Here is a 288358-nt window from a genome sequence, read left to right on the forward strand (position 1 = left end):
TTTCCAAAGGCAAATGATTTAAATCTGGAAACACAGTTTTGACAGCTGAAGAAGGGAAGTACTGCTCCTGAGGCTCTTCCTCATCCACAACTGTACGTGCCCACATGGATGTTGAGTCCTGTGGCTGGTCAGTCCACTCTTTCAAAAGATTGACGTGGAACACTTGATGATTCTTTCGACGGTTTGGTAAATGAAGCTCATATGTGACTGGGCCTGTCTTCTTTGTGATTTCATATGGCCCCTGCCACTTTGCAAGAAGACTGCTCTCAGAAGTTGGCAAAAGTAGAAGAACTTTCTGTCCCTCACGGAAGACTCTTCTTCTTGACACTTTATCATATCTTTGTTTTTGCCGCTGTTGCGCATGGGCCAGATTGTTATTAGCAAGTTCTTGGAAATGTTCTAGCTTGTCTCTCATTTTGAGGACATGTGAGAGTTCACTAAACCTCCGCTCTGACATCGAACCCTCCCAAGCTTCTTTCAGAACATCCATTGGACCTCTGACAGGATGCCCATAAAGTAGCTGGAATGGTGAAAACCCAGTAGAACTTTGTGGAACCTCTCGGTAGGCAAATAACAAAAATGGGAGCCATTGGTCCCAATCTGACCCTGTTTCATTCACAAATTTCCTGAGCATTGATTTTAAGGTCTTGTTAAATCGCTCCACAAGGCCATCAGTCTGTGGGTGATAGGGACTGGTCTTGACACCCTGGATCCCTAACAAACTATATACTTCTTTAAGCATCTTAGAAGTGAAATTGGTCCCCTGATCTGTGATGATTTCTTTTGGGATACCTACTCTGGAAAACAACTGAATCAGGCAGTTAACAATCTGACGAGCCTTTATTTTCTTCAGGGGGAAGGCTTCAGGATATTTTGTGGCATAGTCACAAACTACAAGTATGTACTTATGACCTGCTTTACTCTGTTCTAGTGGGCCAACAATGTCCATGGCAATGCGTGAAAAGGGTGTATCAATGATGGGCATACTGATAAGCGGAGCTCTATCTGCTTTCCTGCCTGGAGCTGTTAACTGGCACTGTGGGCAAGCTTTACAGTATTGTACCGTATCACTGAACTGTTGGGGCCAGTAAAATCTGGGAATCATTCTAGAAAATGTTTTAGATTGTCCCAAATGTCCTGCCCAGGGAATGGAATGACTCATTTTCAAAATGGTAGATCTCAAACTCTGGGGGATCACCAACTGGTCACCAATCTTGCTACGGCGATGCAACAAATCTCCCTTAACCACAAACACTTCCTGCCTTCCCTCAACTGTAGTTGACTCTGGAACACATTTAGAGAACAATGGTTTAAGTGTTAGATCCTCTTTCTGAAGCCTAGCAACCTGACTAGCACTGGGGAGAGACTCAGTCTTTAAAGGATCTAAAATGTGTTCAGCTACTCTTGTTCCCTTCACCTTTTCATGTCTTCTCTGTCTCTTGCTCTTTTTTGGTTTAGAACGAGTGCTAGACTCGTCCAATGGGGCATCCTCATTTGCAAAAGGTAATTCATCCCAACCCAAAGCATTAACCTGTAGCTCCTTAGCTTTTGACCTTGTGACCGCTAACAAACTTTCAACGGTTTCAGTCTGACAGGGATGCTTGGCTATTAGCTCTGTGAGTATTGGGAGATCACGGCCCAACACCACTTGATAAGGCAGCGTTTGCAGCACTCCCACTGAAAGAGTGTAACACTGGCCTTCTACTTCAATTGCAACTTCAGCAACTGGGTATGATACCTTATCACCATGAATACAGCACACATCCACTGTTGCTCCTGAAAAGATCACATCCCTGGGAAGACTGTCTTGTCTAACCAGAGAGCGATTACTTCCTGAATCTAACAGAGCTACACAGGGTTTGTCTTCAACAAATACCCCAATTGATGGCTCACGTTGCTGACATTCAATTTCATTTTTGTGATTCTCACTGACTTCAGTTTGTCTAGCAGAACACATGTAATTTTTACTAACAGACATCTTTGTACACTGAGCTTTAAGATGACCTATCTGACCACACAAATGACATGCTTTATTGGTTTTATTTTTTGTCTCAGATCTGGCAGGATCTGAGTTATACCAGTTCTGTCTTGTGTGCTTAACTTTCAAGTCAGGGCCACCACCTAACTTGTTGAATGGCACGTTGGAATTTGACTTAACTGGTGTGAAGTCTTTTGATGGTCGACGAGCTGCTAAGAAAGCTTCAGCTAGTTCTGCTGCTTCCTTGGAAGTCTTTGGGTTACGTTCCTTAACCCACCTCCGAAGATCAGGATTCAAAACCTTGAGAAACTGTTCCATGATGATGGCGTCTCCGATTTGATCCCTTGTCTTTGTTTCAGGATTCATCCACTTGATGTACAACTCCTTTAGGCGGACCTGCAGCTCCCTTGGTGTTTCCTCTGCTCCAAAGGTACTAGAACGAAACCTCATTCGATAGGTGTCAACACTTATTTCATATTTCTGCAAGACAGCACACTTTACTTTTGCATAGTCCATAGTGTCATCAATATCCATGGCTACATAAGCGGAACGTGCTTTACCAGCTAGCAGTGGTGCTAGGTGAAGAGCCCACTCATCTCGCGGCCACTGGCAAGCATGAGCAATTCTTTCAAAGGTGATTAAATAATGTTCAATGTCCTCACCTTCATTGTAAGGTTGCATTTTTGGCCCCTTCCAGCCTGAATGTCTCACCAGTGTTGAAAGCTGTGCCTCACTGCGTTGATGTGCCGGCTCCAAGTCAAGCCTATTTGATTCTTGTGTGCTGGCAGATGGTTCTGGAGTAGGTGCTCTCGAAGAAGCCGATGTAGATGCTTGTACTTCAAGTAACTGATGCTCTAGATTGCCATGCTGCATCTGCTGTTGAAGCTGGGCAAACTGATGCCGGATTTGCCTCCATCTATCATCCTGGCGCTTGTGCTCTTGCTCCAGTTTAGCATCGCGTTCAGCCTGCTGTTGCATCAGAGTTTGCAAAAGTTTGGACAATTCAGCCACATTCTCTTGTCCAGAAATATGGCCACTTATTGCCCCTTGTTGGTCGCTGCCATCTTGTAAATCATCTGCTTCACATTCTGGAACATGCCCTCTCTTTGCTCGGGTAGACATCTTCTCCACTCCTTAATTGGCCTGGAATCCCACTGCTGCTGCCACCAAATGTGGTAGGACTCGACTTAAGCGGTCAAAGAAGTGCAGGAGACTGATGCTGTCCAGTGTAGCAAGTGATTTATTCACCATTCTGTGGCCCAAGAATATTTACAAAGAAACAAATAAGAAACTCAACTCTATAATACACTCAATTCAAATAAACATAACTGAACTTAAATCAACGGAAATTAAGGTCAAACTGCACACAGCTACACTGACCTGAACCCTTCTTCTGAAACACCTGAGTTCGTCTGCTTAAATAGTCCCCTTAATCAAACACTTTCTCCTCTGGACTATTCCATTCAGTAGGTAGGTGAGATGAACATGATTATATTCATCCTCTACTACTCCTCTTGACTGGCAACATAAACTCTGGTGTAATCAATACATATCACAACATTAAATCTATTTCTTTATAAACCCTTTAAAATCAACTTTATTAAATTATAAGAATTCTTCCCCTCCTGCCCTTGGTCTCTGTGACCTCAGATGAACCCAGAAGGTATAAAGCAGGAAGTAGAACTACATTTCCTCCTTTTGCTTCTGGAAGACAGGTAGGTAAAGGTAAGTTCAAACAATACAAATTAACAGTTGAAATAAATAACATGTTAACTTAACAAACTTGCATGAATTGATTTAAACCAAGATGTTATATTATATAATCTGTAAAAGTGCAGAACATAAACAAACCCGGGATAGTAGATGTTTGCCTATTGCAGATTACATGTGAAATATGGTTAAATCAAAACAAGAATGTTAACTAAGAATGTAGACAAATGGTCTTCTCACCCACTTTGTCACAGCAGGATTCTCATCCACAAAGAAGATAATTACAAAGCACTAGTTCAGGCCTGACATTTGAAATCATTCTTGATTGGATGTTTTCTTTGTATCGTTAACCTTGAACTTACCACTGCAGGATTAAATAAAGCTCGACCCACAACTGTGGAAGCTTGGAAAACCTTGTCATCCAAAATTATCAGCTGGAAGAGGCAATAACTGGTTGTAATTTGTGTGCGTTCTAATATTTGTATTTCCACCGTATTTTTTTCTTTCCTCTCTCCATGCATTGTGACCAGTGTTGTTTTAGGGAACCAACCCTGCTGTAAATCAATAAAACATTGATCACAAAAGAAGGTGTGAATTTATTGATTTAGTGATGAGTCGTGTTTGCTGTGGTGATAAGTTACTGAATTAAAACTGATTTAAAAATGTCCAAACACTACAACATGTATTAACTGTAGTTCTGATGTGAAGAGACGCCACATCATGTAAATCTAAAGAGCTTCTTTTTCTCTGGATAAATAAACCTGACATTAAAATAAGTTTGTGGTTGATAAGCACTGTAAAGCACAGACTGCATCAAAGCGCCCTTTATTCCATCCATGCATCACATCGTTGATCACACAAATGAAACATCACATTATTTTGGGGCATCTCGCTCAAGGACGCTTTGCTAACCTGGCATCAACCTGACCTAAGTAGTGGAGACTCTCCTACTCCTCCTCTCTTCCTCCTCCTCCTCTTCCTCTACAAAAACCTTCACAGACCTGTTTCCAGTCTGTCTCCATGTGCCTGCAGTTTTTCCAAGAAGGTTTAATAAAACTGTGCAGAGTTATATCTGAGTTAAAGCTGCTTTAACTTGTCTTATTAGCTGACTTTTTAAAGACTTTATCAAAGAAAGTATGTGTGCTTCTCCTGCTCTGAGATTGAGCCTGGTGCCACGTAAAGCTTCTATATGCTGCACTTTGTTGTGGTTAAAGTACTCGACCATTTTAAATTCATCACTGTGGATCAACCCACAATAAACAAGAAGGAAGAGAGCCGACTCTGTGTACCTCTGTTTAGGTTTGATTTTCACTCCCATGCTGGCCTGTAGTGGAGCTGAAATGATCTTCAGAACTACAAACCACAAAGCCTCGTGGCTGCTGCATCGGCCCAAACCTCTGCTCTCAGAGTCACAGACACAGTTTCTTCACCTGTAAAAGGGCCGTGATGGAGAGGACGAGGTCTAAAGAGGTCACAGCTCCAGTAACGCTCTCCTATTTAAAATACCTGAAATGCATCAGCTGTCAGTTTTCACTTTCACATGAACACGTGTGACAAATAATTAGTGGTGCAAAACGAAAAAACTGGTAAAGCTGCATTCTTCACTCACTTTCATAGAAGTCTACGAAAGAAGGCTGCATCGTGAATGTCTGTGGTTCCTGAACAACCACAGACGTGTGAGGCCGTTAATCCTGTCAGTGCTGGAAAGTCTGGTTTTCTGGATGACGGCCAGTTTGTTGTGAAATCTGATTTCCTGACAGGAAGTCTGTTGTTCAACTGGAGTTAAAAATCTTTGTTCTGTTTAATAACTTTATGCTCTGGGTTGTAACATCGTTCCTCTATTTGACTTTTAGATGAAACTGAATCAAATATTTAAAGGCCTGCAGTTCATTCAGTTTCCAGTAAAAAGGTGAAGTTTGAGGACTTTGTGGTGAAATCACAACTTCTGTGAGACACAAACAGATACTGAGAACAAATAAATAATAAATCTGTTTTAAATGGGTGTGTGGGATTCTTCTGCTGATCTGTTGGATGTTCTCTGAGGGGGGGGTCTCATCCTCTGGCTCACTTTCAGGATGCACCAATGGTGACTTTATTTCATGTAGTTTCATTCAGACTCATTCACGAGCAGTGGCAGGAAATTCCATCCATCTTCTTCTGCTTATCCACAGCCAGGTTGTGGGCACAACAGCCTAAGCAGAGGAGCCCTCGGCCACCTCCTCCTCCAGCTTTGTTCTTTATCTTTTGTATTTTTCGCCTCTACTTCTCAGCTGTTGCTGTTTACATGAGAGTGTTTCCTGAGCTTTTCCCCTGTATTGAATTGTTTTTAGTTAGTTAGTCGTTCCTGTGTCTGGTTTCTACCTTTATTTCCTCACCTGTGGGTTGGCCTATGTTCACCTACACCTTGTTTCCCCTGAGCTGTGTTCATGTCCACTGATGGTCCTGTGTTTCCTTTGTCTTTGCTTCTGTCTGCGTTCAGCCTCAATAAACGTTTGTGTTTTGTTCCCTACCCTGTGCTCATTTAGCTCCAACCCGCCCACTCATGACAGTCTTTGTGTTGTCAGCGGATCATTTTGAGCTCCCGATGATTTGATAATTGAAGGCGGATTCTTCCATCGTAGATCTGATAATTGATTCTGTTTTATGGTCCCAAACACTATTCAAGCTTATTTTTTTTAACTGTAAATGATGTCATGATGTCCACAGACTGAACCTTAAGGGTCCACACTCTGAGAATAATCAACATAAAGGATTTATCCTCTGCTGACTAACAGCACTCACTATAAGCACACCCTGCTCTCTGCAGTCATTATCAAAGCACAAATCAAAGCAGTTCCTCCCACATGAATGCTGCTCCAGTGTTTGATGGACAGCAGATAATTTTATCGCTTAATCTTGTTTACACTCAGTACACTTTCTCTGGAATACGTTTGACTTACAGCTTTGTGATAACCAACCAATCCAAACACAGATTTGAAGCTTAGAGAACCGGTTCCTCCACGCTCCCCTCACTAGCTTTGATTGGCTGTAGAGATGAACTTCAACACACTGAAAGCCAGATGTTATTCTTCAATCACTGGTCTTAGTTTCAAGTTTTATTTGACACACCATGTTTATTTTGTAAATGATGGTCCTGTTAAAACCAGGGCAGGGTTCATGTGTGACTGACAGGTTGCTACATGTTAGCGTCTCTCACTGCTCATAACTACAGTAAACAGCTCTTCAGTTCACTTATTCTATCATGTCATATTTATTCAAATATGTTTAAAAGAGCAAATACAGATCCACACTGTCAGAGGTTTACTTGCAACAAATAGAAATATATACGTCCAAATTTCAGTGCACTGAGATGTGGTGACTGTGGAGGCCTTTGGGGTGTTTTTCAGTCTTCGTTGTCTAATTTTGGTGAGCAGATGTAAATGTGGCCTCTGTTGTTAGCAGACAGCTGTTGCCCTCAGTGTGGTCTTCTGTTGCTGTGGCCCATCTGCTTCAACGTCAGATGTGTTGTGCCTTCAGAGATGCTCTTCTGCGTGGTTTATTAAGAAGTGTGGTCGACTGAGTTGCTGTTGTCTTTCTATCAGCTCAAAGTAATCTGGTTATTCTCCTCTGACATCAACAAAGTATTTCCACCCTGCTGCTCACTGGATAGCTTCTCATTTCAGATCATTCCTTGTAAATCCTGAAGATCTCAGCACATCAACAGTGTCTGAAATACTCACACCAGCCCGTCTGACATCAACAACCACACCACATCTTTCTTCCTTATTCTGATGCTCGTTTGGACTCCAGCAGGCTGTGGTGATCATGTCTACATGTCTGAATGTTTTGAGTTGCTGCTGAGGTGAAAGGTCACTTGATGACCAGTGGAACAGTTGATTGCTGAATGCATGTAAGTGTGACTTTACTGGACTGTACAGTTGTTGCTGATGTTCTCAGATCATTTTCTTTGTCTGTTTTCTGATGCATATGGTTTCATGAGCATCATTCTGCTTTCCTCCATGTTATAAAAAATCCTTCACATCTCATTTTTGTGTGTGAAAGGTTTTTCCTCTACATGAGGCCGACATGTGTGCAGAACTCTTTCCAGAGGCAGTGAGGTTTCATGAAACAAAAACTAAACACATTGGTGACTCAGTCTTTAAAGTCTGATGAAAGGTTTTTATTCATTCATCACACAGTTGGAGTGACTGGTTTTGATTGGTGGAGAGTCTTTTGCGCAGGTGAGACTGTGTTATGAAAAATGCCCTGATGTTTGTGAGAACTGCATGAAGAGTGGAGAATTTCCTGCTGTGAGAATTGAGCCAAAGTGACTGAGAAAAATTTTAAAATATTGATTAGGTGTAGTGCTGCCTGTTTGGCTCTTGTTATTGATGACTCGTGGTGTGACGTTATGTGTGGCTGGCAGCCTGACAGCGTGGGAAAGTGGAGTGGTGTGAAGCTTAGATTTAGCCAGCAGCTGGGAGCAGACAGATGTGAGACCATAGATCTTCCTTATTGAACTTACTCATAAGCTTCATAATTATTTTTTTTCTTACAAAAACTTGAATTAAGACCTGATTAATCAAGTGTATCACTAAGTATTTGTAGGTAATCACATTGTGGTGGACCACCAGGTGGCTCCACTCACACACAGTGTTAGGGGAAGTGAGAGGGTTAGGTTTTGGTCCTTTGAATGTTTACTGTGATGACAATAAACATCACATGATCTGTTCTAGGTGTACCTAATGAAATAGTTGCTGATTGTGCTGAATGCGCCTTGAATGTGTGAAGCTGAATTAAAAGTTGGAGTAGAATATTGGGATCTCTCTTACATACCTCCACAACATCATACTTTCAAAATCCTTGGAAATTATATAAAATTATCTTAAATGATTTACATTTTTATTTTGAAGTAGTCAGAGGTAAGTCCTACTAATTGCTAACCTTGCCATCGTTTTTTCTTTGTTTTATGCAGATTTCATACAGATGTAGGGGGGGGGAAACAACCAACAAAGGTAATATAGTAACGCTTAACTATTTATTTTATTTTATTTTATTTTAGTAATCTTCAAGAGTCAAAAGCTGCAGCTGGCTTTGACCATAAAGGCTGGAGATGGTCCTCTCCTCTCTTACATCAGCCTGTATCTGTTTCTATAAACAGACTCTGCTCATTAATCTTCCTCCTGTCACTGTTTCTGTATAACTGTCACTGATATTATAAAGGTGAAATCTAAAAGTCCATGACGTTGTGACGTAATACACCGGAAACTATGGCAGATATGGCGGACTGCTTTAAGACACTAGAAACTGAAACTGTTTTTTTACTGCGTCAGTGCTGAGAGGAGAGGGGTGGCTCGGATCTTGGTTACACTGAATAATTGCCGTATTTGATCCTCAGAGGGTTTCTGCAGACATGGAGCTTCCACCACTTCTGTTTCTGAGCTTCTGTTTCCTGACTTTGTCCGGACGGACGTTTGCTGCTGAATCCGGTAAGAAGCTCATTGATTTAGACTGATAATCAGTGCAGGCGCTGTCACGTTTCACAGCAGCGGATGGAGCTTTAACGCTGCTGCTGTAGCGGGTGGATGACTGCGGCATCTACACCTGTGACATCAGCGTTTAACGCAGCCGCATTTTGATGTTGAAATAATGAGCAGATAAATGTGAAAATGTTCTTTTTATTTTTTACGATCAGATTATCTCATTATTTCACCCTGACTTTTTTTCAGGTGTGGCGTATTTGTTAGCAGTTTGTGTTTCCTGCAAACACACGTGTGTTTTATTTTTTCTTTACAAACGGAAACAATTGAGATTCAAATACATCAACAATGATATAAAATTATTATTATTATCCTTAATTAGTAAAATGAGGACAGAAGTCATCCATAAACACATAAGTAGGCAAGTATATAAAGTTCATTTTTCCTTGTATGTGTTACTACAGCTCCACCTGCTGCCAGTTTTAAAGGGAGTGGCACAGCCAGGCCCCAAAAGGATGGAGAGTGGCTCTACCCTGTTTCCATTTCCTGAGGTTTTAAAGTTAAAACACTGTGTGGCCCATTAACATGAGGCTGTTACTGACTCTGATGTGCAGCTTCAAACTGGCAGATTTTTGAGAGCTCAGCTGGTGAAAAGGACGCAGACTGGATGTGTTTCAAATCTTTATCAGTGAAAAATGTTTGGCCTCACAGTGTTGACACTGTTGCTGCCTGAATTTGTGATAACCTCTGATGAGCCACCTGGTCCTGGTGAGCTGGTCGGGGGCAGGATTATGTTCACTTCTACCTCTTTATATGAATTTTTTTATGTACTTGCCACACTTAAATAGAAATATCATACGAGAAGAACTGCAAGACCAAAATGCTCATGAGACACTTGAACTGAGAGGCAACATTTTCTACTTTGCACAATCTTTCCACACAGCTTTGTAGTGACTTGCAGTATTTGATGGGGCCTTAAACTTTAAACTGAAATCCTTCCGAGGAGGCTAAAAACCAAGCAGCAGCTCACAGATATGTCAGGGCTGCTGTCAGCTGTAATACTGTTATAGAAAACTGTTACAGTTATAAAGCTGAGGATTCAGAATATTTCTAAGATTAGAAAATTAATCATGAATAAGCTGATATTTCTATTTACAGAAAAAAAATAAATACAGTGTCATCACATATATGTTACTCAGGTGGAGCTGTGTGTTGGATGGAGGCGCATTTCATGTGGATGGAGTCATATTAGCAGAAATAAATATTCAGAGAGAGTCCTCTTTAATGGACCTCACCCTCTGACTTCTGTAAACAGAAATGTAATACATGCAGTAAAGAGGAGCTATTATACTCATTTCCAGCTCCATGTTTTATTCTTGGACACTACTGGAACAGTTTATCCCAGTCTGGGCCTTGGTGCAGCCTCTGAGTTAGTCCTCTCTGTAACAAGCTCTTCAGCTCCTTCAGCTTCTATTTAAATCAGTCATACAAACTGTGGCGCTACAGGTGGGACTGTGATGACAACAGGAAAATATGAAGGGTAACTAAACTAAATAAATATGAATTCTTGTTGTAGGAAAAAATAAAGAAGTGTTTTAATTGTGAATGCATTGTGATGTTTATATGTTTTTAATCTTCGTGAAAGCTACAAATCGAGTCTGAACTGTTTTTTAGTTTCTGAAATAAAAACGTTGAGCTTTAAGCCAATTTTCTTCTGATTTGCTGCCCCTGCCTCATACCTGACTTTTCTTCTATCCTTATCCCTGTTTAAAACATGCTTTGTCTTTCAGAGGCACCAGTGGCCAGAGTGACTGTGCGAGAAGATGATGATGTTATTTTACCCTGTTCCCTCGACACCAATGAGAACATTGAGTCAATGCTGTTTGACTGGGTTAAGGAAGTCCCTCGAAAGGAGGTGTTCATGTATCGTAATCGCAATCATTACAATAATGGTCTGCCAGGTCAAGATGTGGAGTTCAAAGGTCGAGTCTGGCATTATCCAGAAGAGCTGAAGTATGGAAACGCCTCCATAAGACTAAAACAAACTAGGCTGGAGGACAAAGGCACCTATACCTGTATATTCCCAGACATAAAGCCCAGAGAAAAAATCTTCCGCATTGAGCTTGTTGTTGGTGAGTGCTGTTATAAACCAGCTGATTATTTACAGATGAAACAGTCAGCATGCACATCTGGCAGGGCCTCACTCCTACAGCACATCTGCAGTGATATTTGCAATATTTAGTGAAAACAAACTGAGACCTTCCCATAATCATGCTGGTCCTGTGCCTGCACCATATCAAAAATCTGAGGTGCCCTAAAAAAAATAAAATCTCTGTGAATGCAGCTATAAACACTGCATTTATTTGACTGCCAACTTAATGAGAACCTACCACTACTAACCTGTTTCTTTTTCCTTTCAGAGCCCGTATTAAAGAGCCGAAACTTTCCAGGTGAGTCCTGTTTGTGCCGATACTGATGATAACATGCTCGTTTGTGTTTATGTGAACGTGTAAGTAGTAGGAAAAGACAAACAGGCACTTGTTTTGGTGAGAACTATAACAGGTCTAAAGCTTATCTTTATTAACAGTCCACGGTTAAAGCAAAATGTTTATGATATTGTTTTTATCCGCACATAAAAAAATTTATGCTACAATGTTGGTGTGCTAGACATATGGGGATTATAATTTTTTTATTGTCTCTAATTGTCTTTTAAGACACTTGTTCTAGTTTTATTTTGCTGTTGTTGCTGTTGTCGTTTTTCATTTGTCTTTAGAAGCCAAATGAAAGGTTTAAAAGCAAATATCCTTCTGTCCTTAGCAGGTTTTAAAATTAGATAAATACAACCTGAGATGAATAACAATCTAAGCAACATATTCAACTGTCCATTTTTTTTTATTTTTTTTTTACCTGAGCCAAAATGCAGCAGCAGCATGTGAAAAACTAAGCATACAGCATGATTCAGCAGCTTGTAGAACCACCTTCAGCAGAAATAACTTGAAGTAATCTTTTTTTTTTTTGTCTGACTTTATCAGGCTGTCACATCATTGGATGAATTTTAGTCCACTTTTCTTTACAGAATTGCTTCATTTCATTGAGGTTTGTGGGCATTTATTTATGCACAGCACTCTTAAGGTCCCACATTAACCAGCACTTAGATTCTTTTGTTTTCCAGCCATTATGTTATAAATTTGCTGCTTTGTTTGGGATGCTTGCATTATAATTACAGCTTTTTTTGTATGATTGTCCCAGTTAAGTATTTTAGATCAAACAAATGAAGATATTAGACAAAGATAACATAAGTAAACACAAAGTCCAGTTTCTAAATCAAGGTGCTCATTATTAAGGGAAATCTTTTCCTCCTTGGCATTGTGTTGTTAACACACATCTGAGTGCTCCAGACCAGAAGACTCAACAAAATCTGTGCTTTAATTGAGGTGTGCAGACTCAGTCACGGGGTGAGCTTGGTTCTGCTAGAGGTTTCTCTCTGTTAAATGGGAGTTTTTCTTTCCCACTGTGATCAAGTACTTGCTCATAGAGGGTTGTCTAATTATTAGGGGTTTCTCTGCATTATTGTAGCATCTCTAGCTTAGCGCCTTAGGTGACTGTTTGTGTAATTTTGTGCTATGTAAATAAAATGTAACTGAAATGAATTCCTCTGGAAACAGTAAGGGTATACTTAATATTTTTACATACTGTTTTCTGCATTTTGGTTTAGTTTTTGTTAAATAAATAATAACATGCCGTAACATGTCATGTCATATTGTTACTATGAGGATTTATTTAAATAATTGATTGTGGCTATGTAAACTAGTTGTTTGTTGTCTATGATGTGTTCACAGGTGCAGCTCCAGAGCCTTATGTCACAATACTTAAAGAAAAGGGGCTGCTGCAGTGTAAGGTTCCAGGTGCTTCTCCTAAACCCACAGTTGAGTGGAGGGACAGTGATAACAAAACACTTCCTTCTAAGACAGTGCAGGATGAAGAACAACAAGGTCGCTTTCATGTCACCATCCAGACTACTGTGACTGAGCCTGGCTGCTATCAGTGTGCAGCCACACAGATGGAAAAGTGGCATCGGATTTCTTCAGAGATCTGTGTGCATGATGGTGAGTGGGATATAATTCTTCAAAGAAGTTTGAAAACTAAAGTATGAATATGTGCTTAGATTAAAAACAAAAAATGTGGTCTGGGAGGAAAATTATGAATTATGAAAACATGAACATAAAAAAGATTTGGCTTTAGTAGAGAGGACGTGCGTGCTAAAAGAAAAAGCTGTCATCTTTTAACCGAATGTTAAAAAACTAAATTCACAAACATATACTGTATATTATAAAAGATGAACATTGCTGTTGTGACTGATTTGTTTATGAACTCTCACATGATGCCTGAAGCTCAGTAATTTCAGCATCAATATCTTCATGTTTTTCTAAAAAACCAGAGCATGCTCACAGGCCCGTGAAATAACCCTCACATTGTAAATCTTACTGTTCTTTATTTTTAATTTTTAAACATTAATGGCATCATATTCACATTTTAGTCTCCAAAAAAAAGTTGATCAATTTCTAAACTTTGTTTCTCCACCCCTGGGTGGTGCTGTCACATGGTGTTCTGTTGCTGTTACAACACATGGTGGTGTTTTTGTGTAGCTTATCTGTGTAACCAATTTAATAAAAGACTTATATATAACATCTTATTCAGTGGCGTGTCCAGCGGGGTGGCACAGGCCACCCCCCCAACCAGACTGGCCACCCCAGGTGCCACCCCAAAGGCAAAACAATAAAATTCAATCAAATATCAAATGTACGATTATGTTTTCACGGTGACGCTCAGATATCCGAGTGTAAGTGAATGCAGCATCGGCTTCTGCGCTATGTGCATCAGGTTAGCAAAGGTAGGAGAGCCAAGCACGAAAGACGGCACTACAGGAAACAATTTTTCGGTGAAAGAAAATGAGGACAGAATAAATGTCCCGGTAAGTAATATTAAGTTTGTTGAGTTTAGTAAACTTCGGTGAAATTAGAATACCAAGGAAAAAATAACATTTAAAGAATTATTGCAGCCGTCGAATATTTCAGACAGTTTGCTACTGAGGGGAGCTAACATAAGAGTTATGAGTTATAAGATATAATCTAAGTCGTAACATTGCTGTATGGAGCTGCAGATTTGGTTGCAGGTTAACATAGCTGGACTGGCCATCGGGCATACCGGGCATATTCCCGGTGACTTAATTTTTTATTTTTTTTTGTAATGGCATGAACAATGAGAGGTGGTGGATTGGCCAGATGCAGGTCGATGTGTAAAAATAACTCAGTAGTTTGGTGGTGGCTATGGCGGGGCTTCCACAGAGGCCAGCAGGTGGATGAGGGAAGGGGAGGCAGGAGGAGAGACCCGAGGCAGCCGCCAGTCCGAGTGTCAGGTGAACTGAACTTCAGGTAAGAAGTTATGACCTGCAGTCTATCTGGGTCAGATATAAACCAAGTTTAGGTGGAGTTTATTTTCGTTATGCTGACTTTTTACCGTCAGTTGCAATAACTCGTACTGCGTACTAGCTAGCATGACAGAGTTTTTATACAGCTGGGTGGGTGCTATGAAGTTACTGATAGTGAACTTTATTTTATTCATAAGGTTAGTTAGTAGAGTTGCCAACGGCTCCTTAAAAAAATGGAATGGTCCCTCAATCAGAGAAAATATTACACGTTTCATATTGAGCTGAGAAGAGACGCAGTTTGTCCTGGTCTTTCGCTATAATGAAAAAAAGACACAAAGCTGGATTTATTCTGTCGTTACGCTGCACAGCTGCCTCTTCTTCTCTCATTCTCTCCCCTGCCTCTCCTGTTTCTACTTCTATCATGAAACTGATCAATGATCAGCTGATCGGCTTTTCTCTCGTGTTTATTTATCGCCCACTTTGCGCCAGAAAGAGGAAACCAGCAGATGTCGCGTTAAACAACAGCAGCACGTTTAAGCTTGATCAGCTGTTGTTAGAATTTATTTAATATTAATTTCTAGTATCAGCTGATGTTTGCTGGAGCCACAGCTGTAAAGCTGCTGGTCATGATGTCGGTTTGTATATGTGGTGAGAGGGAAACATGAAGATGAAACCAGGAGATGTCCTTACTGAATCATCAGAGCTGAACAGTGATGGAGAAACAGGTTTACCTTTTAGGTGACATGAATGAGTTGAAGGGAAGTTATGAACTGTTTCTGAGAGACAAATAACACCAGGATCCTTTTTTAGGTAGCTGACAGCTGGTAACTGTGCAGGGGCGGGTCTAGCAAAGTTTTGCCAGGGGGCCAGGTAGGGCATTAACAGGGAAAGGGGGGCACAAAGAAATACTTTTCTTTCTTATTCTCATTTAAAATACCTAGCTTTTATTAAATAATTATCTGAATCTTACAACCAAAGTTTTTATCTGACGTAAAATGTATAGAAATCATACATATGCCAACAAGACAGTGTACATCACTGTCACAACAGCATTTGTTTTCATTCAAAGTCTTTATGGTTTTAATACCTGGTGGGCCGGTCTCTAGTCAAAATGCCCGATTTTCTGTCCCAGTCCAGCCCTGCAGGTTAATACTGGCAGTGTCACCATGCCAGCTGACTGTATTTCATCATCAGCCAGTGCTGTTCTTTATCAATATTACCAAAGTTTACCATAAGGCAGCATAGAAAGTATTTACTTGCTTTCAGGTTTTATTCAAATGTTAGTCTTTTCAGTTGTTTCCCCACTTTTTTCCTGTTTCAAAATCAAACACCAGTTTGTGAGAAGATTATCTTCTTTTTTTAACAGGCAGATAAAGTTTTACATTGGATCTGGCTAATTTGTCAATTGTTTGTTACAAATGTTCGTATTTTAATATTAAAAAATGTTTTTGCCCAAAACATATGTGCACTATATGTCAGTAAAAATACTATGCAAATATTGCTGTCCTTGAATGCTGAGTAAACACTGACAAAGCACTGATTGTATCTCTTGTACTTTATCAACGCAGTATCTAAAAACTTTCCACCGTAGTAGTTAAAATCTCATTCTAATAAGAGTTAAAAGCACATTCGGTTATTAGGTATATAGGGTTATTGAATTATGGTTAACGGTTGGTAGAATTCTTTTTAAACATTATCTGCCAATTGCATCTGCCACCCTTCTCCAAGTTTGTGCCCCTACCTGGCCCCCCCAACAAAAATTTTCTAGACACGCCACTGATCTTATTTCATAGTATATTCTTCACATACCTAACTGAAGAACTCCGTTGATTCACTCGCTAATTATAGTCAAAGTATTCACTCACTATGTCTTTAGGGATTTGCTAGCTTGATTCATAGCTGGCTCACTAGTTGCATGGGCTCTTCACCTGCACTTTACTGTTCAGTGTGTGAGCCTTTCAGTTCAATTTTGTTTATATAGCGCCAAATCACAGCACCGGTCATCTCAAGGCGCTTTATATTGTAAGGTAGACCCTACAAAAATACATTCAAAGAAAAAAAAAAAAAAACCCAACAATCATATGACCCCCTATGAGCAAGCACTTTGGTGACAGTGGGAAGGAAAAACTCCCTTTTAACAGGAAGAAACCTCCAGCAGAACCAGGCTCAGGGAGGGGCGGGGCCATGTGCTGCGACCGGTTGGGGTGAGAGAAGGAAGACAGGATAAAGACATGCTGTGGAAGAGAGACGGAGGTTAATAACAGGTATGATTCAATGCAGAGAGGTCTGTTAACACATAGTGAGTGAGAAAGGTGACTGGAAAGGAAAAACTCAATGCATCATGGGAATCCCCCGGCAGCCTACATCTATTGCAGCATAACTAAGGGAGGATTCAGGGTCACCTGGTCCAGCCCTAACTATATGCTTTAGCAAAAAGGAAAGTTTAAAGCCTAATCTTAAAAGTAGAGATAGTGTCTGTCTCCCGAATCCAAACTGGAAGCTGGTTCCTCAAAAGTGCTTCGACGTTTTCGGAGACGTCTGTTATCCACCAGCTCGATAGCTAGCCGGGAGCTCGAGGGTCACTGAAGCCGCCGAGAACGGCACAACTCCCGGCACCTCATTTTCAGATCACCGCGGTCTTTCGCTACTCGGGTTAAATGTAATTTATAAGCCACTTAGACAACCTAAAAATGTTATTGTTTGGCTTTTTTCAGTGTTTTATTTGTTCATGAGTAAATCGGTTTGGCTGAGATTAAAGTTAGCCCCCCCCCCTAGCCCCGCTGCACGCGGGGCTAGGGGAGGGTCTGTGCTGACGGACGTGGGTTACTGACCTGGTAGCCTGGCTGCCCCTGGGTGGGTCCGGGATGGGCGTGAGGTTCTGGGGGCGCTCCGTCTCTGGGCTGGGACCCGGACCGGGCCTCGGGGGCTTGGGTCCTGGTTGGTGTGTTGCCGGGGTTGTGGGCGCCCAGCCCTGGAGCAGGGTGCCGCCGGTGCGTCGAGCCACCTGGGGGGCTCTTCAACTGGTGGGGGAGATTGTCACATCTTGCAGGAGCTTTCCTCTCCTCAGGAGCTCCCTCTGCAGGAGGGGGAGATACAGGAGAGGTGGAGGAAGATCTCAGCCTGGGTGTTTATTGTCTTATGTAGTCTGGAAGATGAGTGGATGGTGGGGTGGGTGCAGTTTTCTCTGTGGTGGGGTTGGGTGGACTGTCCCGGGCTCTGTGGGGCCGGGCGGCGCTGCTGCACTGGGCCCGGTCTGGATGGGCCTGGGCCCCCTTTCCCTGGCGGGTCGCGGAGTATGGGGGTGCCTACTGGGGTCAGCGGGGGAGCTGGCCCCAGGGAGGGGTCACTTGCCCCTCCCTTCCTTCCCTCCCCATCTCCAGCTGCCTCCCTCTTCCCGCTCCACCACAACCACCCACACATGCAGGGCCTTGGAGTAGGGGTATGTCACCAGGGTGCAGAGGAGGCTACCCCCCCCCCCCCCCCCTCTGTCCCCTTCTGGCTGCCTCTGCCTCAATTTTATCCCACAACTTAGACATTCACATTATTCACACTCTCATTACACATACATATAGGATCTTGGGGGTGGGCACGATACACGGAGTCCAAAGTACCATCAGGGTGTACACCCCACCCCTGGCGTCGTTGCCCACCTCTCAATTTTAAATACACGTAGACATTGAGGGCTAGCAGGAGGGACCATGCGCTTACCTGCTGCTCTCTGGCAGGTAGCTCCAAGCCCTCCTGGGTTTTAAATGCACCTTAGAACACACATGCATCAACATTACAATGAGCGGGTGGAGGGAGGTTTGGAGTCTTCTCTCACCCCCACTCTCTGCGACCTGCTGGAGCAGGGGGGCTAGGACTAGGAGGAGGAGTTGGCCGTCCGACTGCGGTCTGGAGTGTGGAGCCTTCCTGCTGCTGCGGAGTCGGGGCGGTCTGCCTCTCCCCACCACAGGGAAAAGGGAAACACCACCTGGGTCTGGGTGCAGTTCCCCCCTCCAGGGGCGGGGGCACCTAGACCCGGTTTGTAGAGTACGCTTGGGGAGTGTGATCGTGTGTACAGCGTCTCTTTATGTCTGTCTCCACGTTGGTTGAGTGTGGAGTGAGTGCATATGAGAGCATGAGGGTGGGAATGGATGTTTGTGTCTGTGTGTGCCTGTATGTCTGTGTCTATATGTCAGGTTGGGTATCAGACGCCACCTCTCTGGGGACATCTCAGGCCCTCCAAGGTTTGGAGGCCTATCTCCCCCTACCACCACTTCCCCTGCCAGTGGCGGACCCCCTCAGACATCGGTGCGTTGGTGGTTCTTTGTGTCCGGGGATGGGCGTCCAGGTACACACCGGCTCACTCCTTGGTGGCCACTTATCGGGGCCTGGAGCCTGGGGCTCGCTCGGGCCACTTCGGAGGTGGGGTGCCCCGGTCCTCTCGGCCTGGGGCTCGGTCACTCAGGCGCAGCTGGCTGCCGGCGGAGCTCACGGGCGCGTCACTGCAACTCCCCCTGGCTTCTGCTCCGCGGCTGCTGAGTGAGCCCTCATCTGGGACTCTCCTCAGCTCTTTCTGGGACAGTGGCGCGGCTGCCCCTCTGTTGGTCTTCCTTGGTCTCTTGTGTTCTGGGGGCCTCTGGATGTCTGGAGTTTTGATCTCCTCCACACCTGCTTCACACTCTGGAGGACGGGGCTGTGGCCCCCCCACACCCTCTAGCAGATTATTACATGAAGGAACCTTTTAAAAAACAAAAAACAAGCGCGTCCATGCTCACAGGTGTACACACGGGTGATCACACCCACAAACTACACCCTTTTTGGCTCCTACCTCAAAGCACACTGTGTTCTGTTGATCTTATGTGCTGCACAATAATGTTTAACATTTAGTATTTACTGTCATATTCCCATATATCATTGTGATGTTGTTTATTCTATTACTCTTGTTCTCTTCTGCTTGCTTTCTTTTTTCTTTCTCAGCAGGTGATCCAGGTGATTGATATATGCATTTTTTTTCTCTGCCCGTTCTGTTGGTTTTTGTCTTTTGCCCTTCTCCCCCGTCCCTCTTCTCAGCTGTTTCTCTTTCCCTCTTTCTTTCTCCCCTTCTTTCCCCCAGTCAAGTCTGTCCCGTATTCAGTAAGTGAAAATAAAATAAACAATAAAAGGTGAATCAAATGGACCATTACGGCAAGGCTGGGATGGTCAGTTTGGTAAAGTAAATCCGTTGGGCATCTTTCTTTGCCTTTAGACAACAATTCTGATGCAAAAGAGCCAAACGGGACAGGCAAAAAAAAAAAAGATTAGATAAAATAAAACTTTATTAATCCCCCGGGTGGTTTTCACACAGCTGACTAAACGTCAAATAGAAAACTGATTAAACAGAAGTGTGAGATGGTCGAGAATTTACGCCAGTGTCCTGTTATATTTTAGATAGCAAGGAGCAGACGGCCAAGTTTATTAAACTCCACCGAGACGGCAATGACGCAAATCTGAAGGCTAGACCGTCCAATTTCACAGCCGTTTACTTCCGGCCTACCCGACCTTCTGAGGACCCGGCCCACGTAGACCGCAAAGGCCGGGTCCTCAGGAGGATGCAGTCCATGAATTTGGACACGACATAAATAAACTGATCCACGAGGCCAGTAATGTTGTGGTGATGAAGCTGGACTCCGTTAGGGTGGTGTCTGAGAGGCAGATGTTGTCCAAGATAAGGACATACTGGCTAGTCACAGGAGCACGTTCACTGAGAGACTGAGATTACCAAAAACCACCACTGACTGACACAGGAAATCATTCCTGCATGTGGTCCTCTCCCTGTACAACTCCTCCATCTAACACACTGTGAACCCTGCAATAGTTACACCCTTTTTACACACGCTCTTTTCTACTCTGGAATATTCTCGTCAATTTTCTTGATATTTATGTATAATCACCTCTGTTAATCCTTGATATTTATAACTGAGTGATCTGTATATATTAGTGGTATTTCTTAAATGTGTTAAATCTGTAACATAATGTATTGTTTGGAGTTTAGTCTTTTACTGTTACTATTTTTACCATTTCTTCTTAGAGCAACTGTAACGCACATAATTTCCTTAGGGATTAATAAAGCATTCTGATTCTGACTCTGATTGTTTCAGGATGAGCTGCCATTATCCAACGACACATCTGCTTACCTGCATCTTTTGCTCGTTTCTCCTCCTCTTCTTTTCTCTTTTTTTCTAAACTGAGCACCTGATGGCTTTGAGCTTTTCTTATCTTAACATTATGAATGAAACGTGCCAGCCCCCCTCCCCTGTCGACAGGTTGTGTGTGAGACTTTAAAACATCAAACTGTAAATTATAAATTGTTATTGATCCCTTTTTCTCCTAATCCTAAAGTGTATATTTATTTTTTTGCTCTTCTTATATTTATTGTTTGTTTACTTGCACTGCTGTAACTGGAGCCTTGTCATCTTGTCTCTCTATATACTGGACTGTATGTAGCGGAGATGACAAAAAAGTTTACTTTGACTTCAGCAGCAAGCAGGCGCACCGAGGGCTCTCGCGCTCACGTTTTGGAGCCTCTGCCTTACCACAACATATTTTAAATACAACAAGGTTTCCACAGACAAAAAGATGTGTGCCATGGGCTCCCATTGTAGCCAAATTTTACACATAGCTTGTTAGGCTAAAGTGAAATAATTGCTACTAGCTGAAGTAAGTGAAAAGTGTTTTTATGGTAAATGGTCTGTATTTATATAGCACTTTACTAGTCCCTAAGGACCCCAAAGCGCTTTACACATCCAGTCATCCACCCATTCACACACCCATTCACACACTGATGATGGCAGCTACATTGTAGCCACAGCCACCCTGGGGCGCACTGACAGAGGCGAGGCTGCCGGACACTGGCGCCACCGGGCCCTCTGACCACCACCAGTAGGCAACGGGTGAAGTGTCTTGCCCAAGGACACAACGACCGAGACTGTCCAAGCCGGGGCTCAAACCGGCAAACTTCCGATTCCAAGGCGAACTCCCAACTCTTGAGCCACGATCGCCCCACAGCCTCCTTATTCATTTAATTATGAACATTTATTAAACCCCCCAAAATATGACTATCCAGATTTGGGACCAGGAAGCAGAGTTGCAGTCTTACATGCCTCTCTGCAGCTTCTCTCCTCCTGCTACCCCCCCAAAAACCCATCTCCATAGAGACTGTGTCAGCTCCCAAAAAGACAAAAAACAAACTAAAAACCAGCAACAAACAACTTAAACATAAACAATCACAAAGAAAGAACAATACAGTATCCACATCTGAACCAAAGAGTAAAACAGTGAAATGTGGATTATTAAATATTAGGTCTCTCTCCTCCAAGTCTCTGTTAGTACATGACTTAATAATTGATCAACAAATCGATTATATTATATTATTATATTATACATTTGAAAGCCTGATGCTTAGCCTCGTCCACCCCAGCTGTGAAACTCAGAAACCAGTCTTACTTGTTATCATCTATCGTTCACCTGGGCCTTACACAGAGTTTGTCTGATTTCTCAGACTTTATATCTAATTTAGTTCTGAGCTCAGATAAAATAATTATTGTGGGTGATTTTAACATCCATGTAGATGCTAAAAATGACAGCCTCAACATGGCATTTAATCTGTTATTAGACTCAATTGGTTTCTCTCAAAATGTAAAAGAACCCACCCACCACTTTAATCACACTCTAGATCTTGTTTTAACATATGGCATAGAACCTGAACATTTAACAGTGTTTCCTGAAAACCCTCTCCTGTCTGATCATTTCCTGATAACATTTACATTTACAATAATTGATTACACAGCGGTGGAGAGTAGACTTTATCAAAGTAGATGTCTTTCTGAAAGTGCTGTAACTAAGTTTAAGAATATAATCCACCCACTGTTATCATCTCCAATGCCCTGTACCAACACAGAGCAGAGCAGCTATCTGAACGCTACTCCAACAGAGGTCGATTATCTTGTTAATAATTTCACCTCCTCTCTACGTACGACTCTGGATACTGTAGCTCCTGTGAAAACTAAGGTCTCTAATCAGAAGTACCTGACTCCGTGGTATAATTCTCAAACACGTAGCCTAAAGCAAATGACTCGTAATCTGGAGAGGAAATGGCGTGTCACAAATCTAGAGGATCATCATTTAGCCTGGAGAAATAGTTTGCTGCTTTATAAGAAAGCCCTCCGCAAAGCCAGAACATCTTACTATTCATCACTGATTGAAGAAAATAAGAACAACCCCAGGTTTCTCTTCAGCACTGTAGCCAGGCTGACAAACAGTCAGAGGTCTTTTGAGCCAACCATCCCTTTAACGTTAACTAGTAATGACTTCATGAACTTCTTCACAAATAAAATTTTTATCATTAGAGAAAAAAATACCAATAATCATCCCACAGATGTAATATTATCTACAGCTACTCTTAGTACCATTGATGTTAAGTTAGACTCTTTTTCTCCAATTGATCTTTCGGAGTTAACTTCAATAATTACTTCCTCCAAACCATCAACGTGTCTTTTAGACCCCATTCCTACAAAACTGCTCAAAGAAGTCCTGCCATTAATTAATTCTTCGATCTTAAATATGATCAACCTATCTCTAATAATCGGCTATGTACCACAGGCCTTCAAGCTGGCTGTAGTTAAACCTTTACTCAAAAAGCATCTCCAGACCCAGCAGTCTTAGCTAATTATAGGCCAATCTCCAACCTTCCTTTCATATCAAAAATCCTTGAAAGAGTAGTTGTCAAACAGCTAACAGATCATCTGCAGAGGAATGGTTTATTTGAAGAGTTTCAGTCAGGTTTCAGAGCTCATCACAGCACAGAAACAGCTTTAGTGAAGGTTACAACTGATCTTCTTATGGCCTCTGACAGTGGACTCATCTCTGTGCTTGTCCTGCTAGACCTTAGCGCAGCGTTCGATACTGTTGACCATAATATCCTATTAGAGCGATTAGAACATGCTGTAGGTATTACAGGTACTGCGCTGCAGTGGTTTGTATCATATCTATCTAATAGACTCCAATTTGTGCGTGTAAATGGAGAGTCCTCTTCACACACTGAGGTTAATTATGGAGTTCCACAGGGTTCAGTGCTAGGACCAATTCTGTTTACATTATACATGCTTCCCTTAGGCAGTATCATTAGAAGACATAGCATACATTTTCACTGCTATGCAGATGACACCCAGCTCTATCTGTCCATGAAGCCAGATAACACACACCAATTAATTAAACTGCAGGAATGTCTTAAAGACATAAAGACCTGGATGGCCGCTAACTTTCTGCTTCTTAATTCAGATAAAACTGAGGTTATTGTACTCGGCCCTGAAAATCTTAGAAATATGGTATCTAACCAGATTCTTACCCTGGATGGCATTACCTTGGCCTCCAGTAACGCTGTGAGGAACCTTGGAGTCATTTTTGACCAGGACATGTCCTTCAACGCACATATTAAACAAATATGTAAGACTGCTTTCTTCCATTTGCGCAACATCTCTAAAATTAGAAATATCCTGTCTCAGAGTGACGCTGAAAAACTAGTTCATGCATTTATTACTTCCAGGCTGGACTACTGTAATTCATTATTATCAGGATGTCCTAAAAACTCCCTGAAAAGCCTTCAGCTGATCCAAAATGCTGCAGCAAGAGTACTGACAGGGACTAGAAAGAGAGAGCAGATTTCTCCTGTTTTGGCTTCCTGTTAAATCCAGAATTGAATTCAAAATCCTGCTCCTCACATACAAGGTCTTAAATAATCAGGCCCCATCTTATCTTAATGACCTTGTAGTACCATATCACCCTATTAGAGCACTTCGCTCTCGCTCTGCAGGCCTACTTGTTGTTCCTAGAGTATTTAAAAGTAGAATGGGAGGCAGAGCCTTCAGTTTTCAGGCCCCTCTTCTGTGGAACCAGCTTCCAGTTTGGATTCGGGAGACAGACACTATCTCTACTTTTAAGATTAGGCTTTAAACTTTCCTTTTTGCTAAAGCATATAGTTAGGGCTGGACCAGGTGACCCTGAATCCTCCCTTAGTTATGCTGCAATAGATGTAGGCTGCCGGGGGATTCCCATGATGCATTGAGTTTTTCCTTTCCAGTCACCTTTCTCACTCACTATGTATTAACAGACCTCTCTGCATTGAATCATATCTGTTATTAACCTCTGTCTCTCTTCCACAGCATGTCTTTTATCCTGTCTTCCTTCTTTCACCCCAACCGGTCGCAGCAGATGGCCCCGCCCCTCCCTGAGCCTGGTTCTGCCGGAGGTTTCTTCCTGTTAAAAGGGAGTTTTTCCTTCCCACTGTCGCCAAAGTGCTTGCTCATAGGGGGTCATATGATTGTTGGGTTTTTCTCTGTATCTATGAAGCGCCTTGAGGCGACTTTTGTTGTGATTTGGCGCTATATAAATAAAATTGAATTGAATTGAATTATGTTGGAAAAGTTTGGTCACCATTTTACACAATTTGTTTTATCCTCAGTTTTCTCAAATTCATGTTGTTTTCTGATGTGTATGCATCTTTGTCTGTTACACTTGTCTAATGAGAAACTTTTTGTACTGTTTCCACAGAAAAGACGGATCAACCACCCTCAGGTAAAGTCCAAAATACCAGCCAGTCAGCAAGGTAAACAACAAAAAAATATCCCCCCCCGACTCCAGGAACCAGCACAATAAGTCACATGAAGAGATCTGTTAGGAACATGAAAAAGTCATTGTAAAGTGAAAAAAAAATTAATAATCTCGTGTTTAATCTTTTAGAAGGAATTACAGGAGAAATATTTGTTGTTTAAAAATATTTAATTTGCTTCAGCAGTTGAAATTACAAGTTATGCAGGCACAGGCTTTTAGATTAATGAAGGCTAGAAATGTAAAAGTATAATTAGGAAGTGATACTGACAGGAGTGCAAAGTGACCAGAAATTATAAAGTCAAAGAAGAATGACTTTAAAAAATGAAATTTGCAACTGTCAGTTTTATATTTGGTTTGCTTCATTGACTTCTTTAGAAACACTGATGTTTATTTAAAGATTATACATAGCTTCTCCTGAGCAACAGAATACGTTCTACAGCAGTTTTAACAGGCAGAGTGACACTGCTCAGGACCTGCATATTTTTGCATAATTGTGCAAAGGACTTAATAGATTTCAAAAACTAATTTTTGTATTGTGTGGATCAAAACATTAGGAGCACCAATTTAATGCTGTATGATATATCAACATTTACTCAAACACCTTCATAACAATGTCAGAAAAACCTTACAATTTAATTAAAATTTAATTTAAACTTTATGGTAAATGAAAATGGTAAATGGCCTGCATTTGTATAGCGCTTTTCTAGTCCATAGGACCCCAAAGCGCTTTACACTACATTCAGTCATTCACCCATTCACACACACATTCACACACTGGTGATGGCAAGCTACATTGTAGCCACAGCTGCCCATAACAGATGAAACTTTATGGTGTTGCGGTACAAATTAAGTGAATCTAAAAACTTTGTCTCAGTGCTTTACTTTTTCCTAATTTTGTCCTATCACAGCTTTATTCCAAGAGGGATTAAATAAATTTTTCATTTCAATAAGAAAAAAGGAGAATTTGGTAGTAAGGTAGAAAAAAAATGTCTGCAGCACTGAAGTTCCCAGTCAGCAGAGAGGCATCAGGCATCTGTCAGTGGCAGAGCTCCAGCATTGCTCTGTGGAGAGGAAAATCTTCAAGAAGAACCATTTCTGCAGCGCTCCACCAATCAGACCTGTACGGTAGAGTCGCCAGACAGAAGCCATTCCCCAGTAAAAGTCACACAACAGCCTGCCTGGAGTTTGACAAAAGGTTTCTGAAGAACTCTCAGACCATGAGAAACAAAATTCTCTGGTCTGATGAAACAAGATTAAACCCTTTGGCCTGAATGCCAAAAATGTCTTGAGGAAACCAGGCATCACTCATCACCTGGCCAACACCATCTCTACAGTGAAGCACAGTGATGGCAGCATCATGGGGCGAGAGGGAGGGGGCTTAAGTATTAAGCAAGGAAGAAAGAAAGTATTAGCAAACTGAAATGTCATATAAGCCAGCTGGTAAAGCGTGAGACATCAGTCAACCCGTCTGTCCCCTGTGAATATGTGCGCAGGTCCTCACAAACATCTGACCCCCAATATCCTCAAAAACCATCTACCGTCAAAGAGGGCAAAATACACCACCATGAAATCCAGAAACCAAACACCGTAGCAAGGACAGGAAAAAAAGCAGAAAAAACAGCAGGCAGTGTGGTGGTTCATGTTGGTTGCCATCCAAATTATCAGAGCCTGAACACAAACACACAGAGTGGTGACAGAAACTCACACAAGTAGAAACTCCAAGTGGTCGCAACCTACAGCAAAGACCAAGTTGCAGTGGACACCAGCATGCCAAGCTAGAAACATGCAAGAAGGCCTCCAGTGTTAAAGGCACCTGCCAAGACCCAACAGGCACAAGCGGCACAGGCTGCCCCCACCCGGCTCGCCACCTCCTGAGAGAGTGGAAGGTTTCCACCCAACTCTAGAGGACTGGACACAGCACAGAGGGTCAGATCTAGGGGAAGGGAAAAGAAAGAAGAGGAAGTTCCCAAAGCCATCAGACCTTGGCATACCATTTCCCATGGAGCCACCAGGAGAGGCACACTGGGCGAGCCCCCACCACCGAGAACCACAGACAACCAGATCCAGTGAGCACAGAAGAAGGAGAGAGGAGCAGGAGAGAAATGGGGAGAGACTCAAGGGGGCAACAGAACAGCCTCTGGTTAGAGGGAGGGGATGACATTATTGCCAGGCAGCCTGATCTGTGATTATTTTGGTGGTATTTATTTAGTTTTGTTTTTTTTAAATTCCCCATTCCATTAGTCTGGGGGTTAAGGTCACTGATGATGACTGAAACTTTTTAGGGTTAAAGTTCAAAGAAATTTGCTTAATTTAAAAACAAAAGTTTTTCCTTTTTGTCTTTTTAAACTTGGCTAAACCCACAGTTTTGACTGAGTCTTTATATAATTGTGTCAAACAATCATGAGCTCAGTATTGACTAAAACTGCCATTATCAAGCAGCCCTGTTATACAAAATATCACTGAAAGTTATGGCGTTATTTTTGTGCCACTATTCTGAGCGCACGTAAAAAAGGTTTGCAGGTGCAAGTGTTGCATTTTGAGGAGAAAATTATTTTTGAGCGAAGAAAAGCTAAATTTGAGTAAACAAAATTCATTCCTGTGTGCAAAAAATGTATTTCAGTGTTTGCTATTATCCACACACACACACACAACAGCAGCCCCTCTCGCTCAGTTTTTGCATTTGCTCTCGCTCGCAATGTGTTGCTCGCGCTCTCAACATTTCTGCCCGTGTGCGCTCAACTCTTTCTCTACACCGTTATTTTTGTGCCACAAAACCAGCCAATCGCAGACTTGGATGCAAAAAAATCTGATTGGCTGTTTTGGTCTCCAATCAGCTCGAAATGACGAAATGCAATATCCCAGAATCCATTTCGTCCAAAATTCAAACGAGGTAGTGGCAGAGGAACACAGAGTGGTGGAGTTTGAAATATTACTCTTTCTGGGTCACAAAATAAACTTTTAAGATATTTTCATGCGAGAATGGTGCTGTGTAAACTTCAAATACCTGCTCGATTAATCAAGACATCACATATTTGCATAAGTGCTCTAACATTTTCGGAGATTCCTGTTACCCACCAGCTGACTGGGTGGTCACTCGGGTTAAATATAATATAAAAGGCTGAACTGACAAAAAATCGGCCGACTACAACACCAGTGACGTACACTGTCTTGTTGGTGTATATGTATGATTTGTATCACCTTCATGTTTTCCTCTCACCACATATCCAAACCAATATCATGAGCAACAGCTTTTACAGCTGTGGCTCCAGCAAACAGTCCTTTATTTATCCAGGTAAAAAATCTCATGGAGTTTAAAAATCTCATTTTCAAGAGAGACCTGGCAAGACTCTCTTGCTAGAAAGTAATATTAAATAAATTCTAACAACAGCTTATCAAGCTGCTGTTGTTTAGCGCATCCGCTGGTTTCCTGTTTCTGGCACAAAGTGGGCGATAAACAAACAAGAGAGACGATCAGCTGATCATTGATCAGTTTCATGATTGAAGTAGCAACAGGAGAGGGAGGGGAGAGAGAATGAGAGAAGAAGAGGCAGCTGTACAACATAAAGACAGAATAACTCCAGCTGTGTCTTTTTTTTTTTTTTTTTTCATTGTAGCTGAAGTACAGGACGAATCGCGCTCCTTTTCCCCTCAATACAGATGTATTGTAATTGGTCCAGCCCAGAGTTGATCATGACCAATTGGCTAATCCACCACCTTTCATTGTTTATACCGTTACAAAGACAAACAAACATAAAAATGAAAAATCACCATCGGCCCACCTCAATTTTACTGGTATTATAAAAATGATTCCTATTCAGATGCAGGCTTAAAAATCAATTCCAGTTTCTATCACTTCCTATTTCACATATTTCTAATCTCTATTTTAGGATTTAGTTTGACACACCCACACTGTAGGAGGTGCTAAGATTGAAGCTTAACTATGGTCATCTTTGCTGGTCCATTATCAGCTTCACAGAAGAATCTAGTAAGCCCATCACAAGCTCACTCAGATTACAACCTTGATTACAGACTCGCACATGTTTTTAGATGTGAGGCTTAGCAGGAGGAAAGCTCGAGTCCCTGAGCAGCAGCCCAGAGACTCAAACATCCTTAAAGTTTAAATAAGGCAGGGAGCTCCAGCATCATCATCGTCACTGCTTTGAGCAAAACCAGAACCAGCCTGTTAGCTGTGAAGACGAGCAGGAGGAAACAGGAAGTTAAAGCCATGCTGACATCACTGAGCTCACTGTTTAAACTTGCTGTTTGTTCCTGACATGCAGTCACAGTCTGAGTTACACCAATGTTTTCTCTTCTGTTTCAGTGCTCCCTGTATGGGCTGGCATACTCATCGGTGCTATTCTTGGTGCTCTTTCTGTTGTGGCTGTGCTTGTAGTTAGAAGATACTGTGAGTTTTACTAATGTACTATATCAGCATTCATCATTTGTTGGCAGGAACATCAAACATTTTTATACCTCCCTCATGTTAGGTGCATACGAACAAAGTGTTTATCGTCTTTGACATAAATTAAAGGATTTATGTCAAACACGATAAACACTTTGTTCGTATTCACTCAGTAAGTGACCAGTGTAGTTGTGTTTCTTGAATATTTTGATTTCCTTTCTGCAGGTTCACAAAGAAGACTTGGTGTGGTGTAAAGTGCTCTTGATTATAAACAACCTTCAAAAGTGTGAAGTCATATTTTATTTTTAAACTAAATCTAAATCTGTCCTCCAGATAAATTTAATCAGTAAATCAGTACAATATTTATCTCACAATGCTCAATACTTGGTTATAATATGGACATTGTACGTGTGGGGTTTGTATTTTCTCCTTGTCCTCTGGTTTCTAATGAAAAACAAATTGGGGGGTTAACTCTGTTCATCTTGGCTCAGGACACTCCCTCAGAGAGAGGATGTGTTAAGAGTTTTGAATAAAAGGTTAAAAAAAAAAATTTTTCTCCCCAACATCACAGAGTACTTCAGAGTCAGAGGCTGGGTTCTTAAAAACCTGAAGATCACACAAATACATGGCTCCACCTATTGACTCCTTTCCCATGCTTCCATCCAACCTGCTCATATCAGGTTTTTCTATTTTCACTTTTAAAGTTTTTTCCTGCGTGGTGTTGTAATTTTTCAAATTTTATTTTCAATCTTAAAATCACTGTGTAGTGATGAGGACACTGTAACCATCCTCATGTTAATATATGCAGTACATAGTCACGTTTCCATCATTTAAACACAGTGGTGGGAATAAAGGTGTTAAAAGTAACGCCGTTACTTTTTTCAGTAATTAGTAATTTAGGGAATTACTATTTCTATTGCTATAATGCCGTTTCCATTACAAACAAGAAATGCGGTGTGGACACGTTACTACTTTTGAACACACAGACGGTTGAAGCTGTCTTCAGCTTGCCGGGTTAAGGGGGGGCAATCGCAAAGTGTTGCTGATTGGCTGAGGAAGAATAGCTTTGGTAAATCAACCACATGACCAATTTAAGATGACATAACAACAACCTAAGATAACCCTGAGTCTCTATTTTTGTGTTAAAAGTGTTGACTTCAAACTATATACCAGTTTTTAAATCGTGTTTATAGGCAACGTAAAACCAGAGTCATGATTAAAAAAAATCTGCGATGTTTTTTTCCTGAATACTATTGTTGTTTATGTTTATTGTGGGAAGGAACAGTAAAAGTTGCGTTTTCTAAGGGAAGCGTTCACTTCTTTTTGGGTCTTACTCAAAAATCCATTCAAAAGCTCCAATGCGTCCAGAACTCTGCTGCCCGTATCATCACCAGGACCTCTTGTATCCACTACATCACTTCTGTCCTGCAGCAGCTTCATTGGCTCCCGGTCAAATATCGTATCAATTTAAAAATACTATTGTACACATTTAAGACTATTCATCATCTCTCCTCTCCATATCTCTCTGATCTGGTTCAGTTAACGGCCCATCTCGGTGTCTTAGATCTTCTTCTTCTCTTTCTCTCTCTGTCCCCTCCCCCCGTCTTGCCACCATGGGGAGCAGGGCTTTCAGCTTCTCTTCCTTCTCTCTCTTTAACTCCCAACTCAAAACTCACTTGTTCAAAATAGCTTATCCTACATAACCTATCCACATACACTATTTTAAAAGTGTTTTATGTCTTATGCTTTTATAATTGTGTAAACTGCTTGCTTTTATGTTGCTTTTATTATTCTACTGTGTACAGTATCCTTGAGTGTCCTGAAAGGCACTTACAAATAAAATGTATTATTATTATGATTATTATTATTATTATTATTATTATTATTAAAAGCACTTTTCGCTTGTGAGCAAAAATAAAAAAAGACCTACTCTTTCCTATTGGTTGAAAAATTTACCACGTCAACCAATCAAAAAAATGATATAGCAACATGTGGCATTTGGTTGTTTAGGAAGAGGAGGATGTTTTAGGAGTGATGGCGGCAAGAGAGCGAAAGAGACAGAGACAGTTTTGCGATGTGAGAACAATGAGGCGACTGCTGAATGTCACAGTTGCTGCTTAAAAGCCACAAAAAGAAGCCAGATTGCAATGTAAACGCTGTCTCCAGGCGGAAAAACAGGAAGAGTGATACACCTTTCAGGCCTGCAGGCTTGTGATGTTCTCCTTTGTCTTACAGTGGACAGAAATTATTTTTTGGAGTGGCACAAATAATTGAGTGCCTCTCGTGCATCGGCCTAACTGGGGGGCTCTTCAACTGGCAGGGAGGTTGTTCCATCCTTGCAGGAGTCCACTCTGCAGGTGGGGGAGAGTCATAGGAGAGGTGGAGAATAAACTTAACCTGGGTGTCTACTGTCTTGTGCAGTCTAAGGCTACGTTCACACTGCAGGTCTTAATGCTCAATTCCGATTTTTTGATCAAATCCAATTTTTTTTGTCTGCTTGTTCACACTACAAATAAAATGCGACAGCAAACGCGCTGTAGTGTGAACGCTCAAAGCAGCCCGCATGCGCAAAAGAAGACGTCACACACAACGCACTCTGCACACCCAGAGCAAACAATATTGTTTGACTGATGGCCCTTAATATAAAGACTTCGGACTTTACGTTTCCCAATTTTTGCTTTAAGTTATTTTGTTATTTACATAATAATGTAAATAACCTAATAATGATCCTTATTGCTGTTTTAGAGGAGCGGTGCTTCAAAGGATAGCTGCAGAGTTCTGTCAGAATCTGCAGATTATACAGTACAAATAAAATGTTCACGTTTCTCCAACGTTGTCTTCCCAACAGTTTCACTGACATCTACACTGAATGTCCAGGAAGCATTCGCGATGTCTTCTCCGGCGCTGATAATTGGCGTCTGTCTTGTGTCAGTGACGTAAAAGACGGATTTAATGCGATATGACCATCAAACAGCAGTCGCTTTCTAAAACATCGGATATGTATCGGATTCAGGACCACATACGAAAGTGACCCAGATCGGATTTGAAAATATCGGATTTGTGCCGTTCACACTGTCACACTGGCTCTCTGGCAGCAGCACCATGCTCTCCCGTGTTTTAAATGCACCTTAGAACAACACGCAGCAACACTACACATGAGCGAGAGGAGGGAGGTTTGGGGTCTTCACACACCCCTGTTCTCTGCTGACCATCGGGGCGGGGGTGCTGGGAGGAGGTGTTGGCCATCCGATTGGGATCTGGGATGCGGGGCCTCCCTGCTGCTGCGGAGCCTGGGGCGTTCTGCTAGCTTCCACCCCGGGGAAAAGGGTAACATCTCCTGGGTGTAGGTGCCATTTCCACCTCTAGGGGCGAGGGTACCTGGACCCGGGGTATAGAGTATGTTTGGGGAGTGTGATTGTGTGTACATGTCTATGTATGTCTATCCCTATGTTGGGTGAGTGCTAAGTATTTGTATATGTGTGCATGACGGTGGGAATGCATGTTTGTGTCTGTGTGTGCCTGTTTTTCTGTGTCTATATGTCAGGTCGGGTCTTACACTCCACCTCTCTGGGAACTCCCAGGTAGTGATGTGTCCTGTGTGTGGAAGCTTCGAAGCGTGTGTCGGGTAATCTCAGGGGAGTTTTTGTGAAGCTCGTATTGAGGCTTGCTTTGATTACGTATACAGTGACGTTCGACGCCTTGCGGGCGGTCCGTACCATGTGACTGATTCAGGAACTGGCTCGCCGGTTCGCTCCAGATTCGAAATAAAATGGGCAGCAAAACACAGCTGATTTCCCCCATCACACTGTGTTGTGGAACTGGATTGCGTACGTGCTACATAGTTACTTGAGCATTTCTTCTTCGATGGAACCAGCAAGGAAGAGATTTTTTTTATTTCATCTCTCCAAATAAAGTATGCACACAGTAATAAATGTCACAAATGATAAGCACCATAATATAAATAAACAACACTACAGATCCTATAATCTGATTTTTAGTTTATTAAAAAGTGAAGCGTCACACACTAGTTTGTCATTATCCAGATGTACATAAGCATGATTACACAGTTGATAGGGGTTGGTTTTGATTATCGATTAAAATCGATTCTAGCTTGGATAACGTGATATCGATTAATTAAAATCCTGAATCGATTATTTAATATAAATTTCACTACATTTCAACAACCACTAAACAGCTAAAACAGTAAATGAGAGCAGGTACACCGATTCTGCACAAAGACGTAAACACAAAGCCCAGACCCGCTGACGCATCAGAATCAGTACTGGTGTCAAGCCAGCCTCCAATTCCAGCATTGCAGTCAAGCCAGCCTCCACTTTGTTTTACGTTCCCTGTACATTCAAAGTATTATGGCAAAAGATGTTGAAACTTGATTTCAAAATAAAAGCCAACTTCCAGTAAATTAAGAGCACATTCACAAATATCAATTAGTCTTGTTTGCAAACTCTAATGTTGGATACAAATGACATACCCTAGTATTCTAGTAGCAGCATGTCAATATTAAAGCCATCTCCTTTTGGATTTCAAAGTAAAAGCCCTGTGAATTTTCATTTTTGAACTTCTCTTTCAATGACTTCAGAATGCTCTTAAAAGCAAAAGTCATATTTACAAAGACTAGTTGCATTTTATATCGATCATGGCGATCATGGCTCAAGAGTTGGGAGTTCGGCAATCGGAAGGTTGCCGGTTCGAGCCCCGGCTTGGATAGTCTCGGTCGTTGTGTCCTTGGGCAAGACACTTCACCCGTTGCCTACTGGTGGTGGTCAGAGGGCCCGGTGGCGCCAGTGTCCGGCAGCCTCGCCTCTGTCAGTGCGCCCCAGGGTGGCTGTGGCTACAATGTAGCTTGCCATCACCAGTATGTGAATGGGTGGATGACTGGTTGTGTAAAGCGCTTTGGGGTCCTTAGGGACTAGAAAAGCACTATACAAATACAGGCCATTTACCATTTTACCATTTATATCAACACTATCCAACCACAGAAATTTGAAATTGCCCATATTTGACTTACTCTTCTAACGATTTCAAAATGCTCTAAAAAGAAAAATTCTTGTTTCCACAGGATAATTTCACTCTGTATTTACAGTATAAAGCCCCACAGTGATACTACACTCAACAAAAATATAAACGCAACACCTTTGTTACTGCTCCCATTCCCCATGGGATGGACGTAGAGACCTAAAATTCATTCCAGATACACAATATAACCATCCCTCCCAAACAGTGGTCACAAATCAGTCCAAATGTGTGGTAGTGGGCACATCTGCCATATTGAGATAATCCATCCCACCTCACAGGTGTGCCACATCAGGATGCTGATCTGACATCATGAGTAGTGCACAGGTGTACCTCAGACTGCCCACAACAAAAGGCCACCCTGGAATGTGCAGTTTTTTGCGCTATTGGGGGTCTGGGGACCCAGAACCGGTCAGTATCTGGTGTGACCACCATTTGCCTCATGCAGTGCAACACATCGTCGCATGGAGTCTATCAGATTGTCAATTGTGGCCTGTGGAATGTTGGTCCACTCCACTTCAATGGCTGTGCGAGGTTGTTGGATATTCGTGGGAACTGGTACACGCTGTCGTATACGCCGGTCAAGCACATCCCGAACATGCTCAATGGGTGACATGTCCGGTGAGTATGCTGGCCATGCAAGAACTGGGACATTCTCAGCTGCCATCTGCCCTGAACAATGTGAACCATGATTCATCCGTGAAGCGCACACCTCTCCAACGTGCCAGACGCCATCGAATGTGAGCATTTGCCCACACAAGTCTGTTACGGCGACGAGCTGGAGTCAGGTCAAGACCCCGATGAGGACGACGGGCATGCAGTTGAGCGTCCCTGAGACGGTTTCTGACAGTTTGTGCAGAAATTGTTTGGTTGTGCAAACCAATTGTTCCAGCAGCTGTCTGGGTGGCTGGTCTCAGACGATCTTGGAGGTGAACCTGCTGGATGTGGAGGTCCTGGGCTGGTGTGGTTACACGAGGTCTGCGGTTGTGAGGCCGGTTGGATGTGCTGCCATATTCTCTGAAACGCCTGTGGAGACGGCTTATGGTTGAGAAATGAACATTCAATGCACGGGCGACAGATCTGGTTGACATTCCTGCTGTCAGCATGCCAATTGCACGCTCCCTCATTGCTTGTGGCATCTGTGGCATTTTGCTGTGAGACAAAACTGCACATTCCAGGGTGGCCTTTTGTTGTGGGCAGTCTGAGGTACACCTGTGCACTACTCATGATGTCAGATCAGCATCCTGATGTGGCACACCTGTGAGGTGGGATGGATTATCTCAATATGGCAGATGTGCCCACTACCACACATTTGGACTGATTTGTGACCACTGTTTGGGAGGGATGGTTATATTGTGTATCTGGAATGAATTTTAGGTCTCTACGTCCATCCCATGGGGAATGGGAGCAGTAACAAAGGTGTTGCGTTTATATTTTTGTTGAGTGTATGTCAATATCAAGTCAGTCTGATTTTACTTTCCAAAGTAATGGCCCATTGAAATTGTCCATATATGACTTACTTTTGTAACGATTTTGAAATACTCTAAATAGAAAAAAACCTGTTTCCACAGGATAATTTCACCTTAGATCAACAGTATGCAACCTAACGATGTTACCATATCAATTTCAAGTCATTTTGATTTTACCTTCCAAACTAATGGCCTGTTGAAATTGCCCATTTAAGACCAAACTTTCAGTGGTTTCAGAATGCTCTAAAAATGAAAAATGTTGTTTCCACAGGGTAATTTCACTTTAGATCTACAGTATACAACCCCACAGTAAAACCCTGTAAATTTCAAGTTTGTCTGATTTTGCCTCTCAAATTAATGGCCCGTCGAATTTGCCCATATGTGATATACTCTTTCAATTATTTCCGAATGTTTTAAAAATGAAAATTGCTGTTTCCACTGGATAATTTCACTCAAGATCGACAGTGCACACTATCACGGTGATATCAAGTCAATTTGCCTTTCAAAGTAATGGTCCGTTGAAATTGTCCATGTATGACCCACTCTTTCACTGACTTCAGAATCCCATTAAAAGCAAAGTTGCTGTTTCCACAAGATCATTTCACTCTACATTGACAGTATACAACCCCACAGTTTTATCACGTCAGCATCGGAATTATAATTGTTCATTTGGTACTCTTAATAATTATGAATAATTATAAAAATGCAAAACGAGATTGATTTGAGATTGAGATGTTACCACTGTAGAGGTTGTGTATGGTTTGCATGAACTCCAATTACAATTGTCCTGTTAACAGCATCCGCGTTTAATTATTAAAAAGGGCTTTTACTTTGAAATCCAAAATAAGATGGCCTTGATATTGACAGTGCGCTATTAGGGTACAATGTTGTGTCATGTAGATCTAACATTAGAGTTTTTAAACAAGCCTAAATTATATGTTATGATGTTCTTAACATATCTGTTAATTCACTCGAAGTTGGCTTTTATTTTGAAATCCGGTTTCCACATCCATTCCCGTAATACTTTGAATACACAGGGAACGTGAAACAAACTGGAGGCTGGCTTGACTGCAAGTCTCGAATTGGAGGCTGGCTTGACACAAGTGAATCAGTGAGATGTCGGCTTTCTCACCAGACGGCACGGACACGGTCGCCGACAGCTCGCTTATTCTGATCCGTCGGCGGGTCCACACTTCGTGTTTACGCCTTTTTGCACTACATTCTAAAGCTGCAGGTTTTTTCTCCAAACAATATTGACCAAACCAGCAGCAAAAGAAGATCCAAACTACGCTTCACATAACCATCGTCATGAATTCCCTCTGACTTTTGCTGTTTTGCTTACACCACACTTCATGCTAAGCTCTCTCTCTCTCTCTCTCTCTCTCTCTCTCTCTCTCTCTCTGTACTTCAAGAACAGTTTCCCGTCTAAAAATCAGTTTTCTGTAATATTTGCTTGCTTGTTACGCATAAGGCCACCGTTGTTTACAGCGCTGTCAGTCGCTGTTTTTTCCCCTTTACTTACTTCCGAAAAGAAAACCTAATTTCTGCCGTTCAATAGGCTACTAAACAAATTTAAACTTTTTAACATTATGCAAAATTGCAAAACGCTAAGGTGTTTTGCAACCGCTGTAACTTTGCTCTGCTTCAATTCAGCTTAATGGTTTTCTTTCCTTTTTGATGTACTGCAGAATATTTTTATAAAATCGTTTTTCTGTTTTAGCCTCAGCTACTTTTACACAAAGGCATCTGCTGTGATGCTTACACCTTAGATAAAGTCTCAAAAGTGTCAGCTTTCTTTTTATAGTTATAAAAATATGCAAATGTACTGATCTATGACCTGAATTATACTATTGACTGACTGTCTGAGGCAAACAGTTACACAATCATACCAAAACTCTGTCCTGATAGTTTCCACTTTCTCTTTTATATCAGACATACTGAGACAATATTTGTGATAAATAACCATGAAAACAATTTATTTATTCAGTTGAGGGGTTTACACATCACATCATTATAATCAAAGGGCCTGTTTCACTTGAATCGTCCACTTGATGGCGCAGTAGAGCAAATTAATCATCACAATGCTTTGAACCATGAGTCGACCAGTTGAATGGAAAGAATGGAAAGAGGCTTCATCTCACCATCACTACTCCCAGGTCCTCCAAAGTATGGAGGCCTATCTCCCCTCACCACACTCCCTGCCGGTAACTGATGCCCTCAGGGGTCGATGTGTTGGTGGTTCTTGGTGTCCGGGGCTGGGAGCTCAGGTATGTATGTACCAGCTCACTCCCGGTGGCTACTTGGCAGGGCCTGGCGCCTGTTGCTCGATCAGGCCTCTTCCGAGGCAAAGGGGGCCCTCGGGCCTGCGGCCTCTGGGCCTGCGGCTTGGTTCACTCTGGCACAGCTGGCTGCCGGCAGAGCCGGCGGGCACGCCAGTGCAGCCCCTCTGGCTTCTGCTCCGTGGCTACTGGGTGACCCCTCATCTGGGGCTCTCCTCAGCTCTTCCCAGGAGGGTGGCACGGATGCCTCTCCGGTGGTCCTCCTTGGGCTCTCTGGGGCCTCTGGATGTCTGAAACCTGGATCTCCTCCATGCCTGCTTCATGCCCTGGGGGATGGGGCTATGGCTCCCTACACCCTCTAGCAAACCGTTACATGGAGAAACTTTTTTAATACAAGCGCGCTGATCCACACAGGTGTGCACACGGGTGTTCACTGCTCATAGACATAAATTACACCTTTCTTGGCTGCTATTTCCAAGCACATTGTGCGCTGTCTGTCCTTCGTGCTGCACAACAACATTCAAGTTTACTGCTGTTTACACTTAGCTAGATTAACGTGATGGTGTTGTGTTTAGTATGTTGCTCTGTTTTTTTTTTTTTTTGCTTGTTTTCTTTTCTTTTTCTCTCAACAGGTGATCCAGGAGATTTGTTTTTCTCTTCTTTCTCTTTTTAAGTGCCCTTTCTCACTATCCCTCTTCCCTTCTGTTTTTCTTTTCCTTCATCTTTCTTTCTCCCTTTCCTATCCCTCAGTCATGTGTGTCCCGTCTGTAACAACTGAAAATAAAATAAAATAAATAATAACAATAAAGGTCGATCAAATGGACCAATACGGCAATGCCACGATGATCCATTTGGTAAAGTAAATCCATTGGGTATCCTTGTTGGTCTTCAGACAACAATTCTGATGGCTAAAGAACCAAATGGGACAGGCAAAAAATAATAATAATAATAATAATTTGAGTGGCATCGTATTTGATGCAGAAGACCTGGTTGTTCTGTAAATAGTTTGAAGTGGTTATTAAACAAAATGCCTTGGCTGCATTTTTAGGTAAATAGCTGCATATAACTTTGTTGTTAGCAAAACTTGTGCATATGTTTTAAAACTTTACAATTCATATTCGTATTTCAAGTTATGAAAATGATTTGTTAATGTTTGTGTTTGCTAAAGTAAAAAATATAACGTTTTTCTACTCTGTATGTTTTTTTTCTGATTTTTGATTGTTTGTTAATTGTGTTAATAAAGTATGTCAAAATGAAAAAAATAACAGTAAATGTAGACATGAGAGGTTGTACTGAAAAGCAAACAAGACAAGATAAAAGTTGTTAAAGGTGAAATCTAGAGGTAAAATCAAAAGGAGTCAAAAACAGCTAATTATACCCTGGACCTGTTTAACCCCAGAGGGTTAAACAGCTGACTGTGCTAGGGCACAAAGTAACACAATAGTTACTTTTCCTAGTAATTAATTACTTTTATAATATTGTAACTCAGTTGCTAACTCAATTACTGTTTTAAAGAAGTAACTATAACTAATTACTTTTTCAACGTAACTTGCCAACACTGCTTAAACCTTAATTTGATCATTTACTGATTATCTCACTGTTTCCTCTCCCTACTGCAGTTTATGGATCCTCCTCCTGACTTCTTTCCCATTTTGAGTACAAATCTGAGCTGCATTTGAAAACAAAACTACTAATTACATGAAGATATTTCAAGCAGCTGTTTCAAGAAATCCTCTTTTAAATTAAACAAACACAGTATAATAATAATAATAATAATAATAATAATAATAATGTATACTTTATTGATCCCCATGGGGAAATGACTTGTTTTTCTCTGCATTTGACCCATTCACTCAGTGAAGCAGTGGGCAAGTTACAAGTAACGCGTTACTGCCCATCTCTGCTCATGATAGAATACTTGATTAAACTGAACCCTCAGCGCTTCTGTTGTAAATCAATGTGAATATTTTGTAGATATAAAAATATTTTTGCTTGTTTGCCAAACAGACCTGTGAGGTACACTTGTGCCGTAGTATGTTGTTGTTGGCTCAGTTTGTAATAGGGCAACCTTTTGCAGCTGGATTTGCAGTGAGGCAGGCCAAGACAAGTATAGTAGAACAAGAGTCATATAGCTCTCAGGACATGACAATCACTTATATGCAGTGTTGGGGAGTAACGGAATACATGTACCGCCGTTACGTATTTAAAATACAAAATATGAGTAACTGTATTCCGTTACAGTTACCGTTTAAAAAGGTGGTATTCAGAATACAGTTACTTTGTTGAAATAAATGGATTACACTGCGGTACTTCCCTGTTTCATGTTGTGGCGGGTCAGGACTGTTTGGGTGTTGTTTGACAGCTGTGATGTTCTGCTGTTCCAGGCGGCAGCGTTACGGTTGCCATGGTTTCAGGGTGACGCTCTCTCTGTGTGTTTCCTGGGTGAGAGAGTGCCTGTTGTTGTTGTTGTGCTAAGCTAATAGGCAGAATGCTACAAGCATAGCTCTAAAGAATGCATCATCATTGGCAGTGTAGTCTGTGCTGCAGGGAGAATGGACTGCTATACCCGTTATGTGTCTGTGAGCGAAGAGGGAGAAAAAGGAAAAGTACAAGCTGTCACCGAGCAGAAACGGGAGCTGGAAGCATGTAAATATAATAATAACCACTTCAGCCAAGAAGAGAGCCTGACGAGCCCAGCTGTAAGTAAGCTGTTAAGACTCGACTGTACACCGTGTTCGTGTTTTCCTCCGAAACAATAAGCTCTGTTGGAGCAGCCTTTCAACGCCTCTCTCTGTCTCTCGCAAGCAAAGTTGACCCAGACAACAAAGTAAAGCTATTTTTCAGCTACGAGCCGACAGGGACCCCGCCGTATTAGTCAGAGGTCCCTTTACTATGGTTTGGAGCCGCGAACCTTCAGTAACAGTAATAAATCACAGCAATAGTACATTCATGTAGTTGTAAAAAGCATGATAATATATTAAGTAATCCAAAGTATTCAGAATACGTTACTCTCATTGAGTAACGTAACGGAATACGTTACAGAATACATTTTGGGGCATGTATTCTGTAATCTGTAATGGAATACATTTTAAAAGTAACCTTCCCAACACTGCTTATATGTCACGCCTTCTCTCCTCACAAACTATGGCTGTGTCCGAATTCAGGGGAAGGATGCTTAAAATGCCATATGTGGATGCAATGACGTCACAGCGACGCGACGAAGGCTGTCCGAATTCAAAGAGCACTCAGAATGTGGCGACAAATGCGTCCTACTTTGCCCTGAATTCTAAGGATGGGTCCGATGTACCCTTCGTGTCCTACTATATCCCAGGATCCATTGCAGGTCATAGAAGAGATTTGTTTCTGATAACGATGGTGGTCGAAACAGGAGAGGAAAACACTTTCAAATGTAAGTATATGAAAATCTGGTTGTACAAAAGTTAAATTGTTATAGCGGTCGTGTTGTTGAGCTTTGGGCATCTGCATAGACATGTTTATTTTATTTAAATAACCGTAAACCAGCTTGTATCGCAGGTCCCGCGGTTTTTCATGTATTGCCGCTTACATACAGCTAATTTTGATTTTTTCGAATTGGTGATATGTTGTGGGGAACAAAGACCAAACGGCTTAATTTATTAAAACGAGGAGAAAAGGATCACCTCTTCACTGGGATGAAGAATTGGGCCGCTACAGCGTGGTTGTACAAGAATAACTCAGTTTACACATCATATTCATATGAGTGCAGTCCTATTAACCCTCATGCTGCACAGCAGAGGTCCTCAGCCTTTTTTGCACCACAGACCGGTTTATGTCAGACACGGTGCCTTGAAGGTATCGCCGATAAATACAACCACATAAAATGATCCGACCAAGACAAAAACTGTGGTATTTTGTAAATATAATAATAAATGTGAATGTACTGTGTAATTGTGTAACTTTATTAGCAGCGTCCTCCTGAAAATGCGCCAACATTGAGAGTAACATCCTCCTCTCTGGCTTAATGCTCTCTGGTCGCTATGGTAACGTGTAAATATTTCCTTCAAAATAAGACATGACTACAACAAGGGAAAGACCCTGGGAAACCGAGTTAACGATAAAACCCCTGAAAACCATAAATTTCAACTCGCATGGCCCGGTACCAAACGACTCACGGACCGCTGCTGTACAGAACCTCTGATGTCCAGACGGTGTTCCTCTGGTGTTCTGCTGTGAAAACTCTTGGGTTTAGAGATTAACATAGTTGCCATGGTTTCCTTTCTTCTCTTATTTGTTGTGTGTGATCAGGACAATTCTGGAGAAGATGGGCCTGGAGGGGAAAGTCACCCTCTTGCAGGCCAGAAGACATGGGATAACTTTAAAGAATACAAAGTACGTATGTGTGTTATCAAGAAGATAATTCTTAAGAACACAAGTTAATAAATGTGCAATTACTAAGAGGTGTTGTGGTGTTTTTATTTGCCTGCTGTCATTTTTGATTTCCTCTGCCTTTAGGATTGCAAGTATCCAGGCTCAGGAGAGGGGGTCAGTGAGAAGCCCACTGCTGCTACTTGGCCCTGGTTTGCCCCCATGGATGAGGTGATAGGACAGATGCCTTCCATTAAGCCTCCTGTCCTAATGTTCTCTCTCCCGGAGGACACTCCAGGGCCAAGCACAGCAGTGGGTGACCAAAACGACAGCAATGACGAAGCGGCTCAGCCACCTACCACAGGGAGAAAGAGGAAAAGAGATGATGAGCTGCTAGACCTCATCAGAGAGGACATGAGGCAGCAAAGAGAGGCTGAGGAGAGGAGAGCGGGGAGAGGATGGACAGACTGTTTTCACTTCTAGAAAGATTAGTTCCAAAATGAATTATGTATTGAGAAATTTATTTATTTGAATATATTTGTTACATTGTCATATGTGTTGCATTAGTTTAAAGGTTTTATGTTATCAATAAATTGATTCAAACAAACAGTAATTGTCACTGAACTCAATTTGATTTACAGGCATTTTTAACATGTATGAACATAACGCTAACTTTGAACAATATTACTTGGATATTTATTTGATAGCAATAAAGTAAATAACAATAACTGTAGGAGCCATTCTTGGGTTAATACCTTATGTGGTCACTAGAGGTCACATTTTTCTGTTTTGATTATGTAATGTAAAGGTATTTAAGGTAGACGCACGTAATCGGTGTCAGGTGTGTCATTGAGAAGGCAAACAGTTTGTGACCGTTGTGCTGTTATGCTATGTCGATACGGAATAAAGACCAAAAAGGACAAGATACATACGGCTGGATTTATTGGACTGTGAACTTAATTCATGCATACCAGTGACATCGCGTCATCCCCGTTAACGACCACCTCAGTGGCTTCAAGCGTAGGCTTAGCCTCTACAATAGAGTCACAAACTGCTTTTTCTTTGGGGAAAAGTTTGTGCCAACTTCGCCGCGGTGTTTTGGAGACTCGGCGCAAACAGGAAAATTAAAGTCTGAGTGATCGATCGCCGCGGAGAGCTGAATGCCGTTTGGAAAGGTTACCGTGGAGGTTTCACGAGGAGCGGACAGCTGGACTAGCGGTCTGTCAGCTGACGACGTGGAATGCTTGGCGATTGTTCCGTGGATGTTGGAGAGGACTCAGAATTCTTCATCGGAATCAGTACGGCGCCCAACGCAAGGTATGAGTAGCGCTACTAATAAATGGCCATTGATAAAAGTGTGCACACTTATTTAAGAAGACGTAATTCCAATGCATTGGTGGTCAACCCAAATAAAACTGATTTATAAACAAACTTTCGCATGTGCGCATAAACCCTCAATACTTGATAAATATTTGAGTTTTGGAACATTTGAACTATGGACACAAATAAAGCTGCTGACAGGCCCCCGGAGCCTGCTGCAGAATCAGCTGTGCAAAGTAGCAACGCCAGCAAGGCTGGGACACATCCAGAAAAGGAAAAACGAGTGGTGAAATTGACTGCTAAGGCACTTGCAGAGAGACTAGACAGACTGCAACGTGATAGAAAAGCTAAATTAAATAAAGCTAATAATTTAAAAGAGAGTATAAGGGTCTCAATGGAAAAAAATGAAACTTCTATGGTTCAAGCATCATTCAATGATTTTGTTGGTTTGTGTAATGAAGCAAAAACAATTCATGGTTCATTGATGTGTTTGTTACCAGATGATGAAAAAGAAAAGCATGAAACATGGTTTAAAGCAAAAACAATGCATTATGATGAGTTCACTTATGAAGTGAAAGAATGGTTGTCAGGTTGCGAACATTTACATTTAAAGGGTGATCATGGTGTAGATGATGGTGTTAAGCCAGAGGACAGTGTTTCAAATGTTGCTGGTAAATCTTCAGTCACTAAAAGCTCATCTAGTGGTAAAGTGAGCACAACTTCTTCTGCCAAAATCAAAGCAAAAGCAGAAAAGGCAGCATTACTCGCTCGTATGGCAGTCCTAAAAGAGAAGCATGCTTTGGAGGAGCAAGAGCTAAAGCTAAGGAGGAAACGTGAACAGCTTGAGCTTGAAGCGTTGCTTTCTGCCTCTTCTGCAAAGTTAGCTGTTCTCCAAGCTGCTGAAGTTCAAAGTATATCTAACATATCGTCCAATGCTATGAATTCATATTATGAAAGGGAAACCAAGAAAACAGCTGTTTCAGCCACAGTCAAGCCTAGTACACCAGTCAATGAAGATAAACCTGCAGTGCAAATAGTACAGACTGAAAGCAACACATCTGCAATGATCCTGCCAGGAACGGAAATTGAAAGTGAGCCACAAGCTCAAACGGTCATCACAACGCAATTTCACAATGTGGATCCTCCATCGCCCAGGTCAATTCCTACAGCGGCAGAAGGACGGTCGGAGGACATTTGTACCATTTTACAAAGACAAAACGAAATAACTGCAACCCTTGTTCAGCATCAGCGTGCATCGTCATTACCATCCAGGAAAATACCTGTATTCGATGGTGATCCTCTTCAGTACATCTCTTTCATTAATGCGTTTGAACAAGGAGTGGAAGAAAAGGCCAATAAGAGGGACAGCTTGTATTATTTGGAGCAGTTTACAACAGGACAGCCGAGAGAGCTGGTACGCAGTTGTCAACATATGGCTGCAGGACAAGGCTATATACAAGCAAAGCAACTGCTCAAAGAACACTTCGGAAATGAATATAAGATTGCAACTGCTTACATTGACAAGGCGTTATCTTGGCCTGCAATTAAAAATGAAGATGTGAAATCATTGCAAGCATATTCCCTTTTCTTATGTGGGAGTTGTAATGTCATGGAAACATTGCAACATATGCAGGAACTGGACATGCCAGTGAACATGAAAATCATTTTGTGCAAGTTGCCATATAAAATGAGAGAGAAATGGCGAGCGTTTGCATATGATATATTGGAAACCTCTAAACACAGAGCTCGGTTTCAAGATTTGGTTGCATTTATTGAAAGGCAGGTGAAAATTCTTTCGGATCCTTTGTTTGGGGACATTCAGAATGTAACGTCAACAATCCCTGTCTCAAAGGCTGACAACAGACTGAAGTCACAACCAATCAAACAAATTAAAGGGAACAGCTTTGCTGCTACAGCCACACCCATGAACATGAATAAAACCTACAGCACGGAAAGGCTGATTACTACAACAAGCCATGACTTTACAGTAAAGCCATCTTGTGTCTGCTGTACTCAACGACACACACTGGAGGAGTGTCAACAGTTTCAGCGGAAGAAGCACAGAGACAAAATGCTTTTTCTAAAGGAGAAAGGGCTGTGTTTTGGTTGCTTAGGTGCTGGGCACATAAGCAAGGACTGTGCTAAGCGTTTGATATGTAGAACGTGTGGTAAAGGTCATCCCACTGTCCTCCATATTGATAACAATGGTGTAATCCCTGAATGCTATGGAGAGCCCTCCTCTTCAAAGAATGTAAAAACTTGTGGTCATACAGGGGCCGGAAGAGAAAGCGGTTTGCTTTCCATTCTGCCAGTTCAAATAAAGTCTGTTAAAGGTACTAATGTCATACAGACATATGCTTTTTTAGATCCTGGCAGTTCAGCTAGCTTCTGTTCAGAGCACCTCATGCAAAAGCTAAATCTTGTGGGCAAAAGAACTCAATTCCTGTTACAAACGATGGGTCAAGAAAAGGTCGTCTCTGCCCACTCACTTACTGGTCTTGAAGTTTCTGGTTTAGGCAGCAATGCCTTCTATGAACTTCCAGAAATTCTAACACAGGAAAGGATGCCTGTCACCATGGATAACTTCGTAAAGGAAGAAGATCTGATCAGGTGGCCATATCTGTCAAAGGTTCAAATTCCCCACATAATGGCTAATGTGGACCTGTTGATTGGATGCAACGCTCCCAAGTTATTGGAACCATGGGAGGTCATTCATAGCCAGGGGAATGGCCCATATGCTATAAGAACAGCATTGGGTTGGGTCATAAATGGGCCCATGGAAGATGGTAAAAGCAACTTGGACAGCGAGCACCCACCAACAGTTGTAAATAGGATATCTGTTTGTAAGCTGGAGGAGATGTTGAAAAGTCAATATAACTATGACTTTAATGAAAGGGTTACAGAGGAAAAGGGTTTGTCAAGGGAGGACCTTAAGTTCATGAAGATCATGGAAGAATCTGCAACAATGGAAGATGGACACTACTGTTTGAAGTTACCTTTTAAAAAGGATAACATAAAGATGCCAAACAATTTTTCCATAGTTAAACAAAGATTGCAAAGTCTACAACGAAAACTTCTCAACAATGAACAGTTGCATAAAGAATATAAAACCTTTATGGACGAGATGATAAGTAATGGATATGCAGAGCAAATACCTTCACAGCAGCTGTCTTGCGAAAATGGAAAGAAGTGGTACATTCCTCATCACGCAGTTTACCATCCCAGAAAACGATCTATAAGAATTGTATTTGACTGTGGGGCATCATTCCAGGGGACATCATTAAACAAGCAGCTCTTACAAGGTCCTAATCTCACAAGCACATTGCTTGGGGTTTTGCTTAGATTTCGACAGGATCCAGTCGCATTTATGGGTGACATAAAGGCAATGTTTTATCAAGTTAAAGTTGCCAAAGAGGACAGAGACTTTCTGCGTTTTTTATGGTGGCCAGATGGAGATCTGAGCAAGGACATAATTGAGTTTCGCATGACTGTTCATCTGTTCGGTGCAGTATCTTCCCCAAGCTGCGCCAGTTTCGCTTTGAGAAAAACAGCTGAGGACAATCAAACTGAATTCCTAGACAAGGTATGTGAAACGCTGAAAGAGAACTTCTATGTGGACGACTGTTTAAAGAGTGTGGCCTCCACCTCAGATGCTGTTGATTTGGTCAAAGATCTTTCAGCACTCTGTCAAAGGGGAGGATTCACACTGACCAAGTGGGTCAGTAACAATCGCACCCTGTTGCAAAGTATCTCTGAGGAGCAAAGGGCTAAAGACTTGAAAGAATTAAATCTTGACAGAGACAAACTTCCGGTAGAAAGAGCTCTGGGCTTGCAGTGGTGTGTGGAAACTGATACATTCAACTTCAAAATGGATATCCCTCAAAAATCCTGTACTAGGCGTGGAATGTTATCAATATCAAGTTCCATTTACGATCCATTGGGATTTCTTGCACCAGTCCTGCTGCCTGCCAAAGGAATGCAGCAGGAGCTTTGCAAAAGGAAACTGGGATGGGATGAACCAATACCCCAAACCATGTTGCAAAGGTGGAAAGGTTGGCTCAGTGATTTGCAAAGGCTTTCCCATTTCAAGGTTAAAAGGTGTATACAACCAAGAGGGTTTGGACCTCTCTCACATGCACAGCTACACCATTTTTCAGATGCTGGTGAATCTGGATATGGAACCGTGTCATATCTGCGCATGCAAGATAATAGGAAATCCATCCACGTCGCATTCTTGATGGGCAAGGCAAGAGTAACACCTCTAAAACCTGTCACTATTCCACGTCTGGAACTAACAGCTGCTGTAGTTGCCGTCCGAGTGGATCTCATGTTAAGGGCTCAGTTGAGAATGAAACTCGAGCAATCTATATTTTGGACAGATAGTACATCCGTACTCAAATATATAATGAATGAGGATAAACGATTCCTTACCTTTGTGGCAAACAGAGTCTCATTCATTACAACTGCAACTAAACAATCACAATGGAGATATGTAAGCTCAAAGGAAAATCCAGCAGATGATGCTACAAGAGGGCTCAAGGCTGGGAACGTTGTTCATAGCAGCCGCTGGATCGAAGGACCAAGCTTTCTGCAGAAGCCAGAAAGTGATTGGCCAGCCAATTTAATGGAATGCTCCTTAGAACCAGAGGACCCTGAAGTCAAAGGTGAGGCCACAGTAAATGTTACTCAGGTAAAAGACTTGCTTGATGCTACATGTCAATTGATGGTGTACTTCTCAGACTGGAGAAGGCTCAAGGTTGCTGTTGCTTGGTTCCTTAGACTGAAGGCAATCCTTCGTTCAATGAGAGATAAGAAAAAAAAGACCGCAACCTTACTCAGATAACCCAATTTGTAAAAGTACTACAAAGGAGAAAGTAAAGAAACCGCAGCTGTACAGACTATCTTCAAAGGATCTTCTGGAAGCTGAGCTTGCCATTATTAGATTTTGCCAGCAACAACGATTTGGAGAGGAGATTGCTACGTTGTCAAGTGGGAAAAGTTCTGTGAGCAGGCACAGCTCAATTTATAGATTAGATCCTTATCTTGACGATGAAGGCCTCTTAAGAGTTGGGGGACGACTGACAAAGGGCTCCTTACCAGAAGAAACGAAGCATCCCCTTGTTCTTGCAAAAGATCAACATGTAGCAAATCTCATCCTAAAGCACATTCATCAACAGCTTGGTCATAGCGGTCGTAACCACACCTTATCCACACTAAGGAGAAGATACTGGATCACAAAGGCCAACTCAGCTGTAAGGAAGGTTATCGCAGAATGTAATTTTTGCAGGAAATATCATGGAAAAGCCTTGGAGCAAAAGATGGCAGATTTACCCAAGGAAAGAATTTTGCCAGATAACCCACCATTCACCAATGTCGGAGTTGATTACTTCGGACCTATTGAAGTAAAAAGAGGACGAGGTACAGCTAAACGCTATGGAGTCATTTTCACCTGTTTAGCCAGCCGAGCAGTGCACTTGGAAGTGGCTAGCTCTCTAAACAAAGATGCCTGCATTAATGCTTTGCACCGTTTTGTGAGTCGAAGAGGTCAAGTCGCTCACATCCAATCGGACAATGGAACCAACTTTGTCGGAGCAGACAGAGAGTTAAGGGAGGCTCTTGAATCGCTGAAACATACCCAAATAGCGGATGCTTTGCGACACATTGGAATAAGATGGAGTTTTAATCCGCCTGGAGCATCACATCATGGTGGAATTTGGGAACGGATAATTCGTATGATCAGAAAGATTCTGAGATCCGTTCTTCAGCAACAACAGTTGGACGACGATGGATTAAATACGGTTCTATGTGAAATTGAAGCAATTTTAAATGACAGACCCATCACAAAGCTTTCTGATGATCCAAAAGACCTAGAGCCACTTACACCAAATCACATCCTCCTGATGAAAGGAAAATCATCTTTACCACCCGGACTATTTGACCCTCAGGATATGTATCTGAAGAGAAGATGGAAACAGGCTCAGTACATCTCGGATCTTTTTTGGAAACGATGGATACGTGAATACCTGCCTTTGTTACAGGAGAGACAAAAATGGAACCAAAAGAAGAAGAATCTAAAACCTGGAGATATAGTCATTATAATGGATTCTTCTGCACCACGTGGTTCCTGGCCACTTGGAAGAGTTCTGGAAGCCATTCGTGACAAAAAAGGACTTGTGCGATCTGCACGTTTAAAAACAAAGACTAATATTCTGGAAAGACCTGTAACTAAACTTTGCTTGTTACATGAGACTGTAATCTAAAAGTGTGTTATTTATGTTTATTTATGTGAATGTATAGGTCTAAAGTAGACTGTATTAGTGGCTCCTTATTTTCTTTGTGATTAGAATTGCCATGTCTGATAGCCATTTCAATTAGGGGCCGGGGTGTAGGAGCCATTCTTGGGTTAATACCTTATGTGGTCACTAGAGGTCACATTTTTCTGTTTTGATTATGTAATGTAAAGGTATTTAAGGTAGACGCACGTAATCGGTGTCAGGTGTGTCATTGAGAAGGCAAACAGTTTGTGACCGTTGTGCTGTTATGCTATGTCGATACGGAATAAAGACCAAAAAGGACAAGATACATACGGCTGGATTTATTGGACTGTGAACTTAATTCATGCATACCAGTGACATCGCGTCATCCCCGTTAACGACCACCTCAGTGGCTTCAAGCGTAGGCTTAGCCTCTACAATAACAATTAAACAAGAATATTTCAAATACACAGTATGTTTCATCTTCATGTTTCCCTCTCACCACATATACAAACCGACATCATGACCAGCAGCTTTACAGCTGTGGCTCCAGCAAACATCAGCTGATACTAGAAATTAATATTAAATAAATTCTAACAACAGCTGATCAAGCTTAAACTTGCAGCTGTTGTTTAGCGCGACATCCACCGGTTTCTGGCAAAGTGGCGATAAATAAACACGAGAGAAAAGCTGATCAGCTCATCATTGATCAGTTTCATGATCATGTTCATTGAAGTAGAAACAGGAGCGGGAGGGGAAAGAATGAGCGAAGAAGAGGCAGCTGACAGCGTAAAGACAGAATAACTCCAGCTTTGTGTCTTTTTCCATTGTAGCTGAAGTACGGGACAAACTGTGTTCCTTTTCAGCTCAATACGAAACGCATAATATTTTTTCTGAATGCGGTACGATTCCGTCTTTTTACGGGGTGGTTGGCAACTCCACTAACTAACCTTATGAATAAAATAAAGTTCACTATCAGTAACATCATAGCACCCACCCAGCTGTATAGAAACTCCATCCTGCTAGCTAGTACGCAGTACGAGTTATTGTAACTGACTGTAAAAAGTCACCACAACGAAAATAAACTCCACCTAAACTTAGTTTATATCTGACCCAGATAGACTGCAGGTCATAACTTCTTACCTGAAGTTCAGTTCACCTGACACTCGGACCGGGGGCTGCCTCGGGTCTCTCCTTCTCCTGCCTCCCCTTTCTCTCATCCACCTGCTGTCCTCCACCACTTGCTAATGTTACTGAATCTGTGGAAGCTCCGCGATGCCACCACCAAACAACTGAGTTATTTTTACACACCGGCCAGCATCTGACCAATCCACCACTTTTCATTGTTTATACCTGTCAATGGAAAATTGTATTTAGTAGTCAGTATAATCTTTTAGTGATATAAGTTTGCATATGGTAGAATGCTGCATGTAATCATTTGTGTATAGAAGTATATAGTTGGTGGCATATTGAAAGAATGTCTCATCCTAGGAGGTCTGTAACACTCTAGGGTGTTCACCCCCACATCCTAGGAGCATGAGAGAGGTCGTACCTTGTCTTATTGTTTTACGGTAGGATTAACGTAGCTATGTCTGTTTTAGTTTAAGTGCTTCTTTACATATAGATGAACTGTTGGATTTTCCAGACCAGCAGGTTAAGGGAAGTTGTTTATGGGGCCACACTCTGACCACACACACACACACACACCACACACACCACACACACACACACACACACGTACAACTCCACATTTCCAATGTGAAGAACAAACGTTCACTGAAGTATAAATAAAGACCGGGGCAGTTTCTCAGCGCGAGTCCCTCAGTCTGGAGGCTGCCCTTGCTAGCAAGAAGTTCTGTGTGTTTCTCTTCTCTGAGTCTTTACTGAAGAAGTGTTTTAGAACATTTTCCTTAACATTTACTTGGTCCTCCGAGCCGGAGCAGAAAATATCAGAACTGTTATCTGTGACTCTGTTCCAGGATCCAGCACTGATTCCTGACGCCGTGGGGAGCCGGCACCGAAGTCTGTGCACAGCCCTCTTAGACGAGGAGAGAGTCCCAGGGCGTGAATTCGAGTCTGGGCCGGTGACCAGGTCCACGGCGCTGGGATTCAGTCTGGTGATCCGAACCGTCAGTGGGACATCGGGGGTGAGAAACACTATTTGGTATATAAAGACGGCCGCAAAGATTTAAAGTAACGTGACAAATTAGGTTTAAGTTCGCCAAAAAGAACTGTGTTTCGACCAGTTTTAGAGGTAGCTGAAATTATCTCGTGACAAATTAGGTTTAAGTTCGCTAAAAGGAACTGTGTTTTGACTAGTTTTAGAAGTAGCTGAAATTACTTCGTGACAAATTGTAAAAGCGCGCAAATGTCCATATGTGTGTCTGGAAGTAAGTTGATTTTACAGCACAATAAATTGCTGAACTACTTCCATTTTTGTGTATCCCGCAAGAGCCCATGTACTGGTGACAAAGGAAAAAGGTTGAGTTTCAGCTCATAAAACTGATACCGCTTCACCGTTAGGGTGAAGTCGAAGGCCATATCAGTAAACCATTCCTGAGTCGAGCGTGCCAGAGAAAGCTTTGCAGTTCTGTGAAAATGGGGAATCAGCCCATTAAACTCACTGCTGACGAGCAGTGGCTAGAAAAAACATGTCCAGGCGCCGGACAAATAAGTGCAAATAGGTGGAGAAATCCACGAAAAACAAAAAGCTGTAACTGGAAAGGGAAATGCAGCCCCTCAGCTGTTACCCAGCTGGGAGCTGCCCTAAAACAAGAGATTATATTAACGAAAGACCCAAAAAAGAAATTAAAACGTAAGGAAGAGTATAGGTTTTTCCAAGCATGGGAAAGTGAAACTGAAAGGAGAACTGAAAATCAAATAAAAAAAGAGGAAAAGAAAAAACAATTAGCAGCAGCTTTAATAACCCCTGATGATGAAACTACAAAACAAGCATGTACCGAACAAAGACCTCCATTAATAGACCCACATAACTCTCTTTTAGACCCCTCCGTTAAACTTTCCGCACCAACTGTAGGAGAAACAACCAGCATTACATCAAAACCTCATTTTAAACGATCTCCCATGTGGCTAAGACATAGGAAAATCAAATTTGACAATGCATACGGGGATGCACAAACGCTGTTAGCTGAGCATGAAATAGATTTTCATCCAGGAAGATCTGATCATGGCTCTGAAGAAGGGTGCAACAGTCGTGGTTCACACCCAGACCCACCACCACCATCATCTACATTAGCGTGTCCATTAGTTGAAGTGGCAAACCCCAGATATGGCACGCTCCTAGGTGATAGTCATGGAGGAGGCAGGGATGACAGACCCACGATCCTTGTTTACCGCCCGTGGACACATAAAGATAGGCAGAATGTAATAAAAGGCATTCCACTAATACAGGAAGGATACGAACCATGGCAAGTTGCCGTGCGTGAAGTAATTACCCAGTGGCATTTAAACGGTCACGAGGTAATACAATTATTTCAAGACTACCTAGGGCTCTCCTGGGGAAGAATTAGGGGAGACTTTACTGGCTCCCTACCAGATGGTAGAGCGTTTCCCCCAGGTCATGCTGATCTCCAAGCAGCATTAATACCTGTGTTTGATAGGGCCCGTCAACAATTAGCGCCAAAGGCCAACTATGGTAAAATAGACCAAGTTAAACAAAGTAACACGGAAAACCCACATGAATACATGGACAGGCTGAGACCAGTTTTCAGACAGAACTCAGGTCTAAATTATGCTGATGACCCGCAATCACCATACCAGCAACAATTTAAACGTGCTTTTATTAAAGGATTACTGCCAAGCATTAGGTCTCACGTAGAAAAATACTGGGTAACACAAGATACAGGCACAGTAGATGAGGCGCTTCAATATGCTAATCATGCACAAACAGTAGTGAAAAACAAAGAGAAGGCCTCAGTCTTTGCCCTAGACACTGACACCGTCTTTACGGCTTTTAGTGGGAGTGGGGGCTACAGGGGAGTTTTCAGAGGTCAAAGGAGAGGGAGAGGAATGCATAGAGGAGAAGCAAGAGGTAGAGGCAGGTTTAGACAAACACCAAACAGTGATTTTAACATTACATGCTGGGAGTGTGGGAAAAGGGGACACTTTGCACGTGACTGTAAGACACAAAGAACACTTGACACAGAATGACTAGCTGCAACCACTGTGGCTGTAAACACCCAGATGGCTGAAAAAGAGAGCCACATAGATGAAAAAGAAGTAAAAGTTTTAACAAATGCAGAAAATAATTTAGAGCAGGATGAAACTGAAGTATATAATGTTCATCAGCTAGTAAGTTTACTGGACGGGAAGCCAACGCTTACGATCTATGTAAATGGCAAAAAGTTGCAAGTGTTGTGTGACACAGGAGCTTGTAAAACAGTGCTTAAAGCAGAGCCCCCACGCACAACTTTTTCTAGAGAAGTAGTAATGGTGAAAACAGCGTCAGGGCATGTAAAAACCCAGCCACTAACAATGCCACTGACATTTTTGCATAAACCCAGTCAACGCTCCTGTAACATGCCATGTATAATAGACCCAACCTGCCCAGTGAACTTACTAGGAAGAGACGCGATGACAAAATTAGGGATAGGAGTCATCCCCACAGAAACAGGTATGACGGCAGAAATAATGTTAGTAGAGGGAGACCCCTATCAGAGGGAAGGAAAGGGAGAGCCAAACTACTATTGGTCATTAGATTTGCCACCGCTTATGCAGCTCAAAGAAGCAGCTGAAAAACATCTCCCCGCAAGTGCCGAAAAAATGAAGCCAACTGAGTATCACAACACCCTGCGCTATAAACAAACCCCAGGCCCAGACCCTCTGTATGATAAACAGGTGCACAGCCTAAAAAGCCCATATTTGACTTTGCAACACTTATACACTCAACAAAAATATAAACGCAACACCTTTGTTACTGCTCCCATTCCCCATGGGATGGACGTAGAGACCTAAAATTCATTCCAGATACACAATATAACCATCCCTCCCAAACAGTGGTCACAAATCAGTCCAAATGTGTGGTAGTGGGCACATCTGCCATATTGAGATAATCCATCCCACCTCACAGGTGTGCCACATCAGGATGCTGATCTGACATCATGAGTAGTGCACAGGTGTACCTCAGACTGCCCACAACAAAAGGCCACCCTGGAATGTGCAGTTTTTTGTGCTATTGGGGGTCTGGGGACCCAGAACCGGTCCATCTCTACGTCCATCCCATGGGGAATGGGAGCAGTAACAAAGGTGTTGCGTTTATATTTTTGTTGAGTGTATGTTACAAAAAGCGGAAATGCAGTATGTTCCGTGATCCAACGAGATCAAATAAAAAACCTGAATAGGATCACAAAACCCCATGTGTCAGTTGCAAAAACGACAAGTACACAATGGAACCAATTAGGTGACATCCTGCAAAAAGTAGAAAATGATAAATATACGCCTACGGAAGAAGAGGGTTGGGCACAGGGTAAGAGAACAGGGTGCATGAGATACACACTAGGCTGGGTGATAAAAACTACACCCAACACTCATTTGTACGACAGTACGCAAAAATGAGAAATTCTCTCATTAGAAGAAGAGCCAGCACTTAAAAGTTTACCTTCTACACTGTGGTCGGATGGTCCAACTGATGTGGGATTAATAAAAAACGCGGATTCGGTAAAAGTACAGACTATTTCATCCCACAGGCCCATTAAATCACAGTATCCCTTATCTAAGGAAGCAATAGAAGGGATCAAGCCAGTGATAAAAGACATGGAAAAAGCAGGAATTCTTTTTTTTTTTTTTCCTAAATGACATCAGAAACAGCAGTATGCGACATTACGTGATGGCAGAGCTTCAGTTCATCCTTTGTCATTTTTTTTTTTTTTTTTTTTTTTTTTTTTAATAAATAGGACAGGGGGAATGAATGAGAGAGAGAGGGGGAGAGAAAGAAAGAAAACCAAAGGGGAGAAGAGACGGTGAGAAGGGGGGGGAAGAGAGAGAAAAAAAAAAAAAAACTCCTGGGTCACCTGTATGGAGAAAAAAAAACAAACAAACAAACAAACAAAAACAAACAGAGGAGACAGCAAACAACAAAGAGCAACATAATAATAGAGAAAACAAAGCACCATCACAATAAACTAGCTAGTCATAGATATCAGTATTTACTAAGTAATAAACGATATTGTGCAGCACGCAAGATAGACAGCGCACAGTGTGCTTTGAGGCAGCAGCCAAGAAAGCTTTAGTCCGCGTCTGTGAATACCCATGTGTGCATACCTGTGTGGATCAGCATGCTTGCATTCCAAAGGTTTCTCCATGTAATGATCTGCTAGGGAGTGTGGGGGGGCCACAGCCCCGTCCTCCAGGGTGTGAAGCAGGTATGGAGGAGATCAAAACTCCAGACATCCAGAGGCCCCCAGAACACAAGAGACCATGGAAGACCAACAGAGGGGCAGCCGCGCCACTGTCCCAGTAAGAGCTGAGGAGAGTCCCAGATGAGGGCTCGCCCAGCAGCCGCGGAGCAGAAGTCAGGGGGAGTTGCAGTGACGCGCCCGTGAGCTCCGCCGGCCCCCAGCTGTGCCTGAGTGACCGAGCCCTAGGCCGAGAGGCCGGGGGCACCCCACCTCCAAAGGGGCCCGAGCGAGCCCCAGGCCCCAGGCCCCGACAAGCGGCCGCCAAGGAGTGAGCCGGTGTGTACCCGGACGCCCACCCCCAGACACAAAGAACCACCAACACACCGACACCTGAGGGAGTCCGCCACCGGCAGGGGAAGTGGTGGTGGGTGGAGATAGGCCTCCAAACCTTGGAGGGCCTGAGGTGTCCCCAGAGAGGTGGCGTCTGATACCCAACCTGACATATAGACACAGACATACAGGCACACACAGATACAAACATCCATTCCCACCCTCATGCTCTCATATGCACTTACTCCACACTCAACCAACGTGGAGACAGACATAAAGAGACGCTGTACACACAATCACACTCCCCAAGCGTACTCTACAAACCGGGTCTAGGTACCCTTGCCCCTGGAGGGGGGAATTGCACCCAGACCCAGGTGGTGTTACCCAACATTCCACAGGCCACAATTGACAATCTGATAGACTCCATGCGACGATGTGTTGCACTGCATGAGGCAAATGGTGGTCACACCAGATACTGACCGGTTCTGGGTCCCCAGACCCCCAATAGCACAAAAAACTGCACATTCCAGGGTGGCCTTTTGTTGTGGGCAGTCTGAGGTACACCTGTGCACTACTCATGATGTCAGATCAGCATCCTGATGTGGCACACCTGTGAGGTGGGATGGATTATCTCAATATGGCAGATGTGCCCACTACCACACATTTGGACTGATTTGTGACCACTGTTTGGGAGGGATGGTTATATTGTGTATCTGGAATGAATTTTAGGTCTCTACGTCCATCCCATGGGGAATGGGAGCAGTAACAAAGGTGTTGCGTTTATATTTTTGTTGAGTGTATGTTACAAAAAGCGGAAATGCAGTATGTTCCGTGATCCAACGAGATCAAATAAAAAACCTGAATAGGATCACAAAACCCCATGTGTCAGTTGCAAAAACGACAAGTACACAATGGAACCAATTAGGTGACATCCTGCAAAAAGTAGAAAATGATAAATATACGCCTACGGAAGAAGAGGGTTGGGCACAGGGTAAGAGAACAGGGTGCATGAGATACACACTAGGCTGGGTGATAAAAACTACACCCAACACTCATTTGTACGACAGTACGCAAAAATGAGAAATTCTCTCATTAGAAGAAGAGCCAGCACTTAAAAGTTTACCTTCTACACTGTGGTCGGATGGTCCAACTGATGTGGGATTAATAAAAAACGCGGATTCGGTAAAAGTACAGACTATTTCATCCCACAGGCCCATTAAATCACAGTATCCCTTATCTAAGGAAGCAATAGAAGGGATCAAGCCAGTGATAAAAGATATGGAAAAAGCAGGAATTCTAATAAAAACTAATTCTGCTACCTGCAATACTCCAATCTTCCCAGTTAAGAAAGCTAACACTGGAAAGTATCGTTTGGTACATGATCTGCGAGCAATAAATGAAATTACTGAAATGATACCACCGGTAGTCGCAAATCCTCACACTATACTAAATCAAGTCACTCCAAGAACAATGGTTCTCAGTGATAGACTTATCAAACGCCTTTTTCTCAGTGCCTTTACATCCAGATGCGCGACATCTGTTTGGCTTCACATTTGAGGGACAGAGGTACACCTATACTAGGTTACCTCAGGGGTTTCAAAACAGCCCTACTCTCTACACTGCAAAAAACGATTTTCAAGAAAGTAAAAAAAACCTTGTTTATGGACATTTTTTCTTATTTTTTGCCTAAAAAGAAAATATATTCTTAACAAGCAAGTTTTGGACAAGAAAATAAAGCTTATTCTAGGAAAATATGTCTAACTTTTCCTTAAAAGGATATTTCAGCTCATCTTGAGCTTTATTTACCAGTTACAAGGCATGACAATGGTTTGGTTGAATTTCCAGAATAAAAATAAGATTATTTTTCTCATTTCAAGAGTAAGGGCAGTTAAACAGCTGCTCAGTTTAAGAAATGTATTTATTGACACTAAAGTTTAATATAATTGCTGTCAAGTTTGACACAATATGCAGTATATGAACAAAGGCAGGAACTAAAAGCACATGGTAAACATGAAATACAGGCCCATTTGAAAAACAGAAACAGCACAACTCATTCACTTTAGGCCATGTCAAACAGAATAATAGATCAGCATCAGTATATCTATACTATGGCAATGCTAAAATCGCATTCAACTGTCAGAATTTATAGGAAAACAACAACTTCATTTTAAAAATTGTCACAAAACTGTCCAAAACAATAACCTGAAAATACAGTTCATGCATGTAAAGCAGTGTACCTTTTATAAAACATATGTTGAGCTCACGTGTAGTCCAATTACATCACCCAGGTAATATTTCATGACCGCACATGTCATATCTTTGTGTGTGAAACTGTAATATGGAATGGAATCTCATATCATATCATTGCTGGCTGGCTTTCCACCACTGAATCAGTCCTGTATGCCCACATGTTACTCAGATTTCTGTTCACTGCTGATGAGGGTTCCCTCCTAGAACTGCAATTGATATATATGCTGAAGCTTTAAAGAAATCAATGATGTCCTGCCCTCTGCCAGAAGAAGGACAGTTTCTACTTTATGTAGATGATATTTTAGTGACTGGCCACACAGAGGAAGGGTGTAAACAGAATACTATGGCTGTGCTGCGTCACCTGGCAGAGCAAGGCCACAAAGTGTCTCTGAATAAACTCCAATTATGGAGACCTGAAGTAACATATTTAGGTCATACCCTCTCAGGTGAAGGAAGGAAACTCCTAAACAAAAGAAAAGAAGCTATACAAAATGCACCACAGCCACAAACTAAGCAACAGATGATGAGTTTTCTCGGGTTATGTAATTACTGCAGGGCGTGGATTCCAGAATATGCGGCACAGGTGCAACCACTGCAAAACCTAATTTATGGAAAAAATCTCGTTTTAAAAGATAAAATACAGTGGACACCAGAGGCAGAAGGAGCATTTAATAAATTAAAAGTCATGCTCCAAACAAACGTTGTGCTTGCATTACCAGATTATGACAAAACATTCTACTTAAACGTAGACGGAACACAGGGATACATGAAAGCAGTATTGACACAATCATTTGGAGAAAAACAAAGGCCACTAGCTTTTTATTCAAGCAAACTCGATTCAGTGGCCTCGGGAATGCCAACCTGTGTACAAGCGTGTGCAGCAGCTGCAGAGGCAGTGCAAAAATCTGCCGACATAGTTTTGGGACACACTCTGACTGTTAGAGTACCGCATGCAGTAACTTCTATACTGCTACAAGCACATTTGCCTTTCTTAACACACGCGAGACAACTCTCTTATGTTGGCATATTGCTTTCACAATCCCATATCAACATAGTGAGATGTGGACCTTTAAATCCTAGCACATTGTTGCCAGCACCCACAGAGGGAAAAACACATCGCTGCGTGGAAAAATTAGAAGAAGAAACTAAACCACGTGCTGACATTTACAGTACACCACAAGAAAGTTTCATTGACATTTTTGTTGATAGTTCAGCATCAAAAAATGCACTAGGGCGTAACTGTGTAGGATATGCAGTAACTACATCAGACACTATAGTGGAAGCAAGAGCTTTGCCACACACGCATTCAGCTCAGAGTGCAGAACTAATTGCAGTAATCAGAGCATGTGAGATACATGAAGGTAAGGATATTAATATCCACACAGACAGCCAGTATGTATTTGCAGCAGTTCACCACTTTGCAAAAATATGGGATAACAGAGGAATGGTTACCTCCTCTGGAAACCCAGTTCAGCACGCCGATTTGCTAAAGCGACTGTTACAGACAGTCCAACTACCGCGACATTTAGCAATTTGTAAATGTGCAGCACATCAGAAAGATGAATCTGACATTACGAAGGGAAACAATTTCGCCGATAAAGCTGCAAAAGCAGCAGCCCTGACAACTACAATTTTATTAGCCACTCATGAAAATCATACCATTCCGATATCTGTACTGCAGGACGAACAAAAAGCAGCACCATCAAAGGAACAAAAGCAATGGCTAAAGTATGGCGCAGTACTAGATATTGATGGTATAATGAAAATTGCAGGAAAACCCATTCTTCCTAAATCGTTACACAAGACAGCCGCTCTAGTGAGCCATGGTTTAAGTCATGTCTCAACAGGAGGAATGACCTTTATAATAACCCAACAATTTCATGCTATAAATTTTGAAACTTCAGCAAAAGAATATGTGAGAACATGTATGACCTGCCAAAAACATAATACCCAAGGTAATTTAAGACCAAAAAGAGGACATTTTCCTACACCACCTCATCCATTTCATACAATTCACATGGATTTTATTGAATTGAATGAGTGTCAGGGCTCAAAATATGCTCTAGTAGTTATAGATGTATTCTCAAAATGGCCGGAAATATACCCAGTGAAAAAAGCAGACGCAGTCTCAGTTGCAAAGTGTCTATGCAATCATTTCATTCCAACATATGGAATTCCTACTCTGATAAGATCAGATAATGGAACCCATTTTGTAAATGATGTGATCAGCAAAGTATCTGAAGCATTAGGTTTCAGTTTGAAACATCATTGTGCCTACCATCCACAGAGTGCAGGATTAGTGGAGAGAACAAATGGCACAATAAAACAAAGGCTCAGGAAAATAATGGAAGAAACTGGCAGACCATGGCCAGAATGTTTGGGCCTGGTCAAGATGTGGATGAGAATAACACAAGGAAGCAACAAGCTGTCCCCATTTGAGATTATACATGGGAGACCTTTTCCGCTACCAGTTACTAGCGAGCCACTAGATAAATCGATTCGTGAAACCACTCTGGCAGAATGGATGACTCAATTGTTGACAAACAGAGAAGTTGTGTTGAATAATAAACTGCCACCAGACTCTCTTTCACCTATTTCTTGCAGGTTGAAGCCAGGTGATTGGATCCTTGTTCGAGTACTCCAAAGGAAAAATTGGAGCTCGCCACGGTGGGAGGGGCCATTTCAAGTGCTTCTGACCACTCCAACTGCCTGCAAAATAGCGGAGAGACCCTCCTGGATACATCAGAGCCACTGCAAAAAGGTTGAGGTCCCAGGAAACCCCGACACCCCCAAGACAGCACAGTAGAGAAATCTCACACGTGGTTGTTCCAGTGGTGAGGGGGGAGTGCTGATTGAGCCCCCGTAGGGTAAGCTCGCACTTCAACCTCCAGCCTCTGATCAACTCTAGGGCAACCAAGTGTGAGGTGTGACGGATCTGTGTGCAACCATGGGGAGGTGGACCCTCCTGGTTACCTTGACTACGATGCTCACCCTTACAGGACTTCAGCTGACCTCAACAGCAGCTGAACCAGGAGGCAGGCAGAAGAGATGGACACACGACAACTCTCACCTAAGGGACATGACGCAAGATCACATTCATCCGTGGATGAACAATGCCTGGTACCGTTATATCCACGACAGAACAAAGGCAGAATCGGCAAATACAGACTGTTATGTCTATTCTCATATGCCCAGCACGTCGACACACCCCACATTATATGGCGAATATATGAACAACACTCAAGCAAAGTGTGCAGCCAGCTTTGCTGGCATTGGATTCCAACACAGCCAAATCACCATCGACAATAAAATCTCACACGCTGTTGGACTTAGTAATGGAACATGTGATCAACTCTTTTGGATCGACTTCAATGTGACAAATCGGAATATCTCTATCCATTTCCCAGTGTTCCTGGACCAAGTGCCAGGAAAGAACCACTCCATGTGTTACCAGCAAGAGAAAGGTAACAGACCCCTTGGAGACACCACAAACTGTGTCCAAACTGCAGGCCATGGAGCACCTGTGAATATGAGTGGACCCTCTAACGGCACATACTGGGTGCAAGGAATGGCCTGGTTATGTGGACAACGGGCATATTTCATACTGCCCCCAGACTGGACAGGAACATGTGCTCCTATATTCCTGTCAGACCACACCTTCAGGATGACTGCAGTGAACACCACTTCTACAGTACGCCGGAAAAGAAGATTAGTGATTCCTAAACTTCAAGCACATGACCCGATATGGGGAGGCGACGTGCCCAAGGAATTCAAGTTATGGACTACTGGACAGAAAGTACTCCATTCATTGTTCCCCTGGGTGGGAGCTGGAAAAAACATGCTGAGAATTGAAACTCTGGATTACCGGTTTGGACTTTTCCTGAACGCTTCATGTAAGATCAACGAACAGCAGAACCAGGAAATTGATGCATTACGGATTACAGCGATGCAACATCAAGTAGCTCTGGACATGATATTAGCAGAGAAAGGGGGACTTTGCGTCCTTTTTAATAAAACATGCTGCACTTACATACCAGACGACGTACATTCATCAAACATGACTGACGCCCTGAATGTTTTGAGACAGATCCAGCAGGCTCAAAATCAGGACTATGTAAGTGATACAAGTGACTGGTTCTCTTGGCTATACACTGGCTCCTGGTTACAGGTGCTAAAAAGACTACTCATCGGAGTTGGGATATTTTTATTTTTATTTTGTGTCTTTGTAACGTGTATATTGCCATGTCTAAAAATCATGATTAACCGCATAATATTTTCTACTGTTGCTGCATATACAGCCGTGACAAATGATGATGATGACTTTGGCCTGTTGGAACATGAAGACTTTGTGTGACTAATGACGATGTGACAGAAAATGTACAACAAGATGTTACAAACTGATATCTCACTTTAAAAGTCTTTTCTGACAACAGGAGGGAATGTCAATGGAAAATTGTATTTAGTAGACAGTATAATCTTTTAGTGATATAAGTTTGCATATGGTAGAATGCTGCATGTAATCATTTGTGTGTAGAAGTATATAGTTGGTGGCATATTGAAAGAATGTCTCATCCTAGGAGGTCTGTAACACTCTAGGGTGTTCACCCCCACATCCTAGGAGCATGAGAGAGGTCGTACCTTGTCTTATTGTTTTACGGTAGGATTAACGTAGCTATGTCTGTTTTAGTTTAAGTGCTTCTTTACATATAGATGAACTGTTGGATTTTCTAGACCAGCAGGTTAAGGGAAGTTGTTTATGGGGCCACACTCTGACCACACACACACACACACACACACACACACACGTACAACTCCACATTTCCAATGTGAAGAACAAACATTCACTGAAGTATAAATAAAGACCGGGGCAGTTTCTCAGCGCGAGTCCCTCAGTCTGGAGGCTGCCCTTGCTAGCAAGAAGTTCTGTGTGTTTCTCTTCTCTGAGTCTTTACTGAAGAAGTGTTTTAGAACATTTTCCTTAACAATACCGTTACCAGAAGAAAAAAAATCATCGGCCCATAAAAACGAAAAATCACCATTGGCCCACCGGGCAAATGCCCGGTATGCCTGATAGCCAGTCCAGCTATGGATATAGAGTATTGTAAGGCAAGAAATGAAGAAAAGATGGCAAAAAAAGTGGAAGGGGGACAGGAGGGGACGGTTGTATAAAATTCAAAGAAGGGTAGGAGAAATGAGAACCATAGGAAGGAACAGGAGAGAGGAAGTGGTCATATTGAGAATAAGATTTGGACATACTGGTTTGAACACTACACTATTCATGATAGGGAAACATAATACTGGAAAATGTGACTACTGTGGAGAAGAAGAAACGACAGAACATGCTATAATACACTGTCAGAAGTATCAGGTGGAGAAAAGACAACTGATCAAAAACCTCAGTAATATAAAAGTGAAACTAGATCTTATTGATTTACTACAAAAGGACTCTAGAAGTAAAAGTTATCAGCCCTTATTCCAGTTTTTAAAAGGGCTGAATTGCTTGGGAGGATTTGAGGGTTTTTTTAATTTTATTTTGTTTTGTTTGTTTTGAGTGACGTTCCGTCACAACAAGGAGACCGATGGTAGATATAGTTATTATCAGTGTTGGTCAAGTTACTTGAAAAAAGTAATCAGTAACTAATTACTGATTACTTCCCCAAAAAAGTAATCCTGTTACTTTACTGATTACTTATTTTCAAAAGTAATTAATTACTTAGTTACTTTTTAAAAACACGATTTACAACCTGAAGAGGTGATAAAGTGACAGATCTTTCAGCCCAATTCTACTTTTTCTACATAATCCATCATACAAAATGTAATCAAATGGAAAAGTCTCTTTTTAAAACTTGTTTTATTAGTTTTAATCTTTTAGCTTTATGCATCAAGCAAAAATTTAACTATATGCAACATTCTCTGACTGGAAGAAATTTATTTAACATTTAAACCTATTTTCTGCACATTCCAGCACATAAAATAATTTTTTTTGTGTTTACACTCAGTCTTTCAAATAGATGCAAGTAAAACACAGCAGAAAATAAATAAAATCAAAGACTCAGCGGTCCTGTTGCTCTATTTTCACCTGTAAAGCAGGAGTGGGGCAGGTGGACGGTGCAGGTGAGCCGCAGCGGTCAGTGGAAGAACCCCGTGAGTTTCTCTGTGAGTTTCCCATTACGTCGTAGCTACTCGGTGCTTGCTCAGAGGTTTAGGGGGTTTTTTGCTGTAAAAAGAGGTTTTCTTCCCACGCACAACGGACACTAATGTTTTTGTCAGTTTTTATGGAATCAAACTCAAAGTAAGGTCAGTACTTCCACGCTTTAAACGCTGCACCTCATACTCTCTCTGCACTCGATATATTATCCATTGTTGATCTGCACACAGCTGTTGTCAGGAGACATTCTCGCAAAAAAATCATGGTCTTAGTAACGCAGTAACACAGCGTTCCTACGGGAAAGTAACGGTAATCTAATTACCGTTTTGCAATAGTAATCCCTTACTTTATTCATTACTTGAAAAAAGTAATCGGATTACAGTAATGCGTAACACGTTACTGCCCATCTCTGGTTATTAGTGTGAGTAGGACGAAACTCGAGTAGACTACGATACTGTAACGATGGTTAAGTGTTATTGTACATGTTGGTTATCTTTGCCACTGTTGTTGTTCCTTTAAGATTCATGTTTGGTTGTGCTGCAGGAAGTAGGGAGGGTGGTGTGGAGGAAGGGGAGGGGGGACCTGGGTTCTGTGTTGTGTGGGTGCCAGGCTGAAGAGAGGTGTAGCACGAGGGCGCTCTCCCCTGAGTTAGCAACCCGCTTGCTTATGTGGCGAATAAACGGACAAACTGAGACCCAACCGTCTGGTTCTTGTGAACGTTACATTGGTGTCAGAAGTGAAGAAAGAAAAAAGAACCCCAGAACGCCCGACACCCTGTTGCTGGCGACGCTTGCCGTTACGAGACGAGGATGTTGCCGGGCAGGATTAAGAAGGAGACGGAGGAGAGGGAGGTTCGTCCGCGCTCGCCCGCCCATGGAGTGAGGGAAACGGCGCTGCGGCTGTCTGCCGAGGCTGGATTTTCTCCAGGTTTGACTAGGCTCGGGAACTGTTCGCACAGCGGCCGCGATTCCGGCGGGAAGGAGTCGACCTCGCTTGGCGCGCCGTCACGTGATGTAAACAAACATGGCGGCGCCCAGCAAGCTGCAGCGCATATAAAAACGCCTAAGTTCAGCGGCAAGACGCCATGGGAAGTGTTTATCGCACAGTTCGAGCTGTTAGCTGTTGCAGCTGGCTGGTCTGAGGAACATAAAGCTCTCCAGTTGGCTTTGTGCCTGTGTGAGGATGCAGCTGCATGCCTGCTGCTGCTAACCGAGGAGCAGAGGGGAGATTATAATGCTCTGGTCGGAGCACTTCAGAGGCGCTTCGGGCAGTATAACCAACCAGTGCTGCTGAGGTCGGAGTTCCACAACAGACGCAGATTGCCAGGTGAGCCCCTCCGCATTTTGGCCCATGAAGTCGAGTGCCTTTGCCGGAGGGCGTATGACAGCATGCCACCATCAGTGCAGGCGGAGTTAGCTCGGGACCAGTTCCTGCAGGCCCTGAGCCCTAAAGAGCTCCGTATGCAAACTCAGCTTGCTCGGCCGGCCACACTCAGTGCAGCCCTGGAGCTAGCGTTGGAGAGGGAGATGCTTGCGGGATCCTCTGGGGGCGCTGATGACGCACACGTGGTGAGGGCTGTGTCAGCACCTGTGGAACAGACGGAGACGCCAGCGGGCCTGTGCAGTTTGGTGCAGGTGGCTTCGCTGCAGTCGCCTTCCCCTCGGGCTGGCCCACACCGCCGACCGCAGAGCTGCTGGGGATGTGGACAAGTCGGACACCTCATCAGGCAGTGCCCCAAGCTTGCAGCGGTTCAGGGAAACGCCCATGGGCCCGTGTAGGCGGGAGTACATGGGCCTGGGAGAACGACATCCCCACTCCACCGCCACCCCCACCTGGTGCGGCCATCGCTGTGGGCTGGACCCAGGTTGGCGGCTTTTGCCATGCTCCAGTGACGATTGCGGGGGTGTCCTGTACGGCCCTGCTGGACACGGGGTCCAATGCAACGCTGGTCCGACCCGATGTTGTCCCACCCGGAGCTGCTGTGCAACCGACTAATGTGCAACTTAAGACTGTGACCGGTGATCTGGCCCCAATGAGAGGGAGGGGAGTGTTCCAGTTCAAGGTGGGGGACCTCGGTGTGTCTTATGCTGCCTGGGTGGCTGACGTGCAGGACGCCTGCATCCTTGGGCTGGATTTTTTACGAGCCATTGGTGGTGTACTGGACTTAGGCAAAGGCTTCCTCGCACTCCCTGATGGGAAGAAGGTGCCGCTTATTCCCCCCCCGGTCTGCACAGCATCTGCCGCGGCGTCCACCTCCACCGCAGAGACCCCTGCAGACCCGCCAGCAGAACAGCGAGCGGAGGAGGAGGAGAGGCTCTCAGCAGTGAGGAGTATCTGGTCAAAGAACTGTGAGGGGCTGACTCCACAGCAGCAAGAGAGTCTATGGCAGGTACTAAAAGAGTTTAGTGACATTTTTGCCCTGAAAGAAAGTGATGTTGGCTTGACACACTTGGTAGAGCACGTCATTGAGACCGGGGATGCCCAGCCTATTAAAGTGCGCCCCCGCCGCCTGCCCCTGGCTCATCAGGAGGCTGCAGACAGAGAGTTGTGTGAAATGATGAAGGCGGGCATCATAGAGCCATCTGATAGCCCGTGGGCCTCCGCGGTGGTGATGGTGCCTAAGAAAAAAAGTCCTAGGATGCGTTTCTGTGTGGACTACAGACCACTCAACAAAGTGACGAAGAAGGACTCTTACCCCCTTCCCAGGATTGATGAGTCTCTCGACTTAGTAGCCGGGTCCTCCTGGTTCTCCACCCTGGACCTGCGGAGTGGCTACTGGCAGGTGCCACTGTCCCCGGAATCCAGACCGAAGACAGCCTTCTGCACTAACAGGGGACTATGGCAGTTCAAAGTCCTGAGCTTTGGTCTTTGCAACGCTCCTGCGACCTTCGAGAGGCTTATGGACAGTGTGCTGGCTGGCGTCCCACGGCAACGGTGTCTGGTTTACCTGGATGATCTTCTAGTGCACGGGAGCTCCTTTGATGCTGCCCTGGATGCCCTGAGACAAGTGTTGGAGAGGGTGGCGGCTGCAGGCCTGAAGCTGCATCCCGACAAGTGCCACTTCATGAGGAGGGAGGTGGAGTTTCTGGGCCACAAGCTGGGTCGTGAGGGCATCAGCACTTTGGAGGAAAAAATTCACACCATTACCGAGTGGCCCACACCAGCAGACCAGAAACAGCTCAAAAGCTTCCTAGGACTGGCGTCTTATTACAGGAGGTTTGTGAAGGGCTTTTCCTCCATAGCCGCACCACTCTTCCACCTGCTGCAGAAGGACCGTGACTTCATCTGGACCCAGGACTGTCAGCAGGCGTTCAACACCCTCCGCAAATCGCTGACAGAGTCCCCAGTCCTCGCCCCCCCTGACCCCACCCTGCCTTTTGTCCTGGACACTGACGCAAGTAATGTGGGGCTGGGAGCTGTGTTGTCGCAGGTTGGGCCGGAAGGTGAGAAGGTGGTGGCGTACTTCAGTCGGGTCCTGAACAGGAGTGAGCGGCGCTACTGTGTCACACGACGAGAGCTGCTGGCTGTGGTGGCAGGGGTGAGACACTTTAAGTACTACCTGTGCGGCACAGCATTTGTTATCAGAACTGATCATGCTGCCCTTCAGTGGCTGATGTCTTTCAGGGAGCCAGAGGGACAGGTGGCTCGCTGGCTGGAGGAGCTCCAAGCCTTCAATTTCACTGTGGAGCACAGAGCAGGGACGCACCATTCTAACGCAGACGCCCTCTCTCGCCGCCCATGTGCTGCAGCTGGCTGCCGTTACTGTGAGAAGCGAGAGGAAATAGAGCGGGAACTCACGACAATAGACGGAGCAGCACAGCTCGCCTGCAGGGTTCTTCTGGTGGTGGATGCAGCGGAGTGGAGGGCACGGCAGGAACAAGACACAGACCTGCTGCCGGTCCTGCAGTGGCTGGAGAAGGGGGAGCAACCCCTTTGGGATGAGGTCACTGGGTTTTCCATCTGTACCAGGGGGCTATGGGCCAAGTTTGCAGCTCTCAGGCTGAAGGAGGGGGTGTTGGAGCGTGCCTGGAAGGATCCTGCCACGGGGGAGGAGAGGTGGCAGGTTGTGGTGCCAAGGTCGCTGAGGTCAGCGGTGCTGGAAGCCTGCCATGGGAGCACTGGCTCCGGCCATTTTGGGGTCTCTAAGACTCTCCGCCGCCTCCGCCAGGGCTATTACTGGGGTCAACAGCGGAGGGATGTGGAGGACTTTTGCCGCAGCTGTGATGCATGTTCCTCACACAAAGGGCCACAGGACCAGTCCCGGGCTCAGCTTCAGCAGCAACCAGCAGGGGCTCCAATGGAGCGAGTAGCTGTGGACGTCATGGGCCCATTTCCTCGCACAGACAGAGGAAACCGCTATGTTCTTGTGGCCATGGACTATTTTACCAAGTGGCCGGAAGCATACGCCATCCCAGATCAGGAGGCTGAGACTGTCGCTGATGTATTAGTGGAGGGGATGTTCAGCCGCTTTGGAACAGCAGAGACCCTCCACAGTGACCAGGGGCGTAACTTTGAGTCCAAGGTATTTGCTGCCATGTGTGAACGCCTTGGGATTAAGAAGACCCGCACCACCCCACTTCACCCCCAAAGCGATGGACTGGTGGAAAGGTTTAACAGGACGCTGGCCCAGCAGCTAGCCATCCTTACCTCAGAACACCAACGGGACTGGGACTACCATCTTCCCCTTATCCTCATGGCCTACAGGTCGGCAGTGCAAGACTCCACCCAATGTACGCCTGCCCTGCTCATGTTAGGGAGAGAGCTGAGAACTCCTGCAGAGTTGGCTTTTGGGAAGCCCCCGGACGCGCCAGAAGCACCACCAGGCCGGGACTACGCAAGGAAGCTGCAGGACCGGCTGGATTCTGCACATTCCTACGCCCGGGAGCAGCTGGCGAAGGCAGGCCTGCGCCAAAAGAGGAATTATGACATCACCACTAAGGGGAGGCACTTCCGTGCTGGGGAGCTGGTGTGGGTCTACAGCCCAAAGAGAAAGAAGGGACGGTGTCCTAAACTGGATAGCAGCTGGGTGGGGCCTTGCAGCGTCCTAGAGCGAGTGGGGGAGGTTGTTTACAGGGTGCAGTTGCCTCCTAGGGGGAGGATAGTAGCGCTGCACAGAGACCGGATGGCCCCCTACAGAGGGCAGTCCCTCCCCTCCTTTCCAGAGGGACGTGTACAGAGCGTCCATGACCCTGCTCAGAGGGGCCCCCGACCGGGGCTGCGTTCCCCTCCCTCGGACTCTTCACCCCAAAGCCCCGACGCTCCGCGCCCACCTCAGGGGCTCAGGAGGTCAAGGAGGGAACGTAGGCTACCACCCCGCCTCAGAGACTGTGTCGTTCCCTCGGGGACGAGGAAATTATTGCTGGGGGGGCAGTGTAACGATGGTTAAGTGTTATTGTACATGTTGGTTATCTTTGCCACTGTTGTTGTTCCTTTAAGATTCATGTTTGGTTGTGCTGCAGGAAGTAGGGAGGGTGGTGTGGAGGAAGGTTCTTGTGAACGTTACAATACAAAATGAAGGAAAGGTGGCAGAAGCAATGGGAGGAAGAGAAAGGGCGATGGTTTTATAAAATCCAAAGGAAAGTGGGGGAAATGAGAAGTACATGCCGAAACAGGAGAGAGGAGACGATTATATCTCGACTGAAATTCGGACACACTGGTTTAAATAGCACATTGTTTTTAATAGGTAAACATTGTACAGGGGAGTGTGACTGCAGTAGGGAACAGGAAACAATAGAACCAATGACTGTATAAAACATGGACTACACGGCAGCTCCCCAAAAGTGAAGCCAAAACGTCTCTATCGCCCCCTGGTGTCTGGCTGCAGTATAGGAGTATAGGTCGCCTCCTCCATGTTAGCGGATGGGACTGGGGTCAGACTAAGATAAATTTATTCTCCTCAGATAATTTTTTTCCAAAGATTCTTTCTTTTGTTTTCAATAGTTCTCATCACGCTGATTGATGTTCAAGGGGTCTCCTCTTCCATAAGTTTGATTCTAATTCCTACCGCGGTGATGTTAAATTGGGGTGAAACGTCATCATAACAGCTTTGACTGGCAGCTGCAGTCACGGAGAAACTTGCGTATCTCTGTTCGGGAATAGCAGAGCGTAGCATAGCGTAGGCTCTGAGAGGAGGGCCAGCGTTTACGCTACGAAAACACGACCGAGTGTTTTAACCTGACAGCCTGAGGTGTTCTTCAGTAAACTGGACTACCCGACAGAAGGACCCGAGGCCCCGCTGCACTTTTTCGGTAAGTTAAACGTGTTTGTAAGCTAATCCGTAACTACCGTCCTTAGCTCGGTCCTGAGACCTAGCTAGCTAAGATGAGCACTCGGCTGTCAGGGTTTGTTTAGCTAACCCGTGCAGGTGAATGAATTTACTAAAGAAATCAAGAGAAACGCTCCGGGCTACTCACTAATTACTGTTACTGTACTTTTATTACAAGTATTATACTGTAAAAGCAACAGGCTGCACCCTGCATCAGCTCCTGTGCAGAGCTGATTATTAAATATGTGCAAACAACAGCATGTTTTCAGTCTCTTGCCACATCTATAAAGACAGTAACTTTTTTTTTTTTTAAAAAAGCTTGTACCTTGTAGCTCCTCATTAATCAGGAACTATGGATTAACGTACTGTAGTGTACTGTAATACTGAAAAAAAATGTAAGAGAACAACTTCAGATCCTGAGTGTGTGAGGACAGAAGAATCGGCTTTATTTCAATTTTGAGGGATAAAATTTATATTTGAGTTTGATGGTTCTGTTCTCTTTGTGATTACAGGAGCTGCCCTCAGATTCAGACCTCAGTACCACCCAGTGACAGAAGACAGATCATCCAACATGTTCACATGTTAACTGCAAAATGAACTGATGAAAACAGTACAAAGGTTAAAGTACCACATGTGCTGCAGTGAAAGCTGCAGCTTTATTGATAAAGTTAAACACAAAAAAAAAAACAAAAGGATTAATCACCCCTGTAACTGTGTCACTGTATATCAGCATTAACAGGACCTCAGTTTGGTGTTTCACAAAGCTGCTGATCTCAGACCTGCACAGCTTCCGTTTTAAACACTTGATGTACTCAGCTGCATGAAGAGCACGTTTGAGTTTCTCTAACACAATTAAATAAAACCTGATGAAGGTCAAAGGTCGTTACTTGTATGTTGAACTACAAACTTGTCATCTGGAATTCTTTCACAGTTTTTTGCACATAGTGTGTTATTTACCATAAAGTGATGCAGAGTTATTCATACCAGAGTAACCAAAGAGGATCATATATTTTTAAATATATAACTTTCTACAGGACTGAATATAATATCTTTATGTAAAAGTCTGGAGCCTCTGGGGAGTATCCAAGTATTTATAACATTACACAAATCAAAGGTCTCCATCACAGTATTCATGAAATGCTGGGTTTATCCATCTTCTGGGGCGGGCCTACGGAGGAGTGCTGAAGATTTCCCTGTGAGGGAGCTGCTGGTGAAGATCATGAGTCCTGCTTGATCAATGCGATGAGCTTCAGTGTTCCTGGTGTTTCTTAAATGAAGCCTCTTTCAGTGGGTCAACAGAACTTCTGGCACAGGACAGCTGTGATGCTAATTGTCAGAGGTATGATATTGAAAGGAGACAACTGATCAAAAAGCTGGACGATATGGAAGTGAAGTTGGACTTGATTGATTTGTTTTGCACGACCTCTCTAAGTGAAAGTTATCGGGCTGTATTTTGGTTTTTAAGGCAGACCCATTTGTTCGGGAGAATTTGAATTTTTTTTTTTTTGTCATTTCGGTTCACACTCCACACCAGTTGGTGGCGGTAATGTACCATTTTGCTGTTTGCCAACCGCCAGTAAACCCTATACAGAAGAAGGAGTGAGGTTCCTGTCCACACTCCACACCAGTTGATGGCGGTAACGCACCATTCAGTTGCCAACTTCCAATAACATTTAGAAGAAGAAGAATGAAATTCAAATTCAAACTACAGGCAGCGGTCTGCAGGAAAAACGCAGTTCGAAGTTTGTAATGTGACAGGTGAGAGTGAAAGAAATTTATTTAAAGGTTTGGACATAAAATGGATTAAAGATCGAAGCTGTGATTGGAGATTATCGACTATAATGTGGACAACATACCGGTAAGGAGGTTTATTAGGGTTAGGGTGATAGCTGCTAGTGAAAGAAACCAAGTCTTATTAAGGTCATGTAGATAACATGTTGCGTGATTATTTAAGACCTTGTATGTGAGGAGCAGGATTTTGAATTCGATTCTGGATTTAAAAGGAAGCCCAAACAGGAGAAATCTGCTCTCTCTTTCTAGTCCCTGTCAGGACTCTTGCTGCAGCATTTTGGATTAGCTGAAGGCTTTCAGGGAGTTTTTAGGACATGCTTTTTTTACTCTTGACATCTGGTAAGAGATTCAGATCCATAAAAAAACACCAAATGATTCCTAAACAACTTTTACCCACCAGCTATGACCACACTGGACTCAAATACAAGGATGTGTTTTTAATGTGAATATTTATTACTTTTTACTTATTACTTTTAATAATTTATTTTAGATTTTCTATTATGTACAATATTTATCAATTCCACTTTCTTATTATTAACCTTGTGTGTATTTGTATTCGTTTGTTGTATTATATTATTAGGCATGGGGCCGTATCCGGACAGTGCACCATTATTTTGTTGTACAATCTTGTATAATGACAAAAAGCTATCTTGTCTTATTTTATCACATCTTATACTGAGTTGTGAGGAAGAAAATGCATTTTAATATGTGTTTTAATTACACGGTTTATATAATGTTTCAGAAAGCTATTTGACGTTTGCAGTTTACTGTTAGCTTGTCGCTTCTGCCCCTACGCCCCCTTCCGCTTCCGAAAAAATCGACGGCTTGTATTTAGCCTGAAAACTAAGACAGAGGTTACCTTCTGTAGCATTGGTGTTTACCCTTTTTCTATAGATACAGAAAATGCTAAACATGTTTTCTTCAACAGAGGTTCTTTGGTTGTATCTCAGCCTTCTGATTGCCTATGCATCAGCTGGAAGTGAACCCGGTAAGAATGCTAATGCTTATTTTTAGAGTACAGGTAGACGTTAGTAGTTAGCCTGTAATGCTACTTAGCTTGTAGCATGCAATCAGTTTTTGTGTTTTACTGAACCAAAAATCTTCATCTCATTCACGTACATACTGTGTGTGTAGCTTCTAAACTGGCTACGAAATATTTTAAAGAGGGGAGTCCTTACTAATCCTTCTTACTTAGGTTACAACATAACTAAGGTTTAAAATGGTGGCGCACACTGTTGCAGCGGCCCACTGCTCTCCATCTCAGTGCTTTATATATTTATTTGGCTCGTACATCTTGCATCTTTCTTATTTGTTTGTGCACTGTCAGTACTGCAAACATTCGCTACACCCACCAGGACCTTATAGACAGCACCAACCATCTGTTTCGAGTGTCTTCCATCGCACGCATAACATCGCAGATTACATAGCGCCACAACCGGGCTCTCCGTGGATTGTTGTCGGGTCTAGGAGGCGACGCAGACGGGGGAAGGAGAGGAAGCAAAGGCGGGGCCGCAGGTCCGCCGTTATGCTAAGGCTAAGAAGACGACCACACAAGGAACCTCTACCGAGCCCTATACGAATGTCTTGGAAACACAACTCGCGGGAAATCGCTATGTTCGTGACTGCTGTACCTTGATTATCACCGGGAATACCCTAAAAGACTGGCACCTGTAATTGCAGCAAAAGGTGGTTCTACAAAGTATTGACTCAGGGGGCTGAATAATGACGCACACCCCACGTTTCAGTTATTTATTTGTAAAAAAAAAAAAAAAAATGTTTGGGATCATGTATGATTTTCGTTCCACTTCTCATGTGTACACCACTTTGTGTTGGTCTTTCACGTGGAATTCCAATAAAGTTGATTCATGTTTGTGGCTGTAATGTGACAAAATGTGGAAAAGTTCAAGGGGGCGGAATACTTTTGCAAGCCACTGTACATGTAATCTGGTGTTTCAGAGCAATGGAAAAGCATTAAGATAAGATAAACCTTTGTTAGGCCTACATATGGGAAATGTTTTGGTCACGGCAGAAAGTACAAGTTAAGAGTAGTGAAAAGGAAAAACAAAAAAAAGAAGAAGAAAAGAATGGAATAACATACTATAGAATACAATATTTGGGATATTGGGAAGAGTACACTTGTTACTATTTCACACCAGGGAGAAAAGTTACCATTGTGTATTGGGTGTGTCTGTGTGTGTGTCTGCATGTGTGCGGTCATCTGCAGCAACCATTGCTCACTATTCACCTCTGTTTCCCATCATGATTAAAGTATGTTTTGTCCTTCAGGTTCAGGAGCCAAAGTGGTTGTATCAGAAGGAAGTGACGCCATCCTTCTCTGCTCACTCAGCTCCAAGGAGAGTATTGCAAAGGAGCTGTTTGACTGGAGGAAAGCAAGTCCACAAAAGCAAGAGGTGTTCATGTACGATGCTGGCACTCATTACAATAACGGCTATCCAGGTCAAGACGAACACTTCAGAGGACGGGTCTCACATTTTCCACTAGAGCTGGAGTTTGGTAACGCCTCCATCATCATCAGAAACACTAAGCCGTCTGACAGTGGAGTCTACACCTGTGATTTTCCACGTCTGCAGCCAGAACAACCATTCAGCATTAAACTTGTTGTTGGTGAGTATTTTAGTTTTGAAGCATCCTGAAAAACCCTTCTCTGAGAACTCATATTTTTAAATTATTCTTTAAATGTTGATGTTGTTTTCTTCACTCAGTTGTACAGTCATGTGGCAAAAGAAAATACAAATTCACTCCTTAAACACTATTCTGCGTTTTACATATCAGGACATAAAAAATTTTCAGCTTCATAGCGGGTATATTCAACCTGAACAAAAACACAGGGCATATTATGCGGTTCATTATAAATTTATCCAATGTTCATCAGCAAGTGTGAACACCTCTGTAAAAGTAGAAGTTTTGGGCAGTGTGTTGGAGGTTCAGCAAACAGATTTCTCCTGATGTGTTGTTAAGGACACATTTTGGAAATCAAAGATAAATGTGTATTTTTTCACAGTGGATCAAATGTATTGAAAAGAAAGTGCATCCTCTTTCAGTTATAAGGTTTTTAGGACTTGACAAAATTGCCAGATCCTTAGGAGGTATATACAACCCCAGATGAACATAAAACACAGGACATATTACACCATCTCAGTATTTGTTTCTTAAAAATTAAGCCAAAATGCAGAAACTGTATGTAGAAAACTAACTACACCCTAGGGCTGCACTGCTTGATGAATTGTCAGAGCATTACGGCTGCCGTAGTGAGGAGCTTCGCGGAGTAATGTGGGTCCAAAACTCCGTCCGCTTCAGGTCCCAAAGTCAAACGAACACTGAGAGTTGAAAAACTGTCTAAATTCTTTCATCTTTAATAAAATGATCAGCGTTGCTGCTTTACCAGGTGTAACAATTAAGTTTAACATCCAGGCATCCATGAAAACAGATTTATTAAATTCAACGAAGTTACAAGTTAACAGGAAGTTAGCTCGCTAGTTTCCACCTAAACATGACATACCATGTTCTGACTGAGAGATTTTTGAAACTAATTCAAACGTACAGCTCTGCTATCACTTCCAACATAAATGAAGACAGGAAACTAAACAGCAGTGGCGTTTGTAGGGTTACTGAAGTTGGACTACCTGGTATATAATATTGTGCTACGTCATTGCTAGCGACACAGCTATGTTAGCATAACATTAGCACAGTGAAGCTGGAGGATGAACGCCAACTTTTTTCCACTCGATGAAAGTTAACGTGACGGATTCTGGTGGTTAGGGACAAATGCAATCGCATAGCAGGATGCTATACACGGGCCAAACTTCAGTCAGGAGAACAACTGAGATAATTCATCCACAATACGAGGTTAGTCATTGATATACTGCAACAACATGAGAACAGAGCAGCTGCGAGAGAATTCAACATTAATGAATCAATGTTACGGAAGTGGAGGAAGCGCAGTTTTTGGCTTTCCCCATATTTCAAAAGTGCTTCATCTCTTTGCTGTGACTGTCGCCCAGCATAATTTGCAGATGATAATGGTTTTAGCCGCTGCGATGCTTTCGACCAAAACAGGCGCAGCTTGATGACATCATCAACATGTGCTATCACGATAGAGCAATATAGTCAAAATCTCTGTCGTTGGCCAAATTTATATCGTTTCTATCGTATATCGTTTATATCGCCCACCCCTACATGAGATCAGCTGACTTTGCACGTGCGCTGTGCACAGCGGTGGTTACGGTGTGTGTTCACAAGAAAAACACATATAAGAAAGTGGTGCACAAAAGCAGGGTAGTGACAGAACTCATGCGCATTATTGATATTTGAAGCATGTGCACATGCATGCTTATTAGCACACGGGTACTGTGGAATATATTTTTATAGCGCTCTTGCTCTCGTCCACTCCCCGCAAAAAAATTAGCAGCTGTGCGGTGTCTGTGGCATCGGTGCTCTCATCGCATGCGATGGAGTAAAAATCAAAAGCACAGCTTTATCAGACAGTTGCAGTTTAATGTTGGCTGACGAGTCTTCTGGACATGCTGACGTTGTTGAAGTCCTGCACTTTTTCCAGGCACATTATTTCTGTGACTTAACGAGGCGTGTTTTATGAGGTCTCCATCTGAAAAAGGCTTGCCATGTCTCGCGATGAGTTGGGCGACCTCACAGCTGGCTATCGGAGCCTTTTCCTTGACCTTTTGAGCACGAAAAAAAAATACTGTTTCTGACCCTGTAGGAGAGCTACCATTTGCTTTAATTTCTGCTCTTGCTCAGCACCAGTGTAGGATGCACAGGCCTGATGTTTGGTTTCATAATGACGTCGTACATTATCCTCTTTCATAACTGCCACAGTTTCAGTGCAGATCAAACAGACACGCTTCCCCTTGAGTTCTTTGAAGAAATATTCACTCTCCCATCGTGTCTGAAATTTTCTGCACTCACTTTCTACTTTTCGCTTCTTTGGTTCTGCCATGTTTAGTAACTTGGGGGTAAATTTCTTCTGTGATGTCCTTTTTGGTGGAGCAACTGCCTTGATCAACAGCAGCTCCCCCTGGCGTTAAAATTAAGAAGTGCAATATACTCAAGCAAAAGTTGAAGGGGCGGCCATATTCGATTCTATTTATAAAATTTCTTGCAGGCCAATTAAAAATTGACCACGGGCCAACTGCCGTAGTTTGGACACCCCTGCTTTAGTACATTTAAGTTTGCAGGTGTTTGCATACACACATCTTCCTGGTCTGGACTTTGATTGGGCCATTGCATCTTGATTCTTTTCTTTGTCAGTCATTCTGTTGTAGATTTGCTGCTGTGCTTGGGATCATTGTCCTGTTGATGACTCAGTTTGGTCCAAGCCAGACACATGGCTTCACATTTGGCTTTATAACACTTGTATCAGAAGTGTTCATGGTCGACTCATTGACTGCAAGGTTCTGTACTACGTAGCATGATATTGATAAGTCTGTTATTAAGACACATTAGAAACTGATAAATAAGTATTTCATTGGCTTAATATTTAAATAAAAATATTTTTACGAATTAAAATTTGCATATAGGTTTAGATTACATGTGAATTTCATATAAAGTCCACTAGGGCTGCCACGATTAGTCGACTAGTCAAGATTACGTCGACGACTAATTTAATAGTCGACGCGTCGTTTGAAGCTTTGTAAGATCACAAAAGACGCAGGAATAAGTAGAATTTAAGAGTGTAATAACGGACTGAAACAGAAGATGGCAGCACTGCATGTACAAGGATGCCAGCTGCCGTTAAACCCCGAAGAAGAAGAAGCTGTGTCTGGTATCGTACCTATGTCCAAATTCAGGAACCGCATCCTCCTGAGCCCACATTTGTAGGCCGATTACGTTACAGCGACACGACGAAGACTGTCCAAATTCAAAGACTCCGACAAATGCGTCCTTCATTTCCCAAGATTTGAAGGATGGGTCCTGCTCAGTTTCCAACAATGGCGGCAGCTAGTTAGTTTTAATATTACTCTTTAATAATTTAATATTATTCTTTCTGGGTCACAAAATAAATGTTTAACATATTTCCAGGCGAGAATGTCGCTGTGTAAACCTCAAATATCTGCTCAGTTTATCAAGACACCACATATTTTCAAAAGCGCTCCGACGTTTTCGGAGACGTCTGTTACCCACTAGCTCGAGAGCTAGCCGGGGGCAAGGTCACTAGAGCCGTGAGAACACCGGACTCCCGGCAAATCGTTTTCAAACCCACCGCCGTCTTTTGCTACTCAGGTTAAACATGATATATGAGTCACTTAGATAACTTAAAAATGTTATTGTTTGGCTTTTTTTTTTAGTATTTTAGTTTTTCCTGAGTAAATCGGTTTGGCTGAGATTAAAGTTAGTTTTTACACAGCTGAATAAACATCAACTATCATCTTGTCTTTATTTTTAGTTAGCACAGACCTTAAACACTTAAAGCTGTAAGCTAACGATAGTTATATAAGAGCAGATGCTGCTGGTGCAATAAGCTGTAGTTTTACATCCAATGGATGATGATCTGATTAGTCGACTAATCGCAAAAATAATCGCTGACTAGTCGACTATCAAAATAATCGTTTACTACCAAGTTTAGTTTTTGCCAAATGTGGTGCTGTGTGTTATGGACAAACATCACCACTTTGGTCTTGTCTGTTCAATAGACATCGTTCCACAAGTCTTGTGGTTTGTCCTAAGCTCTGCGGGCATTTTCTTTTAAGGGCATTTTTATGCCCGTGCTTTTTAGTTCATTTAAATTGCACACTTAAGGTTGTTTCTGATGTCTTTCCTCTTTAGCATTGTGTTAGCACACCTGAATGCTTCAGACCAGCAAACTGCCAAAATGTCTGCTTTTAGAATATGCTGACCATCGCTTATTAAGTGCACTTCATTAGCAACACCTGGCTGTGACTTACCCACTAAATTCCTGCTACACTTTTGTTTAGCTTGTACTGAATAAATATTGTGGTGTAATATGTTGTGGTGGTTTGTTATCTGAACTTCTGGTTATGTACACAGACCAGATGATTTTTATAATTTTTGTTATTAATTTTTGCTTATTATTTGTTATATAAGACCTTGTGATTGAAAGTGACTACATTAACTTTAACTTAATGATCCACTGTGGGGAAAAAATGTTTATTATTTGCCTTTCAGAGCGTGTTATCAGAGACCGATTTGGAGATATTCCAGGTGAGTAATAATGCTGCTGTCTATATCTTTAATTTGTGTAGATGCACATCTGTTAGCCTTAGTTTGTATAAAATATGTTTAAACTTGCAGTAAATAATTTATGTAGATATCAATGAGATCTGGCGCTCTGTCAGTAATGACAGATACGGAGAAATCTGTGCTGAACCTGACTTCAGTGTCACTGTCCATTGTTTGTGACTTTAAGTCTGACACAGCATCAGACCTTTATTTCACCTAATATGTGAATATATACAGGTTGTTGCTGAAAGGGATGTAGCGTACATAAGTTTTAGCAAATATATTGTAAACCTGAGAATTAGTATAACTGTGATGTGGATTTGAACATAGCAGTGCAGGTACTGGTGTCAGGTACATGCTGTATAGCTAAGTTATGCTGTTTATGCTCGACGTGTTGCACGCTAATTTTGACCTCGCATCATGTGTCTCACAACACAATCTTTGTGTCGTGTCAGCTGGTCATGCACTTCACGATTTTGTAACTTGGTGAGCTGTGCCATGGCCGCTGCATCTAGGTTGGGGACACAACTCAAATCAAATCACTTTTATTGTCACATCACATTACTGATACAGCAAATGTGAGTGAGATTCTTGTGTGCAAGCTTCACAAGCAACAGTGGTGTGCAAAATACAAGAAAAATAATAAACAAGCCAAATATAAAAACAGGAGTATGAGAATTATAATAAGAAATATATGCACAAATTAGGGGTGCAACAATACTCGTATCGATATTGAACCGTTCGATACAGTGCTTTCGGTTCGGTAGGCATATGTATCGAACAATACAAAATTTTAAATTTATTTTATCAATTTTTCTTCTGACGATGCTGTCTGTGTTGAGAGCTCAGTGGATCTGCGTTCGACTACTCCGCCTAGGCTGCACTGTCGAGCGCAGATCCACCGAGCGCAGCGCAAGCTAGCAAGACAGAAGCTAAGCTCGTGGCAACATGGCAAATTGAACCTCCCCCACCCTCATTCAGATCTGGCCTTTGGAACTATTTTGGTCTTCATGTGACGTATGACCCTGATGGTAAGCGCGTCATGGACAAAAGTAAAACAGTATGTCGGATGTGCCACGCAATGCTCAATTACATGGGTGGGAACTACAGCATTAGCGCAGTTAGCTCGTTAACATGTTGGCCGTCCAGCCCCACGCACGGGGCGATCCGCGGTAGCTCGTTAACGGAGATTTGTCGTGTTGTGGCGTTAACGTCATTTCAGATTAACGCTGACAGCACTAGTGGGAACACAACGAATATGACTGCACATTTACTCCGACATCATCCTCGTGCAAAGACAAGTGGAAGCAGACAAAAACAACAAGCACGCATGCTACAAACTTTACCCGAGTCATTTAGACAGCCGTTAGCACAGGATTCTCCTTATGGGGACCTGATATGTTTAATATGCTGCTGAGAATATAGCCCAGAAGAAGCGTATAGTATAGCTTTTATTTTGGAAAGAGCCATTTCTCTGTAATAAACTCTCTTTTCCAAAGATGAGTGATTCCTCAATCAGATAGATTTATTATTTTATCACTTTGTTGTTTCAGCAACATTAAATTTAAAAACTGTACTTTTGAGTTAAAATATATATAATTTTAATAAATGACAAATTAAAAAGGCATGAACATTTTTTTTGTATCGAAAAAATATCGAACCGTGAATTTTGTGTATTGTTGCACCCCAATACAAATATAATAATGTATGCACATATGTGAATTGCATATATGTACAATATGGAGTGCATAAGTGTCCAAGTTCTATGAAGTGTTCAGCAGTCTGATGGCCTGATGGAAGAAGCTGTCTCTCAGTCTGCTGTTTCGGGACCGGATGCTGCAGAACCTACTGCCTGATGGAAGTAGTCTGAACAGTTTATGGCTGGGGTGACTGGAGTCCTTGATGATCCTCCCCCCTTTCCTCAGGCACCACTTCTTGTAGATGTCCTGGAGGGAGGGAAGCTCACCTCCAATTATCCGTTCAGAACACCTCACCACTCTCTGAAGAGCTTTGCGGTTGTAAGTGGTGCTGTTGCCATACCAGGTGGTGATGCATCCAGCGAGGATGCTCTCAATGGCACAGCGGTAGAAGGTCCTGCGGGGACTCACGCCAGATCTCTTCAGTCTGATGAGAAAGAAGAGGCGCTGCTGCACATATGAACTCACATATGAACTGACCATGTGAGATCCTCAGCCTGATGTACACCTAGGAAACGGAAGCTGCTCACTCTCTGCACAGCAGCACCGTTGATGGTGATGGGGGTGTGTACTTCTCTGCACCTCCGGAAGTCCACTATCAACTCCTTTGTCTTTGCGACGTTGAGTGTGAGATGGTTGTCTTGACACCAGTGGGTCAGGGCGCTGACCTCCTCCCTGTAAGCCGTCTCATCACCTTTCGTGACAAGACCCACCACTGTTGTGTCGTCCGCAAACTTCACAATGATGTCGGAGTTGTTAGTGGCTGTGCAGTCGTAGGTGTAGAGTGAGTACAGGAGAGGGCTCAGTACACACCCCTGTGGAGCACCAGTGTTCAGTGTGATGGGGGATGAGGTGATGCTGCCCAGTCTGACCACCTGGCGTCTGTCAGACAGGAAGCTAAGGATCCAGCTGCAGAGGGAGCTGCTCAGTCCTAGATCCTGCAGTTTCCTGTCCAATTTCAAGGGAACGATGGTATTGAATGCTAAGCTGTAATCTACAAACAGCATCCTCACATACGTGTCTCTCTTCCCCATGTGTGAGAGGGCAGTATGTAGTGTCAGGGCTATGGCATCATCAGTGGACCTGTTGTGGCGGTATGCAAATTGTAGAGGGTCCAGTGAGTCGGGTAGTGCAGAGCAGATGAAGTCCCTGACCAGCCTCTCAAAGCATTTGCTCATGATGGGGGTCAGGGCTACAGGTCGCCAGTTGTTCAGTGATGAGATGGTGGAGGATTTGGGTACAGGGACGATGGTGGCCGTTTTAAAACAGGCTGGGACTACAGACAGAGAGAGGGAAAGGTTGAAGATGTGTGTAAACACTCCAGCCAGCTGAGCCGCGCATGACTTGAGGACACGGCCGGGAATCACGTCAGGATCAGTAGCTTTGCATGCGTTCACCTTTCTGAAGCACTGACGTCATCCACGGTGCGCACACTGTCCAGTCTTGTGGTGTTCGCGGTGTCGAATGTAGCCTAGAATACGTTTAGATCCTCACACAGAGAGGCCGTGGTCTGCCACATACTCCGAGGGTTGTCAAATTGTCGTTCCACCCTGTCCCTATACTCACATTTGGCAGATTTAATTGTCTTCCGGAGTTGGTAATTTAGGTGTTTGTAGTCTGATGTGTTCATGGAGGCAAAAGCAGTTTTCCTTGCCACCAGTGTTGTGTGAACATCACTGTTAATCCTATGTGGGAGGAAGTCAGAGTTTAAAAGTGAGAAGTGTTCATCTTTCTTGATAGCAACTTTAGTGTTAAGCTAACCATACCTTGTGTCCTAATGTTGTCTCTGACAGAACCTTCCGTAAAACCATGTTGCTGTTAGTTTTACTTTTTATGAGGAATTTGTGAGGTTCTGGGATTGAATCGTTTTCTAACATACATTTAATAAATCAGTCAGTCTAAAGACCAATTACGATAATTTTAGGTTATCATCAGAAAAGAGCACACAAATTGTTTTTAATTGAAAGTAATTGAGAGCAGTGACACATCAAACTGTTATTTACATTTTATTTAGCTTAACAAATACAAACATTTCTTTGTAGAGTTGCTGAAGCAAGCCTTCAGATTCAGGATACTTTATATTCTTTCTGAGCCAATAAAGGTGGTGTTATATGGAGCGCCAGGACTGCCATAATGAATTAATTAAATACACCATTAAATAATTAATGAAATGTGGCAATAATTAATTAAAATCGGAATTAATTAATTAAATAAATAGTTATGACACATGTAATTAATTAATTATTGACACATTTAATTAATTATTTATGTATTTCACATTTTAATTAATTATTGACACATTTAATTAATTATTTATGTATTTCACATTTAATTAATTATTGACACATTTAATTAATTATTGACACATTTAATTAATTATTTATGTATTTCACATTTTAATTAATTATTGACACATTTAATTAATTATTGACACATTTAATTAATTATTTAATGATATATTTATTTATTTCATTTTGGCAGTCCTGGCGCCTGGCTCTCATCTTGAAATAATTTTATCTGTCAGCCTCACCCATCAAACGCAGGGGGCGGGGTTAACGCTGCCCATGCAGCTTCTCTAACATTTGATTGGTTGCCGTGCAAAGTAAGTCAAAACAGGTCGATCCTAGATAATCGATTGCTTGTGTAGACTTGGGGCAGCCAGTTATCCCAGAATGCAGATCAAATCACAGGCAGCAACGGTGGTGGTGTAGTTTTAAAATACCCCGTTTTTCTGTCACCAGCTACACTTTTAACAGTGTTTTAGCCGCGAATGTCGCGCCGTAATCTTCACGTCTGGTCAGGTTGTCAACATAGAACATGTTTGCAAAAGTGCTCAGATGTTTTCAGAGATTTCACTAGCTCTGCTAACAGTTAGCATGCAGAGTGCACCCAGGGGGTTACGTTAACCGGTTTGTTTACATATTCCACTCTCCGTGTTCCACATGTTGCATTCGCAGATTCTCATTTTCACCGAACGATCGTCTCTTTCCGCCTGGTCTTGTGTCTCTGTGCTTCTGTAACATAAAGAACGAGCTGACATTTTTCTCACGAAACCAGCGATCAGCTCAGCAGACCCTCAGTTTACCTGCATGCATCCTCCTCCTCATCTGTCAGCTGTTTAACACCTGCTGCTAATTCAAGAAACACGCCTACGTTACCTGGTGATAGTCACAGTTTGACTGGGCAGCCGGTACTCGATATAACGCAATGTCAGCGCATTTTTCTGCACAAGATAAGTAAATATAGTGTTTTCCCCGAGCGCAGAGCTGCTGGAGCTTGTTTCCTTACAGAGCACTTTATAGGCGAACAGCTTCATCAGCGGCTGATGTCCAATCACCGGCACACAGCTTTGAAACCTCAGCTGAGTTTTAGCTCTCAGTGGTTAAACGCTGGACTTCATTCACTCAGGTTCTGTCTGTCGGGTCACGTTTACTTCGCTGTTTTATTTACAACTGAGCAAATCGGTTTGGCTGAGGTTAAAGTTACGTTTCATAACTGCATAGTTTCACAGACGTTTAATGGTTCACTGGCACATGTGTTAGACTGAACTATCATCTAAATATCATCTGTTTTTTAATAGTTATTCAACTGTATTCTAAGCACCAGCTGTCTGTTAGAATGTGATTTTTTTTTTTTCTCTCTCTGTTGGCAGAGGTATAAAAATGCGCAGGAAAATCTGACATGCATGGCGAACTTCACCGACGATATTTAGGGAGGAATAAACACACATCAAACATAAATGAACCATTTGCCTGTCTCCATAATTGAGAGCATTTTCTCTTCTTATGTCAACACTCTCTCTCTCTTTGTTTTTGTTTTTTTTGCTTTTTCGGTCATGTTATGTTTACCTGTCAAAGGCTTGTTACAAACTATGAAACACATCGTGCAGACTTCTGGATGTTAGAAGAAAACTAATACTGCTCATGAATGAGACTAAAGGCAGGAAGGTGTCCTTTAAAACTAAACATGTTAATAGGACCTCCCTATTTATATCATAGTTTATGATATAGCACGTGTATTTCAGTAATAGCCTGCTGATTTCAGTGTAGTGAACAGTCGCACAGCTCACGTGGGCGTTATCTGTGATACTCCTTAACTATAATTTATCCAAGTTAACTTCAGTTAACCATTCAGACAGTGCTTTTGCAATGAAAAACATAAACACCCATGCTGCCGGGAGGTTTCCTCAGTGCCAGCTGTTAACATTATAGCTGCTTATGCAGTAACCATGGTAACCACGGACTCTGAGCGGCTGGATCGACGGAGGTCAGACAACAATTTTACATGTATGATCTTAAAACAGGACACAGCCACTATACGTGCTGGCCTCATATCAAATGTGAAGGCAGACTGAGTCTATGTTTGACGTTTTTTATATCTAATCTTCCTTTTCAAACATTTAAACAGCAGCGAGTCTGCAGCTGAGGGAATACAAATTCAAATTGTCGGAACAGGTTTGCTCATTTCTTGGATTCATTTGGTGATTTATTAAATGTATAACTGTTATTCTAATCTGCTGCTGAGTCTCTTACACTTTTCTTTATGCTGTATATTTTCACGTCTCTGGAATAGTTGGAAGTTAAATAGTCAGCTGAGAAACTTTGTGTTAACTCATGGAGCTGAGGATATCGTGGATGTGCTGACCTCGCTGCGTGGTGTACAGAGCGAGGTCAGCATGATTAATATTCACAATAAAAATATTAGCCGAACATCATGAAGTCTGTATGTGTTTCATAGTGTCGAACAACCTTTGTACAGTTAAAGCCAGCAGTTACTACATGACGGAAACACCAACGTTATCTTTTTTATGCGTTGATACACAGGTCACGCTGATTACTGAACAAAAACCCAAAGATCAGATGTTAAACAGATTTATTTGCTCTCTCTCCTCCTTAAACATGTTTTTAATGTTAGTTATAATTCAGAATTGGCGACTGAAACACGTAGGACACATAAGAACATCAGGAAATAAAACACCGATAAATATAACCTCAGTAAAAGAAGTCAGCGGGGGTTACTACAGCTGTGTACCGGGGCCTGCGCTTTGTCGGTGGGATTGCTTGCGAGGCGAGCGGGTCTATCCCACGCTTTGCCGTGAGACTGGGCAGACATCTCCGAAATCATCGAAACACTTTTGCAAAGAGGCTGTATCTTGACAAACCGACCAGACACATGAAGATTAAACCACTACATTCTCGGCTAAAAAAATATTAAAACGGTATTTGGTAACACACAAACAGGGTTTTTCAAAGTTCAGTTCTGTTAGCTTCCACATGCCGGTTGTTGTGTGCTAGAAACAATGGCCACCAGGCCAAAGCAATGGTTTTGACTCGATCAGCGTTAACCCCGCCCCCTGAGTTTGATGGGTGAGGCTGACAGATAAAATTATTTCAAGATGAGAGCCAGGCGCCAGGACTGCCAAAATGAAATAAATAAATATATCATTAAATAATTAATTAAATGTGTCAATAAATAATTAATTAAATGTGTCAATAATTAATTAATTAAATGTGTCAATAATTAATTAATTAAATGTGTCAATAATTAATTAAAATGTCAAATACATAAATAATTAATTAAATGTGTCAATAATTAATTAATTACATGTGTCAATAATTAATTAATTACATGTGTCAATAATTAATTAATTACATGTGTCATAACTATTTATTTAATTAAATTCCAATTTTAATTAATTATTGCCACATTTAATTAATTATTTAATGGTGTATTTAATTAATTCATTATGGCAGTCCTGGCGCTCCATAGTGTTAAAGAATGACAGAGGGATTGACACAGCCTTATTGTGTTCACAGGTGCAGCTCCGAAGCCGTTTGTTGGGATCCTGAACATCACCAAGGATGGGGTGCAGCTGAAGTGTGAGGTCAGAGGAGCTTCTCCAAAGCCTAAAGTAGAGTGGAGGGACAGCGATGGAAACATCCTTCCTGCTGAGGAGCCACAGGTGTCACACACAGGAGAGCGCTATGACATCACCCTCCTCACCACGGTGACCAGGACAAACACAAACGTCTTCCACTGTGTAGCCACGCAGGAGGAGATCAGCCATGTGACTGAGGATAAGCTCTACGTCCCTTACTGTGGTAAGATTTGGGTTTTTTGGCATTTTACTGAACAAATAATTGTAATTGTTGTATCTGACAAAATGATTAGAAGAACCTACTTTCTAAGTAACTTATAGGTTTACCCACTTGGGAGAAATTATACACTTTTACTGGACCACAGCAAATATTGATTTGATGTTCCCTTTTTAACATTAGAGCTGATAAGGGGGTTATTTTGACCCTTTTGGGATTTAAACATTGTGTAACTCTGTTATATTAAAACCTCCTCATCTTCTATTTTGTTTCCTAAAGCAGGCTTATTCATTATATATTGAATTTTGCTGTGTGTAGGATTAAAAGGAAAAACACATGACTGTGTTCACCTGGAACTGCCAAGGACAACATTTTTACCCCATAGAAATTAATGTAAAACTACTACTGTGGCATGCTGGGTTGCCTAACACAATTGTTTATGCACATTTTGACATGAAGGCTGCTATAACGTGAGCCAACGCTGTCTATATGAAATTGATAACTAAAAAAAAGATAGAGGACTGTAGTTAGGTAAAAGATGAATACTGACTGTTGGGCTAAGGATGGGACTTTGAGCAGAGCCAGAGCAGGAAGGGTCTGACTGAATGTGTGAAGAAGGCTTGGTTCCTTTGCAGAGCTTATGGGAAACCATACCCAAACTGAATAGAGTCCAGAGTGCAGAGAAGTAGTCTGAGCAATAAAAAGCACCAAGTTTTTTTAAATGGACTAATGATGAGGTGGAGTTGTTGCTGCGAATAACACAAAAGTACAAAGTTGCAAAAGCGATTGAGAATTAAAGAATTTGAAGAAAAGCCATCTGGAGCATGTACAGACTGATATTAATAATTAATAGGGCTGTCAAAACTGAGAGCAAACAAAACTGCTGTATAACGCCCTCCGCTATCTTTGTTTAATTGATCACATGACTAAAATGTGTCATCGTTTTCGAAAAAGCTCTGGGTTCGCTGTCCACACTGCGACGCTAAAACGGCGTTTTCAAATGTATCCGCTTTGGAGAGCATTTTCAAAACTCTTTTCCTTTCTTTGACCAAAAACACTGTGTCAGTGTGGACGGAAGGCCAAAATGGAGAGGAAGAAGAGTTTTAAAAAAATCTCAGTTTTCGGTAATTCTAAACGCAGTTTTCTTGTAAAACAAAGGGGGGCCTAGCAAAAAAAGTTTGGGAACCACTGTGCTAAGTCATGTGTTGTAGTGGATCAAATCTTATTTCACTCAGTGGCATGCAAATCTGTCCGTAATGGGGTTTTTTTTTTTCTAGATTTTTATTAAAATTATCAGAAGATTGTGTTGTAAGGTGAGAATCCCCTAGTTTTTGTTTTTTTTCAGAGGATTTCAAGTTTCAAAGATTTTGGGAGCATTGAGCTTTTATTTATATATATTACAAATACAAATTTAAGTTTATTTATGCTTTGTTGTTTCTGTTGAGCTTCATTCACCCTCAGTTTCATCTTTTTTCTTAGCATGACACAAGGTTTTTGTAATGTCTTTCAGAAAAACTGTTCCAAGACACATCTGGACAAGTTATCACTGGATGGTTGGCTGGATGGTTTATTGGATTGCTAACTTTTTCTTTAGTTCTGACTGTGCTTGTGGCTACAAGGACTATCTCAGTACGCTCTAACAAAGGTAAGTTAAATTAATTGGGTAATAATTAGGGGTGGGTTTATAAAAATCGATTTCCTGATTCAAATTAATTTTAATTTGAATAAATGGCCTGTATTTGTATAGCGCTTTACTAGTCCCTAAGGACCCTTGTTGTGGAAGTTTTCCATTAAATAAAGCCTGCAGACAAGCGGTGAGCGGTAGCTAACATTCTTTAATCAAAACACAAAGAACAGACAACCAAGCTTGGTGGAGAGCCTGCATGACCGCGGGACAGACGGTCAGCAGAGTCTCACTGAGCCCAGCATGGCTCTCAGTTAAATACCTTCTTCAGGAACAAAAAGCAGTACACAGCTGTTTCACACCTTAAGGTTCACACTCCCTTGCTGCCTCCCAGAGTCCTCAAAGAGACAAAAGATTCTTCCTGTGGAGTTTTCTGCTTCCCCCCAACTTCCTTACTAGACCCCCACCATCTGTCTTACTGTATGAGTGTGAGACATGTTAAAATCCAGTGGCATAGGTTTAGCCCCAGGTTTTCTTCAACTCCTGACAAAGAAATCACTGAGCCACTTAAACCCAGAGACAGACTTGCTTTCAGTCATTTTCTATCTTTAAATGTGAATGAGATTAAAATGATTTTGGAATTGCAAATAATTTCTGTAAAAGATCTAAAAGTTAAATTTATGTCTTTCAGGTTTTCTTGGGAACAGGAAAAGTCCCTCAGAGGAGCAATCAACACCATATTCTGGGCACCAGGGTCTACATAATGGTTCGGTGGTTTGATTCCCAGGTGCTTTACACTGTTCATAGGCAAACTACTGAAGCCCAGAGAGAGAGAGAGTGTGTGTGTGTGTGTGTGTGTGTGTGTGTGTGTGTGTGTGTGTGTGTGTGTGTGTTAGAAAGCACTGTGTACATAGATGAAGGCACACACAAATTGTCGTGTGTGCAAGTAAATGGTCTTCACCAGTAACACCAGAAATTAAAAAAGGATGGGTGGATTAGCTTGGTTAGGCTGATTAAAGTAAAACCCCTAAAAACAATCAAGGATCAAATGAATGATAAAATAAAGCAGGTGTGCAGCACAGTTAACCCTCTAAAGTTTAACCTCTTCCAACATCTGCAGTTCTCTAACTCCTGAACCAATTGTTCAATTGAAAGAATTCCAGTGTTTCCCAAGTTATCCTTTTTTACCCCTAGGAAATAAAAAGCTTGCTGATGAGAAATATGATGAAAATGATTGATCAATGAAGTAAACACTAGGGGTGCAACGATACACAAAATTCACGGTTCGGTTCGATACTTTGGTGTCACTGTTCGATATTTTTTCGATACAAAAAAATTTTCATGCCTTTTTAATTTGTCATTTATTAAAATTATAAATATATATTTTAACTCAAAAGTACAGTTTTTAAATTTAATGTTGCTGAAACAACAAAGCGATAAAATAATAAATCTATCTGATTGAGGAATCACTCATCTTTGGAAAAGAGTTTATTACAGAGAAATGGCTCTTTCCAAAATAAAAGCTATACTATACGCTTCTTCTGGGCTATATTCTCAGCAGCATATTAAACATATCAGGTCCCCATAAGGAGAATCCTGTGCTAACGGCTGTCTAAATGACTCGGGTAAAGTTTGTAGCATGCGTGCTTGTTGTTTTTGTCTGCTTCCACTTGTCTTTGCACTAGGATGCTGTCGGCGTAAATGTGCAGTCATATTCGTTGTGTTCCCACTAGTGCTGTCAGCGTTAATCTGAAATGACGTTAACGCCACAACACGACAAATCTCCGTTAACGAGCTACCGCGGATCGCCCCGTGCGTGGGGCTGGACGGCCAACATGTTAACGAGCTAACTGCGCTAACGCACTAGTTCCCACCCATGTGGGTGTTTAAAAAAGGAAGAAAAAAAATAAAGAATAGCAAAGTAAGGATTTAGTTACAAATCATGAATTGTCACCGTTTTTTATGCACTGCCTGAAGCAGGGTCTTGTGTTATGCTATGCTTTGGAGAACTGTAAAGGGAACACTGATAATGTTGATACCTTTAAGACAAATTCAAATTCAAATTCAAATTTTTATTTGTCACGTACACAGTCATACACAGTACGATATGTAGTGAAATGCTTGGACAACTGCTCGTGACCTAAAGAAAACAAAAAAGGAAAAGGCTATGAATAAGATAGGAAATAAATATGAAAAATTAAAAAGTGTAAATTTAACTAGGAAGGAATAGAATATAAATTAAGGTTAAAAATGAAATAACTGTACAACACAAATTAGAATGAAGGGTAAATTTAACTGGGAAGAATAAGATAAAATATATAAATTAAAGTTGAAAATAAAATAACTGTACAACAAAATACACAATATAGAACTATATAAGAATGTATAAAGAAATCTAAATATAAATAAATATATACACAATAACAGCAACTGTACAAGTATTAACCGGAAATGAAGAATATAGTGACCAGTGTTGTGCAAAACCAAAGTCCAGAAAGTCCAGTGTGTGTGTAAGAACTGTATGTGTGGGTCAGTACTGTGTGGTGGTGTGATTGAGAGACCGTATCGCCTGCGGGAAGAAGCTCCTCCTCAGTCTCTCTGTGTTGGTCTTCAGGGAGCGGAATCGCTTTCCTGACCTCAGCAGAGAGAACAGTCTGTTGTTGGGATGGCTGAGGTCCTTCACCATCTTCCTGGCCTTGGTCCAGCACCGCCTGCTGTAGATTGAGTGCAGGTCAGGGAGCTCGGAGCGGATGGTGCGCTCAGCTGACCGCACAACCCTCTGTAGAGCTCGTCTGTCCTGCATGGTGCTGTTCCCGAACCAGGTTAAGATGTTTCCCGCCAGGATGCTCTCTATGGTGCACGAGTAAAAGTTCCTGAGCACCTTGGAGGGCAGTTGGAAGTCTCTCAAGCGTCTGAGGTGGTAGAGACGCTGTCGGGCCTTTTTCACCACGGTGTTGATGTGACAGGACCATGACAGGTGAACTCCGAGGTATTTGAAGCTGTCCACTCTCTCCACTGGGCACTCGTTGATGACGGGGGTCTGGTAGTTCCTCTCCTGCTTAGTGCTGAAGTCCACTATCAGCTCCTTTGTCTTACTGACGTTTAGAAGGAGGTTGTTCCTCTGGCACCAGTTCTCCAGATTCCTAATCTCCTTCAGGTAGGCCGTCTCGTTGTTATCAGAGATCAGGCCCACTAAGATCAAACCCAGACTAAGGTTTGATTAAGCGTTCTGCAAGAAATCTTTGTCTTTGTCGGCATTTGTTTCAACAATCAGCTTCCAAGAGTTTGCTGACATTTGTGAAGCCTTATATTAAGGCTAAGTTTAGAAATGTTTTTTACATTTCACTTGTATTGGCCTTTTTTCTTGTGCTTCTTTGTATATATTATGCAAACTATGTCATTTTGTATTATATTAAAATGTTTTAATTTTTGTACAGTTAATAATTTTAAATGTGCTGTCCAGCCACTCTTCTTCGATTACTTTTTCAGAATGAAAGTCTTATCACCCCAGAAATATTAGTTTGTTTTTCTTAACTGTATAAGCTTTGATTTCATTGTCATATTTTAGTCAATTTTTAATCTTATTGATAAAAAAAATGTTTGCAAAGTATCAGAAAAGAATTTGAATACCTGTCCTAGATAAAGGAAATAGTACAGCTATGAGAAACAAAAATATTTAAAAGAGTTCATATATGAGGAAAAATAAGAGACCCCACTTTATTTTGGTGGTTTCAGTGGTTGCTCACATATTATTGACATGCAGCCAATAAGCTTATTTTTCAAAATGTTTTTTACTAAACCACATTTCTTGTATATTTTTGAAAATAAAATATGGATCTTTTGCACCTTTTCAATAAAAATATTTTTGTAAATAATTGCTTGGTTTTGTACAGAAGTAATGCTTATTATGAAACCATATTACCTTCAAATTGGACTGTCCATCATTGCATCTCTTCACTCTCCAACATCTTCAATTTCAGCTTCTTGTGGATGCACCTGTAGATGGAGCACTGAGCCCTGATGGAGAGTTTTGCAGTGTGAAACAGCAAAAGTCAAGATAAAAGGAAGAGGGTTGTACAGCAAAGTGAGAAAATCCTTACAGAAGTAACTGTTGTTAATCTGCCATTATCACAGAAGAAACAGAAAAAGTAGTGGGTTTTGAATTTAATCTTCATTCTCCCTCCACACTGAATGACCTTTATTACAGCCGCTGGGTAACAACAAAGATGACGTTAACATCAACTGTGGAACACCGCAGAAACAAAAGGACAGACAGGAAAAAGATAAGATAAGATGACCTTTATTAGTACCACAGGTGGGAAATTTGTTTCGTTACAGCAAAAGTTATGTAGCAGAAATTAGACGAAACTGGAATAGAATAAAATACTATATACAATAGAATAAAATAGAATACAACTTTGTCAGAAAAAAAAAAAAAGAATTGCGCTTGTAGCAGTCTTATTGCACATGTGTGGGTTTGTGTGTGTTTGATCAGTTGGAGTCTTTGTTGTAGAGTCTGACAGCAGTGGAAAGGACAGACCTGCGAAATCTCTCCGTGGGTGCCGCAGCCACTGAAGGAGCTGCTCAGTGCTGTCACAGTCTGCTGCATGGGGTGGGAGATGTTGTCCAACAGGGATGACAGCTTAGCCACCATCCTCCTGTCACTCACCACCTCCACTGGGTCCAGAGGGCATCCTAGAACAGAGCTGGCCCTTCCGATCAGCCTGTTCAGTCTCTTCCTGTCCCCAGCAGACCACACCGTAAAAGATGGCTGAGGCCACAACAGAGTCATTGAAGGAGTGGATGTAGAGGATGACACTAACAGAAAGACAAAATAAATAAAATGAAAATAAATATTTTTTTCTCAAACAGTAATGTACCTTTAAGGTGATTTTAGTTTAGAGGCGCTGCCCATCTTTAATAATTGCAGTTTACTTAGTAGTTTTTTTTTACCACAGGATGGGAGTCTGTGTGGAGGCTGACAGGTGAGATTACAGTAAACACTGGAGGAACTTTCACTGCTGGAGACTAAAAATCATTTTGGACTGTAAAGATGATTAAGGCTGTTTTCCAGGTGCTTCAGGCCTTTGTTCTCTGAATGCTACATGAGCATGCATGACCTTTTTCATAGACAGTAAAGGTGCGCCATCCTGTGGTACAAATTGGTATTGCCCAAACTCTGGCTATAGATAAATAATTCACTTTCAACTCACTGCACACACAGTTATTTATTTTTTAAATAACATGATTGCGTCAAACCTGGAGACAGAAGAACAACCTAATGAAAAATTAAATGTTTTCGTTTTTATTGAACAGTTTTGAATTTTAAGAAGTCTTGTTGTTGAACCTCATACAAAGTGTACACTTGCTGGCCACATTATTAGGGCTACCTGCTGAACTAGGGTTAGTTCATGCAAATATCTAATCAGCCAGTCACATGGCATGCAACTCAATGCAGCTAGGCATGTCCATGGTCAAGATGACCTGCTGAATTTCACACCAACCAGAATGAGGAAGAAAAATGATTTAAGCACCTTTGAATGTTACACGGTCTTTGATGTCAGAAGAGAATTGCTTCAAGCTGATAGGAAGGCAACAAAAAGTCAAATAACCTATTGCTACAACCAAAGTATGCAGAAGAGCATCTCTGAACATCAGAACTTGAAGAAGACGCACTACAGCAGCAGAAGACCACTCAGAGTGTCACTCCTGTCAGCTAAGAACAGAAAACTGAGACTGCAATTCACACACACTTACCAAAACTGGACAATAGAAAGTTGCCAATACACTGCCTTGACTGATGAGGCTCAGTTTCTGCTGTCATATTTGAATACTCAGGTGAAAATCTGGTGGAAACAACATGAAAGCATGGATACAGGCTGCAATGTATCACCAGTTCAGTATTTGAGTTCAGTACTATTTATAGTAAATAGTCAATAGTAAATATTGACTATGTCCTTCCCTTTATGACCACAGTTTACCAAATGTGTAAATAACTGGAAGAAGTCATTAAAAGAGAAGTGCACACTGAATAACACACTATATTACGCAGACAAGATAACGACCACATCACAAAGCTCAAATATTCTCAGACTGATTTGTTGAACATCACAATATTAACTGAGCTCAAGTGGCTTTCACAGTCACCTGATCTCAGTCCAACAGTGCACCTTTATGATAAGTTGGAACAAGAGATTCTCATAATAAATGTTTAGATGAAAAATCTGCAGCAGCTGTGTGATGCTTTCATATCAATATGGACTAAAATCTCTGAGGAACCTTTCCAGCAGCTCTTTGAATCTGTGCCATGAAGAATTTAAACAGCAGTGAAGGTAAAGGGGGGTCCAACCTGGTAATAGCAAGGCGTACCTAATGAATTCTATGTTGCCATGGTGATGTGCACCAGTGAAAAGGGAACCTCCTTCATAACACTGAAAGCCACAGATCGTTCCTCCTAATACAGGTTCATGGTGTCGCTCACGCTGTAGCTTCCAGGTCAGGAAGACTGAAACAGCTCAGAGTCAACAGGAGAGAAACGAGTTCAGACCTCGAAGGCTTTAATCTGTAATCTGTGGTTCTTACAGCGAGAGCTGGAGCCAGGACGTGTGTTCACATGTTTCATGGAACTCTGAGGAAGGACCGGCGCTGAAACATGTCTGTTTTCTTCTTACTGACCTTTTATATTAAACACTTTATGCCTGTAAGTGTGAGTGCTGAAGTTCTCACTTATGAGTTTGCATTTATGTCGTTATGCACTCATTAATTTATTTACCTGGATTGTTGAACATGTTGATGTTTTTTATGCAAAGCTTAACAGAACTAACACACACACACACACACACACACACACACACACACACACACACACACACACACACACACACGCTCCTCCCACTCATGACTGAGGCTTGTTTCCTAAACTTACTCGACCAGAGTATCCGCTGCTGAGCGTCAGTAGCGTGATCGACGCAGCACAGAGGAACGTTTTTACTCCGCGTCATGTTTTCTTCTGTTTTTAAGGCAAAAACTCTGCAGCTTTTATTTTTGTGTCTCTTTCTTCTGACTGTGACTGCAGTAACAACAGGACATGAAAACGGTAAGAACACTAATGCTGAGACAGTAAAGCTCTTCTACTGATTCATTACAGCATCTTCCTCATAGTCAATATCATCATTTTTACAGGCCTTACAGTTTTCAAAGTTTCTTTAAAGAAGCAAAAACATATTTACCGTAAATGTAGATGTATCCAAAAATGGTGAATTATCCCTTTAATATTGGTGTTCCTTTATTTTCCCCACTAATTTTTAGATGGTTCAGAACTGTCAGTGATGAGGCAAACAACAACTAGACAAAAGATATAAGTGTTGAGTGTTTCCTCACTGCAGTCATCACTTTACCCAGCTGTCCTGTCACAGGGATGGAGCGGAGACAAACACTGGAATATGTGCTAAACAACAATGAAGGAGATATAATTACTGCTTCAACCAAATTCAATTATTAAATCACCACGATGTTGGTGTGAAAACTTAATAAAGATAATAAAGACTTTTCTTTCTACCAGATATCACTAAGAATTGGTCTTCTGGTATTAAAGACAGAAGAAATCATTGGACAAATCGCAGGTTAATGATGATGTCACAGGTTCTGCTCAGCGCACTTCAGTTTAACAGCCTTCTACTCTGCAGAGGAAGGAGAGTGACAGATTATCTTCCAGTGCTGCTCTTTGTTATCGTGATAAGAGAAGAAGGAGTTCAGGCACGTTGGCTCATCAGAGGAAGCTCAAACACAGCAGCTGGTCTCTGAGTGGACTCTTCATCCTTTTCTGGGAACCATGATCTCAGACTCAGATATGCTCATTTTTATTACCATCACTCAACGTGGCTCCAAACCACCTCAGGGTGAGTTAATGCCTGATGATGTAATAAAGAACCACAGAGAGGTCACTAAACCAGAAACGACCCTAAAATTCTGTCCATAGAACTTATGTTTAATATGGTAAATGGCCTGCATTTGTATAGCGCTTTACTCAGTCCCTAAGGACCCCAAAGCGCTTCACACTACATTCAGTCATTCACCCATTCACACACACATTCACACACTGGCAATAGCAAGCTACATTGTAGCCACAGCTGCCCTGGGGCACACTGACAGAGGCGAGGCTGCCGGACACAGGCGCCACCGGGCCCTCTGACCACCACCAGTAGGCAAACATGGCGTTAGTATCTTGCCCAAGGATATTTGGCATGCAGCCGGGAGGCAGCCTGGGATCAAACCACCAACCTTCTGATTAGTGGCTGACCTGCTCTGCCACCTGAGCTACAGCCACCCCGTAACGGGGTGAGAAACAAAGGGCAATACTGGTGGAGTCTACCTCTCACTGGGAACAAGTCTGACTTACTGATGATACTGACCTGGCTCTCAGTGTGACTGTACAGGGATGGAATAGGCTTGAATAACAGGAAGATATCCTGTAACCCAAATAGCTCCTTTTAAATGGAACCACCTTCCTCCAGTCTGCCGGTCCGGCACCCTCCCCGGTTTCCATGCACTGTTGCGGAGGCGTGTCAACCAAGACACCCCCACAGCATGCAGAGCCTGCATCTGAGGATGAAGCTCATCCACCCCCAGAGTCCTGCAACCTGACTGACCTCACCCCTGATTGATGGATGAGTGTGAATGCTTAAACATCACCCTCCTTGTGCTGTAGCTTCATGCTGTGTTCACAGGTGCAGCTCCGAAGCCGTTTGTTGGGATCCTGAACATCACGGAGTACAGGGTGCAGCTGAGGTGTGAGGTCAGAGGTGCGTCTCCGAAGCCTAGAGTGGAGTGGAGGGACAGCCATGGAAACATCCTTCCTGCTGAGCAGCCACAGGTGTCACACAGAGACGGCCGCTATGACATCACCCTCCTCACCACGGTGACCAGGACAAACACCAACATCTTCCACTGTGTAGCCACACAGGAGGAGATCGGCCATGTGACTGAAGAAGAGATCCACGTTCCAGGTGAGGCCACAGACTCTGATTTGATTGCTAAAGGTTGTAATTAGTGTGTTTACAAACATATATCTTTGTAACAGCAGGCTTCTGTAATGTGTTTCAGATCAGCTGTTCGAGTCCTGCGATGGAGTCGGTGTGATCGTTTCTGTATTTGCTTCTGGATTCTCTGTCGCTGTGTTTGCGTCTCTGTTGCTGTTCTCAGCTTGTATTAAATGTTGTTGATAACAGACAGCAGATACTTTCATCTGCCTTTTTTATTCTCTGCTCTTCTGTTTCCTCTGGTTTTAAGGCTGATATGTTATTTATTCCAACATTGTATTTATGAAAAATAAAGTTGGGTAAGTGAAGACTGAGTGGATAATGTGGATATGGATGTGGATAAGGTTTTAAAACATGCTAAACTGCTTTAAAAGTGTTTAAACATCATGGTTCACATTGAAACACATTCATGTTTTTATACCGACTGCATTAAAAATTAGTCTCTGCTCATTGTTGTGTTGAATCCTGATATCAGAGCTGTATTTATAATGGCCAGATGCAGAGTGGTGGACTGATCCCCAGTGGCTAAAACTGGTTTTTGGTATATGAATATCACCTCTCTGATTGGGAGGGAGCCTAACAGATACCAAACGACTCACGGACCGGTACCGGTCCGAGGCCCGGGGGTTGGGGACCGCTGATTAAGAGGACCCGAGGGAAGCTCGGAAAGCTAAGCAGAAGTTATTTGGAGAGGAGAGTGACTGCCGTTGGTTGAAAAGAGAGGTAAAAAAACTTCAGTGCTGTGGAAAATTTATGGGTTCGCGGAGTCAGACGTGGATCAAGTAGACACAGTGTGTAAACTTTGCTACAGTGTCGTAGCTGCACCACAGAGCAACACTGCAAAGTTCACTAAACATAGATGTTTACATTTTAGGTTAGATAGGTTAATCGGATAATCCAAATTGCCACTAGGTGTGAATGTGAGTGCGAATGGTTGTCTGTCTCTGTGTGTTAGCCCTGCGACAGATTGGCGACCTGTCCAGGGTGTACCCCGCCTCTCGCCCTATAACAGCTGGGATAGACTCCAGCGTCCCCCGCGACCCTGAAAAGGATAAGCGGAAGCGAATGGATGGATGGATGCCATCTCTGCTCATTAATCTTTCTCCTGTCAGCGTTTTTGTGTAACTGTCGCTGTTAAACAAGTTCAATCTAAAAGGTGCTGATGTTGCGACATATCACACCGGAAGTGCAGTAATGGTTTACTGCTTTAAGAGAATAGAAACTCAAAGTGTTTTGGAGTGCGTCAGTGCGGGAGGAGGAGTGGCTCCGAGCTCCTGTAACCTTTGATCCTCAGAGGGTTTCTGCAGACATGGAGCTTCTAGCACTTCTGTTTCCGAGCTTCTGTTTACTGACTTTGTCCGGACTGATGTTTGCTGCTGAATCCGGTAAGAAACTCATTGATTTAGAGCATAGTTGGACTGGCCATCGGGCATATGCCCGGTGGGCCGATGGTAATTTTTCGTTTTAAATGGGCCGATGTTTTGTTGTTTGTAACCGAGGACAAGGGATGAGTAAACGGGGCAAAGAAATAATTGATCATTTATTTATTACATGAGTTAAACATACAAATTCCCAGTCGTTTCCAGACAGGACTTACAACACATCCTGCTGATATCCCAGCTGCACATGAGACTTACCACACAAACTGCGAAATAACACTGCAACCCGTCACACCCCGCTTAGCGACACTGCAATCGTGGCACACACTGCAAACAATTCGGGTCTCAGCGCAGCTGGGAATCAGTGCTATGTATGGCCTGTGATCTGAGAGATAAAGGGAAGTGGCACAAACAATTAAAAAACAAAAAACAAAAGAGAGGTTAGTCCGCCCTTACAAAACTTACTCTCAATCAATAACCGCCTCTATGGCTGGACGGACTAACCAAAACAAAATTACAAATCAATCAAAAGAACAAAAAAAAAAAAAAAAGGACAGCAGAGACAGCACAGCTGAAAAACAAACAACATTATCAATTAAAATATTACCCAATAAAATAGCAATTTTATAAAACCATTCAAAATCATGAAGCTAAAACAAACACTCAATATACCTACAATATTGATCAGTTTCCCTGCGAGCAGTCGATCTAGGGCTTGATCAATTCTTCTATTAAAATTCGTGGTCACACTAAAAAAGTCCAATGACACATTAAAAATAGGCACATGCAATAGCAAAAGATCCAAACAAAAATGGCAAAAATCTCTTACCGACAGTATACCCACTCGCACCTGAGTGAATTAATTGCCTCTGGTTTTTTCCACAGAAGAGCGCTGACTTCACCCCACACACCCACTACCTTTTCACAGCTCTTCAGCCAATCACCTGGCAGAGAGCAACAAACTGCCAGGTGACACTTGTTACAACCCTCCCCTTCAAAGGGCATCGGCGACCCGACGATGAGCTGAAAAGAGAGCACACTTAAAATTTTGCTCATTTTATAATGGATTGTGGCAATTTAAATGGGTTTGAGTGCTGTCCAGCAGTCTTCCTCATTGACCTACGAGACCCTTGCGTCAAGCTGGCAACATCTTCCTCCCCAGATTCTAGGTCCCCAGAACAATCCAAATGGGGCACCCCCACATGTGTGGGACTCAACGTCCCTTCCTCCAACACTGCAGAATCGCCTCTATCTCCCTGTTCTGTAAACATCTGTTCCACTTCATCAACCATACTGTTATTTGTGGCCAACATTCCGGTTAGATCATCCTGTTTTGACATTTGTAGGCCACTATCTTGGTCTCCATCCAATTCCCTGATTGGAATGTTTCTCAACTCAGTTCGATGTACTTGTCGAAGTGGACCAGTGTGCCCAGCAGGAGCGACTGAATATACTACGCCATGACCAGGAGGAGGTCGCACTACTTGAAAGGGCGTGGGATCCCAAAAATCTTGAATCTTATTGCGACCTCTTACAGAGTGGTTTCTCATATACACCAAATCGCCCTGCTCCAAATCAGGACTAGCACATTTAGAGGAATTCAAATCTCTCTGAACCCTTCTCCTTTCTAACCGTTGCTGCACAACATCATATGCAGCAGCCAAGGACTTTTGGTGTTCCTGTACCCACTCTTCAAGAGTGACGTCCTCATCAACTTCACTGCCAGCACCCAACCAAAAATCCACTGGCAACCGTGGCTCTCGCCCGAACATCAAATAATATGGAGTCATACCAGTTGACTGATGTACTGTGGTGTTATACGCATATGTGACTTGGGAGAGATGCCGCGGCCACCGGCGCTTTTGTTCAGGAGGCAGGGCACGCAGCAAGTCATGAAGTGTACGATTAAATCGTTCACATTGACCATTACCTTGTGGATGATAGAGAAGAGTCGGACGACACCCTATCTTATAAATTTTACACAGCTGTTGCACCAAAGCGCTTTCAAAATTTCGCCCCTGATCAGAATGTATACGGCTTGGAGGCCCAAATAAATGAAACCAATGCTTCACTAAAGCCTCTGCCACTGTACTGGCTCGCTGATCTTTTGTAGGGACAGTCTGAGTATATTTAGAAAAGATGTCAGTCATTACCAAAATATTCTCTTTACCATCAGTTGAGGGTTCAAGTACTGTAAAATCAATTGCCAAAATTTCATGAGGCCGAGATGCAGAAATACTACCCATAAAGGTTTTAATCTTTGGCACAACGGCCTTAGAAAGAACACACCTTTCACAATCTCTGCACCATCTCTCAATATCTGCATACATGTGCGGCCAATAATATCGCGAGCGCACCAACTGCAGTGTACGCTCAACCCCTTGATGGCCATGCTCATCGTGGAGTAAACGAAGGACGCGGCTCTGTAAACACTGTGGCAGCACCAGCTGGTCAACCTCCCTCACTCCATCAGGAGTATGAGTGCAGCGATACAACACAGACTCCCTTTGTTTCATCCGCCCCCATTGACGGACCAATTCCCTCGAACCCTTACCAAGACCATCTCTTTCCTTTGAATCTGGCAACCTGGCCACCTCCCAATACTTTAAGAAGGGACCAATCACAGGGTCTTGTTTCTGTAACGTACAGAGATCAGAGAAAGAACAACCAGGTAAAACACTTATCTCTGCCTGAACACTGGGAATCATCTCACACTGCACTCCAATATCATTAGATAATGGACCATCCAATTCCATTACAGTTCCATGTAGGCGGGACAATGCGTCTGCATTAGCATTCTGAGCCCCAGGCCGGTATTTTATGGTCAAATCAAAAGCGGCCAGCTCTGATGCCCACCTCTGTTCTGTGGCACCTAGCTTTGCCGTGGACAGATGGCTTAGTGGGTTATTATCTGTAAATACAGTGCAACGATGACCCAAAAGATACTCCCTAAACTTTTCCGTGACGGCCCACTTGAGAGCTACAAGCTCAAGCTTCATGGAACTATAATTTCTCATATTCCTCTCTGTAGGCTTTAAGCTCCGACTGGCAAAAGCTATTGGCCGCAATTTACCCTCATACTCCTGGGAAAGCACTGCCCCTAGACCCCCATAGCTTGCATCTACTTCCAATGTAAATGGCTTCTGAAAATCAGCAAAAGCAAGTACTGGTGCAGAAACCAGAGCAGCCTTGAGCTGATGAAAACTTTGTTCACACTCCAAATCCCAAGAATCCAATAACGGTTTTGGGGGGGTCCTACCTTTTCTACCTGGAGGGAGGAGTGCAGAGACCAATCTACAACACTGAATTTACAGAGACCTGTATTTCGGAGTTACCCTCTGCTAGCACACTGGCCAGTTGAACTGTAGCAATCACCCGACGAGGTGTCAACCAGACATCAGTTTTACCCACATTAGTAACTGGAACAAAAGCCTCCCCTCCTTCTCCCTTTACCAATGAAGGAGACACCAATAGGCCTTCCGGGAGAAAACCATCATCAGGCCCTTGGGTTCAATCAAGAGGTCAATAGGTGTATTCACAGGCATCTTTGGACAGGTAACAGGAACATAACTTTGCGTTCCAGCTGGAACACAGAAAGACTTCTTACCCTGTACTCTAACACGATGGGGTTCAGGAGAATTTGCCATGGCCTCCATCATTTGGCAGTATCTCAACGCTCTTCTCAGTATCTCAACGCCACGTGCGCAGTCTTCAAAACTGGAGCTTCCCAGAGGTCAGAACCATATTGTTTACACAATTCAGAGTAAAGGGGGTTCAATACATTCATTCCTAACACACCAGGTACAGATGTCTTTTTCTGTGCCATGTGGCTATCTGTTGGATCTCCCACAATCAACACCCCTTGACGAGGTAGGTGAAATCCCAGGATTGTAACATCCAACTCAATATACCCAGAATAAGGAATTTGTAGGCCATTAGCTGCTTTAAGTCCCAACCAACCACAGTCTTTAAGCTTTTTATCACTGAGATGAGAAAAGTTATTTTTAAAAGAGCTTTCTGTGATTGTTGTGACCATGGACCCTGTGTCCAGCAAACATGAAATAATAACCCCACCCAAATCAACCTCCCCTTCCAAGCATTCACCAACTAGATGACCGAGCTCTACATTACTGGAGCCTTGCAACCCTCCCACCAGTGTGTGGCTCTGTGCACTGGTGGGTACTAGTTTTCCGCCACCCCAGTAGTTTGGCCATCAGCCCTAGCTGCTCTTTCATGCTGATTTCCATCAGAATTGGGTAATGTCGGGCAAAATCGGGCAATATGTCCAATTTGCTCACACCTAAAACAAATGGGTTTACCATTCACCGTCCTTCTACGTCGAGAAGTGTGATTGCTAGAAGCAGCCACCTCCTGTGGGTTTAATGCCTTAATGACCAACTCTAATTGTGTCTGTTGGGCTTTAAAAAGGGACACCAACTCAGCATATTCTGATGTTCTAGAATCTACACTTTCACAAGAAGCTTGCATATCTGCAGAGACTGAAACAGACTGATTATATCTAGACCTAAAAGGCTGATTCTCATACTGTGCCATCCACCTGGTCGCTTCGGCTCTCGCCTCACGAATCGTCCACTGTGGGTTGGCATTAATCAAATCTCTCAGCCTGATCCTCAATGTCAGATCTCTAACACCATCACAAAATTGATCACGCAGATCTTTTGAAGCTTTTCTTGCGGCTTCCTCATCCGTTTTAATAATCTGGTCCATTAAGGCCATCAAGGAATGAGAAAAGTCAATTAAGGACTCTCCTTCTAATTGTTTACGATTGAAAAATCTGCGTTGCAAAGAAATGTGGGAATCTAAGCAACTGTACATTTCTTTCAGTGTATCAAAAATTTTCTCAACATTTTCTTTCTGTTCCTTTGGCAAAAACTTTATCTCAGTGCGTGCAGTACCCTCTAAATGGTTAAAAATGATTTGAGCTTGCTCTTTTTCTGTTCTGCCTCTCGTGCGCACAAAGTCTCTCATTTGCTCAATCCACTCATCTAGAGTCAGTGAGCCCATATTGTCCAACTTCCCTGAAAATGTTGGCAACTTTCTATCCTGTTGTACGTATACCACAGGATTGGGTCTCACAGTCTCTGATTCACTTCCTGTAGCTCCTGTTGATGTAGAGGGCCTCTCTGTACCCACAGATGCTGTTTTCAAGTCTCTAAGTTCATTCTCCAACTCCTGTATACGTTGGGCCATTGTTTGTTGCTCGTTTCCCTCCATGATGGCGATCGAGACCTGGCTGCTCCTTCTCTCCAATCTTACAAACCTGTCCCTGCTGTCCTTACAAAATAACAAAACAAAATGGCCACTCCCTTGAAACCTGTTCGTAACAACGCCAAAATGTAACCGAGGACAAGGGATGAGTAAACGGGGCAAAGAAATAATTGATCATTTATTTATTACATGAGTTAAACATACAAATTCCCAGTCGTTTCCAGACAGGACTTACAACACATCCTGCTGATATCCCAGCTGCACATGAGACTTACCACACAAACTGTGCGAAATAACACTGCAACCCGTCACACCCCGCTTAGCGACACTGCAATCGTGGCACACACTGCAAACAATTCGGGTCTCAGCGCAGCTGGGAATCAGTGCTATGTATGGCCTGTGATCTGAGAGATAAAGGGAAGTGGCACAAACAATTAAAAAACAAAAAACAAAAGAGAGGTTAGTCCGCCCTTACAAAACTTACTCTCAATCAATAACCGCCTCTATGGCTGGACGGACTAACCAAAGCAAAATTACAAATCAATCAAAAGAACAAAAAAAAAAAAAAAGGACAGCAGAGACAGCACAGCTGAAAAACAAACAACATTATCAATTAAAATATTACCCAATAAAATAGCAATTTTATAAAACCATTCAAAATCATGAAGCTAAAACAAACACTCAATATACCTACAATATTGATCAGTTTCCCTGCGAGCAGTCGATCTAGGGCTTGATCAATTCTTCTATTAAAATTCGTGGTCACACTAAAAAAGTCCAATGACACATTAAAAATAGGCACATGCAAAAGCAAACGATCCAAACAAAAATGGCAAAAATCTCTTACCGACAGTATACCCACTCGCACCTGAGTGAATTAATTGCCTCTGGTTTTTTCCACAGAAGAGCGCTGACTTCACCCCACACACCCACTACCTTTTCACAGCTCTTCAGCCAATCACCTGGCAGAGAGCAACAAACTGCCAGGTGACACTTGTTACATGTTGTTATCTTTTTTTCCTAACCGTGTAAACAGTGAAAGGTGGCGGATTGGACAGATGCTGGCAGACGTGTAAAAATAACTCAATTGTTTGGTAGTGGCTATGGTGGAGCTTTCACAGATTCAGTAACATTAGCAAGTGGTGGAGGCCAGCAGGTGGATGAGGGAAAGGGGAGGGGGAGGAGGAGAGTCCCAAAGCGGCCACCGGTCCAACTGTCAGGTGAAATGAGCTTCAGGTAAGAAGTTATGACCGGTGTTCCAGATCTACTGGCGTTTAGATCAACTGGCGTTGGTCGAACAGATGTGTGGCAGTCTTGCGTTTCAGGAGCTACTACCGACAAACCAGCAAAAAAATCGCCAAATGTGTCACCTGTGACACTTGTGAGGTTATCTCAAACACACTCCGTCAGTCTTGATGCTGTTGAACAACAAAATGTATAAAAATGTGGCGAGTTTACCTGGTGATATCCTCATGCGCGACGCGATCGCAAAAACAGCAAACAAGTAACACCACGCCGATGTTGTTCACAGGACAGCAAGAGTAAACGATCGGGAGAACCTTGTAGTCGTTATCGTTCCCCTCGCACGGTTTATTTCTCCGAATTCAGCGTTTTTGCTTCACAACTAAAGCGAGCAGTTTACTTTGTGCACTAACATGGAGTCGAGTCAACCAGCGCCACCTCTGGCCAAGTGCCACAGCCTACAGCCAGATCAACTGGTGACACACATCTGCACCACGTTTGAATAAGTGTCATGCACATTTGTACCTTTCAATTGTGTCTGTTTGTGCGTCATGCAAATAAACCTTTGAAAAGAATGAAATGATATCATGTATTTATTATCAGCCTACATTTGTACAAAATTCCAAATTATATACACAAAGTCATAGAAATCACCACTCCAATTGGTCATCATGATTTTGATATTCTCTTTTTCCATAACAATGAAATACACCTTGGACAAATATGACACATCAATATTTCATTAGTGTTGTAACATCACATCCTGTAAGCATCGTCTGTCTGTGTCTTCCCTCTGCAAACGAACATTTCAGAGTTGGTTGTTATATACAGTCTGTATAAGTGTGGTTAATCTAATGAACATTTGTAAGGAGACGGCAGTTACTGTGAATGTACTGCAGGTGATTAGTAATAAACAGTCAGACAATGACCCTGACAATCTCATTCAATCTTGCAGATTGAATGCACCTTCTGTGGAAAGTGGTACCACACAGTGTTGTGGACAAATGTTGTGGGTGCTAAATAAACAGAAAACATTGATCCCTGTTGTCTTTGCTTACTGATTGTTTTTAGTGTTGACAATCCACATTGCTGGCATTGCATCTGTCAACATGTTTGTGGGCAGATTTGGATGTACCAGGGGTAAGTGCAGCCACCCAGCCTCTACTCAATGTGATCATAGCAGCAGGTGCAGATGTGTCACAAGTTAATCTAGTAGTAGGCTATGGTAGTAGTGGACTGACCTCCATTGGAGACTGCTCCAGCTGCTGTGTGATAGTGGATCTGCTACAAATTGAAGATCATAAGCAAGTTTTGGAAATTAACCCTTGTATTATGTTGAAGAACAAACAATTGACATTGATTTTGTTGCGGGTCATTTTGACCCGTACTGTGTAAATCCACTCAGAATTATCCAAAAACTGCAATAAAACAATAGCAACTTTATTTTCCATTAGATAAACATGTAGAACACAGACATACAACAGTTAGACTTTCCATAACTATTTTAGGAACAATTTGGTTTTTCATTCTTACAAACACATTTCTTTTGAACTTGCCCAATGTTCTCAGTTTTTCAATGCTCAACATTTTCAATTTTGTCCACATGTTGGACAAAATGTGCTTTCTGCAGATGTACTTCTTGCATTCCTCACAGAAAGTGCTTGTTTTCAAACAGGAATCTTCCTAACTAAGATTTAAAACAAAAGATTTCTACGTCTCCTCCAGTCTCACAAACAGATGACAAACCAAGCGACACACCTGAGTCACTGACTTTCTTAAATCCACTCACTCTCACTGGCTGTTTATTACTAATCACTGTGTAACTGCTGTGAATTCAAAGTTACTGCCGTCTCCTTACAAATGTTCATTAGATTAACCACACTTATACAGACTGTATATAACAACCAACTCTGAAATGTTCGTTTGCAGAGGGAAGACACAGACAGACGATGCTTACAGGATGTGATGTTACAACACTAATGAAATATTGATGTGTCATATTTGTCCAAGGTGTATTTCATTGTTATGGAAAAAGAGAATATCAAAATCATGATGACCAATTGGAGTGGTGATTTCTATGACTTTGTGTATATAATTTGGAATTTTGTACAAATGTAGGCTGATAATAAATACATGATATCATTTCATTCTTTTCAAAGGTTTATTTGCATGACGCACAAACAGACACAATTGAAAGGTACAAATGTGCATGACACTTATTCAAACGTGGTGCAGATGTGTGTCACCAGTTGATCTGGCTGTAGGCTGTGGCACTTGGCCAGAGGTGGCGCTGGTTGACTCGACTCCATGTTAGTGCACAAAGTAAACTGCTCGCTTTAGTTGTGAAGCAAAAACGCTGAATTCGGAGAAATAAACCGTGCGAGGGGAACGATAACGACGACAAGGTTCTCCCGATCGTTTACTCTTGCTGTCCTGTGAACAACATCGGCGTGGTGTTACTTGTTTGCTGTTTTTGCGATCGCGTCGCGCATGAGGATATCACCAGGTAAACTCGCCACATTTTTATACATTTTGTAGTTCAACAGCATCAAGACTGACGGAGTGTGTTTGAGATAACCTCACAAGTGTCACAGGTGACACATTTGGCGATTTTTTGCTGGTTTGTCGGTAGTAGCTCCTGAAACGCAAGACTGCCACACATCTGTTCGACCAACGCCAGTTGATCTAAACGCCAGTAGATCTAGAACACCGGTGTTCTAGATCTACTGGCGTTTAGATCCTGGAGGTTGACAGACACAATTGAAAGGTACAAATGTGCATGACACGAAATCAAACGTGCTGCAGATGTGTGTCACAAGTTGATCTGGCTGTAGGCTGTGGCACTTGGCCAGGGGTGGCGCTGGTTGACTCGAGTCCATGTTAGTGCACAAAGTAAACTGCTCGCTTTAGTTGTGAAGCAAAAACGCTGAAACCGGAGAAATAAACTGTGCTCTCTCTCTCTCTCTCGCTCTCTCTCTTTCTCTCTCTCTCAGTGCTCACATCTCTGAGCATCTCCTCTGACACTGTAAGCTTGGTTACCTTGAATTTGGGCACAATCTCCATCTTCAGCTCAGTAGATGCATCTGTGATTGGTGCTGGCCGGGCATCATCTAGTTCAGATCCACTCTTCTTCCAGGGTCGGCTCATTATCTCCATGCTGCTCACTTTTGAGCCCACTGTGTCCTGGACTGGGACAAAAAAATTGGCCCTGGCAAGTTTGGCCCAGGTGACCCACCATGATCGGTCACCCAGGTTAAATATGTGCACATGAAGCAATGATAACACTGAGTAGTGCATGCAAAAAAACAGGGAAATCGAACAATTAGTCATATAATTACATTATTTTCTGTTTAAAAGATGCATTACTTAGCAGGACTTGGGTAAGTAAAATAGGTCTTTGTGTCTCTCTCCTTCACTTCTACCCCAACAATCTGGCCCAACTACAGACAGGGGTGATGGCAGTTAATTTTGTTAGCTAGTGCTAACCTACGTGGAACCTCCAGGGTTTGTTAGAGTTGTTGGTGGTGAAGAGAAAATCTCCGTCCCGGTTTCCCTCCAAGGCACGAGCACTGATAAGCAGAGTTCTGTCCTTTCTTTATTAGATTCCTAATTATTCAAAGTAACACTCAAGTATGCCGTTCAGCTGGGTTAGTTACAGCGCCGGGAGTAGCTTGGGAGAACAAGGAAACACAGACTGCTTCAGGTTGCCTTCCCAAATCAACTCAAAGGTTTATTCAGTACAAAACAGCTTATATAGAGGAAAAAAAGGTTCGTGTGTCAGCAGGTTCTCAGTTCAAACCGGTACAGACCAAATAAGGAAACGTCTTCCTGCCTTGTGAGCAAAGAAGTATCCTTTGTGTAGTTTATCAGTTCAGCTACAATTTATGATCATCCCAGCAAAATACACTCCTAGACATAGAATACAGAGTTCTTTCATTAGTGAATTCTGAAACAAACCACCTGGCCTTTAACGAGCCTTTTTCTAAGAGATAAAGAAGGGAGGATGGGAGTAAGGAAGTGGTCTCGTCTCTGTGGTATTTTCGACCTTGGGGTACCAGCCTGTGATTCTTACACATCAATTCTTGGGTCAGAGAGAAAGAGAAAAACAACTAGTAAATGGGCCTTATTGAGTAACTCTTTTCTGTATAAAGCAATATCCTGTAAATGCTACCGTGGTATCAAAATATCACAACAGTTCCCTCCTTTTATCATGAAATGATAACATAGTATAAAGACAGAATGTAATAACATAATATAAAGACAAATCATAAATGTAAGACAAATCATAACTGTAACTGGTCCTTTGAGCAAGCTTAATATCAAAAATTCCGAGAGCGTATACATGGTATCACACAACAGACAATAATCATCAAAAACAAATAATACATGCTGCAACGGTTACAAAGGCTACAATTAGTTTCTTCCATTTTCCAAACGTGTCCTGTAGCCACTTATCTAGCCACTGACCGTGGCCTGTATTGGCAATTAGTTCTATCTTCAATGCTTCAAGTCTATTCATAGCTTGTGTGAATGAACCGTTAGGGGCGGTGTTATTGGGAATGAAAGTACAGCATACATCAACGGTTACTAGACCACAGGTACCGGTCCAATTAACAGGTAAAGCTAATCTAAGGGTATTATTGCACAACCAATAAGCGTTAGGGATTGCTCTAGTTAGGCGCGTGACCATGTGTGATTTAACTAACTCCCCCCAGTCAGTGTCATTTAATACACCGTCTGGGGGAACAATGATCGATTCTCAGCTCAAACTTGAACTGTGTGTGTGTTCCTCCAGATATGATAAAACTTCAGCCACAGAGACAGCTAGCCATGTCTCATTACAGCGTGCACCTGGGGAGTCAGAGAAAAATGTATAGTTATCCTTTGTATAATCTATGTGTGTGTCTGGGCCAGTTAACTTTAGTCTGCGCAGACATATCATACTAGTATTAAAATGGAGAGGGATCTGTCCTAAGGGCAGTGAGGGCTTTAACCTATTCTTGGGGCGTTTCATTGGGGCGCAGGTCCCTGCGGTGTCATTAGATAACTTCAATAATTCGCCTAATGGAGTCTCAGGGTTAGTTGGTGTGTGTGTGTGTCTAAGTAGGCAGTCGAGAGGGCTCAGAGTCAACTGTAAAGTGTCTTTAAGGAGAGCATTATCTCCGCCGATTTTCTCTAGTCCCTCAGTGAGGGGGAAACCGGATATGGGGTATCCTACTATTACCTGTTCTGGATTAGCCTTTGAACAGACATAACAGTTACTGTTTCCTAAATCACGAGCGGCTGTTCTGGCATTTTCGTACCAGGAGTTGACTCCTGCTCTAGAAGGCGCATAAAATGGTTTATTAGTGGCGTCTATGTTGTCATTTACTGATTTTAGGGAGCGTGAGGAGTGCATTAAGTAGGTGTCTTGCAAAATAGAGCATGAGGTATCGTCAGCAAAATATGACCTGCAGAAATATGAACATGGTTGCAGTTTTCAATACAAAATAGCAAAGAAAAATCCTAAGGTTAATGCGATAGATATGATAGATAACCTAAATATATAAGAAAAACAGTTCTTCAGTCGTCTTCTGGCCTGGTCCCAGGTTCGAGAGACACAGAATAAGCGTCGTATGATGACAATGGGCATTTCATTTTCTCCATTATCAGGATGGAATGAGTCTGGCTTTATCAGGTTAGACATCATGTGGTACTTCCGGCTTTCTGTTCCTGCTGGATGTTTGAGTACCTTGTTGTTGTTCTTTCAGGCGTTGTGTGTTAATCAGTGATTGTGTGTGTGTATGTACATTGGATCCTGGCGCTGGCTCGCCGGAGATGTCGTCTACCCGTGTGTTTATTTGCTCTGGTTCCGGGCGTTGGCCCGCCGGAGATGTCATCTGCTTGATCCGACGCCTGAGATGGTCCGATTGGGCTGGTCTTAACCCTGCTGGCATGAATCCACTGAGGTTGTCCGTCTGTGAGGATGCTGGTTCTTCGTCACTGCCAGTACAGTCTGGGGCTGGAACACGCGCGGCCTCCCAGAGTGTCCTTGGTTTTAGCGGCTTCACCAACACGCATCTCCTTGTCTCCACTGGTGGAACTGTGGAGGGGAAAGGCTGAGAGAGACAAACTTTCTGATAGTTATTATTCAGTGTTTCTACCAGATTGTAGACATAGTCGGACAATGCAGTGTCTACATCACCTTCCAATAGCGGTGCCCCTCTGGAAGCTGACTATGGTGTTGGAAATGGTCTTCCCATGATTATTTCAAATGGAGATAATTTGGTTGCTGCGGATGGAGTCATTCTAATCTCGCAGAGGATTTGAGGAAGTAATTTGACCCAGGTCATTCCTGTTTCTATCATTGCTTTAGTCAGGCGATTTTTTATGGTCCTATTCATTCTTTCTACAACTCCTGAACTCTGAGGGTGGTATGGCACATGATATTTCCAGTCTATTCCTAGGGTTTTGGCACACTTTTGAATTACTTCTGATGTAAATGAAGGTCCTCTATCACTGTTAATTTGGTGAGGTATTCCGAATCTGGGTATTATTTCATTGCACAACTTTTGACAGACTACTTCTGCAGTTTCTTTTGAGGTTGGATAAGCTTCTACCCATTTACTAAATTGATCCACTATTACCAGTAAGTACTTGATGCTTCCTTGTGCTGGCATATGTGTAAAATCAATTTGTAATGTATGAAATGGAAAATCTGGTTGTGGTAAATGCTGATGTTTTGCTTTTGATTTTCCTACATTAGTTCGCGCACATGTTAGACAGGTTGCTAATATGCTTTTTACTGCATGCAATGTTTTTTCAATTACAAATCTTGATTTTATTGCCCCTATTACCCCTCTTTGTCCGACATGAAAATGTCGGACAAGGACTGGCAGTAGGGAAGATGGGAGGGCAATGAAACCCTCAAGATTTTGTATAGGCCATCCTTGTCATCTAAGGTACAGTCATTATTCTCCCAATAGGTGTAATCAGATGCAGAGGCTTGCTCTTGTATGAATTTTAAATCAACATTTGTGTCTAAATAGTCTGGGAGTGTAACAAGTGGCAGCTGTAGGGGCACAGATAATACGTCCTGCGGAGGTGGGAGCTGCGATGCAGCTGCAGCCTTGGCCGTCACGTCTGCTAAAGCATTACCTGTTGCTTCGTCTGTGTCAGCTGTACTGTGTCCTTTCGTTTTTACAACTGCAACGGCCGATGGTAACTGTATAGCCTGCAAAAATCTTTGCACAAGATCAGAATTAGCAATCGGTTTTCCATCAGCAGATCTAAATCCTCTTTGTCTCCACAATGTGCCAAAGTCATGTACAACGCCAAATGCATAACGGCTGTCTGTGTAAATTGTCACACGCCTATCCACATGGAGCTCACAGGCGCGTATTAAAGCCATGAGCTCTGCTTTTTGTGCTGAGTGCCAATATAAGGTATAAGGTAGATCTATGTGTCGACATGGTTTAGTTATCGTAACCTATGTCTGAGCTATGTGCATGTTGTTGAAAAGTGTGAGAGAAACAAAAGTGTGGCTTGTTGTATTTGTACACGTTTTTTTTGTTTGTTTTTTTTGGCACAGTGTGTGACGTGGAATACCAGAAAAAACGATGTTGAGTTCATTCTCTGCTGAGGCGTCCAGCTGACACAGAGTCTGTTCCTTCTCCATCATGTCGATGCAAAGGGCAGAGAAAACATAAGCTGTTATCAGTGTCAGCAAACATTTCACACTTTGTGTTAAATTAAATACACAAATTCATTTTTGCTCTGGGTGTCTGCGGCTGCTGGAAAACTGAGCTAAATTTGCACCTCTAGCTTGTCCAACAGTGCATAAAGCGTTTTATGAATACTAGGATAGATTCATCAGGCTTCTGTTTACACATAGTTACTGCATTTAAGTCAATTTTGTCTCTGGACATTGTTAGCAGGAATTTCTTTAGATTCTTAAAGAAATCGGTGATTTTGTCATTATTTACCCACAAAAACTCTGCAGTTGTGGATGCTTTATCATGCTTTGGGTCTAATTCACCTATCTCTCTTATGAGTTGTGACTCGGTTACTCCAGGAATGCATTGACACAATATGTACCTGTAATCCGGACCACCCAAATGGTGATATCTGGTACTTCTCTGTAGTGCAGAGACAAAGGCTGTAGGATTTTTAAGAGGATCGGGAAGCTCTTTAATAGTTGTCACTAATTCTGAGATTTTAGGGGGCTGAATACAACACTGATCTCCTATTATCATAAAGGGGTAAGTGTCATTGACGTCACTAGATTTTGGTTCTGTTTGTTTACTACCGCGAGTGTTGGCGTAAGGACCTTTGTCATCCTGGCTTTGTTTTTCCTTTTTTTCTTTTAGATAAGTCTTTATTAAAGTTCGGGTAACAGGTATTTCTTTAGCTACCTCTAAACCTCTAGCTACGATATCGTGGCGTTTCATGTGGGTGTCTATCGTGGACACTGCCTGATGCAAAAGTTTTTCTTCATAGTCGTCTGAATTTTTTCTCATAAGTTCCTCACATTCTTCTTTCAAAAGTTTTTTCTCTTTTTCTATGTTCTGCTAATTCTTCCTTGCGGCGTATATATTGTTTTTCCTGATCTTGTTCAATTAGGTGTCTAAGATCCGTTGCATATGATTCAGGTTTTTCGTCGCTTTCTTTTGAGCTGGTTGGATCAGAATGCTGACATTGTTTACGTGCAGCTGCTACAGCGACTATTAATTCGGTCTCATCGTAATGAGGTGGGGCTGTGGGCTGAACGGCTGAACGGCTGAACATGCAAGACTAGCTTTTCCTGCGGTAGATTTATTTTCTATGCCAGAGCCTGCACTAGTTTTATTTGATGTTAAAGCATCTACACCTGGTTCCGGTCCCTTTTTCCATAGTGGTAACATTTGATGTATCACGTCGCGGCATTCTATCATATATTTTCTACAGGACTTTTTAAGCAGACTACTTTTCTTATCACAAATGATATTCAACATTTCTACTGACCTGTTTTCTGGCGATAATCGTTCGGGATAGGGCTCCGAAAAGAAATTAGAATGCATTGTACTTACAGTCCGTAAGTTGTAAACAAAGTCAGTCACGTAAGTACTTCCGCATGTTCTGGTTACGTAATCATGGAAGTCTTCACCGATTCGCGGACGTGAGTTGCACGTGACCGGAAGTGGGAGGCGTCCTGAGCCGTTATTTGAAACTTTATTTTTTTTTGTTTTACAGTTAATTTCGATTTTTTTATCGGACCTGTCTGTGGTCTTTGAATTATTCTGACCCATGTTCAGTGATTTCCAGAGGGGTTTACACGCTTGAAGGATTTATGTTAGTATTTCGCTGCGGCACAGCTGAGGTTACTTTAAATTTATTGCTAGCAATTTTTGTTTGGGTGAGCAACTCTCACTTAACGAGCAACTTCTCGCAAAACAACAGGCAACTTCCTGTGTCTTTCTGCTTTTAATTTACTGCTTTTAACCCTTGTATGGTAATCGGGTCTGTGAGACCCGTGTTCAGTTTTCTTTTCTTTCGGTTTTTTTTTTTTTTTTAAAGAAAAATTAAACAATTAATTATTCTTTCACGTGTAAATGTGTTGTGTCTTTCCACTTGATTATAACTGATTTATTCATAACATTTTATATAAAAGAAAAACGAGAAGCACATTAATTCATAGTAATTTAACATAAAATTGTTTGATAGTGTTAATTTGGAAAGCCACAACTCTAGCGGGTCCACCAACACCACACAAGGGTTAATTTACTTTATTCGGGGACTGAGGAAGTCGTCAGTGTATCTCTCTGGATCACTAAGTGAAACTTCGTCAGCATATCCCGTTTTTTTTTATGGATCGATCACTGAGAGAGGTATAATACGGTCTTTATATAAATATGAAAGACGCATATTTACCTTCTGTCAGCCAATCCCACTTCTTGACACCAAATTGAAGAGAAAATCTCCGTCCCGGTTTCCCTCCAAGGCACGAGCACCGATAAGCAGAGTTCTGTCCTTTCTTTATTAGATTCCTAATTATTCAAAGTAACACTCAAGTATGCCGTTCAGCTGGGTTAGTTACAGCGCCGGGAGTAGCTTGGGAGAACAAGGAAACACAGACTGCTTCAGGTTGCCTTCCCAAATCAACTCAAAGGTTTATTCAGTACAAAACAGCTTATATAGAGGAAAAAAAGGTTCGTGTGTCAGCAGGTTCTCAGTTCAAACCGGTACAGACCAAATAAGGAAACGTCTTCCTGCCTTGTGAGCAAAGAAGTATCCTTTGTGTAGTTTATCAGTTCAGCTACAATTTATGATCATTCCAGCAAAATACACTCCTAGACATAGAATACAGAGTTCTTTCATTAGTGAATTCTGAAACAAACCACCTGGCCTTTAACGAGCCTTTTTCTAAGAGATAAAGAAAAAGGGAGGATGGGAGTAAGGAAGTGGTCTCGTCTCTGTGGTATTTTCGACCTTGGGGTACCAGCCTGTGATTCTTACACATCAATTCTTGGGTCACAGAGAAAGAGAAAAACAACTAGTAAATGGGCCTTATTGAGTAACTCTTTTCTGTATAAAGCAATATCCTGTAAATGCTACCGTGGTATCAAAATATCACAACAGGTGGTACTGCTGGTGACGGTGCAGCAGCCCTGACTATTAACGTGACACATCTGAATAATTATATTATATTTATTCAGACTATAAGGAAAAGAAAATTGACCCATCGGGCCAGATTACCAGTCCAGCCCTGATCCCACTGAGCTGTGGGCTCTGGATCTCCAGTCTCAATAGCAGCTGTGTTCTGCTGATGTTGCGCTGAGTTGCTGGATGCTGTCAGAGTGGATTTTACTCATCCATAGGTCTCTCATGCATAACATATAATTTTATTTCGTTTTTTAACTCTTTCAGGGTCTGTTTGTGTTTTAGTCCCAGTTCTCAGAGCGAGTGATTCAATGAGTGAAGAGACCTGGTAGGATTAATATGACTACAAAGACGAACACTAGGCTCCATTTCCATTTCCTGAGGTTTTCTACAGACAGAGTTAAAACACTGTGTGGCCCATTAACATGAGGCTGTTACTGATTGCGGTGTGCAGGTTCAAACTGGCAGGAAATTTTTGAGAGCTCAGCTGGTGAAAAGGACACAGCTTGGATGTGTTTCAAAGGGACAGAGTTATATTCACTTTTATCTCTTTATATGAATTTTTTATGCACTTGCCACACTTTAATAGAAATATCATCCCTGAAGAACTGCAAGACCAAAATGCTCATGAGACACTTGAACCGAGAGGCAACATCTTCTACTCTCTGAAACTCTGCTTGTTTAGCGTGTAGTCAAAAGTCAGTCTAGGAATGTGCCTCTACTTCACGTGCAGTCGTTTGTGTAAAGATACCGCATCAAGCGGATGCAGTCATATTAGCAGAAGTCCATTTCCTGAGAGAGAGAGAGAGTTCACTTTAATGGACCTCGCCCTCTGTGTTCTGTCAGTGATGCAGCACTTTGTTCAGTGAGCGTCTTACTGAGCAGTTAGCAGCATTTGAAATTATGTTTAACAAGCAAAGTAAAAACCTGCTGCTGAAAAGAGGAAGCAGAGCAGAGAGCAGGTGGACGACTTTGGATTTGAGCCGTGCTGTCAGAGACTCTGCTGAGTGCCCAAAAGATGAAAATTAGATATTTGAGCAGTTTGTGTTTTTGAAGCTGTTGATGTTATTGATTATTGCTGTATGATTAGAGCGTGTCTGTGTGCTAACAAAAATAGCTGCCCTGAACGCCTGGCATAAACTCTCATAGAAAACTGTTACAGCTGAGATACTGGGACTCAGTATTTGTGAGACTGAAGAGGATGAATAATACAGGAAACACAAAAAGAATCATTTTTCAGTGTCATCAAATACACAAATGTGGACCCTTCAATTAAAAAGAAAGAAAGAAACTTTAAACTGACAATAAACATTTACTGAAAATTGACTCATGAAAACCAGACACTGCTTTTGAATTGTGGTTCAGCAGAATGATTAAAAAAATGAAATTGTTCTGGACAAAAATGGTCCTCTTAATTACTTTACTACACAACCTTCGGAGGCGATCATTGTAATGAAGCGAGTTTTGTAACTGTTAGTGAGACGTCTGCACTCGTCGACGCTTCTCAGGAGAAAACTGCTTCAACTGTCTGTGGTTTGAAGGGTGCCTTTTGGAGACAACATTTCACTCCAGGATGCCTTGATACTCTTGAGATTTCAAGACCCACTGTGCCAGATGCACCAAAGCAAGCCCAAGAACATAACCGAGCCTCCTCCATGTTTCAGAGCAGGTGCTGTGTTATTTTCTTTATAAGCTTCATTTTTGCATCTGAGCTGATGTGACATTGTAGAAAATGACTAAATGGCAAATTCCATTCATGCTTTTTCTGATTTGATTTTAACACTGGTGTCCTCCTCGGTCGTCTTCCATTAAGTCCACTTTAGCTCAAACAGTAACAGCTGGTGTGATTTGACACTTTAGTGCACCTCTAATCTCTTATGTCTTGAAACTTAGTGATGAACTTTGTCATCAGATTTCCTCTTACGTTCAGGGTGGCTACAGTCTTGTGGGCATAACAACTTAATACAGTACATTGTACTGTAGTCACAGGAATTGTTTGGAGACAGTCTTATAGCTTTTACCTTTAACATGCTTGTCTTTAATTGTCTGTCTCATCACCTGAGACAGCTTTGTCCTTATCTCACTTTTACCTTTTAAATAGGCAGACTGATTACAAGTTAGTAATATATCTGTGACAATAATTACAGGACACACCTCGGTTTAAGGTCCCTATAGTCATCTTATTTTTACTCTTTTCTAGAGGTACCATCATTTTTGTCCAGACCAGTTTAATCAGTTTGTTTTTATGAAGGGAAACTGAGCTAAAATATGTGATTTTTATAGGGAAAAGGTTTGCTGATTATATTTTTTATTTTTCTTTCATGATTAGTAAAAATCAAGCGTGAACTTTCTTCTGATTGGCTGTCTCTGACTCATAAATGACTCTCATTATATCCTCATCACTTTGTATCTGAACACATTGTTTAATTCATGTTTTGTCTTTCAGGACCACCTGACAGCAGAGTGATTGTGATGGAAGATGATGATGTCATTTTACCCTACTCCCTCAGCACCAATCAGAACATTGAGAAAGAATTGTTTGTCTGGATGAAGGAAGGAACAGTTCCTCTAAAGGTGGTGTTCATGTTTGATGACGGCACATATAGTAGAGGTCAAGATGAAGAGTTCAGAGGTCGAGTCTCACATTTTCCAGAACAGCTGAAGCATGGCAACGCCTCCATAACAATGAAAAAAACTCAGCTGGAGGACCAAGGAAACTATACCTGCAGTTTTCCAAAAATGAAGCCAACCAAAATCTTCCGCATTGAGCTTGTTGTTGGTGAGTGCTGCTATAAATCAGCTGATTATTTACAGGTGAAACAGTCAGCATGCACATCTGGCAGGGCCTCACCCCTGCAGCACATCTGTAGTGATATTTGCAATATTTGGTGAATAAAACCCATACCTTCCCATGTGCATGCTGGTCCTGCACCAGTCTATTTATCTAGACATAAAATAGGATAAATAAAATAAACTATAAACACTGACTAAATAAATGTTTATTTTTCCTTATATTTCAGACATACAGCTGTTTAAAGTGTTTTCTCTTTTTTTTTAAGCTTGAGCAGCAGCTATATAACGTGCAACCCAGGAGATGTCTGTGTATGGTGGCCTTTAAGGTCTGTTACCTGCAAAAGTGGAAGAGTACAATACCAAACTTTTGCATTATAAAAAGATAAGATGCAGTTGCTCCTGGTTTCATCATACATCATGTTGAACTCTGCAGTTTCTACCCTTTTCGTCTGGGTACCTCTGGCAGCTCAGAAAAGCTTCTGCATTGTTTATTTCATGAAACGTGACTCAAATCCCCCTTATACTCATTACGTTGGTGAAACATTTCCTCGTCCTATTGCATCAATAACAATTGAGAGCAGACAAATGAACCTGCTAAGATTCAAGGATCCTGACCAGAAAGGGGTCAATCAACTGTGTGCTAATTGGCTCTATTTTCACCCTGAGTAATTCTTTTTTTTTTTGTTTAAAGTGTTTTCTGACTGTGACTATATTACATTCACGACCATAAACCAGACTCATGTGTTAACAAATGCAACAGGTTGCATTTACATCTGAAAGCGACTTTGGCTGTAGTGAGATCAGAAAAGAGAGTGTGTTCCAAAATCATCTTCACTGTAAACTTCTTGCGAAACACTTTTCAGACCACTATTCAGGAGTGCAACTGCAACTCAGTAATTGTCACAACGGGACTGCACGGACTCACGCGCAGGCTCTAAGTTTTGAAAACACTAGAGTCTTTATTACAGCAACACCAGGTGATCTATTTACAAAGGTGAGGGGAAAGCCAGGCTCCGGGGGTCCACACACAAATGGGGAAAGACGCTGAAAGTCCTCACACACTCTGTCCACGCCTCACGCTCTTCTTCACACTCCACACACACTCGATCGCTCGGGAAACACAGGGGTTGGTCCAGGGAATCTGTACACAGAGACACGAAGGGATTACAAAGGAAGATCGCTGAGAAAGACTCTAGAGTGAACTTAGCTGGGGTTACACTGACGAGGGTCGGCAACGGTCCAGTGACGAGAAAAACAGAGCTGCCATCTTAAAAAGGAGCTGGAACACTCTCAGGTGATGAGCCACAGGTGCGTGATTGCGATCAGGTGCGTGGGCCAAGGGCAGGAGCCCACAGGTGAGCTCCGCCCAGGCAGAGGGAGGAGGGGGAGAAATGAAAATAAAAACATATGTAGCCATACTGAGCCGACTGGGTAGGCACAGGGACCCTGACAGTAATTCGTGGCTCAAGAGTTGGGAGTTCGCCTTGTAATCGGAAGGTTGCCGGTTCGAGCCCCGGCTTGGACAGTCTCGGTCGTTGTGTCCTTGGGCAAGACACTTCACCCGTTGCCTACTGGTGGTGGTCAGAGGGCCCGGTGGCGCCAGTGTCCGGCAGCCTCGCCTCTGTCAGTGCGCCCCAGGGTGGCTGTGGCTACATTGTAGCTGCCATCACCAGTGTGTGAATGTGTGTGTGAATGGGTGGATGACTGGATATGTAAAGCGCTTTGGGGTCCTTAGGGACTAGAAAAGCGCTATATAAATACAGGCCATTTACCATTTACCATATTCATCTAAACCTGTAGAAAAGGACGGTGAAATGTTTCTGTAAATGGAATAAAAATTGAACAAATGTTAAACTACTCTGAAAGTAAGCTTTAAATAGATCTGGTCTCATTGTTGTCTTGTGGAGAACTTTCTTGGCTAACATTTGCTTAAATGTACTTTATTATAATTATTTTAAAAAATAATAGCCAGCAGCCAGGCTATTGTTTAACCTACATGTAACCTGTTTTTACAGAGCAATGGAACCCCATTGCTCACTATTCCCATTTGGTCCCCATTGTGATTAAAAAATGTTTTGTCCTTCAGGTTCCGAAATCAAAGTGGTTGTACTAGAAGGAAGTGACGCCATTCTACCCTGCTCACTCAACACCAAAGAGAGTGTTGAACAAGAACTGTTTGACTGGATGAAAAAAGCACCAAATAGACAGGAGGTGTTCATGTACAACGGTGGCATTCATTACAATAATGGCCTTCCAGGTCAAGACGAGCACTTCAGAGGACGGGTCTCACATTTTCCACTAGAGCTGCAGTTTGGTAACGCATCTATAATCATCAGAAACACCATGGTGGCTGACAGTGGAAACTACACCTGTGATTTTCCACGTCTGCGAACACAAGCATTTAACATCAGGCTTGTTGTGGGTGAGTATTTTAGTTTTGAAGCATCTGAAAAAAACCTTTCTCTAAACACTCTTTTTTTTTTTTGATGTGTTTTTTTCCCACACTCAGTTGTACAGTCATGTGGAAAAACAAAATACAAATTCACTCACTTTTTTGTTGAGGTATGCTTGCAGATACAAAGCAAAAAAAACAAACTATGTGTGACCCGGCTCTAGAGTGCGACCAAATTTATCAATGGTGTGACTAAAAAAAATCACTGGTGTCAAGCCAGCCTCCAATTCCAGCATTGCAGTCAAGCCAGCCTCCACTTTGTTTTACCTTCCCTGTGTATTCAAAGTATTATGGCAAAAGACGTGGAAACCTGATTTCAAAATAAAAGCTCCTGAAGCATGACTTCTAAATAAAAGCCAACTTCCAGTAGATTAAGAGCACATTCACAAATATCAGTTAGTCTTGTTTGCACACTCCAATGTTGGATACAAATGACATACCCTAGTATTCTAGTAGCAACATGTCAATCCGGTTGTTCAGTGATGACGCGACGAATCCTACTTCCGGGTCTAAAGTAGTCTGCGTTTAATATGGCTTTTGTGTTGTTAACATGTTTAATGTTATGTATTTTCTTCTATTTGATCTCAAAAAGCTCCTAAAACAGTCAGTAATCACTGTTGACCTCCCTCGGCTTTTATTACCGCTAATCATTTATTTAAGCTCAGTTTTTAAAACCCTAGGATGTAACTACAGCCCAGCCCATGCAGCAGTATATGAATGACTAACCTTGTATTGTGGATGGATTATCTCAGTTGTTCTCCTGGCAGAAGTTTGGTCCTTTTACAGCATCCTGCCATGCGATTACATTTGTTCCTGACCACCGAGAACACTCACGTTAACTTTTATCGAGTGGAAAAAAAGTTAGCTTGTTTATATTATGCTAACATAGCTGTGTCGCTAGCTGTCACGTAGCACATCATTATATACCAGCTAGCCCAACTTCAGTAACCCTACAAACGTCACTGCTGTTTAGTTTTCTGTCTTCATTTATGTTGGAAGTGATAACAGAGCTGTACGTTTAAATTTGTTTCCAAAACCCCGCAGTCAGGACATGCTATATTATATTTAGATAGAAGCTAGCGAGCTAACTCCCTGCTAACTTCTAACTCCGTTAAATGCAAGAGCACCTGGCTGCAGCCACTGTGGAGCTCCACAGTAACCGGAAACACGTGACCTCCACACTAACCGGAAACACGTGACCTCCACATTAACCGGAAACACGTGACCTCCACATTAACCGGAAACACGTGACCTCCACACTAGCCGTAAACACGTAACTTCGGTTAAATCTACTTTGACAGCGAAAACTAAATTGCGTTTTTGTCACTATTGATGCTGCTGAGAAATAAAAATGGTTTTAAGTGGGGGGTTTTAACACTCTGGGTTTGTTCAAAAAAATTCACCATCCCCTAAATTGTTCGTGGCCAAAAGTGACACTTGCTGTTTCGCTGATTTATTTATTTGTTTTACAGTACATCGTGTTGTGCGTTCTGATTGCTGTAGACCATTGTCAATCAATCTAGTCCAGTGTCTCCTGTACAGGAGCGGTCCCTAATAGGCCCACGGACCGGTCCAGGTCCGTGAGTCTTTTGGTACCGTTCCGCGAGAGTTGATCCTCCGGTGTGAAATGTATGGTTGTAGTTGTGTGTCTTATTTTGAAAGAACTATTTACGCGTTACCATAGCGACCAGAGAGCGCTAAGAAGCAGAGAGGAGGATGTCTCTGTCATTGTTGTTGGCGCACAGCTCAAGTCACGTTTATCATTATATTTACAAAATACCACAGTTTCTTTTTTTAATTCTTTTGTTGTATTTCTCCGCGACACCTTAAAGGTCGTTCCCTGAAAATATTGTCTGACATTAAAGTGGTCTGTGGTGCAAAAAGGTTGGGGACTCCTGCTGTACAGTACAGAATGCGTTTAGCTTGTCGAATTTACATAAATCTTCGATCGCTAGCAGTGTAACTCTGAAGTGCTGTACTGTATGTTTGGAAGTTTTCTCCCAAACAAACACAACAATGCCGACGAAACGTTTTGCACCCTCAAATGCACCTTTTGTTTTCATTCCATAATACTGGACTTGTGTTTCTACGAAGGTTTGAACTCTAACAGTGTTTAAACAAAAGAGAAAAGTGTGAAAATGTTCATGCCTGTCTGAGAAAAGTGTATAAAGCATGTAGTGAGTGGTTTTACAGTCTTAACATCTGTAATAATTGTAAAAAATAAATTTGGCTATGGATTTCACCTACCGCGGGTTATTTTTAGAACGTAACACCAGCGATAAACGAGGGGCTGCTGTATTATTAATAGTAGAGTCTGGGACATCTAATTGATTAATATCAACATTGATTATTATTCACTATTATTTTTGTTCAAGGAGAACCAAAAATATAAAACTCTTTCAGCTTGTTTGTTGCCAAAAATGGCCACTTTTTGTGTATGTTCACAAAATGCTATAAAATGTAGATTTCTTAAAACATTTATCTACTTTTACCGACGTGACTCTTTAAAATAGCACCAGTCCTTTTCATCAAAATCAAAATTGTATCTAAATTTTTTACTCTTTATAGCCAGTTAGGTTATATATTACCATTAACTTTTCAGATAAAACGGTGATAAAGTCCTAATGTTTTCATGAAACTTCCTTTTTTTCCCCATCTGAGCATCGGGGAAAAGGCTGTCTTGCAATTGTTGAGGTCACTAGTGTGTGCCCCATTTCTTCCAGGATCACTCTCGTTATAGGTTTTAGTGGACTCCTAGTACTGCGAAGTGGTTTCATGGTACAAAGGGATTGCATTCCAAGATCTGTGATTCTGTAGAAATGAGCAGTGATGCCCTTCCTACCATCTTTCCAGAAAAATAAGTGATCTGGAAGCTGTTAGGCTGACTTACAGCAGCAGCACTTTCTGCACCTGCATAAACTCCAGGACACATTTACTAACGATGTTTGTTGCTGTATGTGCTGCAGCTTTGAATTTTTTAATAATATATATTTTGTTAATATTTTGGCTATGGTGTCTTGTTATGAAATGTACAAGAGTAAAAGTGTTGTTAGCAGGTGCTTCAAAGCTAAGTTTGACTGGGAAACTCAAAGCTCAATAGTCTGTATCAACAGAAATTCACTGCAGCCTATGTAATATTTCATGCGTCATAATTTATTCTACTCTATCTTGCAAATAGATATTTGTGTGGCAATGTCATGCACAACACACACAACTATTAGATCCTTAAGATCAAACCCGTGTCATTCCACTGCAGTGCAGTAGTCAAAAAAAAGAATAAGTGAAGTGTCCACAAATGGCCAGGATAGAGCCCAGAGTGTTAATTTTTAAAATGTATGAAAATATTATTGTTTACAATTATTTACTGTTAATATCAACAATAAGCTTTTTATTTTGAAATTACAAGTTTAAAAAAAATGCTTTTACATTTAATGCTGTTACACTGTAATCCTTTATTATAAGTATGGACACAGAATCAAGTGAACAACATTTTGAAATAAGTTTAATAGGAATTTTGTACTACGCAAAAACAACAACAACAACAACATATTAAACAAACAAACAAACAAACAAACACAGCCAGTGCCTTCATTTGTCCATCACATGTCAAACATAGCACTGACCCTTAGCCCCTGCTCATCAGCACATGCATTCAAAAAGAGCTCCATGTCCTCTGCAAACTGAAAAACAAAGAGGAACAAGTCCCTTGCTCCAGTGTCTTCTTCCTCTGACATGTCTCTTAAGACCCTCTGCTGGTCTCCTTGATTTAAGGACACATATTTGGGCATTGTTACGTGTCCACGGAAAAGTGCCTTATTTTGGACAACCCACTGCACAGCAGGACGCAGATCTGCAACAACTGCTGGCTCCTGTGTCAGGCAAATGGGGATAAAAACATAGTTATTTCTCTGCTGCAGAACAGTTTTTTAACAGTTATTCAAATGTCACTAAACATGTAATTACACTACTGTTTAAAGTGATTACTGACCTGACTGACTTCCTGTAACTTGCGCTTTTTCACTCTGAAAATGGGCACGTGTTGTCCTTCAAGCACAGCTTTGGCTTCCTCTCTCCAGTGTGCAAATAGCTTGCCAGAGCTTAACAGAAAATGTTGATATTGTTAAGGTGTGTAAACTTTGACACAACATAGAACAGAAGTCAAAGTATAAATACCTCCTGAGATCAAAGTTCTCCATCAACAGCAAGCACCACCATTTACGCAAGTAGGGCATGTCTGACTGTAAAATATTAATATGAAACATATTTAACAACTTTCAAAAGATTCAAGACTCCATTGCTGTGAAAGTAAATAGAATACTTACTATAGTATAGTCAAATGAAGCATCCAGTGCCACGTACAGAGCAGACTATTTGTAAGAAAAAATAAAAATGTCATTTTTCTTTAGAAGCTTAAATTAGCTTCTGTATGAATCTCAAGAAGAGAAGAGACAAATTACCATCAGCATGAAGATCCCACAGTCAACTCCATAGTCTTGGCTTGGAAAACCCTGTATTACATTGAAAATAAAGGCTCTTTAATAAAATCCCTTAAAAGAAGACTAGTGTAATTCATATTATTCACCATACACTTAAACTAGCACATACCTTCAAGTCACAGCTCTTTTTTTCTGACCACTGCCCGGGAATGATCTTCACTGCAAGATTCCTTTTTTTTTTAAAAAAAACAGTTACATTCACAAGTTAACAGATGATGATCATGATGGGTGTGAAATGTTTATTGCTAATAGCACCAACTGTAACTACAGGCCTTAGGAACACGACCTCAAAAAAACAGCATAACAAAATGAAAAAGTACAGTCACATGCTCACAGTTGGTCAAAATAAAGCATTTACAGCTTTAAGTTAATGTTGGCATATTTTATAAAATAATTTTTAATGGTGTTTTATGTTAAAATAGAACACTGGAAGACCCAATTTATGTCTGAAACTCATCTACAGACAGTATCACTGACTTGATCATAATTTGAAGATGAGAATAAAATGTTGAAGCATCATGCTGATATATCCATCCATCCATTCGCTTCCGCTTATCCTTTTCAGGGTCACGGGGGGCGCTGGAGCCTATCCCAGCTGTCATAGGGCGACAGACTGGACAGGTCGCCAGTCTGTCGCAGGGCTAACACACAGGGACAGACAACCATTCACACTCACATTCACTCCCACATTCACACCTAGTGGCAATTTGGATTATCCAATTAACCTATCCCCACAAGCTGCATGTCTTTAGACGGTGGGAGGAAGCCGGAGTACCCGGAGGGAACTCACGCAAACATGGGGAGAACATGCAAACTCCACACAGAAACTTGCTGATATAGTTTATAGAAAAAGCATGTGAGTGTACTGTATGTGTGAACACTCAAGATCAGCAGAACATGATCTGGGATGCACTTAACCTGGAACACTGAACAGGTTCCTGAAAACTCCGGAACAAACCAAAAATGCTTATAAAAATGTGACCTCAAAAGTGAAACATATTGTTGGCCACCAAATCCTGCCTTGGTGTATAATGGGTCAAGAAAGAGGATTTCTCTTTTAGGTGGCTTCAGTACCTAAAAGACAGTTAGCCATGACTTCAAACCTGAAAACAATGTCATTGCAAGCGATCACAGTCAAAGACTTTTGAAACTGCGTCATAAAAGCTTGAATACATCTCAGACACATAGCAAAATTCTAACAGTTTGTACGTGTCAAAAAACAAGACTTACACACAACTGGAAATGACCAGGTGTCCAGAGAGGGAGAACTATGATGTCCATCCTCTGAGCATCAGTCTGAAACAGAATTGTATTTTTAAGTATCCTGTATATGAACTCGCACCAAAGTTATAAAAAAAATCATTTGGATTACTTGCTTGTTTCTTTAAAGGACGGTACACTTACAGGAAAGGACCGCAATGGATCACAGCCATAGGGTGCAAGCCAAGTCCGGGTGACATACAGATTTTCGATGTAAATGCTTATCCCCTAGAATGTAAAAAAAAAAACAAAAAAACATTTAAAACAACAGCTCTTTAAATTAAAGCTTGACAATCATCATATACAACATACAGTACCTTTGACTGAACAATTTTAGTGATAAGCTCAAAACAGCCATTTCCAATCTGAAACAGAAAAAAATCATGATAACAATGAATGTACACTTTATTTTTTCATATTCGTAGAAAAAAAATACTTACAGTCGATTCCATTTCTTTGTTTAAACCCAGTGTCCAAAAATCTGACCGCGTGAGGCATCCAGAAGACGTTTCAACAATCAGCTCATCTTTGGGTCTGCTGATGTCCAGAACATAGTTGAGCTAAAAAAAAAAAAACAGATAGGTGTCATAGACTGTGGATGACAAAATCAGATAAGCACTAAAAGTTGCACTTTGCGACATCTGAAAACTTTAACATACAAGCTGTTGTTGGCCAGGGTGCGGTACAAAACACCATGATGAACGGCTGGCCAAAATGTTCTCAGGCTTTGTCAGAGCTTCGCACGGTGGTCCACACGGGTCAGGAAAAGTTGCATCTGTTGACCTTCGATTGGCTTTCTTGTTGTCAACTCTTTTCTGAGGTTCTATAGGGATTTTAACAGGTTTCAGACAAAACACTACATAGAATGCATATTAAATGCAAGAAAAATAAGCACTATCTATAGAAGGAAATTCATTTTAAACAGCATGTAACAAATTCTTTTATGAGCCATCAACTACAACAAGATAATGAATGCAAGATTATTATTTCACGTACATATGTCAATCACTATTCAAAATAAGAAATTTTACCAGTGTCACCAGACGTTGAAGGTGCTGGGTTCAACACCGTTTCTGTGATTTCTCTGGGTTTATTGCACACCTGTGGGGCTAGGTACACAAAGAAAAGAATATACACACACAGATAGGAACAAATATAACATGTAAACAATGGTAGCGTTCTGGTCATGACACAATGCATGTACTTACCTACGACAGCTTGACCCAGTGCCGACAATGAGATATTGATCTTTCCAAGTCGACCATGTCTTAGCTGCCTCTCCAGAAGTTTCTTGTTGGTGACAGTGTTATAATGATGATTTATATTTCTCATCAGAAACACATGTGTGGATGGACTCATATTACTTAAAAAGTAATTGCTTTTCCTCATGTTTGCAAAGAACTGTTCAACAACTTGACTGTTCAGCCAGCCTTTCAGCTCCGGGACAAGTTGAATTCTGCGTAATATGTCCTTGGGATCTTTTGTATTTCCCTCATGAAATCTGTCATACAGGACATAATGGTCAGATGATCCAGTGACAGGATGAGGATTTTCATTTACACTATCCATCCTTTCATGTAGCCATGGAAGATTCACTTTCAGGCTTCCATCCTGTGCAGCCTTGACATTTTCCTCAGTGGGCTCAGCAAGTCGACCTTCATGTGGATGAAATGGCAGTTTATCAGGAACCCGCAAATTGGTGTGTGCTGCCAAACCCCTCGCAAAATCGTAAACACAGACGTTTGGCATGTGCTTCCAGGACAGGAGAAGGTCAGCAAAATCCCGGGGACTTTCAGCACGAAGATTAAATTTAACACTGTATACAATGCCATGTGGACATAGTATTACAGACCATCCTCCTGCAAGCAAAGATTTAAAAAGTTGTTTGTAATTGTAATTACATTTTTTAATGCTACTTCTAATAATCGCTAAGTGATGCTTACCAGAGGCACCCCATATGCTTTGAAAGACCTTATCATATGTCTGCCTGCTCTTCATCTTCTCCCTCAGTCTGGTGATGAGATCAAAGCGGGAGCCTTTGGAGTCGATGTTGCATGCTTTACACAATTTTCTTACCACTCCAACCTGACAGCAATTAGGGAAAACTGTAAATGGAACAACCCCAGAACTTTATGTCATATTCTGAAAACTTCAAAGCAATGTTACCTTTTGTTTGGCAAGTTCATCCAACAGACGGTCTTCTGTGACACTGCTAAGCTTTGCTTCATGTGAAGAGCTTGTTCCTACTTTTTTAAACTCTGTGTTAAGCACAATGTCACTTGTTCGAGTTTCACTCCCGATCCATGGTGCCCAGTGCGTGTAACTTGGTGGAACGGAAAATGGATTCTTCACACCGCCTACAGAAAATGGCATGTTTTTAATTACAATCTAAATTACTTTAAAACACTGAATGACTTTCAAAAAGTTTTTGCCATCACTCACTTGGAAAAAAACCACGGCTTATCATTTCCAGGTGAATAGAGTTCCAAAAACCTTCAATGTCATGTTCACCATTGAAGTCTTCCGGGGCTTTGAGGTCACTCACTATAATAAATTGACTCATGAAAACATGCACATAATGTACACAATGAAATATATACACAAATGTACATTAAACTTACCTGCTAACTTGAACACCCCTTTTCTGTGTAAGTCCATAACTACCACAGGGGGGTGAAACCCACAGTTTATGCAGGAGTACATGTATTCTGCGTCAGTCAAAGCCTCAAAATGGCAATAAGCATGAAAAATGGTATCCCGAGAAGGAAACTTCACTCTTCTTAAGCCCTCCAATGAGTCAATGACCCTTGAAGCAGATACATGGTTCTGTAATATGACAAAAGGGTGAAGAAGACTATGATTACACAGATATTTAAATTTGGTCACCAAAATATCATAATGACACAAACACATTTTTAAAGCAATCTTCAGATGAGTATATTTTATTTTTGTGATCCTCACCTGCAGATTTTCTCTCAAAAAAAGGCAAAGTTCAAGAGACAAAACAACATGGTTGTCAAAGTTGTGAAGCCCATCTGTCCACTCCTGGTACCTGTAGACCATGTGGCACCGAGGACACGATCTATGGTGTGTTGAAACATCTGTTAAAGACAAATCACATTAATGTCAAAACATTAGTATAGGAACAATTATAACTAATTATTTCACACTGATGTTTAATCTTATTCATTAAAACTTACTCTCAATCACTCCCATCATGCTGACAATCCTCGCTTTATTGGTAACTAGAACAGCCTCATCAAGTTTTGGGTGCTCTGGGCACACCTGGCACAACGTTTCACATGGAAAGAGCTGTTTCTGATGATCCATTTTCTGTGAGATGACATTTTCTGGAAGAGATCCAGGTATTTTTTTCTCTTTAAAAATATAGCGTATACTCCTTTCGACGGCAGCATTGTCCTCAAAGGAAGAACTCTCCTGAGTCATCTGTGATGGGGTGCCTGATGATAGTGGTACAGTTGATTTGAAGATGTCTCTCTGTGTCTGGAAGAGATGCCATTTAGCTATGTTTTTATGAGGACATGATATTCGAGGCTTTGCACAAGCACAATGCCAGGTGTTCCTCAGAGCATTGTAAGTCACAAATATTCTGCCAAGACGGCAGAAACTGTGTATTTCCGGCTCAAATACAGACAAACAGATCTGTGTTGAGGATCCACCAAAATCCACCCTCACACAAAGTGGAGCATGTGCCATCTGGGCAGCTTTCTGTCTCTTTATGCATGTAGCAGCTTTGGCCTCTCCAAAAAATTTAAGGTCCACCATTTCCATCACGATGTGCTCTTGAAGAAAAACCTCCTTTACAGTTTCTCGGCAGTAATCTAGTGAGCGAAGGTGCTCACATAAACTGAAGCCTAGTCCGCTCCGCTGGGCCAGCAACTGGTATTGCTGACATTCCTCCAGCTCACATCTGATATTGTGAGACACCCCCCATGTTTTCCTCTGAACGTGAACTGGCACAGAAAACCCATGGCCAGTTCTCTGCACAGCAAATAACCCTGTAGTTTCATCTACACAAACACACTGCAGATGACTGGCCAGGCAAACATCTATTGATTGGTTGGAGTGCTTCCTCATCATGTGAGCCTTGTAGTTTTTGGTACGAAGAGTAAGGCCACAGTGAGGGCATGTCAAATTCATGGACTTTCCATCAGCTGCAGTTTTATTGAACGCAGAGGGTAGAGCATATGAATGTTCTAACAAAGAGTCAGAAAATGGTTCCGATCCCAAAGACAAAACCTTGGGGGGGAGACGGGGCTCCTCGAAGAGTACTGCCGGAGGAATACGGGGCTCCTCGGAGAGTTCAGCGGGGAGCAGTCCTGATAGTGGTGGCTGACTTGGTATTGAAGAATGCTGACAAGACAATAAATGCCTTGCCATATCCCCACGCCGTATGATTGTAAGATTACAGACAGGGCAGTGAAAGTGTCCTGTTGTCCTACAAGGCAGCCTGCACCGGCATATCATTTTATCTGTAAGAGAAAAAAACAAACAAACAAACAGATGTAATTTAAATGTAGTTGTATAGAATGCAATCAATTTGTCTAACAATCAGATTGTACATGTTAACAAAAACATCCAAGCCAACCTCAATAATGAAAGTTAAATGGTATGGATCACAAATGTTATGTCAAGAAAAGTGGTGAAAAGTAAATAAAAATATATTTTATAAAAACACTATTTTTGTTGCAGATGAATGCACTGAACTGTACAATATCAACAGCAACTTTTAAGTCAACAAAGATACTGCAGAAGTGCTTAAAAAAGTGCATATTTATAACTATAAAGTATATTTAATACAAACATACCTTTGAAAGGCAAAGCATTTTTTATATGCACACTGAGATGCTCCTCAATCTTTGCCCTGACAGCAGGGCTGAAAGTGGGGCACAGAGGGCAGTGAAAAAGTCCTCTGCAACACGTGTTGCATTCCTGCAATTCCGGCTTCAAGCCCGAATTCCAGATTGATAAGTGCATCTAAAACAGAGAGAGAAACAGATAAACACCATATACACATTTAAGTTAAGGTTTTAGCAGAAATAACAATTTACAGTTGGCATGTAATAGATTTGGGAAGAAAATCCTTGAAAAAAACCCCACAAATATATTACAAGACACTTTAACTTGTGAGACATGTTTCTATTGACATGTAACAGTCAATTGAACAGGGGCTAACTAAAATCTGGCCAATAAAAAAGCTGTACAGAAAAGAATGACAAATAGAAGTATTGATAAATATATAAATCTGTTTGTAACGAAATTTACAGTGTTGACGCTAACCAAAGGTGTCACAAGTACACACGTTCCTTACTACAGTTTAGATACCTCTGTTTAAAAAGCACTGACTCAACTTTTTAGTTAAGTCGAAGTAAGAAGTACAGGGTCTAAAATATAATTTATGTACAAAATTTTGAAGTAATCTTGCGTCCAAAGCACGCGTGCAGGGGGCTGATTTACAAATGTACGCATTACAAAGTACAGATACGCGTGCTAAAATGTGAGAAGTAGAAGTATAAAGAAGTATACAGTAGGCACAAAAAAGTACAGCAGTAAAGTAAAGATACCAGAAAATTCTACTTAAGTACAGTATTGAAGTATTCATTATTTCGCATCTCTGACGCCAACAATAAATCATACTCTAATGCAAAATGTGGTTTTTGCTTCTTCTCGCCCACAGAAGAAGTTAATCCAGCTCTCTTACTGAAACCAGGCCCAGGAAAAAGCATATCTGTGCGTTTCTCTGCCATGGAGCACGATGAAAAAACATTAAAATAAGGAGGAATGTTGTTGTAACGCAAAAAAAGTGGCAACATGATCATTGTAAGAAAACTAGACGATTCCTAGAATTATGAAATCACTAACGGCAAACTTATTTAAGAAAGACTTAACCAACCTTTGCGATCAACTTGCAAAACTTCCACGGTTTCCATGCGTGTTTACGGCTACTGTGGAGGTCACGTGTTTCCGGCTACTGTGTAGGTCACGTGTTTCCGGTTAGTGTGGAGGTCACGTGTATCCGGTTACTGTGGAGCTCCACAGTGGCTGCAGCCAGACCCTTCTCGTTAAATGTCATAAATTCCGTTTTCATGGATGCCTGGATGTTAAACTCAATTGTTACACCTGGTAGAGCAGAACGCTGATCATTTTATTAAAGATGAAAGACTTTAGACAGTTTTTCAACTCTCAGTAATGCCATAGTGATCGTTTGATATATGGACCTGCAGCGGAGTTTAGACCCAGACACGGCTAGTGACGTCAGACTGAACAACCGGATATTAAAGCCATCTCCTTTTGGATTTCAAAGTAAAAGCCCTCAATGTTTATTTTTGAACTACTTTTTCCAATTAATTCAGAATGGAAAATTCACATTTCCACAGACTAGTTGCAGTCTATATTGACAGTATGCAACCCCATAGTGATACCATGTCAATATCAATCATTCTTATTTTCCCTTTCAAAATAATGGCCCTTTCAAATTGACCATATATCTGTGTGTGTTTTCAATGATTTCAGAAAGCTATAAAATGGAAAATTGCTGTTTCTACAGAATAATTACTATCTATATTGACAGTATTCGATCCCACAGTGATACTAGGTTAATCTTAAGTCATTATGATTTTGCCTTTCAAAATAAGAGCCCTTTCAAATTGCACATATGGGAAATAATCTTTCAATGAATTCTGATTTCTCTAAAAAGACAAATTCTTGTTTCCACAGGATAATTTCAATCTGGGTCAAGAGTATGCAAACCCACAATGATACCATATCAATATCAAGTCAGTCTGATTTTGCCTTGCAAATTAATGGCCTGTTGAAATTGCCCATTTAAGACGTAACTTTCAGTGATTTCAGAATGCTTTAAAAAGGAAAATTGCTGTTTCCACAGGGTAATTCCACTTTAGATCAACAGTATACAACCCCACAGTGACACCATATCAATATCAAGTCAGTCTGATTTTGCCTTCCAAAATAAAAGCTTTTTCAAATTGCCCATGGACAACCTACTCTTTTAACGATTTCAAAATGCTCTAAAAATGAAAATTGCTGTTTCCACAGGATAATTTTACTCTAGATCAACAGTATACAACCCCACAGTGATACCATATCAATATCAAGTCATTCTGATTTTGCCTTTCAAATTAATGGCCTGTTGAAATTGCCCATTTAAGACCTAACTTTCAGTGGTTTCAGAATGCTCTAAAAACTGAAAATTGCTGTTTCCACAGGGTAATTCCACTTTAGATCAACAATATCCAACCCCACAGTGACACCATATCAATATCAAGTCAGTCTGATTTTGCCTTCCAAAATAAAAGACTTTTCAAATTGCCCATATATGATTTACTCTTGGAACAAATTCAGAATGCTCTAAAATGGAAAATTTCTGTTTCCACAGGGTAATTCCACTTTAGATCAATAGTATCCAGCCTTGCAATGTTACCATATCAATTTCAAGTCATTCTGGTTTTGCCTTTCAAAGTAATGGCCCATTGAAACTGCCCATATATGACTTACTCATTTAACAGATTCAAAATGCTCTTAAATGAAAAATTCATGTTTCCACAGGATAATTCCACTTTAGATCAACAGTATCCAACCCCACAGTGATACCATGTCAAGATCAAGTCACTCTGAGTTTGCCTTCCCAAAAAAAAAGCCTTTTCAAATTGCCCGTAGACGACCTACTCTTTTAATGATTTCGAAATGCTCTTAAATTGAAATTTGCTGTTTCCACAGGATGAATCCATGTTAGATCAAAAGTATCCAACCCCACTATGATACTATGTCAATTTTGAGTCAGGCTGATTTTGCTTTCCAGTATAAAAGACTTTTCAAATTAACCATAAAAGATATACTCTTTTTAACGATTTCAAAATGCTCTTAAATTGAAATATGCTGTTTCCACAGGATAATTCCACTTTAGATCAACAGTATCCAACCCGACAGTAAAACCATGTCAATTTCAAATTGGTCTGATTTTGCCTTTCAAATTAATGGCCTGTCGAATTTGCCCATATGTGATATACTCTTTCAATTATTTCAGAATTTTATAAAAATGAAAATTGCTGTTTCCACGGGATAATTTCACTCAAGATCGACAGTGTACACTATCACGGGGATATCAAGTCAATTTCAAGTCTCCTTGATTTTGCCTTTGAAAGTAATGGCCCGTTGAAATTGCCCATGTATGTCCCACTCTTTCACTGACTTCAGAATCCCATTAAAAGCAAAGTTGCTGTTTCCACAAGATCATTTCACTCTACATTGACAGTATACAACCCCACAGTTTTATCACGTCAATATCGTAGTTATAATTGTTTATTTGGTACTTTTAATAATTAAAAACGGATGCTGTTAACAGGACAATTACTGTTTTGTAATTGAGTTCATGCAAACCATACACAACCTCTACAGTGGTAACATCTCAATCTCAAATCAATCTCGTTTTGCATTTCAGAGTAAAAGCCTTTTGACTTTGTTTATAGGAGCTTGTCTTTCCATAACTTCAGAATGGCATTAAATGGAAAGTTCCAGCGAACTCTCTCCAGAGAGAGAGAGAGAGAGCTGTGCATGAAGTGTGATTTTATTGTGGTGGAAGCAAAACGGCAAAAGTCAGAGGGAATTAATGACGACATTTATCAAATGTGAATCATAGTTTGCTGCTTCTTTTGCTGCTGGTTCAGTGAATTTTGGATGGAGAAAGACAAAACCTGCAGCTCAGAATCAGCACAAAAAAGACGTAAACACAAAGCGCGGAGCCGCCAATGCATCAGAATCTTTGGGCTGTTGGCTTGATAGCCCTGACTATCTCTGATTGGTTTAGACCACGATAGGAGCATAATGTGTCAGTTGTTGACCACATGGAGACTTTCAGAGTTGAGGAGAATTTATATTTTTTATATTTATATATTTATATTTAATTTTTTTCACTCGAAAAGTTGGTCGCACCGGTGTGACCTAGGATTTTTTTAGTCGCACCATGGAAAAATTTGGTCATATTTGCAACCAAATTGGTTGCACTCTAAAGCCCAGTTACACGTAGTTTTCTGCTTTGTATCTGTAAGCAGACCTTAACAACAAAAAAAATTTGTAACTCGTGTATTTTTTACAAACATAAATCTTTTTTACACACAAACAAATGTGCATCTGTAGATGCACAAACATAAAATTTTCACATATTTTGGTTTACAAGATTACAAAACTCTGTTCACAAATACGCATTTTACGCATTTTATTTACAAGTACAAGATATTTATGACCACAATTTGAGCCCATAGTCATGTGCCTATTATTTGTCTTGCAGAGCCTGTGATGAGAGACAGAGTCTGTGAAATTCTAGGTGAGTAATGATGCTGTTGTCTACATCTGTAAGTTGTGTAGATACACATTTGTTAGCCTCAGCATCTGTCAAACATGTTTAAACTTGCTGTCATGATCCAAGCAGCCAGGAACACACAGGCACAAATGTAATCTTCAAAAAAAATGGGTTTCATTATACCCCCAAAAAGGACAAGATGATTACAAGAGGTCAGGTAACTCAGAAAGAGCAGAAATATAATCAATATAACATATACCTATATAAAATAACAAACAATGCAAAGCAAAGTCTATGCCACCATTTGGGCTATAGCTTAGTGCTGTCATGCATTATAGGTAAACTCAAAATATCAAATTAGTTAACTTATGATCACAGAAGCCTTAGAGCATAATGTAAACATAAGACAAAAGACCAAATGAATATTACCTAAGTATCTCAATTGTGTGGTTGCATGCAGCCATCACACTTGCCATAAACAATTTATTTATTAAGATATCACTGAAATGTGTGGTCCTGTCAGTAATGACAGATAAGGAGAAATCTGTCCTGAACCTGACTTCAGTATCACTGTTTATTGTTGTCGCCTTGAAGACTGACACAGCACCCGACCTTTTTTAAAAATGTGAATAGGCTGTTGCTGAAAGTGTTGTGGCGTACAAACATGGTATATCATCATTCTGTTGCTGCATTTGCACGTCATGTTTAAGCTGACGCACATACAGTATGACTCTCCTGCACTGTAAACACCTGAGAGCAGCAAATATATTATAAACCTGAGAATTAGTATAACTGTGATGTGGATTTGAAGATGGCAGTGCAGGTCCTGGTGTCAGGTACGTGCTGTGTAGCTAAGTTATGCTGGTTATGCTCGACGTGTCAGTTGTGTTGTGCATTGATTTTCACATCACATCATGTGTCACACAACACAATCTTTGTGGTGCGTCATGCACCTCATGGTTTTGCAACTTAATAAGTTCTTGCCCTGGCCGCTGCAGTGAACCATGATGTTTAATGATGTTCCAGCACAGAAGCTCAGAGATATAAGGATACATAGATGGAGTCGTTGGAACAGTTTGAAAACTTGAGTTTGTGGAAAAAACTTTGCACAACACCCTCGACAAAGTGTTTGCTTCTGATTTTGACGATTTCACACACACACACACACACACACACACACACACACACACACACACACACACACACACACACACACACACTATGTTAAGCTAACCCTAGCTTATGTGCTAATGTTGTCTAAGCCCTCTGTGAACCCACATCAGTGTTAGTTTTTCTTTTTATAAGGACTTAGTGAGGTGCTGGGATCGATTTGTTTCCTAACATATGTTTAATGAATCAGTCAGTTTAAAGACCAATTACTATAATTGTAGTTTTTCTTCAGAAGAGATCACACTTTTTTTTTTAATTAAAAGTAATTGAGAGCAGTGACACATTAATTTGTTATTCACGTTGTAATTTAGCTTAACAAATACAAACATTTCTTTGCAGTATTCAGCGTTGTAGTGCTGTGGTGTTAAGCAGGTGCTGATTCTTTATTCTTTCTGAGACAGTAAAGGAGGTGATAAAGACTGATCAAGTGATTAACACAGCCTTACTGTGTTCACAGGTGCAGCTCCGAAGCCACTCATTCATGTCCTGAAAATCACAGAGGACGAGGCGCGGCTGAAGTGTGAGGTCAGAGGTGCTTTTCCAAAGCCTAAAGTAGAGTGGAGGGATGGGGATGGGAACATCCTTCCTGCTGAGGAGCCACAGGTGTCACACACAGGAGAGCGCTATAACATCACCCTCCTCACCACGGTGACCAGGACAAACATCAGCCCCTTCCTCTGTGTAGCCACGCAGGAGGAGATCGGCCATAAGACTGAGCATGAGCTCTACATCGCTTTCTGTGGTAAGATTTGTTTTTTGGCATTTTAGAGAACAAATAACTGCAATTGTTGTTTCTGACAGAACGCTTGGAAGAACCTACTTTCTAAGTAACTTGTAGGTTTGTCTACGTGGGAGAACTTTTACTGAACCACAGCAAATATTTATTTGATGTTCCTTTTTTAACATCAGAGTTGATAAGGGCTTTGTTTTGACCCTTTTGGAATTTTAAATATTGTGTGACTCTGTTAAATTAAAACCTTAATGTGCTTATTCCTCAAATATTGAATTATTCGCTGTGTGGGATTAAAAAGGAAAAACGCACACATGACTGCATTTACCTAGAACTGCCGAGGATGCCATTGTTACCCCATAGAAATTAAGGCTTGGTTGCCTAGCAACATTATTGTTTACAGACATTGAAGGCTTCTATAATGTGAGCCAGAGCTCTCTATATGAGATTGATAAATGAACACATATGGGACTGTAGTTAAATAAAAGATGAATAATTACTGTCAAGCTGAGGATGAGATTTGAGCAGAGCCAGAGCAGGAACGCTGTGACTGAATGTGCGAAGAGCGGGTGGCTTGGTGGCTTTGCAGAGCATGCAGCTGAACTGAACAGAGTCCAGATTGTGGAGAACTAATCTGAGCTAATAAAGAGTGAAATCAAGAGCAGAAAACAAATTTTCAGGCCTGAGCTGAGGAGGTGAAGCTGCAGACTTAGACTTGTTTGTCAAACCTTAACCAGTGCAGGGGTCTCCCTACACCCTGGACTGCATTGTGTGATCTTGTGATTGATTGGGGTGCACTGTAGAGAGACCAGTCAGACACAGGCATTCAATTTGTGGCTCGGACTGCCGCACCATTTATTTAGACACTGGGGCATAAACCACTCCAACTCTGCTACTGCTGGCCCTTGCAAAGCAATCACAGTAAACACTGAGCCAAGATAGCGGCCACGCGAACAAGAAACCTACAACTGCGATGTCGTAGTTGTAAGTGAATTGTTCAAAACTAATTCAACTAAAACTTCAAGCTAATTTTAAAGCTGTGCTTTTCCTCCATATTTGCTACGACATTCAGTGGAATCTATGTGAATTTTATTTTTGGTTCGTACATCATTACATGAAATTCATGAATTGATTTTGAATGTCATTGGAATACCAACCAGAATTCTTGTTCCTCCAGACCAGCTCTATGGCAGTTTGAGACACAGATTACATCAGTAATTTACAACTCCACAACTTTTTTTTTAGTGCAAAAAATACCCCATCAATTAAACAAGCAGCTGTTTTTTAAGTGCATTAAAGTTATATAAAAATGTAACAGTGCAAATGCAAATTCTTTGCTGACAGTTTAACCAAAAGGCATTTCCAGTGGAAACTCAGCATAACCATGTATAATATCCACAAAACTTAAAAATAGTTTATACACACACAATACGGTAATATTATGTTGAAGCGCAGTATGTATCACTCCGCGAGGCTCCTGCCTACAATAGCTGTAATACTCCGACAATCCATCAAGCGGTGCGGCTTCGTAGCTTAGCAAAGTCGTACTAAAAAAAATTTTGACAGACTTTTGAGCGCCGTGTACCACATCAAATCGTTTTGGTAATAACTGTAATAATGACGGCCTGCTAGCATGCTCTACCAAAAATAGTGTTTTGTTGTGTATCTGACGGACGAAAGCTAAACCAGTTCCACACCACTGAAGCTGCAGCATTTTTACAAACCAATTCTGGTTCATCCGTTTCATTCAACGATCCGCATTCGCCCTTCTTATTCTGCGTCACTGCCATGCTTTTTCCACCATGTGCGTATGAAAACAAAGGCACTGCGCATGCGCGTTTTACCCATATTCTATCGCGATATTTCATTTTCTTATCATTGCCCAACATTACAGTGAACGGTATGATTTGTCCCAGTCCTATCATGGGGCGTAGATGATCACAAGAAAGGGATGAAACTAAACAGGAGGAGCTTGTTAATGATCTGAAGGTAGCTGGAACCACAGTCACCAACAACACCACTGGTAACACACTAGACTGCAATGGACTGAAATCTTGCAACTACAGGACTGTCTTAAGTTTGCCACTGAAAATATAAGTGAGTCAGAGAAGGCTCGGGCGAAAGTGCTGAGGTGTGATAAAACCATAATGTAGCTTTTCTGCCGTGTTTGGAGGAAGAGAAATGCTGAGAATGGCCGAAAGAACACCATCCCCACAGTCAAACACAGAGGTGAACACATTCATCTTTGGGGCGTTTTTTTTTTTGCGAAGGGTACAGGATGACTTCACCAAGGGGCCAGTAGAGGGGACCAGGTACCCCAAACCTCTCTTCTTCAGCAAGAACATCGAAGATGAGTAGTAGATGGATGACAATGTCCCAAAACGTATCACCAAGACAACAAAAGAGTAGCTAAAGAAAAGGAAAATTAAGATTGTGGAGTGACCTGGCCAGTCTTCAGACATCAATTCTTTAGATAATCTGAGGAGGGAGCTCAAGCATGGAGGTGCTACGTGAAAGTGAAGAAACCTGAAGGATTTAGAGTTTTTGTAAAAAGCAGCGGGCCAAAATACCTCCTGAGATGTGTGCAAACGTGACGACAAACCATGAGAAATGTCTTATTATTGTGCTTACTAGCAAAGGTTTCTCCACCATGTAGTAAGTCATGTGTTGCATAAAATGAAACAACCATAAAGTTTAGACACTGTTTATTTCTGAGCAAACTTACAAACTCAACAGGGGATTTACCTCACATGCTGTACATGCTGTGACATTGCATAAGCTCATTGAAAATATACTGTGTTTCAGTGCTAAGTCTAAGCTAAAGGCAGGTTCACAAAATATTAGTGTGTATGAGACAGATTGATCAAAAGATCAATTTGTCAGATGAGAATCTTCACAGTGTTTGGTTGTGTTCATTGGATTTAAAGTTTCAAAGCTTTTAGGAGCGTTTCTTTTGAGGTTTATTCAATTAATTATATGATTTAAATACATTCTCTGCATCACACAAGGTTTTTGATGTCTTTCAGGCACATGTGGAAAAGTTATCACTGGATTGGCTGGATGGTTCATTGGAATACTAAGTTTTTTTTTAGTTCTGCCTGTGCTTGTGGCTACAAAGACCATCAAAATTCACTCAGGTAAGTTAAAGTAATTATTTAATAATGTGCTGTGTAAAGCGACCAATATGTTAAATATATTAATAAATTGTAACATTAATATTGTATTATTAATTGTATTATTATGAGGGCAATCCCAAAAGTAAGGTCTCCTATTGTTTTAGAAATACAAACAACCATTTATTTTCCATAATATTTACATAATTTGAAGGGTTGAAGAATTATTTATTTTTCTACATAATCACCATTTCAGTCAATGCATTTTTGTAGACGCTGTGGCAGTTTTAGAATGCCCATGTCATACCAGCTCGCTGTCATGTCCTTCATGAAGCTTTGAACCTCATCTTTCACCTCTTCGTCAGAGCAGAATCGCCTTCCGGGCAAATGTTCTTGGGGAATTTGGGGAGCAGGTGGTTGTTACTGGGTGCCAAGTCCGGGCTACAGGGTGGGTGATGAGGTTCCAACCAAAGTTTTGCAGGACAGCGACGGTTTGATGGGCAACTTGTGGACAAGCGTTGTCGTGGAAAATGCTTACGCCCTTGCTTAACATTCCTCTTCTCCGGTTCTGTATTGCCCTTCTGAGTTGTTTTCAGTATTTCACAGTACCTGTCAGCATCTATTCTGGTCCCAGCAGGCAGAAAGTCGACCAAGAATACCCCCTTTCGGTCCCAAAACACAGTTGTCATGAATTTGTCAGCGGACTGTGTTTGTTCGAATTTTCTCGGCTTGGGCGAAGAGGTATGCCGCCACTTGTATGATTGTTGTATGGTCTCAGGTGCAAAGTGGAACCCCTGATTTTGTCACCAATGACAATTGAGTCCAAGAAGATGTCCTTTTCATTTGCACAGCAGCGAAGAAATTCACGGGAAGAATCAACTCATTGCCATGGTCTTCTGTCAGCCTTCGTGGTACCCGTGTTGCACACACCTTCCGATATTGCAACTTGTCTGTTAAAATCCTGTGGATGGTGCTTTGGGAAACCTCAAGAACTAAAATGCAGTGAGCATCCAGAGTAATCCGCCGATCTTTTCCTCAACCTTCATGACTCTTGGGGAATTGATGGTCTCCCGCTCCTTTGTACTGAAATTCATGCCAAACAACCGGCTGTAAGCTCTCCACACCACCACAGCAAACTGGAAGCTGGTTCCACAGAAGAGGGGCCTGAAAACTGAAGGCTCTGCCTCCCATTCTACTTTTAAATACTCTAGGAACAACAAGTAGGCCTGCAGTGCGAGAGCGAAGTGCTCTAATAGGGTGATATGGTACTACAAGGTCATTAAGATAAGATGGGGCCTAATTATTTAAGACCTTGTATGTGAGGAGCAGGATTTTGAATTCAATTCTGGATTTAACAGGAAGCCAAAACAGGAGAAATCTGCTCTCTCTTTCTAGTCCCTGTCAGGACTCTTGCTGCAGCATTTTGGATTAACTGAAGGATTTTCAGGGAGTTTTTAGGACATCCTGATAATAATGAATTACAGTCGTCCAGCCTGGAAGTAATAAATGGTTTTTCAGCGTCACTCTGAGACAGGATATTTCTAACTTTAGAGATGTTGCACAAATGGAAGAAAGCAGTCTTACATATTTGTTTAATATGTGCGTTGAAGGACATGTCCTGGTCAAAAATGACTCCAAGGTTCCTCACCGCATTACTGGAGGCCAAGGTAATGCCATCCAGAGTAAGAATCTGGTTAGATACCATATTTCTAAGATTTTCAGGGCCGAGTACAATAACCTCAGTTTGATCTGAATTAAGAAGCAGAAAGTTAGTGGCCATCCAGGTCTTTATGTCTTTAAGACATTCCTGCAGTTTAACTAATTGGTGTGTGTTATCTGGCTTCATGGACAGATAGAGCTGGGTGTCATCTGCATAACAGTGTAAATGTATGCTATGTCTTCTAATGATGCTGCCTAAGGGAAGCATGTATAATGTAAACAGAATTGGTCCTAGCACTGAACCCTGTGGAACTCCATAATTAACCTCAGTGTGTGAAGAGGACTCTCCATTTACACGCACAAATTGGAGTCTATTAGATAGATATGATACAAACCACTGCAGCGCAGTACCTGTAATACCTACAGCATGTTCTAATCGCTCTAATAGGATATTATGGTCGACAGTATCGAACGCTGCACTGAGGTCTAGCAGGACAAGCACAGAGATGAGTCCACTGTCAGAGGCCATAAGAAGATCATTTGTAACCTTCACTAAAGCTGTTTCTGTGCTGTGATGAGCTCTGAAACCTGACTGAAACTCTTCAAATAAACCTCTGCAGATGATCTGTTAGCTGTTTGACAACTACTCTTTCAAGGATTTTTGATATGAAAGGAAGGTTGGAGATTGGCCTATAATTAGCTAAGACTGCTGGGTCTAGAGATGCTTTTTGAGTAAAGGTTTAACTACAGCCAGCTTGAAGGCCTGTGGTACATAGCCGATTATTAGAGATAGATGGATCATATTTAGGGTCGAAGAATTAATTAATGGCAGGACTTCTTTGAGCAGTTTTGTAGGAATGGGGTCTAAAAGACACGTCGATGGTTTGGAGGAAGTAATTATTGAAGTTAACTCAGAAAGATCAATTGGAGAAAAAGAGTCTAACTTAACATCAATGGTACTAAGAGTAGCTGTAGATAATATTACATCTGTGGGATGATTATTGGTAATTTTTTCTCTAATGATAAAAATTTTATTTGTGAAGAAGTTCATGAAGTCATTACTAGTTAACGTTAAAGGGATGGTTGGCTCAACAGAGCTCTGACTGTTTGTCAGCCTGGCTACAGAGCTGAAGAGAAACCTGGGGTTGTTCTTATTTACTTCAATCAGTGATGAATAGTAAGATGTTCTGGCTTTGCGGAGGGCTTTCTTATAAAGCAGCAAACTATTTTTATATGAAAACTATTCTTAAACTTAGTTACAGTGCTTTCAGAAAGACATCTGTGATAAAGTCTACTCTCCACTGCTGTGTAATCAATTATTGTAAATGTAAATGTTATCAGGAAATGATCAGACAGGAGAGGGTTTTCAGGAAACACTGTTAAATGTTCAGTTTCTATGCCATATGTTAAAACAAGATCTAGAGTGTGATTAAAGTGGTGGGTGGGTTCTTTTACATTTTGAGAGAAGCCAATTGAGTCTAATAACAGACTAAATGCCATGTTGAGGCTGTCATTCTTAGCATCTACATGGATGTTAAAATCACCCACAATAATTATTTTATCTGAGCTCAGAACTAAATCAGATAAAAAGTCTGAGAAATCAGACAGAAACTCTGTGTAAGGCCCAGGTGGACGATAGATGATAACAAGTAAGACTGGTTTCTGAGTTTTACAGCTGGGGTGGACGAGGCTAAGCATCAGGCTTTCAAAGGAATTAAAAGTCTGTCTTGGTCTTTACTTGATTAATAGGCTGGTGTGAAAAATTGCTGCCACACCGCAACCTCTGGATAGTCATATTTTGGGGGGTTTAATAAATTTGTCCATATTTCTAGAAATGAGAGCTGCTCCATCCAAAGTGGGATGGATGCCGTCTCTCCTAACAAGACCAGGTTTCCTCCAGAAGGTTTGCCAATTATCTGTGAAGCCCACATCGTTTCTGGGACACCACTCAGACAGCCAGCAATTTAAGGAGAACATGCGGCTAAACATGTCACTCCTGGTCTGCTTCCCAGCAAAGCCGTGCATGCTTATTTGGGAGTGGAGGAAGCACCAACTACAACAATGTGGCCAACAGCTGTACAGTTTCTCTACATCACCACTGTTTTCGAGATCTTACTTTTGGGATTGCCCTCGTATGTGGTTTTTAAAGTATTCTAATCTGATTTTAGAGTGATGCTTTCTGCTCGTTTTGCATTTATTCTGCTTCAATAACTTTTTAATTTTATAGGTTTATGGTAAATGGACTGGTTCTTATATAGCGCTTTTCTACTCATCTGAGCACTCAAAGCGCTTTACACAACTTGTGCATTCACCCATTCACACCCATTCGCACAAGCACAGTTTTCTAAGTGCTTTGTAGCTAACATTCACACACATTCATACAGAGCAATTTGGGGTTAGTATCTTGCCCAAGGATATTTGGCACGTAGACTAGGGGAAGCCAGGAATCGAACCACCAACCTTCCGACCAGTGGATGACCTGCTCTACCACCTGAGCTACAGCCACCCCAATACCGTTTAGCTGCAGGTTTTCTTTGATTCCTGTCAGTTTCTGTCTGTGTGTGTTGAATTAGAATGAAATTAAAATGTTTTTGGAATAGCAAATAATTTCTGTAAGATTTCTAAAAGTTAACTTAATGAAAATGTGTTTTCAGGCTGCCTTGGGAGTGCAAACAGTTCTTCAGAGAAGACAACAGCACCAGGTTCTGAGACTGGCCCAGAAGAATTAAAAGGTCTAAATATCTGTAATCCTTGAAGCATTGTGTTATGCTACGCTTTTGGAGAACTGCAAAGGGAACACTAATAATGTTGATACCTTTAAGACTAAGGTTTGATTTAGGCTTCTGTGAGAAATCGTGGCTCAAGAGTTGGGTGTTCGTCTTGTAATCGGAAGGTTGCCTTTTCGAGCCCCGGCTCGGACAATCTCGGTCGTTGTGACACTTCACCTACCGCCTACTGGTGATGGCCAGAGGGACCGATGGCGCGATATGGCGGCCTCGCCTTTGTCAGTCTGCCCCAGGGCAGCTGTGGCTACAACTGTGGTTTGCCTCCACCAGTGTGTGAATGTGAGAGTGAATGAATAGTGGAATTATAAAGCGCTTTGAGGGCATAATGCAATCCATTATTATTATTATAAGTCTTTGTCATTGTCAGCATTTATGCATATATAATTACCGTGTGTTCATGTCCCGGTGTTTGTATGTGGTGCTTTGTGCATTCCCTCACATCCGTTCCAAGCATTCAGCTCCAAGCACTTGTTTGTTGTTTTGCTTGTTGTTTTAGTTTATTGTGTTTGGTGGTTATCCTGGATGGGGGTACGCTTGAGGGTTCGGTACCCTTGAATTTGCGTTTAAAGTTGCCTCGAGCCCGGTACACCACTGAAGACTAGACAGGTAAAGTTTTATTGTTTTTGTAGCATTTCAGGCTGGGAGTTGCACATAGTAAACAAGTGGCACCAAACTCGGCAAGAGGTTTGAGACAATTTGTTAATGATGGTCTGTAGCTGAGGCGGATGGGTCGTTTTTAAGTTGGCATAATGTGTGTTGATGGATGCTAATGAGATCCTCGTGTGGTGAGTGTTTTGTGCTGTGACCTTTAGTGTTGTGGGGAATATGGCTACTGTGGTTGGATCACTTGTGAGTGGTGTTGGCCAGATGCTGAGCCACCCTTGATGTGATCATTGTGTGGCCATAGCTCTCCATTTTGTGGTTGGTCACTAGTATGCTTGCTTTACTTGCTTCTGTTAGCTTTTACTTTTATTCCAGGTTTGTGGGTCAAGGACCTGAAGGCTTCAGAGGGGTTTTAATAAATTTAGGGGTCCTAGAGGAACCCTTTTAAGGGAGGTGTTACGTCCCTCTGCAGCCTCTGATCTGCTCAGTGTGGTCAGCTGGTGCTAATTGGCCACACCTAGTCAGGTGTGGATAAAAGCATACCTGAGGCAAGCTTCCTGAAGAGCTCACTAGTGTTTGCCTTGGTGGTACCAGCTATTTTAGCCAACCTGCTATGCCATTTTAAGATAAAACCTCTTCTGACTAACACTCTGGTATTCATCTCCTTTTTTATGTTGCGACTTTTGAGCCGGGTCGTAACACAGCCTCCTAGAGTTTGAAGATATTTGTGAGGCTTTATATTAAGTCTATGATTTTTATTCCTTACTTTGACAGGATACTGATTGTTGTTCTCTGGCTGAACATTACAAAAGTTGCAGTGAAAAAGTAGCTGTTGGAATTCAAAGTGCTGAACAGGCCAAACACAATCACAGTAAAAGGGATGTGATTGGCCTGTTAATGAGTTGAGTGAAGTTTGATGTATCTGACTGTTTTTGTTTCGCTTAATACGTCTTATAATCCAGTTCTCCTTATGGTAAAAAAAAATACGGTAATTACATGCTATTTTTATAGAGAGTTGTACTGTTTAAATGTAAGAATGTTTGTGGGTTTTGTTTACATTGCACTTGTATTGACCTATTCACTTTTTCTTGTGCTTCTGCTCATAACATTGTGTGTGTCTGTCATGTAAATTACGCCATGTAAATAATTGTTGTACAGTAAATATTTTTAAAGGCGCTGTTCAGCCAGTCGGCTTCTATGACTTTTCAGAATGAAAGTGTTTTCTGCTTGGAAATATGTCAGTTTGTTTTTCAAGTGTATAAGGCTGCGTCCACACGTACACGGGTATTTTTGAAAACGGAGATTTTCCGTTTTCATTTTAAAAAAATGATCCCGTCCACACATAAAGGCAGAAATGAAGGAAAACGCTGCTAAGAACATGTCAAAGCAACAGGTGGCACTATATTCCTAACCGTGTAGATGTTGTTGGCCAACAGAAGTCTAGAAGCCTCGGTGGGAAATAGTAAACAAAGCTGGGGCACAGAAGCAGAACAGAGTCGTATGTGTGGAGGGACAGTAACTGTGTGTGTATGTAAGCATTTAAACCAGGGGTGTCAAACTCAAATACACCGTGGGCCAAAATTCAAAACTGGAACAAATTTGGCCCACGGGCCAGAGTTTGACACCTGTGCTTTAAACACTGCAGAGAGTAGAATTAACAGTATTGTAGAAATTCATTTCACCAAAACAATAACGTGGCGCACAGTGTGACGTCAAAAAAGGCGCACACCTTTGACGCTGCATTTTCTCCGTTTTTCTCGTCCACACGTAAACGCAAAAACTCAGTTTTTGAAAATATCCACCCTGACAGGCGTTTTTAGAAATCTCCATTTTCAGTGACCGAAAACGCCGTTTACGTGTGGACGAAAGGTGCAAACGCATAGAAAAATGCGTTTTCAAAAATACCCGGGTACGTGTGGACGTAGCCTGAACCTTGATTTCATTCTCAAATTTTATTCTATTTTTTATCTTTTTGATCAGTGTTTGAAAACTATCATAACAGCATCATATTAACATGTAAAAGAATTCATAATGACAGTTTTTGTCATTTTACTGAAAAATGAATTTGTGCATAAACAGTCGCTCATATATGATTGTGACAAGTTTATTTTTTAAAATGTTTTTTTTCTAAACCACATTTCTTGTATATTTTCGTAAATAGAATGTGGATCTTTGCACCTTTTTCAATAAAGATACTTTTCTAAATAATTGCTCTGTGTTGTATATTTGTTTTGTGCAGAAGTAATGTTTATTAGTGAAACCATATTATCTTCAAACTGTCCATCATTACATCTGTTTGCTCTTCACCTTCAGCTTCTTGTGGATGCACCTGTAGATGGAGCACTGAGCTGTGATGCTGCGTGAAGCAGCAAAAGTAAAAGAAAACAAACAGCGCGTTGTACAGCAAAGTGAGGAAATCCTTAGAGGAACATTTTAACTGTTGTTAATCTGCCATCATCACAGAGAGAAACAGAAAAAGTGATGGATGTTAAATTTAATCTCCCGTCACACTGAACGACCTTTATTACAAACTGCTGGGTAACAACAAAAATAACGTCAACATCAAATGTGGAACATCGCAGAAACAAAAGGATAGACAGGAAAAGGATGACACGAATTTAATAGAAAGATTTAAAAAAGTAACAGTATTATTTTTACATTTTAAAAATGACAAAATCAGGCTGATGTGGAGCTGGTTAAGAACTAAAATTAACCATCTTTGGCACAATACTCCCAGCAGTTTGATCAGCTGTAAAGACATCTTCACTGAATTTGGAGTTCATACTCAAGGAAAAGAAAGACCTCTTTAAGTGGTGTAAGGCCTCCAGACAGGCCAATAATTTCTTTTATTTTCTTTGTGAGAGAAAATGAAATGTTTTTTTCTGAAACTGATGTAACTTTGAGGCTAGTTTTGGTTTAGAGTAGCTGCCCATCTTTAATAAGTTCAGTTTAATTAGTAGTTTGTTTGTTGTTTTACCACAAAATAGTGTGAGTCCGTTTCGTGACCGACAGTTGAGATAACAGTAAACACTGGAGGAACTTTCACTGCTGGGGCGGCTGTGGCTCAGGACGTAGAGCAGGTCATCTACTGATCAGAAGGTTGGTGGTTCCCCCCAGTCTGCACGCCAGATATATGAGCAAGATATGAACCCAAGTTGCTCTCCGATGCATCAGCTGGCATCCATCAGAGTGTAAATGGTAGTTAGTAGGCACTTAGCAGCATAGAAGACAGTGCTTGTGTTGCGTTTGAGAGTAGAAAAGTCCCATAGAAGAATCAGTCCATTTACCTTTTAGTTTTTTGTCTGAATCACTACAATCCATGACCTTACCATACACAGTTAAAGTGCGCCATCCTGTGGTACTTACTCCACACTCCTGCTATAGATGAATCATTCACTTTCAACTCACTGCACAGACAGCTGTTTATTTTTTTAAAGTATTATAGCGTCAAACCTGGAGGCAGGCAAAATTACAGTTTTTACATTTTTACTGAACAGTTTTGAATTTTAAAAAAATCTGTTGAACCTCATACAAAGTGTGCACTTGCTGGCCACTTTATTAGGTACACCTCCTCAACTATGTGTTAATGCAAATTTCAGCCAATTACATTTCATGGAGCTCAATGCAGTCAAGCATGTGCATGGTCAAGACAACCTGCTGAATTTCACAGCTAGCATCGGAATAAGGAAGAAAAAATATTTATGCAACTTTCTCTGCTAGGAAGGCAACAAGAAGTAAAATAACCTATTGTTACAACCAAAGTGTGCAGAAGAGCATCTACTTGAAGAAGCTGGGCCACAGCAGCAGAAGACCAGACTAAGTGCCACCCTGTCAGCTAAGAACAGGAAACTGAGACTGCACACACACACTCACCAAAACTGGACAATAGAAAGCTGCAACAATGTTGCCTGGACTGATGAGTCTCAGTTTCTGCTGTCACATTTGAATACTTATCAAAGAGAAGTGTGTTAAGAAGTGTCACTAACAATCTCTGACCAATCACAGACACGGACAGGTCTACTGATAGCAGAGCGACAGATTTTACACAGCAAGTAAAACTATGACTTTAGAAAAATATGAAGAGATAAAAAAAAAATAAACAAAATAAATAAATTTCCTAAATACAGGATAAATGAAGGTTTTCCTGTTATTTATATTACAAGTTAAAAGCAGCAGAGTGTGAGCTTTGAGTGCTTTGGTCAGTAAAACTGGAAAAGAGCTGCTGTGTTGGTGATACAGTTTAGCCTGAAGACAGAATTTCAGCTAACAGGAGAAAAGCAGGTCTGAAAATATTCTTTTTTTTAAAATTGATGCTCTTCAGGAAAGTCTTTGGACCCTCCTTCTAGGATTTCACAGTAAGCTGTTGTGATCTCTATAATCTCTGGATCTCGTCCAGCCTGCCCCAGGTTAGGTCTTCAGTGTATGTTGGTGATGTGCACCAGTGAAAAGGGAACCTCCTTCATAACACTGAAAGCCACAGATCGTGCCTCCTAATACAGGTTTATGGTGTCGTTCACGCTGTAGCTTCCAGGTCAGGAAGACTGAAACAGCTCAGAGTCAACAGGAGAGAAACGAGTTCAGACCTCGAAGGCTTTAATCTGTAATCTGTGGTTCTTACAGCGAGAGCTGGAGCCAGGACGTGTGTTCACATGTTTCATGGAACTCTGAGGAAGGACCGGCGCTGAAACATGTCTGTTTTCTTCTTACTGACGTTTGATATTAAACACTTTATGCCTGTAAGTGTGAGCGCTGAAGTTCTCATTCATCAGTCTGCATTTATGTCGTTATGCACTCATTAATAACCTGGATTGTTGAACATGTTGATGTTTTTTATGCAAAGCTTAACAGAACTAACACACACACACACACACACACACACGCTCCTCCCACTCGTGACTGAGGCTTGTTTCCTAAACTTACTCGACCAGAGTATCCGCTGCAGAGCGTCAGTAGCGTGATCGACGCAGCACAGAGGAACGTTTTTACTCCGCGTCATGTTTTCTTCTGTTTTTAAGACAAAAACTCTGCAACTTTTATTTTTGTGTCTCTTTCCTCTGACTGTGACTGCAGTAACAACAGGACATGAAAACGGTAAGAACACTAATGCTGAGACAGTAAAGCTCTTCTACTGATTTAACACAGCAGCGAGATGTATCCAAAAATGGTGAATTATCCCTTTAATGTTGGTGTTGATTCGTTTTCCCCACTCATCTTTAGATGGTTCAGAACTGTCAGTGATGAGGTAAACAACAACTAGATTTAAAGATACAAGTGTTGAGTGTTTCCTCACAGCGGCCCGAGCTGTCCCGTCACAGTGGAGAGAAACACTGAAATATCTGCTGAACAGCAATGAAGGAGACGTAATTACTGCTTCAAACAAATTCAGTTCTCAAATCACCACGATGTTGGTGTGAAATCTCAACAAAGACATTTCTTTCTACTAGATATCACTAAGAATTGGTCTTCTGGTATTAAACACAGAAGAAATCATTGGACAAATCGCAGGTCAATGAAGATGTTGCAGGTCATGCTCAGCACACTTCAGTTTAACAGCCTTCTACTCTGCAGAGGGAGGAGAGTGACAGCTTATCTTCCAGTGCTGCTGTTTGTTATCGTGATGACAGCAGAAGGAGTTCAGGCACGTCGGCTCGTCACAGCAAGCTCAAACACAGCAGCTGGTCTCTGAGTGGACTCTTCATCCTTTTCAGTCTGTGACATTCTCATTACCATCACTCAACACTGTGCCAAACCACCTCAGTGTGAGCTGAAGGCTAATGCCACTGGGAGGTCACTAAACCAGAAACCACCTTAAAATTCACCTGAATGCTGAAACATCACCCTCCTTGTGCTGCAGCTTCATGCTGTGTTCACAGGTGCAGCTCTGAAGCCGTTTGTTGGGATCCTGAACATCACGGAGTACAGGGTGCAGCTGAGGTGTGAGGTCAGAGGTGCGTCTCCGAAGCCTAGAGTGGAGTGGAGGGACAGCCATGGGAACATCCTTCCTGCTGAGCAGCCACAGGTGTCACACAGAGACGGCCGCTATGACATCACCCTCCTCACCACGGTGACCAGGACAAACACCAACATCTTCCACTGCCTGGCCACACAGGAGGAGATCGGCCATGTGACTGAAGAAGAGATCCACGTTCCAGGTGAGGCCACAGACTCTGATTTGTAGGGGTGCAACGATATTCGTATCGATATTGAACCGTTCGATACAGTGCTTTCGGTTCGGTACGCATATGTATCGAACAATACAACATTTTTAATTTATTTTATCAACTTTCCTTCTGACGATGCTGTCTGTGTTGAGCGCTCAGTGAATCTGCGTTCGACTACTCCGCCTAGGCTCGACAGTGCAGCCTAGGCGGAGTAGTCGAACGCAGATTCACTGAGCGCTCAACACAGACAGCATCGTCAGAAGGAAGAGCGCAGGGCAAGCTAGCGAGACAGAAGTTAAGCTCTCCTTGCAACAGGCAAATTGAACCTCATTCAGATCTGGCGTTTGGAATTATTTTGGTTTTCATGTGACGTATGACCCTGAAGGTAAGCGAGTCATGGACTAAAGTAAAACAGTATGTTGGATGTGCCATGCAATGCTCAATTACATGGGTGGGAACTAGTGTGTTAGCACAGTTATCTCGTTAACGTGTTGGCCGTCTAGCCCCATGCACGGGGCGATCGGCGGTAGCTCGTTAACGGAGATTTGCCGTGTTGTGGCGTTAAGGTCATTTCAACGAGATTAACCTGAAAGCACTAGTGGGAACACAACGAATATGACTGCACATTTACGCCGACATCATCCTAGTGCAAAGACAAAAACAACAAGCATGCTACTAACTTTAGCCGAGTCATTTAGACAGCTGTTAGCACATGATTCTCCTTATGCTGCTGAGAATATAGCCCAGAAGAAGCGGATAGTATAGCTTTTATTTTGGAAAGAGCCATTTCTCTGTAATAAACTCTCTTTTCCAAAGATGAGTGATTCCTCAATCAGATACAGGGCTCGCAATATCGCTAGCCCGACGTCCCGGGGCTAGCGATCTTTTCAGTCGGGCTACCAAAATCTATCTCTGCCCTGCCCGTCGGGCTATTGTAGGAAGGAAAAATATATGTCAATGCTTTTGCATTCTTTCAGAAATGTAGCTGGGTAATTATGTCATTGGCATCGGTGAGCCACTGTCAATATGTGACATATTGAAATCGTGTTTGAATTTGCGCTTGTTTTTTTGCTTTCACTTTGCAATGACAGCACTGATCTGTGAGTGATGATAATTTGTGCACCAATTCCTCTGACATTGTCTTATTAATCGTTAGCTTACTATGCAAACATGACAAGTGAAATCTCCCGCAGCAAGCTTAAACATGTGAGAGGTTGATCGCACAGAGAATCGCTGAGCTTATGTGAGTGTGTGTGTAAAAGCAGCAGGATATATATTTTAGTTCTGCTGAGCCAAATAAGACAGGTCAGGGTGAAGAAGTGACAGCCAAAGAAAAGCTTACCACAAAACGGAGAAGTTATGACAAATCAGACTATAAGGCAAAAAGAAAGTGCAGCTTTATGGTTTCATGGACAAAAGAATTTCTGTGGCTGCAATATGATGAGCTAAATAACCAGGGCTGCACATAAGTGGTCCACAGGTGCGCATTTGCTGTCAAAATAAAAAACACGCACAAGGGTTAGGGTTAAATTTAAAAACTGTACTTTTGAGTTAAAATATATATTTATAATTTTAATAAATGACAAATTAAAAAGGCATGAACATTTTTTTGTATCGAAAAAATATCGAACCGTGACACCAAAGTATCGAACCGAACCGAACCATGAATTTTGTGTATCGTTGCACCCCTACTGATTTGATTGCTAAAGGTTGTAATTAGTGTGTTTACAAACTATCTTTGTAACAGCAGGCTTCTGTAATGTGTTTCAGATCAGCTGTTCGAGTCCTGCGATGGAGTCGGTGTGATCGTTTCTGTATTTGCTTCTGGATTCTCTGTCACTGTGTTTGCGTCTCTGTTGCTGTTCTCAGCTTGTATTAAATGTTGTTGATAACAGACAGCAGATACTTTCATCTGTATTTTTTATTCTCTGCTCTTCTGTTTCCTCTGGTTTTAAGGCTGATATGTTATTTATACCAACATTGTATTAATGAAAACTAAAGTTGGGTAAATGATGACTCAGTGGATAATGTGGATATGGATGTGGATAAGGTTTTAAAACATGCTAAACTGCTTTAAAAGTGTTTAAACATCACGGTTCACATTGAAGCACATTCATGTTTTTATCCCCACTGGATACAAATTGAGGCTCTGCCCTTTATCTGCTCATTATTATGATGAATCCTGATATCAGAGCTGTATTTATAATGGCCAGATGCAGGGTGGTGGACTGATCCCCGGTGGCTAAAACTGGTTTTTGGTATACGAATATCACCTCTCTGATTGGGAGGGAGCCTGGGCTCGCCTCAAGGCTTGGGTTCAGGAACAAGGGTGGGGGAGGGCGTTCTTGTATCACCCTGGTTAGGTGCATGTGAGCTGGGGTTTTCCTACAGGTTATACTGGAGGTCCTGAGTGTCACATATAATTGTACACATGAAAATCAGCTCCGAGTACTTGACCTGCTTGGAGCTCCTGGTGGATGCTTGAAGGTGGTGCAGCTGGAGAGTCTTATTTTTACTACTTCTTGTGGGTACTGGCAGTGAGAGCTGGGTCTTTTATTGCTGAGCTAACCGCAGCTTTTCCATACAGAACGCCGTGTTTGAGCATAAGGCGGCCGACACAGTCAGTCACAGTTGATGATCAGATTTTGTAATCAGAACAGTTTCTTCTTACTAAACGCAGAATCCAGCACATGTGATACATGAAACTTTTAATAACTTGTTGCTTGTCAGTAATGGAAGCTGTGAGGATGAAGAGGGAACTGCTGCCAGGTCCAGTTTCATTGAACAGCCAAGTTCAATAAAAGTACTAAAACACTGCCTTCATGTTACATTCGGTTGTAATCCCTCTGTAGATGCTGACAGTTACCCGCATCACTGCTCAGGCCTTTAAAGTCAGCTGTGATATTTAAATGAGTCAAATGTTTAACATAGTCGTAAATGAGAGTGTCGGCCTGATCCTCTGAGCTCATTAACAGCTGTTTACTCAGAGAGACGTGGTTCCTCACAGGACAGCCACCACAAACGGGATTATAAAAAATATTATGCATCACTGAAGATTAAATATTACATATTATTGTCTGCTAATAGTGAGGATCTAGATGATAAATATAGGAAAGAATTCTGAGAAATAAGCTTCCTACAAAAGGTATCAGGGTGAGTCATTCTGGAGTAATCAGTCCTACAGATTGAAAGAAGTCAGTTGAGGTGACATCTGACGAACCCCCCCCCCCCCCTGCATGTTTTGTGGGTGAGGCTGGAGCCTCCGGGGCAGACGCAGTGTTGATTATGTCTCTTAGCTGGCGTGGGAAAGTCTCTGTGTCCTTCCAGAAGAGTCTGTGGGATATTTTGTGATGACATCCAGCAGAGATGGAGGCTGTTTATAATGGAGTGTGATGATATACAATAAATAAAAACACAGTATTTACCCACAGGAGCTGTGTGAATCCTGAGCGTGTTTTCAACATGCTAACTATGCTAAATCTTTGATCACTGTTGTGCATGTTTCTCATCTTTAATAATCAAACCTAGAAGTGAAAGGCCAGCCTCTGAAATATGAGAACTGTGTTTAAAACTGTCTGTAATTCTAAAACGGTTCAGACTTAAGCTGCTTAAGTAATGAGGCGGCTCAGCTGCTGCGTCAGCCTCTTATAACCGTCCACATTACAAAAACTTGCAGGGACGACTCTTTGGGCCACGAGTCGCTGCTCGTTTGAACACTTTTGTCAGACAAACAGCAGCAAAGTGAGAAACGGCAGCAGGCCACACAGCTCCACAGCTGTGGATGATTCAGGACGCAAAGCACCTGTGGATCTTTTCTCGCCTGCTGAGGTCCTAATTAAACACAGCGTTCAGTGTTACATGTTTTCTGTGGGGTGAGCGGTGTGCACTGCAACAAAAAGAAAATGAGCTTTCTGTTGTTTTTTTTTTTAATTCATATTTTTATTAAGGTTTCAAAAGCAGGCATTCACAGTATGTACATCATGTAAGCATTCTTCATACTTAGGTTATCTGCCTTAAATACTGAAATAGTATTTTAATTTACATCCAAGTCATAAGGGAAGAATACTTACAACGATAGAAGTAATTGAAACCATCACATAATCCGAAAATCAAAAAACAAAAAACAAAACTAACAAACCTAAGAAAGAGAAAAAAAAAAAAAAAACAAAAAAAAAAACACGGATGTGTTGGTATGGGGTGATCCTATAAATATATATACATACATCATAATTATTGGTTTGTAATAGTAAAATCTGGCCTATGAGGCGTGATATATTTAACCCAGTTTTCCCAATATGATGTAAATTTCTCCAGCTTGTGGTTAACAGAAGCTGTTATCTTTTCCATGTTATAAATTTCCATTGTGATTTCCATCCATGTACTTATGTTTGGGCTCTCTGGGGATAACCATTTTCTGGTGATATTCTTTTTACAGGCCACCAATAAAATATTTATTAAATGTTTATCATATTTAGGCCATTCCTGAGGTATATATCCAAAGGACATAGTCTTACTCTCGAGAGATATTTCACGTTTAAAGATATCCTGTAAGGCATTATGTATTTCTCTCCAATAATCCCTCAAGATTGAGCAGTCCCAGAAAATATGGTAATGATTTGCACTTTGATTTCCACAGTTCCTCCAACAAGCAGGGGGGTTATCATCATAATGAGACTTCTGAGAAGGTGTTATAAAGTATCTAATTAGGCACTTCCAGCCAAATTCCCTCCACTTTTGTGAGCTGGTACACATCCACTGATATCTCCATATTGCCGTCCATTCTTCCTCTAATATTTTTATCCCTCCTTCCTTCTCCCATTTTGTTCTAATATATGAAGTCGAATGTGGTTTCAAATCCATTAGACCCTTATAGAGACATGATACAATTCTATCAATAGTTTCTGAGTTATAGCTTTTTATAAACAGTTCCATCAAGCGTGTGTTTATCATTGTTACGTTTCTCATCTTCGTGTCAGCATAGTGCCTTAACTGCAGATATCGATAGAAGTCTTGTTTTTCTAATGAAAATGTTTTTCTAAGCATGTCAAAGCTGAACAATTTTCCATCCTTCATTATACTGCACAGGGCTGTTATGCCCTTACCTGTCCAGTCCTTGAATCTAGAATCCAGTTCATTAGGTTTGAACTCTGAGTCGTAAGCACACCATTTAAGAACTGTAATATTGGTCTCGAGTTTATATTCCTTTATAATAGTTCTCCATGTTTTAAGGGTCCTTTTCACCCACATGTTATCAGTATTTTTTATATAGGTTTGTAAGTTATTGTCAGCTAGAGTTGCCTGAATAGGTATAGACAGCATTTGTTCCTCAATGGTTTTCCATTGGGCAGTGTATGATTGGTTGAAAATGAGCTTTCTGAACACTAAAACACGACCACACGACCCTGCTGTGAGAGTCTAATCCTGCTGAGTCCACTTCAGGCTGCAGCTGGTCTGACTCAGTGTTCCTGGTTTAAGTGACCGTTCAGGTCTCAACATCTGCAGAGCAGGTAAAGGCTGATGTTAGAGTCCAGCAGCAGGATGAGATCCTTCCTTGGAAGCAGCTGAGTGTGGAGAGGAGATTTATGTAAACCAGCTGAAGGTAAAACAGTGTTCAGTTTGAGGGTGACCTTGGGGTCCTTAGGGACTAGTAGAGCGCTATACAGGCCATTTACCATAAACTGCACATGCTTACAGCCACCACTGCCACTGTGCAGTCCTGGTAAATGTGATGCTGTTCTATGAAAGCGTACGTACGCTTTGACTTCTCGTCCGACCGGCTCAACAGACGAAAGCATAAAAAGAGTCATTGTTTATGTTTCTGCTTCCAGCTGCCTGCCAGCTGTGGTTTTCATAACAGGAAATATCACAGTTATAAAAGGTTTAATGCACTGAGTGCTGTCACACTGATGTGACACGCAGAAACTTGACATGTTAACCACGTACTGGATTTGACAATCTGACACTCACTGTTAACTCTTTCATTTTCAGATGAATTTACAGGGACAACAACCCGTGAACCTTTTTGCTGCCTCGATGGCTGTTATGGTTGAAGAGATGATCCTCTCACTAACTGCGAGGTTCGATTTTCCAGCAGTGGAAGTCAATACTGACACTAATGAACTCACTGAAAATCCTCATAAGATGCAAGAGAACAGGACGGGAATCTTTAAGGGTCTCATCGTCGCTTGACTAAAGATTTTCACACATTTTATAAAAAGCCAGAGATTTTTAACACCACATAACGACTACAACCCTGACTGCACAATGATGACCCTGAAATAATGAAGATGATGGTAATAATAATGAAATGGCTAACCCAGAGTCTGGACCTGAAATCAATCGTGAGTCTCGGGGAGATCATCGAGGACAAACCCCGGATACGAACAGGTCTGTAACATCAGGCGCTGGTGTACTGAAGACCTAAAATGCTGCCTGTGTGAGCGAACAGAGGTCACTAAATCTGACCGTGACCTCGAGCACTGTTTGGACCCCTCAGGTGATCAGTGTTTGATTAAACACACTGATCATAAGAGGAGTGATGCTTGTGAGCTGTGGACAGACAGATGATGAGCTTCTCCATGACATAAGCTCGGTGATCGCTCAGTCAGGTGAGCAGTTGTTCACAGATTTACAGATTTAATTATTCAGATCTACAGTTGGTGTGTAATCAGTCAGATTAAGTCCTCACGTGTAGCACTAACAGCAGGTGTGTTTCAGTCCTGCCACGGACGCGTGAATCAGTGCCGTCATCTGTGGAAGGTGTGCTGGTCGAGCAGGAAAGGAAGAAGATGTTCGTGGAAGTTCATCCAGTCAGTGCCAAGAACTCTGCTCATCTGAAACACGTGTAACAGTGCAACACAACGTTTGGATCTGATCATGCCCAGAACTAACAGGTCAGCAGTTACACAAACCGCACCTGTAATGCTTCAACATTTACTGTGCTCACAGCATATCCATTCACTGTGGACCCCTCGCTGATTAGAGTGGGCTGTAACAGTGACCCCGGGTGCAAAAGGGTGCGTTCACTGGCCTTTTTTCTGGGTTTTCCTAATCAGCGAACACTGACGTCCATCCTTTATCCTGAGCTTATCTGGGTTATAACAGCTCTGTCTGCGTAAGCTCAGGTCAGGTCACGAGTTTGAAATGAAGGGCACGGGACTCCTTTGGGTTCATCAAGCTGTTTCATTTTATCCCGAGTCCCAGGTTTTTAAGCCCTAGAGGAGATCTCCCCATGGAGGGGTTCCTGAGCGTATGAGACCCATGCTGGAGGCTAATGAATCTAACTGTGGGTAAAATAAAAATCAAGGTGGAATAAAGCTGTGAGTCATTAAAGAGCTTCATGAGGAGCAAGAGAAAAGAAGTTGAGCTTCACAAACACAGTGTTTGCTTCACGTTTACTTTGTTGGTATCTGGTCCCCTGTTATGTTGCAAGATAAATATGATGACGCACACTCTTTACAGCAGCCAGGACTGGTTGGCAGCTCCATCACTGCTGTCTCTCCTGCTTCAACCACCAAACATCAGCAGATGTAGTTTGGACAGACAGTCGTTCAGGCTGTTGGCTGTTGTGTAGATAAACTGATCCTGCCTCTCTGTGTGTGTCTGTGTTTGCGCTCATTGTGATTTCTCTGCTTATGGCCGTGAGCCCACAGCTCCTGAAGCAGGACCGCGCACGCTTAAAGCCGCCACTCCCACTACGAACTTCTGGGAAATGTGGCGCAGCTGCTTTGTTTTATCAGTGAATGCAGGTCTTTGAAAGTTGAACCTGTTCATCAGAAAAAGGATACAATCGTGTTCCTGAGAGCTGCGATTTCACAGAAAAATTTAAAGTGATGAAAGTTTTAATGTGCATGTGAATACTTGCTGAGTGAGTCTGCTGTTTCTACTTCCAGAGTTAGGTGTCTCACACACACACACAAACACACACACACACACACACACACACACACACACACACTCACAAACACACACGCATGCGCGCGCGCACACACACTGACAGTGAAGACTTGTTGGTTCCTGCTGCAGTCTGTGTCCGACCATCTCGGTGTGCGAGCCTTCCCAGGTCTCAGGTTTTGGTCTCCGGTTTGCAGGAACTGCTCCGACTTTATTTGGTGCTTTAACTGCAGAGATTTCACCTCCTAACCAGCTGCTGTCGTTCGGATCACGGGGACGAACTGACTTTATTCAGCATCATGTTTTTAGCGGAGCTTTTATCTTTGTGCGTCTTTCCTCTGATGATGTTTGCAGTAACAGCAGGACATGAAAACGGTAGGAAATCATCAATAACTCTGATCATTTCTCACAGAGTCTCCCTGATTCTGTGCTCTGACCTCCTTTATAATTTATACCAGCTGTACATGTCTCCAATACCTTGAATCCAGACTATTGTCTCCCATTCATGTAATTAAAATGTGATGGCGTGCTGTGAACTGCCTGCTCTCACAGCAGTTTGTGGATCCAGCTGCTCCAGATGTGAACTGACCAAGTGAAAAAACTCCCCTACAGTTAAAGACACCGGACATAATCTATGAGCTCTCTTTTTGTTTTTGAGATTTGGTTTGTGTATAACGTCAGACATTTGTTCTAACATTTGTTTTATGATGAAAGTTTTCTTTAAGGACTTGATTCTGTGATCGTTCCCAAAGATGTGACGGGATTATTTACATTCATTTCATGTTCTTCTGTTAAGATCGGTGGATTTAAACAAGTATAAGAAAAGAATTCAAACTTTAATCTCAAGTATATAATGTACCTAATAAAGTGACTCACTGGACACTTTATTAAGTACATTGTTCAGCTCTCACTCAATTCTCAAATCACGTTAGCCTTTCTCATTGTTTCCACACACGTCACTGCACCTTGAGGCGGCTGTTGTTGTGATTTTATATAAATAAAATTGAATTGAATGAACTAGTTTGATGATCAGGAGCTTTGATGAAGGACTTTAAAGGTTTTAATGTTGATCACAGAACAGATTTGTATCTTTAAATCAGCCTGAGCTCTTCGTCTCAGTCTTCACTGTGTGTAAATTCCACGTTAAACTATCGCAGCCTCATCATCACTGCTACTGCTTATCAGTGTTTCTGTTTATAAGTGGAGGCTGTTTGGGTTTGATGTTGTCAGACCTTTTTCTGACAAGCTGCCCAAAAATATGTTTGCAGGTCTGTTTTTTAGTCACAAATACGGGTTAAACACTTGTTACAGATCCGAGCAATAAACAAAGCATCGAAAGAATTCATGTTGACAATTTTTTATTGAATTTACAGTTTTTCTTGATTGACTTGCCTGCTGCATGACAGCAAAGTCCAAATTTTCCAAACAGTTAAGACACAGGCACAAACTCATCATCAAGGTGACACATTTGGTTTGCAAAAGATGGTTTTGACTGAAAAAACAAACTGTTGTGATGAGCTGTGAGACTCAGACGAGTGGATCAACACACTAGCAGATGTCTTCAGCAGTGAAGCCTGTGCAGGAACAATATGAGTGTGTGTGATGTGCTGGAGGAATGTGATGTTTTAATACTTATCTCTGAATGATCTGCATTTGTTCTGTGTTTAAACATAATGATTTAAATATGTTTCATTCTTCAGGGCGAGGAACCGTCGTGGTGGCTGTATCTGAAGGAAACTACATCATCTTGCCGTGCTCGCTCAGCTCCCAGGAGAGCCTCGTACGAACGCGCTTTCACTGGAAGAAAGACGATGAGCGGGAGGTGTTTGTGTACGACGCCGGCCTCCATCATAATAACAGACGTTCAGGTCAAGATGAGCACTTCAGAGGACGCATGTCACACTTTTCAGACCAGCTGAAGTTTGGTAACGCCTCCATCATCATCAGAAACACCAAGGTGGCCGACAGTGGAGACTACACCTGTGATTTTCCATTTCATCAGCCGGACAGAGAAACATTTAACGTCACCCTGGTTGTTGGTGAGTCTTTCATTTCTGCAATCATCCTAAGAAGTTATTCCAACCTGAAACAGTATGGAGTGTCCACTTTCTCCTGCTGTGTTCACAGGTGCAGCTCCGAAGCCGTTTGTTGGGATCCTGAACATCAGCGAGGTCGGGGTGCAGCTGAAGTGTGAGGTCAGAGGTGCTTCTCCAAAGCTGAGAGTAGAGTGGAGGGACAGCGATGGGAACATCCTTCCTGCTGAGGAGCCACAGGTGTCACGCACAGGAGAGCGCTATGACATCACCCTCCTCACCACGGTGACCAGGACAAACAGCAGCCTCTTCCACTGTGTAGCCACGCAGGAGGAGCTCAGCCACCGAGCTGCTGACGAGATCTTTGTTCCAGGTTTGATTCCCGCTCATCATGTTTCCATCTGTGATGCTGATGTTTGTATGTTTTAAACAATGCTGTGAAAAAGTATTTATCTTCCTTCCTGATTTCATTGTTTTTTGCATATTTGTCACATTTAGATGTTTCAGATCATCAAACAAATATAAATAACAAAGTAACACAAAAGGTAGTTTTTAGATTATTTATCCAAACACAGACACACACTGTGATTAGGCAAATCTTTTGGAAAGCTGAGTTTAATTTTCCTATTTTAAGCATTAATGCTGCCAGAGCTGAAAACCAGAAATGAATAAAAAAAGACAAAAAACTTTTCTGAAAAAGTGAATTAGACCAAAATCTGACAAAGCAGCGCGTCATGAAAGAGAAGCTGAGACAAGTCAGTGACATCTATCGGTGATGTTTGGGTACAAACTCGTGTTTAAGGCTTTATGGTTCACACAGAGAGTCATTATCTACCAATTAACAGGAGTTGGAAAAGTGGTGAAGCAGGAGTCGCCGACCTTCCAAAGTTACTCTGAGAGCACATCGGTGGCTCATCCAGGAGGTCAGTAAAGAACCCAGAACAACAGGCAGCACTTGTGTCAGTTTAGGAGAACAGACCAGAAAATCCTCCACACTGGTGTGACGCACTGTTCATCAGTTATCACAGACGCCTGAGCGCTGCAGAGGGAAATACAAGCACCTGTTTTCACACAGGTTAAAGGTCAGGGTAGGACGTTTTTGTTCCTTTAATAAATAAAAACATCACTTAAAAAATCTTATTTTCTGTTTACTTGGCTTATAAAATAAAACATCAGGAAGGAAAAAAAACGTTTTCACAGACGTGTTTGTATTTTTTCATTGATCACAGACGCTGATCTTATTTCTGTGGGTTGAAACTAAACCTGACCTTTAGTGTAACAGCTGGATTGTGTCGTGTGTTTCAGCCCAGCTGTTTGAGTCCTGCAGTGGAGACACCGTGCTCATAGTTTCATTTGTTTCTGGGATTCTTTCTGCGCTCGTCGTTTTGTCTCTCTGTGTGTGTTTCATCTACACTACAGCGTAACTCGCCTTTAAAGGTACGTTTGAACATATTCACACCTGTGGACCTCGTCAAGAATGATGCAGTAACAAATAATAGAGACATGAATGAATAAATGACCAGAGAAAGAAAAGCTGACCTCAAGCTGTCAAACAAAAGTCACATTGAGTTTGTTTATTTTGTTTTTTAATGTCCAAAAAGTATCAGATGAGGGAACAGTGAGGGAACGGTTAGGGAATGGTTAGGGAACGGTGAGGGAACAGTGAGGGAACGGTTAGCGAACAGTGAGGGAACGGTGAGGGAACAGTGAGGGAACGGTTAGGGAATGGTTAGGGAACGGTGAGGGAACAGTGAGGGAACAGTGAGGGAACGGCGAGGGAACGGTTAGGGAACAGTGAGGGAACGGTGAGGGAACGGTGAGGGAACGGTTAGGGAACAGTGAGGGAACAGTGAGGGAACGGTTAGCGAACAGTGAGGGAACGGTGAGGGAACAGTGAGGGAATGGTTAGAGAATGGTTAGGGAACGGTGAGGGAACAGTGAGGGAACAGTGAGGGAACGGTTAGGGAACAGTGAGGGAACGGTGAGGGAACGGTTAGGGAACAGTGAGGGAACAGTGAGGGAACGGTTAGCAAACAGTGAGGGAACGGTGAGGGAACAGTGAGGGAACGGTTAGGGAATGGTTAGGGAATGGTTAGGGAACGGTGAGGGAACGGTTAGGGAACAGTGAGGGAACGGTGAGGGAATGGTGTGCAGAGTTCCTGTTTGAAGTACAGATGTATTCATGATAACATGTTTTTATTCTGACCAACAGAATTTATTGTGTTTTGTTGTTTTAACAAAATAAAAATTCTCATCTTCACAGGACCAACATTCTTCATGTGTATGTGTGATTTTAAAAGCAGACTTTATGTAATAAGTACTTTTATTTCCTTTTTGCAGCTTCTCAGTGAAACCAGAGACACGATGTTTCTGTGAGGCTGATTTACAGCAGACTCCAGGCTCCAGAACAAAGTTACTGAGGAAAACAGATTCATACCTCAGTGAACTGAAATACTGAAATCCTGCGTTTCCTTTGTCTTTATGTTGATGCAGCTTATTACAGGGAAGGAAATACTCTTGCTTTAATTTATGCCATCTTTTTTAATTGCATTGAGAAGCAGTGCTTTCTATGATGATCATGAAATGTGAAAACAGACACTGCATTTGACATGTTGTTATCAGGAAGTGAACTGTGAAGCACGCGAAAGTGCAGCTGGTTTTAATTCTGTTCGGTCCTGTTACAGGACGTCTGTGAATGTTTTTAGTGTTTGTGCTCCCAGAACTACTGCTCTCATTATTATTATTATTGTATGTTTCATGTCTGCAGACAGACGGTCTCGGTCATTAGTCACACAGAAGATCGTTTCACAGGTCGTCCCATCTCAAATCAAAGAAACAAACAAACAAACAATTTGAAAACATGAACGTTGTGCTGTTTATAGACGTGTCTGGGTCTATGTTGAATTGCCTTTTTAAAATTCTGTCACTATAAAAACTGTTCAAGATCCTTTAAATTTAATATCTGATGCAACGACTGGAGCCCCACTCCTAAAGATCCATATTCACAGAGCCATGTTTACAAATGTGCACATATACAGTAACTAACTGTGGCTGTGTGCAAAATGTACCTCTGCTGTGTAATGTACAATCTTCTTTTCAAAACACGTTTTAGAGGCTTCCTCCTCATCATCATCATTGCCCCTCCCACCTCCCATCCTCTGCCCAGTGTTTTTCTGATGAAGGCAACGAGCAGAAACATGTCGATTGAGTAATTCAGTCGTTCTTGTTCCCACGATGCTGCTCGAGCTTCACCTTCTTTAGGCTATAGCTCTTCTCCATGCACCTTGAGTACAAGTGAAGTTGTGCCAGAGATCTTTGTGTTTCCACAGATGTCGTCCTGATCACATCAGCTCCAGTTTTATGTTTTTACAGAGAAACAGACGCTCAGAGCTCCACATGCAAGCTTGATGTGGTCCAAGGATGAGCGACGTCCCTGTTTTTTACTGTTATTTAGTCTGTGCTGATACTTTCGCTTCCACTCTGTGGAGGCTTGATGCTCAGGACTTTTAAACATTAGTTTTCTCCTTTTTGTTGGTGAAATGAATGAATGAACTTTCTTGTGGGACAACTAGTGCCTTCATGCTCATGAAAAAACATGAAACATTGTCTCAACTTAAAAATAAAACCTTTTCCAAACTCTGTCTTTTCGTTTTTACAGTTAGTTTCCCTTCTTGTTGATGATGTTTCTGTTAGAACAAAGAGCTGTGTCAGCTTTTTTAGCGTCTGTTCTTAAATGCTGAATATTATTCCATCTTTCATCCTGCAGTCAGCTGTAAAACATCTCAACTCTACATCACAGGCTGACTAAATGTTGCTTTGTTCGCTTTATTTAGAGTTTGATTTTACTCAGACTTCTGCACATCACTCAATGAATTTATGAATATTAAATGCAGTGCTTTTCTGGCGCCCTCTAGTGTCCAAAACTCCAGCATGCAGCAAACAGCAATGAGCTAATGAATTAAATGCAGCCTTTACTGGTCCATTAGAAAGACTTGAAGTCTCCTTCTCTCTGTGAGTTGTGCTGGCCTGTGTCCTGCGGTCCTCCTTGCAGGCTGTCCTATCCCTTCACCTGGCTCTCTGGTTTGGGGTGGGTGCCTCTTTCTTCCAGGATTGTTGGGGGTCCGGGAGTCTGGGGCTCGGGTATCCTGCGCCTTTGGGGGTGGGCCTTGGCACCTGGGTTGTGCTGGCTGGTGTCCTACCTGGCCTTCGGGTCTGTTCACTGTCCCTTGGTGTCTGCGGTGTTCGAGGCCCTTCTCTCTGGGTGCCCTTACTACGTCTGTGGGGTGGGGATGTGCTTGTTGGCTTATACTTGATCTCTGTGGTGACTTTAGACACTGGTGCAGACTTTCATTGTTTCTCAGAAAAAACAGAGACATCTGGTCTTCTTGGCTTTGTGGTCTTTGCTATTGGTCACGACCAATCTGGGGCTTCTGGGCTTTATGGTGTTTGTGTTCCAGTGATTTGGGCGAGCTTGATCGGGGTGGAGTTGTTCATGCAGGACAAGTTACCACACACCAGTGTACTGTATAAAGAGCTAAGAGAAAAAAAATGGAGAGGTGGCGAATGATGCTTTAAAATAACATTGATTGTCAGACGCCCCAACCTATTACTGTCATGTGAGCCGAGCGCTGCTCACTCTTAAATTCTTTTCTGCATCCCCCCCCCCCCCCCCCCCCCCCACACACACACACACAAAAGAATAAAGTACTATAAATGAAATGTGTATTTTTATTCTTTCCACCTTCTTACATTTTTTTTGCCTTAGTGTGGGAGACACGTGGAGCTTGAGTTCTTCATTACCTCAAAATCATCCTTGATTTTATTCAGCTGAGTTTAAATAATGACTTTGATAATGACAGCGTCGGGCTGCTGTCTGAATGTAACAGTAACAGAATCATGTTTCAGCAGCTTTCATTCGGCCGTCCACATGTTGGTCAGATATTTAAGATATTTGTGGTTTTTGTTTGTGGTTTTGGAAGGATGAGGACTGGAGGTGGACTCTGATCAGAACCTGTACAGGTATAAATCTTCTCTGGACTCATGCCTTCTGTGTTTATTGGGCGGCGCCCTGCATTAATTCTTGCAACGGGCCTGCGCATGTTTAAACGTGACATGCCCACAGTGAACTAGGAAATGTGATGCTGTTTTGTTTCGGTGAACTGCACTTCTCTGGAAACAGGCGGTTTTTGCATGTTCCTCTGTCATCCAACCAGCTCGACCGACGGACAGGATGTAACAGCTCTAACGTGATGCATGCATGAAAAATGTGAAGTAATGAAAGGTTGACTCCACGGGTGACGATGGTCTGCACGTCATAGATTTTTCTCTCCAGTCTGTTAAGGCAGAGTTTCTCTCACACACACACACACACACACACACACACACACACACACACACACACACACACACACACACACACACACACACACACACACACACACGCACCAGGGAAGACCTGCTCACATTCCTGCTCCAGCCTGAGTCACACCGGACTCAACGACTCGTGAGCTCCTGGGATCTTTTTGGATTTCATTTTTTGGGGATTTGCAGGAAGTGCTCACTCACTTTTAGAGATTTAAGCTGCTGCTGTTTGGATCGCAGGGAGGAACAGACTTTATTCAGCAACATGTTTTTATCGGAGCTTTTATCTCTGAGCCTCTTCCCTCTGACGGTGTCTGCGGTAACAGCAGGACATGAAAACGGTAAGAAATCATCAGTAACTGTGATCACAGCGTCTCCCTGAGAGTTTGCTCCGACCTCCTTTTAAGTGAACAAACTCAGAGCTTCACAGCAACGGTTCAAACTCACCTGCAGTCAAAGACACAAGCCTTCCTGCCTTTTTGTTACGGTGTAAATATTAATTAAAAAATTATATTTATAGTCACATATAATAAATGCTCACTTCAGAGAGAAGGGAAGAATGAGTCTTAGTCTAAGTTTGTCTGTTTTATATTCCACTTTTAAAATTCAATTTTATTTAATTCAATAAAAGGTCAGATGAACAGGATCAAATTTTGGGATTTACTTACCTGAATAATTGCATTAAAACATCCAGTGAGCTGCAGTTGTCTGGGTGCCTTCATGTCAGAGAAGAATGGCGAGGAAGGCAACTCTAATAACCTCTCGTTACAACTAAAGTGGGCAGAAGAGCATCTCTGAACACACTTTGGACCTTGTAGATGGTCTGCAGCAGCAGAGGACCACACTGGGGCTCGCTGTCAGCAAAGAACAGGAAACTGAGGCTAAACTGAGCAAACAGCAGAATAGAAAAACGTTGCCTGGTGTGATGAGACTTTATTTCTGCTGCCATGTTTAGATGGCAGGTCAGAATATGGCGTAAATAAAAGAAAGCATGGCTCCATCCTTCCTGGTATCGTTCCAGCTGCTGGTGGTGTGGGTCTCTGTACCAGCGAAGTCCACGCTGCCTACCTGAGTTTTGTTGCTGACCATGTTTATCGATGAATGACTACAGTGCACCATCTCCTGATGGCTGCTTGAACAGGACAGCACTTAAGGCTTAAAGAAGCTTAAACCATCTCCAACTGGTTTCTCGAACATGACGATAAGATCAGTGTACTCGAATGACCTCCACAGTCACCAGATCTCAGTCCAGCAGAGCACCTTTGGGCTGTGGTATAATAGGAGATTCACATCATGTAAGAAAAGCTGACAAAGCTGCAGCAGCTGTGTGATGCTAACACATGGACCAGAACCTCTGAGAAGTTAGCTTGTTGACTCTGCGCCATTAACAGCTCTGAAGGTAAAGACGGTCCAACTGAATAAGAGCAAGGTTTCCCTGATAAAGCTGCTGTAGGAGGCATGCATGCTTTGTGGATTGCTAATGTTTGGTTTCTATGTTTGGTTGTGGGGTGTGTGCTCCACAGGTAAAGGTGATCACACTCGCCTGTTCACTTCACCTGGGGTTGGACGAACATGAAGTGAGCACAGGAGGAGTCTGTGTGCTTGATGGTTTTCCTGTCCTGGTGTTTGGCATGTTTGAAATAAACAGGAGTGCATCCAGTTTATTTTTCATCTCATGCTAACTTCCTTAAATGATTTGGTCATGTGACTCAAATGCTGAATAAAACTGTTTTCTAACTCGGTTATAAACTGTTGTTGCAGTTGAGATGACGTGTTTACGAGCTACTTATTTTAGATTTAGCTCTGTATTATTCATGTTTTGTTCTCATGAGGTTTAAACTGTGATTCATTCTTTAGGAACCGTCGTGGTGGTGGCATCTGAAGGAAGTTACATCATCTTGCCGTGCTCGCTCAGCTCCCAGGAGAGCCTCGAACGAACGCGCTTTGATTGGAGGAAAAGCGACGACAGGGAGGTGTTTGTGTACGATGCTGGACTTCATTACAACAACGGCCTGCGAGGTCAAGACGAGCACTTCAGAGGACGCGTGTCACACTTTTCAGACCAGCTGAAGTTTGGTAACGCCTCCATCATCATCAGAAACACCACGGTGGCCGACAGTGGAGACTACACCTGTGATTTTCCATTTCATCAGCCGGACAGAGAAACATTTAACGTCACCCTGGTTGTTGGTGAGTCTTTCATTTCTGAAAACAAACCAAAGACCAAGTGTAACAAGCGAAGCACACGTGAACTTTTATAACAGACAAGAGGTGAAATATTCCTTCTTTACCACAATACTGATATAAAAACTTTATACTGATTTGATATCAGTAATATTTGGTGTTTTCTGCTGTTAATGACAAAAGTGTATCGATCATGCTCCACACTCTTAGTGCTGTTAGTGTTGGTTCAAACAACCCTTTGTGGGGAAAGTGACCGCAGATATTTATCTCCTGATGCCTCTGCTTGTTCTCGGGATAAGAACAGGGTGTGTTCAGACAGGCTGGCTGGTAGGAAAACAAATCAGCAGAAACAAATCTTATTCTACATTCCTCAGATTCAACAGTCCTGTGTCCTGTAACCCACTTCAGACGTGTCATGAAGCAGGAACAACAACAACGCAGAACTTTTCCCTGTTTCACTGAAGACAGTTTTAAGCTGATTTGCTTGTTGTGACTCGTGTTTCCTGCTGCTGTGTTCACAGGTGCAGCTCCGAAGCCGTTTGTTGGGATCCTGAACATCAGCGAGGTCGGGGTGCAGCTGAAGTGTGAGGTCAGAGGTGCTTCTCCAAAGCCTAAAGTAGAGTGGAGGGACAGCGATGGGAACATCCTTCCTGCTGAGGAGCCACAGGTGTCACGCACAGGAGAGCGCTATGACATCACCCTCCTCACCACGGTGACCAGGACAAACAGCAGCCTCTTCCTCTGTGTAGCCACGCAGGAGGAGCTCAGCCACCGAGCTGCTGACGAGATCTTTGTTCCAGGTTTGATTCCCGCTCATCATGTTTCAGTCTGTGAATGATGCTGTTTTCATGAATGTGCTTTTCGTTGATCACAGACTAAATTGTGGATGTCATGGAGACTCGTGTTGACAGCAGGCTGGTGTCGTGTGTTTCAGACCAGCTGTTTGAGTCGTGCGGTGGAGACATCGTGCTCATAGTTTCATTTGTTTGTGGAATTCTCTCTGCGGTCGTGCTGATAGCTGTGTACGTGTGTTTCCTCTACTTTACCGTCTAATCGTCCATGAAGGTGCGTTTGAAAGATGGATTATATCAACATCTCTGTAATCTGCAGACATGACTGTACCGCGGATATTAATTTTTGTTTTATTATCTTATTCACAGCTTCTTTTTTGTTGGGTCTTTTATTCTGTGTGTGTGTGTGTGTGTGTGTGTGTGTGTGTGTGTGTGTGTGTGTGTGTGTGTGTGTGTGTGTGTGTGTGAGTGATGTTGCCTTAAATATAATTTATTTGTCATGAGGAAGTTTCACTGAGCATATTCACATCAGTTTGTTCTGTTGTGTGTTTGATTGTTCTGGAAGGTAAAGCAGGAACTTGATGTGTTCAGGTTCAGGTTGATTGTCTGCAGTTTCACACGTTGATGTTTTGTACGTTTTTAATCGTGAACCCAGGAAAAATAGGAGTTGCTACAGAAACAAAGAAAAGTTATGTGAATGATTAAATGACCAAAGAAAGAAAAATATTTATGTTAAGCTCGAGCTCTTTTTGCAAAATCACATTTTTGGTTTATTTGTTGTTGTTTTAATGACCAAAATGAAAAGTATCAGATTCGGGAAGTTTGCATCGTGCCGTGATGTGTTTAAAACAGGGATGATGGGGACAGGAGGTTAACTGGTGTGAGTGTGAGTGGTTGTCTGTGTCTGTGTTGGCCCTGTGACAGACTGCTGATCTGTTCTGGGTTAACCCCGCCTCTCGGCCTATGGATGCTGGGATAGACTCCACCCCCTGCGTCTCTGAGGAGGATGAGCAGAGGAGGAGGGATAGTTGTTTCTCCTGCTAACAGGTGATGTGTGACTTGTTGAAACTTGGAGTCATGAACATATTATAGATGCAGATTAATAAGCTTCACAGCTGCTTCTGCTCACTGAGTTCATTGTTAACATTAAAATCTTTAGAGTTAAAGAGTTTCACTCACAGTCCAGTGGCTTTAAATGAGATGCTGATAACTCATCTTTTTGGGAGCTCCATTTATCACATGTATGTGTTGATGTAAAAGTTGCTTTTGTGTAATATTTACTTTGATCTCTTGTTTGCAGATTCTTGGAGAAACCAGAGTGATGATCCTTCTAAGGATCCTTGTAACGGTGACACCGAGCTGCCACATCAGACACTCAGAAGAAACTTACTGATTCTAAGTTCAGGAAAACAGATTCATGCGTCAGTGAAATGAAATCTTTACTCTTGTCTCATATTGAGTCAGCGTGAAGTAAATGCTGCTGTTTTATATTTATTTTAAAATGATGGCTCATGATGAAATGAATGTTTTTTATTGTCACATGAAGCAGTGACTTCCATGATGATCATGACACATGAAACATGATCATGGCTGTTGTTACTGGGAAATGAACACTAAGCTGCAGTAACGTCCAGCTTTGCTCTGCACTTTAATGTTTGTGCTCTCACACTGTCATTACCTTATGAATGCTACGTCTTATATCTGCAGTCAGATAATGTTAACCATCATTACACAGCAGACTCTCGTGCTGTTTCATTTAATTAAGACAAATATGGCCATCATCTTTTATTCATTCTCTTATTTCTCTATGTGCAGATTTGAAATTTTGTATAAAATCTTTCCTTCTAATTTAAAGATTATTTGCTGCTGTTCAGAAACCTGAAGTAGAGTAGCAGGACAGTGATGGAAGCATCCTTCCTAATGAGGAAGTTGTACTTTTACTGAGCAAGTCTTGACTTATATGTGTATGTCTATCACTTGTATTCTTCTTTCTAAAGTCTTTAAAAGAAGACATTTTCTGTCCTTACACCTGACCGTTTACTTAAGCCACGTATGACTGACCCGTGAATCTTTCAAGCCTAAATTGTAACCGTGTGTGTGTATATGGGTACGTTTATCTCTGAGGTATAACACTTCTTTTTTAACTCCCAAAAGTCAAAAAATGTAACTACAAACAGTTCAGACGAAGGCATTTCTGTGTTTTTCACTGACTGATCAAAGAAAAAATAATGATGATCAAAAATGTAAAAATAAATAAATAAATAAAATCTGAAGGTTTAAATAAATTGTTCTCTTTGTGTGTCTGCAGCTCAGACGCAGTCTCATACATTCAGCCCAAACTTCAGACTCAGATGATTTCCCTCGTTTTGTTTTCACTGATTCGTTTACAGTGCAGGGACTAACGTGTTGTTAAGTAAAGTGTTACAGTAACTACGTTATTATTGTGGTAACAAGCACGGTAACTAGTTATTATGCCAAAATCAGGAACCCGTCAATCGTTACTGGGATTTAGAGTCGTTATAGGGCTTTGGAGTTGACGTAACGCCGCAATGCATCGTGGGAGCGCAGCACCATATTGGCAGGCCACGACTCAAAGATTCCCTCAAGATTCAAGACTCAAAACTCTTTATTTGTTGCATGCATAGTCATACAAGTACAACACGCAGTGAAATGTATCCTGACCTGCTCCTCGACTGTGCAAAAGAGGGAGAGAAGAACATTATGTGCATTAAGAATATATACATGGGGGACATTATGTGCAGTAGTAGATTTGTATGCAGCAAGTACGTTAATTATGTGCAGTAAATGAATTAAATAAACATCAACACGTTTCAGAAACTGGAGCAACTCAAATTAATCCAGATATAATTAAGAATCAGACAAAAATCCTCTTGTTAAATGTCAGAGGTCCAAAACACATAATTAGTGTCTTCTCAGGTCCCTCAAGACTATCCAGAACAGAAGAGCAGGAAGTATGTGTGTACTACAGCTGTTTTTATAATCATACATCCAGTCAGTCGTTTCTGGACTTCACATATTTCAGTTCATGGTGTGATTGAGTTGTTATTTCTTTGTCAGGTTAATTGTAATGATTCTGGTTATAATTGTTCGTGCATGTTAAGATTATATGTCTCAGTACTTTGATACTATGTTGCTAAGATATTTAATATAAGATATTTAGCACTAAGTTAATAGCAGCGGCCATAATCCCCACAATAATAACATCCAGCTGTATTAGTTAAAGGACTGTTCGACTGTTTAGTTTAACTGCTGCTAGTTTTACCGTATTTGTGCCTTAATATGAGCAACTTGTAAGACACGTGTTAAAAAGCTTATCTATGGTCTACAGGGACCCCTTGTGGACATTGTGAGATATTGTTGTGTGGAGAAGATGGAGTTACTGTATTGTGATCATAGTTATCTGTGACACGTAAACGACAAGTTCAGTTATGGCTGCACCGCCTGGCAAGCACTTTGATGCAAACAACTCTTCTGTGGGAATTTATTAAAGACCAATAACCCAACTCCTGCACTGCTGCAGTCTTTCCCCAACCAGACCCTGGATCAACAGTCAGGTACGACACATGCTGCGTACTCGGTCTCTTGCATTTACATTTTTCCTTCAATTTTGCGTTTACGTGTGGACGGGATTTTTTTTAAAAACAAAAATGGAAAATCTGTTTTCAAAAATACCCGTGTACGTGTGGACGTAGCCTAAGATGACTTTAGGAATTCTGTGTCGCCTCTTGTTGTTATCTGTAAATAATAATAAAAAAAGGCACCTTCACATACTGTGTATATTTAGAATCCAGACTCTTCAATTTGTTTGCTAGAACATGCATCACATCCAGCTAAAACAAACTGTGACATACTTTGGCTGTAAAGATTTTGTGTTCGCACTCTGATGATGACGACAAGCTCGTCTATTCGAGGCTGCAACACTGCAAGGCTGCCATCAGTTTATTAATAAGAATACAGTATGAGTATAATACAGAAAACTGATCACTCACATTTAGCATTCAGTCTTTAAAGCAGAATTTCCAGAGATAGATTTTCCCTTCAAGGGGGACAGGAATTTTCACAGAAATTGAAAAAGTGTATTAAACGGGGCAGGACCCAAAACAGAGCCTTGAGGTACACCGTGTTTAAGAGGGGCTATTTTGGAGTTATGGGGGCCCATATTGATGTGAAAAGACCTTCCTGACAAATAGGACTGAAACCACTGGAGGGCAGATCTTTTTAGGCCAGCATGAAATTCTAGCCGTGATAACAGGACGTCGTGGTCGACCTTGTCAAAAGCTGCTGACAGGTCCAACAATAGAGGCAAGGTTACCAAAAAAGTAGTCCCAGAACTCTTGGACCTAACTGTATGCTGTAGTTGTTTCACATGGTTTTTCCATATGAGACAACTACTTTCCACTTCTTTATTAAACAAGATTTAAAAAAAAAAAAGACATTTAAAATCTTTATTTTTTTATTAGAAATTAATTTACGAATGTAAAATGATTTCTATATTTATGGACAGTGATAATAAAGCTTCCCGGTGCTGAGCCAGAAAAAGATGCCAGAGTTTAAAGTTAAAAGTGTTTATTTAGAATACTTTAAAAAGTGTGATGCAAATTTTATAAAATCTGTGTCAAAATGCTTAATAAAATCATAAAATACACAAATATCCATCATTTTGAAAGCAGCTTGATACTTAAATACATCAATACCAGTTTTAACAGCACAAACGTCATCACTGTGAAAGGCACAGCTGCTGATGACTCTGAGTAAAAACAGATTTCAACCTGAGAAATGTTAAAAACAGATGTGAACACCTCCAATACAGACAGACGTTCCTCCAATAAGTCGACTCGACAGGAAGACAAAAGAAAAAGTCAATCTCATCAAGTTTAAATACAGTCAAAGGTTTGCAGGAAACTTTGGTTTGTTCTGACAACAACGTGAAGCTGAGTGATATTTGAAGAAGTCAAAGCAGCTTTTTACCATCTGACATCTAAAAAGTAGAACCAGTTTGTGCAGGATCACCAGCACCTGCAGCAGGTTTTGGAATGAAACACTTACAGTTGACATAATCAATATGATCTCCTTGACTCATCACAGACTGCAGTGTGAAACATGGAAACACAACGAGACAGATTTAAAAAATAATAATAATAATAAAAGGGATGAAAAAACAAAATATTAAAAAAGCCACACAAACACACTACAGCTGTGACGTTAAACAGTCTGTGAGTGAAGCGTCACCGTTACAAGCTTCCTTAGAAGGATCGTCTCTCTGGTTTCTCTGAGAAGCTGCAAAAGCAGAAAAAGTGAGAACATGAAGGATGAGATTATAACATCATGTCTCTGCTTTACTCACAGATGGAGAGAAGCAGCAGTTTGTGGTAACTGTGGTACAAAAACATGTAGTCAGAATAAAATTATGATTTTAGGTTTGGTGGCATTATGTGAAGATGAACAGCTCCATGTTGACATGAACGTGCCTGAAACTATCAGAATAATCCTGCTGTGCACACTCTGACTTAGTGTGTACACCAGGATTATTAATTATTAATAATTATGAGTTTTTATTTTCCTGTTTAAAGCAAAGGATTCAAACATAAAATGTCAGGAATGTGAACTCGACACTGATCAAATCATCTGTTATATGGCTGTCTAACCTTACAGGTATATGAAATAAATCATAAATAATAAATCCATTATTCTGACTCACCTTTCTTGTGTTTTCTGATGCACTTTGCAGCTACAGATAGAGCCAGAGTTGCAGCGACTCCAGAAAACCACAAACCTATGAGCACACCGACTCCACAGTGGGACTTCACCTCAGACGTTTTCTCTGAAACACATGAAAGTTCATGCAGGACTGTAGCAGGACGCCACACACAGCACACTGGATACACACAAACATTAAACACACTCTAAACAACGACACAATAAGATCTTACCACAGTAACGCACGTCGATCTGATCACGGGTCACATGGCCCATCTCCTCCTGCGTGGCTACGCAGTGGAAGAGGCTGCTGTTTGTCCTGGTCACCGTGGTGAGGAGGGTGATGTCATAGCGCTCTCCTGTGCGTGACACCTGTGGCTCCTCAGCAGGAAGGATGTTCCCATCGCTGTCCCTCCACTCTACTTTAGGCTTTGGAGAAGCACCTCTGACCTCACACTTCAGCAGCGCCTCGTCCTCGCTGATGTTCAGGATCCCAACAAACGGCTTCGGAGCTGCACCTGTGAACACAGCATGAAGCTGCAGTTACAGCACAAATGTGCTGTCATGCTCTCATGTCCTTCTCTTTCCTGATGGAGATGTCGACACATCGTGTGTGAGAGCAGAGAAATAACAACCTTTACTACATGTTACAGCAGAGTTTGGGAGGACTTTCATTTATCAGCACAAACAGGAAACGTCCTGAGTCCAGCTTCACAGAAGTAAAAATGATGTCATCATTATTGAGCTTTCAGACAGGTTGATTTGTTAGACTGTGACCCAGAGTGTGACCTTACAGACTGATCAGAGAAATCTGAAGGCTTGACTGAGAACATCACTGATTTCTACATCTGCGCTCTGTGTGCTACGACTCTGTGCCCCAGAGGGAACGTACCATTACTCACACATTTGGACACCAGCACAGGTTTGATCCCAGTCCACACAGCAGCCTCTACAAACTGCACATGTAGAGTTCAGTGACATCAGAGTCAGGCTCAGCACCGACTCCTCTGATGTACAGGGTGGGCCATTTATATGGATACTCCGTAACAACATGGGAATGGTTGGTGATATTAAAGTCCTGTTTGTGGCACATTAGTATATGTGAGGGGCAAACTCCTCAAGATGGGCGGTGACCACGGTGGCCATTTGGAAGTCGGCCATCTTGGATACAACTTTTGTTTTTTCAATAGGAGGAGGGCCATGTGACACATCACACTTATTGGTAATGTCACAAGAAAAACAATGGTGTGCTTGGTTTCAACGTAACTTTATAACAGGTTACAGATGCACACATCAGTGACATCATCACTCACCTGGGATTTCTCCTGATCGATCTTTCAAGGTGAGTTCTGAAAGGCAAAAATTAAACATGTGTTTTTTCACACAGCATCATGAACTCATGATGGAGCTGATGTTTCTGCATCACCTTTGTGAGCATCTCTTGGTTCAGGTAACAAACTGATGAGGTGACAGCTTCCAGCAGAGTTATTAAAGGGTTTATTTTCACGATGCTTTCTACTCACCAACAACAAGTTTAATGCAGAACCTTTGTTCTGGCTGCAGATGTGGAAAATCACAGGTGTAGTCTCCACTGTCAGCCACCGTGGTGTTTCTGATGATGATGGAGGCGTTACCAAACTGCAGCTCTTGTGGGAAATGTGAGACCCGTCCTCTGAAGTGCTCGTCTTGACCTCGACGTCCATTATTGTAATGAAGGCCTCCATCATACATGAACACCTCCTGTTTATTTGGTGCTTTTTTCCTCCAATCAAAGAGCTTCTGTTCAAGGTCCTGATTGGTGCTGAGGGAGCAGGGTAAGATGACATCACTTTCTTCTGAGACAACCACTGTGACTCCTGGACCTGAAGAATGAAGCATGTTTGATTCAGTATGTTGAAATATGCAGTTCATAGTTTGACTGTAGCTCAGACTCAGTGTGTTCAGATATTTTACTTCACTTGTCTGTAGCTCAGGTCACTGATAAGTCCAACATACAATCTACTGTGATAGGATCAGCTCTATCGTCTTGACGCCTGCTCAGTCATCCAGGTAAGCAGATGGCAAAAGGTGGATTCTGTTCATCTGTAAGCAGCGTTTTCAGTGGGAGAACTGAACTGAAACTGAAAGCGCGTGAACAGGTGATCAGAATCAACCTTTTGGGATAAACTTTTGCCATCTGGTTGCTTCTGATAGAATACAGGTTTAAGGCATGTCCTCATTGCTTTAATACTTCTAAATAGAAGCTGTGCTGTGGGCAGAACTTTGTGCCATTAGAAACTGAATTTAAATAAGTTCAATTCAAATTACAAAGTTCTGCCCATCTATCATACTATGTTTCATGTAAATGTATAAAACAACTTACTGTGAAATAACATTTTTCCTCACATTAACATTTATGTGTACCATCATTAATCCTCATAATCTTATCAATAATACTGATGTCTGTCAAAACACATTCCTGGAGACGTTACAGTCATTACAGCTTCTCTGCACTGCTTTAACACACTGTTAGAAACAGAAACCCCACTTTGTCAGTCACAGCACTATTTTAGTGTTAATTATAATCAATACAAAAAATAGATTTGAGACGACACAGAGGGGTGTTCAGGTAGAGGAGGTAGAGAGTGCTTTGCTTTAAATTTTGGGGGGTTTCCATCAAAGAGGAGCTTCAATGATCAGAGAAGCTGCTGCTATTGTAAAAAAAAAAAAGACCCAGCAGAGACTTTATTTCCTCAGGATACTGAAGAAGGTTCACCTGCTGCTGGAGCAGCTTCTCTCCAACAACTATCACTGAACTCCATCCTTATTCTATTGTATTCTACTGATCCGTGTTTATCAGTCTAAACTAAACGCTGCTGACTGTACCAGAAAGCAACAGAATATTTCAAATGAGCTCCAAAAACTGCAGACAGAAGTTTTCTTTAAGTACTTTTACTCCAAGTACTGTAAGACCACCCAGATGTACTTAAAGTGAGCGATAAAAGGATCCAATTCCTGCATTCCTCATTTCTGCAGAAATTTAGAATATTTTCGCTCAGAGCTTTAAATATTTACTGTCATTAGTTTTCTTACACTTTTCATTTCCTATAACTGCAGATACAGTCAGGAGACAGATGCACAAAATCCTCACAGACTTCATTTCAGCAAACTGAAAAAAGCAACGGCAGACGGATCGGCCAAGAGCGGGGAGCTGCTCCGAGCGAAGACGAGAGGAGAGTTACAGAGCGCGAGCTGACCGGGCTTTATATACGGCGAAAAAAGCTCCCGACCGACAGAAATGTTCCCGACCGACGACGGACCGCCTCTTTCCCCGACCGACGACGGCCCGCCCCTTTCCACGCCCGACGACGGCCCACGGCCCGCCCCTTCCACGACCAACGATCTCCCCGACCGACCAGCTCCCTGTAGTGTTCCCAACTTAGCGACTTTGTCGCTATATTTAACGAGTTTTCAGACCCCTTAGTGACTTTTTTTTCTAAAAAGCGACTAGCGACAAATCTGGCGACTTTTTCTCGTGTTATTGGAGACTTGTTTATGACGACTTTTTGACGTGAAAGCGCGGATCGCTTTTACTCTCAACAAGCAGCGGTGCTGCCGTGGGCACCTCGCCCGTTCCAAAGCGCTCACGGGCGGAGGACAGTCCTCCCCCCGCTGCTATCAGGGCAGGAGATGTTCACGCCTGTGCGTCTAGACTGCAAATGAATTGCGCATGAGCGAAGCCGCTGCTCCGCACTGACTGTGACGCAGTCAGTTCTTCTTTTACTCTTATGCTGTTTTGTGGATCACGAGGTTTAAAACTACTTATAAACACACACACAAAGTAACTCCTCCAGAGCGCCTATTTCAGGTCACTTTTGCCGGTCCAAGCCCGGGTAAAGGAGCAGGGTTGGAATTGTGACATTAAAAAAATTTTGGCCGGAGTCCTTCTGTCTCCCACCACCTGCACTGGGTCCAGGGTGCGTCCCAGAACAGAGCTGGCCTTCCTGATGAGTTTATCCAACTTCTTCCTCTCAGCTGTCGATAAATTGTGAGACTGTGAGTGTGAGAGCCCCCGGCCTATTCAGCATGAGTAGAACGAGGGGGGGGAGGGGTACGTATGAAGAGTAAATGTTATGGGCGTTATACAACAGAATCATATGTATAGATTATAGTTTGAACTAACAATAAACTAACTAACTAACAATAAATCATGATGTTGACATGATGAATGTATATGAATCAAGAGTAATAACATGAAAGAAAAATGACTCGTATGTGTATGAAACTTAGGAGTTTTAGGGGAAGTTAGGCAGCAGCAGAGTTGGGTGTGGTAAAAAGAGGAACTGTAGTGCTGTGCTAATCAATACTGAAATATCGAGTCCTCTGATACCAGTAATTTATGTTCTAGAATCGATTCTCATATTAAAATATAGATGTTTTAGTAATTTACGGCAAATTTGTAGTTTATCATTTGGATTGTCTACATTGGAAGGAACTACTTCCTCTTCCGCCTTTCGTAGTTTTAAACCTCGTGATCCACAAAACAGCATAAGAGTAAAAGAAGAACTGACTGCGTCACAGTCAGTGCGGAGCAGCGGCTTCGCTCATGCGCAATTCATTTGCAGTCTAGACGCACAGGCGTGAACATCTCCTGCCCTGATAGCAGCGGGGGGAGGACTATCCTCCGCCCGTGAGCGCTTTGGAACGGGCGAGGTGCCCACGGCAGCACTGCTGCTTGTTGAGAGTAAAAGCGATCCGCGCTTTCACGTCAAAAAGTCGTCATAAACAAGTCTCCAATAACACGAGAAAAAGTCGCCAGATTTGTCGCTAGTCGCTTTTTAGAAAAAAAAGTCACTAAGGGGTCTGAAAACTCGTTAAATATAGCGACAAAGTCGCTAAGTTGGGAACACTACAGGGAGCTGGTCGGTCGGGGAGATCGTTGGTCGTGGAAGGGGCGGGCCGTGGGCCGTCGTCGGGCGTGGAAAGGGGCGGGCCGTCGTCGGTCGGGGAAAGAGGCGGTCCGTCGTCGGTCGGGAACATTTCTGTCGGTCGGGAGCTTTTTTCGCCGTATATAAAGCCCGGTCAGCTCGCGCTCTTGGCCGATCCGTCTGCCGTTGCTTTTTTCAGTTTGCTGAAATGAAGTCTGTGAGGATTTTGTGCATCTGTCTCCTGACTGTATCTGCAGTTATAGGAAATGAAAAGTGTAAGAAAACTAATGACAGTAAATATTTAAAGCTCTGAGCGAAAATATTCTAAATTTCTGCAGAAATGAGGAATGCAGGAATTGGATCCTTTTATCGCTCACTTTAAGTACATCTGGGTGGTCTTACAGTACTTGGAGTAAAAGTACTTAAAGAAAACTTCTGTCTGCAGTTTTTGGAGCTCATTTGAAATATTCTGTTGCTTTCTGGTACAGTCAGCAGCGTTTAGTTTAGACTGATAAACACGGATCAGTAGAATACAATAGAATAAGGATGGAGTTCAGTGATAGTTGTTGGAGAGAAGCTGCTCCAGCAGCAGGTGAACCTTCTTCAGTATCCTGAGGAAATAAAGTCTCTGCTGGGTCTTTTTTTTTTTTACAATAGCAGCAGCTTCTCTGATCATTGAAGCTCCTCTTTGATGGAAACCCCCCAAAATTTAAAGCAAAGCACTCTCTACCTCCTCTACCTGAACACCCCTCTGTGTCGTCTCAAATCTATTTTTTGTATTGATTATAATTAACACTAAAATAGTGCTGTGACTGACAAAGTGGGGTTTCTGTTTCTAACAGTGTGTTAAAGCAGTGCAGAGAAGCTGTAATGACTGTAACGTCTCCAGGAATGTGTTTTGACAGACATCAGTATTATTGATAAGATTATGAGGATTAATGATGGTACACATAAATGTTAATGTGAGGAAAAATGTTATTTCACAGTAAGTTGTTTTATACATTTACATGAAACATAGTATGATAGATGGGCAGAACTTTGTAATTTGAATTGAACTTATTTAAATTCAGTTTCTAATGGCACAAAGTTCTGCCCACAGCACAGCTTCTATTTAGAAGTATTAAAGCAATGAGGACATGCCTTAAACCTGTATTCTATCAGAAGCAACCAGATGGCAAAAGTTTATCCCAAAAGGTTGATTCTGATCACCTGTTCACGCGCTTTCAGTTTCAGTTCAGTTCTCCCACTGAAAACGCTGCTTACAGATGAACAGAATCCACCTTTTGCCATCTGCTTACCTGGATGACTGAGCAGGCGTCAAGACGATAGAGCTGATCCTATCACAGTAGATTGTATGTTGGACTTATCAGTGACCTGAGCTACAGACAAGTGAAGTAAAATATCTGAACACACTGAGTCTGAGCTACAGTCAAACTATGAACTGCATATTTCAACATACTGAATCAAACATGCTTCATTCTTCAGGTCCAGGAGTCACAGTGGTTGTCTCAGAAGAAAGTGATGTCATCTTACCCTGCTCCCTCAGCACCAATCAGGACCTTGAACAGAAGCTCTTTGATTGGAGGAAAAAAGCACCAAATAAACAGGAGGTGTTCATGTATGATGGAGGCCTTCATTACAATAATGGACGTCGAGGTCAAGACGAGCACTTCAGAGGACGGGTCTCACATTTCCCACAAGAGCTGCAGTTTGGTAACGCCTCCATCATCATCAGAAACACCACGGTGGCTGACAGTGGAGACTACACCTGTGATTTTCCACATCTGCAGCCAGAACAAAGGTTCTGCATTAAACTTGTTGTTGGTGAGTAGAAAGCATCGTGAAAATAAACCCTTTAATAACTCTGCTGGAAGCTGTCACCTCATCAGTTTGTTACCTGAACCAAGAGATGCTCACAAAGGTGATGCAGAAACATCAGCTCCATCATGAGTTCATGATGCTGTGTGAAAAACACATGTTTAATTTTTGCCTTTCAGAACTCACCTTGAAAGATCGATCAGGAGAAATCCCAGGTGAGTGATGATGTCACTGATGTGTGCATCTGTAACCTGTTATAAAGTTACGTTGAAACCAAGCACACCATTGTTTTTCTTGTGACATTACCAATAAGTGTGATGTGTCACATGGCCCTCCTCCTATTGAAAAAACAAAAGTTGTATCCAAGATGGCCGACTTCCAAATGGCCACCGTGGTCACCGCCCATCTTGAGGAGTTTGCCCCTCACATATACTAATGTGCCACAAACAGGACTTTAATATCACCAACCATTCCCATGTTGTTACGGAGTATCCATATAAATGGCCCACCCTGTACATCAGAGGAGTCGGTGCTGAGCCTGACTCTGATGTCACTGAGCTCTACATGTGCAGTTTGTAGAGGCTGCTGTGTGGACTGGGATCAAACCTGTGCTGGTGTCCAAATGTGTGAGTAATGGTACGTTCCCTCTGGGGCACAGAGTCGTAGCACACAGAGCGCAGATGTAGAAATCAGTGATGTTCTCAGTCAAGCCTTCAGATTTCTCTGATCAGTCTGTAAGGTCACACTCTGGGTCACAGTCTAACAAATCAACCTGTCTGAAAGCTCAATAATGATGACATCATTTTTACTTCTGTGAAGCTGGACTCAGGACGTTTCCTGTTTGTGCTGATAAATGAAAGTCCTCCCAAACTCTGCTGTAACATGTAGTAAAGGTTGTTATTTCTCTGCTCTCACACACGATGTGTCGACATCTCCATCAGGAAAGAGAAGGACATGAGAGCATGACAGCACATTTGTGCTGTAACTGCAGCTTCATGCTGTGTTCACAGGTGCAGCTCCGAAGCCGTTTGTTGGGATCCTGAACATCAGCGAGGACGAGGCGCTGCTGAAGTGTGAGGTCAGAGGTGCTTCTCCAAAGCCTAAAGTAGAGTGGAGGGACAGCGATGGGAACATCCTTCCTGCTGAGGAGCCACAGGTGTCACGCACAGGAGAGCGCTATGACATCACCCTCCTCACCACGGTGACCAGGACAAACAGCAGCCTCTTCCACTGCATAGCCACGCAGGAGGAGATGGGCCATGTGACCCGTGATCAGATCGACGTGCGTTACTGTGGTAAGATCTTATTGTGTCGTTGTTTAGACTGTGTTTAATGTTTGTGTGTATCCAATGTGCTGTGTGTGGCGTCCTGCTACAGTCCTGCATGAACTTTCATGTGTTTCAGAGAAAACGTCTGAGGTGAAGTCCCACTGTGGAGTCGGTGTGCTCATAGGTTTGTGGTTTTCTGGAGTCGCTGCAACTCTGGCTCTATCTGTAGCTGCAAAGTGCATCAGAAAACACAAGAAAGGTGAGTCAGAATAATGGATTTATTATTTATGATTTATTTCATATACCTGTAAGGTTAGACAGCCATATAACAGATGATTTGATCAGTGTCGAGTTCACATTCCTGACATTTTATGTTTGAATCTTTTGCTTTAAACAGGAAAATAAAAACTCATAATTATTAATAATTAATAATCCTGGTGTACACACTAAGTCAGAGTGTGCACAGCAGGATTATTCTGATAGTTTCAGGCACGTTCATGTCAACATGGAGCTGTTCATCTTCACATAATGCCACCAAACTTTATCAGTTAATATTCAAGGTTCTGAGCATTAAATCATAATTTTAGTCTGACTACATGTTTTTGTACCACAGTTACCACAAACTGCTGCTTCTCTCCATCTGTGAGTAAAGCAGAGACATGATGTTATAATCTCATCCTTCATGTTCTCACTTTTTCTGCTTTTGCAGCTTCTCAGAGAAACCAGAGAGACGATCCTTCTAAGGAAGCTTGTAACGGTGACGCTTCACTCACAAACTGTTTAACGTCACAGCTGTAGTGTGTTTGTATATTTCAGGGAAATGGATTCATATCTCTGAGGTCAACATTACTTTTTTAATATTTCTTATTTTCATTCCTTTTATTGTTTTCTGTCTCGTTGTGTCTCCATGTTTCTCACTGCTGTCTGTGGAGTCAGTGAGATCATATTGATCATATCAACTCTGTTTCAATCCAAAATCTCAGCGACTCGAACCACAAGGAGCAGATTCACCACATAATGCCTTAAAAATTAGCAGAAAGCCAACTTTGAACACAAAGGCAGCTTATGAAATGTGGTAATAATGGCTGCTGTGTGTTAAAGTGGTGGTTATGAAGGTGCTGACTGCAGGTGCTGGTGATCCTGCACAAACTGGTTCTACTCTTGTAGATGTCAGATGGTTGTAAACATCAGTGCAGCAGAGATTCTTCGTTCAGGGAAACTGACTGTACGTCAGTGTGAAAGCTTTTAGAAGTTTGTTCACATCTGTTTGTTAATTTCTCAGGTTGAAATCTGTTTTTATTCAGAGTCATCAGCAGCTGTGCCTTTCACAGTGATGAAGTTTGTGCTGTTAAAACTCATAATGATGCATTTAAGAATCAAGCTGCTGTCAAAATGATGGATATTTTTGTGTTTTTCATGATTTTATGAAGCAGTTTGATGCTGATTTTATAATATTTGTATCGCACTTTTTAAAGTTTTCCAAATAAACACATTAAACTCTAAACTTGTGGCGGACCACCAGGTGGCTCCACTCACACACAAGTTGAAGGGAAGTGTGGGGGTGGAGATTTTGGCGCTGACTATATGTGAAGTTCTGTCAGTTAATAAAGTTGTTGGAGTGAGACACTGAGACCTCTCCTGTCGTTGTTACATACCTCCACATTGGTGACCCCTGTAGTGAACATGCTAAGGCTCGACGACGAAGCCAGCTCTGGCCTGGAAGCATCGGCGGCCGCCGGACCTTCACCTCCGCCGATGGCTGCGTTTGCTGTGGCGCTTAAATTGCCAGATTTTTGGCTTCACGATCCTCCTTCATGGTTCATGCACGTAGAAGCTCAGTTTGCTCTTCATGGAGTTTCAGCCGACGACACTAAATACCACCATGTGGTGGCCTCACTTGACCCGCTGTCAACCCGCCGTGTGATGACTCTCCTCCGGGATCCCCCAGCCCAGGGCAAGTACGCCGCCCTCAAGGGGCTGCTGCTGCGGCGTTACTCCCTCTCTGATGCTGAGCGGGCCGAGAAACTCCTTTCCATCGCGGGCCTGGGCGACGGCACCGCCCTCGAGCTCATGGAGAGCATGCTGTCCTTGCTGGGCGCGGAGGACGGAGGATTTCTCTTCACCCACCTCTTTCTTCGACAGCTGCCGGCTCCAGTGCGCGCTGGCCTTGCCAACTCCCCGCTATTGGCCACGAAGGATTACCGCTCCCTTGCGGAAGAGGCAGATCGCATCCTCCTGGCTACCAGGACTTTCGGCGTCCAGACGGTTATTCAGGACCCACCAGCGTTTTCCCCCTCCCCCTCACCGATGCTCCACGGGCCCTCCGACTCGTCCACTGTGGCCGGAATCGCTGCACGGCGGCACCGCGGAAAGGGGCTTTGTTTTTATCACCAGCGTTTTGGAGCGAAGGCACGGCGCTGCCTCCCGCCTTGCAGTTTCCAGACCCAGGGAAACGGGCATGTCAGCGCTCTGTAGCAGCCGCGACCGCTGGCAACAAGGAAAGGCTGCTTTTCTTAGAGGACTCACGCTCGGGGAGGCGTTTCCTGGTGGACTCCGGCTCACAGAAGAGCCTTCTTCCCCCGGCTGGCTCGGACAGGCTAGCTGAGGGTTGCGGGCCATTGCTAACAGCGGCTAATGGCTCTCCCATCAAAACCTTCGGTGAAAGGTTGGTGACTGTTTGCTTTCACGACCGTGACTTTCAGTGGAACTTTGTTGTTGCTGCTAGCTCTGTGCCTATAATAGGCGCTGATTTTCTTTGTGCTCACGGACTACTGGTTGATGTGGCTAACAGACGTTTAATTGATGCTGTGTCCTTTTCCTCATTACCCTGTTTGACTCGGGGTGCTCAGCCCGTGGTGCATGCTAACTCAGTAGATTCGGGTGACGTTTTTCAGTGTTTGCTTTCTGAGTTTCCCTCATTCTCTGTCCCCACTTTCTCGAGCACGGTGACGAAGCATGGGGTGGAGCATTACATAACTACAGTAGGGCCCCCGGTGTTCGCGCGCACGCGCCGCCTTGACCCTGCCAAACTGGCTGTCGCTCGGGAAGAATTTGCCACCATGGAGCATCTGGGCATCGTGCAGCGTTCGAACAGTGCCTGGGCTTCTCCGTTACACATGGTGCCTAAATCTGATGGTCGGTGGCGACCTTGTGGGGATTTCCGCCGTCTTAATAATGTCACGGAGAACGATCGTTATCCCATTCCCCACATCCAAGATTTTTCCGCCCATCTTGCGGGGACCTCGGTTTTTTCTAAGATCGATTTGGTACGGGGATATCACCAGGTTCCCGTGCGCGCGGAGGATGTCCCCAAAACCGCCGTAATTACACCTTTCGGCCTTTTCGAGTTTCTGCGCATGCCGTTTGGCCTGAAAGGTGCCGCCCAAACCTTCCAGCGGTTGATGGACTCGGTCTTGCGCGGGCTGCCCTTTGTTTTTGTATATCTTGATGATATACTGGTGGCCAGCAGCTCGAAGGAGCAGCACATGTTCCATCTGCGTCAGGTTTTTCAGCGTTTGGCGGAGCATGGACTGATTATTAATCCGTCTAAATGCCAGTTTGGGTTGCCCGTTCTCGATTTCCTTGGGCACCGTGTTTCCGCCGAGGGCGCGGTTCCGTTGCCTGACAAAGTCCGAGCTGTTTCGGAATTTCCGCGTCCCACGACTGTTAAGGCACTGCAGGAATTTTTGGGGATGGTGAATTTTTACAACAGTTTTCTCCCCAGAGCAGCACATCTGCTGAAGCCCCTTTATGGGGCGTTAAAGGGTAAAAAAGCTAATGACCCCGTTGACTGGTTTCCGGACAGCATCCAAGCGTTTTCTGATGCTAAGTCAGCGTTAGCTAATGCTGCCCTTCTGGCCCACCCATCCCCCTCAGCGCCAATTGCGTTGACCACTGATGCGTCGGACATAGCGGTGGGTGCGGTGCTGGAACAGCGAATCTCGGGTGTCTGGCAACCGCTCGCCTTTTTCAGCCGTACGCTACGTGACAGCGAACGCAATTACAGCGTTTTTGACAGGGAGCTACTGGCGCTCCACCTGGCGTCTCGTCATTTCCGGTTTTTTCTCGAGGGTCGTCACTTTACCGCATACGTGGACCACAAACCCTTGACGTTTGCCATGTCCAAGGTTTCCGATCCATGGAGTGCACGCCAGCAGCGCCAGTTGGCAGCCATTTCTGAGTTTACCACGGACATTCGGCACGTGGCTGGTAAATCCAATCATGTGGCTGACTGTTTGTCCCGTGTGCTGGTTTCTCCCGTCTTTCTCGGCATAGACTACTCCGCCATGGCTGCCGATCAGAGCGGTGACCCTGACATCCTCGCGCTTAAATCCACCCAGACGGGCCTCATACTGGAGGACAGACCCGTGCAGGACGGTGGTCCCCTCCTCGTCTGTGACGTTTCCACCGGCCGCCCTCGCCCTGTGGTTCCCTCTTCCTGGCGTCGTCAAGTTTTTGACTCGGTACATGCTCTCTCTCATCCAGGGGTCCGGGCCTCTGTTAAACTGGTCAGCTCTAAATTTGTTTGGCCAGGCCTTCGCAAATCTGTTAAGGAATGGGCGTCGGCGTGCATTCCCTGCCAGCGCGCGAAGGTTCATAAACACACCAAGGCGCCCCTGGAGCCGTTCTTCATACCCGGCAAACGTTTCGATCATGTGCATGTCGATCTGGTGGGTCCCTTGCCGCAGTCACAAGGTTTTACGCACCTTTTGACTGTTGTTGACCGGACCACCAGGTGGCCGGAGGCGGTCCCCCTGGCGTCCACTACCGCAGCAGTGGTGGCCAAGGCGTTTTTGTCGACCTGGGTCTCGCGTTTCGGCCCACCCGCGGACATTACGTCAGACAGAGGCCCCCAGTTCATTTCCGAGCTTTGGTCGGCCATGGCTGATGGACTGGGGGCTAAAGTCCACCGCACAACCGCATACAACCCGCAGGCTAATGGGATGTGTGAACGGTTCCACCGGTCGCTGAAGGCTGCCTTTCGCGCCTCCTTAAAGGATGGCAATTGGGTTGACCGCCTCCCGTGGGTTTTGCTTGGGCTGCGCTCTGCGGTTAAGGAGGATCTCGGCGCTTCCCCAGCTGAGCTAGTGTTTGGTCAGCCCCTCCGCGTGCCTGGAGAATTCTTGCCTGAAAATCCTCCTCCCTGCTTCGATCCATCGGTGCTCTCTCTCACCCCGCTTTTGCACTGGCTTCGGGTTCCTGGTCCGGTGCACCATTGCGTACCTGACACCTTTGTTCCAAAGACTTTAGAGACTGCTAAGTTTGTTTTTGTCAGGCACGATGCCCACAGGACACCGCTGCGGCCGCTGTATGACGGCCCGTTCAGGGTTATTGAACCGTGCCAGAAACATTTTGTTTTGGATTTTGGGGGTCGAAGGGAGACTGTGTGTGTTGACAGACTTAAACCAGCACATGTTCTTCCGGACAGTGATGTAGTGCCGGCCCAGGCCCCTCGCCGTGGCCGACCTCCTGCGCTGGGGTTGACAGTCTCTGGTTTTCCCCCCAGGACTACCCCCGGACCACCAACGTTTGAGCCTCCTCCTGCCTTTCCTGCTCGCCTTCACCAGCCTCGTTCACAGGATGGACCTTCCTCTGCCTGTTCTCTCCCTCCCAGGTTCAGTCGTGCGGGTTGTTTGCTTAGACCCAGGGTCCTGGACTGAATGGAGACCTGACTGTGTGTTCAAGGGGGGGTATGTGTGGCGGACCACCAGGTGGCTCCACTCACACACAAGTTGAAGGGAAGTGTGGGGGTGGAGATTTTGGCGCTGACTATATGTGAAGTTCTGTCAGTTAATAAAGTTGTTGGAGTGAGACACTGAGACCTCTCCTGTCATTGTTACATACCTCCACAAACTCAACTTTTTCTCGCTCAGCACCACAAAGCTTAATTATTACTGTCCATAAATATAGAAATCATTTGTAAATTCTTTTCAAATGATAAAAATAAAGATTTTAAATTGTATTTTTCTGATTTTGTTTAATAAAGAAGTGGGGAAGGTTTGACCATGTGATACAACTACTGCATACAGTTAGATCCATAAGTTCTGGGACTAATTTTTGGTAACCTTGCCTCTGCACAGACACAGCGGACTTTAAAACACTCAGGACTGATTGACCTGCACACTTTCAGTGGCGCCTACTGTGGCTCAGCAGTTGGGCCTCCTCCGCTGTCTCTGCGCACTGACACTTAAGCCCCTCCCTCTGCACTTGCGCTTCGGCCGCACTCGGTCGGTCGTCGCTTTCATCAGTTTTGTTGAAGTGAAGTGAAATGGTAGTTTTTATGTGCATTCAAAGTTCACCCTGCCAATCTTCCATTTATATTAGTGAGACATTTATTTCCTTTGCAATGTCCGTTTTATTTCTTTTTGGTTTATTTATTTCTGATGTTTGCGCTGTGGACAGTTTCAAATAAAGCGATAAAAATCTGAGTGGGAGAGGCAGATAAATACAGATCACAAGGGATGAAATTTCTACACACACACACACACACACACACACACACACACACACACACACACACACACACACACACACACACACACACAGTGAATCACACCCTGAATGAGACGAGTGGTGTAGCGCTATTTATTTACCTGGCGGCGCACACCACGCATGCGCATGTTTGATTTTTCTCTAGCATTTTCAGAGTGAATTTAAGAACATAAAAAATCTGACATTTCTTACACGCAGCTTCCGGCTCTCTCCTCTTTAATGTGTTTTCTCTCCTTTTCCTTCTCTCCCGTGGAAAAAGCTTGGACAGCTTCATGTCTGCTGGGACGAGGTGCTGAGAGTGGGTCACTTCTGCTGTGTTTAAATTAGCAGTCATGTGACACTTCTTTGAAGAGCTGATGATCAAACTGAGGCAAAGCATTTAAAAACAGAATGACAACATCAAGTGCATCAACACTTTTCCAAAACTCAAATTAATCCAGATACAATTAAGAATCAGACAGAAATCCTCTTGTTAAATGGCCACAATCATATTATTAGTGGCTCAGCAGAAACATTTACACACAAACTGGAGATATGAACAATACACAGAAGGAGAGGCAGACTTGCCAGATAATTTTTAATAATACAATAGGCTTCTATACACACCTGTGTTTTCACTCTCAGGTCTGAAGTTGTCTTAGAACTACCTTTTCCAATATTTTGGATATAAAAGGGAGTTTGGAGATCGGCCTGTAGTTAGTGAGCATTAGGGTCAATGTTGTTTTTCATAATAGGTTGTACAACAGCATGCTTGAAGACAGACTGTATACAACCTGATGACAACGATGCATTCAATGAAAGTAGGACCTATAATATGTGAAGCTCCGGGGGAACCAGAGATTTTAAGATGATCAATTATAGCAGCAAGAAGAATTGTTTTATTTAAAAACTCTGACACAAAATTTGTTTCACATTATTATTCACCAATTTATTTATTCAGTTCTACACATTATATATAATCCGCCTCTCTGAAAGTGCAGTGAGAGGATCTGTGAGGTTTGGTTGATCATATAGTTTAATACATAAGAACAGCATCTCTTTTCTGTACATCAAAAACAGCACCTGCTTCAAAGACCACATAATGTTGCAGTTATAAATATCCATACAGACACAATAGCTATAAAAGACAGTTTTATGAACACAATGTCAACAGCACCTCATTCATCCTTTTTTATATTAAAAAATACTTTGTCTTAAAGTCCAAATACAAAAAAGCAACAGTGCTAATAATAACATAAAATAAATTAATCTCATCAAGTTCATGTTCAGGTTACAACCAAAGGTTTTCAGGAAGCTTTGGTTTGTTCTGATCACCATCAGCTAAAAGTAACATTAACCATTATTAAAACCAGCATCACAACCTGCTTTACACAATAATAAAATACACAGTATAAAAGAAGCAACATCTGGACTGCAGCTGGGCTCTGAAATATGTCCTCATCACTTTTAACAGTACAAACATCATAACTGTCACAGCTTCTCAGATCTCTGAATAAAAACACAGTTTTCCTAATCCACTGTTAGGATCACACAGCAGGACTCTGCTCGGCCTGAACACCACCTCAGGTGTCCTCGTAACTCGCTGCACTTTCATTAAAGCTTTTTTCTGGTTTTGTCAGCTTACTTCTCACTCAGAGTGGATTTAACAGCTGACGTTTCACAGCCCACAGTGAGCTCACAAAACAACTGAGACTACAGATGAGTCGATTATGTTGACCTGAGATCCAAACGTAACTGAAATGTACCTTTGTGCACACATCTGTGTAACAGCTGTGATGCTAAACAGGTTCTGATTTGAGTGTCAGCTCTGTGTCACCGTTCTCAGGACCCTCAGACGTCTCTGTGCGTCTCGGTTTCCTCCGAAAAACTACAGAAGAAAAAAAAATATATATATTACATACAGTCAGTTTACGATATTAAATGTAAACTAACTTTAATTTCGGTGATCACAGAGAAAAACGAAAACAGCAGATAAATCTGATAAAATAAAATAAGACACATTTATAGCTAAACATGCTTCATAGAAGAAAACTGAGACACGGTGGCTGTAAATTTGGTTGAAATCAAAATGTTTGTTAGTAACTGCAGTTTTTTCATCATTTTTAAATGATAAATAAATCTATAAATCCAAAGTATCAGCTGTAAAACCAGACGATATCTGAATCAAATGTCAACAATTTGAACACAACATTGGTCTAAGCATCTGTTACATGGATGTCTACGTCTGACATGTTCAAATAAGTGTTTTTATTATTTACACTTACCTCTGCTGATGCGATATTTGACTTTAATTATAAGAAAATAAAGAAGTAAAGTTGAAATTCCTCCAGAACACATCCAACCTATCAGCGAACCGACTCCAGGACTGCAGGACTTCACCTCTGTCTGTTTCTCTGAAACATTAAATAAAAGGTTGATGCAGCCTCGCTGGATGCAACAAATACACAACTAAACCTTTTAAACTGTGCCAAGAAATCTATTGAAGAATAAAAAGATCTGATAATTACAGTTATTATAAAACAACAGAAAAAAAACTTACGATAATGCAGGTAGATCTGTGCATCAGTTTTATGGCTGAGCTCCTCCTGTGTGGCTACACAGTGGAAATGCTCAGTTGTTGTCCTGGTCACCGTGGTGAGGAGGGTGATGTCATAGCGCTCTCCTGTGCGTGACACCTGTGGCTCCTCAGCAGGAAGGATGTTCCCATCGCTGTCCCTCCACTCTACTTTAGGCTTTGGAGAAGCACCTCTGACCTCACACTTCAGCTGCAATCCGTCCTCGGTGGTATTAAGTATCCTGATGTCGGGCTTTGGAGCAGCACCTGTGAACGCAGCACGGTGGCAAAGAAAGGAGGAAGTGCTGATCTTTAAAATCACCAGTGTCTATGTTTATCATTCATGTGAAGTAATTGACTCTCATCCAGATAATACTGTCCACAGCAGCATAACAAACCAGGTTCAGGATCCAGCCCAACTGAGGTTTATCACAAAGGACAGTTTGAGATGATCTGTTTGTTTCCTAAACCCAAACTGGGAGCAGCTCACACAGATTACAGACACTTCAATGACATCATCACTCACCTGCGATTTCACCTGATCGATCTTTCAGGGTAAGCTCTGCAAGGTAAAACATTTAAAATTATTTTTTTAAACCACCTGGTTCAGGTAGAAAAATGGTCTTCACCATTTTTTCCAGGATGTTCTCCAAAATAAAAGACTCACCAACATCAAGCTTTATTCTGAAAGTTTTCCCTTCCGGCTGCAGATGTGGAAAATCACAGGTGTAGACGCCACTGTCAGCCAGCCTGGTGTTTCTGATGATGATGGAGGCGTTACCAAACTGCAGCTCTTGTGGGAAATGTGAGACCCGCCCTCTGAACTGCTCGTCTTGACCTGGACGTCCATTATTGTACTCGTCACGAGCAGCGTACAGGAAAACCTCCTTCTGGTCATCTTTCTTCCAATCAAAGAGCTTCTGTTCCAGGTTCTGATTGGTGCTGAGGGAGCAGGGTAAGATGGCATCACTTCCTTCTGAGACAACCACCGTGACGACTCCTGGAACGAATCATATTTTTTATTCTTTTTAAAAAAACAAAAAAAAAAGAGCTAAATACAACATGTAGATCATATAGAACACAGTGAGCACACACATGCCATTTCAGCTACTCTGACATGTTTACATCATGTTAGTTAGAAGACACATTTATTTGAGAATATTGAGAATATATTAACAGTTGAAACCAAATATTTACATATACTTTAGGGAGAAAACATAAGAACCTTTTTTTTTTTTTACTGTTAAACATCAATTTAGAGTAAACGTTTTTGTTTTAGATAAATAAATATTGAAATATCTTTTGAATTAGTTAACTGTCAGAATAAAGAGAGACAGAGCGGTCTATTTTTTATCACTTTCTTCAAAGTTATAAGGGAGAGAGAGGAACAGAGATGGAACAAGAGCAGGTGAGACACATGTTAGTCAAATGGTTGTTTGCCAAAACTCATCAGAACATGTATCTCGTACCTAGTGTAACTTTCTAGGTTTGTTATTTTTCAAGTTTTATATTTATTAAGTTATGCAGGGTTGTTTGCACAACAAGACTAAATAATTATATAAACTTTTCAGAGTCTAAATACTGTTCTTTGGTAGAATTAAAAAAATAAGTGTAGTTGAATTGAAAGCCTTTATTGTCATTATACATGGTATAACGAAACTGGAAACAGCTCTATAAAAGTGCACACATGCTTATAGCACATTATAAAAACTATACAATAATAGTGCAGGTCTATGATGATTTTGTTTTGATTCTGGTTCTGAGTAAATCGGTGGGAATTGGTGGCCTAAAGTAGTCCTGATTTTGAACTGTTGTAGTCCTGTTTTAATTCCGGATCAGTTCTGGGTCTGGTTGAATTGGGGTTTAGTCCTCGTGTCTTGATAGAGCCCTGATTTTGTTCTGCCTTGCTGCTTAATTAAAAAACTAGTTTAAGATGTCCTGCATATGTGATATATATTTTTCCATATATGAAGTCATTCTTTTTTGAACAAAACTCAAAACACAGCCTAATAAATTTTTCAGTCATTTCCAATCACTGTTGATAAATATAGAAATCATTTTACTTTAGTAAATTTTTTTCAAATAATTTAAATAAAGATTTTAAACTTTCATTTTTCTGATCTTGTTTAATAAAGAATTGGAAAAGGTGTGACCATGTGGTACAACCATACGTTTTGGGACTACTTTTCGGTAACACTTGCCTCTGCACAGCCACAGTGGACTCTAAAACACTCAGGATTGATTGAAGTGCGCACTTACAGCTTCCATTCAGCGGCACCTACTGTCGTGGAATTACACTGATTTTATACACAGCATCTTGATGCATTCTCAATCATCCAAGAAAGTAAATCTCCAAAATTGCCAGGATTTATACATCAGGGAAACCAAACAACCTCTGGCGAAGCGGATGGCACAGCACAGAAGAGCCACCTCGTCAGGCCAGGACTCTGCAGTCTATTCACACCTACAGGTCAGTGGACTCTCTTTCAATGATGAGGATGTACTGTAACATCCTGGACAGGGAGGAACGCTGGTTTGAGCGCAGAGTCAAGGACGCCATTTACATGAAAAGGGAACAACCATCTCTGAATCGAGGAGGGGGCCTAAGGGTACATCTGTCACCATCTTACAATGCTGTGATTGCAGCCATTCCCCAACTCTCTGTGAATGGGACTCATGGCCATTGATCAGTGGTCTTTGGTCAGTGGTTGTTGATCAATGGTCATGAGAATTTGCATAATTATGATTAAGGAACTGACCTCCCAGCCCTTTGTTCCCTGAGTGGGCTGGTTTCAGTCATTATGCAAATGTATTGTTTATAAGATCAACTTTTGGAGGTTTATACAGCAGTTTGGGCCGTAACAAAAACGTTACACATGCAGCTGTGACGTCACTTCAAAGTTTAGTTCTGAGGCAAAATGTGTTTTGTTTTTATTAAACGTCTCTTTGCTGGTCTGAACCAAAGTCCGGCTCACTGCTGTGGGTTCAGTCGGACTCTGTCACGCTGCTCAGTGTGAACTCTACGCATCAAAACACGAACTACAGAGCGTCTTACAGACTGACTCCTCCGTTAATCATTTCCTCTTGGAAGCCACAAAATGAAAAGTCCTTTTATTCACGAGAGCAGATCAGGTGATGTCAAAGAGCCGAGGCGACACGAGGAGAGGACCGCAACGATTTGTGACGCATATTTTTTTATCCAGAGTTTAATTGGTTTGAAAATGTCTCAACAAAACATCACATCGCTAAAGTTTGAAAGACTTTAAAACAAACACAGCTGTCTGTAATAAATGAGTGTTGACGGTCAGCTGTTGTTATTCATGTATGTAAACATCATTTGAGAACTGTGCTGATTCGCTTCTTACCGTCTTCGCGTCCGGTTGTACCTGCAGACAGAAGAAAAAAGTGCACAGACGGAAGGATCGCGATTATCAGATTGATGAGTTGATGTATCATGACGGGGAGGCTGTAACAGGCAAACTGAACTGTAGCGCCTGACGAGTCGAAAAAGTCCGATCAGATCGAGTTTATTAAACACTAAAAACTACAACTTTAAAACTCTCGCTGTGCACACCAAACACACTTCTGCACAAACACAATGCAACAAAGCACAGGGAGGGCTTTAAATCTGTGGGCGTCACTGCTACTGTACGTCACGCGTGATTGTGTTTTTTTCTCCTTTGCAGCAGAGCAGCTTCCTTAAACTCTCATAGTTTAAACAGTTTAATTTAAAGCTCTGGTTCCATTTTTACATTATTAAACTTTCTTCTTTATTAAACCAAAAACGATCTCCTTCTCCTGATCCTGTTTGACAATCACGAAGTATCATAAAATAGTCAAAAACACCAGGGCAATGTTTTTAAAGAATTCCAGTTTTATCAGAACAACAGTCCAAAGGTTTCATTTGATTTACAAAAATCGAAAATATTTAAATAGGAGTGTTTTCCTGATCATACACTTCCTCATGATCACAGAGCTGAAGTTAGAGACCGAAACTAATCAAGCTGAATCTAAACCCGAAATCTTCCCTTAACCGTGTAACAATAAGATGCTCTCTGCCTTCTCATTGGTTGGAGAGTTGTGAAACGAAGTTCTTCTTTTTCTTGAGGGCGGCAGCTTCACTCTGGCGTGAGTCATTTTGATCCACGGTAAGTGGTAAGGTCACGTATTTGTAATGTCTGCAGTTGCTTTTTTTTAGTTTGTTGAAATGAAGACTGTGAGGATTTTATATCCGTGCTCTTTCACCTGACTGCATCTTCAGTCACAGGACATGAAAACGTTAAGAATACAAATGACAGTAAATATTTCAAATGTTAAGCTTTGAGCGAAAATATCTTCTAAATGTATGTATAAATGAACTGACAGAGCAGTGATGGAGCAATTAGATCATTTTTGTTAGAAAACAGTAAAACCCCAAATTGAAACCGCTCACTGTAAGTAGGGGAGACCGGGGATAGTTGTAACATTTCTGACATTTCTGTCTGTAAATTGGAGCTCTTTTAAGGTAGTGGATTCAAAATGTAATGCAAAGTATTTACATGTCTCTGCTATTAAATAGTGCAGCTATTTTCTCTGCAGCACAATTATCCATTGCATGGTATGGCCTCAAACACAAAGAGTGAAATGTTACAATTAACCCCATAGTCTGGGTTAGTTGTAACATATCCTGGGGTGAAATGTAACACAATGAAATAAGAGTACTAACAAAACATTAACATGTAATCTTTGTTTATTCAACACATGAATGCACTTAGAGCCATTTATGTAGCTGTGTGTGTGTGACAGAATGCAGAAATCCAGCTTTTGAACATATTCTAACCCCCCAAAAAAGACAAGTTATGGAAATTTCTGCAACTGAATATTTCATTAATTTTGGTTGGTCTTCCTTGAGTTTGGCCTCATTGGCTCAGTGGGCATTATAACCTACAACTCTTGCACCAATTTTGAACATAACAATGAAGCTGAAAAAATGTAGTTGTTCACCAGCATCGCAATTCCATTACTTTTTATCCTGGCTTACCTTGGTGTGGTTTGCAAAGTGCCTCAGAAAGATGAGGAACTCTGTTTCTTGCACCCATCCTGATTTATTTCCACTACCAGCACTTCCTACTGGTCCATCTCTGACACAGAGGTCTGCATAATGTATGTGTGGGAACACAAACAGGCATTAACCGCATATACAAAAGCGACCAGTGAACCTCTCTCTGCTGATGTCGTTGCCCCAACTTGTTTAATATAAGTTAAAGTAATAGTGTTGTAAGTTGTAACATCTGCATTATTGTTACAACTAACCCAGACTGTTGCTGTTACAACTGACCCAGACTCCTATAGCCATGAACTAGCTAACATTACAGCCAACGGCTAAAACATTAGCACTAAAGACCTACACAGAATATATCCCCATAGACATACAAATAACATAATTTAAGTTTGATGAGTTTAACTGCAAAGCAGATAATGCTACTAGAAATTGAAATAAAGTAGAAAAACTTACTTTTTGGCATACAAATTACTTTTTTTCATGTTAAATTGTCTGTGTTTGACAAAATGTGCTGATTTTTCACATGTGATAGCAGAACTGAGTTGGGCATGCACAGGATGAGTCACATCATTTGAAACTTAGCCCTGATTGGAGAAATTAGAAGTGTTACAACTGACCCACGTTACAACTATCCCCGGTCTCCCCTACGTCATTGGCGACTGTCAAACCTTTGAGTCGCCGAGCAGCTGAACAAGGGAATAATGTTGACCGCCCGCGGTTCAAATGTAAGACGAACTTTAAGAATGTTATGAAAATCCCTAAAAACCATCCAAAACAACTGTGATCAAAACATTCCAGGCTTGAGCGGTCAGCAGAAGTCGTCTTCCCCGATCACCAACTCACTTAGAAAAAATCCCTTAGTAAGCGAACAGGTGATATTACTACTACAACCAACACCATGTGACGTGTCTGTGAAGGTTCTCAGTCATCCAGGTCGTCGTACTCTAAGGAGCTTGGAAAGAACACCACGTGACCCAATGCTACGCATTTACACCCCATTCCGGTCCCTAATTATTACATTATTACTGCAATAATTAAACTTCCGACACGATAACTGAAGACATACTGTAGGAACAATATGTGAGTGTTTCTTGTTTTTTGATAAACACGGTTGGTTTAAATGCACACAATGGTGCACGGCTGTGTGGCGTGACTCACGGGTGTGTGTTAGATGATAAATGTGGTTGCACTCTCCTGTTCACCGCACCTGCTGTTTAATGAGCAAAAAGGTAGGGTGAGCATGGGGGGAAACTTTATGTTGACCACAGCTTGATGTAGCCTATAGTTTAATGCACTATAGTTAATGCCATAGTGTGATGTTACAGTTTGGCATAGTATGCTAATTAGTAGTGATGGGCAGATGAAGCCCCATGAAGCACTGAAGCTTTTCATCCAATTGGTTCACCCCAACGCGAAGCTTCATGAAGCTTCATTTGCTCTAGCAGGACACCTACTGGACGTAAAAATAATAGCTGGCATGAATTTGAAGAGTGTGGCATTTTGCACACAGCCTGTAAATGTCAACAACAAAAGGAGTGTGTAAAACATGTATATTGTAGTGATGGCAGTATACTGTGTATATTTATACTGGCAGTATGGGAAATGATTATTTGGAAATGCTTGAAATGGAAATGATCATTTACTGTGAGGTGAGGTGTGGTTGGGGTGTGGACAGTAGTTGTGCTTTTGTAACGTTGAGGTATGGACAGCTACACACTGAGCCTCAGTCCTGCCTGTTCACATTTTATTCTGTAAAAACTAAATTTTCACTGCTTTTACGACCTTTTTAGTGGGGAGAACATAGCTGGGATTTAATGATTTAACAAGTCTTTTGAATCCTTTGTCCTCCACAATGCTAAATGGCTGTGAGTCCTCAATCACCATGCTAACCAGGTCTTCATCTATTTGAGATTGTTCTCCTGAGGAAAAACAATAAAGATAAAGCACAAATATAAATATCACACACGTAACTTATTACAGTTGTATAATATTGTTATATCATTTAGTAACATTACTGCATGCTATATTATCATTGCATTTGATGGCTCACCTGGTCTTGCTCCACAATCGGTGTTCCCCTTATTCTCATGCAAAGCTCTGTAGTGCCTAAGCATGGATGAGGTGTTGTTGTTATATCCCAGCTCCCTGGCACATAGCAAACACTTCACCTTGTACAAAAGTCAAGACAGCTCAACATAAATTGTATTGCACCATCAGTATCATGAAAATACATCTTCTGTAGAAATTTACATACCTTGTTGGGAGGAATAAGATCAAAATGTTGGTTTGCTGTTGCCGTTGTCCACGCAGCCTTTAGAGTAAGCCTGTGGCTTCACACAACGGATTTCTTTTGGGAGTTGTTTATTCCCCTGTTAGGTTTCAGCGGTACAGCTGCATTAGGCAGAGACTGATTTGTTTAGTTGTTTTGCATCAGGCGGCTGAAGCCATTGGCTTGGGAGTACCGCCGCAGTTTGTGTTGAAGACGGTTTGTCTTCCTCACGGCTGACGGTATGGAGGTACATAAATACCCACCGCTAGTATGCACAGAAGACTACGCTGAGTTAGCTTGTTAATTTTAATAGGTAGATTAGTGAGGGATACATTTCTCCTGTTAATTGTGTGTGCGGCCAAAATTTACAGAAAGGAATGTCATTAAGTTGATGTTAGAATGAAGCTGTGTGGCATATAAGGTGCAGTTTAATGTTTGGGTTTTGTAACGTTTTAAAGAAAAAAGGATACGCACCAATTAATACAACGTGTTGATGTTAATGGAAAGAAAAGACGGCAGAAACCGACTGCTAAGGCGTTGGAAAATAAGATTGAAAGGCTTCAAACAGAACGTGACACTAAGAGTAATAAAATTAAAAATGCCACAAAGGTTATTAAAGAATTAAAGCAATCTGAGGATTGTAATATTCAGTCTCAGAGAATTTGTCTGTGTTGTTTGATGCAGGTCATCTGCATGAAACCCTGGTTCCTTGCTTCCCCAAGAAGGACGGGAAAAACAAACTGCTTGGTTCTCAGGTATGTGTGTGCACATAATATTGGATTTGTGGAAGGGATTGAGAATTATGGAATGCCAGGACTGCCAAAATGAATTAATTAAATACACCATTAAATAAATAATTAATTAAATTTGGAATTAAATAATTAAATACATATTTATGACATTTAATTAATTATTGATACATTTAATTATTTCATTATGTATTTATTTCATTTTGGCAGTCCTGACCAGTAAGTCAAGACAGGTCGATCCTAGATAATTGATTGCTGGTGTGGACTTGGGGCAGGTATCCCAGAATGCATTTCAAATCACAAGCAACAATGGTGGTGGCGCTCTAAAAGTTTTTAAATGCCCTGTTTTTCTGTCACCAACTATACTTTTAATAATGTTTTACCCGTGAATGTAGTGGTGTAAAGTTCACATCTGGTCAGCTGGTCAATATAGAACATGTTTGCAAAAGTGCTCTAAAGTTTTCGTTGTTGTCGCTAGCTCAGCTAACAGTCAGCTGACCGAGTGTACCGAGCTCACAGCTCTGATGTTCCAGCTTAACTGGTTTTTACGTTAACCGGTTAGATTTGTGTGTTCCACATGTTGCATCTGCAGATTCTCATTTTCACTGAACGGTCGTCTCTTTCCCCCTGCTCTCGTGTCTGTGTTGACATTTTCCTCACGACACCAGCGATCGGCTCGGCAGACCCTCAGACTACGTCCACACATCGTTTTCTCTCCGTTTTGGCCTCCCGTCCACACTGAGACTGCGTTTTTGCAGATGGAAAACGCTCTCAAAACGCATACATTTCAAACCGTGTTTTCATGTCGTGATGTGTCCTGTGTGTCGAAGCTTCGAAGCGTGTGTCAGGTAATCTCGGGGGCAAGGGCGTAGATTTGGCATGGACTGAAGGGACATGTCCCCACCAATAATTTGATCGATAGAAAGAAAAAGAAAAAAGAAGAAAAAAAACGATCTATCAACGTCTCATTCGCCAAGCGGTACAGAAAGCGTTAAATTACTGGAGTCCTACGTCATGTGACAAATATGGCCAATGTGATTGGCTGTGCCTTTCAGGGAGCTCTGTTTAGTTTTAGTAGCGGCAAGCCTGCGCTGCGAGGTATGGAACTCCAAAGTGTTCAAAATTAAATAAATAAATAGGTCAAGATGAAATAAATAACTATGTGAATAAATAAGACACAGATATGTAATGTGAGAATGATATTGTGAAATAATGGAACACATTTTGAAAACAATGCTCATTATTGTGAAACATATTACATTCTGCTATATAAATTTACTTATTATTGTGAAATATTATTTCATGGTCATTATTTTTCACAATAACAGAGATTATTCCTGAGGCATTTTATTTATTTCCAGCCGTTTTTAGTCCAAAATGACCTTTTTTCAAAGTCAGTCTTTATTTCAAAATCCCGTTTTTCCCGATGGTCTATTTATTTCATAATGCGACTTTTCAGCAGAATGACTTTGTCTGTCAATCAAGAAAGACAGGGCGGAGCCAGTTGTGTGATTGGTTGCTCCTTTACTCAGACGTAAGTAATAGCACATGAATTGTCGATTTAGGTTTAATGGTGCAATGCATCTCCTATGCAGCTGGCGGCAGTATGCAGCTCAAAATAAACTTAAGGCACCGACAAATGCAAAACACTGGGCGCGAATAACGTTACAGGTGTATCAATTCTTGTGAAGGGCATGGCTGCAGGAAACAAGTCCGTTTCTGAGTTACTCAGAGAACTTGCTAACCGCTTAGATTGAACGTCTTCACCTCAGTCTGAGTATTGCAGCAGTGTACTGGAGATGAAGTGGTCCCTGGTCCAAGTTCTCATCACAACCGCAGTGTTAACGTTAGCAAATGCTAACGCTATCACAGCTAGCTCCACTCCACGAAACGCTGTTCAGGGTAAGTAACGATATGTTATTATTGCTTGGTTAGTCTGTCTGTCTGGCAAAAATGAGCTTTTTAATCAGTTTAGTCACAGATTTTTTTTTAATACTGTTTTTTATCATAGCAAAGAATTCTATAAATTAGGTAAGAGAAAATAATTGTCTTCTGGGTTAATGTCTGTATTACTATTTACATTGTTGTAGGTAATAGTTATTCATGACTGTTTTAAAGTGGCTTATCTTCTGTGCTAATATGGAAGACAAGTAATCTATGTGAAAGAAAAGAAAGCAATTTTAGTTCAACGTAGTGATTTTGTAAGTGGGTATAATTTGAAAATGCTTTTACTAGTACAGTGGATGTTCTTTAAATATTTAACATTTAAAGTGTGTGTCACTTTACAGACTCCAACTTCAGTTTTGGTTTGGTCTCACCGTTGTAGGTCATAACACAAACAAGTCGTCAAGTCAAGCAGCTGAGGAAAGGGCTTAAGGAAACCATGGTATGGCCGCTTCTGACAGAAAGATCAGACATCATTCCTCCTTTCTTACCTGCTCCCTGTTGTGAGGTAAGGTCAGGTCACATCTTTTAACATCTGAATAGTAAAGCTATTTGGTTAATTTATGAAGGATGAACATTAATTGTTGACACAAAACACCAATATACTGTTTTGTATGCGTGGGTTAGTTGAACAGCTGGGTTACATTTAATAAAAATACACCTAATGTTGCTGATGCTCTTAAGACTACAAGATAAGTAAAGCTATAAAATGACTGTGGCCTGCCACAGAAGATGAAGATGAGGAAGAAGAGGAATGCTCTCGAGGATAAATGCAGAGTGGCAGGTTACCTTCGGTCCTTCATTGAAAATGGTAAGTCTGCTGCGATAGGTATTTTGCCATTGGTTTTCTCTGATTATACTTTGGTAAATGGTAAATGGCCTGTATTTATATAGCGCTTTACTAGTCCCTAAGGACCCCAAAGCGCTTTACATATCCAGTCATCCACCCATTCACACACACATTCACACACTGGTGATGGCAAGCTACATTGTAGCCACAGCCACCCTGGGGCGCACTGACAGAGGCGAGGCTGCCGGACACTGGCGCCACCGGGCCCTCTGACCACCACCAGTAGGCAACGGGTGAAGTGTCTTGCCCAAGGACACAACGACCGAGACTGTCCAAGCCGAGGCTCGAACCGGCAACCTTCCGATTACAAGGCGGACTCCCAACTCTTGAGCCACGATCGCCCCAATCGCCCCTTTGGTAAATTACATACAGTCCAGTGATCTTGGGTCATTAACAAAGTACACTATAGTAGAGCTGGGCGATATGAGATTTTTTCATATCACGATATTTATTTTTATTTATTTTTTTATAAAAAGGACAAGAGCGGTGAGGTCTATCGCAATAGTTTAATTTTTCTATTGAGAAAAAGTTATTTCGCAATACATATCGTTATCGTTCTATCGCCCAGCTCTACGCTATAGTATAATTTTGTTTTGTTATTTGCTCCATGCAATACATAAGAGTGGTGGCATTATCAGTTGCACTAGAATTGTATGTAGACTACTTTTAGCTTTGTTAACATAAAAATATCTATAAAAGCTACAACAGCAATTTGAGTGGGGCAAAAATGTCTGGTGCCCTGTATGTAAGTGGTCATCTTTTATGGTATTTCTCCATAAAAGATTCAAAATAATGAATATAGGATGTCATTATAGTTTAAAACAATCTTCTGTTGCAGCATCTTGTGCACAACAAAAAGCCCTCATCAAGTTTTGGACAGGATGGGAAGTCTTGCCGAGAAATGACTGTGGAAGTGGTCAACAGCAATCTTCCAAAGTCTTCCACCGGTTTTGAAGTACTACGTCTTCCTGCACACTACTGTACCTATGAGTCATTTCTAATGGACATTCAGGTGTGTCTCAACTCTACTGACTCAGGTTTTGGTCTGGTTTACGATTGATTCCATAACCACATGGTAAAATTAGACCATTTCTTCTTTCTTGCATCACATTACTGTACTCGGTGTTCAAAGAAACGGACAATCTAGTGAGTTCTAGTTCTTTTTAATACACTTGACAGTGAAAAATACAGAGTACAGGTGAGCATTTATGGCTTTTTTAATATAAACTGATGAAGAGTTCAGATATCAAAATCAGTTGTTCACTGTACATTATAAATTACACAATATGTTTTGTTTATACTCGCTACTGATACAAAAAAAATTTCTAGAAAAAATTATTTGAATTAAGATGTTACACTACTCTACTGTGTTCATTGTATTAAATCTGCTCAGAGTTGACATGTACTGTATATCCAACCAAGAAATGAATATCATTAAAGTGACAGCTGTATAAAACAAATCCTGTTTTATAGCCACTCACTGTTTTGTTGAAAATGAAATTGGTTATGCTGTTTTGAGTCAGTATTAGCTACAAAGCTGTAGAAATTAAAAAAAAAAAATCCTCCTGACATAGAAACTGATTAAATGTAATAATGTCTTTCTACAAGTGATTTTGAAGTATTGGTAGCACAGCAGGGTCTTGTTCATTCAGTGCATCTGGGAGCTGAATCTCAGGAATGGTGATCTCATTTGATGGGCGGCGATTATGTTGTCCTGTCCAGTCCACACCATAATCCTCATCAACCTGAAAGAGCATGCACATGTTTTAAATCTAAACTGAAGAGGTGTTTCCTGCAGCTGTTCCTAGATGGACTTATTGAGTCTGCCAGGGCCTATGTGAGTTGCTTAGGCATTGGCTACCAACTAATTATTCATTCACCCATTCTAGGTCAGGATTGGTTCTCTTCAGGTATAACAAATTTAACTTTGTTTAAAGTATTGCCATCTATACCTGACAGGTGGGATAAAAGAGAATGGCTTGGGAGGCGCACAGCAAATCTCAAAGTTTTCCAATTAATGCTGAAAGAACCAAGGATGTAAATGTATTCTTGTTTTAGCTTTGCCGAAGACACCAGAGAAAGTATGATATCTATAATGCTGCTGAAATAGACAAAACCATTTCAATAAACTCGCTATTTAACATCAACCTTGTTATGCGTTATCAGAGAACAATCAACTGCAAACAGCAATGAAACATTCAACTATGTACTATTTAAAGCACTAATGACCCTGTTGTCTAACAAGATGTGATAAGTAAGTAGACTGTGGAAAGCTGGTGGGTCTACTCTCTGTGTAAAAGGTTCCTACAGGCTCCACTGACCCCAGTCTCCGAGTTAACACACTAACAGCTAACACTGCTAAACGTGTCTCAACGCCGAGATGGCGCCGATAGCTTTAGCCGTAGCTGCCCCACTTAGTTTAGACAGTAACATAAAAAAGTAAGCGATAATAATTCATTGTCAAACGTCATAATGAAGGTCAACATCTAAACAATGCTGTGTACAGAATCACACAGGTGCTCAATTACAGCATAAACTTACCTTAGACCATCCTCCGTCATTTTCCTCCTAATTGTGCTCGGAGACACAGAAAATGTATCGGCAATTACCCCGATGGTTATCCCGGACAGCACTAAAGTCCTGAGTGCTGCAGCCGGGATTTCTAGACGTGGACGGCCAACATTTGAAGACTGTTCTTCCTCGGCGTATTCCAAACGAACACGGTGCTGAATTGATCTTAAACCTTTGACAATGCTGTCATCGATGCGAACATCTTGAAGAGCAATTATCATCCCAAGCATTTCAGAAACATCTAAACGACTCAAAACAGTATCTACAGGTAAATGATCCCTCTCTATCTGATTTGCTTAAATGAGCAGAACTGGCTGAAGTTCACACCAGTCCGCCACCCTCCGTGACTTTTGACCTAGCACGCTGTTGCTAGCTGCAGTAGCCGTCCGCGGAGCCGGTATCCAGGAAAACTAGTCGATGGTAAACGATAAGCCAATAGGTGCAAAGGTCCAGCCCACTTACATTGATTGACAGACAAAGTCATTCTGCTGAAAAGTCGCATTATGAAATAAATAGACCATCGGGAAAAACGGGATTTTGAAATAAAGACTGACTTTGAAAAAAGGTCATTTTGGACTAAAAACGGCTGGAAATAAATAAAATGCCTCAGGAATAATCTCTGTTATTGTGAAAAATAATGACCATGAAATAATATTTCACAATAATAAGTAAATTTATATAGCAGAATGCAATATATTTCACAATAATGAGCATTTTTTTCAAAATGTGTTCCATTATTTCACAATATCATTCTCACATTACATATCTGTGTCTTATTTATTCACATAGTTATTTATTTCATCTTGACCTATTTATTTATTTAATTTTGAACACTTTGGAGTTCCATAGCGAGGAGGAGAGGAGGACGGCAGCAAAAAGGAAGAATGTGGATATAGGAAAGTGTTTTTCAAAGAAACCTGTGAGTCACTTAAAGCCAAGTTAACTCATAAAATGTGTCCGTCACAATAACGTTACAGGCTATGCTAGGCTTTGGCCCACATCATTCTAAAATTGTATGTAACCACGAATAACGTTTTTTGGAAACTAACTGCACAACATGCAGCACTATTAGTTCTCTCAGTCTCAGAGCAGCATTTCTAATTTTGATTGAAACTGTCAGAGAAAACGGCAGCTTTGAGCAGCCAGGATATTAGTTTACAGAGGCTGTTAAAATTGTATGTCTAATGTTAAAATGTTGGAGACACAATAATTTCATCCTAATGGTAATGCTATTTTCATAGGGTTAATTTTTGAGACAAAATATCACAAAGTAGTCATGATTTTCCAAATATTCCACCTCGGAGTGCAGTTTGCACAAATTGTTTTTAAAATGCACTCACCCTACAAACATTACTGATGAGTCAAGATCTGCACAAACTGACAGAAACACTGAAGCAGCTCCACATTTTATTCTTATTGTCATGTATGTCCTATTTGTCAGGTGACAGAAGAACCAACACAAAGCTCAGTTATTCATATAAAACTATGAATTGTAATTTTAAATGGTTTAAAAGCATGTAGAATAGCATATGTATGCAAGTATATTTCTGCTTTTATCAAGAAGCAAAGACAAAAAGGGAAAAAAAGAAACCGGCAGCGTTCGGTGGTTGAATCATCTGTCCCCACCAATGCCTAAACCAAATCTACGCCCTTGCTCGGGGGAGTTTTTGTGAAGCACGTATCGAGGCTTGCTTTGATTACGTATGCAGTGACATTCGAGGCCTCGCGGGCAGTCGGTACCATGTGACTGATTCAGGAAGTGGCTCGCCGGTTCGCGCCAGATGCGAAAGCGCTATATAAATGCAATCCATTATTAATGTGATTTCTGTCTTTTAGTTTATTAAAAAGTGAAGCACCACACACTAGTTTGTGTCATTATCCAGATGTACATAAGCGTGATTACACAGTTACACAATCATACCAAAACTCTGTCCTGATAGTTTCCACTTTCTCTTTTGTATCAGACATACTGAGACAATATTCGGGATAAATAACCATGAAAACAATTTATTCAGTTTAGAGGTTTAGATAATACTCCCAAACAGTTGATTCTGTTCATCTGGAAGTTATGTTTTCAGTGGGAAAAGGAGTTACTTGGATGAGTGAAGAAGCGTTTCTCCCCCTGAAAACTCTGCGTCCAGGTGAGCAGAATCAACTATTTGGGATTTCCTTACTTGGATGGTTGAGCATATTGTGACACAATAAATAATATGAATACATTTTATTTTAGATGTCCTTCAAAACACTCAAGTTCACCTTGCACAAAAGAGTTAAAAACAATAAGTGGCTGTACAAAGTCTGTGTTTGCCTTTGTACTGCATTTCCTTTTAGTTATTTATTAGTAACAAACTATTACACTAATCAAAGCCATTAAACAACATCCAACAGACTTTAAGTTCTCCAACAAACTGAACGATGTGAAAATCGCACAAATGAACCTGAACGTTTCCTGGAAAAGTGAAATTAAAAATGTTTAAGACTAACTTTAAAAATGATGTAAAGTGTATTTTTAATAAGATTCAGATTTATCGGAGGAATTTCTAAATTCATGTCATTAACTGAGTATCTGTGATCATGACTACATGAATTAAACAAAAACTGAACTTTATAGCAGCAAACATGTGAAATAACGACAGGCTGAATCCAGTCGAGTCAATAAAAGTTTATCGTTTAATGTTTGTCATTAATCATGAATCCACAACACAGCAGTTTGTTTAGTGAGTAGGAAAAACGTGAGTATTTACATCTACCATCATACACGTCACAGTTTATACCCATGCTAACACAACAAAGACTTTTATATACAAGAAATACTATTAGCGTCGTCATACAAAGGAGTGCCATCGTTGGAACTATCTAGATTTGTCATTGATGCAAAATACACAAAATCATAATAAACGTCTCCTCAGCTGCCCTGAAGTGATCGCGATAATTCGACAGAATGAACTTGGATCGCTGTGGACCGGGTTTAAAAACTGGTTTACATCAGAAAACACGAGGCGAGACGATCACAGTCTACGTGTATACGAGGTTTGCCCTTCATGCCCGCGATAATACGCCCTCTCCTCGCTTATGTACAAAGAAATCAACGCGTCTCCTCCGTGAGCTCCGTCGGATTTCCCTCCACGCTCCTCCTTCTAAAGGAAACACAGACTGGGTGGGGTCAGTGGTTTTAGTCTCACACAAAACTTACTTTCTTTTAAAAAAGCACCAAACTACTTTTAATTTTCCTGCCATCCAACACGTTCAAGCCAAAGAACAAAAGAATGAACTGAACGTCCTACAAACAAACCTCTGATTTGCATAGTTCATCTTCACCTGCTTCGAGTTTGATTCACTGAAATCTGAACACTTCATCGCTGCAGACCGAGTATGCAGGACCGTTTGTTTAAAGCAAGAGTTCACAGCAAAATCAAAGATGTCATTTTAACTGTGGTAACCGTAGTAACCGTTTACACATCTCTTTTGTTTTGGTGGGAATGACCCAGTTTTGGAGATATTAGGTGCAGAGATTTCTGCCTTCTTTTCAATACAAACTACTAAACAGCACAAAGAACTACTTTCTTTTTACTGTCTACATCTGCCAGCCAAAGGAAAATGCAGCCAGGTCTCTCTTTAGTGAGCAAATAATTAATATAAGCTGGTCAAAGCAGGCCGTCACTTTACATAAAAGATGCCGTACCCACCAGCGAGGTCGTCCCGTTGGATATGAAGGATGCTGCACATTCATATAGCAGCAACTTGTCAATTACACCCTGGTTTATCCACTTGTTTGCCTCCAATAGAACGACAGCTGATAAAATTAAAGTCCTGCCACTAGTGAGGCTCATCAGGTAAATATTTACTGAGGTCATAGTTCAAGCTGCGGGGGTTGTTTTCTCAGACTTTTTCTGCAGGACAAACAGTTGCCCCCTAGTGGCCACTGGAAAGAACGCAACTTCCAGCTTTGTTTTAATTTTCAGACGTGGAAGCTACAGCCATCCTTTATATACAGGCCCAGTCCCAGTGTCCAATCACAGGACGAAACAGACTGTTACCGGGATAAATTCTGTAAATTCCTAAGTTAAATTGTAAATATTGTAAAACTTTTCTTCTGTCATTTAATGGTCGGGCATTGTACAGCTACAAGCATTTCACCCCCATGTCATACTGTGTATGGTTGTGTGTGTGTGACAAATAAAATTTGAATTTGAATAAGAAACAAAAGCACCAGAATAAAACTGTAACGCAACAAGCACAAAGGAGCAATGACACAAAAGGCAAAAGAAAATCTATGCACGTGTGATTGCAGCATATGCATGTAAAGTAGGTTTAGTTCAGGGAGAAGAAAATAGTTCCCACATGAAACATCTTCAATAGGTTGTTGCTGCTTCTTTACTTCTCAGTAGCTGATCAACGATCTCAGATTCTCAGTTTAGCTCAGATATATTTAAAAGACAGCAGATGTCAAAATGTTCTAAAAGGATGAACAGAACTAAAAATCAGGAGAAAATAAAGTACATTTAATTCTGCTGTGAACTTTTCTTTAGTAAACTGTTGTGTGACTTCTCTCTCTCCCTCTGGTGTAATTCGATCCTGATATAACACACACTCTCACAAACTGCCGTAACAGCGCACACCTTCATTGTTGCAGTTTCTCGTTGCTGAAAAGCTTCTCTAACCTGCCTGCGTCATGTATTTACAGCATCCCCGCTCACAGCGCTTTGTAGGCTCAGAAGGATCAAACATAAACGGCTCAGCACAACTGCACACGGAGCTTTACAGATAAATAAACACACAGAATGACAGAAAAGTGATAAAAAATTAAACCTTCCAGTGCGTTATGTGAACTGGAGGTAAAGGTTGCAGGAAGAAAAAGCAATAAGGTGATTTCTAAATCTGGCTTTGTATAAACGTATACATATTAATATCAATCTTCATGTTTTGCAAAGGCAACAAGCATAACAGATGTGCTGTGAGAAAACCTTTGAGAGCACTCAAAGCTGTTTAAAACAGAGGTAACATCATATGTTGTTGGCATAAACACAAAGGCGTCAGTGCGAGTCTGTAACAACTGTTTATATCGCTGTGAATACACACAGCGCATGAATCCACCATCAGCTGCACTGAGTGTTAATATGGGTTTCAGTTTCAACAGGACAACAATCAACTCGAACTCTTCACACAAGGATGAAAGAGTTGATCATTTAGGGAATAAATGAACTAAAATGATTTTAAATGAAATTTATAACTAAAAGTAGAAGAAGAGAGAAGCTAAAGATCTAAAAACAGACAGGTTGAAGGAGGTAACTCGAGCCGTGCTGCATAATTCACCTGTAACATCATCAGTTAGTTCACCAAACACCCGACTTCATGAATTCAGCAGTTTTCTGCAAACTGTCCGGGCTGTGGTGCAGCCTCTGTGTGCGCCACAGGACAGTTTCATGGCTTTAACTTTTATAAGTGGGGAATAAAGAGACTGGAAACGCTCACCGGACACAGAGCGCCACTGAAAGTCCAGCTCTGAACTTCCACTGAACATCTTTAACCATCACTGCTTCACTCGTATGTTTATGGTGGAGAATTCAAGCAGCGGGCCCGTATCACTGCTCACACAGCTCACGCCATGCGTCGCGGCAGGAAATGCACATGTGCAACAACTGTCTGAATGATGGCTGTTGTTCCATGTAGCTTACTGGGTCAGTGAATGCAGCACACACGTTCACTGAGTGAATGGGTTAAATGCAGAGAGGGATTTTCCCCACGGGGACCAATAAAGTACACTTTCTTTCTTCTTTCTTCTGACATTACAGGAGCTGAATATTTAAAGTGGACCCGCTCTGCTCATTTCGAGCTCTATATTTTGATGTTTGGACTCTACCAGAGGAGCTTTGTATGACTCATAGTTAAAAATAACACTGCAAAGTGTCTGAAACAAGCTGCTTCAGTGCCCGTCTCTTTAGACTGGCTGCTCTTTGTAAACAAAACTATGGTTGTGTTTACTGTGCACATCCATCCTGGTGTGACAGAGTCAGAAAATCCAGAACTGGTCGACTTTAGTAACTCCTGAAAATGATTTAATGGATGAAGTAAAGTCTGTGATGGTTCTAAACGTGCAGACGCACTCACACACAGTCTCGTCGTTTCACTGAAAACAAACCTTCAGCTTCTCTAAAGCAGCGAAAGCCATTCGAGGCAGAATGCGCACTCAGGTCGCTAATCCTTAAATCTAAAATGTCTCAACCTGACTCAGTTTGTCATCGACATATTTTTATGTGATGCCTATATTTACTTATGCTTGTGTCCCCTATTTTATTGTTTCTGCTTTCAGCCCTTTATGTAGACAATGTTGATTTGATTTATTTCGTCGTTGTTCTCTGTCTTAACTTTTAATTCGTCCCATCTCGCTCTTCGATGTCCAGCTTCCTGTTGAAATGTATTTTTCTATTTTTGCCTTTCTGTCAAAGCACTTTGCAAAGACATCGTGTTATTATTATTTAGCCTCACAGGGGAACAGTTCTGTGTTGGATTTATCTAAATGTAGCTGGACTTAAGTTCGAAACTACAAACTACAGAGCCACCAGCCATCATCACCAACACAATATGACACTGAATCAGGATTCTGAGTTTTCTGCACCTTTAGGAGGAACCAAAACAGGACAAAGCTCAAACACAACGATCAGCTTCACCATGCAAAATGTGAGGTGATCAGACACCAGGCAGAGCACAACGAGGATTTCAAATAGCCACGTGAACGGCTGTTCAACCTAAAAAAGGGGGCGAAGTGATCAGGATGACAGTCTGCTCGCAATCTGAGTGCTAAATGTAAAAAGAATATTTAAAACAAAACACTAAAGTACAAAAGTATGACCCTTTGCAGTACTTTTACACGTCTACTACTAAATCCTGCTGATTCAACATCCTTGGTGTTCAAAGTGGTTTCCTAGACTACAAAGACATCAGTGCACAGTACAGTATTTCTCCAGTGCTTCCAGTGCTTCACCTCACAGTCTCTGTTCAGTGAATGAACATGCATACAAAACAGTACCCTGATTAAAAAATGTACAGTCATTACTTTCATAGAAAAAATGCCAAAAAAGGTGTATATGTACTTCAGCTAACATCCCTAAAAATACCAGCAGTCGGACGCCTCGCACATATTTACAGGTTCCTCCGCTGAACGCATCGTCAGCTTTAAAAAACCCTCAGAGCAAACTGTCCCTCGCTCCTGTTTTCAGGAGCTGCAATAAAACCTTCAGCTGTTGTGAAGTGCACATCGCGTCTGATGAAGCGGCTACTGTCGGCTCAGAAAGCCATTTGCACATTTCTTCAATCAAAAGTATAACGACTGAATATAAATTATATGTATATACTTCTTTATACTGTATTAAATGTATCTACATTCTCTCTTACTTAAATATAAACACTTCTCATCTCTGTCGTTTATCTTCAACATTTCAGGAAAAAGTGACTGAAAATCTTCGAAAGCCGTCGCTCTGTTTGCATAAAGCATCACTTAAAGGTACTTTTTGTAACTTCCTGTTTACTAAGATTAACAAAAATTAACAGAATATAAATACCAGCTTGACTTTATGTCCTAAACTATCTGTGTTTTCTGTTACGATGTCAACCGTAGTCAAATGAGGTCCCGGCCGTACTTTGGTGTATTACCTTTTTGTTCAAATGCTGCCCCCTAGTGGTGAACGTTTTATTTACATCGTTACAAAAAGTACCTCTACCCGATGCCTTTATAGCCGCTGTTTACGTGACAGAAATAATCATCATTAGTTATTTGCTTTCATTTTGGTCTTTTGTTTTCATCTTTTTAAATCATCTAAATCAGTGATTCCCAAACTCAAAGCTGCTAAACTGGAGTCCACACGAGACTGACCTTTGGTCCCCCTCGTCCCACATCGAGACAGTGTCCCACATTTTGTTCACTGCAGGACAGGCACTTTCCTAAAGTCTGGCTTTTATCCAGTGGCTTTAAAAAAACTGAAATACAGGGAGACTACTTAACTGGGTGAAGTCAAAACAAAGGAAATGATTTTCCTTTCTTAGTTAATCAGCAGTGATGCAGAAAGGAAAACATGACATTAAGTGACAGGTCAATTATCGGGACAGCAAAAGTAAATATAGTAAAAAGAATATATCACGGACAATAACATGAAACTTCTTATTGTGCTTATTGCGTCTGCTCAGCGAGGCAGGAGGGAAAGTCCTTCACAAACCTGCAGTTTGTCCTTTTATAGTTTTTTAGGATATGTGAAGATTCCCACACAAATAAACTCCAGCTGTTGTAAAATGTTGTATCATTGAGGTTCATGGAATCTGGCCACCCTGCCTCTGGAGGACACCCTGCAGTACCTTCACAGCCCACTAAGGGGCAGCGGACCACACTTTAGGAATCACTGATCTAAATATCCTTCAGTATAACATCCCTGCTTTGACCGTTCTGTGTCTATAGGTTTTATTTGTACATAAATAAAAATGTTTTTAAAGTGCCGTTTGCCTTTAAATCTTCAGAGCGAGGCTTTTTTTTTATTTGACTAGAAATCCCTTCGTAAAATCACGGGTTCAGTTTCAGGTGTAATCATGAATTTAGTGAAAAAGCTGAGCAGCATTTTCTCAGCTTAAACCCCCGTCTGCACATATAAGAAGTAAAGAATCAGGATGCAGTGACGTGAGGACTGTTTGGTTGAAGGAAACACGTCTCAGAGGTCAAGGACTCGTTAGCCAGATGGAGCGTGCGAGAGCAGACTGAAACCTTTAGCGGTAACTGGAGGACAGCTGGGGGCGATTCAGAGCTACCCTCAACTTCATGACCCAGTTTTTAGTTTGGCTCTCGCTCTCACGTCTTTTCTTTCTCTCTTTTGAGAAGAGTTTCTTGTCTGTCCCTATAAACCATGAGGGGGCGTCCTACTCCTCGCCGATGCCGTGCTCCCACGCCACTTTAGCCTGCTCATCCTTGGTGGCTGCGATTATGGGCTGGGAGATCTTGCGTGGCATGGGCCGCGGTGCGGGAGGTGGAGGCGCTGCAGACTGGCTGATCAGGGAGTCCTCTTCAGGGATGCAGCCCTCTCGGAGGTAGGGTTTAGGGGGCAGCGCCGGAGGCTCATGGAAGTGGTAGAGAGGCGGGTGGTGGGGGATGTAGTGTGGGTGGAAGTGATGGTGGAGTTGGTGGTAGTAGTGGGGGTGTTGTGGGTGTGGCAACACATCCTGCTGCTGCATTTGTTGAACTCCGATGGAGGCCGAACCCGGAGCCTGGGGTTGGATTTGGGACCCCACCTGAGCCGGGGTGACGCCTCCCGGGGCAGAGTGGCTGCGGCAGGGCGGGGGCTTGACTCCATCCAGGACTTCAGGTTCGGAGATGCTGTACCTGACGGGCTGGTAAGGTGAGTCGAGGTCCTCCTGGTCGGTGGTCCAAGCCTGGCTGCTGGGGACGGACTCCAGGGTGTCTGTGCGGCTGGCGGTGGGGTCAGAGGAGGAGGCGGGGCCACCAAAGTTGCTCTCACTGAGGGAGGAGACTCCGGAGCTGGCACTGCCTGACAGGTTGGAGTTACTGCCATCCAGGATGGACTGTGGACTGGTGGGTGAGGCAGGTATAGGATGCAGGGGAGACTGGAGAGAGAGGCGAGGGAGAGTCACACAAACAATCTCTAACACAGAGTCTGTGATTAACAGCTGCGGTTTTATTAAATATGTTTAAAGTCTGTTAATATTTAACAAAGCAGGTCGATCACATTCTTTTCTCCTGCATAAACATGAAGATCACAACTTATTTACAATGAATGTCTTTAACTAGAATCACATCTGATTGAAGTGTAGAAGCAAAACAATGACAGTGCACATTAACAGGCATAGTTTAAACTATAAATATACCAAGTAACACAGAAAGCAGGATTCTGGAGTGTTTGTTAAAAAAGAGGAAAAAGGAAACATGAAGCCAATAAATCAAATATTGCTGATGAGCTTAGGAACAGGACACGAAGGTTTACAACTGAACAGAAAATATTTTGTCTTTGTCGTAACTGTTGGTGGATAAACTGTAAAGTTATTTTCAGCTGGTGTTGCAGACTCAGCTGTGAACACTGATGCTTCATTTAAAAGAACAAAATCATGGACACAAAGAAAAACACACAGACAGTAATGTGCACTGATTTGTGAGTGCATACACACACACACACACTAATGGACTGACAAACTTCATCCAGACAGACAGCAGGCATGAGGAGGAGGAGGAGGAGGAGAAGGGTACCTTTCTTAAAGAGCGCGCGGGGAGAGCTGGAGGGAGGTCGCTGACCTGGTGGTGGAAAGCGTCAAAGTGCATCGACAGGTGTTGCCCTACAGGGGGAGACACAGCAGGACTGACTGAGAGAAACTCGCACACACTCACACACATTTCAGACCAGAGAGGAGGAGGAGGTGGGAGGAGGGGCAAGGGGGAACAAAGGTCAGAGAGTGGAGAACAAGAAGGTAGAGGCAGGTGGGTGGGGTTAAAACAGGAAAAGGGGGGAGTTGGAGCAGTGTGTGGAGGAGGGGAGGTGTTCAGCTCTGATAGCATTTAAGTTGTTTGATTGCAGTGGTATAAAGTGTGTGTCTGCAGTGAAAACGAGATCAAATTAACCAAAGTTCACTCTCAGAGAACGCTTCCTTTCTTTCTCTCTGTGCTTCGAGCCCTGCAGACGTCTCCTCTGAGGTTGCAGGAACCACCAAACGCTTCATAAACACTTCATGTACCTGAACTTTCACTCTTGGGACTCAAAGGTTTGAATAACGCGATTTACAAAACCGAGAATGAGTGTTCGGTGGTTTTGAAAGGTTTCTGTGAGGGACTAATACGAGTCTGCGTCGTCACAAATACTCCTGAATGAAAAGCAGAGCTGCTTTGAATCCCCGATCATAGAGGTCACGGAGAGGAGAGGCCCAGCGCTATTCTGTTAATACTTTCTCAGCCAATCAAAGCACAGCTTGCATAAAGGGGGAAAAAAGCTAAAACAGCTGTTTTCAGACAGAAGACAAACTGAGAGGCTGCACCGAGACTCACCATTAGATACACGGGGATCATGAATCATGCGGAGCTAATCTAACGGAGGTACTAATGAACATGACAGAGGAGATGAATCTCCTCTGAATCCTGCTCAGAAAACAGAGTCATGTCTTCTGACCCGGTGCTTAAAAAACAGATTCAGTTCCACAGCCAGGAAAACGTTACAGAGTCCCCCGCACAAACACACTGCAGGGGAACCTGTGGGGATTCCCCACACACAAAAACCGACACACGCAACGATGCACAAGAATCAACGCTTCGCTCTCGCACAACAAAAACCCAGCAGGCGTCCACGGATGACACTTTCTGGGCTAAAGGCGTTCAGTTGCATGGCTTCATGTCCAAACTTGGTTAAAAAGTGGAGTTCAGTAAATATCTAGTAAACATCGTCTACATTAGACGTTAATTCTGTAAGTCTAACACTGAAGTGTTTGTCTGTAGCTGTGAGCTGTGTGTGAGGGGGACAAACGGTACATTCTCTTGGTGGTCATGATCATCCTGCATGTGTGGTTCTCCCTGGGTTGCATCTCACTGACACACTCGTGCAGCTGTTTTTAGGATTATTGTTTCACAGTACGAAGGTTCAAATCCACTAAAGAGGAAGTCCTTTCATGTTTCAGACGGTTTTAGATGTAAAAGAATGACATAAAAAGATTTAACGCTTCAGCATCTGGCAAAGTTTGATTTATGCTTGGTGGGAAATCAGTGCACAATACACACACACACACACAAACGCACACACACACACAGTAGTTTCATACCTTGAGGCAGGTTGCGTGGTGGAACAGGTGGTGCCATGACACTGCCAACGTGGGAGGAAAGGAAAGGGAGGGCTTCTCTGGTACCGCTGTCCAAACTCCAACTGCTGGGAGTGGTCAGGACTGGAGGGCAGAGAGTGAAGACGGGTGGAGTGGAGAAAAAAAATAGATGAGTTTTACAGAAATATTCTGTATTGTGTGTGTGAGTGAGTTTGCCGACCTTTCTCAGCCACAGAGAGGTTTGGGTCGCTGCAGGGTTTGCATGGACCGATCACCTGGTGGAACAAAGCTCGCTGGAAGTTTGGTGGCTGAGGAGGAGACCATGAGCTCGTTAGAGAGGACCACAGCGATCACCTGAATCAGACTTTAATCCGTCTTCAGCTCAGTAAAGAACTGAACATGATTGCATTCGAAAATATTTAGAAGAATATCTGAAGGTAGGTTGAATCCATGAAAAGCACCTGCAGCATCACAGGTCAGCTGATCACAGTGCAGCACAAAGAAAACTAATCTTTGTGCACAAAACAAGAGCTTCCAGTTTCCTCTCCTGTCAAATCCCACTTTACCCTCTGCATGTGACGTACATGCAACTTCTAATAAATCAGACAACTGTCACTGCTGTCGTTCAGGATCCCCCCTCCACTGCTTTACCTGTCCATTGTCTGTGATGTTGGTGTACATCGCGCTGCTCGGCCTCTCTCTGTGCGGCGGCAGCAGCATCAGCATCTCTCTGTTGTGTCTGTATTTGTCAGGCAGAGACGGAGAGCCGACTGCAGACGGACAGATTACAGAAGTGAGAGATGTGTGAAATACAAAATATCAGAAAGCTAAATATAGTTTTAAAAAGCTGCCATGGGCCGCTCACCTCTGATGGTTGAGGGGGCGGAGTTTATCATCTGAGAAGGCGCAGAGTGGGTGGAGCTAAGACTGGAGGAGGACAGGCTCGCCTGCAGTTCCAAGAAATTCGAACGCAGTATTGTACATATAGATTAGAATAATGTGAGGTATTTGAGCAGTGATGCTCAGCTGTGCAGAAAAAGCTGGACATGATAATATTACAGAGTTTTATATTCATGTGTGATATATGGAGTGTTTCTTGTAGCTTGCAACAAGTGCGTTTCCTCTCTGCGAATCGCGTTTTTCACTGACCTGCATGCGGTAGAAGTCCTCGGGGTGTTCCACTACCATGCCGTCAGCCAGGATCAGCAGATTGCCAACGTTTCCCATCTCACTGGAGTTGTGAGAGGAGAGAGAGGAGGAGGAGTTGCGCACAGGAGTCAGAACAGCTACGGGACTGGGAGGAGGGAACGAAAGGAGGAAAAAAGAGGAGAGGAAACAGGGAGGGTAAAGAGAAAGAGGGCGGGGGGAGAAGAGGGAAATTCCAGGTAGAAGAAAAGGAAGGAAGGAAGGCAGGAAGAAAGGAAGGAAGGCAGGAAGGGGAAGGGCCAAGCAAACCAAAAAAGAAGAAGCGAAAACCAAACAGCCAGCATGCATGAGGTGATGCGGTGAGAATGAGAGCGATGGTCAGCCATGAGCATGCAGGAAGCACCATGCAGGAAGCACGATGCAGGAAGCACGATGCAGGGTGGTGTCGGTGAAGGATGAAGGAGAGAAAGAGAAAATGGCAGATTTTCAGAAAGTGCGATGTGAGCAGAGGACAGCAGAGATGCTGCGAGGAACTTCTCAAAGATCATTAATGAGACACAGCAGGTGAATCACAGATGGAGGTGAAGCCAGTGAGAAGACGTGTGCTGACTGTGAAGGATGGTTTCTGCCGTGTTCACCACATTTAACAGTTTCAATTAAGAATAAGATAAAAGTAATTAACTGCTTTGTCTCTCTTGATCCGTGCCCCTTTGACCCGACCCTCTATGCAGACTTAGAGGAAACTGACTTTGAGGATTTTTTAAAACCTTTTCAACATGTTTAGAGACCCTGAATGAGGTTTTGATGACATGGTGGTGCAGACTGAGGAGTGTATCAGGGTGTAGCTGAATAAGATTAAAGCAGGAGAGTCTAACGGGCACTTTAAAGGATGACGTGAGGGTTAAAAAAGTCTCTGCGTGTTGCTGACCTGTGTCGGTGCATCAGTTTGAAGCTCTCGGGGCTCATGGGGCCGTGAGTGGCCAGGATTCCTCTGGGTGTGTTGGGCCCTGAACCGGACTTGTCTAAACCAGGCAGACCCTGCAGAGACACATAGAAGCACTGCTCTGAATATTCACACTGCCCTCGGGTGTCCACACAGACAGAAGAATCACTGGTTGGAACGGTAAAGGTAAAATTATGAACAGAGGTGAAATGTTCAACGAGATTCTTTGCAGTCTCTAAGCTTGGTGCACACTAACATGCTCTTTGAAGAAGAAACGAATCCATCCATCCTTCCAGCATGTTTACACCGTAATGAATCTTCTTCTACACTCGTTCATTTTGGTTCATGAGCTACATCTAACAACAGCTCCGCGTACGTATTTGTACCTCCTGAGGTTGTAATATTATATTATTTTGTGTGCTCACATGGCAGAGGCTGCTCCTCATCATCTGGAACTGATCTATCAGCTTCTTGTGCAGGGGACGCATTTCTGGGTGCACCAGCTTCTCGTGCACAGCCAGACCGACTCCCAGGATGTGAACCTGTGTGAAAACCAGTTTTTAAAAACATCAGCGGATGAGATGAAGAACCCTGTTAGTATGAGCAAGAATGAAGACGAGGTTGTTGCTCACGTTGGTCTACAGACAAATCCTTCCTTTGGAAAACTTAATGCACGTGTTTCACCTGCTTTACTTTTGCCTGCTTCATGTCAACAAATGTTTTTCTACTGGATCGAAATAATCTGACATGGGAGAGGGGGCGAGGTTAGGGGGGGCATCTCCTCCTATCAGCAGCTGGGGCTGAAAGTATTAGCCCCCCAGGAATTATGGAGCATTTTGCTAAACTTCTTCCCAATTTTTGCAGCATTGATGAAACTTGATATAATCAAAGATTCACCAAACCTGTAGCTTTTGGGACATTTTGTAATATAAAATACATTTTTAGTCTTTATATCAAATATAGTTAAAAGTAGGGTTGCCAAAAATATTAACATGTGAATGTTTGTTTTCAAAAAGAGCGGCACATCACAGCCTGACAGCCCGGTGACTATTAATGGCCACGGGGCTAATCACTCATTTCTTTCTTGTTTTGTATCCATGAAATATCCTGATTAAACTTAAACATTGTTATTTTGTTAACAGATACACTATAAAAAACAAAGACTTGTTGTTAATGGTCATTTTCTTTCCTTCAGTTCAGTGAAAGCATGAATGATAACGTCTGCATGCAGATATATGAAAACAAAAACTATAGATTCAACTATTACAGGATTCTGAGGTTTTTCTTCAATCGTGACATTTGTCTCACGCTAAAGGTCAAATTCTCCACATGGTTCTATCTGAACACACTTACAGCTCTATATGTGTTTCCACTGAAGCACATATAGAGCTTTAATTTGAGTATGTGGAGCCAACTTGGTCTATTTGGCATCTCAGGACAAAAAGGCAGAGCTGTGTTATTAAAGCTCTGCAGGAACGTCAGCAAACGACACCTCACCTGCTCCTGCATCAGGTCTTTAAGCTGTGTGATCTTCTCAGTGTCTTCAGGGTGGCTCGTGATGTACTCCTTATCAAAGAAAGCCTGCAAACGAAGGAAAAAAGCAAAGTCAAATTTATGGAGCAGTACTGTGGCATTACATCATCCCAAAACACCAAACCTTATAGAAATGAACATTTTTAGTCCATTTTATACATAATTTGTTCGCACAGATTCAGAGATTATGCGCACGGATGACAAACTGCTGTGCTTTGTAATAAAATACATGTTCTGTACTTTTGTTTATAAAAGGAAACTCTAACATATCACTGAGGTTAGTGCATTCTGGACCGTTTGTGATGCTATGTGTGGATAAAATAACAGTGGTTTAATCATATTGTGGCCCCTCCTTCACCTGCCTATAAAACTGCCCACTGTGATGCGCTGTAAGATTTTACTGCTGTGACTCAGCCTCACGGGGGCCGATGACATGAAATTCCCTGTCTGTCTGACCTCTTGGTATCTGGCGATGCCTCCGTTAACAGCAGCGTCGATGACCCCGTTCAGCGTCATGCTGAGCAGGTTGATGTTGCCGTGCAGCTGCTTGTGTTGGTACTGGCTGATCAAAGTGCGCAGCTCCTGGTTCTTATTCTCCACCACAGAGATGGCGTTTTCTAACGGGCTCACCTCCACCTGAGAGAGAGACGCAGAGCGACGAGGAGCCAAAGTGAGAGACGCTCAGATTACTTCGTAGAATATATCATAACAGATTGTTGTGAGTTTATGGATCCTGTTTATCTTTACAGATCTCTTTCATGTGCTCACCAGCTCTCTCTTCTCCACCTCAAACCAGCGGGAAATCCCGGGCAGAGGGTGGGTGAGGATCAGAGTCGTCCTTTCTATCCACAGACTCTGAAAAACACGACAAGCAGGGAGACAAACAGTCCAGACTTCAGGAGGTTTGATGTAACATCAGCAGCCATCGAAATCTCCTGAAATATCTAATTAATGTTGAGAATCCGGTTTATTAATCATCTAAACTTCAGTCAAAATGAGCCATGCTGGCTGAATTTTCAGAGAGCTTCAGAAAAAACCAGGCAGATCTTAATGAACTGAAGCAACGCTGTAAAAAAGAGGTGGATTAAAACCCTCCACAACGATGTGAGGGAGTCGCAGAGTGTTTGATGCTGTAAGCTGCTGAATCACGAGGAAGGTTGAAGGAGAAACGATGTCTCTACTGTCAGGGATGGAAATGACAGAAAGCAAAGACAGACGAGGAAGATGTCAGATAAATTTCACAGGAAGGAACTTAAAGAAATGTAAATCTTGGATAAACAAGGCAAAAAAGGTTTTTGTAATGAGTCACTGGATATAAATGCTGTAAATCGTGTCATTCATAAGAATATAAACAAAGGCAGGTTCAGCTGGGTTGCAGTAAGTAAGTGTGTTGAGCTGATTCACTGAGTATCTAATAAAAGAATAAGAGGAAAAAGCACTTCCTGTCTCACTTTGAACTCATTGTCTCGATCTTTGGGGCCTTTGTGGAAGGGCCGGTCGTAACGGAAGCGGCGAACGTTGTTCACTCGATAGAAGCTCTTAATGCGGTCCGGTACTCGGTCCATCTGAAGGACGGTCACGCTGTCCGGCACCGGCGTTACTGCGTAGATCTGGAGGTCTGAGAGGAGGGAGGTCAAAGATATAACTGAGAGCCGATAACACAGCAAACAAAACGCTTCCATGGACGTCAGGCGTGGATTAATATTTAAATCGAGCGGTCTTTGGATGAACATCAGCTCTGCTGCTGAAGGATACACTGTGCATCACACTGCAGGATGGCCTCGTCTGGTTGATTGGGGTGCTGCATTGCAATGGCTTGCGGGAATTCTCCCAGCATCCTTTGCTGGAAGGCTTCTAACCTTTCGTAGTCATGACCACGGCAGACAAACTCTTTGTTCTAGAGGGAACGAATCAAAAACGAACAGAAAAGATTAAGATGTTCATTTTTTAAAGCAGAAATCTTGAAGCCACCTCTTAAGTAACAAAACCTGCAGTTCCTGTAATGACCACTTGAGGCTGGATCCCAAAATGCTCTACAGCAGCCGTGAACATGTTTACTTCTCGCTTCATAACAGCTGTTTACTGGGTCACTGAATTCAGATGTGGCAGCTCAATTATTAGCTTGACCAAAGTCCTTCTAGAAACAAGTCCATCCACCCTGCAGCCATCGAAATATCCTCAGAGAGTTTGTTCACTTTGCCCCAAAATAAGGTTTTAAAAAGCTTTTTTCCTGGAAGGCGTACGTCTTCTTCTGTGAGAAGTGAAACCATTAGAGCTTTCATTTTCTTTTCTGATGGAAAATTACTCAACTTCAAATAGAGTTAACGTGCATGCGTAAATGCTGCACAGTGACATCACTCACTCTGAGGAAGAAAGGGAACTTCCTGCCGTAGAAGCCGACCCTGAAGAACTCGGGCTCCAGGCGCTGCTGCTCCATGATGTTGTCGTAATAGGCCGCCTCCATTTTCTGCAGGTAAAGGTCGCGGGGGGAAGATTGTGAGATCTAATAATTAATATTTCCTTATCATATTAAAGATCTAAAAGATTCTTGATGTGAGTGTTGTTGGGGCTCACCCGTATCCAGCTGAGACTTTGGTAGTCATACAGGGATTCGTACTGGAAGGCCAGCTCCCTGCACAGAGGAATGCCGTACTCCCAACACTGAGGACACACAAACACACAAAACCATGGAGGCGCTGATGTTTGAAGCAAAACCACAACAACTAACAAACTGCCTTTAACTGCAGCGAGCTGATTGGTTACCAGATAACACTTTACATACTGACCCCGTGCTTAACAGAGAAGACGCAGCAAGTGTCTAATATGAAAGTAGTTGCTGCTGGCACCTTGTAAAACCAAGACTGGCACCCCGGTGTTAGATAAGAGAACATACCTTTATTAGTCCCACAAGGGGAAATTTCATAAGGCTGCTGACCTATTGCACGCAATGGCGGCGCCATCTTACCCTGCGACCATACATACATTACACAAACATCACATGGGGAAGACAGGTCAGAGAGGTATAACAATGGAAAATGCACCACATGAGGAAAGATAAGGAGAAAAAAAATGTGCACATAGCACATGAAAAAACTCTTAATACACCAAAGAAACACACGACGAACAACAGGGGCGGGTAAAGGGTGAGAGACAGCCAGTGTAGACAGCACAGCCGGGCCTGCGTGCGCTGGTCTCCTTGATCCAGCGTCAGCATCGGCGGGGAATAAGCGTCGAAGGCGTTTGGAGGGGGATGAGTGTGTATCTGCATGTGTGTATATGTCTGTGTGTGTGTCCAGAGTTCAGCTGAGACAGTGTCCTTCGCCCTGCCAGGCTAAGCAAACAGTCTTCCAGCCAACCCAGGTGGCCTTGCATAGAATGGGAAGAACAGACTAAACACAGTCGTTATCAGAGTGTTGTTGTTCAGCTCCAGCCTCGAGACCGCAGCTGACGCCGAGAGGGGATCCGCATGAAGTGATGGTGCTTTTTACTTTACTGCGAACAACTCATATGAATTTCAAAGCTGTTCTAACAGTCCGACACTGGTCTCTCAATCTCCCGTTGGAGAGCCGCGAGCTTCTCCATTAATGAAGCAGCTCGTGACCTCTAAAGCCCACGCTGACCGTGTCACGCCCTCACCTTCCCCTTGTTGAAGTAGTGGATGACTTTCCTGCAGAGTCCCTCCTTGCGGTGCCACTCGGTCTGAGAAGGATAATGCAGGAACTCCTTCAGAGGACGCTCGTCCCAGTGCAGCAGCTCCCAGTATAACAGCAGGGTGAACGCGGCCTCTGCAGACAAACAGCCCAGAGAGCGTCAGCCTGGTGTTTGTCACACGTTCTGCTCGTGTCCACGAGTGACTGATTCTGCTGTACCTGTGTAGTTCTCCGCCTGCAGATGCATGTCACACAGTTTGTGGATGTAGCGGATGTACATCTCCTCCTTGTTGATCTCTGACTTGTAGAAGTTCTGAGAAGAAACAAAACAGACAATTAATGCACTTCCTGTGTTTATGCACCGATTTAAACCTGGGATGCCAAACGCTGCAAATACCCACTCGATAGGTGTGGAAATTTCTTAAAGAAGGGCAGAACTTAACTCAAGGCCAAGGTCTGAATCATCTTCATCATTTTCATGGACCTATTTATGGCATACTGTACCAAACCTATATGTTAGTTTGTTTGTTTGTAAAGGATCAAGTGTAGACCAACTGAATGTGGAAAACATGAGAATTATTCTTGAAGGCTGTTTATTTAGAACTGGACGGTTTAATAAATGTGAAGCAGCTTGGAAAGAAAAGTGTCTGGACTTGTTTAAGTTTTCTTGAAGACGTTTCACCTTCATCCAAGAAGCTTCTTCAGTTCTAAGAACAGCTGGTGCAGAGTCCCAGATTTCAGCCCATGGGGGCGTCTCCAAGAGGGTCAATGGCAGCCATGTTTATGAAGTGACTGTTTCCAATGCAGAGGTCTGATCCTGGCACAAATAGGAGAGCTGTCCATCTGCACATAAAGGTCAAAGGTCACTCTCTCGAGGATGCCAATGTTCACATTCTGGACAGAGAGGACAGATGGTTTGAAAGAGGAGTGATCCTCGTGTAGAGGATCAATAGGGGGTCCATGACCCTCTTGGGGGGTCACTCCCATAGGCCTTAAATCTGGGACTCGACGAGTTGCTCTTAGAACTGAAAAAGCTTCTCGGATGAAACGTCTTCAAGTAACTCAAAGAAGTGCAGACGCTTTTCTTTCCAAGCTCCTTAGACTACGATGACCTGGATGACTGAGAAGCTTCACAGACAATAAATGTGAACACTTTCTGAACTCAGTATTTTAGTGATGTCGCTGATTTAAAGTCTTACCAGGAGGTTAACTGTGCAGCCAATCTTCTTGTTTTCGGTTTCATCTCCCTTCATACAGTCCCTGAAAAAATGAAACCAAGTTTATAAAACTTCAAACTTAAACCTTCCACACTTACTTATGAACCTCCGCTTTTATTAACTTGGGTGGGTGTTCTCATTTAGCCCAAGCTCCAAGACACTTTTTCCTATGATAGACGTCACAAGATGCCCAACAAGTTTGCAAACAACAAGAAGACTGTTTTTGAAGACGGATATAAATATAGATACTGCAGGTAAAGGAGGGTTACTGCAGGGAACGTGACTAAGTGCTGGTATTCTACAGACAAAGACTTTTATATGATGGCCCCGTATATGACCTGGGTCTCACAGTGTTTAAAGTTTCTTTGCTCAGTTTAAAGACATTTCAAAAGCACAACAACAAAACCAAACTTTCTATGACTTATGGAGCATAAAGTACCACAGAATCATTTATGTCCTATGAATACAAAGGCTTTACTGTACCGGTAGTCGAGCAGCCGCTCCATCAGTCGTGTGACGGAGGTAACGAAGGAGATGCCCGTCTCTCTCCACGTCTCCTGCTCGATCTTCTCCAGCAGGCTGCAAGAAGCATGCAACAAATTACACACTGGAAACAGTTTAAACTGTGGGGACAAACCCACCACGTGCCTCTGGACATACTGTGTGTAAGCACATGTGAAAGTGTGTCGACAATGTTCTACTTTAAAAAGGACGTCAAAAAAGTTCAACAAGAGCAATAAATGAAGCCAAATCTGATGTTTCGTGTTTTAGTGTAACGTTTTTGGCCTGTGTTGTGAGCCATGACTTCTCCATCAGGGAGTTAACAAAGGCTTCACTGAAGGTCCGACAGACTCACAACAATGTCAGGATAGCAGATAAGAACAGTCAATGTTAGCAGCGTATATCTGCCCATGTGCAGGGAGTGTCATACCTGGGGTAAGGCCCAAACAGCTGGGTTCTAGTCCCGCAGCAGACAAAGCAAACACACAAAGAGAGTGTTAGAGCAGAAAACTGAGAGTTAATTTCTGTTATCAAAGAGAGAAAAGAGCAGCAGGGCAGAGGGATTCGCTCCAGGTTAAAAACAGAAACACGGGGAAGTCAAAGTCTGCGTTCCTCACAGCAAACCGAAGAGCTCCCTGTAGTTCTCGTCTCCTTTCCCCTCCGACACCAAACTGTCCAGCTTGTCAATCAGCTCAGCCTCCACCTGCACACACGTACACAAACGCTCTGACTTCCTCTGGTTTTCTATGAACGACCTGAACAGTCTCTGCACAGCTGAGCGTGTGCTCCTGTACCTGTTTGAAGTTCCCGTTCTTGCGCTGCTCCCAGTCCATCATGTCGTGGAAAATCGGGATCATGATGTTTCGCACCTCCACCTGCGGGACCAGCGTCACTCCCAGGAACGGACCAATCATCCCGGGAATGAAGTGGATCTTATTCTCACCTGAAACACGTTTCAAACATGGATCCAAAACCATTTAATCAGTCAAACTTAAGTCGGACACAACAGTTTAAACCCGACGAGAGGATCGTACCCAGATTCTGCCACATGCTGAAAAGCTCGTAGGTCATCATCACTCTCATGTCACCGTATCTGCAAACAGATCAGATCTTCAGTCACTTTACTTATTGGATCAAACAGTCTCTGTATTACTGACACTGTGGACCTAATAGAAGAACATCCACGGTGTGGTGCATTTTAATGACAATGACATCAGTGAAACAAACAGCACCGTGGGGCAGCTGTTGTTGTGATTGTGTGCTATATAAATAAAATTGAACTGAATTGAAATTAGAGGTCCTCGCTGGTTTGGTCATGATAACAAACAAGCGTCTGCTGCCACAGCTCAGCTTCATCTGATGTTTCACTTCGATCGTCCACAAAAACCCAACAAATAACCAACTTAGTCTCCTTCAAGCCTGCATGTGCAGCTCTTACCTTTGCAGCGTAGTGTCTGTCCATGCAGCCACCCACTGATGACAGTGATCTAACCCTCACATACTCACCAATGTGAAACACGGCGATGTGGACCCAAACCAACACAGCAGGCACTACTGTTTTTTCCTTTAATCTGTCAATCTTTAATTAATGGGAACATAGCAGGAAGTGTCAAGTTTACAGTTATTACAGTGAATTTAAAAAAGGAAAACTGGGTATTTATATTTATTTTGGTTCACTGACATAAACACAAAAACTGAATGAATGAACTGAAAGAATTTTGTTTTCTTACAAAAGCAAAAGAACATAAAAAAAACAAGAAAATATCTTTTACCCTTCAGTCAAAGGTCAGATTTGTCATTACATCCTGTCTGATGGAGCAGCTGTTACTGTTTTATTTTTTTTTCTTATCTGTGTTTTTCTTCTCTTTGTGTGTGTGTGTGTGTGTGTGTGTGTGTGTGTGTGTGTGTGTGTGTGTGTGTGTGTGTGTGTGTGTGTGTGTGTGTGTGTGTGAGAGAGTGAGTGAGTGTGAGTGTGAGTGTGTGTGTCTCCTTACTTGTCTAAGACCTTCTTCCTCTTAGCAGGACTCAAATTTTCCAACTGTAAACTGGGCTGGTTGATGTAGAGCACCGCCAGGCTGAAGTAGGAATTCCACACCTGCACACACACACACACACACACACACACACACACACACACACACACACACACACACACACACACACACTGCTAACGCCACGTTTTCTTTCTTTGCAAACGGCCCTTTGGTCGCAGCTTGCACAGTGATGCAGCCCTCACTCTCACTCTTTGCACTCGTCAGTTTTCACATAATGAAGTTATGAAGTTGACATTTTACAAAACTTCAGCCTCACGTCTGTTTCAGTAAATCAGCAGCTTCAGTTCAGTCTAACAGTGTTTCAGCTTTGTTTCATGAAACCACAAAATAGTGACGATATAAAAGAAATAATCTGAATAATATTCATGATTTCGAAAAACAACATTAGTGTTAGTAGTGAGGAGACTCAGAGAGGGGAGGACGGCAGCTTTGTCAGACGCTTGGTTGGGTTTTGTTACACGTGGTCGTTTCCACTGTTATCAGTCACTGTGGTTTGTGCGCACCTGACAGGGTGACGTTAAGTTCAAACTCAAAATTAAAATTTTATTTGTCACACACATAATCATACACAGTACGACATGTTGTGCCCGACCATTAAACTAAACTACAGAAACTGACAAGATTTATAAAATTTACAGTAAAAAATTTGCAGTTAAATAAAAAAGGGTCTAACAGATGTAAACAATAAATTAAGAATTTAACTAGGAAATAAAGACTAAACTGAGAGTTAAAGGTAAATGATAAAGTAGGAGTTACCTTAAAGTCAAAGTCGGCTTCTGTGAAGTTCTTGTGCAGAGCAGGAGAGAGGTACTGCACTGTGGTCAGGATGATGCTGCACAAACACACACATGCATCGCTTTGATATTTACTCCAATGATCCAGCAGCGATCGGACTCAGTCAACGCTCGTGTATTTCCAGCCTGTCGGGTAAGTTGGTGTCTTACTTGCTGGTGAGGAGTCTCATGATGTTCCAGTCTCGGGGGAAAATGCTGAGCTTCATCAGATTTCTAAACACACACATGATCTTCAGCAGAAACTCCTGAGCAGAGGGAAAGAGACGAGAGCGTGGATTAAAGATGAAACCTCTCCCTGTTGTCATGTTTCACAGTGAGTCAGGACTTCCGTACCTTCAGCTCATCTTTGCTCTGAAAGTTTTCCATCAGGTGCTGGAAGTGGATATCTGTCATCTGACGGAGAAGCGACAGGAGGCAGGACACGTACTCTCCCTGCCAACAGGAAGCAGGGCACAGTCATGTAAGTGCATGGAAACACAAAGGAGTCAACAGTGAGGTGATGCACCAGGATGAGTCGGGCTCTTTCCCAAACTGACCCCTCTTTATCAGCCTCTCTGCTGGCACCACTTTATGTGTCAGTAACTTTTTCCAGCCTTCACGTAAAGATAAATCTGCAGCGCCACACGCAAGACACGAGGAAATACGAGTTCACTCCACTTTTTTCTAAAGGGCGCTAAATAATTCTCACTCACGCAAACTTCATCAAACCTCTGTGTTGATCTACTGCATTAAAATGCTGAAGTTCAGAGGATGGATTCGTGTTTGAATCTAGTTTTTGTCACCACCTAAAGAAAGATTGTAGTCTGTATTAAAATATGATGAGTGTGAAGTGAGACCCTGCAGGAAACCCGGCGCCTCCATCTGAGAGGAGGAACGACGAAGGAGAATGAAGCAGCTGATCCAAAATAAAAACTCACAAAATCTTTCTGTGTGGCGTCGACACCAATAAGGCATAAAATGAACTGCATTACACCAAAGCATGACATAAACGATAAAGTTGCAAGAACGTTTTTAACATGATGAATTATAATTTCTATAAAAGTTTTAAATACCTATCTACTAAACTTTAACTATCAATTTATCGTTTATAATGACATAAATAGAATATTAACAAAAACAGTTTGTAAACACTTCTTTGGACTCTTTTGTTCTTATTTTTATTCATTGCTTTATTTATTCTTGCTTCCTGGTTAAACAGGAGGGCAGCAGATGAGCAGACTGAGACTGAGCCAAAGATGAAATGAATGTAAATGAAGGTGAACAGTCAACAAAAATGCATCAAATTTACAAAATACAAATGAACCCAGACGACTCAGATTCACACATCTGTGATTTAACTAAGATATCGTTCTGCACAGTAATACAAATAAAGATGGAAGTTCTTTAACGCATGCACAAAGAGACGTAACAGCAGGATGGGTCAGTGATGATGATGGTGGAGTAGGAGAGGGCAATATTGACAAAACCAACAGTTTTCATTTTTATTTTAACACTTTTTGCTTCTCTCAAATCTCCCGTCTCTTATTTTGTTGCCATCATGTAACTGTACGACAGTATAAAGGGACAACAAAGCTATAACATGAATATAATATTGCCCTGCCCTACAGCAGACAGACAGTCAGACGGATGCAGGGTGGATGAGGGGCCGGGAGGTGACGTAGTAGTAGTCGTATTGTTAGTTACTAACAGCGATCTCAGCGGTGCACTGCGGACAGCGTTGACCCCTTACCGCCTCCTGCGATTGGCTCTTGCTCATGATTGACAGCAGGGTTTGCAGGAGGACGTCCAACAGGGACTCCACCATCATCTCCACCTCCTCCTGCACCGACGTGTCCTGGAAGAAGAGACGAAGGAAAGGAGACATAAAGAAAAGGAAATCAGAGCAGAGAAATAAGGACAGCTGCTCTCTGTGCGTTTCGTGTACTTTTATATAGGTTAGTGTCCAATAATGAATTTTGAAGGTTTTAGGAGCTTTGCTGCAGCTGTGTCTCACACATTCCTGCTCCTGAGAGGACAAACCTGACTGAAGGCTCACTGCAACACTAAACATTCACAGTACGTAATGGAAATAAACACTGGTTTCTCACTGGTGCTCACGAATTTCAGTTTCAGTTCAGATCAGATGAAAGTGTCCAAATACTTCAGAGACTTCAGCACCAAAAGCAACGCCTCAGAAGAGAAGAGCGTCATCACTGAACATCACTCGTTTCATGAGCCGTTAATATGTTTTAACCTGACAGCGGTTTGTTTGGCCTGCAGGGGAACTTTGAACGTTTCACTACTTTGATAACAACGTTCCTGTTAGAGTTGGCAGTTTTTGTCCTCCTGTGAAACTTTTTATCATGTAAACATTTAATAAATGAAGTGCTGGTTTTATTCTAACTTACTTGGTTACGTCTCCATTACTGCATTTGTTCTGCATTTTCTTTCTGATGATCTTTTATTAATTATACTTCAGCCACAGATGATAATTAGGAGTTAAAGTAAATCATCGTCGCAGCACAGGGACACGGCAGCGTGAGCAACTTTACCTGATAAAACTTCTGAAAGATGAACTACATTCAATATTTTCTTAAGCATCATCTTTGGTGACTGCACCCCCACGCACCCCTGCAACATCATCATCAAATTTGCAGATGACACCACTCTGATGTGGTTCATCACCAACGATGATGACACCGCCTACAGGGATGAGGCCCAGCGACTGTCAGAATGGTGTAACTACAATAACCTCACCCTAAACACCAAGAAAACAAAGGAAGTGGTCATGGACTTCTGCAAAACAAGAACTGACCCCCCTCCCCTCTCCATAGATGGTGACCATGTGGAGAGGGTGTCCTCCTTTAAGTTCCTCGGCACCCACATACCTGAGGACCTATCCTGGTCCACAAACACATCAGCCCTAGTAAAGAAAGCCCAGCAGCGCCTCCATTTCTTGAGGGTTCTGAGATGGAACAGGCTGCAGACTGACCTCCTAGTGTCCTTCTGCCGTGCCACTATGGAGAGCGTGCTGGTGCACGCCATCCCTGTGTGGTACACTGGTTGCACAACTGCTGACAGGAAAAGACTACAGAGGGTCATCAGATCTGCAGAGAAGGTGATCAGCTGTCCACTCTCCTCCCTGGACTTGCCAGCTCAAGATGTCTCTCCAGAGCCAGGGCAGTTATAAAGGACCACCTCCACCCTAACCACCACCCTTCAACATCCTGCCCTCTGGAAAAAGGTTCAGATCCATCAGGTGCAAAACAAACAGACTAAAGAGCAGCTTCTTCCTGTGAGCTGTCAGAACTCTTAATGCAAACTAAGAGTGTGCACAGACGTCTCCAACACATCCACCCTGACGCTGCTGTTGATCATCCATGTGCAATATCTCAGTCTTTCCATGTTCTGTGCAACATTTCTTTGGCGCATGTGTAATATTTAGGTCTCAGTGAAATTATCATCTCCACCCTAAATGACCATAGCCCCTCCACCCTTATTTATTTATGTATTATATTATATAACTGCCCTTGTATACAGCCCCACAATGTTTCTGTTTCAGTGTTTCTATGCATACAGCATGTATGTAGTTCACTCACATATATATTGCTTTTTCTTCCCTCGTTGCATAGTGTTTTCTCTTCTTTACTTTTGCACATTTGTGCTCCAGCTACCCAACTTCGCTGTGCAAGAAACTGCACAATGACAATAAAACTCTAAGTATTGAAGTTCTGTTCGTTCAGTTCACATGAAACAGCAAGTCTGAAGTATTTACGGTGGGCTTCCTGTTCATGTTCTAACCACAGCAGCGCCACATCAACAAAGACCACCATCACACAACTGCAGCCACAGTCTGAACATCATGTTTGTCTCTGTATGATTTCTCCTTCAAATCCTTCCTTAGCCTCACGATGTTTCTTATTCAGGTCAATGAAAAGTCATTATGAAAACACACAGAAGGTGCTTATTGATTTTTTGAATATGCAGCTGTAACCATGGATTTACTTTTCTTGCAAAGGCACGGACATTTGGTGGAGCAGAGGCTCATGGGAAAACAAAGGACCCATCTGGTTCACCTTCTACAAAACTGCAAAGCCAGGACTGGCCTCAGCAGGCCTAGCTTCTGGGATAAGTTTCCTTTCAAACCCCACAATGACACTCAGATTTGAATGCAGCGGTGTTTCGAGTGTGTGAGTGTGTGTGTGTGTGCATGTGTGTGTGTGCGTGTTACCAGCGAGCTGGTCTTGATGATAGAGAATATAGAGCTGAGTATTCCAGAGCAGATGAGAAGCTCTTTCTGTTGCCTCAAGTGCAGGTGGATGTGATGGAGGACCACAGGAAGTAGGATCCTCCGAGACTCTGAGGGAACACAAAACAGACACACAAGTTTACTTCAGTTCAGGTTTATTTGAGAAGGACCACACACACGTTACATTATGGCGGTTAGGGTGTCTGTGGATCGTAACCCAACAACATCGCTGCTGTTCACTGGAACAGCAGGTCAGCGATGCTGCTCAGAGGGAGTCGGCCTCCTGCTCCTCTGGTCTGGTTCATGTCCTGAAACAAATCCATCTGAAAACTGTGCAGCTCTTCAAGCTTTTGTAGCTACAGGTTAAAGGTTACTGTCAAGTTAGTGCCATGAAACAGATTTTAGAAACATTTAATGTCAGTGGGGAGAAAAAAAACAGGGAGGCAATGACGGGTTAACTACACACAAACACCAGAGACAACGCCGACATAACAAAGTCACTTATTATCTGCATTTGAGCGGCTTCGTGGCCGATTACACAGCAGAAATGTTGTTTAGCAACGTTAGCAGACGTGCCGTGCGGAGGTCCTCCCCCAGGAGGGTTCGAACAAAGTTTCACCAGAAAGAATTTTGATGTGTCAGTTTGAGACTATTCAGCATCAGCTGGTGGTACTGAAACTGTCAGGCATTAATTTTGTCTCACCTTCACATTAACACATTCAGTTCTGAGTCATATAGACTCTTTTGCATTTGTGTGGGTTCACGATTTAGAGCGAAACCCAAAATTGAAAATGTCAGGTTGTAACTGTCTCTTCAATTTGGGGACATAACCTCTTTAGATTAGCGTTCCCTGTTCAGAGATGGTGGCAGCACGTCACACAGAGCTGTGGTGACAGTAAGGAATCTCCACTATGTAAATGAGCCTTATTGAAAACGAGGAAAGGTAACGTTACTTTACACTGAGACAAATACACGTGTCTGAACCATACAGCAGTTTCACAACATGTTGGTTATGTAGACGGGTGATTTTAATTTGGCCACAGGTGGATGTGAGAGTTTGTTGTCACTCTGTGTCAGCCCTGTGACCCTCTGTGACTGCTGGGACCCCAAACTATCAGCTGTTAAGAGAATGAACTGATGGACCTCTAGTTGATGATGTATTTGGGTTGCTGCATGTTTGACTCGCTTTTGTTTGTTTTTAAAGTCATTCACAACCTTTATTTTGATTTTAATAGTCCTGTGGCAAAAATCACAGCGCATTACATTAACGCATGAATGAATCCAAACATTTACCTGGGAAAGAGAAGAGCCGGCTGTCCACGGTCCGAGCTATGGACTGCAGCTTGACCACATCCATGGACTGTCCTATGTGCACCGTGGACGGCATGCTGCCCAGGGTGCCGCGCACAAACTCGGCCACCTCTTGCACCGTAAACATCTGCAGCAGCTCATCAAAGATGGCTGGGAACGAGTTCAAAAGTGCAGCCTGAGAATGAAATTAGGGACAGAAGAGGTGTTAATGACAAGAGGGGAGAGGTTCATTTAGGGAGGAGGGCAGCAGGGGGAGTTAGTCAAAAAAAAAAGGTTCGAGTGAACGAGAGAGAGAAGGAGTCGGTTATAAGGAACAATCCTGGTTTCAGTGACTGGAGTGTCCACAGGAGAGAGGTGCCAACCCACACGAGGAGTCATAAATCCACACAGGTCAGCAGGTAGACATCTGTTCAGATCCAGCTATTACAGTTTTTACAAAACAGCTCGTACGAAGAGGCACAGAAGTTATTCCACAGCAGAAAACAAACCAGAGCTGGAAGTGAAAGGTTTGAAAAAAGGAAGACAAAGCACACACACTAGCAAGTCAGGGGTATCAATCATTAATAACATGGTTCAAACAGAGTGAACGGACACAAAGACGGATTTTAGCACAAAGAAGCTGCAGCAGACGTGGCGTTTTGGACAAACAGGTTCATTCTGGTGTGAACTGGACTCAAAGTGGCACAAAACTGAAAGCTGCTGAACTCTGGATGAAAACTTCTTCTCCACTCTTTGTATTTTTACTAACAATATTTCACCTCTTCTAAAAATAAAGATAATCTAAGCCTATGAGGTCCAGTTTTAGTTCCACTTTTTAATGTTTTCTTTAAGAGTTCTTCTGGTGAAAATTGTGGATTTTGGAAAATGTTTAGAGGCCTCATTGAAAAATAGGAAGAAGTACATGAGATTAATTTATTTCAACGAGTTTGTTCTTATTGCGTGAATCAAGTGGCTGAAAAAGTCCAAATCCTGCAGTACCTGTAAAGGCCACGTGAGCCTGGATCTAAGGACAGCAGAGACGCGTTTACAGCCAAGAAATATTTTTGTCTCTACAGCGAGTGAAGTGAAGAGTTATCAGGAATGATGTCATTAACAAACATGCTCTCAGTCAGAGGACGTGTGTGACCAGCGAGTGCAAGAGGACATCGTGTACTTGTGTGTTATATCAGCCGGGACGTGTGTGCGGAGGACCACAGGTGTGTGTGTGGTTAGAGCTCTCTGAGGTGAAATGGGACTCTGGGCTTCACGGGGTTAAAGGGGTGCTGTGGGTTTCTTCCAGACGTTTACTTACTGACAGCGGAGTCGGCCGCAGAGCGTTGGCGCTCACGGCCTGAGTGCAGTTGGCCTGTCCGCTGCCAGGAACCTGTCCTGGGACAGTGGACTGCAGTTGGCCCGGGGCAGGAGCTAGTGCTAAGGGAGCGGGAAGCCCGGCGCCGGGACCTGGGACTTGATTTGGGCCCGGACAAGGCTGGGGGCCCTGTGGTATTTGGGTGTGGAGGAGACCCAGGAGGAATAATAGGGACCCAATTGAAGGAGCAAAGATTTAGGGGAAATTGAAAGAGAAGATGAGGAAAGGAAACAAGGAAAGATGCGAGGTACAAGTGGAAAAAGGAACAGAAGTGAAATAAAAGTCAGATTAAGGCAACTACAAGAAGATGGGAAGCAGCTAAACTAAAGTGCATTTTACTGTTAGCTGTCTACTGTAAACTATGACGACACAACAGTTTCAACATCAAAATCACAACAATAAACGATTTTTGTCTGCTTCATAAACAAGGAAGAAAAATGTTTTTGTTCCAAGTTTCCTCACCTGAGTGAAGATGAGCGTCTCGGAGTTGCGGCTGTCCAGGCTGAGGACGAAGCGGATCGACTGAAAGAGTTCTTGGACGCTGGTGCGAAACTGCTCCTCCTCCATGCCACACGTGGCCCGAGAGTAAAGGATCCGAGACTGGATGATGAACTTGAACAGATACTCCAAAGCCTGAGAGGACGTGCAAACAAAGAAAAGAGAAGCATGAAATATTCACTCGGGGTTTTTTTTGTTCTAGGAGAAACACAAACCTCAAATGTTTTAGGAGTACAGTGTTCCCTCGTTTATCACGGATGTTGATAACCTGCGAAAGGTGAAATCTGCGAAGTAGCGAACGTTTTGTTTTTTACAACTATCATAGATGTTTTAAGGCTGTGAAACCGCCTCACTACACACTTTATACACTTTTCTCAGACAAGCATGAACATTTTCACACATTTCTCTCGTTTAAACTCTTAAAGTTCAAACCTTCGTAGAAGAATACGTCCAGTATTATATATATATATGTAATTTAAACTGTTTCCTCTCTGTTTTATATTTGTAGCACTTTGGTCAACATTGTTGGATGTAAAGTGCGTTATAAATAAAGATGCTATGCTAAAGAAACCAAAGATAAAACCCTGTTTTCAGGTCCAGAACACGGGAACAGAGCAGCTGCCAGAGAATTCAACATTTATCGATCAATGGTACGGACGTAAAGGAAGCAAGAAGAATGAGTTGGGTGAAGTTTGACTTATCTGACTACTTTGTTTCACTTAATGCTCCTTAGAATCCTTTGACGTCGACACTGTTGTGTTTGTTGTCTTGCAAAGATTTATGTAAATTGACAAGCTGAACGCATTCTGTGCAGTACAGGAGACACGGCACGAGATTGATTGAAAATGGTCTACAGCCAATCAGGACGCAGAACGCAATGCGCTGCAAAAACAAAAAACAACATCGAGGCTACGAAAAGTGAACCGCGATGTAGCGAGGGAGCCGTGTACACTTTTTTTAAAGGATGGGTAATTTAAGTTAAATGAAATATTCCCTCTTTAAGCTTTAGTTTCTCTTGGTTCGAGCATCAGATTACTTATTTTAAATGAACAGGAGGGTTTCCTCAGAGTTCAGAACAGAGACTAAAACACAAACTTTGACTCACAATCATGTAGCTTGTCCAGGTTTTAATAACATGAACGCCAACGATGCTTTTAGTGACAAATATGACCAAACTGACAAAGACTTAAAAAGACTTCCTGTAAATTTTATTTAACGACATTATTTTCAGTTAGCTTGTTTTTCTAGTTTCCTTTTTTTTATTGCTTCACAACCAGTTTTAGTTTTTAGTTTAGTTCAGTGTATTAATCTCGTTTTTATACTTCCACATTGTGCCATTCTGTGCAAATGCACAGAAGACATAAAACTGTCTGTAAACTCATCACTCTGTCACATGGTTGTGGGGGAACTTCGGCCGCTCATTTAGCTCGTGCTCTTGTTCTTGTGGGTTTGCGAGACTCATTGATGCACAGCTCCACCTCTGTCTGAGCTGTTTGTGCTGATATCCTGTGTTGGTTTTACCCACGGCCTGAGTGCAGTTGGCCTGTCCGCTGCCAGGAATCTGTCAAAAGCATGTCTGAGTTACAAACTGTGAAATCCCCACTGAGGCTGGTTTGGTGAAACGCATGGTTATCAGGATGTGAGATCAAATTCTGAAGTCTGAAGACTGCTTACTCAAAATGTTTGCTGGCTTTAAGTCTAGTTTTGTTTTCTTTTTTTCCTTTTCTTTTTGCAAAACCTACCAGCTACAGATAATTAAAAGTGTTCTTTTCATCTGGAGCTTACGCCTTTATCACATCTGCAGGAGACAAGATCCTATTTGTATCTGGACAGAGATCCCAGGATGCACCAGGACAGAAACATCTGCAGCATCTGGGCTGCTCCTTGTTTACAGCAATGGTTAAGAAAGTTAGTGGAAGAATAAAGCAGACAGAAACAGGCTAAAACTCCTTGGACGCAGTTTATAAAAGATAAATCTGGAGACTGCAGCATGTGTCAAAGCTGTCCTCAATAATTCACGCCGTCCACTTTTTACATGACAGTGTGACCCATTTGGGATGGATGCTTGAGTCGGATAAATATTTTAACGTGCTGAGCAGCGTTTGTCTACTAAATGTGGTACGTTCTGCACATCTGTGTGGGATGGTGCATCTATTCCCAGCTCTGCTACGTCACTGATGTAGTTCTGAATGCATGCAGTCATATTTTACCTGAGGAGAACGTCCAGTGGGAGGAATTAAAAAGTTGAAAAGGTGTTTTTTTGTTTAAAAAGCCTTTATGGTGAAGACTGTTATATAAAACTCAGTGAAGAGATGAAAAATGCCAACAGCTCTTCATGTGTTTGATTATTCGGAGTTCAGTGTTCAGGTCAGTGCTCCACCCAGGTGGCACTGAGCTCTTACCCTCATGGCTTCCTGTATGTGGTCCTGCCTCACCACCTCAGCAGAGCGATCCATGTACCACTTCAGACAGCGGATCAGCTCCCTGAAACACATTTAAAAAGCCACACAGGGTTGATTCTCTGCACTGGAAGGAGTGCAAACGTAGCATTACTTTAATAAAGGACCCGTTCAGCCCAGGATGGCTCTGTAAATAAATGCTTAGATTTTCCTTTTGTTGTGATAGTCGCAGCACTCTGCAGGACCAAACATGTACGGAAATACATCACAAAGACCTGAAAAACTAAAATTTGTGCAGTTATAATAACTATATGTGTCTTTTTTTATTTTCTGCCAGTCGACCCGAGATCGAGATCTTTGTTTCATCCTCTATAAAATATTTAGTCAGTGCAAAACTAATTTTCAGACTCTTACTAAAAGCAAAACTTCTCATGTAATATATCTGGATGAGGTCAAAGTTAAATGAGCATGAAAAGCATGCAATCCTACGCCAGTTTTCCATACTGTATTTATCTCTGATGCCCTTGAGCCACCGTGATGAAATAAATCCAGGAGAAGTCAAACTGCAATAAAGGCAAACGACGTGTACACGAATATACAATCACACTTTAATCAATCAGGCTGTTAGTTAGAGAGCAACACTCACTTGTAAGCTAACGCTCCAGCAAAGTGCTTCTGGATGTAAGTGTCCATCACCGGCCTGAAGTGGTAGTATTTACTGTCCCTGAGCAGGTTTATAATGAACACCTGTGAGACAGACAGAGACTGCGATCAGTGAGTGTGATGCTTGAGTGACGCTTAAATGCACAGAAAATGAATCATAATTTACAGTCACAGTGAAAAAAGTACGGCCTCTTTCAAAGCGAAGGGTTTAGCTATAAAGAGATTTAAAAAGGAAATGGTGCTACTAGCCCTCATGTTTGGAGCAGTTAAATAGAAGCTCAGAGGAACCTGAACACATAGCATTTTATACCATGTCATTACTTATGAAACACAAACTGAGCCACAGTGCAGAGGCAGTGTGTGAAAGTCTATCACACGATGCAGCAATGACTTCATCTCTCTCATCGTCATCGACAGTCTGCTGCTGTGCTTGGGATCATTGTCCTGCTGAAGCTTCTGACTGGACAGAGCTTTTCATACGTTGTTGTTCAGCTCGTATTTACAGATGTGCAGGCACCAGGTTATTGTTTATATTTTAGTGCTTTCTTTGTGATCATGTGATCATGACCCCACAGTATTTTATTTTCCTGTTACAGCGTAACCTTCTTTCATCACCCACCCACATTTTCCAAATTTAACTGTAACTCTTATTCCTGTTGCACAGTCATACTGAAATTAGAGTAAAAAAAATGACAGAATAAAAAATCTTTCAGCTTTCAGGGTTTAGGGTGTGTCAGAGCTCCTGTTTCCAGTAACTCAGAGGATGACATCAGTGGGACTGAAACTGACAGTTAGCCTCATCTGTATTAGATTGTTTCTTCTGCAAGTCTCTAAATCCTCATTATTAAATTTAATGAAACTCATTATTTGTTACTTTTGTTTGTTTACTTTATTTTCTCCTTCTTCGTGCACTGCCCACGCCACACTCACCAATGACTGAAAAACCAGCGGCCCATATTTGTCTGTGTTGTCATCCAAGATGGAGAACAAGGTGTCCAGAATGTCCTGAAGAAACTGAGACACACACACACACACACACACACACACACACACACACACACACACACACACACACAATGACATGTCTTCAGTTTAGTAAACAGCTGCTGAAAGTCCTGCTGAGGAAAATGGCTTACATAATGGCGGAAAGAAATTTTCCGTTATTAGTTATTTATGAACACCACATGACAATTTTTAAAGAATCAAACCTTTTCATGGTATCCTCCCAGTTGCTGGTTGTCTACAAGCTAATGTTAATGGGACCACAGGAGTATTACAACACCTGTAGAGCTCTTTTAACACATGCTTTAAAAAATCACCTCAAACCACCTCAGAGATCACCAACAAACACGTCCTGCCCAGCAACATGGCAAATGTCTTACACAGCAAATCTGGCACAGCTACAGAATATTATGATGATCCACGATACAAGTGTTTACACATATTAAACAGAACAATCTCCCCACCTGTTCGACTTCAAACCTCACCTTGACGATCTCTTCTCCGCTGACATGCCGAAGCCGTCCAAGGATGTCCATGACCCGGTCGGGATGGGCCTTCCACTTCAGCAGGGCCAAGAGGTCCACTGGAAGACAACAGGAATGTCAAACACCAGGAAAACAACGGAAAAAGGCTCATATTCAGACTTCAGCCTGTGAGCAGCAAAACAGCCGTTTAATATGTACAACGGAGTAAAAACTGTCATAAATGAGGAAGCCACTGTTAGCGCAGCACAACGGCTGAAAGCAGGTGTCTGTATGCCAGAACCATAACAGATAGTGACAGTTTTTCCTCACTTTAATGCTGTCACCTCAAGCTGCTTTATGTCAGGTTACGACTACAATATCAGAAAGAAACGCCAACAATCATACGAGCCCGTATATGCAAACACTTGGTGACAGTGGAATTAAAAACAGTCTGAAATTCTCACGTGTAATCGTGCATATTTAAGCACATTATCCACGAGCGGCTCAAACGCCGGCTGCAGATCAGCTGCGTACCGTTCTGGGTGAGCTTGGTGGAGGAGAGCTGTGTGGAAATCCAGAAGGTCTCTTTCATGCTGCGCTGGAAAATGAGGCTGGAGGGGATGTTGGGACAGCTGTTGAAGTCCTCCTTACAGCAGGGCAGCCCCAGGTAGAGGGCGTGGTTACTGAAGGTCGTGTTTTCATCACACTGAGGACACGAGACACCGAGAAGGAGGAAAGGAAGGAAGGAAAGCGCTTACAATAGATCTGTGCACCTCATTGACAAAGTGTAGCTGCAAAACTGAGTCAAAAGCTGCAAACATGAAGCTTGTGTGTGAACACTGTACAGCAGGAGTGTCCAACTCCAGGCCTCGAGGGCCGGCAGGTTTTAGATGTGTCCTTGATCCAGCACAGCTGATTTAAATGGTTAAATTACCTCTTCAACATGTCTTGAAGTTCTCCAGAGGCCTTTTAATGAACTAATCGTCTGATTCAGGTGTGTTGACCTAGGGTGAGATCTAAAACCTGCAGGACACGGCCCTGAGGCCTGGAGTTGGACCTGCTGTACAGTTTTGGTGAGCAACAGTAAAGGTGTTGTGGATATCATGTACAAAGTGTACACAACATTTAAAGTGAACTTTATAGTTATACTGTGAGATTACTGAAGTACAGTTCACATATATACTAACTAAATATTGTCATTTCTGCTGCAATCATCAGCCAACAGAAAGACTCCTCTGCAGAATAAATGACGAACGTGTGATGAAGGCTGATGAGTAGCAGCCAGGAAACAGAAAAGCTCTAGTGTAGCTGACCTTGTAGACATACAGCTCGTGGCTCTCATCAGAGAGAGTAGTTCCATCCTCTCTCATTAGAGGCGTGAAGGCAAAACCAAACAGCTTTTTCTCTCCTTTGTCCTTTGCTGCAGAGAAAATGACGAAGAAGGAACATGTGAGAGGAGAAACGCACCGAGTGTTCGGTCAAAAAGCACCGAGGTTAAATGTCTCTCAGATTATTAGAGATGTATTCAGAAAACCAGTTCATTACTTCACTATTGTAGACAAAGTGATACAGCCTGCATATAAGAAGGTCAAAGAGTAACTTGGTTATGCTTTTAATGTTATATTTAGATATATTTTCTATAAATGTCACCACCTGCTTGAAGCAGCACCTAATCAGTCTGGGAGGATTATAGTGAGCAGCCAGCTGCTGTATCTGCATGCCAAGAAATGCAGATGCGTCTGTCATCTTATTACACTGCACCTGTCACGGTTCTGGGTTTTATTTTTACAATAAGCCTCCTTCGCACCTCCACGAGTGCCTGTTCTTGGATCCTCATTTATTTTCTCCACACAGATCATCCCATTAGCCATGACAGCCCCAGTATTAACACAAGTAAGGCACTCACTGGAGCAGTGTCTGAACTCGAAGCGCAGGTGGGACCCTCTGAAACGGTCGATGGGAATCGGCAGTTTGATCACCTCGCTCCATCGCGGGCTGTTGTTATGGTAGAGCACAAAGGAGCGGTGCTCTGGCACGTTGGGCTCACCTGAACCCAGACTGATGCAGTCCTACGGAGCATGTGCAGAAGCAGACAAACAATGAGATCAGTGACACTGCAGTAACACTTGGAGAAACTGTGGACCAGAGCGGCCCCAACAGCCGTGACGCACCAACACCTGGGCCAGCTGTGCACACAACACATTTGAGTGATACTCAAAGGTCAACTGAAAGGGGTCCTTCAGGTAAGCGAAGTCAAGGAGTGGAAACGTATTTGAATGGGAACCTTTAAGAAAGGTGTGATAGGCTGGCTTGTTTTTGGTGGAAAAGTTGGAAGTTAAATGATAACATTTATGAAAAACACTGAAGCATGAACTTGTTTATTTCTACAGACTCATTCCAACGTGAACCTCAAACTGCAGAGCCTGTAAGTTTGAGCCAGTGTGGAGAAACATCGGACAAAGGTGCCACCAACGAGACAAACACAAACATCACTCAGAAGTCGGCTGGTTAGTGATGCGATTACTCTGATCAACTGCATTCAAATTTAATTTATTTTTTTTTTAAATTTTGGCAGAACAGCAGTTTTCTCTGTTTTTGACTCAGGCTGTTCAGACTATTGATCATCTGCTAATCAATATCTGCTTTTCAATAAGCTCACCTCAGTTCCTGATCACACATCTCTGAAATCTCATCGTCAGCACAGAGAAATGCATTTACTGTCACTGAGAGTGGGTCCAACACTCCACTTGTGCCTTTGTTGGCTCAGCTGTTTCTGACACAACTCTTCTGTAGTGATCAGTTCAGTCAGATTCATCGTAACATGTAAGAAACGTGTCGCAGGCTATGAAGATTATATCTAATTCAAATAGACGGCCTTTCAGCCTGCCTGCATACTTTAAAAAAGGCTTTAGTTTCACACTGTCAGGTCATATCAGTGCACTGAGCTCATCATATGTTCTTAAGTGACGATGAAGAACATCTAATGTTGAACCAGTTCTTTCATTTCTGCAGGGAAACTAAAACATCTGAAAACTCAAGAAAAGCCAGGAGCAGAACGTGCCAAGGAAATAGGATCCAACGGAGAGATAAAGTTAGACGTAGAGCTGGACAGCAGGGACTGATGGAGATGTGAACCACTGTCTTACATTCAGTCTGTGCAAAAGTCATGAGCCAGCACTCATATTTGACGTAAGATTAGTACAGGAATTATTTAGAACATAAATTCTATTTTTTTGGGAATCACCAGAAAAAAATACCAAGCAGTGGTTAGCACTGTTGCCTCACAGCAGGAAGGTTCCTGGGTTTGAATCCATCATGTGGTCTACGCAGGTTCTTTTGTGCCCTTTCCTCACAGTATTTTAAATATTTGGGAGTTATAATACATAAGGATCTCACAGAACTATTAGAAAGAAATTATTCACCAATACAAAAGAAAATCGAGGAAGATATAGCGAGATGGAATTTAATCTAACCTAAGTTTATATTTGAGAATAGATTGGAATAAAATGAATATACTACCCAAATTATTATATTTATTTCAAACAGTGCCAATAGAAATAAGCCAGAAACAATTTAATCAATGGGACAAAATGTTGTCAGACACATATGACAAGGTAAAAGGCTCCAAATTAGATATAAAACCTTAAAGTTCGCTAAAATAAGGGGGGGGGGGGGGGGGGGGGGGGGGGCTTCCTTCTCTCTAGGATTATTATTGGGCAGCACAGTGAAGGCGGATGACATGTTGGTGTAATCCTTCATACGATGCTCAGTGGAGGGTCTGACCTCCATCCACATACAAGCTGTTATAGCAGACAGTAGCCTGCAAGATGTTATAGACACTATTGAAAATACACAGTTATTACAGACAGTCGTATGCTGGCATTGGGCAGTTTCACCTCTGTTAATCATCTGTAAGTAATATTGTTTATCACTGAGACTACTTGTGTGCAGTGTTGGTCAAGTAACTAATTACTGATTACTTCCCCAAAAAGTAATCCGGTTACTTTACTGATTACTTATTTTCAAAAGTAATTAATCACTTAATTACTTAGTTACTTTTTAAAAACACGATTTACAACCTGAAGAGGTGATAAAGTGATAGATCTTTCAGCCCAATTCTACTTTTTCTGCATAATCATCATACAAAATGTAATCAGATGGAAAAGTCTCTTTTTAAAACTTGTTTTATTAGTTTTAATCTTTTAACTTTATGCATCAAGCAAACATTTAATTATCTGCAACATTCTCTGACTTGAATAAATTAGTTTAACATTTAAACCTATTTTCTGCACATTCCAGCACATAAAATATTTTTTGTGTTTACACTCAGTCTTTCAAATAGATGCAAGTGAAACACAGCAGAAAATAAATAAAATCAAAGACTCAGCGGTCCTGTTGCTCTATTTTCACCTGTAAAGCAGGCGGATGTTTGCCCTGGTGTTTTACTGCTTTAAAGTGTTTTAGTTTCTTTATATGAGGTTTGAACCTACAGGGGGCAGCAGGTACCCAAGAAATCATGAGACCGGCACAGAAACTAAAAGCATGTACTGAAGTGTGCACGGTCAACAACGTGGATTTCACACACATAAAAGAGCTGATAGTGGATTATACTGCTCATTTATTCTAACTTACAACATTTTCACTACTTTAAATCAAATCACAAATCAAATCACTTTTTATTGTCACATCACATGTGCAGGCACACTGGCACAGCACATGCGAGTGAAATTCTTGTGTGCGAGCCCCACAAGCAACAGAGATGTGCAAACACAACAACACAAATGAGCAAAATACAAGAATGGCCAACCTGAAACTAATAAATATATGTACAATGTATAATAGTGTATGCATTTCTGGATGTGTATACTAAATATTTTCCTACGTGTGTGTGTGTGTGTGTGTGTGTGTGTGTGTGTGTGTGTATACACATTTTTACAAATTAAATAGTAAAAAAATAAAATAAAATAATAATAATAATAATAATAATAAAATATATAAAATATACAGAGTTGAATATGTGCAAAACAAGTGGCATTTATATACAGTGTGGAGTGCATAATGTTTACTCTTACAGTCCAATAAAACAGGTCATTTCATCTCCAAAAAACATTGAAGTGGTTCATCTGCTGCAGCTGTTACTTAGTGTGTTTTAATGTGACTTTGGTGTTTTCATTGTTTGCTAATTCTACTCTAAACTTGAACTAAACCATCAAAACACCAGAAACATGTTTGCTGTGAGCTACAAATTCTCTGCTGCCTTTAAAGAAACTTACTGCTATAAACCAGCCTAAAGTTTAACATTAGGCACAACTTCAAACTGATGAAAGACTTGTTTTTTTTGTTAGAAGAAGAAAGATGCTGAACGTCTGTTTATATTATGTGCCACTAACTGGACAAAAGAAGGCTTTTTACAGCAGGAACGTTTCCCTACCTTGAGGATTTCTCCGTCGGCGTAAAGCACATATATGGTCACCTCGATGTTCTTCTGAACGCTTTTCCCTCCCCTCTCAAAATCTCCTCGCTCCAGTGTCAGGTACAGGTCGTTACGGATGTCACCTGGACCAGCAGAGACATGTTAATGCAGACTAATATGTGTCAAACACCAGCGCACATGGTTGTTTTATTTGTAAAGATGCAACAAAGATGCAAACGTCCGTAATCTCGAAGCAGGCGCGGTGTGTCGCTCTCACTCCCCGCTCGTCCTCATAGAGGAGGTGTCACCTTTAGTGTATAAAGATGGGAGTTAAACACTCACTCCATCACTGCCTGAGGGGAGCAGTGGTTAATGTGTGTGAAAGACACTGGTGCCTGTGGGATGTGCAGCCCTGTTGTTTTCTTCCTGTTTGCTGTAGAGGGAAGCTTAATGTAAGCGTTCATTTGTTTACCTGTTAAGCTCATCATCATTAAGAGTATTCACCAATGAGAGCAGCACAGCAGGTTCATGAGCTGGACTATGAAGCTGCTCGACTCGTGTCCTTTATTTCTAAAGGCGAAAGTTAAATACAAAGCAAACGATTGGCTTGCAGGGCTGCTACAAAAGGACCTGATGTGGTAAAGATGAATCTATGGTAATGATGATGTATTCAAAGCACTTCTTGTAATTATGTAAAGATTAACTCCTGACAGCTGGCACGACGGGGTAAAAGCTTTGAATAATTTCTGTAGCAGGCTGTAAGAATGTTTATTTCCTGCTGTAAAGTTAACAGGAAGTCTAAGGGACTGACTTGCTTTTAAGAGGAACTGCAGTTTTTTGCCCTCAGCTTCATTTTTCAGCCCTGTCTATTGAAGAGCAACAGACATTTCTGCAGCTCTAAAACATGGCAGCTCGCATCATAACTATCTCACCGGACAAGCAGCACCACAGACCAGAGGAGAAATTATATTTGGGGCTGAAATTGTGCCTCTAAGAAAGCCTCTCTTGTCAAGCACATAAATGCGGGATGTTGAATATTTTCTGAGGTCACATATTTTACAGGCTGCATAAATGAATTAACAGGAGACTGTGGAGATCATAGCACTTTAGCTTCAGCAGCATCAGTGTTTGGTATTTCTGCTAAATCTAAAAAGTAAGCATGAATGTGGGACAGGTAAGGTTTCTTTAACTGAATGAAGCTGCAAGCAGTGGATACAAAAAGTAAACAGTGAGATGCTTTTTGTATGTAAATCCAGCTGCTGCCTGGATGTGATATCAGGCTGCTGCAGCATTCACACACAAACACACACTTGTCCATCTTTGTGGTTTCTTTATCAGGCTGCAGCTAGTTGGAAAAACGAGGCATAAAACCTAAAATCCAGATATGGAAATAAAAGTTTTCTCAAACATAAAAATGTAAAATCTTTGTGTCAGCTGCAAATTTATGAGAGAAAACTTAAGGAACTATAATATTTTACTTTTCAAAGTGAAGTTGGAAACAAATTCACATATTTAAACTCCACAGTGCACCAAGAAAACCTCCAACATGGTCTAAAGAAGTCTATGAGTCCCTCACAGTGAGACATCACGATATATTATACATGTATGTACATATATATATTTTTTTTCTTTTTTTTTGCTTTCTCTAAGATTTGCCAAACATTTGCCATTTTTATTTTCTTTTGCCAGATTTTTCTGCCCCCTGGTTCTTACTTCCTCCAGAAGCTGCTGCACTGTGTACATCTGCTCACAGCACCACAGCAATGATTTCTAAAGGTCTGATTAACACTCGACATTTTCATGTTCTGTTCAACAACACGATCACTACTTTATTGTGGTGGAGATTTTTATATATATATATATATATATATATATATATATATATATGTTTTCAGGGGTGGGGGGATTTGCCCCTGGCAGGGTCTCCCATGGCAAATCATTTGAATCACTCTTTGTCTGGTTCCTCACCCAGGACCAGATAGTTTGAGCTCCAGTCTCCTGCAGAGGGGCTGGACTAAATGATGTCAGTCCTCTGGGGCAGATAAGAGCTAAGACTGATAAATAAATGAGCGTGCATGCCTAACACGTCTCTGACAGCAGGCAGTGCACTTGTTGAGAAGATTGAATTATCTTTTACACACCGACAGAAACAGCTGGGAAGCTGTACAAAAAGACATTAAATCATCAAAGTGACTTAAGCTAAGTACTGCTGAAAGAGATTTCCACACTTATGAAAAATACATCTGTGGACTTAAATATCTACAAGCCTGTAACTCAGTTTATTGGGTTATTAAATAATAACACATTTACAGCTTTGAAGGTCTTCACAAACATTTTAACATATTACAGGAGGAGAAGCTCCACTGTAATTAAAATGAAGTCAGTGGAGAGATGCAAACTGACACATTCGGTCTCCCTGTAATGGATTTATAGCTCTCAGAAGAGGAAGCTAACACAGGAATATCACAAAGCGGGTCCAATTCTGGGAAACTGTTTACTTCGACCAGTGCTTTGGAGACGTTCCTGCTGGAAAAACCAGATTCACTCCTTTGTTGCTCCCATGTAGGAATCTAAATTAAGCAGCAGCCCGGCAGGAGCGCAGATCAGCTTCTGTGGTTCTGTCCATCTGTCCAGCCTTGAAGTCACTTGTTTATTTTCAGGGATCCTGGACCTCAAATCTAAATTCTCTTTCTTTGTTTGGAACTTGGACATTGATCCAAAGGCCTCTTTGAAAGCCAAACAAAGCTTTTGAAGATTTTTATAGCTGCAAGAAATAAAACTGTTTACAAAATGCCTGCTCAAGAAGAACACCTGCAACACTGCACCTTTTCTCTGTGCTTCAGCTCAACAGGTACGTGTTTTTGCTCCCTTCTTCAAAAGCAGAAGGTAGAGATGTACAAAACCCGCCCAGACATTCAGCACTTTTTCTATTCCTGTCTGACCCATTTACATGATTCAAACCTGAATTGTTGTTTTTATTTATTTTACGTGTTATTCACGGAGCCCATCTCTGCTGTGTGCTTACGTAAACTAAGAATAGAAGTGTTGAGGTGGACAGCCCGCTGCGCTGCGATGGGTAGGCCTGCATGAAGCTGGATACGTGACTCACCGGGCATGATGACATCTGGGAATCCCAGTTTGCGTGTGATGGCCACCCCCCTGCTGAAAATGAGCGGGTTTTCTCTGCGGACCTGCTCCATGTCGCCCCTCAGCAGCTGCAGGGAGATGATCAGCCCTGCAGGATGTGAAGGGGAAGAAATGGGAACGAGTGGGTTGACAGAAAAAGAAGATGGGTAGAGAGATGGATGAAAAGCAAAGGAAGAAGACAGAACAAAGTGTCCTATTTAAAAAGCACAGCCTTTAGGCCACACATAAAATTCAGATAAACTTAAAGTCTAAACAGAGTTTTGAAGCTGCAGAGCTCGTTTGATCTCCCCAGAATCAGAACAAACATTTCAATGCATGCTAAACGTTGCCAAACTGCTTTTCCAGCAGACTCTCAGCCTGTTAGTCTGGGTTCATCTCTTCACCTGAAAACAAAAGTTTGCTGCTGGATTATGTTTTTTTAAAGACACATATCTGTGCGGGGTCATGGAGTTCACAGACTTTAACACTGGGGCAGAGGAGAGTCCTCTACAGTGACACCAATTAATATGATTTTCCCGCTGATGTCAGTGTGATGACTTGCATGTGTCAGTCAGACGCTCTAAATAAGTTGCTCCTGGGAACTCTTTTTTGTTCAGTGTTCCTGAAATGTCGGCTGACTCATCAGCAATGAAATAAAACGAGTCACAAGTGCTGCAGGACTAGAATCTGCTCCTGCCCTCTGTGCTTTGACAGAAGTAATAAAGTGACTGGAAGAAACGGTCCACACAGAACATCAGCGGGCTGGAGCAATAACTGAGTGCTAGAAATTGCCTCCACCCTCGGCTGCTGTGTTCACAAAAACACCACTGCACTGCTAATGTTGCAGGGTAACCCTGCAAGGATAACGCATCTGCTTCTGGGTTTTGTGGCCAAAATAATTCACCTGGACAAAAAAATCCAGTAGAATAAAAAAATATACTTTTAGGACAATAAATTGTGCTCCGATATACGTGTAGCAAGCCTGCTGTGTTGTTTGGGTGTTGATTGCTAACCTTTATGCCTCCTCTCTTACCATAGCTGGGTTGCCCGTCATTTCCAGTGGAGTGAGGGCACACTCAGCGATCAACCAGGCCTACAGTGTAAGAGCTGGGGAGGAGAGCAGCTCAGTCTCTCTATGGGCCAGACGTACAGTAGCCTTAGCCGTGTGTTGTGTTTTAATTATGTCAAGCTCCCAGTGAGTAACTGTGACCTCCTGTTTGCAGAGTGGGTTTTTCTTCTTTTGTGTTGTTGAGGTGCAGATTCTTCATTTTTATTTCCAATCTCCCAACATTATCTGTTTGCTGATGCTTTTCTTTTATTTCTGGATTATTTAGGGCGTAGAGGCGAAGTTAGAGCTTTTAATAAAATCAGGATTGAGTTTGTAATTTTTTTCACCTTTTCTTTCACATGGATACTCTACTGTTACTCCCCTCATCCTGTAGGCCAGCGGTCCCCACAGACCGGTTTATACCTGACAATATTTTCACAGACCGGCCATTAAGGTGTCATAAATACAAAATAAAACCAGTATACCAAAAAAAGAAGATTTATTCATTACACGGGGAAAGTCCGAAGGAAACCAAGTTAACACTAAAAACTGATAAAAACCCAGAAAACCATACACTTCACCCCCGAGCCTCCACTCTCGCAGCCCGGTACCAAACAACTGGCCTGGGGGTTGGGAACCGCTGCTCTACTGTTACTCCCCTCATCCTGTAGCCCGTTTCAGGGAACATAACAGTTTAGGGGCTTGTTCAGGATTCAGAACCAGAAAAGTTTGCATGAAAGAAAGTGGAGATCTTTGAGATATTAACAAGTTATTTATTCTTAAATGTAACTATGAGCTTCAGTATTTGTATTTAGCATAAATCAGAGATGTGCTCTTCATCCCACACTCAGTTTGTTGGGGTCCGATCATCCAAACTCAGGGTACACAAACACGTGGTCTCTCCTACCGTAGTTGGTGCTGGGTGCCGTGTATTTGGTGCTGGACTTGCGGATGATGTTCTCATGGATCTGGTACCATTCATTCTCATTGTTACACCTGGAGAGCAACAAAAAACAATCATGTCCTATAAAGGATAACAATATATTTGTAACTTGTGTTTTTATACAACAAAAGTTCGGTTGGATATAATGGACTTTTGAAATCTAGTTATTTTGCCAGTTACTTTGGGGCGTACGTGCCATCAATCATTGCAATTAAAATATAAAATTGGGGCGTGGTCTACGGGTGGATGCTGGGGTGGTGAGGTGAATGACAGGTAGCAAGGCAGAGCAGCAGCGCTGACATGTCAGAGGAAGTGAGGGGAAATTTTGGAGTTAAATACACGGATAAATTGGAGCAGGTCTTTCTTCCATGTCTTCGTTGGTCTCTACAGCAGATCAGCTGTCTCCATCTCTCCCTCTCTGTTGTCTGTTCTCCTGTCGCACCAAACATCTGTCCTCTGAATCTTCTCTTCTTCTGCATGGAGCTCGAACTTCATCATATTCATTTCAAATCCCTTCCATCCTGCTCACTCCCAGTGTGGATCTTAATATCTTCAGCCGGGCCTCCTGTCTCTTTGTCGGTGTCATCATCTCCAAACGACACACGGCAGCAGGTTCACTCCCATCTTGTAGGCTTCCCTTTCACTCCTGCTGCTACTCCAAAAATGCAACAAAACATTTGTCTGTGTGCAGATCATCTTCACCCGGGCTTCATCGCTGGTATCTTGACAAACCCACTCTCCATTTCGAGTGCTGACCTGCCGCATTTTTGTGCAAACACATCTTTGGTTCTGTGGTTTTGTTGGAAAATGTAACATCTCTGTTTGTATTGCACACTTCTGTGCACTAGAGAGTGCTGCTCTCGGCCAAATCATACATTTTATTTATTTATTTTGTTTCATAAAGGGAAAACAGTTTTTAGATTAGACCAAAGGTCAGATTAAACACCCGTTAATGGCATCTTTGAGCCATTTAGAGGCCAGGAAATTGCATTTTCACAGTTTTACAGATCGACTGATTAATCAAGGAAACAACAGGAGGAAAGAGAAAAAGAGCAGTAACTAGCAGACCTATTTGCAGATAATACAGTGGATGAGCCACGCTGTGTCAAGCTGCTGGATTTTTGTATTAACATAAAATAGCCCCATCCAATAAAACAACTCGCTCGTTCCACTCTTAATTTACTCGTCTTTCTTCAGAGTGAACGTGTGGATCTACATTTTCCTCGGCTGATTCTAACAAACTGATGATTTCGGTCCCGTTAACGTCACACGATGCTGGAACACAAGCCTGAAAAGGAGACGTCTAACCCCCCGTGAACCGACCCGAGCAGTTCAGCTAAGACTGAGGCATCAAACACACACACACACACACACACACACACACACACACACACACACACACACAGATCCTGCAGGCACGTTTTCAGAGGTTCAGCTGAGGGGTGGTCCCTAATGCCGAGCATCGACTTTGCGTGTGAGTGAAAGAACAGCTGCTGACGTCACAAACTGCACTGACAGTGAGGCTGTGCAGCCGCTCTCGGTCTCTCTTACAAATAAGGAAAGGAGATAAAAAGAAGAGGCTGGTGGTGACAGAGCGATAAGAACAGAAGTAAAGCTATAATAAAAATATATGGCATGCCCCACTCTTTACTGTCTCTCCAGCTCGCTTATCTTTAACCTTCTCCTCTTTCTCTCTCTGACCTTTTCTCTCAGCCCAGAAATATTTGGAGTAGGACAAAATGATTTTCCAAAAAGAAAATATCATCTCTGAGCTCTGGGTGTGTTGAGTTTGTGCTGTAAGCTGATATTTTTGGGCACTTTTGCTATTTTAGTTCACTCAAATATGGATTTAAAACAAAGACTTTTAGCTTTAATATCAGGACTTTACCAAAAAAACAACAGTCCACTTATTTCGAGGGTCACATGTACCCGGACATATCAGCATAATCGTAACAAAATATTTAAAAAGTAAACATTTTGTTTACTTTTTAATATTTTATTAAGAACCCCTTACAGGTACCGACCTTCTCCAGCCCAAACTCATTACGAGTGAGTGTTTCCTCCTTTGTAACTCTGCCAGCTTCTGACTGCAGCTGTGTTTCCTGCCTTTAGTTTTCTCCTCTGTAAACGAAATGCTGGCAGGTTTGAGATCAGCTGATTCTTTACCTTCCTAAACCCGGGGTTGCATTTGCAATTTTTTTACTTGGGTCATTGTCCATCTGTCCAATGAAGTGCCAGCAACTAAACCTGAGATCTGTACACTTCATTTAGGATTCATATGTCTGCTTATGTCAACACCAGCGACTCATATCTGTGTCACTGCTTCACCACAGGTTCGAGTCCTGTGCTGTGAGTCTAATCAGGCCATTACTTGCGGTGAACCCTCAGTATTTTTCTCTTGCCTCGTTATCTGCGAGTGCAGACACTTACGTGTACACTTTAAGGACAAAATCTTTCTCCTCTTTGAGCTCTGAGATGGTCTGCAGCACGTCGCTCATGGCCAGGACCGCACAGCCATACGGTCGACGGTACTGGACGTGCGGAGGACCCTTCTTACTGTCATTCAGCAGCATTCGACCTGTAACCAGAAGCGTGTGCGTCACATAATGAGAAAGGCTCCTGTTCCATTCATACGACAGCATTCATTTCTTTCTATTTTAATCTGAATGGTATTTCAGGTTAATAAAGGTGCACATTATAAACTTGACAAAGTTATTCTGTTATTTCAGGCATTTCTGCAGGAATTGTTTCCACCTACATAACATAACTTACCTGTCCTGATAACTTGTGAGACAATATAGAGATCTCTCTTCATGTCTTTGTTACTCAGATCCTGTGAGAAAAAGAAAAAGGTATCATCATCATCATCATCATCCACCAGCTTCAGCTTTTCTTACAATTAAAGAAGGTTTGTGCTCTGAGTTTCTGTTCGTAACGTTTATGGACAGAACTCCGATGTGGAGCCAGGAGCTCCTGGATCACATCTTTTGCTGTTTTTTGCAGATGATGGTGCTGCTGGTCCAGTCAGAGGTGATCTCCAGCTCCAGCTGGGGAGGTTTTGCAGCCAAATGCAACACAGTTGGAATGATAATTAACACTTCCACCTTGAGGCGCTGCTTCTCAGCAGGAAAATCGTGGTTTCTAACACTCCGGGAGAGGAATGATTTCCTGCCCCAAGTTAAGAAGCTCAAGTTTCTCTGGATCTTGTTCATGAGTTGAGGAAGATTGGAGCAGGAGACTGCCAGACAGACTGATGTGGATGCTGTACCACTCACTGAGCGGGTAGGTGAAGTTGTTATCGGTCGGTCTATGTTTCTCACTTATGGCTCCCGAGCTAAGAATAAGGCTTCAGAGGAAATTAGTTTCTGACTGGGCTCAGCTTCAGAGATATTTAGTTTGAGGAGCTTCATGAAAATTAGCCAGTTGTCCTGGGTTTGCTGGGTTTGGGAAGGCCCTGGAAGAGCTGGAGGAGGTGGCCCAGGGAGACAGGAGGACTAAGAAGCTCTGCTTAGACTGCTGCATCAGTGGATTGTTTTATTACTTTTATAAATATGTGTGTAATTTAGACATATATGGACTGATTCCAGCTCGGGTTGAAACAAGAACGCTCAGATTTAACCAGCTTAATCATTTAAGCACGTCTGGTTTCATCTCCCCTGTGACTTACATGTAAATCATGCATTCACCTTATAATACTGACTTCAATTGAGTTTTTGTAATTACTGAAGAATTCAAATAACTGCATCAGTGAACGTTGGGAGCTTTAGTGCAGCAAAAATGCATCAAACGATCTGCAGACTGATTCTGCTGCAGAGCAACAGGGGGCAATGCTTCCTCACTTTTAGATCCTCAGTTTTTCAACTGTTCCCTTCTTAAATTACACGAAACACCATCACTGCACCACGAGTTTCATTAAACGTGTGTGTGTGTGTGTGTGTGTGTGTGTGTGTGTGTGTGTGTGTGTGTGTGTGTGTGTGTGTGTGTGTGTGTGTGTGTTGTTACCGTGAAGAGGGCACACAGCCGGTCCACCTTCTCTGGATTCTTTGGACCTCCGTTCTTGTTCAGTCTCACCATGAACTTCTCACTGAAACAACACAATCAACGGCCACTTTGGTTAGTTTTAGTAAAAACGATTTCTTTCAGTGAGATCAGGTCGTCACCGCCTCTGTGCTGCTTTATCGCTGATATTTGACCTGAGAAAAAGAGATACGGGAAACAGTGTGTGGCGTCTCTCTCTCTCTTTATTCACAGATTCTGCCAGATGGCTTTATCTGGCAGAGTCTGTGAATAAAACTTAAAAAACTTCTGTTTTTCTTTAAATGTTCCTCATATCAGCCACATGTCAACTGCACACGCTGCTCAAGCCTGAGGTTGAGAAGCTCTAACCGCTGGCAATTTACCCCCGGCGCCCTCTCTCCGTCTCCTCGAGGGATTTCTGAAAGAGATAAAAATTCTTTTGGATTTCTGCTCAAGCCTTTTCCCAGCGAGTACCAGCAGTGAGGAAACTCTAAATCAGCATGTCTCAGCCTTTTTCGCTTCAGGGAACAGCAAAGTATTGTCTGCTGGTGTCAGCGACTCTGTTCTTTTAACCCATATTTATCCAGGGAAACGCGACGGAGCTGACGGGCCTTTGTTCAGCCACGTCGTGCCTCAGACACATTAGAAGATTTCTCAAATCATAAGTACGTCTGACAGGAGCGAGCCGCACATAAATCCACTGATACTCGCTGACTTACTGTCGTGTTCTTCTTGATGCCCGTCAGTCTTAAAGCAGGCAGGTCTTACATCACGCGAGGTCGCCTCAGGCCAGATGCCAGAAAATCGAGATGCGGAGGTACAAAACGGGAATCCAGATCGGGAATGATATTTCGACATCAATCAACAATATCAATATACAAATATTAGCTGACAGGGATATTCAGCCTTATATATTTGAGTGTTAAGCACAAACTAAAGTCTGAGTTTTTGGCTCACAGCGATTATTTGTACATCGGCGATCCTCATCAATGAAGGATCCACAGTCGTAAGAACGTCTTTATGACAGAAACGAGGAAACAGTTTTATCTTATGAGCTTCATGAACAGCCCCAGAGTCTGTAATGAACTGAGTTACATTTAAAAGGATGTTAGATAATTAGATACGAGTCAACATATCCCTACCACAGTCATGCCTGTTTAGGAAAATGATAAACGAGTGACCAAGGTTATATTTTAGCTTCTGATATTTTTACAGCACAGCAGAGAAGTCTGAGTTGGGATGCCTCCAACAAAACGGTCCGGCTCTTCGACTGCCAGCCAGAAAATCTCAATCCACGATCTTCTCCTGGTGGAGTTTCTGAACTGGGTTCAGTCAGCGAAATCCTTTTTTTCTGCCTTCAAAAACTGCTTGAGCAGCTGCCACTTCTGAGAGCACTTACCCACCTAATGAGCCCTTCATCTCTCCATCACCATCCGCTGCACTTCTCTGTATTTCCCATTTGCTTCATGCGCCTACAGACTTATGGGCATGAAAGACGGAGCAGCGAGGGCCTGATTTTCTCTGTCTGTTCCTTTATCTGCTCAAGTTCGGTTTGTACCTCAATTTTACAATGCATAGGACAAAAGTTTCCTGCAAATTAATAAGTGTAAGAAGTAGAAGAGCGATGGAGAACGTGTTCTTCATTCTTCTGGACAAGACCGAGCTGAGAAAAATCAGGACGAACGCTCTGACAGTCAGTCCTGGGCAAAAGGGTTTAAGAGACAATGCATTAGAGTATTATCTACTCTCATTTTATTAGTTTTTCAACTGAAGCCATCACTTCGTTAGCACTGTTAAGTAAATCCCTTCCCTGTTTAATATGTTGCCTCCATTCCTGGCTCCTTTTCTTTAGACAACAGAAGAATGAAAGCAGCGATTCTCAGTGAGTCAGTCTCTCTCTGAGCTGCACTAGTAGAATATTTGCAGTCCTGCGTCAGTGTTCAGCACACGTAGTGAGGTGGCAGAGACGATGGCCTTTACATCGGGAAACTTCTCTGCAGCGGTGATAATAAGGGTCTGCTGAAGAGCTTGGCTTCTGACGCACCTGAGGTGAGCAATGCTCAGAAATGGCACGCCTGGCTTTCAGCTCAGGTAAAGACAACAGAATGAAGGAATGAAGATGCTGATTATGTGGAGGTTCGAAATGCTGCCGATATCAGCTGACTGTGCAGGGAAGAGAAGTGATCACATTACGAGGTCAATCACAGAGTAGATTGCACATGTTGCCACCTGTGCGACAGATTGTTGTAACAACATGAATCATAATATAAACTCAAAAAATGCAAATTCTAGTTTTTACATGATCTGTTTGCGTTCATGGAGTGAAACCTGCGAGTGATCAGGATGACACGTCGAGCTACGTCGTCACACATCAAACATGCCCTCCCAGCTCACGGGTCTAATGAAGTGCCGGTGCTCTGCATCCACCTGTACGCTCGATTCACTCAACGCTCACAAATTTCTGCCATATTAGTTTGAAGTGAGGAGTTCAGAGCCTTGATGACAAACTAAAACTATTTTCTGCTGCTGTAATAAATCATCTCAAACATGAGCTGTTGGCTGACGATGTGTTCACACACCAATCGTTAGAAATCCTCTAACTGAACTTCCTCATTAACATAAACGGCCCAACTAAATACAGTATCTCATTATAGAACATTGTTCCTCATATAGTCTTTATTGCTCAGCAGATTACCCCCCGCCACATATGATAAGACTCTGAGGTTATAGTGTAAGGTAATACGCAAACAACAACGAGGACCCACAAATCCCTACAACACAGACACACACTGCGTCTGGCTCTTTAAATGGAACAATTTATTCTAATCCCCCAGAGACACTGAGGGCCAAACAAATACAACAAAACACAATAAATATGTATTTCTCCTCAAACAGTGGGACGCTGTGACTTAGTGGAAGATGTGGGGGTGAGGAGGCACAAAGAAAGACTGAGATATGGGTTTTACATTCAGCTCTAAATCCTGCTTTTGTTTCTTTAAATATTGTTGCTGGTTGTTTTTTCATTCAGTCAGAGTTTGATTCAAGGAAGAAAACAATGATATAATCGACAAAATAAGAACATTTTATTTGTTTATATGTTATGTAGGAAGAAGACGGCGTGTTCTTCCCTCATATTTATGCGTGTGTGGTACTGAGGCAGGTTATTGGCTGCTAGTTGGATGGGACCGGTCTCTTCCGGGGATCCTTGGGGATTAAGAGTGTCCAGCTTTCAGTTAGCCATTCCGGGTGTCTCTCATCAATTAGCAGCTGGTTCAGCAAAAGCATTAGAATGTCATTCAGACTGAAGAAGTGTAGTCGGATGATAACAAAGAGAGAGATGGTAGTCAGAACTGAGGGGCTCGAACTACCAGAAGGCAACATTGCAGACATAGAGGACAACTACAAGCACCTGGGATCCCACAGGCAAATGGGAACCATGAAGAGTGGCTGATATCCAGAAATCCTACCAGTGGCTGGACAAAGCTGGACTGAAAGACAGCACAGAGGCACTAATCATGGCAGCACAAGAACAAGCTCTGAGCACAAGATCCATAGAGGCTGGGGTCTATCACACCAGGCAAGACCCCAGGTGCAGGCTGTGTAAAGATGCCCCAGAGACAATCCAGCACATAACAGCAGGGTGCAAGATGCTAGCAGGCAAGGCATACATGGAACGCCATAACCAAGTGGCCGGCATAGTGTACAGGAACATCTGTGCCGAGTATAATCTGGAAGTCCCGAGGTCAAAATGCTAAGATCCTGTGTGAGTTCCAAATACAGACTGACAAAATAGCATTGTAGCAATAGATGTAGTGATCCGAATGATAGCAACATCAGTCAGAAGGAACACAAGTAGCTGGAGAAGTACCAAGGGTTCAAAGAAGAGGCACTCACCAAACTAGGCGAGTGGCTCCAGCAGATCCCAGGAACAACATCCAAGATCTCTGTCCAGAAGAGCAGAGTCCTAGGAACAGCAAAGACACTGCACAGAACCCTCAAGCTTCCAAGCCTCAGGCAGAGGACGCGAGCTTCAAGGATAAAAGACCGCCCACATCAGCAAGAGGGGAATTTTTATCCACCGAAGTTATTTGTAACTATCCCTTTGGGTGGCAGCAGGAACAAGTGAATGAATCATACACATATGACAAAGACTGTTCACTAAGAGGAGGAGAAACACACACACACGGCTGAATTATTAACTTTATCGCTGCATCAATATGAAAGAGGGAAGATAAACAATGCAGATGCAATCAGAAGACGTCCTGACCTATCCAAACTCCTCCCAGCACACAGATGTGGGTACTTGCATGCATATGCAGACATAAGCTGCTGTACTGCACATTTATGTACGCATGCATGCACGTGTGGGCTTGCAGTAACCCACACACACCCACACACACACATATGCACTTTATGGAAATCCATTACTATTTCCACACCACTGACATTCAGTCTAAATATAAACATACTGTACAGGCAGAAGAGTCTCAGCTCAAGCACAGACAGCACTCACAGCCAGGACGACCTTTGCTTATCAAAGGAAATTTGTCCAAAGACACGTTAATAAAAATCACATATTGAGGCCGCTACCACATCACTGCACCGCAGACACACTTCATGAGGAAGGGAAAGAACAGATTTTTCACCTGTCAGGAGATCCAAACTGGAATCTTACTGCCTACTTTCACTTTCCTGCCTCCATCAGGGACTTGGAAATGCGTCAGTCATGAGGATTTTCTCAATATCTGATAAGAACAGGACAATATAGTAATTTTCTACTTCTATCTCCTACTGCTTAGTCTCCTTCCCCTGATGTACTGAGACCTTTTAGTTTAGTCTTTTTTTTACTAGATCCATCACTGTGTTATGAGCTTACTGTCCATAAAGCGTTAACAGGAATCAACCACTGTGTCTATAGATTTGTTTTTATGTGAGAAAAGATGAATCAGGTGTATAAAAGTTGGAGATAACCTCGCGTCAGTCCCATGTTTGCGCACTCCTGTTTCTAAAGTCTGGTGAGTCGCTCGCTGTCTTGGACCAGAGGCTGGAGTCCTACATTACCTATAAATGTTACCAAGCTTCAGAAGCAAGCTGTGGAAGTGACAGCGATGGACAGATGTTACGATGAGAGAAATCAGCTACAGAAACATCCTCTGACAGCTGGAGTAGTCCCAGCTGTCACGCAAAGCAGCGTCTACATATTTTTCTGTATATTTCTATTTTATCTGAGGGGTCTGCAGGCACCGACTCATTTCTGGAGCTGATTTCTTTTTTTGGTGAACTCGTCAGATCTGGAAACAAGTTTATTTAATGCAGTAATCACACAAGAGGAAACACTGGATGGAGACGGTGGATTCACCGAAATTACCGCGACCACTCGCAGCCAGTTGCATCTTCAAAGCGATACAATATGATAGTGAGAAAATATGTGAGTCTGCACTCTGTTTGTGTTAATACAGTGATTAACTCTAATAAACTAAATTCAGAGTCCAGACTGCATCTCGTACACATGGAACAGAAACTCCTGTAAATTCCTGCAAAACTGTAAATTGATGTGGATGCTCAAAAATCCTTTTATAGAGGAATATAAGCAACGTACACGGAGATGGAAACAATTCTGTCTTTTCCCCAAAGACATGCGTTGCGCTCACTGTCACAGACTGACTCAGATTGTTTCCAACGTGTCGCCAATCTTTACATTTCTAAGTTAGATTGAAATGATCGTTCCTCTGGCGACCAGCTGGTCACTGCAATCTGTCATGAAAGCACAAATAATTCACTGCAACCACCGATCTTTCTGTGTCGCAACGAGGTTTCTGCTGTATTGGTGCTGTGGTATGATTCACAGCATTAATGCAACCCTTTATTCTTTTTCTGCAAAGTCACACAGACATCCAATTAATTAATATTCCTTCATCATTGTTGCATCGTCTGTATTATTATCAAACATGATAAACCATGCAGTAATAGGTTTTTATGAAACCGCTTTAAACTGCAGAAAAAACATAAACTGGGGAATACATTAAAAGAGTAAAAACGATCATAAATAGAAAAAATAAAAGCACAATAAAAAAGAAACTTATCACACTCTTAAAAACAGAAAAGTTCACTTCACATAAAGGAGGAATCTCTGGTCACCCACTGTTCCCAGTATCTGCTCCTCAATCTGGGACAGAGAAAAGCAAAAGCAGCGACTCACAACCTTCCAGTCAAAGGATTAATATCCAAACACATGACCCGGCTGAATTATCTTCTATTACTTTCATCAAATTCAGTAGAGTGAAGCTATTTCAATTTAACCGATTTAACGGCTGATTTCACTGCATCACATTAAGCCAGTGATTCTGCACAGGCCTCTAACTACACCTTGCATATATTTACAGTATTATTTTAGATATTCAATCGACTCGAGCGAAGAGACTCAGAGTGAAACAGCCAATTTTCCATGACTGCTATCATTACACAGAACAGACACTCAACAGAGGAACAACAGCCTGACATTAAAGGAGCTGCTGATAAAAGAGGGGTGGGCTTCTTTGATTTGGTGTGAAGAAGACAAACGCGATTATGTCTCAGTGAGAACAGGATCCTGGGTCATGCCTCGCACAGCATTAGTTCATTTTAATCACAGATGGTTATTAGTCAGCCCTCTCTCCTAACATAAGCCCCTCCCATACAAATACACTGCATTTCATAACTAGTTTTGTTTTATGTTGTACTTGTTTGTAACATATGACAAAAAACATGTTTCCAGTAAACAAACATGCTAAACATATTTTAGTAAGTAAGTGAGTAATTTTTTTTTTTTACACAAGAATCAGTCACAAAATGCTTCACTGAGGTATTAAAACAACGCAAACACAAACGTTTACTGAAGGATCCCACGATTAACGAGTGCAAAGAGAAGCTTGTGGAACAGCCCACTGTGACAGGCGACAGCTGTACGTTCAGCCCATCTTAGTTTTCAGACGGGAACGTGGCGCCACAAGAAGACCTCTATCTGCAAACATACGGATCCAGTTTGGAGATAAGGATGGAGAAGATCGCGATATGTGAGGCCTCACCTCGTAATGCCACAACAGTAAAATCCAAGATTTCAAACTGATTTTAAACGTAACCAGAAGCCAGTGCAGCGAGTTACCTCGAATCATAATCTCTTCCCAAACCAACCACACAAATACGCTCAAATGAATGTTAAACAGAAGCCTTAATGACGCAGGACGGGGACCTCAGGCTTTACAGTGAAATTCCAGCATCTGACTTGTGCCTCCATCACTGCCTAAAACATGCAATCACTTTTCACACAGGTGTAGGTTTGGCTCTTTCTTCCTTAACAATAAAATTACTTGAGTTATCTTTTTCTAATATTTAAATTTGTTTGATGATCTGAAATATTTAAGTGTGACAAACATGCAAAAGGGAAGGGGACAAACACTTTTCACACCACTGTAGCCACCGTGTCAAGGTGTTGATGCCTGAACAAACACAGTGTGTAACAGTGGCACCAACAATCAACACTGATGTCCATGATGAGGATCCCTCAAAGCAGTGAGTAAAAACTACATGTCTAGAAATGAGTGAAACAGTCAAAGTCCAGCATTCGACTTGAACCTCAGTCTTCTGGGTAAAATTCCAGCATTGATGCTGACAGCAGGTCAAGTTTTTTACATAAGGAGGAAAGTAGCAGAGCTGTCTGCAACTCTTGAGGAGCGGAGACTCGGACAAACTAAGTGCAAACTGTGCCCAGGACAGACACAACTGCATCAAACCACCAACACAACAGCGGCTCTTTCCAAGTGTCTGCACAGACAGCCGGCTAGCAAAGAGCCCAGTGTGGTTAAAGCCGTCTGCCGAGCCCAGCAGCCAGAGCCTGAACTTCAGCAGTAAGAAAGGCAGCGGTGAGCAGTCAGGACGGTTTCTACCTGTTCGTGTTTTTAGAGTACAATCACCATGGCGATCACTTTGAAGTCTCTTTGAGCTTCTTCTCATCTTTGCTTTGAGCCGTCGGCTTCGTGTTCTCACTTTGTTTTTCTTGGCAAACTCTGTACTTTTCGGTTTTACATTAAGAATAAGAACTAATTGAAATTCACACCATCGGCCTCATTTTAGCCTTTGTGTTTACAAGAAATTACTCCAAATGACTCCATCCTTCATTAGCTATACCCACTTATACCCACTTAATCCTGTAGAGGGTCACAGGAGGGCTGGAGCCAGTCCCAGCTGACACTGATGGAGAGGAAGAGTGCACGATGGAGAGATGCTAGAGAAGGACAACCATTCACACTCAGATTCTCACCTACCTGCAAATTTCTAATTGCAAATGAACCAAACAAACACAACTTTGGAGTGTGAGAGAAAAGATTCACAGACACAGAGCTCAGCATGAAACTGTTTAGTCTGCTTATTGCTAAAACACCAGTTTTGCAAAATCCTGATGAAACACTTCGACCTGAACTCAAACGAGAAATCTGCAAACCCCAAAGCAGCAATCTGATGAAAGGCGCTTAAGCTTAAAAGGAGGAAATTTGAGTCTTCTGCTTCCTGAACTTTTAAAAACTGAACTGTTTTAAAAAAAACGTTATTACTTTAGATTTCCTGACAATAAAACACTGTTTGCTGATGCCCAAAGCATGTAGGAGTCTTCAGTTTGCCTGTGGCGACTGCGAGGAGGGAAGAAAGGTTTCAGCTTCGAGTCAAAAAATCCCCACAGAGACACTGGGATGACTTTTGGGATGAAAACCAAAGAAAAGAGACGTCGCCTGCTGAGATCTAACCACATCACAAACCTCAGCCTCCACCTCAGAGGGATCCACACAGGCTGGTGCTTTAGTTGCACCGATCAGAGCTCCTCTCAGGGCAAACAGTCTCAGCAGCTGAAGCATTATTTAGAACGTTTCAGGCAGCTGTGACGCCGTCTCCTTTTCTGTCTGCAGTGCATGCTGGGAGTGTGAGTGAGTGTGTGAAGGTGGTTGTGAGCGTGTGGAGCTGTGGAGAGAGTTCGGGACGTTTGGACTGCGCTTCTTCTTTTGGATTTTCACGGCTACGTCCAAATTCAAGGCTGATTACATCACAGCTAAGCGATGAAGGCTGTCCAAATTCCTCCAAATGCAGTCTACAAATGCGTGCTCCTGTTCCCTGGATTTGAAGGACGGGTCGGGTGTATCCCTCGTGGCCCAGGATTCATTGCAAATCTAAGGTTGAAGAAATTTCTGGGAAAAAATGGTGGACGGTTAAAGCAAAACTTTTAAAAGTAAGTACTGAGTAGAGAGATGAGCTGGAGGTAAACAGATTTGAATGTTTTGAAAGTCAGGCACTGAGGCGTTTATTTAGTTCCTGTGTGTAGGATCGGGGAGCTGTGACTGTACATATGTTAAACTGTCTCTTTGGTTATGTTTGTAGATGAAAAATGAAACCAATAAAGTTTGCTGAAGGTCTCCTCTCCTCTGTCATCTGAGCATCTCAGAGGAGCAGCTCTGGTCATTAGACTCTAACGCTGAGTCAGACTTGGCTGTGAAAACAAGCTGCCAAGGTCAACTTATTTCTGGACTGTTGGTGTGATGGGAGGACGGAGCCTATTAGCTAGTTTGTAATGATGATACAGAGAGAACCAGAATGGGGAAAAGGGGCTGCTCACCGAGCTTCTTTCTTTCCCTGGAGGGAACACGTTCGCCTCGCTCAGACATCACACAGAGCCAAAAACGTCCTGTCTGCTAAACATCAACATCCTCACAGACTCAGCTCTACATTTATTTCCCCCAAACACTCATAAACGTGGCCTTTATCAGCCTCCTTATTGACATTACTGCTTCTTCATGTTGGCACTGAGATCTCTGCACGAATGCATAATTGATGGGTATTCGTCAGGCGGTGGTGTGGGGGGGGTCATGTAATATTTACAGCAGCACACTGTGGCGTGGTGCTGTAAAGGTCCTGGGTTTGAATCCAGCCTGAAGACTTTGTCTGTGGACTTTGCTCTGCCTGTCACGGTGTGTCTGGCTACTCCCACCTCCAACAGTCCAAAGCCAAGCGTGGGGTTCGGTTAATTAACTCACTGCTGAGTTAGGCACCCCATAATGCCCCGTAACTCTCTAGATCCACAAAGACGCCGTAAAACACTCGAAACAAACATCTGTCGTCTCAGCACGAAGCCAAACTGCTGCTCGCTGATCTTCACCTGGTAACTCTTCCCTCCCACCCAGAGTCTGTCTCAAGTCCTTCCTGAACTCTTCACAGCATCCTTCTGTCTTCAGCTTCCACCACATTAATCCTCGGCTCCTCGCTTCCTCTCCTTGGTGTCTAAAGTCATCCTACAGTCTACCATCCAATGCCGAACACCCGCCTTCTCCCCGACACCACCTTGCAGTCTCTTAGATTGTTTCTTCTACCTAAGATACCTTCCACCTGTGTGCACCTTCCTCCGCCCTATCTTCCTCCCTCTTCATCCAACTTAATCCAGAACTCTTCTCACTGTTCTGACTCACACCCAGCTTGTGGGTCATTATTAACATTCAACATCAGTCCTGCGATTCCCAGCTTCAGCCTCATGATCCTGGCAGACCGTTCACATACTCTTCCATTAAAGCCGATTAAAAACTTCCTCTGGCCTCAGATACACAACAGAAACTAAATGTCAACATCATCAAATTGTTATTTATTATTTAGTTATGTGTTTTCAAACAAAATGAAATCAAATCAAATCACTTTTATTGTCACATCACATGTGCAGGCACACTGGCACAGCACATGCGAGTGAAATTCTTGTGTGCGAGCCCCACAAGCAACAGAGATGTGCAAACACAACAACACAAACGAGCAAAATACAAGAATGGCCAACCTGAAACTAATAAATATATGTACAATATATAATAGTGTATGCATTTCTGGATGTGTATACTAAATATTTTCCTACGTGTGTGTGTGTGTGTGTGTGTGTGTGTGTGTGTGTGTGTGTGTATACACATTTTTACAAATTAAATAGTAAAAAAAATAAAATAAAATAATAATAATAATAATAATAATAATAATAAAATATATAAAATATACAGAGTTGAATATGTGCAAAACAAGTGGCATTTATATACAGTGTGGAGTGCATAATGTTGAAGTTCCAGTAGTGAAGCTGAGGTGTCTATGACGTGTTCAGCAGTCTGATGGCCTGGTGGAAAAAGCTGTCTCTCAGTCTGCTGGTACGGGACCGGATGCTGCAGAACCTCCTTCCTGATGGAAGCAGTCTGAACAGTTTATGGCTGGGGTGACTGGAGTCCTTGATGATCCTCCCCGCTTTCCTCAGGCAGCGCTTCCTGTAGATGTCTTGGAGGGAGGGAAGCTCACCTCCAATTATCCGTTCAGAGCACCACACTACTCGCTGGAGAGCTTTGCAGTTGTAGGCGGTGCTGTTGCCATACCAGGTGGTGATGCATCCAGTGAGGATGCTCTCAATGGCACAGTGATAGAAGGTCCTGAGGATGCGGGGGCTCATGCCGAATCTTTTCAGTCTCCTGAGAAAGAAGAGGCGCTGCTGCGCCTTCTTCACTGTTTTGTTTGTGTGTACTGACCACGTAAGATCCTCAGCCAGATGTACTCCAAGGAACCGGAAGCTGCTCACTCTCTCCACAGCAGCGCCGTTGATGGTGATGGGGGTGTGTACTTCTCTGCACCTCCGGAAGTCCACTATCAACTCCTTTGTCTTTGCGACGTTGAGGGTGAGATGGTTGTCTTGACACCAGTGGGTCAGGGCGCTGACCTCCTCCCTGTAAGCCGTCTCATCACCGTTGGTGATAAGACCCACCACTGTAGTGTCGTCCGCAAACTTCACAATGATGTTGGAGCTGTTAGTGGCTGTGCAGTCGTAGGTGTAGAGTGAGTACAGGAGAGGGCTCAGTACACACCCCTGTGGAGCACCAGTGTTCAGTGTGATGGGGGATGAGGTGATGCTGCCCAGTCTGACCACCTGGCGTCTGTCAGACAGGAAGCTAAGGATCCAGCTGCAGAGGGAGCTGCTCAGTCCTAGATCCTGCAGTTTCCTGTCCAGCTTCGAGGGAACGATGGTATTGAATGCTGAGCTGTAATCTACAAACAGCATCCTCACATACGTGTCTCTCTTCTCCAGGTGTGACAGGGCAGTGTGTAGTGTCAGGGCTATGGCATCATCAGTGGACCTGTTGTGGCGGTATGCAAACTGTAGAGGGTCCAGTGAGTCGGGTAGTGCAGAGCAGATGAAGTCCCTGACCAGCTTCTCGAAGCATTTGCTTACGATGGGGGTCAGGGCTACAGGTCGCCAGTCGTTCAATGAGGAGATGGTGGAGGATTTGGGTACAGGGACGATGGTGGCCATTTTGAAGCAGGCTGGGACTACAGACAGAGAGAGGGAAAGGTTGAAGATGTGCGTGAACACTCCAGCCAGCTGAGCCGCGCATGACCTGAGGACGCGGCCGGGAATCCCGTCCGGACCAGTAGCTTTGCGTGCGTTCACCTTCCTGAAGCACTTCCGCACATCCTCCTCAGACACAGTGTGCGCACTGACGTCATCCGCGGTGCGCACACTGTCCGGTCTCATGGTGTTCGCTGTGTCGAATCTAGCGTAGAATACGTTTAGATCCTCACATAGAGAGGCCGTGGTCTGCGGTGTGCTGGTTTTCCCTCAAAAGGAAGCTGTATTACTGAATGTGTGTTAGCGTTTGGTTTATTTAAAGGTTTCTAACCCGGATCGCTGTGACTCACACATGCAATCATCAGTGATTCACTCATCAACAGATTCAAAAGATCAAATTCCCAAAATACGCAGTGAAACTTTTTCATATGTCAGCCTGTATTCAGAACTTTTTATAGCACTGAGTAGGCCCAGAACAAAAAAACAGCGAATACTCGGAAAAATAAATGAATATTCTCATGACATTTTCTATTTACGGCTTTAAAAAGCAACTATTGGTTGAACAAGTTTAATTTGGATTTTCTCTGATCCACACTGGATCAAAAGTATATAAGTCTAATATATACATACACCTACAGCAATGTTTGGTTAAGGTTAATATTAGCCAGGTTATCTCTCCCTAAACAGAGAGTGGGATCATCGTCCTGCTGGAAAACTCAGCTGTGTCCAAGTTTCAGCTAACGGTTGACTTGAGATGACGTTGAAGAATTTGGGCCAGGCTAAAACATTAAAGCCCCACCTGACAACATCAATGAAGAAAATCACAGGAATTCATATTAAAATTTCAATAAAGTTTAAATATCATTTCCTCTTACTTGTTGGGTGATAACAGCCTCCGTGCTCACTCGGTGTGATCAACACACTGATTTCTAACCAAAACATGGCCACAGTGTATTTATTACAGTCCTATAACTTATTTATTACTGTCTCACTTCAAAGCATCATTAACTTAACAATTTTCCCCACTCATGTCACCAGAGGGGCTCCACAGAAAGCAATTCAGTAACATATGAATGTCATTATTGGGACACAGGGTCACTTTTTCAGGGTCACATAGAGCTGAGGTCGTCTCCTTCAGGTTAGCATCCTAGCTTAGCGTAGTTACAGACTTTTTGTCTCTGTAAGCGTCTCCTTGCATCTGTTTCCTCTTTGCTCATTTGAAGGATAATTGCTCCTCCTGCTGTGCTGCTGACATTCAGCTTTACCTGCTGCTGATAATCAGGGTGTTTCTCCTGTGATGGCGTCGTGTCACAATGTCAAGAAACCAAACATGGGACTGAAAATTCTGGCTGTTGTCCACAAATCAATATTGAAGTTATAAAAGAATAAAATGGCAATGAATGCTGATTGGTAGGATATTTATTTATTGTGAGAGACTATTAATGTTAAATTAAAAAATAATAATTATTATAGTGAAAAACAAACTGTTGTGGAAAATGTTTCTATGCAGTTTGACTTGACCGAACAGCAACAAGCTTTACAGCACAAATATGAAAAGACTAATCATCACAGAGCCGGTGCTGCGAAACATCAAACGAGTAAAGAGTGTCACCCACACTTTTTGGAAATCTGCACCTCTGTGCTCGACTGTTCAGCTGCCACCTACCTGAGGGTCTTTCCCTCTCTCAGGTCGTACAGGGAGAAGAATATGTCCGTGTCCTCGCCTATGCTGTTGTAGGTGAAGCTCTTCAGGTTGACCAGCAGGTGATGAGGTACTGGAACTCTACAAGGTTCCCCATGTCTCTGCCGGGCGTTGTCGCCCTAAAACACACAAAAAAAGCAGCCAAACAAACAAAATATATAAATACACATATTAGAATACAAAGACATTGTGTGACAGTCTTAGTAAACATATACACCAAAGCCTCCTGGCTGAACAGAAACATCTGTAAACTATGAAATCTTCTTAAAATATACCGTTTTTATTTAACTTTAACTTGATGTGTAAGTACTGTAAAATTATGATATTATTTTATGCCATGTTATACCCCTAATTAAAGATTGTGAATTATTATGTAGTTTTAGTTTGCATTATTCTCCTGAATTAGAAGAAGCTGATAACTATTGCATTAGTTAAACTGATTTGCATTACATTAAATTGCTGACTTGTTGTGAATGAATGATATTGTTTTATGATGCATTATATTGCTGAGTTATAAGAAATACTGTTCGCAGAAGGTTATTGTCTAATTTGTCTGAGTAGAAGAGAACAGAGTGTGCTGGAGTTTTCTGCCCCATTTCAGCAGGAGCAGATAAACAGGGAGCCAAGGTCGTAGCTTAGGCGCTGTGTGAGAGAGAGCATGTGAATGTTTAGGCTTTTTATGATAAGGTGGAGGCACCAGAGGTTATAAAAGTTTGAGCAATGCTCCACCATTTTGAGATTTTGAGGCGGTCTGCATCAGTGTCCATCTCCCACGTGTGTGATCATTAAATCATCGTTTGACTCAACCCGGCCGGACCAGTGTTGTTATTGTGGTTTTTTCTCTTGTCTCCATCCCCAATATTTTGAACCTTAACAGTACATAAAAAGGTTTTTACACATATTACTGCTCAAAAACATGCATCAAATTTCTGGTTCTTTAGCATCAAAGTGATGCTGCTGCAGTTTAAATCTGCACACCGTCTCAGCGTGATGCCTAAGAGTCACACTCACACTCTGTGATGAAAGTATCAGCATTAGTAGGATAGAGTGCTGCAGAGCACAGCTGTGGGTCTAAGCTTGTAAATACTGTAGAACATAACTGTTTAAATGCTTTGAATTCATATCTCCATTTATTTTAATGATAAAAGGCACGAGAAAAGTTTCTTGGTGACATGAATGATATATGGAAATATTTTCAAGGATTCTCTTTGTGACCCAGTTCAGGCTCTTTACTCTGTAAAATGTACTCCTACTCTTACTACTACTACTACTACTACTACTACTACTACTTTGTAGCAGTTTTTTCTGCTGGAAGTATCTTAATTGTGTCCCATAAATCTGTTTGGGCCTCTGAAATGAGAAGTAAATGAGACACATTACTGCAGTACGTCCACGTACCTGTGTGGTGCTCTGCTGTACGCTGTGTCTGCTAGAAAGATGCTGCGAAAGAGAGACACACAAACTATTAGCTGAGGGGTCGATCATCTCTCTCCTCTTATTGTTTCCTTTTTCCCTCCTTGGTTCATCATCATTCGCTGTTTCCTCTCCTCCTTTCCCTCTCCTCCTTTTGCTTCCTATTTTCACTTCGCCTTTTCAGGTCTCTAGTCTCCTTTACTATCCTATGTCCTTGCTTCATTTCTCATTTATTGTTTCCTCTTCTTCACTGTCTGCCCCAATGACTGTCATTGGTCTGCCCTCCTTTTTTCATTTCCTTCAACACTCAGTCCTTGCTTCTTCTCCTTTAGCATCTCCTTCTTTCCTATTTTCTCTTTGTTTCCTTTCATTTATTAACCTCTTATCATTTTGTTTCCTTCTTTTATCTCCTTGTCAGTTTACTCCTTTTTTCACCATTTCCTTGCTTCCTTTCCTTCTCTATCGGCTTGTTTTTCTCCTTCATTGTCTAATCTCCTTTGTTATTTTTTCTATTCTCTTCTTGTTTCCTTTTCTATCCTATCTTGCTTTCCTATCCACTCTCATTTATCTGTCCTCTCCTTACTGTATATCCTCTCCTTCACTATACTCTGTCCTTGTTTCCTCTCCTTTTCTGTATTCATCTGCTTTCTTGTCTGATTTCATTTTCTCTTCTCGTTTCCTCTTCTCATCTCCTTCTTGTGTTGTCTCCTCGTCTCCTCTCCTCTCTTATCTACTTTATCGTGGTCCATTCCCTTCCCCTCATTGTCAGAAGATAAAAATGCCCCAGAGACTCATTACTCCGAGTTGTCTCCCTAAATCTCTCGAGTGTCTGTGTGAGACGAGAAGCAGCAGGAAGTAAAAACCTGTTTGATGAATCCGGGTAATGACTGTCAGCTGAAAGCTATCTGCAAATATTACAACCTGAGGAGGGAATTAAACGATGGCAGCCGTATCTCCTCATCTTCTTTATATTGAATTTTTAAAACCTGCTATTAAAAAGGTTGGGACAGTCGATTAAAATAAGGTCATGCAATAATTTAAACAAATTGTTTCTTAGCGCTACTCGAGCACACAAAGCTCTTTACACAACACGTGTCAGTCACACACATCTTGGGGTGTGTGTGCGACTCGGAGTTCTCCTTCTTCAAGGATACGTTGGTGTGCAGACTGGGAGAGCCAGGAATTGCACCAGCAACCTGCAAGTCACTAGCTGCCCTGCTTTACCTCTACAACAATCCTCACTGGATTGACTTTAGATTGTACAAAGACAAAATATCAAAGTTAAACTCAGCTTTATTGCTTTTTGGATAAAGACAGCAACATATTGCAGACTCGCTGGGACGGGGCAGGATTTCCTCTTGAGGCACTGAGACTGGTTACTGTGATTCTGAACGCTGAACATTTTTCCTCTCTTCTGTGATAAACGCTTTTATAGCTGCTTTTCTGTCATGTTTCCAGGCTCATAATGAGCCAAATGTTTTCAGTGGGTGACATTTCTGGATTGCAGACGCGCCTACAGAGACGCTGTCTTGCTTTAAATAATCAGGTCAGTGTGTGCAGAAGCTCAGGCCTCAGACTGTCTTTGCATGCAGCCTGCTGTTTGGCTAAAAGTGAGCGCGGCCTCAGAGGGCGAGGAGCTGAAACTTCAGGATGAACCCGAGGTGATGCATCAACGCTCGGTATAAGACGAGTAATGATTTATTTTCAGCTGTGAATGATGCAAAGCTCCACCAGCAGTCCAAGAATATAAACACAGAGCAGCTACCAACTAATTCGAATTGCTAAACTCTCACACGCACACAGACTGACAGAGCCAATCATGTTATTACTGTTACCTGTTTCCTGTGTGTGTTTTAAGCATTATGCAATTTTTCCACATTTCTTTAAACATGCGAATATATTTCAACACTTATCTCTTTAAATTTCAACATTTTAATATGTTGTCATAGTAGGATTTCAAAGTCTGCTTTTAACCTGCATATCAGGGCTGTAAGTTAACTCTCAAATAATCCATCCGTCCATTTTCTTCCACTTTATCCAGTTCAGGGTGGAGGGGGAGCCTGTTTGAGCTAATCTGAGCTTGATGTGAGAGGTGGGTACACCTGGACAGGTTGCCAGTCTGCTGTAGGGCTAATCATTCACACCTGACCCCGCTAACTGCACCTCTTTGGGCTGTGGGAGGAAGCCGGTGTACCTGGAGAGGACATGCAGTCCACACACACGGGATCCAAACCCAAGATGTTTTGGGTGCACGATGCTGACTGTTAAATAATCTCCATTACAGTCATGTGTCTATTTCAGAAGTTTGGCGGTGTGTGTGTAACAGCCGATTAACTGCTAATGTCAGATGTGCATTTGCATGCGACTGTTGGAAAGTTTCCTCTCGCTCACATTGTGTTCTCGTTGCGTGATTGTTTTCCGCCCGTGATGAATCTCGCACTCTCCTGCTGCTGCACTAATGCAAATTCATCACTGAGATCATTAAAGATGAATCTCATCACATCTTCTGTTTTCCTTCTTCATCTCGACCTTTTCAAATGTCACATTTAAAAACATTCATTTCCACGACTCAAAAACAAATCAATCAGCAGTAACTTTGTAACTTTCTTTCTCTGCCCTTCTTTGTCTGTTTGTTACCAGAAAGAACTCGCGGTTCTCTCTCATGCTCACTCTTCCTCATCTTCGATCCAACCATCTATAACTTAACCTTTTTCTCACTCCCTTCCTGTTTCTCCCCCTTTCTCACGTCCCATCTCCAGATCGGTCTCCAAGCAACAGAACAAAGGGGAATCACCAGGACTACGGTGTTTGGCTGGTGAAGCTATTTAAAGCAGGACTGATGTAAGAAAGGGAACATCAAGTATTACCGACAGACCATGAACAACAAAGAATGCGTCTCATGCTGCAGCACTGCACACTACCATTAATAGGCTAGAGTTATTTAATAGTTACATATTTTTTAAAGCAGCCTTGGAAATGTGACGCAGGTTATAAGTTATCCACAGACTCCAGTATAACAAAGATAAACACTTCATTTTTAGTATTTCCAGCAACAAGTTTAACCTTCATGAAATACGTTTGTGAGCATGTTTTGTTTCAGTGTTTAGTTTTTGGTTCGCTTCTATTGCTTATTATAGCCTACACAATCTAATTGTCCTGAGTGCTGCAAATTACAGGTTAAAAAATCTTGACAGGATTTTGTCTGCGGCATTGTCTTCATCTTTGTTAATTAGTTTGCTTTACACCTGTTGTCTGATCGACCAATCACATCACAGCAACTCAGTGCATTTAGGAAGTCTGACATGGTTGAGAAAATCTGCTGAAATGTAAAATTAGCATCAGAATAAAGAAAGGTGATTTCGGTTCACGTGCGTGGTTGTTGATGCCAGACGGGCTGAGCTGAGTCATTCAGAAGGTTCAAATCTGCAGGGATTTCCCCGCACAGCCACCTCTAAGGTTTACACAGAAACACAATTCAGGGGTCAGAGGAGATTGTGGCTGAGTGATTTGAGCTAACAGGAAGGCAACAGCATCACAAAGCTCAGATCATCTCATTTCTTAACCACAACAATGACTTGACCGTATTCTAATGGCCTCCACAACAGATCTTAGCCTAACAGATCACCTCTGGGATGTGCTGGAACACGAGATTCATGTCATGGATGCAGCTGACAAATCAGCAGCTGTGTGAGGCTGTCACGTCAACATGGACCCAAGTCTCTGAGGAACGTTCGCCTCAAGGAGTCTGAAAGTCTTGTTCCATGTGGCCTCACCAAACTCCTCCCACACCCGAGTTTTAGCTTCATCTACCGACCGAGTGGCGCTCTGCTTGCCCTGCTGGTACCCAGCAGCTGGATCTGAAGTCCCACTAACCAAGCCCGATAGCATGCCTTCTTCAGCTTGATGAAGAAGCTCCCTTCACCTCCGGGGTCCACTATTTGGTTTGTCACCATGACAACAGGCACCAACCGGCTCCAGCTCCTTGCAGCATCTCAGCAATGAAGGTGAAACATCTGCTTTAGGGAGCAGTTGGAGATCTCCTGGACCAGAGTCTGTCCAGCATCCTTCCACGCCACCCGATCCAACTCACCACCGGTGATCAGATGACAGCTCAGCTCCTCTCTTTGCCCGAGTGTCCAGAATTAAAACTTGCTGGAAGATATTGTTCCTTTTACATATTTACATTTGAATATTGGTCAAAAATGTGAAATTAGTCGATGATGTCACAAAGCTCTCTGACATGTGACAAATGTCACGATGAAAGGAAAGCAGATGAAAGAAACTGAAAATATCTTTGACATTTCTGTTCAGATCCATCACAGCTTTACTCTTTCATATCTAAGAGGTTTTTCTTTTGCTGTTACACGTTCTAAGTGCTCATTTTGTTCAGTCACAGGGAACAAACTATCACTAAGGATTTAAAAGCTTAACTTAAAAAAATACAAAACAAGCTATAAAATATGTTTTCTGAAAAAACAGAAGATTGATTATAATGTTTAACTTTGATGTGCTTAAATCTCACATCTTCATGTGCAGTATTAATTATTCAACACATATTCACTCTGATTTATAAATATTTACTGTACTTATAGTGATTTATGAGTTTTCTCATAGATGATGACGGTTTGAAATTGTGATTATTCAGGACCTTGACTCTGCTCTTATTTCTCATGCTGTCTGCAGGCTACGACTGTCATTCACTCCATTCATTTATGATATTTAAAGTAGCACTCAAATACAACACAATAGCTCCAATAACAGGAGAAACTATTCAAATTTATGCTTTTGTGAACAAGTTAACAGAGGCGGGACGGTAATTTTACAGTCGGTGGTTCAGATCATCAGATTAGCAGTTTTAAGGTATCCGGATGAAGCCACCAGCAGAGCGACGTCAGATTTCCTGCTGGTGTTCAAAGTTTCAAACGTCGTGTGCATGAGACGAAGGTCACGTGAGCGAGAAACCTGTTTCTGGTAACAGGCGCCGCTCGAGGCCAGAGAAAAGATGAAAAGGGAAAAGGACGAGCAGCATGACGCGGAATCGAAACGCGCTTCGAGCATCAAAACTCTGATTCACTGCAGCCACAGAGACAACAAATGGCTCATAGTTATTACTCACGTTACAACTTCCTGAATCATCCTCGTATAGACAAAAGATTTTAGTCTAAAATGAACGGTTCAGTGAGATATCTGCTGATCTTCACCAGTCGCCACACGATTACTTTGCCAACTGTTGAGGCTTGTTGCTGTTTAAACCTCGGGGTCCAGCCTGCTCTCTGATTGGAAACTAAAGCTTCCCTCCAACTGTGAAGTGAATCCAGCCTGTAATCATCAAGGTACAGCCAGCAGGTCTGTGTTAGACCCAGAAAATGGAATAAAATGTGCTCTCTCAGGGAGAAAAGCAAATAAAACATTAATCTCCGATAATTCCACGTCAGAGCTGTTCACTCGTTTGTTTCTGAATCAAAAAGCTTTCTCACAGTTTCACAGTAACACGACTTTATTAATTTATCAGTACGGTGACAAGCTGAGACCTGCAAATGCAAACAGTCAGTCACTGATATTCATGTGCACAAAATTCACTTCATGTTACTTTTATGTGCTAATACTTGAAATGATTTAATTTTGTGAAAAATGAGAAAACTGCTCAGTTTGCAGCACAACCTGCTCATCAAATTCAATCTCCTGCTGCTGGTTATTTAACATCCTTCTCATCATCTGCGGATAACGAAAATTAAAAGAATTGCAAATAATATGCAGATTTTAGAGGATGCCTGATTAAAAGCTACAACCTACAAATGAGATGAGCAGCAGGATATTTTTGTCTTATTTTACACAACGTATCCAGGATGTGGGATCACTGTGTGCACTACAGCCGTCATGAATCCAGTGTGTGAGCAGGTGTGACTTGACTTACCATCTTATAAAGGTCTGACACGCTGATCTGGTCTTCATCAACCATCTCAAACTCCTTTCTCGGCACCAGGTCCAGACCGAGGTGTCTGAAACACAGAAACAAAGACGGAGAGCAGCAGAGCGTCTTTCATTTAACCTTCACAAAAAGCATTTCCAACACAGGTACACAAACCTTTCCAGCCACCTCTGCACACACAAGCGTGCACCGCCTACACACACACACACAGAGTATATTAAAGTAATTTCAGAGGGGCTCTGGGGATATTGTTCCTCAGCATTATTTTCTGTTCAATCTCAACAACCACATCTTTCAGTTACAGGCCGGTGGACTCGCGCACTCGAAGGCGCTGTGCACAATGTTCTTCCGAATGAATAAGATGGCCTCTTAAACTGTGAATGAGAAACTAAACGTCCATCTTTGATGTGTTAACATGCGCATCCATCAAGGCTGAAATCGGGTTAAATCTGGTTTGAAAACCAAACTCTTCATCACTGCCAACCACAGCTTCAAAAATGCAATCAGGTGTTTATGTATTTGTATATGTCAAGTGAAAGTAAAGGCTTGAGTGGAAACAGAAAATAAAATTACAGCCTGGGGTTTGAGGGTAAAGCTGAATGGGTTGTTAAAGGTTTCTAACGACACTATAATTAACTGCTTATTACTCATCTTTGTACATATCTAATCAAGTATGTCTGACGCTGCTCTGAAGCCAGGCGCTGCACATTTTTGGGCTGCACCAGCAGGAGCATGATGAGATATCTCTGATCCAAACGAGGGTCCTTCACCTCACACAGAGGTTCAGAGTTGGCTGCTGTGACGGTCGTCTGACTAAAGACAGCCTGAGGCAAAGGTTTGACACTGTGTGAAGTTCAGGATGACTCAGAATATCAGTCCTGCAACGACCCAGAGAGGAATGTAGTACTGAGCAATGATCATTTGGAGACTGGCACTGAGGAGAAAAGTAAAACACATCGAAGCAGCATAGATGGAGGTCAAGTCTAGTTCACGTGTGGCAGCAAAAGCTTGTTTGTGCCCTCCAGCTGTTCTCACCGAGGATGTAGCATGAACCGAAACAGCAGAAGGAAGTGCGTCTTTGCACCACATCAGTATTATCGGCGTACACGCATCAAACGTGTAACCCTGAAACCTCACATTCAGGCTCCTCAGACACACTAAATGTCCTCATGCTGGAGACACTTGACCCGACAAATGTTTGCCATTCATGGATTCATTGATAAGTTGTGTTCTCCATGCACACACTTCCATGCTCGTGATGCATCAGGAACAATGGAGCCATTATTTGAAATGATGAAAGCGAGCTTGTTTTCCTGCAATGCAACCTTTCACCATGAACTGGCTTTCGGGCTATGAATTACGTCTGCTGCTCTGTTACATGACACGTCACTTCTTTTTACCAGCTGGAGACTGAATTAGCAGAGAGCAACAAGATAAGTAGCACCTCATTAGCTCCTTTTTGGCCCTTTTGCAGCCTAAAATGATTCACTGAGCTGCTTCTCTCTTTAGCAAAGCCACTGACTGGACGAATAACTCTGCTTTACACTGATGTGCTAAAATCACATCGTCGGTAAGTAGTTCCTACTTATATCTAAATGTGAACTCTATTAAAGCAGCATCAGTAATGACTGGAAGCAGTCACATGACCTGAAACACCCCGCGGTACCCTGAATAATTCTTTTACTATTAATTATAATAAAAGCAGCACTTATCGCCATCCCCCTTCATATCACCTCAGTGTGCCTCGTCCCCTCTGACAGCAGAACGAAGCTTTACAGTTTTTTCTGATTGCTTAAGCACATTTTTTGTAACTATTGGCTAATTTTGCAAAACTCTTCACACAAATAAGAAAACCTGTCACCCAATAATCAAAACATTGTAGTTCTCTTGCAAAAGCAAACACAGCTAGATTAACTCTTCACACCTTCGTAAAAATGGTGTTTCCGTATCAAACAGTACACACAAGCCATCATCTACTAAGCACACAATGCGCCAACTGCACACTGATGGTATGAATACAAAACACATCTGGCTTTTGCTTCCTCTGTGCACAAGGTAGGCTATGTCAGTTTGAGCTCATACTTCTGTCATAGATCCATAAGCATAGAGGGATCCAAACTTCAAGTACTGGTGTTTATTCAAACACATCAAAACAAACACCAGTGGTTATTTCCAAGTATAGGATTATTTGCAATCGCCATAATGACTATATGGGTTACTTGGTCTGCAGTGAACATGCTTCCTCTGCCCCCTCCTCGTCTACCTCTCCCCCCTCCTCGTCTTCCTCTTGCTCCTCCTTGTCCTTGTCGTCCTCTTCATCCTACTTCTTCACCTCCACGTCCTCTTCCTCGGCCTCCTCTACTTCTCACTCTTTCTGCTGCCTCCATTGTACTCCGCACACACAGCTTACCTGTATTATAGTGCTTAGGCTGATTGCAAAGTGAACTAATTATCTAAGAAAGTCTTCACATGTGAAAGTGTGCCAGACAGTTGGCAAGTTAGTGTTAATGATAGCCATACATGTGTATACTTTTGCTAGGAGTGTGTTGGAAATTTGGTAATTGAGTGTTGTGCAGTGAATTGTGCCTACAGTTTTGCAAAGTGTGTGTTACAAAATTGCAAACTGAGTGCAAAGCAGTTTTTGTGCTTTTAGTTTTGCAAACTCAGTGAGTGGTATTGCTATATGTCTGCATAGTTTTAGGAATTGTGCTACAGGAATCACAGTTTGGGTTTAAGCATTCAGAAAAAACTGTAAATAACCTCTGAAACACTCCCAGTATTACAGTTTTTCTCGATTGCTTAAACACTATAACCAGGCCTCTAAACTAAAATTTCAAAACCGTAACGCTATTGGTCAAAAAGCACACCCATTTCCCTGAACTATAAACACTATTCCCTGCTTTGACACATGACTCAAATTTGGTGAACTGTTACTGCAAAACTCTACACACAAATCCCTACATTTTACAGTGCTTACACCATGTAGTCATTTAGAAAGCACTAGCATGCAATAATGTTAACTTAAGTCAGCATAGCTTGAGCTCAATTAGCACACAATTAACCAGGTGGAAACACTAGGAGTCAAAATTTAGCACACACCAATCAGAACCTGCGATGGATAGATAAAAGGGCCAAAGTCAGCTCATTCAGGTTTGAAACAATGGATCCAAAGAGATGCAAAGGAAGAGGACGTGGTGGAGAAAGAGGACGTGGTGAAGGAGGAGGACGTGGTGGAGGAAGAGGACATGGTGAAAGAGGAGGACGTGGTGGAAGAGGAGGAGGAGGTGGTCTAGGACAACAGGAAGGTGGTGAAGGAGGAGGACGTGGTGGAGGAAGAGGACATGGTGAAAGAGGAGGACGTGGTGAAGGAGGAGGACATGGTGGAGGAAGAGGACATGGTGAAAGAGGAGGACGTGGTGGAAGAGGAGGAGGAGGTGGTCTAGGACAACAGGAAGGTGGTGGAGGAGGAGGGAGAGGTGGAGGAGGAGGAGGACGTGGTGAAGGAGGTGGAGGTGGAGAACGACGGCGACAAGGAAGGGGAAGAGCAAGGGCACGAAGACAGTCAGTCTCGGATGAAATTCGAGCCACTTTAGTTGACCATGTCCTTGTCCATGGGATGACTATGAGGGAGGCTGGGCAACGAGTACAACCAAATTTGAGTCGCTTCACTGTTGCCTCCATCATCAGAACCGTCAGGGAGGAAAACAGGTAGGTGTACTTGCAGTAAGACTGCTTTGTACAGTAACTTGTAAGTTACTGAACTTATGTGTCTTGAGTTTCAGTATGTTTCCATTATTTTCCTGTAAAATGAATGTGTGACAGTTACAGTAATGAGTGCTTCTATTTTTGTAGGACACAGAGACGACCACCTGGTGGAGGCAGGTTAAGGCTTTTGTCGGAGGAGCAAGAGAGGGAACTTGTAAACATGGTAATTGCAAATAATGTAATCCGCCTGCGAGAGATTCAAAGGAGAGTGATTGAGGATGATCATCTTTTTCGAGGCATAAATGCCATCAGCCTCTCCACAATTGACCGCATCCTCCGAAAGAATCAATTCCGGATGAAACAGGCATACCGAGTCCCTTTCAAACGAAACTCTGACAGAGTGAAGAACCAACGTGTGGAATATGTTCAGGTATGAGTTTTGATACTGATACTTTGATACAGTTTATGCTGCCATTTCAGCACTCTTGAACTGTGGTTCAGGGTACCGATTGACTCTACTGTGTTATGTGTTTTGCAGAGAATCTTTGAGATTGAAGGACGGCCTGTTCCCCATGAAATAATCTTTGTGGATGAGGCAGGTTTTAACCTGACCAAAAGAAGGAAAAGGGGGAGGAACATAATTGGCCATCGGGCTATTGTAAATGTCCCTGGTCAGCGTGGGGGGAATGTCACTATGTGCGCAGCCATCAGCCAACGAGGGGTACTCCACCACCATGGCGTACTAGGACCCTATAACACTATGCTTCTCCTTGCTTTTCTTGATGGTTTAAGACAACATATGTTCCAGCTGGACTACAGGGAACCAGCACAGCCAGAGCAGCCTCACTACGTTGTTGTGTGGGATAACGTCAGCTTCCATCGCGCTGCTCTGGTTCGTGACTGGTTTACCAATAACCCAAGGTTTTCTAATATCTTTCTGCCTGCATACTCTCCCTTTCTAAACCCGATAGAGGAGTTATTTTCGGCATGGCGGTGGAAAGTGTATGACCGAGAACCTTATGTCCGTGTTCACCTCCTTCAGGCCATGGAAGAGGCCTGCCTAGACATATCAGTAGATGCATGCCAGGGGTGGATCAGGCATGCAAGAGGATTTTACCCCCGCTGCCTGGCTGGGGCCAATATAGCCTGTGATGTGGATGAGATTCTCTGGCCTGACCCAGACCAAAGACAAGATGCTGAGGTGGGATAATGTTTCTGGTGTGTGTTGTACTGTATAGTACATGAATGACAATGTGCCACTGTACATACATTGGTTGCGTCTTTTGTGTTTATCATGTGACAAGGGTTTTGAAGGGGAGAACCATAAGCAACCTATTTGTTTTGGAACTATTGTTTTGAATTAATTGTACCAGTGTGCAAAACTCTGTTGTAGTGTGTGTGTTTTTGAGGGCTTGTGTTTGATGTCTGAGGGCAAAGTTTGGTTTTTCAGCAGGAGTGAATAGTTTTGGGTGTAGAGCTTCATTTTGACCTGGAAATAGGATGTTTGGGGAATTGAGTGAGAGGTTATGGATTTGTGTTTATTGTTGTGAGGATATGAGGCGTAGTTTCAAGAAATGTGTTTTAGCAATCGAGAAAAACTGTAATAACTCAATCCTGAAGCAGCAGCCATTTTTTCTCCATTTCATCTGTTTCCCATCAGCCTTTCATCGTGCTCTCATGAGACTTTAACAACCACGGCTTCATCCACCTGCCTCCAATCACACTTGTGTTTGCCCCGTGTAGGAGTCAGGGGAGCAGGCTGAGCTGCCATCAGCATGTAAGTGCAGCATGTGTGAATTATTATTCAGCAAACAGACTTCAAACTTCAAACATCTAAAGGGTCTTTCTAAAGAAAAAGCCACTAACCATGTGCTGCATGTGCTGTTTTAGCTTTGCTCGTTCTGCCTTTGTTTTGTTTGTAGCGTTTGTCCCGGTCAAAATAAAAGCTTGTTTTTTGTTCACCTCACTCGGCCTCCACTGTCTGCATTTAAGCGCTTTCTCCTCACGCCAGAAGTCACAACGGTGCACGTAACACACTATGTTGCCAAACGTATTCACTCACCCATCGAAATCATTCAGTTCTGCTTTGTGGAAGAACGGCTCGCTCTCAAGAGCTCAGTGAATTCCAGCGTGGTACCGTGATAGGATGCCAGCTGTGCACGTCCCGTCATGAAATATCCTCACTATGAAATATTCCACAGTCAGCTGTTAGGGGGATTATAGTAGAGTGGAAGTGATTGGGAAAGATGTGGTAAGCCACGTTGGGGCCAGTGGATGCTGAGACGCATTGCGGGCAGATGTCACCAACTTTCTGCAGATTCAATCACTGTGGACCTCCAACCTTCATGTGGCTCAAGGACAGTGCACAGAGATCTTCATGGAATGGGTTTCCATGGTGACCAGCTGCATCCATAAAGACGTGGATGAGCAAGTTTGATGTGGAAGAACCTGACTGGCCTGAACAGTCCTGACCTGAACCCAACCCAACACCTTTGGGATGAATTAGAGCAGAGAGTTCTCGTCCAACATCGTGTCTGACCTCACAAATGTGCTTCTGGAAGAATGATCAAAAATTCCCATAAACACTCCTAAACCTGTGGCCTTCCCAGAAGAGTTGGAGCTGCTATCGCTGCAAAGGGTGGGCTGACATCACGTGAAACCCTGTGGATTAGGAACGTGATGTCACTCAAGTTCATATGTGAGCGAATGCAGACGAGTGAATACGTTTGGCAGTACAGTGTATAAGGCTCAGGTCCTAAATGACCCACTTGGTCAGCTGGTGGTTGAAGCAGCATTACGTGACTATGAGCAACCAATGCACATGATACAGCGTAAAAACGTAAATGAATACTCGTGTTTGGAGAGGTGCTTCATCAGAAATGGATGAAGCACCTCTCGTCTGGGTCAGACAAAGAACAGCTGCCCTTTAAACTATGTGTATTACTTGTATGTGTGGGAAATGTGCAAATGTGTCTTAATGCAACATTTGTGTGGTTTCTCACTCGTTGCCCCAGTCGAGTCTGACGGTGATGTGTCTCTTGACGTCTCTGCTCTGGTCTTGTGTCAGGTGACCGGACAGCAGCTGCCTTCTCAGGTCTATCAGCTCCATCATCACGTGGCGAACCTTGTAGAACAGATCCACCTTGTGTTTCTGAAGGACGGAGAGAGAAACAGGGAGGATTCATTCACCGTTTGTTCACCACTTAAAATTCATCTTCAGCTCGTCAATACGCTGATTCAGCCGTACTTCTCTGGCAGGGCACCGCAAGGCCGTTTCTGTGCTGTTTATTAAAGGCACTCAAACAACTCACAGTGGAATAAAGCTGAGGTGAGCGAGTTCAAAGCCTTAGCAGACAATTTGTGTTTAGTGTTGCAGAGACATGTGTCAGCACGTGCTGGCCATGAAGAACAGAAACACGGAAAAAAGATTTTTATGAACATGCGTATTTACTGCGTTGCATGTACTTGCCTCACAAATGTTTAGCACACACAGAAGAAGCTTGGTTGGCAAATCAGGCTGAAAACTTTATGCAAGTACTAACATGCTTTCTACCACAGGAAGATCTGGGCAGTTAGAGGAAGGGGCAGCAAAGCAGGTCTAGTTTGTGATCCACTCCAAACATGAGTTGATGCCCAGAGACTCCCAAGTTTGAAAGTCCAACTTTACAGGATTAAAAGCACATTTAAAAGTTTTGGTCTCTTTAGCTAATTCCCGGCTTCATGAAAACATCCAGCCCTCAGACATGTGCCCGCTTCACCACAGCTGATCATCGTCCTCCATCTCATCCTAACCCCACAGTCCTTTGTCTTTAGCATCACATGCACAGTTTCCACCCTGTGGCCATCAGCAGGCAGCTGTTGTTAATCTGGGCCACGACCGGATCAGAATGGAAATCTTATTCTTATGGTTTATGTTTGATTTAGCCCAAATCTTTTCAACAGGCTTGGGCCTGGCATTAAGAGTATGTAACTTTATTAAATGAGTGATACAGAAAATAATTATTTGTTATAATGTTATTATGATCCACTGTACAGATTAGACTGTATATAGTGGATCAATAAATTCATGTATGAAGAAATCATACGGCAACTGAAAAACAAAGACGAAACAAAAGCTCATGTGCGTCTAACACAAGACAACTGGAACCTGCTTCTCCCATAGCATGCTATTATTAGCACTTTAATTTTGCCCTGCAGGGCTTCAGCAGCAGGGAGAAGGGTTAAATGTCTATTCAGCTGTTGGCAGAACAGCAAGATGGGCAGAAATTAGGCTGTGCAGAGGCGCGTGCACACACACACACACACACACACACACACACACACACACACACACACACACACGTATACAATGGTTACATGTTATAACGAAGATTTCATTTGGGTTTCCAAGTATATTATATGCACACATACACATGTAGGTGCTTATACATGCATGAGCAAGTTGCAAACATATGCTGACAGCAGGAGGGCAGTGAGCCCGGCTAAAATCTCTCTGCCTTTCTCCATCAGTCTTGGGTTTATGTACAGATGAGCTCCATTATATAACTCCGGTCGTAGTGGAGGTGGAGCTGT

The 288358-nt window shown here is 42.3% G+C and overlaps 9 protein-coding genes and 1 pseudogene across 24 annotated transcripts in view; 6 read left to right on the forward strand and 4 right to left on the reverse strand.

The window, feature by feature from the left end:
• The first annotated feature begins 8935 nt into the window (after positions 1-8935).
• On the forward strand, positions 8936-99332 carry LOC147331607 (butyrophilin-like protein 2). The gene is made up of 10 exons (XM_086294028.1): positions 8936-9156; positions 10938-11279; positions 11568-11597; positions 12987-13215; positions 52756-52768; positions 57498-57520; positions 62647-62660; positions 75739-76068; positions 88172-88456; positions 99177-99332. The coding sequence occupies exons 1-10, from the start codon at positions 9081-9083 to the stop codon at positions 99293-99295; spliced, it is 1461 nt and encodes a 486-aa protein (XP_086150154.1). The 5' UTR covers positions 8936-9080; the 3' UTR covers positions 99296-99332.
• Positions 99333-100421: 1089 nt separating this feature from the next.
• LOC147331608 (butyrophilin subfamily 2 member A2-like) lies at positions 100422-156155 on the forward strand. Its single transcript, XM_086294030.1, has 5 exons — positions 100422-100497; positions 120026-120358; positions 122459-122794; positions 153852-154130; positions 155910-156155. The coding sequence occupies exons 1-5, from the start codon at positions 100422-100424 to the stop codon at positions 156026-156028; spliced, it is 1143 nt and encodes a 380-aa protein (XP_086150156.1). The 3' UTR covers positions 156029-156155.
• On the reverse strand, positions 126169-134617 carry LOC147331609 (uncharacterized). 3 transcript variants are annotated; one of them, XM_086294025.1, is made up of 22 exons: positions 134495-134617; positions 133410-133578; positions 131781-133073; positions 131542-131681; positions 131202-131406; positions 131023-131124; positions 130747-130937; positions 130524-130665; positions 129789-130439; positions 129612-129689; positions 129240-129403; positions 129021-129140; positions 128898-128945; positions 128725-128808; positions 128551-128616; positions 128303-128394; positions 127430-127490; positions 127282-127332; positions 127147-127191; positions 126998-127062; positions 126813-126921; positions 126169-126693 (listed from the first exon to the last, which is right to left on the reverse strand). In XM_086294025.1, exons 2-22 carry the CDS (start codon positions 133576-133578, stop codon positions 126424-126426), a joined length of 4146 nt encoding a protein of 1381 aa, XP_086150151.1. In that variant the 5' UTR covers positions 134495-134617; the 3' UTR covers positions 126169-126423. The 3 variants fall into 3 exon arrangements, 1 of the variants encoding a protein (XP_086150151.1); XR_015129200.1 differs by lacking the exons at positions 126169-126693; positions 126813-126921; positions 128303-128394 and having other exon boundaries at positions 127020-127062; XR_015129201.1 differs by lacking the exons at positions 126169-126693; positions 126813-126921; positions 128303-128394; positions 128551-128616 and having other exon boundaries at positions 127020-127062.
• Positions 156156-162179: 6024 nt separating the features above from the next.
• LOC147331610 (butyrophilin-like protein 1) lies at positions 162180-167693 on the forward strand. The gene is made up of 5 exons (XM_086294041.1): positions 162180-162407; positions 163733-164071; positions 164160-164438; positions 165371-165502; positions 166406-167693. The coding sequence occupies exons 1-4, from the start codon at positions 162332-162334 to the stop codon at positions 165487-165489; spliced, it is 813 nt and encodes a 270-aa protein (XP_086150167.1). The 5' UTR covers positions 162180-162331; the 3' UTR covers positions 165490-165502; positions 166406-167693.
• Positions 167694-169558: 1865 nt separating this feature from the next.
• LOC147331611 (putative butyrophilin subfamily 2 member A3) lies at positions 169559-173868 on the forward strand. 4 transcript variants are annotated; one of them, XM_086294044.1, is made up of 6 exons: positions 169559-169767; positions 171284-171616; positions 172132-172410; positions 172545-172675; positions 172771-173448; positions 173702-173830. In XM_086294044.1, exons 1-4 carry the CDS (start codon positions 169692-169694, stop codon positions 172661-172663), a joined length of 807 nt encoding a protein of 268 aa, XP_086150170.1. In that variant the 5' UTR covers positions 169559-169691; the 3' UTR covers positions 172664-172675; positions 172771-173448; positions 173702-173830. The 4 variants fall into 4 exon arrangements, with proteins under 4 accessions (XP_086150170.1, XP_086150168.1, XP_086150171.1 ...); XM_086294042.1 differs by having other exon boundaries at positions 169575-169767; positions 173326-173448; XM_086294045.1 differs by lacking the exons at positions 172545-172675; positions 172771-173448 and having other exon boundaries at positions 169575-169767; positions 173702-173868.
• Positions 173869-177528: 3660 nt separating this feature from the next.
• LOC147331612 (CD276 antigen homolog) lies at positions 177529-181799 on the reverse strand. Its single transcript, XM_086294037.1, has 6 exons — positions 181192-181799; positions 179643-179981; positions 179433-179468; positions 178353-178637; positions 178121-178243; positions 177529-177699 (listed from the first exon to the last, which is right to left on the reverse strand). The coding sequence occupies exons 1-6, from the start codon at positions 181256-181258 to the stop codon at positions 177611-177613; spliced, it is 939 nt and encodes a 312-aa protein (XP_086150163.1). The 5' UTR covers positions 181259-181799; the 3' UTR covers positions 177529-177610.
• A 1167-nt stretch (positions 181800-182966) lies between these two features.
• LOC147331613 (CD276 antigen homolog) lies at positions 182967-187322 on the forward strand. Its single transcript, XM_086294038.1, has 6 exons — positions 182967-183301; positions 184512-184850; positions 185024-185059; positions 185855-186139; positions 186249-186371; positions 186822-187322. Exons 1-6 carry the CDS (start codon positions 183235-183237, stop codon positions 186908-186910), a joined length of 939 nt encoding a protein of 312 aa, XP_086150164.1. The 5' UTR covers positions 182967-183234; the 3' UTR covers positions 186911-187322.
• A 314-nt stretch (positions 187323-187636) lies between these two features.
• Positions 187637-191720, forward strand: LOC147331614 (uncharacterized; annotated as a pseudogene).
• A 2525-nt stretch (positions 191721-194245) lies between these two features.
• On the reverse strand, positions 194246-198719 carry LOC147331615 (butyrophilin-like protein 10). The gene is made up of 6 exons (XM_086294047.1): positions 198524-198719; positions 195826-196158; positions 195685-195720; positions 195144-195425; positions 194869-194997; positions 194246-194471 (listed from the first exon to the last, which is right to left on the reverse strand). The coding sequence occupies exons 1-6, from the start codon at positions 198612-198614 to the stop codon at positions 194383-194385; spliced, it is 960 nt and encodes a 319-aa protein (XP_086150173.1). The 5' UTR covers positions 198615-198719; the 3' UTR covers positions 194246-194382.
• A 17744-nt stretch (positions 198720-216463) lies between these two features.
• The window catches only part of LOC147331616 (dedicator of cytokinesis protein 3-like), a 231669-nt gene continuing 159774 nt past the window's right edge, over positions 216464-288358 (reverse strand). For 3 of the 11 annotated variants that reach the window (XM_086294012.1, XM_086294018.1, XM_086294023.1), the window contains 50 exons: positions 286789-286937; positions 280067-280151; positions 274138-274179; positions 272704-272858; positions 258653-258734; positions 257423-257483; positions 257081-257228; positions 254615-254703; positions 252643-252768; positions 249552-249676; positions 246027-246189; positions 245434-245540; positions 244655-244826; positions 244142-244239; positions 243585-243668; positions 242638-242738; positions 241995-242076; positions 239557-239727; positions 239038-239223; positions 237729-237921; positions 236418-236545; positions 233895-234041; positions 232541-232639; positions 232358-232452; positions 232170-232245; positions 231354-231454; positions 230394-230452; positions 230154-230302; positions 229977-230062; positions 229790-229816; positions 229342-229437; positions 228841-228901; positions 227861-227954; positions 227628-227776; positions 226566-226652; positions 226354-226458; positions 225747-225888; positions 225443-225609; positions 224760-224846; positions 224448-224627; positions 223956-224039; positions 222884-223000; positions 222444-222574; positions 221519-221663; positions 221235-221316; positions 221021-221139; positions 220590-220677; positions 220373-220492; positions 218820-218905; positions 216464-218182 (listed from right to left, as the gene is read on the reverse strand). In XM_086294012.1, coding sequence (XP_086150138.1) covers positions 217481-218182; positions 218820-218905; positions 220373-220492; positions 220590-220677; positions 221021-221139; positions 221235-221316; positions 221519-221663; positions 222444-222574; positions 222884-223000; positions 223956-224039; positions 224448-224627; positions 224760-224846; positions 225443-225609; positions 225747-225888; positions 226354-226458; positions 226566-226652; positions 227628-227776; positions 227861-227954; positions 228841-228901; positions 229342-229437; positions 229790-229816; positions 229977-230062; positions 230154-230302; positions 230394-230452; positions 231354-231454; positions 232170-232245; positions 232358-232452; positions 232541-232639; positions 233895-234041; positions 236418-236545; positions 237729-237921; positions 239038-239223; positions 239557-239727; positions 241995-242076; positions 242638-242738; positions 243585-243668; positions 244142-244239; positions 244655-244826; positions 245434-245540; positions 246027-246189; positions 249552-249676; positions 252643-252768; positions 254615-254703; positions 257081-257228; positions 257423-257483; positions 258653-258734; positions 272704-272858; positions 274138-274179; positions 280067-280151; positions 286789-286937 — 6228 coding nt within the window. In that variant the 3' untranslated portion in view covers positions 216464-217480. The remainder of the gene's footprint in view (positions 218183-218819; positions 218906-220372; positions 220493-220589; positions 220678-221020; positions 221140-221234; positions 221317-221518; positions 221664-222443; positions 222575-222883; positions 223001-223955; positions 224040-224447; positions 224628-224759; positions 224847-225442; positions 225610-225746; positions 225889-226353; positions 226459-226565; positions 226653-227627; positions 227777-227860; positions 227955-228840; positions 228902-229341; positions 229438-229789; positions 229817-229976; positions 230063-230153; positions 230303-230393; positions 230453-231353; positions 231455-232169; positions 232246-232357; positions 232453-232540; positions 232640-233894; positions 234042-236417; positions 236546-237728; positions 237922-239037; positions 239224-239556; positions 239728-241994; positions 242077-242637; positions 242739-243584; positions 243669-244141; positions 244240-244654; positions 244827-245433; positions 245541-246026; positions 246190-249551; positions 249677-252642; positions 252769-254614; positions 254704-257080; positions 257229-257422; positions 257484-258652; positions 258735-272703; positions 272859-274137; positions 274180-280066; positions 280152-286788; positions 286938-288358) is intronic. The other 8 variants (XM_086294015.1, XM_086294017.1, XM_086294013.1 and 5 more) reach the window with 8 other exon arrangements.

This window comes from Aulonocara sp. 'chitande type north' Nkhata Bay, linkage group LG5, assembly GCF_057382095.1.
Source record: "Aulonocara sp. 'chitande type north' Nkhata Bay isolate Kocher_YH1m ecotype deep benthic linkage group LG5, A_spYH_male_GT1.1, whole genome shotgun sequence".
NCBI lineage: Eukaryota > Metazoa > Chordata > Actinopteri > Cichliformes > Cichlidae > Aulonocara > Aulonocara sp. 'chitande type north' Nkhata Bay.

What these genes read in the sequence shown, in the direction of transcription:
- LOC147331611 (XM_086294045.1), top strand. Translation starts at nt 169,692, where the DNA reads ATGTTTTTATCGGAGCTTTTATCTCTGAGCCTCTTCCCTCTGACGGTG. An exon ending in AACAGCAGGACATGAAAACG is followed by an intron (nt 169,768 to 171,283) that starts GTAAGAAATCAT and finishes TTCATTCTTTAG; the next exon opens with GAACCGTCGTGGTGGTGGCA. An exon ending in TAACGTCACCCTGGTTGTTG is followed by an intron (nt 171,617 to 172,131) that starts GTGAGTCTTTCA and finishes CTGTGTTCACAG; the next exon opens with GTGCAGCTCCGAAGCCGTTT.
- LOC147331607 (XM_086294028.1), top strand. Translation starts at nt 9,081, where the DNA reads ATGGAGCTTCCACCACTTCTGTTTCTGAGCTTCTGTTTCCTGACTTTG. An exon ending in GACGTTTGCTGCTGAATCCG is followed by an intron (nt 9,157 to 10,937) that starts GTAAGAAGCTCA and finishes TTTGTCTTTCAG; the next exon opens with AGGCACCAGTGGCCAGAGTG. An exon ending in CCGCATTGAGCTTGTTGTTG is followed by an intron (nt 11,280 to 11,567) that starts GTGAGTGCTGTT and finishes TTTTCCTTTCAG; the next exon opens with AGCCCGTATTAAAGAGCCGA.
- LOC147331613 (XM_086294038.1), top strand. Translation starts at nt 183,235, where the DNA reads ATGAAGTCTGTGAGGATTTTGTGCATCTGTCTCCTGACTGTATCTGCA. An exon ending in AGTTATAGGAAATGAAAAGT is followed by an intron (nt 183,302 to 184,511) that starts GTAAGAAAACTA and finishes TTCATTCTTCAG; the next exon opens with GTCCAGGAGTCACAGTGGTT. An exon ending in CATCAGAAAACACAAGAAAG is followed by an intron (nt 186,372 to 186,821) that starts GTGAGTCAGAAT and finishes CTGCTTTTGCAG; the next exon opens with CTTCTCAGAGAAACCAGAGA.
- LOC147331612 (XM_086294037.1), bottom strand. Translation starts at nt 181,258, where the DNA reads ATGAAGTCTGTGAGGATTTTGTGCATCTGTCTCCTGACTGTATCTGCA. An exon ending in TCGATCAGGAGAAATCCCAG is followed by an intron (nt 178,638 to 179,432) that starts GTGAGTGATGAT and finishes CTGTGTTCACAG; the next exon opens with GTGCAGCTCCGAAGCCGTTT. An exon ending in CATCAGAAAACACAAGAAAG is followed by an intron (nt 177,700 to 178,120) that starts GTGAGTCAGAAT and finishes CTGCTTTTGCAG; the next exon opens with CTTCTCAGAGAAACCAGAGA.
- LOC147331608 (XM_086294030.1), top strand. Translation starts at nt 100,422, where the DNA reads ATGGAGCTTCTAGCACTTCTGTTTCCGAGCTTCTGTTTACTGACTTTG. An exon ending in GATGTTTGCTGCTGAATCCG is followed by an intron (nt 100,498 to 120,025) that starts GTAAGAAACTCA and finishes TTTGTCTTTCAG; the next exon opens with GACCACCTGACAGCAGAGTG. An exon ending in TAACATCAGGCTTGTTGTGG is followed by an intron (nt 122,795 to 153,851) that starts GTGAGTATTTTA and finishes CTGTGTTCACAG; the next exon opens with GTGCAGCTCTGAAGCCGTTT.
- LOC147331610 (XM_086294041.1), top strand. Translation starts at nt 162,332, where the DNA reads ATGTTTTTAGCGGAGCTTTTATCTTTGTGCGTCTTTCCTCTGATGATG. An exon ending in AACAGCAGGACATGAAAACG is followed by an intron (nt 162,408 to 163,732) that starts GTAGGAAATCAT and finishes TTCATTCTTCAG; the next exon opens with GGCGAGGAACCGTCGTGGTG. An exon ending in TGACGAGATCTTTGTTCCAG is followed by an intron (nt 164,439 to 165,370) that starts GTTTGATTCCCG and finishes CGTGTGTTTCAG; the next exon opens with CCCAGCTGTTTGAGTCCTGC.
- LOC147331615 (XM_086294047.1), bottom strand. Translation starts at nt 198,614, where the DNA reads ATGATACATCAACTCATCAATCTGATAATCGCGATCCTTCCGTCTGTG. An exon ending in TCGATCAGGTGAAATCGCAG is followed by an intron (nt 195,426 to 195,684) that starts GTGAGTGATGAT and finishes CTGCGTTCACAG; the next exon opens with GTGCTGCTCCAAAGCCCGAC. An exon ending in CAAATATCGCATCAGCAGAG is followed by an intron (nt 194,472 to 194,868) that starts GTAAGTGTAAAT and finishes TTTCTTCTGTAG; the next exon opens with TTTTTCGGAGGAAACCGAGA.
- LOC147331609 (XM_086294025.1), bottom strand. Translation starts at nt 133,578, where the DNA reads ATGCACTTATCAATCTGGAATTCGGGCTTGAAGCCGGAATTGCAGGAA. An exon ending in CTGGTCATTTCCAGTTGTGT is followed by an intron (nt 128,395 to 128,550) that starts GTAAGTCTTGTT and finishes ACTGTCTTTTAG; the next exon opens with GTACTGAAGCCACCTAAAAG. An exon ending in CAATATGTTTCACTTTTGAG is followed by an intron (nt 127,491 to 128,302) that starts GTCACATTTTTA and finishes TAAAAAAAAAAG; the next exon opens with GAATCTTGCAGTGAAGATCA.